Source organism: Emydura macquarii, unplaced genomic scaffold (assembly GCF_026122565.2).
Source record: "Emydura macquarii macquarii isolate MOO-44397 ecotype Brisbane River unplaced genomic scaffold, CSIRO-AGI_Emac_v2 contig_312, whole genome shotgun sequence".
NCBI lineage: Eukaryota > Metazoa > Chordata > Testudines > Chelidae > Emydura > Emydura macquarii.
Window position 1 is genome coordinate 12,346,612 of NW_027130449.1, and position 220,351 is coordinate 12,566,962.

Below are 220,351 nucleotides of genomic sequence, written 5' to 3' on the forward strand. Positions count from 1 at the left end.
TGTCCACATGCCCATTCAGCGCCTGTGGTTAAAGAGCTTCAAATGCTAACAAACGACACGGCAAAAGTTATTCCTTTAAAGTGGCGCTTTCCCCACGTCTGCAAAAAAAATCTGGCTGCCGGGAGCTGACCTGGCAATCATTGATCAGAGAACCATTCAAAGGAGATTAAACAGAAGTCAGTCCGGAGCAGACCCCAAAGTCAGGTGCATGCATGCATTACATCAACGTATTTACAACTGTGCCCGCCAGGCAGGCCAGAACTGTGTGCTGCTGCTAATCAACCAACGAAAGACAGTAGAAATTGTGAAAAAGGGCCGGTCTTCCCTCCCACGGCCCTGCTCGCCCCTGCTGGTTATTTATTGCCCGTTTGTTTTTATTTTTAAGGCTGGGAACACAACTTGGGGCAGTTTTCTTATCTCACTACGAAAATCTTATTTTCAAAATGTTGCGGTTATAAATTGGAACCCATCACACCTATCCCGTGATCACACCCACTCATAAAGATGAATAAAGCCAATGAGAATCACAGATGGAAGAGACTGCTCAGGTCACCTCCTCATCCCTAACAGGATATTTTGCTATCATTTAGTCATGATTATTATAGTCAAGCACATTTGACTAGAAGGCAGAAGACACCCACTTGAGATGTGCATCCACACGGGGAAAAAAGTTTATTTGGGTTCTGCTGTAAATGTCATTATCAGCTCCCGCTAACTTCCCCTCCCCTCCCCACCACCGTGCTAGGCCCCATCAAAGGTTATTGAGATGGACTTTCCTGGTGAGTGCACTTTGCCCAACAGAAAATACGATGAATTCAGTTACAATTGAGATTCAGCCGCTGAGTTATGAGGGGTGCCATCTGCTCAGAAATCACATGCTGGTGGCAGGCGCATTGCTTTGCCTGCATTTTAGACGATTAAAAGTCAATGTGCGATCAGAAAGCCCAAGTTACTTGGTAGCCTTTATATAGTGACTGTCCAAAGTGTGAGAAATGCGAACAGTGGGAACTTCCGGCATTGCTGAGAGTCACTTTCCCTGACTGCTTCTCCACACTGCACCGGTGGGGTTGCAGCTAAACGTGCGTTTCTTTAGCAGCCAGTCTTCTAGTTGGTTTAATTCATGGAAACGTTTTGATCTCTTAGTGCATTACACGTTTTTTAAAAGGCTTTTTTAAAATATCGGGGCCCCATTTGAAATCGATGTCGTCCCTTCAGCCCCAGAAGCGCCTTTGGGAACAATTATTAGCAGGAAAATCCCTGCAATTTGGGAGATCCCACCCACGATGAAACGCGACATTCCCTTGGTCCTCAGACACGTAGAGATGCTTCAGCCATTCCCCACTGGTACCCTCAGGGCTAAACGGATTCAGATACATGCGCTGAGCCTGCCTCCATGGAAGTCCATGAGGCTTCCACCAGGCAAAGCCCTATTGAAGCTGATTTAGGGTATCAAAACGTGGCCCGTAATGAGGAGCCTGTGGCTGTAGCATGCCTTGCTCTGGGTCACACCGGCAGAGAAACCATGTGTAATCCACCAGAACGGAGCCGGATTCTTTATGCTGCTTTGATTTGTGCACGTGAACACAGCCCTGTGGCTTTCCCCATCACGACTGGAGCCGTTTAAGCCACTCGTCTGCACCTTATCTACGAGTCCACCTCTATTTGTGGTGAATTATTTACCTAAGGAGACATTTATGTGTTCATAATTAGTAAGACAATGCAGCACGGAGGCGTTTATGATAGCGTGGTTCTTCGCACAGAGCAAAACCATCAGTATCTGAAATGACCCATGACAGGGATTTGATTAGTGAAATGTGTAACCGAGCTCCCAGCTCTGAAAATCAGCTCCCAGCCGCCACCAAGCAGATCAGGGAGGTGATGTACTTAAGTTTGTGCTTCATTTGGCAGGCCCATAAAGCTGAATCTCAGCAATGCCTTACCCAGGGGCTGCATGGGCCACGGGACAGACAGACACACTTCCACTGCATTCACGAGAGCCGCAGGGCCTGCCAATGGAGTTTGCTTCTCCGGCTTTGTCAGTGACACGATGCCACTTCATTTCACGCAGAGCCTGTGGGAGCTGTGTCCCAAAATGCACGGGCACCAAGACAGACAACCACGCGGAGGAACAGCAGCCAGGGAAGGGAGAGGTAAGGCGCACTGAAGCAAGGAGACCGCAGGTGCTTCTGGCTGAGAGTTGAAAGGAACCGAGGGGTATCTGGAGAGCGTTCCAAGATACACCAAGAAGGGACTCGCACTTGTGCAACACACTGGGCCAAGCGTGTCCTTGTTCCCCACTGGGAGTTGGATCACATAAGAGGCTATTGGACTGCTGCCACCCCAGCTAGAGGAGCAAGAGGGGAGCAGCATCAAGAGGACAGAGGGAGGCATCCTGCAAGCCTCGTTCCTAGTGTCCGGAGAGAGCCTGATAGATTGCCATGGTCACCATCTGCAGTTCCAGCAACCTCTGCTGCCTGGACCGAGGGAGCTCCCTGCCGCCAGCCCTTCTCCTGCACCTGTGCAGGCCGCAGGGGAGGACAGCTGCTGAATCCCGCCGTGCAGGCAGCCCAGTGTTTATTTCAGGTCTCGGCGCATCAAGTCACAGCGGACGTGCACTCCTGCGACTCCCTCATGGCTGGCCTCAGCTCCATGGCGGGGACGGGGACAAGGACGACAGGCGGCCACACTGGCAGGCTGTGTAACGACGCTTTATTGCTTTTGACACCCCCCCGCCCCTCTCCCGAACACATGCTGAAAGGCGAGTCTTGGCAGCCTGGCGACGGGGAAGCAGAAACCGGAAAGTCAAGGTCCCCTCCCTCTGCTGGTGGCATGAACCGGTGGAGCGGGTTGTGAATTCACCTGCCTTTCCCCGGGAGGCACAGCAGAGCTCACGATGCCCATGAACTGCTGGGTGGGGAGCCCAACCCCTAGCCATGTCCCCCACCAGCAATAACCTCCCCCCCCCCAACTCTGGGGCTTTGTTTCTTCCCCAAAGGAGGGTCCCTCCCTTCCCGTGTTAACCCGCCTCCACAGCTCGGCCTCACGTAGTGCTTCGTGCCCTGCTCCCCCTGCGCACCCGTCATGGGAAGCTGCCAGCATGAAGCTTGGAGAGGGCCACACTGCCCTGCCTCACCTCCTCGCCTCTCCTCAGCACCCGAGCAAGTGGCAGGGCAGGTTGGGAAAGTCCAGGGGCCCCAGAGTCAGAGCCAGCTGCCACTGCAGAGTAAATCGGTACCAGAAGAAATTAAAACAGACATTCCATCCCCCGCTGGGCCACCTGCCCCGAGCAGAACGAGTCACTGCAGGGTCTGCACAGCCCCTGGTTTGTGCTTTTCCTCAGCCCCAGGTAGAATCCAAAGGTTCCTGCTGCATGTCAGTCAGTTCTGGGGTTTGTCCAACCTCCTGGTTAAAGCGGAGCTCACAGGGCGCAAATCCACAGGTCCCCTCACAATCCCTGGGACCTGCCTGGTGTCCCGAACCGCTCTGCCTGAAGCTTCCTTCTTGTGGTAGTCGCTGCTCAGCGGGCGGCTTCACCCTGACCCGTGGGCAAGCACTGCCCGTCACCGGTGCTTCTCTCGACATATGACGTCACCTGCGTACCACCGGCCCAGATCCCAGGGGCTCCACGCAGGCTGGGGCAGGGTTGCACATTACCACCACAGCAGTGCCAGCCCCCGGTCTGAGCTCAGCTCCCGTTGCCTGGTATTGACCGGCTGAAACAGCTCCAAGCGCCTAGATTAGTCCAAGGCCATTTGTGCATCTGCAGGCCTGAGTGGCGGATATTTCCCCCTGCCTTGTGGGAACGCCAGCCTGCTCCCTAAACGAAATTAAAGGCCTAACAGCACAACAGATCTTCTCATGCCCGGTATCCTTCAAAAACCTATTAGCTTTTATGTGGAGCTGTCTCCATATACACAAGAAATGGCTCCGTGTTCCGCAATTTACAAACCACTGCTTCACTGGGGGCTCATTTTTAAACCTTCCTCGTGCCCCTTCCCTCGGGCTGTCCATCTCCTACATTGTCCCACCTCCTGGGAAACAGAGAGGCTCCTTTTTATCCAGCTTGCAGGACCGCGGCCGTTTTAAACAGTGACCTAAGCAGCGGAACTGCCTTGGGGGCCAAAATCCCTCTCGGCTGGGGCCAGACCGTCATCAAGAGGGAGCTAGCAATAGGATAGGGAGAGCGTAATGCAAAGGGTTACTGTGCAGGTACCTGAGGGGTCTCAATTAGGCACTTTAAATAGGGGACATGGGGAGAATGGAAGATAAAACAGTAAGACGCTGGTTCTGCCACTCAGCAAATATTGAGTTTACTTACCTGGACAGCAGTCGTCATTACAAAGAGTCTCTGTTTATTTTCCCTGGGGCCTTACCATGGACTAATGGTCAGAAAAGTGACTGTATAAAGGCCTCTTATTCCACGGACACCTCGCTGCGTATCCAGAGCCTGCTGCTAAAGCAAAGGCCGCGTTTCATTTCATTGCCGCTCGTTGGGCTGACGGAGCCAGGGAAGATCGGGCTAGATTCTACTCCATCTCCCTCTGCAGGGCCAGAGGCACTGTTGGTCCCACCCACTGCAATTCCACAGGTTGCAGAGGCAGACTCGGCTCCTGGGATCTTTATCCCCGGCAGAGAGATCCGAGCCAGATTTGCTTTGAGGCCAGCAGGGCTGCGCCTGGCTGGCAGGTGAGAGAAGCCAGAGTTTCCCTTGAAAATTTGGTTGGGCAGTTATAAGATTAATGTAGAACTGCAGGGTGCCCCTTTCATGGTCAATTTTCAGAGTAGATCCTCACTTCTGAGTGTAAACAAATCTTCCTAGACAAACATGAAGCCGTTTCACATTTCTGTAGCTCCTTCAAATGCTTCATGGACCTCACAAAGTGCCTTGCAAACCCTTAATTCACCCTCAGCTCATTCATGTGAGTTGACATACCAGAGGCGAGTAATGAACCCTTTTGTACAAAGGGGGAAACTGAGGCACAGAACGGGGACATGACTTGCCTACGGTCACAGAGCAAGTCTGTGGAGCAGGCTGGGAATGGTGCCAAGACACAACTATCCATCCACTGCTAACTACCCCGTCGCACTCCTCCCCAATACGAGACAAAACAATGAAAACATCTGGAAGTTGGGAGGCGTATAATGTTGAGGTGCATTGGCAGAAGTTTGGCATAGCAGGGGTGGGGCATAGGCCAGGACAGAAGTACATCAGCACAGCAAGGAATGATAGCTGTGCAGGCATTGGCTGCTCTGTGCCAGATTTTACCTTGATCGCTCTTTAGATTATTACTTTTACCAGACTCCAATTCACCCAAAAATTTGGAAAGAAAAAAAAAAGTTACAAGAAAAACAGCAGAGGAAATGTGACCACACAGCAAATTTAACAGGCGCTTCTGCTGTTCTTCAAGTGCTCTCCAAAGGGGACTAATAATTAGAGCCATTCCACACAGGGAGAATCAGGAAGGTCATTTGAGATTATATGCAAAAGCGAACCCCAGGCTGCAGGGGCCTGAGAAGAGAATTTAATTCCAAATGAATTCCATATTCATGGAGGCTGGGGGCTCTAGCACAAATATGACGGGAGGAAAACAAAAGGCCACTAGGATCGTGACCCGCCCTGCCTCAATCAGAAAGCTCGAGTCTGATATTCACTCTGGAAAGCTGAAGAGAAAAACTCTGCAGCATTGGGAGAAAGGAAACTTGATAAATCAAACAGGGGATGGGAGAATGCTTCCATGAATGTCCCTGGGAGCTATCAATGCAGATTTAACCTACCCCAGGGAAGCCCCCAGCATACTCTGCTGATGGGCTGTCCACAAAGTCCTTAGACTTGATCAGCTTCTATACAGCTCTAAGGCAATGATACAAAAGCTCAGATTGGATCATCCAAGCAGGGTGGGAATCTTCAGTTCAATGACTGATGCTTCCCTTGTAAATAACAAACATTTGTTTACTTGCAAATTGGAAAGAAAAGGCCACATTTGAGGCAGATTCTTGCTTTGCTTAAGTCTAAAAACTAAGTTTATTCAGAGTGCATACACCGTGGCAGCCAATACCCCAGTTTGCATCTGGAGTTGGTTAATTTCTCTGGTTACTGGATAGCCCAGGAGACAGGGAACCACTCTAGACAACGGCTTCTGAATGCTGAGCGCAGCTCGGAGTGCGATCGATCTCACTTGCTGGGATTTCTAATAAAAGTTAGCAATAGTTAAAAGGAACTTCAAGTGGTTCTTCGCTAGAGCGGAGTTGGGATTTTTCTGACACAATGTTTTTCCATCGGAATAATCTTCGGCACAGATTCTTCCCAGTTCTGAAGAATCTCCCGATTTGCGGGGGGGGGGAGTTTACAGTTTGAAATCGAAAGTTTGGGAATTACCTAAAGTTCCACTTTGACAAACAGTGCCTTTTTTCAGCTTGAAATGACTTCTCATTTAGAAATTGGATTTGATGTATACTTAAAAGAGGTTAATATTTGTTAAGGTCAGGACTGAAACAGAACATTCTGATTGACCCGATGTGCATATTTTTGGTTCATGAAACTTTTCAAGATGTCAACTTTTTGTTCCGATTCCGGACAGATATTTTTTCCCTCCCAAAACTCAAAATTCTCATGGGAGGTGAAAACTGCTCCCTGCCTTGCTCTGCACTCCTCATCACCATCTATTTTGTATCACTGTCCATTTCGGACTCTGTGGCTCAAGCTAACCTATCCGTGGTCTGGCTAACCTACCAAGGTTAGCGTTCAAAGTCGTTCCATTTTCAAAAGTGACTCTGGCACTTAGGAACTTTGGAAAGTTTTACCCTGCCTAGGACACATCAAGGGCAGGTCTAGCTGGGTATCACAGACTTAGTTACAGGGCAAACTACAGGGCTTACTGTGGTGGAAAGCTGCTCTGTCTTCTCCAGGCTCTGTGGATGCCAAGTGCTTCAATTCCCAGAAAAGCAATTGCCATGAAGCAGATTGCAGAGCTAATAAAATCCCATTATACCATTTCGGAAAGTAAATCTGATCTGGATGCTGCCAATTTGTATCAGAGGCCCCACAAAAACAGGTCCATTACAGTGGGTGTCTTGTAACAGCCCCAAATGTCCCACGTGTGTGTGTGTGTGTGTGTGTAATACGAGGCTTTAATATAGCACGCTAATTAGACATCTGATAACAGAAGGGCTGATAAAAACTACATTAAAATCTCTTTAAAGATGAAGACACAAACCCCAAGGGAGAAAATTCAGAGTTAATTATGCTGCTCCAGTGGCTCTAACTCAGCTTCCCTCTCACGCCAGGCCCAGCACCAAGATCACGCTTTGTGTCCAGGTCTTAAGCCACCTTTTCTCTGAATCTCAGGATCATTAGTTGGCCTCCACCCATAAGCTGCCCTTGCTCCTGGCCACCGCCGCCCAGCCTGACATTGCAACCAAGGTGCGAGCAAGGAAAATAACTCGGGTGCAGGAACACACTTTCCCCTCCTGTCCAAAGGGCTGCTCCAGTTTCCATGCCATAAATGGTCACAAGACGAGCCCCCAGGCCTTGGGACCTGCTAATGCTTCTGCGCAAGAACCTGGGCATTCTTAAACCTGGGGGAGTTACTGCAGCAACATCCCCGCTGAGTTCAGGAAGGATGCAGATGTGAGGACGACAGGGGTGTGGAAGGGGCCAGGACTAATGGCCCTCCCTTCATCCCCAGAGCTGGTACAATGTAAGGATCAATGGTGCATTCCCAATACACCAACCATCTCCTGCCAGCCAATGAGCCCTCAAGAGGCAAGCAAGCAGGCAGATAGTCCACATGGCCTATGTTGTCCCTGGCCTCTGAAGAAGCTGCCAACATGGGGGCCAGCTAGTGCCAGCTGAGATGGTTGCTGGATGAATTGCCTCACGTCATTCCTCTCACGCGGCCGGTTACTGGGTGTCATTCCCGAATGAGGCCATTCTGCAGCAGCTACACCCCCGTGTAAGCTATGCCCACCCTCAGACCACGCTGTGCATACTACAAAGATTCACCAACGGCTGGGCAGCATCCGTAGCGCAGGGCATTGGTCCCTGGCTCTGCTGCAACATTGCTCAGGCTTTTTATTATCCAGATTCAATAACAGCAAACAGCTCCGAGCTGTCTGCGCTCCCTGGGAGGGAGCTTGCAGTCCCTCTAACAGAGCTGAGAAATCAAATTAGCCCTGGCTTTGCACTCTTTCCCTGAAACAACTCCTGGCAGCCGAGGGGGAGTTCATCAGGGCCCCACACTCATTCTTATCTTGGTTAAGTGACTCCACACTGCCCTCTGATGCAATTTGCACCAGGTCGCAGCCGAGGGCGCCAATTCCTGCCTCTCTGGTTGGCCATCAGTTCCATGAATAGGAAATTTCTGCAGGGAAAGCTTGAGCGTTTTGCTGTCTGCGAGCAAACAACAAAACAAAAAGCCAGCCCTGGTGATCACTATCACCCCAGGGCCCCTGGGTCCTGGATGGCTCCCTTCAGTTAGATCATCACAGCGGAGTCCAGTAACCTACCTCCATGGAACTTAATTGAAAAGTCCTATCAAATTCTAGAAAAGTGCCAAACAAATGAGATCATTCTTAATGGATGGGGCAGCAGGGCTCATGCAAGGCTCCTTCGTAAGTGTAAGCCTTCTGCCAGACAGAGCCGGCAGCAGCGAAGGGCCGGGTTCTACATCTAGGGGTCCCCATCAATGATACACCACCACCAAACCGGCTCGAGCCCCCACCCAGTCACCTGGGAAATCACACACTCTCCCTTGGCGCCCCAAAAGGCAACACTTCCCCTCTCGCAAGCAGAGAGTCTGAGTGTAGAAAGTAAACCTTTTCATAACGGGAAGGAAGTAGCACAGCACTGGTTTGGGAACCAGTGCACCCAGAATTCATGACCATGGCAAGCTGAACTCACCCCACCCCTGAGTATGTGGGGGCGTGTCCTTCACCGCTCCCTTCTTGCTTTCCCCTGCCCTACTGACCATCGTAGTTGCAGCGTCCACCTCTGGGTTGGGGGACTCAGCCAGTCCCCTTCTGCTGGCTCCAGCCAGATGTGGGCTGGACCAGTCCCCTCCGCTGCTGTCTCTTGCCGTCTGCAGGCCCTGACCGCTGCTGGCTTCCACCGCCCAGGGCCACCTCTGCTGCTGTCTCCTGCCACCTCCAGGCCCTGCCGGTCCTCTCTGCTGATTTCAGTTGCAGCTGCGTCTGGACGCCCCACCTGTATTCCACCTGCCAACCCTCACAATTTTACTGACAGTTTCGTGATATTTGCGGCTCAAAATTCCAGCCCCGGGAGTCATGATGTGGTGAGAATCTCCGCTTTCTTTTAAAATAGTTTCTTATCTCTCATGGTTAAGAAATGTTTTTTTTCACCTTCTGGTGAAAAAATAAATCCTAAAAGGACCAAAGCACAACAACAAAAACATTATTTTTGAAAATCTCATGATTTTTATGCCAATTTTAGGATTATTTGAGGCCTGACTCATGATTTTGAATGTTTGGGATCGGCAAATCCATGACTACGGCCCCAAGGTGTGACTGCCATAAAATAATAAAGCCCTAACCAGAGAGCATGCTGCCTGTACTTAACCAATGGAATACACAAATAACCACAACCCTTGACTTGCTGCAATAACGCCCCCACTCTAGCCCGTCAATATGATCAGACTATCCCAGAAACATTCACAGCTTTGCAGCCTGGAAGCAGCAGTTCAGCTTCGTTTTGTACAAACCGTACAGAAACTCACAAATCATGGTGGATGATGAGCTGAACATAAGCACTCAGAGCAGGGTGGTGATACCACACATTAGTCCTTTTGGCCACTGCATCACACGGGGAGCTTGTGTTTCTCTTCGCTGCATACACAGGAGAATCTCACGTAGGAGGAGGGAGGTTATTTTTGTCTCTGTATTCAGCACTGGTGTGACCACTGCTGGAATACGGTCCAGTTCCGGCGCCCGCAGTTCCAGAAGGATGTTGATGCACCAGAGAGGGTTCAGAGAAGAGCTACAATCGGAAAACATGCCCTACAGTGAAAGACTCATGGAGCTCAGTCTATTTAGCTCAACCAAGTGAAGGTTAAGGGATAACTTGATGACCGTTTATAAGTATCTACTTGGGGAACAAATATTCAATCTAGCAGCCAAAGGTCCATCGCCCTCCAGTGGCTGGAAGTTCAAGCTAGAGAAATTCAGACCAGAAATAAGGCGTACCTTTTTAACAGTGAGGGTGGCTGTTACAATTCATCAAGGGCTGTGGCGGATCCTCCGTCAATCATTAGCAATGTTGAAATCAAGGTTGGATAAAAGATCTGCTCTAGGCATCATTTTGGGCACGTCCTAAGGCCTGTGCTATACGGGAGGTCAGATGAACCACCACAGTGCTTCCATCCGGCCTTGGAATCTAGGAATAAACCTCAGCGTTAAATAAGCGCAGCGAGAAAGAGACAATCAGGTATTCAGACGAACAGACAGGAGGAGGAAAGATGTTTTCTGCGTTAGTTTGAAATGCTACAAAGGGCCTGATTGTGTCCTCACAACAGTGTAAATCACAAGTCACACCACTGAAGTCACTGGAGTTATACGAGTGTAGAACTGTTGTAGGAGAGTCAAGCCCAGGGATTTTAATGAGTCCTTAAACTTGTCTGACTTTAAAAGTTCTTCTTTTCTCTAAAAAGGAAAAATTGACTCCAAAAAACAATCAGAAAGTGGCAATATTCTAGACGTGTGCACACCTGTGTAACCACACACATACGTACATGTCGACACTTTCTACCCTACATGCATGAACGGAGACATCCAAATTCATTGCGGGCATAAGCAGGCCTAACTCCATGGCAATCAATCAGTTTAGCCAGGATTAAACCCAACAGACAGTGTGAAATCCACCCTTAGTGACCACACATCAGTTACCTAGAGGGGGCTGCTTATTTGAAGCCACCTCTAAGTGGGTGGGTAAACTTTCAAGTAGCCACTTAAGAAGGTGCTCCCCTGTTGGCCGTGTGCTCCTTAGCAGAGGTCTCAGTGTGTGTATGTAGCATATGCCTCGCAGTAATTTAATATGTCTTGTTGCAGGGAACCTCTCTCTATTTTCATACAAAACACTAGCAGAGAGATCGTTAACGTTATTCATCCCCATTAAATTCCAATCTCAAACTGGAGGTTTCGGTCTAGAGCAAAGATGAGACATTTAAAGCAAATTATAGAAACACCACCACCATCAATTCTGTCTGAAACAGCTTTTAGCCAGGTCTCAGGTAACTAATTGCCTCCCTGGTTAACCTCATGCAGACATGCCAATGCCCTCCCAGACCGGGGAGAAGCTGAGAGGCACTGTGCATTTGTCCTGTGTGACATCAGTCAGGGTGGGTGGGCTCCGTTTTTATCCTCCCAGCCTGAAATTTGATGCCGCAGAGGAGTCTGATTGCAAGATTAATTAGGCATTTTCAAAAACCTGACTGTTGGGGGTGGGGGGGGGAAGCGAGCAAAAGGTGTGCCTGCTGCCCTGATTAAGTTCACTGTATCTGCAGAGGGAAGGAGAGAAGAGGAAGTGGATGAGAAGCTGGAGACTCAGTCCTACGTGTGGAATCATTGCGAAGAGGAGCTAAGGAAAACCGCGACCCTCTGGAACAGAGCCATGACACCCTCTGCTCTTTGGGCATTTCTGCTGCTGTTCACATTTATGTTTCAAAGCGAAGGTAAGGAAACTTGTGGCAAAGTTAAGAGGGCTCTTTCAGGTGCTGAGAGATATGTAGAAGTATTTTAATACAAACTTGGTGGCTTTATTTGATGTATTTCATGCACAGGAATTTTTTTCTTTTTTTAAGAGAGACACCCATGTTATCACAAATTGTCTATGCAGCCTGAAGAAGTGAAAACACCAATAACAGGTTCTGGAAAGGTTTCCGTGATATTACATGTTCAAAGGAGTGTCAGAAATGCCGGTCAGGCTACGGAGGAGAGAAACAAGCAACTGCTTTTTTGACACGCTAACAGGATATTTTAGCACAACTCAATTTTAGACTCGCTGGTAAAAGGCTGCAGAGTTGAAAAGTTTAAGCTTGTTCAGTCAGAGAGGAATAAAAATAGAAGAGAGAGAACACAGCGATTAATATATCAGTTTGGAACCTGTTGCCCAAGCATTTGATCTTGGCAAATAGATTTCTCTGCGAATGCTTTGTTTTTCATAATGTAACACTAATTTTTTTTGGATGACAGTGAACAGAGCAGATGTTGGGCATCTTTTCCATGCTCCTACTTCCAAGCAATGCAGACTTTCTACATAGATTTGTCCATTATTAATTAGGAATAATTATTTATTGTTGTTGCACTGTCCTGAGCAAGGGAAGCGAAATTCCGGTACCAATGCAGGTGTAAGTTTTCAAAGCAAGGATATGCCTGGGATTGCCTTTGAAGGCAGGTTGGAATTTCTCTTTCATTGAGGATCGTTTCTAGCCCCCAAAACGTGTGCACTAATTTATCGTTAGAGAGACAACTCAAGAGAGAAAAGGAAGGAATTGCTGTTAAGAGTAAACAATGAGAAAACCAGGGAGAAAAGGGCCAAATCCTCAGCTGGTGTAAATCAGTGTAGCTCGACAGATGTCAATGGCCTATGCTGATTTATACCAGAGGCACTTCTGGTCCATAGATATTTAACGGGGGTGACAGAGAGAAACAAACAATGAAAAAGCAAAATGGCAAGATCAGGTAGGAAGTCACTGCCCTGGGATGAAAATCCCTGGGAATCTTCACATCACATCTTGACAGGCACCTACTGGAAATGGTCTCGCAAGGTAAGAGTCCCACACAGAGAGCTCATGCCAGCCCCTTCCAGCCCCTCAGGCTGCACCACTAAAAGCAACTGTCACATCATCTACCCATTCACCGCCTCCCCCTTCCCCAGCAGCCAACATCCCTCACTTTGAAAGTTTGGGAAGCTGCAGCCGGCTCCCCAGAGAAGCTGCTCCCATCTGTCATGTGCAGGAACCACAGGGTGTTTGAGGAAACTAACGTCAATCAACCAGTAAGAATTTCACCCAGATTTTAATGCCTTTTTTCTTTCTTGCACATGCACAAGTTCTTTTGCTTTGGACCTGGCTACCCTGTGCTCAGAGTCATCCTTCCAAGCCAGGCCATGCTCTTTTAAATTACACTCCATAGATAATACAGATCCCAGCCTGTTAGCCCAGCATCCTCTTGGTGCCAAGTTCATTTCTAACAACTGGCTGGAAAATGATTAATGCACTTTGAGCACTTACCTTCCATCCTCAGTGTGCAGCCAAGACCATTACAGATGAGGAGTTGGGCTCTTTCCCTTCCATTCTCTTCTTCAGAGCTCCCCTCTCCCTGTGCTCGTCACCCATCCTTTTTGAACCGTTACAAAGGCAAGCGCACCTGGTTACCCAAGGAAACACAGTTTTAGGAACAACTTCAGTTGGAAGCTTGAAGGAAAATCACATTCAGGGAGCCCATCCAGAGCATTTACGGTGCATCATTGTTCCTTATAGGGATGTATACATTCCCCTAAAGCATTTGGAGACAAGATACAGGAGTAGATGGACATTTGACCATTTCAGTTTTCCCATCCCACAATGAGACAAGCCAGGGGGCTACTGAAAGCTCCACTTGTCCTCAGGGTCACAGTGGTAGGAGCCAACTAATAGCGCAGATCTTCTAGGAAGACTCACCATTTAATAAGCCGGAATGTGTCTCATTTCTACACACAAGAGACCCGTGCATGAAGCCGTAATAAAAAACACCTGGAAGGAAAAAGGCTGCTTCTTTGTTTAGAGATCTCGATGCGGAAAAATGAGGTTTCTCCCAAGACACCTATGCAAAGGGGGGAGAAAAAAAAAGGGTCCCAGCAAATCAGACCTTGGTGTTTCTTTAGAAATCCAACGAACCCGCAAAGGTGCAAGTTTAAGGCTCTTTATTCTTGGAGGAAGATTGTGGTTTATTAGTTTTGGTTTGATTAGTACTGCAACAAAAGTCTGTGGCTAGAAACGGCCCATCTAAGGAGAAAGGGAGATCATGGAGGGATAATCTGCACAAAGGTGCGCTACAAGGCCACTGCACACTTATTGAGGGCGTCAGTGGGTGGTAAGTAGTGCAGAGGTTGGGGCTGACTGTTCAGAACTGGAGTTCCTTTCACCCTACCTGCAAATTTGCCCCCCCCTCCCAGCCATCTGTACTGGTTCCATCTCTAAGGGCTGGTGTGTAATCTCTAGGTCCTGGCTTCCCTCAGCCACTGCAGCTCTGGGCAGATCCCTCTGGGAGCTGTCCAGCAGCAATGTGCTGACGAGCTGGGCTGGCGTCAAGTTATATTTTCATAGCAAAACGGCCTGCAAGAGGTAGAGGCCCGAGGGCAGAACTCCGGATGCGTGGAACTTCTCCGCTCCACCAGGCTGACCAGTCTGTCTACACTGCAGCAGGGAACGTGCCTCCCAGCCCAGCCTTGCCTAAGCCAGCGTGCCGAAAATAGCAGTGTGGACGCTGCAGCAGAGCAGCTGCACGGGCTAGCCGTCCAAATCCAAGCAGCCCCAGCCCCCTGCCTCTGAGCTGGGGTGACTCGCCCGAGGTGCAGCCCAAGAAACAATGTCCACGCTGCTATTTTTAGCACACTAACTCTGCTCCGCTAGCAAGCCTGTCTATCAAGCTCACTCCCAGCTGCAGTGTAGACGTATCCCATGGGACCAGGCAACGGGTGGTGATTAAACACCAGATCGGGTCAGCAATTTTTTTTGGACAAATGACTTTTTTTTTAAAAAAAATAAAAAAGAGCCAAGTTATCTCAACTGAAAATATTAGTGAAAACACCAGTCTCGAACTAAAAATGTTTCAACTTGTCAAACAGTTTTGTTTTGACATTTTTTTAAACAAAAAAATGTCCATTTTCCAGATCAAAACAACTTTTGCATTTCCAAATTTTAGCTAATTAGATTAGGAAAAAGGTTGAAATAATTAAAATGATTTAAAAAAAATCAAAGTATTTCCAAGTGAGTGCCGTTAACTTTTTGACTGACATGAACTTTTGGGGTGGGGCGAAAGAGGAGGATTGATTAGGGAACATTTGAGATTTTGATTTTTCATCCCAATTAAGGATGGAAAAAGATAAATCAAACTCTGAACTATTCTCAGGATGGGAAAACAGTTTTCCTATCCAGCTATATTTTTTATTTGCACACGAGATGTGACAAGACTAGGTTGCCTATTGAGGTACCTGAATTCTACCACATTCTCTCTTCTATGAAGTAAAACCCTCTGCCACCAAAATACACAAAACCAGAGAGACAAGGTGGATGAAGCCATGTCTTTTATTGCACCATCTTCTGTTAGCTTGAAACATTTTGTCTCTTTCACCTACACAGAGCTGACCTGAAGAAAAGCTCTGTGGTGCTTGAAAGCTTCTGTCTTTCACCAGCAGAAGTTAGCCCAATAAAAGATATCATCTAACCCACCTTGTCTAATATCCTGGGACCAACATGGCTACAACAACACTGCAAACGCAGACCTTTGTGAGCCAGCTATGACCAGCTGCACCATTAAGGGCCACTGGGAAGAGATTGCTACGGAGTCTGCCGCACAATTACCAAACAGGCTGTTTTCCCCCTGCAGCCCTAATTTGTTTTCCTTGCCCCCTCACATCCTCTTTTGCCTGATATGGACCTGGCTGGGGCTCGTGAGCCCAACTAAGCTGAAGGCATTATAGATCCTATGTAAAGCTGGAGTTTGTAGGGTTTTTTTGTTTTTTAAAAGGAAGATGAAAGGTCCCTTGTAGGAAGCTTTTCCCAAGTTCCTGCAGATCTATTCCAATTAGCTCCTTTTATTACATGGGAATTGTGCTCTGGTGTTGGACTGTCATGTTTGCGGGCTGAGCTGCAAACAGGGTCCCGAGGCTTTGACTTGACTTTCACTTCGCAAGCTGCCTTGCCGAAAGGATTGTTGCGTTGGGGGCAATCTGTTACGCAATTAGTGCTCACTGCATTAACAGACAGAGCTTGCAGGACCAGTTGGAGGCCTGACTTTTAAGATACCAACAAGTCTCAGTATGAACAAGTGCTGCTACTTAACTACAAGTGAGTACAACTCTGGTGGAAGGTCCCAAACTGATGGCACGTGTAAGCAGGGACTTGCTCCCGTCTCCTGGACACATACAGCACAGGCAGCGGCAGAGTAACCTTCTCACACACACCCTATTCCCCCCCGTTACCCTGGCTGCATTTGGGGTGGGAGGAGGGAAGGATTATTGTCCCCATTTTACAGATAGGAAACTGGGGCACAAATTAAGTGATTTGCCCAACGTCACACAGGGATTCTGTGACGGGGGAGAATTTGAAGCTAGATCTCTGGAAGGCCCAGACCAGCGCTATAGCCACAACGCCATCCTTGCTTTACAAGTTTCTGCTGCAATATTTGCAGAGCTTTCCCTCAGCAGGAACAAAAAGACACCACGCCACGCTTCCTTAAACACATCCTCTTGTTGAAGATGAGTGTCTGGAATTCGATCTCTCTCCCCCTCAATCCCTCCCTCCCTCCCATCCATTGCCAGACTCCTTCTGGTGGTTTGATGGCAGTGCTGCTACTGATTGGTGTGGAGGCTCCATAAAGGGAGCAGTGTTTTACTATTACCCTTGGGGTCACAGCTATCAACTTGCCATGGGTCCCTCATTCATTCTGAACCCCAGAAGCTCTGTTAACACATATCAGGCAGAAAGGAGAGCTGAAGTCCACAGCTCCTTCCCTTCCATCAGCTCAACACAGAGGGCGAGGCGTTCAGCTGGCATGTTCGCTGAGCAGGAATGAAAGCCAGGATGCTGTGTGGAGATGCAGAAAATCTGGGCTCCTAGGGTTTGATGAGGCGCCACTGGAGTCAAATGCAAGGTAGCCATTGACTTTGGGAGTGCAAAATCAAGGCTTCAAACCATCCCCACACCACACAGCTGACTATCGGGCAGCCAGGAAGGAAGAGAATGGCCAAGCAACGGATACTGGGCTGATAGCCAAGCAAACCAGCTGCTCTGCTGTTGCTTTCCAAGATAAAAGTCTGGCTGCAAAAACGTTGGCCAAGACCACTTGGAAGCTTTCACAGTGTATGAAACTCTCAGGACCTGATCCAAAGTCAGTTGAAGTCCATGCTAAGACTACTATGGAATTCAATGGGCTTTGGATTAGACCTTCAGTCACACAATTAAAAAACACCCCCTCCACCCCACTAATTCAGAGGTAAATGAATTAAACTTCTCGTTTTCCCTCTAGCTTCAGCTTCTTCCCCTACTCCTTCCCTCTCCACTTCCCAGGGAAAAATTTATTTAAAAAAGAAACACTCAGGGAAATCTTAAATATTCCCCGGGTGGGAATGGTCTCACCTCTGCCCATTGATCCTTGTCCATCCTGAGCCTGGAGATGGCAGAGCTGGAAGCCAAAGGCCCTTCCCGGGTCACCTTGCACGCAGCTCCCACAGAGAGCCAAGGGAGCAGGGCTGGGAGCTATCCATGCACTTCGCTAGCGGGGTGGGTTTTTGGAAAGAAGATGTACGCGAACCATTGGATAACGCTGCCAGTCTGACTGCCACTGGTAACACAAACAGCTGCCTCCCAAGCACCCGCTTGTGGCCGGAGGTCCCTCTAAGACACCCTGCCTCTGTTTCCCCCTCTTCAGAGCGCTTGACGGACTCTCAGACAGCCCACAGGTAGTTCAAACAATCCCAACAAGAGATCCTATTTATTTAGTCTTCTGGGTACACTTTAGCCCTCCAGGCCCCAACCCCAGTCCAGCATGTCCCCTGATCCAAAACCACACCAGCTCGGTCTTCATCCCCATTTCAGATGAGCACACCCCACCTCCCTGAGGGCCTGTCTTTCTGCTCCCCAGAACCTCCTGCCCGGGTTTGTCCTTCTCCATTGCAGTCTCTCCCCTGCTTGGACGGGTCTCCCCCAGATCTCCCTGCCAGGGGAGCTTTCTCACTCTCCCCTGCTTCCGAGCATTTCTTCTGCTGACGCAGGGCCCTGCAGGAGGTCTCTTCCACTCTGCAGTTTCCTGGGCTTCCCCCCCTTCACTACAACTTCCTGCTCCTGTTGTACTAGGATCACCTCATTCCTCTCAGGTGAGACTGAGCCTGTAATCAGGGCTGGCTTAGCCCCGGCCTCTGCAGCCCTGTTACACCAGCACTATGCACTCCATGCTCTCTTTGAATGGAAGAAAGATCAAACCCCTTTGGTATCTTGGGCTGCGGGATAATTTGCGTGCCCGTTTCAGGACGCCCAAAGGTTATCTGAGAGGCAGAGAGCCGTGCCTGCGGTACCTTGAACAACTGTGCACCAGGCTGTAGCCTGCACTAGCTCAGATTGGTGGAGCTCCCCAGCCCACCGCCAGACTGCATTGCAGAGTCTCAAGCCCTCGGAAGAGGCAGTTGTACATGGTGAGCCAATAAAGTGCTTCTCCGTTTTCAAGTCAACAGGAGCCACACCTAGCCCAGCCGAGATGGGAGTCACTCTGCACCTGAGATGACCAGGCAGGAGCTGCACCAAGCCCCTCCTGGCTGGAAGCTACTTCTTCCAGGACAAGCCAGGCTTTGTTGGGAGTCTCTTTCCCCGGAGCCACGTCACTTTGGGCAGATTGTGCAGCTGGTGTGGAGAGAGAATGGGGCAGGTGATGCACGGTGCGTTCACACCCCGAAAGGAGTCCATGGCAATGTGATATTTTTTTCCCCCCTTAGCTGCTCGGAAAGGGAACAGGACCTTGCACACTGCCAAGCCAGCCCTGCTGCAGCTCTCCGACTACCTGCTGACTCATTACAAAAAGGGAGTCCGGCCAGTTCAGGACTGGAGGAGGACAACCAACGTAGCCATTGACATCATGGTATATGCCATTCTCAGCGTGGTAAGTCCTCCGCTTTGCCGCTGAGCCCGGACAGTTTAACACATCTGGGGCTGGGGCAGAGGGAGCAGGTGCCTCTGAGCCTACGGAGGGGCCATATGTCTCTAAGAGCTTTTCCATACCAGGGTGAAGTGAAGGGAGAGACATCCCATTTAGGGGCTGGACTTAGGTAAGCCAGGGCAAATCGCTTGGAGCCACAACGTCATGTGCTCAGAAACCGTGTCAGCACCTAATTAAGGGTGAGATTTCAAAAGTGCTCAGCGCCCAACGTGCAGAGATCGTTTGGAAACCTGGCCCTTTGCAAATGATTTAATATTATTCAATGCCCCGTCCCAGAAAGGCTCTGACCCAAGCCCGGGCTGTCACTCCAAGAAGCCATCCATGGTGGGATGCCAAGGTACGATGCTGGGCATCTCAGGGGAAATTAGAGCTGCTCCAAACACACCCCTTATTCCCAGCCAAAAGAAGTTTGCTTTAAAACGTGCTGGATCAGCTACTATATCTGAAGGCTCCTCCACCAACAGAGCAGTTAGAGGACAGTCAGGCCTTCCGGTGAGGAAAACTGAAGAATTTAAGAAGGTCCATCACTGTCCCAAGGAATCTGCAATGAGAGGATCCTTTGCTTGTTACCTGGCCAACTCCTCACCTTCTCCCCTTGCGTTCTTGCCCAAAGCTCCCCACTGACATCTGGAACCTGGTGATCATCTGCGTCCTGATAACTTTGGGTCCTCTGCATTAGCAACAGCTCATGTCAATATCAGTAATCGCTGAGCTGTAAAATGCTGTTTGTCAATTTCACTTTGCCTTTTATTTCCAACAGGACGAAAAAAACCAGGTGCTGACAACCTACATCTGGTACAGACAGGTGAGCGGCTGGAATCCTCCCAGCTAACGGAAGCCCTGAGCCACTGTTTCTTTCTTCCATTCTTTTTCCGTGGGACTTTCCCAGGTCCTTCACACTGTTAGTAGCTTTTATCTCTGCAGCTGCAGCCCCCACAGTAACATGGATCTTTCTCAGCCACACTGGAGGTGTTGGGAGCACATCACTGGACAATGAAAACCTGGCCAGCTACCGACCTATATTCCAACTTCCGTTGGTCTCACGGGGAGGTGGGAGTTTACTCACAGCGGTGGGCACTCTCCAGGATAGGAGGGGAGCAGTGGGACATTCCTGGGCATCCACAATCGAGTTGTCACCCAGAGCTCCCCAACACACCACCCTTTTCTCTTTGGCTTTGTACCTGCCTGGATGAGCGCACACTACGGGCTCCGCTAAAGTTACCAGCTATACGAATTCATCCCAAAAGGTGGAACGCAGCAAATGAATAGCTGGGACACATGTGCACAGAGTTGCCAGAAGATTAAAACCATGCACAGACTTGCTCCACACTCAGGGGACATCCCTTTATGCACTGGGTAGCCAACAAGTCAAACCCAGCACCACTGGAAAGCAGAGAGAGAGGGTGGTTCAGTGAATGTGAACATAAATGATTATGTCTGAGCTTAGTGCAGCAAAGTCCAAACCACCAGAGGGAATAAGCAGCAGCATGTGGGGCACAGAACTGTAGGATTAGAGGGGAATGGGTGAAAGCTTTAAGCTTTGTACAGTTGGGCAGGTACAATAATTGGGAAGACAGACTTTGCTTTGGATGCAAGACTCCTGCCAGAGATGGGGAACTAGCCCGTGGGTCACCGGCCTGGAATGGATCCTGCGGTCTAAGTCCCCTCTTATCTCACTTCTGCAGCACTGGATCGACGAGTTTCTCAGGTGGAACCCAGAGGACTTCGATAACATCACGCAGATGTCCCTCCCCACCGAGAGCATCTGGGTACCAGACATCCTCATCAATGAGTTGTAAGTGCAGCAAAGTTCTCGGACTCCAGCCCACAGGGCCCTGGAAGAGAGTTTGGAGATTTAATTCTCTCCCCTCCCCGAATTCGCAATCCTCTTTGTATTCCCAGCACTGCTGCTGGTTTGCAGAGCTGGCAATATCCCCACATACCATACCCTGCAGATGGGAATAACTCAGGAGTTGGGACATTTCCAATGCTGGCTAACTATTAACGCTCATAATTACTCTCGCTGCATTTGGGGTGGAATTCAAATATCCAGAGGAAGGTTTTGTACAGGAAACACAATGCAGGGGCAGCTGCAGAACTGCCAACCCTTCCCGGGGAGAGAAATCTATTGTTCTTAACCATCTCCATTCTGCTAGGATTTAAGGAGCTTTCACGGTCTCAGGCACTTGCCACCCTTGAAACTTTACAGCTTTGCTTTGTGCAGCGTGATAACATCAGCGAGGTGTTCCCTGCACGGATCAGAGGGAGCATGTCCACACAGAGAGAGTCCTACGGTAATGCTAACTAGATACAAAGGTGTAGGCCTGTGTGCAAACTCACCAGCCAGGGAGGCAAAGAAAAAAAAAAAGAAAAATCAAAGCCCCAGATAAAGTCACTTCCCTGCCTTCCTTTAAGGCTCACTTTATTTCCTGACACAAGACTCAAAACCAGAACAAATCAACCCCCAAATACTAGCTCACCAGTCCCCCCCTAGAAGGACTTTCCAACCCCAGCCAGCTGGGAGGACCGAGGACACAGCTTTCCTCTAAAGTATTCTCCTTTGCATCATCTCCTCCCATCCCTTCAGCGTGGACGTGGGCAAGTCCCCCGACATCCCGTATGTCTACGTCCGCCACCACGGGGAGGTCCAGAACCTCAAGCCGATCCAGGTGGTGACGGCCTGCAGCCTGGACATCTACAACTTCCCCTTCGACGTGCAGAACTGCTCGCTCACCTTCACCAGCTGGCTGCACAACAGTAAGTGACGGGGGGCACTGGCTTCCCCCTCCCCCCCCCCCGGCACCCTGCCCTCCAGGGACTTTGGGAAGGGAGGGATCGGGCCAGCGAAGAAAGCCTCCGGCTGCACTGGGAGTCGGTATGACCTGGCCTGGATCTCCATAGCTCGCAGCCACTTGGTGGGTCTCCGTTCCATTCCCAGTGGACGTTGCAAAAGGCACTCTCCCCAGCGCAAGACGGCCCCCTGACCAGCAGGAAACTAAGGACTGTGCTGGGTGCACTGCCTGGATCAGTGCTGGGGCTCATCGGCACAGGCAGCCCGGGTTAGCTTGCGTTGCTGCTGCCTCCAGCCCATGGCCACCCCACTCCGTCCCTCCTTGGGCTAAGTAGCAGCAGGGCAGAGGGCGGCCGGGAGCGATCACAGTCCCTGGGAGTACATCAAAGGTGCCTCGCCCCCCGAGACGGCCCTAGCACATGCAGAACCCTTATGGGCCAGTCCGTCCTCGAGAACGAGGAACGTGGCTGGTGGGAGGAGCAGGAAGCTACTAGATCAGGTAGGGTGGCTGGGGGCATGGAGTGGGGCAGCAGTTTTTTTTGTGGGGGGGAGGGGGGAGGATGCATCCCCCTCCCCCCAGCTGCGACGCCCACCTCTTTTCCGCCCCGCAGTCCGGGACATCAACATCTCTCTGTGGCGGCAGCCGGAGTTGGTGAAATTCGACAAGAGTGTCTTCATGAACCAGGGCGAGTGGGAGCTCCTCTGCGTCCTCAGCCAGTTCCGGGAGTTCAGCGTCGACGGCAGCGACAGCTACGCCGAGATGAAGTTCTACGTAAGGGCCCTCCCCTGGTCGGGCGCGCGTGTGTGGGGCGGGAGGGGCGGGGGTTTTTCTTCTGCTTCCAAGGCATAATTCAGCTGTAGAATCTCCAGTGCCAATGGTCTGAGGACAAAGCCAGGGCAGGTGTGTGGCCTAATGGGCTGTTTTTTGGGCGGCTGGTGACTATAAATAGGGAGCCCAGAGGAGGCAGGAGGAAAAACCAGGCAGCCATGATCCTTTCTTCCTGGGTGGACTTCTCCTGACAGAGAGCTCTGCACACTTCCCCTCTTTCCTCCTCCCGGGTCCCGGTAGGTGGTCATCCGGAGACGCCCCCTCTTCTACGCCGTCAACTTGCTGCTCCCTAGCATCTTCCTGATGGTCATGGACATCGTGGGTTTCTACCTGCCGCCCGACAGCGGCGAGAGGGTCTCCTTCAAGATCACCCTCCTGCTGGGCTACTCCGTCTTCCTGATCATCGTGTCCGACACGCTGCCGGCGACTGCCATCGGGACACCATTGATAGGTACGACAGCACCCGGGCCGCAGCCCTCTCCGCGGCCAAGGCACCGGCTGGCACGGCCACGCAGGGCGACCCTACCTGTGCACCCAAGCAGCCCGGCCAGGTGGAAAGCTAGCTCTCCTGTGCAGAGTCCGGAGCCAAGGCGGTGCTGGGTGGTGATAGTCTGGGGCAGACGAACTGTGCGACCAGAGGAGTTGGTAGGACGGTGCACGGGACAGAAGGGGAGGCTGTGGATTAGGTGTGAGGACCACTAGTGGAGAGGGCCAGAACTAGGGTGGCAAGAGACGGGGATTGAGGTGCACTGGCAGAGCGAGGGCGGCCAAGGCTGGAGTAGCAGGGGAGGCTGAGGGGCAGAAGGACAAGGCTTCTGCAGAGCTCCACAGGCCCTTGAAGATGAACAAGAGGGGGTGGTATCAGGACTGAGGGGCACGGACAGAGCTGTGTGTGGGGAAACCCGGGCAGGAATAGCCAGGATGCTGTTGGGTCCGGGTTGAAATGCAGATACTCAGCTGCCAGGCTCATGGCACGGCTGGAGCAGCAGCGGGTACGACCTGTGAGGAAGCCCCAACCTCATTGAAAGAGGCGGGCACGGAGAACTCGCCCAGCCCCTGCTGAGAGACTGACCTTGCTGAACATGGCCATTGGCGCCGCTTTCCCCCCCGTCAGGCGTCTATTTTGTGGTGTGCATGGCCTTGCTCGTCATCAGCCTGACCGAGACCATCCTGATCGTGCGCCTGGTGCACAAGCAGGACCTGCAGCCTCACGTCCCTGACTGGGTCAAGCACCTGGTGCTGGAGCGAGCCACCATCCTGCTCTGCATCCGGGACAGGAAGAAATTCTACCCCAGCCGGACCGAGAGCTCAGACATCAGCCGGCACCCGGAGAACAACGACAGCACAGGTACAAGCTGCGGCACGGGAAAGGGGGTAAGGGCTGCAGGGGCTGGGCTCCAAAGCCAGCCTGGCAGCATGTTACCATCACAAGCTGCACAGGTTTGAACCAACTCCGGGTTCCCCTGGGAAGCTGGACCATGGTGCAGGGCAGTGGCAGAGGGGTGAGGGGGTCCTCTCCTCAGCAGGGCAGGGCCAGGACCTCTGACAGGTTGCCCTCCTCTCTCTCTCATTCCTACAGCCAGGCTGAACCACTTTGGCTGTGAGAACCCCCGCCAGTATGAGGGGGTGGCAGGCAGAAGGCCAGCGCCGGCATCCCCGACCCGAGGAGAGGACTCCCCGGTGGTGGACAGCATCCTGCAGGAGATCGCCGCCATCCGCCAGTTCCTGGAGAAGCGTGACCAGTTCCGCGACATTGCCCGCGAGTGGCTCCAGGTGGGCTACGTGCTGGACGTGCTGCTTTTCCGGGCGTACCTGGTGGCTGTGCTGGCTTACAGCATCACACTGGGCACCCTCTGGTCTGTCTGGCAGTACGCGTGAGCCCTGCCGGCCTGCAGGCACGAGTGACCGGGGGCTCCGCTGCCACGGGTTCCAGGGCTCATTCCCAGCTCCACGGACTCCCCTGTACAGTCTAACCACAGAGGTCCAGAGCCTCACCATTCTTCAGCAGCACTGGTGCAGGACCAGCTGGTCTCCCAACGCCACGGCTGGGGGATGGTGGGACAGGGATGAACAAGCTTTGGTTAAATCTGAGCCAGCACCAAGCCTAGCCTCGCTTCCTTTCTGGTCTCCGATTCATTCCCTTCCCACCCACACGCCACAGCCCCAGTCACATTACCCCTCCTCGACCATTTCCATCGGGACGCGGAAGAGCAACGTCCCAATGCACACTGGCTGGCCTCCTTGTGTGTCCAGCCACAGCGAGGGAGCTTGTCTGTGCACCGTTCCTAGGCTCAGACACCTCGACTGCTGGGTGCTGAGCAGACCAGAATCTTTGGGGGGGTCACTCAGTCCCAATCTAGATTCAAACGGGGGTGGGGCTCATCCCCATCCATTTTTTGGGGGGCCGGGGCTCCCCGCCACCTAACCCAGGGCTCTCCATGCCACCTCAGTGTCTTGCTGGCTCTGAGCGGGTGATTTTCCGACATCCGTGGCAATCCATGTGCTTTTTTTAGCCCCTCGCATCTCTTATCCTGGCTCTTAACATCCACTTTAGCAAGCAGGATCTGGGCTGGTCTGAGCGTTTCTTTCAGGTTACTGTGTAGCGAGTAAGCCTCTGAAGGTTCAATAGCCACATGCTGCCAGGAAGAGGGGGTCATTTGATGGCATGGCAGTTTTGTAAATAGCATCCTACGTAGTCTACGCTCTGTGTACGGTATGTGGTTACCAGTTTCGGTGGTCTCAGCCGAGGGATCTCGGACAGCTAAATAATAAACTGGATGTTTCATTAACTAAACTGGAGAGAATGGAGAGTGACTTCCTGGCGTTGCACCTGGGGGTTGGATAAATCCACTCAGCAGGGTGCCCACAGGAAAGTGGGGCATGGTAAAGCCTGCTTTACATCTAGAAAAGGCCTCCAGCAAGGGCGCTCGGCGCTGGCCAACGGGAGCGGAGAGCGGCCAACGCCCAACGCTTTTGCACAAGCCATCCCGCATACCTGGCGCTGGAGTGCAGTGTGCCTGGAGCATTCAGCACCATGGACAGCGCCCGCAGGAGCCGAGCACTGATCTCAAAATGTTGCCGGCAGTGCTTCGGGATCTGCGAAAGCGCAGTGCTCCTGGAGCGATCTGGGGTCCCAGAGGTGCTGCATTCCCCTCAACGCCATGCAGGCAGGCGCTGGAGAGACGGGGAAGAGGATACTCAGCGGACACCCCCCCAAGGGATGTCCGACTAGGAGAAGGCCATGTGCAATACCCTCCCACCCCCGCATCCGTTCCCCTTCTTCCTCACCTCATCCCTGATCCAGTCTCTAGGGTCCTCGTGGGTCTCTCCCACATGCACATGGAGCTCACTCTCAACCAGCGCGGGCCTCAGGCAGCAGCTGTTCCAGGAGGGCCTTCCCTTCGCTTGACAGAGCTGCCAGCAGCTGCACTGAGCCGGTCTCAGCCGGGAGTCACCTCTGCTGGTGGGACAGCTGCTGGCCCGGCTCCAGAGATTAGCTCACAGAGCACATCATCCCCTGAGCGGTGACTCTGCCTGGCCTGCTGAAGCCTTCACCTGCAAGAAAACTCATCCGTGAGTGACAGATGGGGACCGGGGCAGAGCGGGATCTTGGCAGCACGACCGGTGTTAACGCGCGGATGGCTGGTAAGTGGCTGGCTATTGACGAGGTGTCCAGCTAAAGAGTTCGTAAGAGACTAAATCAGCCCATTGATCCCGGTGAGATCGATGGTGCTACAGACCTGATCACTGCAACGGGCAATTAACATCCTCTGGAATGTGCTGCCTTCATGTAACATCAAACGCTTCAACAGAGAAATCCGATCGGCCCGCTGGACCAGCCCCTCCGACTCCTCCCTGCGCAGGGACGAGACAGCTGCACAATCCACACGGGTACCCCGCGGGGCAGGTGGGCCGTTCTCTAGCTCCTTGCTGCACAAGGATGCCCCGATCTCACCCCGTTCCTGGGGCTCCCATTGCACTGGGCTGAGCTGGGGCTCAGGAAGCAGCATTTGCTACCCTGGGAGAGAGATTTTCATAGATGAACTAGAACAATAGACATTGTAATCCTCTTCCCTAGCCCCCGTTCATTCCTATTTATCTGAGCCACCCCCATTAGCCTTCCCCAAGCCGTGTCAGATGGGAGCAGGGACAGCTCCTTGCCCTTCTGGCTCCAGCCTGCTGCCCCCTGCAATGGAGAGTTGCTGCCTGAGTGTGTCTTTGGGGACTGTGCAGGGGCTGCCTGGGACTCACCTCACAGGAACGTCGCCAGATGCTGCCTGTCCAGCAAAGCCCCTGGCTGTGGGGCACTCCTGCTTTAGGAGAACTGGTGATGAAACTCTGGGAGAACCATCCCTCTAGCCAGTCTCACAACACTCAGGCCAGATCATGGGGGGCAGGAACGTTCCGAGTGGGACAGGAAGCGTGTTTCACCTGCCGCCTTCCAGGGCCAAGGCCACCTCTGTTACTGCAGGAGACGAACTCCGAACAGCCTTTGCTGTGCTTAGACAGGCAGCACATCCCCACTTTTGGGACAAGGGACGGAGGGAGTCTGAACACTGGCCTCAACCCCACAGCTCTCCCCTTCTGGCTGGCAAGCCCATGCAGCCAGACCGTACAGCTGCAGCGAGAAAAGCCAAGGAGCCAGGTTGCAGCTATGCAGAGGTTTCCTGGCCAGGTGTTAGCCCCCCTGCTGTCTCCCCAGACAGTTTATAGGGCTCTGGGGAGCTGCCCCATTGTGTGGGCCTGGGCGGGGAGGAGAACACGAGGGTAAAAAATAAAATAGAAAATGGGGGAATCCCATTAGTTCTGCTTGGCCTCAGGGATCCTGGAGGGCGCCGACCCCACTGCAGAGGGCTGACAAATCAGATCCAAGCCTCACACCTGCACCAAGGCGCCCAACACACAAACCCCGAGCACACCTAGTTGTGCAGAAGCAGCTCTCCACGCTCGGCTCAAGCTCTCCAAGCAGCAAGGCTCAGCCAGGACCCGGCCCCGCCTCACGTGCATCACACGGCAGGGCCATGCACGGAGGCAGTGGCCATGCGCTGCCATCACTCCGGCCCTGGGACAGGAGGGCTGAGCAAACAGAGCCGCCTTGAGGCTGGAGCCGAGGAGCAATGATATCACGGGCAGGCTTACAGCTCGACGATGTAATCCCGCCTGGCGATCGGTCACTTAGGGAAGGATCCGCTCAGCTGCATGGTGCAGACAGATCCACAAGGCAAGAGTCCCCATGCTGGCTGGTGTTCGGAGTGCCTCATCTCCAGAGCCAGCCCGAGTCTGATCTCTAACAGGCCGTACAATCCACCCTTCCGAACGGCACCAGCTGCCCCCAATCCCTAGTAGCCTCAGCAGAAAGGCCAGTGGCCGAGTGAGCCATGGGGACTGAACTCCCCTCGGAAGCTAGCCCGGGGATGTGCAGTCATGCCAGCAGGGCTCAAGTTAGCCAGCCAAAAAATACCACAAGGGACATTCCTGCTCCAGGGCTGAGCTCACTGTCTGGCCCGAGCCACCGGTGTGGACATTGCTGCACCCACGCTGTTTGTTGCACGCTCGCTGGAGTCTGTGCGCGCCCGGGCTGGGCCCAGCTGCAGTGTAGACAAGCCCACGGAGTCTCGCTGGGCTCTGGGCCCAACAGCCTGCCTCCCCCTGCTCACAGACACCTGTGCTCCCCACACCCGTGGGATTCCCCTCTCACCCCAGCCACCGGGCCGGGAACCGGCAGGGGCCGGGGGCTCCACACAGGGGACAGAGGAAGCTGGTGGCACCAGGGAGGCAGGCAGAGGCAGGAATCTGTTCGGCTGGAAGAGGAGGGGTAAGGAGTTGGGGTGGGGGACTGGGGCCAATCACAGGTGCAAGTGGGCTAGGAGTGGGCAAGTGCTAGGAGCCCCAGACGGTGGCGATGATACCAAGGTGTTTGGAGCGGACGCCAACCGTGTCAGTCCAGAGCACGGCAGGCTCAGGGCCTAGAGGCGGCGGTATTAGGCTGTGCCCTCCGGCGCGTTTGTTCCCAAGTAGCACGCGTGTTCTCTAACGGTCCAACAAACGCCGGCACGGGGACACTTGCCAAAGGGCCCCCCCATGGCCCAGGGACCACCCTCTTTACCCCAGCATCCCCAGCAGCGCGAGGGCGTCAAGTCAGACTGGCCCAAGGGTGGGACTCAGCTATGAGCGACAGCCCTGCCCTGTCCTCCCCCCCACAAGATCTCATTAAGCTTCCTCAAAAGAAAGGTCAGAAAGATCCGACATGAGCCCCCAGTGCCAAGCTCCATCTGCTTAACCTCTAATCTGCCCCTTTGTTCTCACCCCCTCCTCACTACTGACTTTCCTCCCCCACAACCTCACCCCCTCCTGTTCCACCATCGGGACTATTGCCTCCACTTCCTCTCCTCTAGGACCCGCTCTGACTGGAGCCATCCCACTTTACAGCTTGGGCCGGTAGATAGGCTCCGCTATCAACCACTGGGTGACCGCGAACAAGTCACCTCTCGCCTCTGTCTGCCCACCTGTATGGGGAGAGCACCGCTGATCTTTCCTCCCTAGGTTACGTATTGTTATTTGTGTTACACCACCACGTTAGTGGCAGCGTGGCGATTAGCGTCCCACGTCAGGGCCCCAGCCACTACAGCGTGGCGTCCCCCTCAAGACAAGCGTTAAGTATCATTGAAACACGGCCAAACTGTTACGCGATCAACACGTCTGCTCCCAGGGCGGGCCCCACGTGGAAAGTGGAGCACCAAGGGTGGGCAAGGAGGCACTGGTGTCTTTCCTCAAGGTCAAGCTTTTCCCTTCGAGACAGTTTGGAAAAGTTCAGCGCGCAGGGAAAGTTAGAGACGTCGCCTTGAGATCGCGAGCCTGGATTTTCCTCTAAAAAAAAAATCAATAAATCTGAATCTAATCTACTAATAAAGGTTTAATGAGGACATAATGTTGATGAAACAGAACATTGTCACAGAATAATAGCTCCCAGCTGCTCCATGAATGCGCAGACAAAGCCCTGATCCTATGACAATGTCCCTATTATAATAACTTCCTTTCTGTTAGGCCAAATGCTCGGAAGGATTTCATCTCCTCTCTCCGAGGGGGGGGCTGGTGCAGCACAGAACCAGTTGCTCATTGAGCCCAATTTAATTTAACCACTGCCCAATTCCAGGGGACAATTTTCTAACTTGCCCAAAACGTCTGTAGGAAAAAGCTTCATGTCGGAGCGGCTCCCAGAGGCTGTTGCTGAAGGTCTGAGCCCGGACCGACCTCACATAACCTGCAATATCTTAGCACCGCATTCGATGGGATTGTGCCTTCCATTTGGCACACCTGTTTTTGCGTCGACCAATCCCAGCCAGCCGTCAAAGAGCATTTTGGAAAGTTAAACTGATTTCTGACCGGCTGGGATTTTAATGGTCTCTGGTTAAGGCTCGTTCATCCATAAATCTGAAGTTCCAAACTGAAGTTTCCACTTCATGCATCCAACAAAGTGGGTTCCCGCCCACAAAAGTTGATGCCCAAATAAATGTGTTAGTCTTTAAGGTGCCACAGGATTCTTGCTGTTTTGCTAAAACCAGACCAACACGGCTCCCCCTCTGGAACCCAGAAACCGGAGTGGCCATTCCAGACCCCACTGGGGCTAAAGCAACGCACTCCCTAGGTCACCCTTCTGTCCAGAGGCATTCTACAGACTGCTCCACCCCCACCAGCATGCGGAGTCGGTGTCAGGTCTGGGTCCCGAGTGGACGACTTCAGCCCCTGATGTCTCTAGTGCATTGATCAGGTGGGACCAGCCCCAGCCCAAACGTGCACTTGGCGAGGTGGGCTTTCCATGTCTCTGCTGCAGAGCAGAGAAGCGAAGACTCTGCCAGCCTCTCTGGAGCCAGGCTTTTCCCCCAGCCGCCGAAGTCCGGAGTGCAGCTCACGGCCGCCAAGGTCCTGCGGCAAAGGGAGCGCATCCTAGTTCTCCTCTCCCGTTCCTGCCGCCCCAGCGCTCACAGCCAGCCAACCCCCACAGTATCATTCCACAGCACCTGGCCCCGGAGCAGAGGCAAGAATCTCCCTCCCGCTCACCCCCAATGGCTTCCTTTCTGCTACCACGGCCCAGCCAGCATGGACGCCTCCCCCCCGCCACCCCTGAGGGAGCCCAGTGCATTTCACAGCCCCCCCACTCTGTGCCCCAGGGCCGGGCCCTCACGGGCCTCGCAACCAGCGGGAGCCCCAGGGAAGGTGGGAAACAAACGGGTTTCTCTAGCTGCCGCAGTCCGAGCTTAACGGCTCGGCCGCCAGGGCAGCTGGCACTAAACCGCGCAGCCGACGGCAGGCGACGGGGAATGTTAATGGAGCACTGGGTCAGTTCGTGCTAATAAACACCTACGCCCAGGCCTGCTCGCTTCCGCTGGGCACGCGCCAGCGGCCAGGCTTTCAATCAGCCCCCGACAGCGTTTCCGCACCATTGCTGGCCTTCTCCACATGGTGGCAGTGGAGCCCAGCGTTTCTCCGGAGCGGGACGGGAGCCTGGCACCTGGACTCTTAGAAGAGCAGCTGGGAGAAACACTCTGGGCTGTGGCCGTGCCTGCTGGCGCCAGAACTGGGTGTTATGGCACTGGGGGCAAAATCCGGACCAGCCTGGGCAGCTCGCGAGGGAGACGCCCCAACGACGAACCGACCGGCTCGCGTCGCCCACAACAAACCAGTTGGTGTAGCCGGCCAGGAGACCCCACAATAACAAACACACCCGCTTGCGCAGCCCTGCGCCCAGAGGGCTCCCCTCCAATAACCCGCTCAGCCCAGCCCCAGAGAGCAGCACAAACGGCTCCGGCGTGGTACGCTGCGTGGAGTTGCTTGGCAGGCTGACCCTTCAGCCCAGCATGCTCCGGGCGGCAGGACCTGGGTGTTAAGGCAGCCCGGGCCCCCTCCCTCAGCGCCCCTGCCTGTGCAGAGAGCTGGGTGGTCTCCAGGAGGAATGTGGGTCACTCCGGGAGGCGTATGAATAGTCCACATTCCTTCCAGCACAAGGCAGCCGTGCTTCTCTCCGAAGGTCCTTCACTAATCGGCAAAAGAGCCCAAAGGGTTTTATAGCCATTGTGTGTGGGATCCTGGTGGATTAGGGCACTGGGGGTGTGTGTATGGAATTAAGGAGACATGAGAGGGAAGGCCGCAGCCAGGATTTAACATAGAAGAAACCAGGGGTTAAAGCCCACGGAGCGAGGCTCGCTGGGAACAAGCCTGTCCAGCCGTCCGCGCGTGCTGGAATCGAAAAGCCCCGGTGAGGAAGGTGGAAGCTTTCCCCGAGAAACCAGGGTGAAGTTGGAGGCCTGTGGAAAGACTCGTTGGGATGCTGGGCTGCTGGGGCCAGGATGGGGCTCACCCTCTCTGTCCAACGAGATGTCGGGGGGGGGAACCTAAGAACGGCACGAACATGCTTAGTCACTCTTCGCCTAGGCAAGGCCCATAGCCCAATGGTGTCAGGGGAGAACATTTCTCACCCGCCATGCCCGAAAAGGCACCTGTTTCCTTCCCTGGCCCCAGGCATCTATCGGGACGCAGCGTTAGAGCACAGGACTGAGTCAAGACTCACGGGTTCTTTGCCACTGACTCATCGTGTGACTTGGTCATATTTAGCGACCTCCGAAGCGTGGGTTCAAGCCCTTAAAGCGGAGATTTTTCAAAGACGACGAGTGATTCCAGGCACTCGACTCAGGGCCCTGATTTTCCAAGCGTGCCGAGCACCTGCCCCTTAAGGTGCCCCATTGCTGAGCTCCCCGAGTCACTAGGCACTTGGGAAATCCTGGCTTTCACATCGCCGGCCTGATTCCAAAAGGTGCTGCGCGCGGGCCTGCCGGGCAGAGACAAAACGGTCATGCTTCACACAGCACCTTGCATGCTTCACACAGCACCCCAGACACTTCCGCAGGAAGACCGCAACACGACAACAAGCAGAGGGCGGAAGACGTTAAGAGGAACGGGCCAGCGGAGAAGAGAACAGGTCCCTCCACGAGGTGATGGGACACCGGGGGGATGTTGTGCATGGTGGAAGCTGCAGAGGAAAAAGCTCTTGCACCAAACCCGCGTGACTGCAGGAAGGGATACGTGCAAGACGGCAGGGAGAAGAGGAGGGAGAATCGAGCCACTTTGGAAGGCCAAGTCCATGGGAGGCGCTTCGGGCTGTCTGGGCGTGGAATTCGGGGCAGGCTGCTCCTTTACAGCGACGCGGGGCTCTGGAGCGCAGCGTGCTTTGCTGGAGCGCAGCGCGCCGACTCTGCATTCCGCCAATACTTTAAAATATAAATGCCACTTTACATTAAGTGACACTAATTGCACTGGGGCTTCCCCGCAATTAACATTTCACTGCATTTGAATTTCATGCAACTCCATGGACCGGCGCGGCAGCCCCGGCACAGGTACGGCGCGTGGGCTGGAACATCGCACCAGGCCGTGCAAAGGCGACGGCAGCAGGGCAGGTGCTCCGGCAGCTGCTCCCTCTGCTGGGAGAGCTTGGCGCCAATTACCCAAGCGGTGGCTTCCTTCTTAGCAACTCAGCCTCAATCATTAAGCTAGGGTTTAGCACACGGAACCAGAGATTGCAGGGGGTGGGGGTAATTTGCATCTGGGGACACTGAGGCCCATATGCAGAGACCACGGAGAGCAGTATGGAGACCCCCAATCCCCTCAAACCCACATGAGCAGGGGGGCTTTTCAACCAAGTGCTCCAAGGTGCCTTCCCAAGCAGCTTCCACTTCTCAGGGCCTCGCGCTGGCGGGGAGGAAGAGAGAGGGAGGAAAAAAGCAGAGAGAAAATATATTAATTACAGCCCCTGCCTCACCCCATGACGGGATTGTGTCGAGCAGCTAAAGAAGAGCCTGAGTACAGCATGCGATACAGTTTGCAAGTAGATAAAAGGAGAGCAGGCTTTGCTGTTAATGTAGTCAGTAAATAAATAAAGGAGGGTTTAAGCTTAGTGTACAGCAATCAGTTTAGAGCTACAGGATAATTAACACAGCAGGGGGGCAGAGTACTCTATAGTCAGGTTTAAATGAACGAGTTCACTTTCATTGAAGCAAACTTGCTCAGCTCCCTGGTGAGCCCAGCACACATTCAGAAGAGCCGGCTAAGAAGGCTGAGATCCGAAGCGTGTGCAGGCATACGAGCACGCGTGCACACGCATGGACGTCCGCCCCCCCCCCCCACACACACACAGGACAGGGAGGTGTGCATGCTCCCCACCCCCAGGCCAGACACACACACACACTTGCAAGACAGACACACTCCAAGAGGACAGACAGGTGTGGGTGCGTGCACACATGCAGAACAGAAACACACACCGCCCCTCCCACCGCCCTGGCCTTCCGCTTTCTCTGCCCCATGGTGCTTTCCTGTAACAGGCTCCTCAAAATTTCATTCCCTTTACCACCAACTCATTGCTCACCTCCATCTCCCTTTGGGCCTGACGGGTTCCTCGCAGCTACGCTCGCTCTTTTTAAGTGCCGGGAATCACTTTATCCTGATACTAGATTCCCCAGATCCCGATCATCCTGCTGGATGGAAGCCAGGTGGGCACAGTTTCCTCCCCATTTGGGGAGAGGGGGCCAAACCGGGACATGGGGGGTGGAGGTTGAGCTTTTCTAAAAACTGACCTGTCATTGGGATTAATGCCCAATTGTGGGATTCCTGACGGAGTTCCCCTCGTTAGCCTGCTTTTGTGTTTGCCTAACTCTTCTCTGTCTGGGTGAGGTCAGCCTTGTCCCTGCTCCCACAGGGTCATGCTGATGGGAAGAGCGAGGTAAAGTGGTCAGAGCCATCCTCGAGGCTAAGGGATCTGTTCCCAGCTCTGTCTTCAACAGTGGCCAATGCCAGGTGCTTCAGAGGGAAGGAATAGAACAGGTCATCATCGAGTGATCCATCATTTCCAGCCGCCGGCAAACAGCAACCCCTGCCCGTCCTGGCTAATAGCCATCGATGGATCCATCCTCCATGAACTTCCCTAGTTCTTTTCTGAACCCTGTTATGAGTTGCTGTTGCGAAGAAGAGGTCACGTGACTTAGCGCCCCCCACCCCTTTGCAAAGCGGGCCGGAATCTCTCCTTGCCCGCTCCTACCCAGCGTCACTCGGACATTGGGGGAGCGCATTCCTGACGCTGGTCAAGCTCTCTTTGCATGTCGCAATGCATCCCCCTCTCTCCAGCCCGAGCTGCGCACGGCCACTGGCTGCTTGGCCGCTGCGGCTGTAGAAATATGGTTGGAGGATTTAATGACGGGCACAAAGGTTTTCCATGCTCGCGCTGTCAGGGCCCCTTTTTATCCATGAGATCATATCCGGGTCAAAGAGCACATCAGGCTAGGAAGCCTTCACTGTCACACAAAGCCTATTCACTCACCTCTTCTCACCCATATCCGCGGGGCACATGTCCCACCCGGAGCACCTAAGCCTCAGCTTTGATGTCATTTAGCAGAAACCTGCTATTAAATGTTGATTTAAAGACGGAAATCTCGCTGCCCTCCCATCTGTCAAGAGAAAGCTAAGAAGGGGCCTGCTGAGGCGGGGTGTGTGCATTGGAGAGACACACTTGGCACGTTGTGAAAGGGTGGCAAAGGAAAGCGGAGCCAGGGCTGGGAGTTTGCTAAAGAAAACCACTCTCCTCCCCCCGGCCCCATAAGCACACGCTAGCCCTTTAAGAGAGACGAACGAGTTTGCTTTGCCCAACTGTCAGCACGAGAGAGACCACAAAGGAGCCACCGCATCAAAGGCAACGAAGTGCCAATGACAACCCCAGGGACACCTCCACCCCAGCAAGCGGCAGCAATTCCAGTGCGTGGAACCGGGACACGCAGGCTGTGCCAGGAGGGGCTGGGCCTTGGTTAGCCAAGTTTGTTCTAAAACTCACCGGCTACCCCGTACGAGCCTGGCTCCTTGGGCCGACAAAGCTGAGCAACCAGGGGCCAGATGACCAAAGAATTTTTGAGAAAAAAGTGATTCTTCACCTTCAGCTGCACAGAATGAGGGGCAGTTGGCATTTCACAACGTGCGGACGTTTAGGAGCATCTTGTTCTCCAGCTCGCCAACATTTCCTGTGGTGCAGCCGGGCTGCTCACGAGACATGCTAAGTGATGATAAACAACATTCGAACAGAAGTCCGCTATTGTTTCAGTGCATTGCTCCAATTTTAATGGCCCTTATAACGTAACCGTCCAATGAGAGGGCAGGCGTTTTTATCAGTGAATTACCTGCCTCCTGGGTTTTACTTTCAGGTGAATCCATTGCGATTTCGATCCCGGTTTGATTCTCACGATCTGACCCGGATGTGTGGTCAGGGTAGCTCATTTCCCCATTGTTTGACAAGCAGCACCCTCTGCGGTGAGCAATCTTATCTCCAGCTGTGGTACACGCTGTCCACAGCCAAGGGGATAAGCATCTGTGATGGCTGCCCTGTTGGCTGACACACCAGCAGCTGAACCATGGGCCTTCAGAAGCAGCAGCTCAAGCGCCGTTGCTGTGTCTGTAACAGAGTCAGGACAGAGCGGGACACCGAACAGGCACTGACATGCTGCTGGATTCTAACCCCAGCTTCTTTCATGGCCTTGGGCATAATCCTGTGAGCCAACACTTCCAACAGTGACTATTAATTTATAGTGCCCAACTTTAAACACAAGGGCTCAGAACATGGTGAAAATCAGCAACTTACGTGCCTCAAATTGGGCAGCCAAAAAAAAAAAAAACCCAGCATGGAGACTCCCCAAAGCACTAGCAGCTCTGGGAAATCTTGGCCTTATGCTGTGTGTAAAAGCTCAGTTTTTCCACCCACAAAATGGAAGGAACAAATGGAAAGTTGCCCTGCGCATGGGGGTGCAGAGAGCACGTTGGTGAGGAAAAGTGAGATCTTGAGACCTACCTGCTCTTGCTCTCATTGGGCTGTCTTGCAATGACTCACGGTGATGATATCCAAACCCTTCGTGTCAGGGAAGGGCAGTTTGGGTCACTCACAGACTCTCTCACAGCTAATTTGAAGGCAGTGCCTAATCCCAACCAACCAAACAAAGAGGGGACCTGCAAACCATCCTTGGTTTTTAAGAAGCCACAGAGCCTGTTAAAATGGGAGCCAGCAGTAGTTCCAGCTGCCAACTTCAGCTCTTTTTGAGGCTGACATCTGCTGGTATAAAGAAAAAGCAAAAATCTCTCCAGCACACTCTGGAAGGTGAAGGCCATTTGTATGGAAATAGCATCAGCCTTCCAATTCCGTCCCTTATTTCAGTCCTGTTCAACTGAGATCAGGTAAGGTTTTAGCTCATTCGATGGATTTCTCCTCTTCCCAGCCCGAGGAATGTCTGAGCCCAGAATAGAAAGAGGCAGCAAGCAGAGACGACTGAATTAACTTTATTATTTTGTCTAACTGCAGATTCAAGGTATACAACTGAACATTGCTATTTTTCTTATGAGACTTATAAATAAAAATACAAAAAATGTTCACTACAAAAAAATCTACTGTTAGTAGGATGTAAAAAATATTCTCTTTGCTATAGAAGGCACAAACTTCACTTAGTGACACATGGAGAGAAAAAAAACCTGCAGCAGTAAATTCTTTTTTTTTTTTCTTTTTTTTTCCTCTGTCAGAAACACTGAAGTTTTACAAAGAAATGCATCTGAATCTACACAGAACGAAGGCAGATGCGGAGAGCTGCAACTAGGAGACATCACAATTTGGGATTCCTTTTTTTTTTTTTTTTTTCCTTTTTAAATTTTTAGCTAACTGCATCTGTGGCTAGAGAATGGATAGGACTCGCAAGCAGTGCTGCAAAAGAAATGAACAGAACGAGAAAAACAGATTTGTACAAAAAATAGTAACCAATAATCTGAAAAAAAAAAACCAAACAAACAAAAAATTGGGCACCTTCTAAAATTAGGCTAACAGGAGGTGCTGAGGTAGACAGAACTATCACATCAATTAATTAAAAACACTATTTTTAATACAGAGCAATCAGACTGGCACTTGTGCTGACACGACATAAAAGACAAGCAATGAAAACAAGCCTTCGTTTGCTTGGTCCAGCAGGGCAGTTGGTCCTCAGTGCTATAATATACATATATATAATTATATATATATGGATAGACGTCATGGAGCTTTACCATGGCTTCTTAGCCTTAAGAGATCATGCATACATAACACTATGCGAAACAAATACTATGGTGCACACCAAAAGTTTGGTACTCAGCGCAGAAGGATGTCATGGGACCAGAGACTTCTCATCAGCCACATTCATTGGAATGATGCTTCTCAGCTGTATGTCAGACATGAATGTGCTGCCTTTTTTTCCAACCCTCTTTTCTGCCCTATGGGTTAAAGCAGCCTTGGAATGACAGCCGCAGACGCAGGTGTCCCAAGGGGCGGGGATGAGGGGAGAAACAGGAGATGCAAGGGGAGTGAAAAATAAACACGTTCTTTTCTTGTCTGATGAGTTTTCACTCAAAGTTGTTGTCTTTGATTTAAAACGTTCCAGGGATCTGATTTTAGAGGTTTTGGGTCTGGAAGAAACCAAACTTCAGTTTTACACAGTGCCTAGGTGGTGAAGCCAAAATCTGCCAACACCTGGGGCGGGTGGATCTTCCAATGGAAATTAAATCATGTTGGAAAATAAGTTGTTTGCTCCATGTACTATGACATCCCCTCAACCAGCAGTACCAAATTTACTGCAAAAAGGTACCATATACTTGTGAGAAATCGCAGCAATTTTTTTCTGTTAAAATGTGAAAAAACTGTTTTCAGGCACAAAGATTAAACAAGCCATTCTCCAGAGTTACATCCTGGATTGTACTAAATCAGCACCAGTCTTGCTTCCCCTTCCCCACACAAAGCAGCAAAGATATTATCAATCGTATATGTGCGTGCGCGCACATGCGTGAGATAGATATACATATAAATGCACATAAGGGATCTTAATGCTGTGAATTGAGAGACAACACTAATTTCATACCCAAAACAATACCATAGACAGCCAGGTAGATGTTCAAAATGGATGATGCGTACAGAGTAAGGTGTGTGCAAATAGCCAGCTGCCTGCTTTGCATTTGGAAAAGTTTTGATAGGACTGTATAAGGCAGTTACAATTCTAGTTCATGAAGAATACTATATACTGTGGTAGGCAGTGCTCAGCATGGGAACTGACTATCTAAAGTGGAAATTATTGATGTGGCCAACAGAGAAAGAAGAGATGCTGCTCTGGAGATAAAATTGCACACAATACTTCCCCTTGCCCCATAAGATTGTGCTCTCTAACAGAGGGAGGAAGAAGGCAGAGAGATTCCCCCTAAATTCCAGACCTATATGTGTTCACCTGAGCTCCATGTGAAGTCAGTAACCCTGTCTACTTCTGCATGTGTTTGTGCTCTGCAGCTGACACATCAGAACTGCCTCCACACATCCTCTAACATTAAACAACAAATAATATCTTTTAGATTTGGCAGGCTGAGGAAGAATTTGCTTCTCTGCAGCGAACAGTAAACACAAATGATTGCTGCCCCGGAGTAGCGTAACTCCACACAATAAAGAGAAATTGTTAACTCACTATTATCTACAGTACTGCCTGTCCCCCCACTGCACCCCAAGCCTATGTTAGCAGACGTAGGAAATCTGCATCTGATGTGCACGTTTGCATACATTTCCTGCATGTGATTTTGAAGCTGCAATATTTTTGATTTAGTACCATCCAACGCTGCAACACCAGATCACAACAATACTGCATGATTTAATACACAACCACACGCACAAAAAGCACACACACACACACGCATACGCACGCGCACACAATTCCTGTTCACATTACAAAAGGAAGGGCAAGGTCCTGTGGAAACTGACACAGGGACTAACAAATATTACAAAAATATCACACTTTGTAAATATCAGTTCAACCCTTTCAGCTTGGTGAATGGGGGGTGGGGTGGGTGTGAAGAGAGGGCTCATTTTGTGGAATACCTTAAACATTTTTTACATCAGTTTTAGTTTTGAGACTGAGATTATCTCATGGCCATCGCTGGCTAACGCAAAATTGACGCGTTAGTGCATATTTATTTATCCAAGCTCTGCCCTAAGTGATTTTATACTCACATTTTTCACATTATAAACAAGACTCTACTGTTCTATTCACATATTCAAGTTTAACTCTTTCCTTTTCAAAGCACTAAATCTTCCCTAAACTGTAAATTACCCTGCTCCACTGTCACGTGAAGTTATTTTCCCCAGTTTTAAGGCCTTCACATTTTTCCCGACAGTTGAGACAAGGCTGGGGGTAGGGTGGGAACATCAGCGTAACACCCCTCATTTTTTCCCTTTACTTCCATCTACAAAATGCTTCCCTAACTTTTTTTTGTGTTTAATATAAATGCAGCTAAATTACAAAATAATATACAATTGCAAGTAAAGCATGAGATGAAAATTGAAGTGACATCACAAAGCGAACACAAATATTGCAAAATGTGCTTTCATAACTGCAAAATAAAAACAAAAACCAAACATAAGAGGTAGCTTTCAGAATCAACGACCCCAGCTCTTTCAAGGCGAGCCGTTAAAAGAATACCAATTTTGGTAATGATAACGCACAAAGAGAGGCTGACAAAAACCACCGTAAAATTACTTTTGTGGCTGCCGGGGCACTTTTGCACTCTTACCACGCATGCGATTCTTACACCGCAAGTCTCCGATCTGCGGCATAGCCTTTTAAACAACCTATTCATTTAAAAAAACAAAAAACCTCCAACCCAACAATAAAAGCTCATGGAGGTCACGAAAAAACGAGGTAATTTCAAGTAAAATGTGCTAACCACAGAAATATTCAAACTTAAAAAACAACAACAACAACAACAAAACCCCCAAAGCAAAACACAAAGAAAAGCCGTCTTTTACCATTCACTCCTTCATAGCTTCCTGGACAGAGGGCTGGGCAAAAAAATTAATTGGTATGTTCCTGTTTCACAACATGAAAAATAACCACGCATCTCCCCATTCAGAGCAAAGCTCTTGCAGCCAGACAAGGGACGGTTTCTGAAGGGTTCTTGCTTTAAAAAGAAGAACACCGTTGAATTGCAAGGCATGGCATAAGCTGAGACACAGAAGTGAGCTACTGAGCAGCATGATGCATACAAAAGCTAAACACCCAAACTTGTGAATTACTCGTCAAAACTCTGACGAGTTTGTTAGGTCAAACTGACAAGCTAGCACTTAACCAGCCTGGGTCCTTGCTACGCATCGCAAGCCATGGGGATACGTTGCGTGTGTCTGTTTGCAGGAGAGAGTACAAGGACACGCATCATTCCTTCAGACCCCTGGCAATACCCAGGCACCAGGGGGCAGTTTAAGAGCATCGTGAACTGTGACTCCCTCATCTGCAGACACACTTGTCCAACTGCTGGGATTTGACAAACAGGCTGGGAGTTTTTGCCCTTTTGATCTGGTTCTGATTCCCTCCCCTCAAAAAAAAAAAAAAATGCATAGAAATGTCTTTGGTCAGGAGAAAGGGTCGCAGCCTAGAGGCAATTTTTACAGCCAACTTCTAAGCTCTTGAACAGACTGGCTTCGGCCCGAATTGCCGAAGTAGCTTTTATTATAGCGGGAGAGCCACCAGCACCCCACACACTCGGTTGTAAGACGAGTAGTGACCATGGATCAAAACATCCAGTGCAGCTTTCTGCGCACGAACCAGAGGCTCAGCAGCCGTTAGTTTCACATCGTTCTAAGTGGTAACATAAGAGCTTTGCTAATTGAGGAGTGTGATGGGGGGGGAAGGGGAGAGTCCAAATGCATCCTCCATCCTGGGCTGAGAAGTCGCCCCACCTGTCCTATGCCGCAGCATAATTATATCCCAGTCTAACTCACCAGCATGCTCTTGACACCCTGCATTAATGGACACATAAGCCGTGTGAGGCTCGCTTCGTTTCCATCATTCAGGTTTTTAAATCGTTTCCTTCAAATTAAATTTTGATTCAAATTCATTTTCTCCAAAGCAGTTTTCCCTCCCCCTAAATAATTATTAGTCAACTGAAAACGTTTTCAAGAAACTATCTGCCATCTGAAATGCAGCAGCCCAGGAACAGAGGGGAAAAAACCGTAGCGAGGTTTGGGTTTAATTTAATTGTACCCAAGGGGTGCATCGTGGGCTGGGGGACGGGGCACCAAGCACCCTGCCCCAGCCAGATCTGAAGAGAGCCCGTGCTAGAGACAGCAGCGCAGGGGGGGTCCTGCAGCCAGGGTCTTGCCACCCAAACAGGAGGTAATGGGCAGGGGGGCCGGCATGTGCACCCAATGGGGGAGTCCCTGCCGGACTCCTGCTGCTGCTGGCTAGGAAGGGAGACCCCAGCACTTCCCCAAGCTGGGGGGCTCCAGCCTGGATGCCAGGGCTTTTCACAAGGAATGGGACACTGGAAGCCCACGGTGCTGCATGGTATCCCCCCCTGTGCTGCCTGGGCTGGGGGAGATACCTGGGGGTTCAAGCCTGGCACATCCTATTGCTTCCTCCCCTGGCTGCAGCCCCACAAACCTGCCGGCTGCTGGCTCTGCTGTCTGCGAATCAGGCGCCAAGCTGTACCCAGCATCTTCTCTACCCAGGACAGGGGCCTTACTACGTATTTCTGGGTACCTGGAACAGGCACATCCGATCTAATTGGGGGCATCCTCGGAGGGAGATTTTGAGCTTTCCCAAGAGGCATCTGAATAAAGCTGGGTGACTGAGGGCACACCCACGGCCCCGCTGCTATCCTGGCCCAGCCACAGTGGTACATTGACCGAAGGGGTTTTTCTGTCCCTGGAGCTCATCCATCCCAGTGGGAAGTGGTAGCTAGTTTGATGGAAGAATTCTGTCCACCTAGCCACGTCCACACCAGGGGCTGGGTCGACCTAACTACAGCGCCCAGGGGGCAAAATTTCTCACTGCCCTAAGCGATGTCTCTAGGCTGACCTCATTTTTCAAATGTTGACGAGGCCTGAGTCAATTAAACCGATTTGGCAAAAAAAAAAAAAAAAAAAAAAAATGGGACCAAAAAATTCAAATTCAAACCTCCCCAAAATCTCAGACCCACCCCCCAAGCTCGCAGCAGCCTGATCCTTCCCCTCCGACACAGTGACATTTCACCTGCTCTTTCCAAAGCCCTCGGCGCGCGTCGGCACGAAACGTGAGCAGGGATTTGGCTATGGCTCGACTCTGATGTGTTTTCTCATCGGCTGCACAGAAACCACAAAAATCAAAAGGGAATTATTCCCCCTCCCTCGGACAAACACCTCAGAAGCCAGAAACAAAAGCAGAGAACCCTTTTAGTAATAACAGAATAAAAGGCCATGGATGATGCTTTTTTTTTTTTTGCCCAGTCCTTCATGACTTAAATCTTGCCCCTCCATGTCCCTTAAACGTAGCAAAGGTAGAGATAGGTCTTCTCTATCCTCCAGTCGGTGGGGATCTCCTCTGGTTTGTGGCCCTTCATGTGTTTCTGCATGGCAGAGAGGCTGGGGCAGTACTCCAGGCAGATAGTGCACTGGTAGGGGGAAGCGCCGTTGTGGGTCCTGAGATGTTTGATCATGGCAGAGTAATCTCGGGACCGCTGATGACACAGCTTGCATTCAAAAGGCTTTTCACCTGCAGGGGCAAGAGGAGGAGAGAGACAAAAGAAGGGTCAGGCGGTGGCCACGCTGACTCGTCTGTGGTACTTACACAGCTGCCCATCACTGCAGCATCCGGGCGCCTCACAGTCTTCAAGATATTTATCCTCACCGCACCCCCCTGCTTCAGAGGAAAGTGCAAAATACACTGTAGTGATGGGATAACTTCCCCTGGGGGAGGTTTCCTCCTGGCCCCTATTAGTAAGAGCTGGGCTCGTGCCCTGAAGCATGGAGGGGATTTAGCTCTCCCCAAAATTTTGCTGTCTTTTCTTTAAGCTTTCAATTTTGTAAATCTGCACAGTCTCCTTTTTTTTCCTCTGTAAAGTCCCAGTTTGTTTTGATGCTGCTCAACTCTTGGGCTCCGTGATATCTTGTGGCGATGGATTCCCCAGGCTGTAGTGCACTGGGTGATGATGTCCACCACGCTCGGGCGGGTTTAAAAATGTGCAGCGGAGACCACTACAAAATAGATAGCAACTAGATCCTGTGCAGCATTTTTCATCTCTCCGCCTCAAACTGCTTCACGGAGGAGATCAGCATCATTATCCCCACTGCACAGAAGGGGGCACTGGGACATGGAGAGGGGACGGTCCTGCAGCAGACCAAGGGAGGAGCTGGGAATTGAACCCTGCTCTCTAATGTCCTGTCCTCTGAAGCAGCTGGAGCTGGGCACTGTTGGGGAGAGGATGCTGGCTAGATGGACCCAGGTCTGATTGAGCCTGGCAAGTGCTGTGTTCCCCAGTGTTCCCCAGAAGCCAGGCCCCTGAGAGGAAGACGATCTCTGCGCCAGCTCATTTGCCCATATTTTGGGTTATTCAATCTGAGCAGAAGCCTGTGAATCATTTTGATAACACATGCGGCTGGAGCTGAGATTTCGGGGACTAGTTTCAATGCAGTAAATAACCGCCTGGCCTTCCCGCTATTGATACTTGCTCTGTGCACAGGCACAGCGAATAATGAAGTAATGAACAGCAAAAGCGATCTAAATATTGATCCACTATTTACAATAGTTACATGCTGACGCATTCAGTGAGTCCTTATCCCCATCAACAGCCCTGGATTCCTAAGGAACTGCAGCTGCCTTTCTACAGCAAAGGCCCATGATTCAGGCAGCTCTGGATCTGGGAAATAATTAAACATTTAACTGAAAAATATTACCATAATGCAAGATGCAAAAACAAAGGAGAAGAATTCTCTGTAGCGCCTCCCAGACTTGAAGCTGCCCCGAAGTGACAGGGTTGCAATGCATTACACAGGGAACCGGGCACTGGGCTTACGTGCGATACGCACCAGTGAGTGGCTTGGGTAACTCAGCTCCCACTTGGAGCCATCGTTAGACCTAGTAATAGGGGCCTGATTTTAGCCAGTCTTAGCACCTCTCACTGCCCTATGTCTGCACAGGGCAGGAGATCCACAGCCTGGTGTAGGAAGGGAAGTGAGGAGGGCTCTGCTGAAGCGGGGGTCTCTTCCATTTGTACCTCCCTGTATGCTCCAGTGTCTAGACAGCCCCCATTTAGTCTGAGGCACTATAAATCTATGGCTGGATTTCCAAGGTGCTGAATTCCCGCAGTTCCCTTTGGAATAGATGTCTTGCTTAAGTGGGAAAGGGAATGGGACCCCGGGACTTTCGTCCCCCAACTCCCGCTGCTCATCTGCACAAGCCATAAACCATCCCAAATATCCTCCCAGGATCCTTTGAGCAAGAGCTGGGAAAAGCAGAGGGAGGGTTGAGAGTGGAGTAGACACCCCAGCCACTGTCACTGCCACTGCCACCGCCACCGCACACTGCAATGAAAGAGAAAGGTCTGCAGCCCCTCTTCAATTCTTTCTGAGCCTGCCACGCAGAAGACAGACGGTAGGTGGGCACGCACCATTTGACAGCGTGGGTATTTTGGTCAAGGCAGCTCCTAGGTACGGTAAAAGCAGGAGGAGGGAGCAGCGCTGCGTAGCTCTCTATAATCCCTCCAGAGGGACAGGAGGATAATGGTTACTAAAAAGCCCTAATCATTTCAGTATGTGAAGAAGCCTGGCGTATTCCTTCCCAGTCTGCCCACCATGCCTGCAGGCTCCTCGCACAACTTTCGTTTGGCTCGGGGACGGACGAGGGTCCGGTGGCGCCGGGTGCAAGGAGATGGAGATGGGAGAGGCAGCAATCAGGTGAAAGTAAAGCGGAAAGTCTCCAGTGTATTATCATTTGTCCCAACTCCATCCCGCTCTCACGCCCCTCAGCTGGCCAATGCCCAGGCAAGAAGTAGCTCTTTCCCCAGCACCTTTTATCTACAAGGATCCTGAAGTGATCTGCTTATGGAGGCAACGTAATTACCAGTGCAGAACTCTGTCAGGACAGAGGAATTGCTGCCCCGATTCTTGTGCAGAATACCACCACGGTTAAAGAGCTCATCTGAGAGCTGGGTGCTTTCAGGGGCCTCACAGCCTGTTCCCACCACTGGCGGGCAGCTATTCAGTACCGGCACACGGGGAAGAACGCTTCCTAGCAAACCCCCCGCCCCCGCCGTGGCCCTAGCTGTTCCATGGAGATCTCCCATCCAAGGGCTGAACCAGCCCAGGGGATCATAGTCCACGGAGGTGGCGCTGCCGAGGCAGCTCAGTGGCGTGCTGCTAAGGCCATTGCAGATGCGTGGTGGCGGGACGGTACCTGTGTGCACCCTGTAGTGGGTCTCCAGCTGGTGCTTGAGGCTGAACTTCTTGCCGCAACCATTGCACTCGTACGGTTTCTCTCCAGTGTGGATGCGCTTGTGGCCTTTCAACGTGCTCTCATCCCGGAAGCAGCTGCCACAGAACTCACACTCGTAGGGGTGGTCCCCTGGAATGACACGAGCGCCCAGTTAGATACTGTCGGGAACAAAGCACAGCATAATGCAGACCCCACAGCCAGCACCGGCCCAGCCTGTACTGCCCCGCATCTTGAAAAGCCACCTGCAAGGTCTCAATTCCCCCTTAGGGGTTAAGAGAAAGGAAGAGACGGCGGTCACTGCACACATCCTTGACGTGCAGCTGGCTCTGGGGTGGAACATAACAGAGGCCCAGCAACGCACAGCAACGCTGCACGGCACCTTCGGGCTGGAAGCGAAGAAGAATCCTCCATCCAGCTGGAACGGCAGGGGCAGTAAGCAGGCCAGCAGCAATTTATCTAGACATTGGGAAGGCCTAGGGGGATAGTGATAGGATCCGGCCATTACTCAGGCTAACAGTGGGCATGATTCGATGACTCCCACTCATCTGAAATTATTTATTAGTTATTTGCTGCTCCTGCTCTGGCTGACCGATTCCTTGCAGGTACCGAGGACTTAGGGGGCAGAAGAGGACTGGGTCAGGCAGCAGACCAAATGGCTGTGCAGTACAGCCGTATTCCTCTCATCAAGCCATGTCAGGAGATGCCCTAACTCCTCCCCTCTCTTACTCCCCCACCCCGCTTCTCTCTCAGGCCCCAGAAGCGGTCGGTAAAACGAGAATGACGTGCCATCCCTCCTGCGGTTCAGCACAGCGGGGAGGACCCGCTGCCCTGCCGCACACAGGAGACCCTTGACCCTTGCCGATTGGGTTGGGGAGGTGCTAACGAGGCAACCGGCTTCACCATCTCAGCGCGGCAGCTGGGGCAGGCAGAGGGAAAGCTCAGCAGAGCGAGCGGCTCCTGACTGGCTCCAGGAAACGGCACCATGGCGGGGAAAGTAAAGACAAGCCCGCGAAGAGGTATACCGCTCTGCCAGCCGCTTCCTCGGGCATCGCTAATGGGATACAGAGAGGGGAAGCAAATCGGAGACACACCCTCTCCCCCTGCTCACAGCAAGTCTGAAGATTCAACCTCCCCCCCCCCCCACATCCCCCAACTCATGAGAATTTTAACTTCAGCAAGAGAGAGGTGTGACCGAAGGGCCATCACTCTCTGTGCAATGGAGGAGTTTGTGGGCTCATTTGTCTGCTGAAGACAGGAGCACACGCACACACGCCATTTTCATCTCATTCTTCAGATAAATATTTTGTGATGCCACCCAGGACCAAAAACCTTGGGAGCCGGAGAGGTGTTTAAATACTCCAGATTGGGTGGCTGATAAATGAACTTCAGTTTAGCAGCAAACTCAGAATTATCTGAATGAAAGGTGAGGGCTCCAGCTACTTATTTATTACAGAAGTGAAGGCAAGGACAATAAAGATAGATTGATTGTCCAAGACTTTGTTCATGAATATTTAAATATCACTGATTTGTCTTGTCACTGTAATTACAATTTCTCTGTGCTGCATATCCTACAACCACAGTTTATGGTAAAGAATGGCCAACTGTATTTCACTTGTCCTACTGCAGATGTGCAGAGCTGCCAAGCGTGTAATGTTCCTCGCATTTCATACATTTTCTTCAGCTGCTGAAGGCTTAAGTCATCCACAATGACCTACGTTTTTTCATTATCCCCATGTCAAACTGCACTCGTGCCTGGGCATAAATTGTCCTTCTAGTTATATACTCACATGCCTGCGCTTTCACTTCCTCTTTAAAATGATATTTCACTCTCTTTTTCTCTTTAGACCCTCAAACAAAATCCACCCCTCCCAAATTAGGACCTTCCTCACATAAATTCTGATTTTACATTAGAGTTTCCAAATCTTTCAGGCAGCACTAAATGGTTTTTTAAAGCTTTGGGTATAATAACTCTGATATTTCACATTATTTTCTGATTGCAGGAGACTAGCAGAGAGCTCCCAGGGCTTAAATGCATTTGATCCTTAAAAACCACTACATACACACATCTCACAGGATGGGTTTGAGGCTTGGATGGCAGTTTCCCCAGTGGCAAGAAAGAAGGGAGAGGGTTCCCCTCTTTGGATGCTTTTTAAACGTTCGCTTGTATACAGAAGCTGAGCCCAATCTGGTGGAAATCCGGGTTGCTCCAATTAAATCAATATAACCACAGATAACTGCCTTTATTCTTTGTTGTATGTTGGGCCAGAGCACTCACTGGTGTCAATCAACATGGTTCTATCAAAGTCAGTCCATCAACTGAAGATCTGACAATTTCTGAATTTCTAACACAAACAATATGGGTAACTCCGATTACAATCTCTAGGTGCTCTGACACTATGGTGATGGGCTCCATATATGAATCTATCTAGTAATACGGATTCTTTCTGAAGGGGGTGAGGGAAATGTTACATTAATCAAGGATGACTTTTGAGGTTAAAAAGTCCTTTTAAAAAGACGGGGCTCTGCTCTGAAGACGTGTGTCCAGAACCTCAGTTGGTAGAAATGGGCATAATTTGCTGATTTACACGAGCTAAGCGTCTGGCCCATTAGTTTGCTCTGACAGAGGTGGGAAGTATGGGTTGTTGTTTTTTTTTAATTTCAGAATTATTGTTTCAATATTCCATTCAGCACCTTGCTTGAAAATCAGAGACACTGGAGGGCTGTCCAGGCCCGCATGTCAGGACTTCCAGAATATGCATTTGTTACATTGATTTTTTAAAAGAACGTGTGAATGGAAACCAGGAGAATAATTCGCATTAAGTCCCAGCCACTGGTCTGAGAAGGGATTTTTTTTTTCTCTCCCCCCACGTCCCCCGCTGCTTCTTTATAGTGCTCTGGTACTTAAAATGAAGTGTTAAACTCAGGAGCCAGTTTGACAGGATCTTGGTGAATTTCATTATCAACCTGATCACATGTTAAGTGAGTTTAAATATGGAATCTTGAGAGTCAGACCAAAGAAAAGAAAAGGGGAAAATGCACAGCACCTGGCCTGTAATCCTGACACAGGGAGCTGATGAGCCCCATGGCTTTGCAGCGTGTGCAGAACTGGCTGTGGAAACTCAAAATTTCCAATTTGTGGCATGTTGATTAACTTTGTAGGGCCCCTTAATGAGCTTGACATTAAGTGCAGGACAAACGGGACTAATTAGAACCCCTCTGGCCAGCCCTCTGCACCTGTGACCCTGGCTTTATATCATTACCTGCTGTATTTGTTAGTCTGCTAAGCAACCAATCGCAGGGCCATAAAATGCCTTTCCTACACAGCTGAGAGTTTATTATATGATCAGCCATGTAAATCAGGGATCCATCAATGCCAAGGACTCTGCTGGCCTGCACTACCAAACACAGCTGCTGATACTAAACATGCAGCATTGGTGGCAAACGAGCTGGGAACAACAGAATATTAATGAGGTGAGGCACTGTATGTGTACACACATACATGAGAGCGAAAGAGAGAGCGTGCACACACATATACATAAAAGCGCGCTCACCAGGCTTATGGAAATCCAAGCATTAAATAATTTATTTTTTTTTGCTCATCTTCAGTAGATAAGAGATCTGATTTAAAAACAAAAAACCTCCGGGCCAGACCCTCAGCTGGCAAAATTGGCACTGTGCTATTGAAGTTGACATGATTATACTGATCTGCACCGGCTAAAGATCTTGTCTTCACCTTTTCCATCTGGAGTGATGGAGAGAGATTATAGGGACAGTTTTAAAAGGAAAGAAGTTAGGCGTCCTGATGTTCACAGGAGATGAGGGGAAAAAAAAGAAAGGAAAATGGCAAAAAAGACACAGGCATAATTCAGACCGTATCTGGAAAATATTGTAAAAACATTTCTAAGAAGAGATGCCACAGAAGTGAGCAGCAGAACGCCTCTTGCATCATCATTACACTAGCACCAAGCACCAAGTTTGCAACCCATTGTGCTAGGCACTGTACATACACCTTGTAAGAGACAGTCCCTGTGCCAAAGATTTCACATTCTAATTATCTTAGACAAAGGGTAGGAAAGTGTGTGTTCATCATCCCCATTTTACAGGTAGGGAACTGAGGCACCCAGAGATTACGTCACTGGCATAAGATCACATGGAGCGTCTGTGGAGGAAGTGGTAACAGAATACCCATCTCCTGAATCCCAGTCCAGAGTCTTAACCAAAAGTCTACAATTCTCCTCCATCATCTAGCCCTATTCTTCCATTTCAATACAGGATGGATTATTCACTGAAAAAGCGTATCCCCATGAATGTAATACCCCAGAGACGCTGCTCGATACACTAAGGGCTGTATCTCTTTACTTCTGTTCAATTTAGAGTGGGAACCCTGAGTTCCTATTATTCTATGTGGCACAGCCATCTACGCATCTCAAGGAGGTTCCAAACCATTCCAGGGATTCTTCCCAGCACCCTGTGTTTTGGGTGCGATGGGTAAAGAGCGCTGAGACTGGAATGCTGCTCCTTGATCTGTTTTAACCTTTAAAAAGGTGTGTGGACACACCCATGGTTGGAAAAAGCACCCACATTGAACGTTAGACGTACAGCGGTAAGTGTAGAAGAGGCTAATAAATGATTGACAGTAGAAAGTGTTTAGATGGTTGTAAGATATAGTTACAGCAAGCCATTTACTGACTTGTTGGACTAACACAATTTATGATTATCGATTGATTAAAATATTTAACGTGCTTATAACCACCAATAGGCAATACCGATGTCTAAGATGCTTGTCTATCAACCGTCACTTATTAATCCTTTATACATGTACTCAGTTTAAATGTGACCAAACTTTCCCCGTGGTAAGAGATCATCTTCAGAGGGGTCTTTACAGCGAATGTCCCTTTTCCAAAGTGGCTTTGCATCCTTGGGCACTATAAAATCATGAAGAACCAAGTGAGATTTTCTGGCATCCTTAATTTGTCCTAAACAAAAGCAGGAAAGTCACCAAGGAGACCCGGCTCTGTTAGACTTGCAACGGGGGGGGGGGCGCTTGACTTGCACCCGGAGGAGGGGGCAGCCTGACAAGGATTTCGGGGCATGGGTAGTTCTTGTTTTCCTCATTCCCACCCTCGAGCCTGGACGGGTCAGCCCAGGGTGCGGCCGGCCTCGCCTGTGGGTCTAGGAACCAGCTCTGAGCCGAGCCAAGGTGGAGAGTTCGGATGGGAAATCACCCGCATGGTTATCTGAGTCTCCCCAAGGCAATGGGTCTCTGCCTGCTCCTATCTGGCTCCAGGAGGGTTACACAACAACAGGATGCCCAAGTCAATGGACTCAGGTTAAATGAACAGGACTGCGATTTGAGCAAGCTTTTCCTGAACGGGAGCCCAAAGGGAACAGACTGGCTACTGCCCGCATCAAACCAGGCACCAGCTGCGTTGGTCGGCCAGGATTCGGTGCCACAGCCTAGGTCGGGTGACGGACTCATTGACCCCAGCTCCTGCACCGCCAGCATGAGGCGGAGGTCCTGGGGCATGCCTGTGATGCAGCTGCCGGCACTGGAGTGGATGTAGCTGCCTAGAGACTCTTTTCCAGGCCCTGACTGGCATTGCGTCTGTTCATTTCTTCCCGTCATGACCCTATCGGGGAGGGGACGCAATTAAAATGGGTGGAAACGGAAACCTCCCTGATCAGGGACAGCCGGATTGTGAGTGGCTCTGGCATATCACACCTGACTCCCACCGCCCTGCTCTCCCTTGCTAAGATCCCAAACCCCATAGCCCCCTCGCTTGCTGGAAGGAAAACAGGAGCCCCCTTCAGGGAACTCTCCTGAGCAGATGCCCGTCGTGCCGTTACCCTGGTTAAGATCATCCCAAGGGGGGAGGAGCAGCCACATTCCCCACTGATCTCAAGGGAGCGCGGTGGTAGGTGCTCACCACCTCTCCGGATTTGTTCCTGCATTTGCACCCCCGGATTGTTTATTTTCTCACTTCTGAACATCCTTTGCTGATCTCCCCCAACTCTAAGACTTGGCTAAGCCAAAGGGCTGTGTCAGGAGCCTCTCCAGCCTGAGATGCAGTGAGCACGCTCCACTCTCCCTGGCATCAGGACCAGGACTCTGCCCCTTCCGGCATGAAAACACAACCAACGTGAAGACGACAAGTCTCTCCCTCGACACAGCTCATCGTTTCGCTACTTAGCGAAGGCAGCTGCAAAACGCTTGCTTTGCCAAGTCCCCTGCTTCTGCTGGCTTGCTGCTGAACGCAAAGGAAAGCTGCCCTGGATTCACAGCCAATGCTGTGACAATCAAAACCCTGAACCACAATTCCCACTGGCCTGGAGACGTGCCAGCCTGGGCAGAGGTGCGTGAAATCCCACTGAGACTCACCCCCTTCCTGGCACCTGGAGATTTCATTGTCCAATTGAGAGAGCAGTTTGCAACTGATGCGTCTGACCCCACTTTAGAGAGACTTGGGGGGGAGAGGAAGGGAAAGGGAAACAGACCCCCAACTCACCTGCCACCACACCCAGAAATGAAGCCACAAACAGATCAACCAAGGAAGAAAATGGTTTCATCTGGCAAATGACAGGAAGGAAACATTTCCCCCACCCATCTGCAAACAATTCCCTCCGCCCTAAACAAAGCCATTTCAAGCCCCATGATTCATAACAAGCCTGCAAGTTACAGACCAGCCCGTATGCTATAGAAAGTTGCCCAGTCCAGCTCATTACCGAGCCTGTCCATTGGCCACTGTTCTCCTGCGAGTCACCACATCGTATTTTTACACATGCAAATGCATGCATGGGGTGGGTGAGGATTAATACTTCTATCCTTACTGGCTCATCAGTGAGTGAAGGGAGGGATCATAGCCAAGAGAAGACCCTCCTCCTGGTTACAGGATGTAGTTCATCTCTCACAAGAGAACCAGCCCAGCCCCGAGTAATAACCAACCCCCAGCACCTGTTCCACGTAGGCACATGAATGGTTTATGGTACAGCAATCTACTCTAATAAATTGGAGGCAGTGTTGTCCATGTGAGACTGGGAGTCAGGATGCTTTGGATTTATACCAAACCATGTTAATAATTTGCTCTGTGGCCTGGGGTAAAGTTACTTCATTTCTCTGTGCCTCGATTTCCCCACCTGTAAAATGGGTGTAATAATACTTGACCCAGATCTGTGCAGTGCTTTGAGGTGCTCCCGATGAAAGGCCTTAACGCAAGTGCTAAGAACTTATTTGAAAAGCAGCTTTTGATGTACACCTTGGAGAGCGCTGGCGCTGTTCAGAGACAAGTCTGCGAGACTGGCTGCAGTTTTTCGACAAGGGAACAATAGCCCACATGGGGCAGGTGTCACTTTTAATGTGTCATCATCAAGAGACTGATGCAAACTGCCTGCTGTACGTATGCTGCTGGCTGGGAAGGGCAGGGGAGCTGCCGAAGCAGACGCCTCCTGTTGGGAAGAGCAGCACTAATCAAATCTCCAGTGAACATTTAACCACACCTATGGCAGTTCATAGGCACTTATACGAAATGAAGATTAAAAGGAGAAAAGAATTACAACAACTTTCCATCACCCTAGCCCTTCCCAGCCACGGGCCTCAAAACAATTTGCATGAGTTCGTTAATCCTCACGCTCCGCCTCCCTTATAACAAGGTGGATAAACAGGGCTGGATTAAGGCACAGGGCATGATCCGCTCCTGGGCCAGGGGTCACGGACTCTAGGAATGGTGCGATTCCTGTCGAGTGCAGCAGGCCCAGCCCATACAGCCAAGCAGATACACTCTGGCTGTTGGGCAAACTGGGCTGTCAATCTGCCTCTCCTGCGGAGAGGGGAGCCCATTCTGCCTGGGAAGGAAACCTTGCCTCTCTCTGCTGGCAGGGTGACCTGCGCCCCTCCACAAGGCGATGGAGTCACAGGTCAGAGTCGTGGGAAACTCACGGTGTGGTGTGATGAGGAGCCTCATTCTCTTATTCCGAGCCGGGTGGTAAATAATATTATCCTTACTTTATAGACGGGGAAACTGAGGCAGAGAGAGGGGTGAAATGGACTTGCCCAAGGTCTTGTAATGAACCTGCGGCAGAGCCGGGAGAAGCCAGGGGTCTCACACCAGTTCTCTGTCCTATCCACCAGACCCCAACCCCTCCTGCTTGTTTAAAATGAGGCCATTTGAAAGTAAAGTCACGCTACCGGAAGCAAATTATAGCGGGTTTCCACGTCCCTATCTAGAGGCTACCAATCGTGCCCCAGCTCTGAGGCTTTAAATCTCCACCACCGCCACCACATCGTAGATTCATCTTTGTCTCTCTTTCAAAGAGAGTGGTAATAATACTCCACTCTTCCTCAGCGCTCTGCATCTGCACAGCTCCACGTGCTGCCCCGGGTTACAGATGAGGACAGAGAAGCACCAAGAAGGTAAGTCAGTTGCCACAGTGGGTCAGTGATGTAGCGAGGAGCAGCCTGCCTAGGTCTCCTGGCTTGCAATCCATTGCCCCGTCCCTGGGGCTGCACTGCCCGCCCTGCTGTATTCCACTGCATGCATTACACAGACCCCGCTCCCACGCCCAAGCCCCGGTTCACAGAAGTAGTCACGGATGTCAGCTGTCGGGTGTGAGAGCAAGTTGTTTGCAGGGACCATTCATTCCTCCTCGCCCTCATCATTGCACGGTGCATCCTGGTATCTGTAATGCTGGTCGTTGGACTTGCTTTGGGGGTTTCTCATACGCACGTCTCAGCCCTTCTCCTACATTAGCTCACAAAGGAGCAATTAACCAATGCCAATTAAAGGGCTCAGCCAGAAACTCAGCTTGAATCCTCTCTCCTCCCAGGCCCTCATGCAGCTCAAGCACTGTTGGCCCAGTGGCTACGGACCTGTAGGTCCCTTTGCTGAGAATGCCTTGCCAACAACCCCCGTTAAAGCTGCGGGGCTGTTAGCAGAAGAATCTCTGCTGATCCTGGCTGAGTGGTCTGGCTGCCCAGACCAGTGTGGAACGGAATTTTTTTTTTTTTTTTGCATTTACATTTTTTTGGTTTTGTTTGCTAAGGATCCGCTAAGAGTGACCCACACTCAGGTGTAGTGACGTGTACAGAAATGAGGGAGAGGAAAATTGCAGAAAGGAGAGAGATGGAGTTAATGCAGACGTTCTAGTCCTCAGCGCAGCTGGGCCCGTAGTCTGGTGCACATGCACTGGCAGACTATGAAAAATGAAGCTTGAGTAACTTAGGCTGGGGTTTTGAAAAGATGCCCAAGGGTGTTTGGCACCCAAGCACAACTGAAATGGCAAAGGGAGTCGGGTGCCCAACTCCTTGAAAGATTCCAGCTTTGGTTTCTACCTCCATCCTGTGGGGCATTTTACTGCCTTCATGTCAGACACCTGTAACTGAGTTTCCATTTCAGATGGCAAAATTCCTCATCTTCCATTGTTGTTTACAGTATTATTGTAGCCATGTCGGCCCCAGGATAGGAGATACACCAGGTGGGTGAGCTCTTGTCATTTATTGGACCGGCTTTTGCTGGTGAAAAAGACAAGCCTTCGAGCGACACAGATAACCTGAAGAAGAGCTTTGTGCATCAAAAGCTCGCCTCTCATCCACAGAAGTTGGTCCAATAAATATTACCTCACCCACCTGTAACTGATACAGACTGGACTGATCCAGCTCATCTACATTGCATCATTAGCAGCTCAGCTTTGTATTCTCTCCTCAATTTTTGCACCCATTTTTAGCATCCATTTCACATGTTTGGCTCTCAAGGACTCTGTCTGAATCCACCACACAGCCTGTCCATGTCAATGGTTTGACTTCCTCACCGCGCTTTCATTCAAACAGAATTTGACTGGAACATTTCCTGATGCAGTTTAAATACCACATACGCATAGCATAGGTCACTATAATCTCATTAAGACAGGGTACCAGTCCGATTATGTGCATCTAGTGCTTTAAGCTGATGAGGTACATTCACACATCCACTAATAAGGTCATATGCTGCGTTACACAGGATAAGAGACGTACTGCACACTGCTGAAAACCCAAATGAGTTCTACTGAGGAGTGAAGTTGCCTTTAATTTATATTTAAAGGAAAGAAAAAAAGGAAACCCACTGCTTCTCTGTATCGTTAAATCTCCACTAGGAATCTTTCCTTAGAATTTTCTCTTCCCAAATGGTCACGACCCAAACCCATCAAGCCTTGGAATGGACATATGCACTAACACGAAAGACAGTAACTAGTGGGGGGAGAACCATGCCCAATGCTTTGTGCGCCCAGCTACGACTGTTTTGCTGTTGTCTCACCCTACACCTCTTCCTCCTTCTCCAGTTTGTTTGCTGTAACCTAGGGCATGTCCATGCTACAGAGCTGTGGCTGTCCTGCCATCATGTAGACGCACCCCATGTTGACTGAAGGGGAGTTGGGTTGAGCTAACTACGTCAAAGAGGGTGCAAAATTGTTTGCAGCCCTGAGCAACACAGCTGGGTCAATCTAATTTTTCAGTGTAGACCTGGTCCACAGCTCTTTGGGGCAGGGATTGTCATTTAAATAAGGGTTTGGACAGTGTCTAGCATGACATGATCCTAATTCCTGACTGAGGTCCTCAGGCACTACCATGTAATAATGACAGCCCAGTCATTACACTAAGTTACCGAAGAGGAAAAGTTGATACTAAGAGCAGTAAATGGAGAGCTTTACTAGGCTAGGGAACAGTCCCACCAAGGGAAGTGACAGAAGCCTTGTCCCTGGACGCGTGTAGGACTACGCTAGGGGATGCCCTGGGGATGCACTGTAGGGAACAATCCTGTGGTGTCAGAGGTGATGCACTAGATGGGTCCGCGTGGGGCTGTTTCACAGATCCCTACGCAATGAACTCTGGGCTGCCGGTCTTGCAGTAAGCCCTGCCCCCTCTCACTCTCTCAGGGCAGGCAGACAGCTCCTGGCGCACTCCCGTTGCAACCAGTCACCCCCACAGTTTACCTGTATGCGAGCGTAGGTGCCGCTTGAGGGCAGTATGGCTGGGAAAGGTGCGGTTGCACTCACTGCAGATGTAGCTGCGCACTCCCGCGTGCACTTCCATGTGCTGCTGCAGGGCAGTCTGCGTTTGGAACCGCTTCCCGCACAGCAGGCAGAAGACGGCCATGTCAGTACCTGGGGAGAAAGGGAGAAATTCTCGTCAGCAGCCTTCACAGCAGATTCCTCTGATGTGCCCCCCCTCAGCACGGCCGCTTCTGGAGACAGGGTGCTGGGCTAGAGGGGCCACTGCTCCGAAGCCGTTTGAGCATTCTTATTTCCTGGCAATTGCCCTGTCAAACCAACGTGCAATCGAACACAGCACCACGCGACCCCAGGACCCTGTCACAGGAAGGGACAGGCCTGAGCGAGCCCCTGAAACAGACTAGTAAGAGAGCAGCAACTTAAAAGCACTTTGGTACAACCAAAGAAGAGTCATCAGCACGGATCGTGTCAGGTCAACGATTCCTAAAGCGCTGCCAGTCGGAACACACGTTAGCGCGTAACCTCTCGACAGCCAAAGCAGTCTCCATTTAATTCCTTGTAATAACTCTCCTGTTCAGAAGGAGCAGATGAAAGGGCTGGGGTGGATTGACAAAAAACCAGGGGTGTCGGTTTAGTGCCGTCAAATGAAAACCGCTATAGACCCAGTCCCCTTCGCTACCCAATCCCCAATAAAAATGTAGAACAATTTAAAGGTCTTTTTGAAACTCACTGTATCATTTTTATTTCCCCCAGTAATTCCTCAGTGGAAACTTGACATCTACAGTTCTACTGGGCGCTGGAAACTTGTAACAAATGGTAAAGCAAATGGCAAGAATTTTCCTTTACTGGGTTGCAGAACAATATGTGGCAACATTTCCATTCTATTCCTGGAGAAGCATGGGCAAAAACAAAGAAAGACTCCAGTGCGTTCCTATCTAAGTAGATACCAAACTGCACAGCTACGAAGTGTAGCAACTCTACGAGAGCTATCAAATGCAGTATCAAGAGTGTATTATCACAGTACCCCTGCCTGATTAAACTGGCTGAGAAGCAAATTAAAAAATAAAGGTTATGAATGCATATACGATCGCTTTTAAATTTCATCAGTTTAAATTGGAAGAGAATAACTTCATAATGTACATCTGCAATTGGAGCACAGTAGTAATTTTGGGGAAAAAATAAGAAGCACTTAACTACTATTCTGAAAGTGGCTCACTGGTGATCATGGACCAACACAGTAAAGTGTTTTTAATTCGTCTTTATCTGACAATATGATAATAAAGTCTTTATATCAAGATAAAATCTTTCATCCTAAAGATTTCTACAAGAGCTTCAGTGCCACACAGAAGCCTGATGAAATGCAACTACTTGTAAGGCAATCAGGGGCAGTACAGTTAAGCAGAGGGGAAATTTTGGCCAAATCAGGACACCCGGGCAAGTTTTGACTCTTACAGAGAATGACATGAGCTCTTTAGTGTCCAGGCAGATCTGTTTTGAGGGTCTCCTCTGGAAGAGTCACTAGCAGAACATACATCGGCTCAGAAGGAATGAATCTATCTTTGAATGTTCACCAGAACCATTCATGGAAATATATCCTCAAAAGGATAAACACCACCACAAGAAGTACTTTATATATCACCCTTTACATTGCCAAGTGATTGCCACAAGGCGAGCCAGTGTAATTACCCTCATTTTATGGATGGAGGACCGCAGGCAAGTGACATGCCCAGAGTCACATGTCAGCAGCAGAGTCAGAAGTACAACCCAGGACTCCTGCTCCATTCACTGGGCCACACCACATAGAACAAATACAGGCTTGGAGAATGGCGCGACTAGTTCAGATGTTTTATCGTGCACTGGATACAGGTAGAAAGACTGCCGCCTTCGGTTGAATCCCACTCCTGTAATACAGGCTCTGCAATCTCCCTAGTCACAGGCCCCCTTTCCTCCCGACTATACAGTAGCTGTTTGTATAGTTTTCTGCATTCTCTCTCAAACAATGATCATGCTCTAAACACCAGGCCTATACACCTCTGTGAGATCTAAGCAAGTTGTTCTCCAAAGGCATTGCGCATCTCTGCCCCTTTAAACCCTGATGAAAGTAGGACCTAGAGACACGCTGCAAATGGGAACAGCTGAAAATTTTGCCCTAGCTACTAGAGGACTAGAATAATGTCCCCAGTCTCATGTATGGCTTGGGATGCTTAAGAGAAATGCAAACAATCAATCTTATGACCCACACACAATTATAAAATTGGCTGCATCAACAGAAGAGCAGAAGAAAAAACAGATATTTACACACAGTCAATAAAAATATAAGACCTTTGTGTTATTAAACAATTTATTTTAGTTTATGCATAGCTGATTGTTCAGAACCTATGAGTCAGGGCAAATTGTATTATGCTGGGAGATTAAGCCAATAAATGCTACCTTTTTGGAGACACATTAAAATGTGGGGACTATGGAAATAAAATTATCTAGAAAATTGTATTAGCAATTCATTAGCAGCAGCAAGATGTGCACAGTAACCACTGAATCTGCATTGCCTTTACAAAATAAAAAGCACATTTTGCTTATTGTATATGCCAGAAATTAACTCATCAGGAATATTGTTGCAAGACAAGTTGCACCAGGCAAGCCTTCTCAGGCACAAAGGCCACCATTGCTGCCTGTTAAAAAGTTAACCTGCAGGGTGGGTCAATATACTGGAGCATGCATGTGCCAAACCAGCAAATCTATTCCGATTCCTGGTACAGATGGCTGGGCAGAGGCAATCAAAATGGTAACAAAGCAGCAGGTTTCCGTGCCAGGCATCAGACAGGGCTGGCCCTGCATGCTTAGAGAGTGTGCGCACTGCGGGGGGGGGGGGGGGGGGGGGTGTGTGTGTGTGTGTGTGTGTGTCAGAGACAGCAGGTGTTTGAAAAGACTAAGCAGGGTGCACCATTACAAGGGCAGGAACTGTTACCCTCGACAGGCCACTCGGAGAGCACCGCACACTAGTGTTAAGGGTGGCCTGTGGGTGTCAGAGCATGAACTCCCATCTCTTAGGAAAACAGGGTAAGTAGTGACTATAACTGCCGGCCAGGAAGCAAGGGTAGCAGTGACTAATGCATTGTGAAAGAGGTACCAGCTTGCCGCCCTGGTTTGTAACACTGGGATTAATATTAATGATAAATAATCAGCTCACCCCTATGGAGCTCTAGCACCTTTCACCTGCAGATTGCAAAGTGCTCTGCTAACATTAATTAGGTCACACCTCCCTAAGGTGGTAGGAACACTTATTTTGCAAGTGGGGAAACTGAGGGCCAGACGTTCCCATATGACCATAGAGAAGATGTGAGTAATTGGCCAGTCTGGAAACAAATAGTGAGTTCTGATTCCCAGTCCCTTGCTCTAGTCACAAGGGAACACTCCCCACTCAGAGAAAAAAAGAGAACCCAGGAACCTCATCTCCTGTTCCGTGTTCTAAGCACATGCCACATTCAATTAGGTATTTAAAAACAGCTGAAGTAATTGAAGACTTACCAGTTAAATCACTAACAAAAATATAAGTTTCTCAATGGTCACTAGCAACAGAAGGAACCAACTATAGAGGTCTCAGCTTGACTTGAATGGCAGTGAAGGCAAATGAAATGCTAAATACTGATGGAAAGTTCTGATTTCATTAAAGATTTCATCCTGTGCGCATTTCAGGAAATCATGCTGAAATCTAATGGAGATTTTACAACACAAACAGGCAGACAGGTTGACAGGCACAAGGAACTGTAGGGACATAATTTAGGTGTTAACATTTTGGGACTTGTTCAGACTCAATTTCCCTCTTAATGTTTCTGTAAGCAACTATCTTCAAATAGCATGAAGCACCCAGCAAATACCTAGCATTACAGGATGCCCAGGGTTAAAGCTGTACCTTTTACTTTGCATTGTGCTATCAACTCCCTTGACTGGGCTCACATTTCTGGGGTCTCTTACTACTGGTTGGTTTTCAGTACTCTGGGAGACATCCTGGCCCTCCTGAAGTCAATAGCAAAGTTTCTATTGAAAACAATAGGGTCAGGATTTCACCCCTTATATTTAAAACTTAAGTATTTTCCATCTATAATTCTTGTTTGGTCATCTAGCGGGTCCCTCAGCTGCTGAAGCATCGTTCCTAGAGTATATGTGCTTGCTTTCCCTACCATGTTATGACTGGAAAACCTTAACTGAAAACCCTTCGCTGTTGTGGCTTAAATTCAGGCAATTACCACCTACCACGAAATGTGTGCCCCTTCCCTTGTGCAAAATTACGTTTATACTGCATTGCCAGGCCTCAGCACAAGGGGACCTCTCTTTCTGGAGCATGCCTCCAGCCTCCTGAAAGCCTGCCTCTGATCTCCAGTGGAAAGAAATCTGAAGGGTTTCCCACCGAGCTCGTCAAAGCCCCTATCCCACACCCCCTACCACTGCTCCAAGAGAGGCCTAGGACTGGTACAGCAGGGGTGTCAAGCACTCACAGAGGTTAATAGTTCCCTGCTTGTGCTCTGTGTGATGCTAGCCTCAGAATCGCACCGTGGGTAGGCACTAAATTCACCCACCGAAAACAGCTATTTTTTTTTTTTTTTTAAAGTGTTTAGTTTGAGGTGAAGCCAAGGGGCTGTCAAAAAGGAAGAGGAGATTTCAGTGCACTCAGGTGACTTTCTGGATTGTGAGTTACAACAAAATCGCTATGTTTACACCTGTGCTGCTTCCATACCAATTAGATCTGTAAGGGAAATAACAGAGCTGAACACAGTTGGAGAAGATTTCAGGTGCAGCACCTTTCCCAACACAAGGCTCTTATTATCTTGAGCTATAAGTGTTTCCTTAATCAAAAGGAGCAGAGCTCTCTAAATATACCGTCTTTTCTGGTAACAGCACAGCAGTTAGCATAAGCCTCAGAGCATCCCAGAAGGTGTCGGAAGACCACTGAATAATCATAAGATTGTGGTTACATCACTCTGACCTTCTAATCATAGCCTGTGTCCTAACCAGACACTTCACCATAGGGCTGGCTCCCCTATTCATAAGCGAAACAGGTCCCCTCTGAGAGTCTGCATTCATGCTCATAGGATACAGTCCTCATAAATAATGAGTCATCACCACGCTCATCAGTAACAGTCACCCCTTTCATGCAATCTCCTTTTTCATTCAAGGATGGCCCTGCATCCTCCTGGATGTGATATACAGGTGCACGCTGACTTGCAGGGAGACAGGTTTCTGTCTGCATCTTAAGAGGATGTAAAAACAGTTGAAGGAAGATTGTGGATATACAGTTCCCCTTCCTATCATCTATCCATGGCAATATTGCCTTTAACTTCTGGCTTAGAACCTTGATAAATTCTGTCCTTTTCCCCTTTTCAGCCATTCCAATGAATTGCAGCAGGACATTGAGATATTTCTGTAGTTTTCTGCTGGGCATTAATCCAAATAGTCTCTCTCTAACACACTTACACTACACACGTTTGGTAAGCTCTCTACACTAACATTAAGTTCCCTTGTTAAGGCAAGCGTGTTACAGATGGCCTTCTCTTTCAAAGAGTAAAAGTCTTCAGAGAAACTCTCAGCTCTTCAATGCAAACTCGAGCAAGGAGAAGGTCTGATAGCATGAGATGCTCTTGTATTCTTTGGTCAGGAGACCTGTGAATCTTCAAGAAAAACGCTCCCTGTATTTTGGATTACACTGAGCACAAACACAGAATGGCGACATTTTACAACTCTAAATGCAAAGGAATACCCCAAACTTCTGTCAGCATGTTCTTCCCGAGAAAGACAAACTCGCCCCTGCCTTCTGTATTTATTCTGCAGTGAGTTGAGACAAGTGCATTTCATTATATAGCATCTCCAGCTACAGTAAATGAACAGGTCAGCTCTCTAACTCATTAAGGTGTGTGCCCCAGTACCTGTGGGATTGATCGGTACTTGCACAATAAAAGCAGCATGAATGGATTTACTAATTTTGTCCATCCCTTCCAGGGAGAAGGAGGGAAAAAAAAAACGTTGCAGAGAAAGGACTTTGGAAGCCGAAGAGAAAACAAACAAAAGCGTGAATGAAACTGTCTTGGAACATTCTGGCATTGTAAGTATTTTCAGCACAAAGGGCTGATATGACAGTCTGCCCTCTTGGATTTCTGCCACAAGCTCAAGTTACAAGGTGGCGTGTGCGTCTGTATGTATTTTTAAAGTCTCCTTTATTCTGCCTGTGATTGAGTGTACGTAAGGCAGGCAAAGGCTCCGTTTTTAATCAGATGTGGGGAGAATTTATGAAGCGAAGAATTAACGCACACAAAAGCAACGCAGCCATTCTACCACCCAACAGTAAGCAAAGGCCGTTTCGCCCTCTCCATTGCTTTTTCCAGTGGGGGGGGGGGAGGAGGGAGGGGGAATGCCACAAACGGGCTGCTGACAAAACTCCTCGAAGTGTCCAAAAAAAACAACAAAACAAAATGGGTCGTGCAAAGTAAATCCCCAGAGGTATGCAGGCCTCTGGTCTGTAACTTTCCAAATGACAGCAGGATTGGGTCGAAGGTCACTGGGGCCGAGGCCTTAAGTACCACAGCCAGCTGTGGAGTGGAGGCCCTGAGCCGGCAGGACGCCTGCCCATATAAATCTGCAATAAGCAGCACCCGCTGAGGTGGAGAACAATGGTCTCTAGCAGGGGTGGAAGGAGGACAAAGCAGCCAGGCCAGTGCGCAGGCCCGTAACAAATCCTCGATGGCACCACAGGGCCCTCATTTGTGAAACTAATTGGCCCCCGATTGAAAAATTGGACTAACTTCAACAGCCAGAGTGTTAGAGATGAGCTGCTTTTTGGAAGCGGGGGGCGGAGGCGGGGTGGGGGGGGAACCCATTCAGAACTGTGTATGCTCAAAGAGGTACCCACAAAATCGGGGAGGTTATTTACACTCCAAGAGCATGCTGACACACAACACATGGCTTGTTAAAGGGGAACGCAACCACCTTCCACGTGTACCTGATGCTTGTAATTAAGCACCTGAATTAAAACGAATTTGTATCTGGGAGAAAGGAGACGGATGGGCATTTGCAAGGCACAACACTCCCAATGAGTGGGACTGTGTGGACTTGATGATCTAAGGAAGTGTCTTACATGCTGGTGGAGGGGGGACTTTTCCTGTGAAGAGAGAGCACCTGAAAAATAGAGTTTTCAATTACACCCCCCTTCCACCACTAAACTCCTCCAACTCTGTGTCCAGTGCTTAAAAGTGAACGGTAACGTCCCGGCTGCCTTTTAAGAATATTAAAGTGGGGGGGTGGGGCGTTAACGAAGTCAGTAAAAGGAGACGATAAATTAGGAATAAAACAGCCAGAAACCAGAAGAAGGGAGAATTTTAAGTTAAGCATTAGGAAAAGAGAAATGTTTCCAACCAGGAGGTCACTTAGGCACTGGAATAAATTGCAGAGGTCAAGGCAGATGCCCATCGCTAGAGGTCTTCAAAGAGGCGGCTAGATATGACACATCCGAAGGGTTTAAGTGCACAAAACAATCCAGCACTAAAAGCAGAGACACAAGAGATGACCCAGGAGGTCTTGTCCGGACCTAGTGAATATAATTCTAACAGGCAGGATGCAGTCCATGTCTAGAGGAGGGGGAAAGCAAATAACTTGTTTTCAATCCAGAGGCCGAACTGAAACATGTTCAAATGGTGAAGTACAGCACAATATGCAAGAGGGCTTGTGTGGCACTTTCCGCTCTCTCTTGGCAAAAGTTTGTAAAAGGAAGGGCTTTTTTAATATGAAAAAGAGCTTGGTGAATGATCTGTAAACAAGGAGGATGTCTACGGGGGATTGGTTCACGAGAAGCTAGCAAACATGCAGCCGCCTGTAAATACATTGCTGCATCTCACTTCCAGGGGTGGTCTCAAACCAACCGGACCTTTGGACCAGAGTCTGAGCTTCAAGACTTGGGCCAGCTCTGATTTGATCATTTACTTACAATGCACCTGTGCAACTTAGATGCAAAAGCCTTCACTTTAGGGGTGATTAGCATTATATTCTATATTACCATAGGGCCTAGAAGTCTCTACAGAGATCAGGGCCCTACCGTGCCAGTTGCTGTACATACATATATTGAAAGAGAGTCCTTGCCACGAGTCGTGTACAGTCTACTAAAACACACAAGACAACGGGTAGGCAGAAAGGAAGTAATGTTATTCCCATTTTACAGGTGAGGCATGGAGAGGCAAATTGACTGGCCCAAGGTCCCACATAGTCTGTGGCAGAGAAGAAGTTGCACCCAGTTCTCCAGAGTCCCATTTCCGTGCCATGCTTTCTCCCTGGTTCACTATAAAGAGCCTAGACACACCAAGCTCCGCATTTCCGCCCCAGTATTATTTCTATAGCACCGGTAGTGTGCTGAGGCCTTTTGACAAGGCAGATGAGGCCTCCGAGGTAAGGAATTTACAATCCACAGAAACAAAGGATGAGCGATGGGATGGAACAAAAGCAAGTGACCACGCAGTAATGGCTTGCACATCTCCCAACCCAGGGTTCCTCCCCCACTTGGGATGATTTTTAGACTTTGTTTCATTTTGATTTGTGTTGTTCTCCCTTCCCCCCCCCCCGTCCTTTCTCCTTGTGGCCTGTTGGGTTGACAGTTATTTGAGGGGAGAGAACTACAGTTTGCATGAAATAAGTGTGATTAAGGAGAAGTGTGCCGAAGCCTGGTAGACAGGAGAAAGGGCTCCAGGCGTAGGGATTACGTGGTGGAAGGAGCAGAGACCATAGTGACACGAAAGAGGAGCGGTTAGTTGTGTGACTTTGATAGAAAAAAATAGCTTCCTCCCCCTCCATCCCTGCCAAACGCTGGCAGATGCTCAGAAGAGAGAGAGAGAGAAAGAGAGCGCGTGTGTGTGGGTGTGTAAGGGATGGCTGGCATCCCTCCAAGAAATAACAAGCTTTCTGTAAGTAAAGCCATACAGAGGTGACATAGGGACTCGACCCAACTGATGCCAAGGGGATATGTCTAGACTCCCAAACCATCAGCGACTGCTGGCTCCAGTCCCCTCTCCAGGCGCCCTGCAAGGTTGGGGTAACTTTATTGATGAGGCAGAGCGACCAATCTTTGTAATAGGCCACCATCTCAGAGCGCTGGAACCCATCCTGCGGTGCATTTTTCAACACACTCAGCCCTAGGACAGGTCCCTGCCAGGCACTTGGGCCAAATTTCCAAGCCAGCTCAGGTACCTAAACAAGGGTCAGATTTTCAGCAGCTCCCATCTGGATGCTTATGACCAGGTTCCAGAAAGAGCTCAGCCTGCAACATGCTGGGGTCTTTAGAAAAATCAGGCGACTTTGTTTGCTGCCTAACCGGGAGCGGAGCTTGTTTGAAAATTTGCCCCGATGACTAGAAAAATCTGGCCACAGACAGTGAGCACGCTGAGCAGCACAAGAAACAAAAACACCGAAAGGTTGCGGCAGGAGGAAGACAAACCACGGACAAACGGAGCCAAGTTGTTTACGAAGCACCTACGCCCATAAACGACACCGAAGTCTTTGCCTGTCACCCTTACGAAGCTAGAGGGCGACGCGAGTTTGGAACCAAAACACAAGCGGTGCACGTACATTGCCAGTGCTAGTACACGCCAGAGGAGAACTGGCGGAATAGTACTCCTCATCTGCAAACAAGCACCATCGGGGACTGCGCCGGTGCGCGGGACAGAAGCTCACCAACTCCAGGTTGAATTTTAAACTTGCTTTTCAGACCCCAAAGTAGATTGCTGGTGGGGTTCTCCCCCGCCCCCTCGTCCATGATGAGTTCCAACTCAAATAAAACCAAAATTTCAAACGCAGGGCAACGCTATTGTTTCCAAGCCACTTAGACATTTGAACGCTCTGGCGTTGAAAGAAAAATCATCCCCAGATAAATACACCACCACCCAGACACACACAAAAAAAGAGGGAGACGCATTTATTCATTTCACTGACATTAATGGTGTTTCTCTCTTTTTTTTCCAGAAGATGATTACAAATTAAGCAGCATTTAAACGCTTTTTACTGTCAACAATTAAAAAGAGAATATGGAACAGAAAGTATAGCGGCCATTCATTTCCACGGTAACGGTGCTATCAGAGAACACCAAGGGGCCTTTCCTGTACTGTACACGGTACAATGGCAAAAAGCATACCATTAATTTTGTAGGACATTCAAAAGCAAATTAAAATATAAAAAGCTCTAGGCACAAAGATAGATACCAAGAGAGAGGGCAGAATAGGTCAAGCTTGTGGAATTAAAGTCTTAGCAACAGTAGAGGTTTAAGCGTAGCCCTATTACACTACATTCAATAGCCACCTTCTCATCTTTTTTGGGGGGGGGGGGTGGGGGAAGAGAAAGAGGGGAAGAGAGAGAGACTATGCACTGTTTTCTTAAAGCTTGCGGGAGTAAACAATTAATACAGTGTGTGTAAGTGATGAGGGCTTCAAAGACAGAAGCTACAGCCTGCCATTTAGATTAGATTTTGGATGCAACAAACTGTTTGGAAGAGAGGTATCGGATATATGCAAGACTCTTAAATAACAGGTGATTTGAAAGCAGATTTTTACTGGATTGATACATACTCAAGGGAGAAAAAACCTTGAAACTAGTGGCTGTAAATGGAGAGATTTGTGGGATGTAGGGTTAAAGCTATTCTTTACTCTCCCAAAAGAAGCATTTTCATTTACCTATCATCAGAGCTTTTAAGACAAACAAGATATTTTTAAAATACACCTAAGAATATTTCTCCCTCTTCAAACTCCTGGTGAAGAATGTTCAATTTTTTTAAAAAATTGGTGAAAACTAGTCATCCTCCCCCCTCCCACTCCCGAATCTGCAGAGAATAGAATAAAAATAAGATTCGTTCGGAAACAGGCATATGGCAGGACGCAGGATTGAAAAACAAACAGGAGCCATGTACATGTCTGTACCATAAAGTTTAATATGCAGGAGGTACGCCAAAGAAATAAAAGAGACACGTCCCCTTTAAAAGGAAATATAATTTACAGTGTGCAGCCAGGCGGTCCATAGTTTCAATCTCGTTTACTATAGAGAAAACTCAGCTAGCTGTTCTCTATCCCACAAATCCGATTTAATCAGACAAGCCAGCCAGCGTGGCTTGAAGTAAAAACGGATAATTAGTAAACACAGAGCTACTTCAGTGCTTCATTGGCATTCGAGCCGGGCTAGTGTGTCGCATTTAAAATGCAGTCTGATGAAGTTTACAAAATCAAACCATTTGTTACTCCTATTGAAGAGGCTTCAGGCCACTTGCAATTAAATTGGAATTAGTGCTCAGAATGAGATACAGCAAATTCATACTAAAAAGGGATCTGACTTTGAGACATTTGACTTCAAGTTTTTTCCCCCTCCCCTCTGCGTGTGTGTTATAGAAGCACTTCTTCCTAGCCCCATCTATTGTAGCTCCCTTCCCCCCAATTCTCACCTTCCTTCTCCAGTCACCTGATGTGGGTTTTGAAACCGTCATGGGGAACACAGATGAAGCATGTATCATTATTGCCGGATCTACCACAGTACTTTGGACCCTCATTGGGTTTTCTTAACTGCATGGTTTAAAGGGATCAAAACAACCAACTACAGCTGTTCCAAAAGCAAAAGGAATTGGATGAGAGAGTAGGGGTAGGGATAAGCAACGGCTGTGAGCGGGCCATGGTTTTAGGAAGGGACAGCAACTCTTTAGAATCTTTGCCAAGCCCCCATCAACTCCACAGTTGCATTGCCATCCTCTTCCGAAGTCCGGCCACCTCAGTATAACCCGTGACTAAGCCTGGTGCTTCACCCAGCAGATCAGGCAAGAAACGGGCACGTGAGGAGAAGGAGCATGGAATTTACACACCCGCCTAAGAACAGGGAACTGAAATGGCGGCAGGAGCCCCCCCCAGGGGAAAAGGAGCATATTTATGGGCAGGGAGGCAGATCATATTGGATTTTGAGGCCACAGGGAGTCGCTTTGCTGATCAGGCACCAAGCTTTCGGGGAAGGATGTGGGAAGAAAACGTTACTATGAATACAGCGAAGAATGCTGTCTGCCAGGCTCGGCTGAAGTCAGGAATAAAGAAGGAGCGCCTTACATTAGACCACTCCGAGATCAAATATACCCTGTAGCAGGAGAAAACCTGATGCATGCTGGGCTGGCCCCTTCAAGGGCAGGGTAAACGTCTCTTGCTATACAACGCGTGGGGCTTTAATCACGGAGCAGCTTTTATCTCCTTATCAAATATTCATTCTTACATCTTAAAGTAGGTTTCACTCCACAGATCTGGATCTACTGGAGGGGCCAGAGGACAGTCAATGTGTTCTCTCCCCCTCGTCTCCTTCGTTCCCCAGAAAAACAAGACTGAGCCTCTCTTTGAAGGCATCTCCTTGCAGTCAAGTCCACAAAACCCAAATCGCCTTAACTCCCCAGGTCTCCCAAGTGTGTGGAGTGGAAGGGTGCAAACTGCTAGGGGATGCTGTTCTGGTCTTTGGATACCCTGATGCATTTTAGCCTTCCCAGGGTTTGAACTTCAATGAGAACTATTAAGAAAACAAATCCATTTCTGTTCTGTTGGGGGTGAGGGGAAAACCAAGAAGAGTCCTATTCAACCCAGAAATTCCCTAACTGTTAATTTGACGGAGTACTTCGAACCTTGATTTGTTCTGCGTTATGACCTTAGGCATCAGACCACGATTCTGACTCTCCCTGCAGCTTCTGGGGTTAGCACTTCCCCCAGCCCAAGCCCCTGCTCCTGCCACAGCCAGTTCCTGCAGCTGTTGTCACCACCACCATGTTCTACTGCGAGGCCTCACAAGTTTCCTAGGGCAAATTACAGGCCATTTAACTTCGAATTGTCCTCTTAATGCAACTTCAAGTCTAAATTCATATTAGTTTTTGTCGGTCTTTTTTTTAAGCTGGCTGTTCATCTTTTTAACTGCATCTATCCCAAACTCCCACAAATCACTTTATAGCATTAGAGACCCTTAATCAACGATTTACCAGGCTAAAACTCCAGAAAGACTCTACGGTATCAATATTTAAAAGCAAAGGACATGAAACCCCCATAATACACAGTAAGCACGAGTGGCCCTGAAATCCATACAAAGTCACAGGTGGAACTGCTGCTCAGCATCTACACTGTAACTCTTAAAACACTTTTTCAGCTGTAAAACATTTTCTGAGAGGATGCTGTTTGAAGAGTGACATTTAAAAAATATCAAAGCTGTTTGAGACACTCTTACCAATGCGCTATATACAGGACACTTGCCTAAAAAAACTCCAAAGCATTTTACCCATTTTCTGTAAGTATCATTTCCCCATTTTACAGGTGGGGAAACTGAAGCACAAAGGTGAAGTGACTTGCCCCAGGTCATACAGCAACTCTGTTGGTAGAATATGGAATAGAAATCACATCTCTTGAGTCTTAGTCCAGTCTTTTACCCCCACACTATGTCGCCTCTTGTACACACTAATAACCTTTTCCTGCCACACTAATAATCTAAATATAGTGAAACTGATTAAACCAGAACTATATATGAACTTTATATATACATGAACTCCCTCTGGGTCAGGAGCCTTGTACAACAACAAGTTTCAATCTTCGTTCAGTTTGTATATCTGATCAAACTTTCTAAAATAAGTGGTTTCATTAGAGAAATGCCAGATATGTACTCACTATAGTAGACGCAGAAGATAAAGTTCCAATAGAATCCTGAAAAGGAAAAGAGAAAGGCAGGATACCTAGTTCCTGCAATGCTAGATTTCAGAGTGGCTTAATTTATTTTTTTTCATGTGGACTACTACTTTATCGAAAGCATCTCATGGAAAACTCCCTTCCTATTTGCAATTGCACAACATCCCGGTGGTTGCTTACACAGAAAAGAGATATTAGGGAAGTAAATGTATTTTTAGCAGTCTTAATGCAGTGCAACAGCTGGAAACAAGTAGCAAGAGCTAGCGCCATGTGTTCCGCCAGATGTCCATGGACTACCAGTGGTCCACGGACCACAGCCTGGGAACCACTGAGCGACAAAATAGATTTGTTCAAAACAAATCTGCAGCAGCTTATATATGGTGAGAATTCTTATTCAGACACAGATGTTTTGCTTGAGGAGTTTGCAGAACAGGGTCTCTTTAGGTCTTAAATGACCTAAGTTTAGGTTTCTCTTGGTCTTATGCTTCCATCCAAGCTTATCCACAGTCCCTGGCTCTTGTCCCTACCCCTCATTTTTATGATCACTTTTCAATTTTGTAATAATTGGGGTGCTTGGTAGGCTACTGGTAATGCACTTTTTATTTCTAGGTTGTCCATGTGATGTTGGCCTCCAATGGCCTGATCCAAAGCGTACTAAAGTCGGTAGGAATTTTTCCTGTTGACTTCAATGGGTTCTGTATCAGGCCTAAGTCATTACCATTTGACTGCAAGCCGGTGGCTTTGATGAAATGGTTTGCTGCGTCACAGCCCCGTTACTAAGGGACAAATGATTGTAGCCCATATTTAGCAAAGCATTTAAAACACATGCTTAAACCCCACCAAAGTAAAGGGGACGTGAGTGCATGCTTCAGTGCTGTGCTGAATCGGGGCCTTAATCAGTAAAACCATCGGCTCCATTTGCTCTGGATGTCCCACTTTCTGGCCATCTCAGAGGAAGGGGCCAAGGACTGTCTGAGCACTGGAGACAATGTCCATTCTTAGTGGTTACCCTGAAAGAGATGCCTGAAGCAGCACAGAGAGATGTGCATGTCCACCGTCCACGCTCTGATTGTTCCATGGATAAACACAGGTAATCAGCCACAAGATCTGCATCTTCCACCAGCACTGAGTACAGGTAACAAAAAAGGGCTTTGGCATTTTAAATAAATCATAGCAATGGTGTGTTTTCTACCATGTCAAGAAATAAGTGCCTACACCCAACAAAGTGCAGCAATAGCCAACGACGACAAAACAAGATGTGGCCACGTAATGTTTGTTTGTTGAAATAGTACCTGAGCTACTGGGATAGTCATTCCCAGTCAATGGCTCTTTAAAGCTGTTCCCATACAGTGCCCGGAAGATTGTATTTTGCCCCAGAACTTCAGTAGATCTGCATTGCTAAGTATCAGACGATTAACCTGACTTCAGTATCTGTTTCTGCGGTTATGTGAGCTATGATGAAGACAAGAACGACATCTATTAGTTGGCAACATCAAAGCAAGCCTGTACGGAATGCATGAAAGAGACCTACGCTAATTGCAGTTCTTCTAAAACCCCTTTTTTTTTTTTTTTTTTTAATAAAAGTGTGTCATCCTAGCACTCAGCAAACCCATCCTTTTACAATTCTCCCCGCTCATGTCACTCCCATGCAACACTTCTACATGAAACAATGACCCTATTGAGAGGTGATTGCTGTTTTCTGTTAATACTGTAGCAGTGCTGGAATGCTAAAAGCACCTTCTTTTAAAAAGGATACTGTATTTGAAGAATCTTTCAAAGGCAACACAACAGCACTCTTATGGAGCTGCTGGAAAAAAAAGAAGCAGGATTATGTTGTACACGGAGTACGAGAACTACACAGAACACCCAGATTCCAGTGAACTGATAAATATCTAGTTTAGCTGAGCAGTGTCGGGAGTCAGAAGGTCCTGAATTCTAATCCTAACTCTGCCACTGAGTTGCTGGGGTACCACAGATACATCACTTTGCCTTTGTCTCAGCTTCCCACCCATAAAGTGAGGATAAATAATACTCATCCAGCTATCCCATAGGGATGTTGTGAGGATGTCTGTACAGTACTTTGAATATTATAAAGCACAACACAAATGCTAAGGAGTATTATTTGTTAATATTTGGACAAGCCATCTAAGTGCATTTCTCATCATGTCGTATTTTAGTCCAGACACAGAATCGAACTATGGACTTTTAAAAGTATTTATAATATCACATTGCAGTTCTCAGTCACCTAGCCTCCAAGAATCACAAAGTGCTTTACAGTGAGTCCCGCCTTCCAACACAACTGACTCACAATTGGACACGATCTCTATTTACAGAAAAGGACACCAAAGACGAGAGCTCAGAGTGACTGGATTAAGGTCAGAGTACAAGCCTGTGGCAGGGCCAGGGCTGGAATCAGTGTCTCAGTGGAGTACGCCTTGGCTAGAAAACCATCCTTCAGTTTTCTCTTTGCAGACATATTTTGGTTTTGGTCATCAGTGAAAATGGAATTTTGCCCAGACACATGTATATAATATGTGACCAAACAGGGACACATCCCCTTTCCCCAAAGGGGAAAATCCAACCAAAAAAACATGCTCAAGGAGACAGGGAACTAACACATGATATACACGAGTTGTATCTTTGGTGGTTTGTTAGAAACACCAATCATCCAAAACCTGCTTCAAAACCCACCTCTGGATTCAAGGACTGAGCTTTCATACTAATTAACATCTTTATAGAAGGGAAATTCTCTCAAGGGGGCATTTGCTCAATTATTATTATTTACTCAGAGATACCACAGCTTTCTTCCTAAGTTTAACGGACTACAGAAAATTAATTCTTAAAAAGCAGCACAAGCCACCTGCTATTCAGCTGCTGATTTTCCTTCCTTTCATGCCTGTTTGATGCTGTAGCTACTGGGGGAAGAGCCCTTCTCTTCAGTGAGAAGAACCAGAGTGGAAACATCTCTCTCTCTTCAAACAGTAGCTGCCATGTTGCCTTATCGTCTTTTTTTCACCCAAATTATGTTCAACTTCCCTACACAAACACTCAAATGTTCGGAGCAGAGCTGGCTGGAACACAATCAAGATTTTGATAATGGAAAATGGGGGGGGGAGAATTTCTATGGGTGTTTTTTTTTTTTAGGGTGACATTTTCTTTTTTCCATCCATGTTTTGACTAGCTCTTGTTAGAAGCAACAGCCACTAGAAAGCAGTAAAGACTCCCTAGGGGAGACCTGTGTTCAAGAACAACGTCAGGATTCTTGCTTTTTTGGCTGGTCACCCCTGTGAATGCCACAGCCCCGGTGCTCTCCGCATAGGCAGAAATGGAGGAAAAAGGGGGAATTTTTGGCTGAATATAAGGATAGCTTCATGTCAGGGAAGAGTCTCCCTCAATAAGATGGAGGTGGAAGCTTTCTCTCATCAGGAATAATCCGGCATTGTGTGGGAGTTGCGAGACTAGATGCCCTAATATTATGACTTGGCTGTAGTACTACACTATCCTTTGAGTCCCAGCAGGTTTCAGGCCCCCATTGTGCTAGGCACTGTACATGCACGTAGTAACAGGGTCCCTGATTTATTTTTAAGCTATTTTTCTATTTCTACAACACTAAGTAAAACAGAGCAGGATAAGGAGGCATCCAACTCTTCCTCCTCCATCCATCCATCCATGGCTGCACGGCTGTGACACTTTAACCAGATGCCCAGCCCAAGCCAGCTAGCGGGAGGGTATGGGCCCCACCTGGAGAAGACTGAAATGGGTGCTTCAAGACAATGATGCACCCCAGGAGAAAACAGCAGGCCAGTTGGCAGACTCAAGCATTTTAAAATCTACGTGGGGGACAAAATCCATTCTCAAATCTTAGATTCCCGGCACAAAAAAAGTAGAGAAAGGGAGAAAATGATGTCTTTGTTAGAAGACTTTACAGCATATATTTTGGAATCTAAACAGCTATTATTCAAGGTTGGGTACTTGGTTATGTCATTATGTTATACTAGGCAAGCAGTTGAACAAACATTCTTGTACTGGAAGTTTGCTTATGCCTGAGCTGATTAATTCCAAGGACCATCTGGACATTGAGAACAATGTGGTCCCATATCTGAATGACCGGGCACATTAGTCACACCCTCTTCACTCGACCTCTCAGTCCCTAATCTTCACACTTTCTCTCATTCTCTTTTAGTGAGGCAAAATGACCGGATCCGTTTCTCACCTCTCCTGTGGCTGGCGAAGTTCACAGGAGACAAAAGGCCCTGAGCCTCCGTGCATGTTGGTGCAGTAGTCAAAAACGACAGGCTGCATAAAAATGACATATGTGGCTTCCCTCCCACCTCCCATCCTCCACTTCAAAGTCTGGCTTCAAGATTCCCAGCAAAATATTCCCTCTCCCACAACCTGTATATGGAGCCCAAGTAGCTGCTGTCTCTCCTTCCTCCTCCTTATACTGTTGGGAAGCAACGCCAGCCCCAGAGAAGACATTTTACCCCCCTACCCTTAGTTGTACCACACTGCTGAACTTGGGTGTTAGATAATGTCTTGCTTCCTTTACTACTGGGGGTGGAGGAGTCTGTGTCTGTAATCACCGCTCTGCTCACTTTTAAACAAGACAAATGGAGTCGCAAGTGCTTGCAGAAATAGCCAGGTCCAAATAGGAGGCTGCATATAGTTTTAAGGTTGCAGAAAACTTGATTGCCCCTTTTGGACAGAGCGTCTCCAATTTTAAATCCTTTGTTCCTCTGACACACATTAGAAAGTCACTATTGAAAGTAGCTTGGCACCCCTCTGCTGCCCTTCATCATCATCATCATCATCATCAGTTTACTTTTCCTTTATTACACTTTTCTGCAATTGCACAGGGAAGAATTATTACAAGGGAGCGGGAGAAAAATCAAGTGACTATTAGCAGCGGTAGCTTTATTGCAACAGGCACAGAACTCATTCATTTCTTGTTTTGCAGAATATAAAAGCACTGAAACATTTTAATTTTAAATTCTTATCATTGAATTTACTGCTTTTCTCTCACAATGATTTGTGTTGCTTTTTAATTTTTACAGTCTCTACAGAAGCCAGATGCTACCGCCTAGGGCCAAAATAATAAAACCCACTGCAGTCATGAGTTACAGAACAAAAAAGAAACGCACAGTTGACAGAAGTTAATATCTCAATTTAACAGTGCTGCTTTGCTAATGATCCTTTGATATCTGTTTATTCAGAAAGGTCTGATCTTGACCTTGCAGACAAACTAAACCACAAAGTCTTTATGAGAAAAAGAAAAAGACTTTATTTATAGAATGGCTTTGTGTCAATCACTGAAGCAGCTGGACACTAGGTGAAAAATCACGAAGGAGGGAACGGGTTCATACTCAAAGTGTTAATTTACAGATATGATTTTTTTGGGGGGGAGGAAATTAAATTCCTAATAAGGACAGCATACATGTGTTTAGCAGCTTTGTGATCAAGGCTAGGACATGGGACCCTAGGCTGGAAATGATCTGCAATTTCTATTTGCAAATGAAAACAGGGATTCGGTTAAAAAATGTTATTCCAGACGAGAATTAAACCGCTTCTGTTGTAACTGCCCATAGCACTGCCTGCGTTTGAAGACAAAAGCCTGTAAAAGCTGGCCCAAGGGATACAAATGTTACAGAGACTGATTTCGATGCCTGAAGCTGAAGGCTGGAAAGGATGCTACTACGTAAACATGGTCACTTTTCAAGCCCAAAGGGGTTGTTTGTAAGAACTCCTTCCGCTGAATAGAATAGCCACTGCAGACCAGACTCTGCCCTCAGAAATGCTCGTAGACCTTAAGCAGACTGCCCTTGGAGCTGTACACAGGTCCAACAGCACAAACGAGTGCGGCATCAGCCATCCTGGGATTTTCTGAAAGCACTGGGTCTAGGCAGAAGATAACCTGCATCTTCCATGGAAGTGGAGCAGTAAGAACAAGAGTCCACCCACAAATCTTAACCTATTTGTTTCTCCCTGGTAATTCTGCAATCTCCGTAGCGGTGCCCATCACTGTACCTGAGCACCAGATTCCAAGAGGTCTTAATGGAAAGTTATTTATGTAGTGCCCAAAACACCCACCCAAAATATGCTAGGCACCTAATATCACATTTATTGGTGATAAAATCAGAGGACACCTTTTGGAAGAGGATGAAGAGCAAACGGCACCGTACCGGACTGGAAAACCCTGGGGCTTCCTAGCATCGCAATAAAGGCTGGGAAACTGTTTTACAGTGTGGTTATCCCTTATCGGATATTCAGAGAAACACGTGTTCCCAGTACACAAAAGGGGATTGGGGAAGGAATCCACTCCTTTGTATCATACTGCACTCCACCACCACAGAAGGGAGCGCCCAACACCCCTTGGGTACCTTTTCTAACACACTGGGCGCACACCTGCCCTCACTAACGGGAGAGGCACAACTGCGATTCCCATGTGCGTGGAACCCAAGCAGAGGACAGAATCGGACCCACTGGGAGCAAACTGGGACATGCAGATGTACTCTGTCGTCTCTGAGCCACCTACGACCTTTGGGCTGGGTGTGAGGTTCAGCCCTGCAGAAAGCTGGCAGTGTTTTCACTGCTGCCCATAGGTGCTGGAACTAGGGTGCTGCCACCCCCTCCCCCCTTGGCTTGAAGTGGTTTCCCTTATATGCAGAGTTTACCTTTCGGTTCAATGGCTCTCAACACCCCCACTATAAAAACTGTTCCAGCCCCCCTGCTGCTGCCCTTCGCTTCCACCGCAGCTAAGGGGAGGCACTGGAGAAAAGCACTCCCAGCACCCTTCTATTTCAGCTAGACACCCGCTATACCATGCTGCCCCTTACATACTCTACACAGAACAAATAAGAGGGACTGGGCTCCACTACCTCAACCCTGTTTCCCCAGCAGATCGGCTGAGAGGGTTTATACTGGTGAGAATCCTAGGTTAATCTAGGTCTGTAATTTGGAGGCAGGGAACACAATTAGGATGTGTTTTCAATAGCGTGCACACCTACACGCACAGTCAGAACAATTTTCTCTTGCTGAAGAAGCCAGCCATCACACAAACCTTATGTCTGGAAATGAAACCAAGGCCAACTTTAAGGGCCAGTTACATTTTAGCGTCGCTTCAGTGTTCAGTTGGGAAAATAGGAGTTTCCATAATTTCAAGTGATATGAAAGAAAAAAAATCACAGATTGCACCACGGAGATTTGCACATTCAAGGAGGCTGGTGTGTTCCAATTCCATGTATAGTTTAGGTCAGTGGTTTCCAACCTCTTTAGCTGGAGGGCCACAGATATTTTTACAATCCTGAAGGGCCACCAGTCTCTGCCAGCAGCCAACCACTGCAACCAGACAGAAGGAGTTCAGCTCCCGTCTTCCTGGCTGCAGCAGGGAAACCGCACACGTCCTGTAGCGCCCTGCGCTCCACCTGGGTCCCTAGGCAGAGGCTCCCTTCTGCAGCCCGGGGGACGGGAGATCAGTGCTCGCCTCCCTCTGGCTCCAGCAGGGACCCAGGCACAGCGCTTTGCTGTCTGTTGGAGCCAGGGGGAGGGGAGCGGTGATCTCCCATCCCCTTGGCTGCAGAAAGGAGCCTGCACCCATCTTTTAGCCCCACGGAAACGCGCTCTGCCTGGGTCCTCAGGCAGCAGTTCCCTTCCGCAGTCAGCAGGTGGGGAGCCCTGGGCCACTTTGAAAGCCCCCACAGGCCGGGAACCACTGGTTTAGGTCAGTGCAATTATTTCAATACATGACTTTTTAAAAATTAAACTGGAGTCAGTCTCCCCCTCCTCCCCTCTTTGATATTTTGTTGTAGGAAGTTGGCAAAAGCTCACAGCAACTCAAGTTTTTAACCAAGGAAAGACCAAACAATGAAAATGCTCTGAAGACCAGCAGTGCAGCAGCCGTGCTAAGGGAGAAAAACCTCCACATTTTATCATTGGTCCCAATTAGTTGAGAACCACCAAAAGAATTGTAGAAACAAATATAATCTGCCTGCAGACTGGGCTCCTCTTATCTGGGGAATGACATAGGTCACAGGAAGATTTGCACCCTGGCATTGCTAACCAATGCAAACTTTTAACCGAGTCCATTATAAAAGACCTCTTTAAAGTTGACTAGAGAGTTCTCAGCTGAAATAAATGTGGTTGAAGAGTCCCATCTGGCCAAGCAACTGAATAGGAAAACTTAGTGATATTACACAATATTCATACATTCATCTAAATTTAGATACATGAAAGACAGCAATTATATTTCAATTTTAAAACAGGTATGAAAGATAGATTGATCGAGCATAGGTTTAAGATGAACGATTTTATCTCGGAGGAAGGCCAATTCTATGCACGTAATTCACTGAAAACACTCAAAGGCGGCACAGAATTATTCCTGTTATTCGTGCACAGCATTTCTTTCTCCCGTATTAATGCAGAAGCAATGGTCAAACTATACCCCTCTATCTAGGTTTGCGTGTCCACAACTTAACAGGATAGTGATGAATCTCCCCTGTAAAATCCTGTTCTCAGTCTAGATAAAACAAAATGTGAGGTGGGAACTAATGTAAACCAAAGCCATTATCACCTCTTATCAGATTCCAGGTCTAGACTCTGGCTCACTAAAGTGTGACTCGGTGCATACCCCACAGTTAAGCTACAGGCCCATTCATAAATTCAGCCTTCGCACTGTCAAGATGTGAGACTTTGTCGGCGATCCATACTGTTCTGGAATTACAAGTTGTTTATTCAATAACCAGCACTCTCTTTGGTTGGTTCCTTCTCCTCAATGGAATTTCTAGTTTTAAAACAAACTGTGCTCATACTTTAAGTATTAACTCTGCATGAAACTACTTGGGAAATAATTTTTACTACAAACAAGTGGAAGAGAGAATAATTTGTTTAGCTTATTTCTCTGTGCCACCTACCCAGACAAGGGGGGGGGGGGGAAGAGAGAGAGAGAAGGGTTTGCATAGTTTCAGTCAAGGATAAGAAGCAGGTTGTTAGAAAGCAATATTGGCTTCACCTGGAACCTGCAGATTTCTTTAATTCCTTTTGATCTGGTGTTTCTCCTACACAAATATAGACATTGCTCCAGTTTACGTTTTTAATCTCCTGGCAGTGGAGAAAGGACAAGTGTCCATGTAAATTCCGTTCCATCTGTCAACACTCTTTGGTACTATTGCCCATGAGGTGTTGCATTGTCTATGAACCTTAGCTGGGGGGAGAAAAGGGATGGTGTAGCATTTCAACAGCTATGCAACTTCTGGTGAAGTTCCCAAAGATGCTAATGGGCAATTGCTCACCAGTATCCACTCTCTCTCCTTCATGTATGGCCTCACAGAGTTCTTTTCTCTTACTCTTCCAACTCAATGCATTTGAGACGTGCATGGAGAGCAGGTGACTTGAGCTTCACTGTCATCAAGATGCTGGAGACCTAGTCTGTGGGGTTTTTTTTGTTTTGTTTTGTTTTTTTATTAGTGACTGGAGAATTTGAGTTCACACGTTTTTGGGTTCCCAGCTAAGGGCATCTCGTTGGAGTCTGTTTTTCAGGCGGTGGAAGAATGCACAATGCTTTCTGAAAAATCAGGAACTTTAATACACTTCTAGTTGGGCACCCAAAGTCACTAAGTCACTTTTGATAATCATCTCTCAGTCTCTTCTGGAAACACATGAAGATGGAGGAGTGTTCTTGTGGAAGTGGTTTGAGAGTGATAAAATGGAAGGAAAAGTCCATCCTGGGTCATCTAGGGCACCAAAAATGCTCATTTTTAAATGTGAAGCAAGAGTCTGTTATTTAAAACAAAATATAGCTGAAGGCTTGGAACTTATTTGGGTCCTGTGCATGACCATGCTGACTATCAGGTAAAGTCATAAAGGATTATTCATAAAATTAAAAGTATCACTTGTTTTTATAGCACTTAACAGCACAAAACATTGTGCTTTCAGGAATTTCTGTGCTGAAATGTAAGTGATGCTAACTGGACTGCACTTCCAAATTCTCCAGAAAAAATATCCCACTATTTTATAATTTTAAGGCCTACAGAGCGACAAGTAATGCAGTTTGCATTTTGCATTAAAAACAACAAAACAATTTCCCTTTCAACTAATTATTGTAGGCAAGAACAGGATTTGATTCCCTGAACTACTTTGATTTGAACAAGAGGAGAACCAGAAAAAAGTATGCACAGAAAAGCAATATCAAGACATCTAATCCATCCTTCTGCCAATGCACAATTATTCCATATGGTATCGTCTTCAACGATTATCCTAGTCTGGTTCTGAATGACTCAAACAATGGAGTTCCACACCTTCCCTTGGGAGATTTTTTTTGGATGTAATTGGCATTTCTGCTATAGACTTTTCCTGTTATTGAACAAAGGAAGCTTGGGTAGTTATCACCCTATTACTCTTATCTACCCATACTGCTTCTCTCCTTCAAGTTTATGCACAAGTGTATATAGACTATATACAGCCAGTAATCATGTATGTCTCTTTTTGCCTCCATCTCCTGGCAAAAGTCATTTGGTCAAGCTACATATTTTTATGTCTTTTAACCAGCACAAATTGCTCCTTCCCGCTTCAATTTCTGTTGCACTTCTCTGAACTCCACCCAGCATGTTCTCATCTTTCTGGTACCGATATGCCCTAGACTGAAGAGCACTAGTAATGTAGGTTACATCAGAGACCTGTATTCTTCCCCGTCCAATCAAATGCAAAACTACCGTGTCATTTTTGGCCACCATATTACACAGAAGCACTCATCTAAATTAACTGTCATTATGACTTTCCAGATTTCTTCTTTCAGTTAAAGATTTCAGGTAGAACAGTTTGGGGGAAAATATTTTCTGTGAAAAATTTCAAACAACTTTTTTTTGAAATTTTATTTTTTGATTGAAATTTTCAGATTTTTGACAACGGAAACTTTTGTGGTTTTCAAATTGTCAATTCTCCCCCCACCCCCCAAAAAAGTTGGTTTTCAATGGAAAAATGTCAATAAAACAAAATTCTCACAAACATTTCTGTTTAGTCAGTAGGACATTTTTAGTCAAAAACATCAACCAGTTCTTATATTAGTTACACTTTCCTCAGAGAAATGTTGAGAATTGCCGTCTGTTCTACCTGCCCATTGCTCTCTGTACTAACTGCCTTTTAACAGCGTTTGAAATATCTCCCTGATTTAATACTTTCAGCCAGTTTCATGTGGTGTTAACACTCCTATTTGAAGTGACATTAAAATTAGGCCCAACTTCCATGCCTTCGGCCACTCACTGCACACCTCAGTTTAATTCATTGCCATTGGTTTGCCGTCCAGCAGCAGCCAGCGTTCATCACACGCGACAACAATCATATCAGAGCGAGCTTGAATTTTTCCTTTCAAGAAAGATTTTATGAGCCACCGTATTAAAGGCTTTACTCTAGTCAAACCGCGTTACACCTGCTACCTTCCTGACACGCGCGGGCCGAAAAGGGGGAGGAGAAGAAAAACCCTCACAGGATGGTTTTGATGCTGTGCCAAAACAATGCATTTCACTTATTAGCACCTACCCTTACCCATCCCCTTGTTTGTTTGAGTTTGTCACTGAAAGTCAATGCTAATGGAAAGCACTAAAGAAGTTTAACTGAGGTTTTTTAATGCACTTTAAAGTCTTCAGATGAAAGGCATTTATAATGGCGAAGCCTTACACAGTGCATTTCCCACCATGCCATCCATGTTACCCCATCTCCAGTTGGAAATGTCACCAATAGCTTCATTTTCCCTCCTCTTGTTTGTGTCCTCCCATTGCAGCAATTTGATCTGACTAAGTTAGTGGACAGGTCATGTAGGCAGGTGAATTCAATGCAACAACTTCCCCATTCACCCCAGACGAAGAGCGGTGAGCGCAACCCTTCCACCATTACTGTTTAGCAGACGCAGAATACTTTCCTAGTGTTCCGGTTGGGGTCCTAGTTCTCCTTCTAACGAGTCCAGTGTACTAAGTTTAGGGCACCAGGGGAGCGTATTCCACCGGTCAGCCACATTCAATGATATATTCTGACAAATTCCCTTCCACAGCTTGCACGTAATTCAACTGGCAGCAAGAAATGACGATTCATTTTTTAAAATAACCCAACAATATTGCCACACTTTTTGGTGGTCTCAAAAATCCAAGACCCTCCCCCCAATACCCATTCAACAGAAGTTGATTAACATAGATAGATATAGCTAGTTTTCCTTCTGTGTTGCTGGGAAAAATAACTTAAGACACCAGCACAGACAAGAGGAATATTAACAAAGTGGCAAAGTGGATTTTTTAAAAACAGGCTATTCAAACCCTTTGACCCTAAAATGCTATATCTTCCTCACCGTGCAAAGCCATAAAGCTGTTCTCAAATTAAGTGAAGTTGCTAGAGCAGTGGTTCCCAGCCTATGGCCCAGGAGCCAAAAGCGGCCCACGAGGGCTTTCAAAGTGGTCTGCGGCTCCCCTCCTGCTGCCTGGGTCCCTAGGTGCTGGGGTCCCTGCTGGAGCCAGAGGGAGGCGAGCACTGATCTCCCATCCCCCTGGCTGCAGAAGGGAGCCACTGCCTAGGGACCCAGGTGGAGCGCACGGGGCTACAGGACGTGTGCGGTTTCCCTGCTGCAACCAGGGGGATGGGAGCTGAACTCCTTCTGCCTGGCTGCAGGGAGGGGGGTGGGGCTGCTGGTGGAGACTGGTGGCCCTTTCATGGTTGTAAAAACGATATCAGTGGCTCTTGAGCCAAAAAGACTGGAAACCACTGTGCTAGAGAGAGAGTTACCTGCAGTCCCGCCACATTATGCAATGACCTTTTTTAGCGCTCAAGTTAAGAAGGATCTGGTATAATCAGGGCTTGGATGAGAGACCTCCAAAGTGTTGGTGATTTGTTATATGGTACTCTTCTCTCTCTGTGTCTGGGGTTAGGAAAACTGTGTCGCTGACATTTGGATAAGCTCCTGACTACCAATGGACATTAATATTCTAAGGGCTGTCTCTTTGTATGCATGTACAGTGCCTGGCACATTGTGGGCAATAACATAATACAAATGAAAAAAAAAAAACCCATGGAATTTTTTTTTTTTTTTGAAGATTAGTATGTAAACCTGGTTATCTGACCAAATTCCAATTTGTGTCATTTCATTCAGCCCATCTCAAATTTCCTCTTGGTTTTCATTGGATAGAGAAGTTATTTCCTGCCCTAAACTGTGTCACTATGTGCTGTTAAACAACTGCTGCCTCCCATCCCAGAGATGATAGCATAGCAACGTTGAGTGGAGCAATCTTTGTACAGAACTCAACACTTTAATAAAGCACTTTGGGTTCCTTTGGGGGAGAAAGTCGTCATAATTTTTGTTTAAATCTATTGTCATCTAGCTGCAATGAAAAAAACACTGGGTGTTTGATTTACACATTGGTAAATAAGGTTCTGCTTTGAAAATTTAAAGGACATTAGTTAGTGCTAAAGGACTGAGCAGACTAATGGTATCAGAATTAAAGATAACTTTTAGACAGATTATTAATTCTTTTTTTCACTCCAACCCCTTTATCTTTTAAGTGATTAAAAAAGACCTTTCAGAAAAATCATAAAGACATTAATTAGTAATGGAGAGGAAAAAATCTCTTCCTCTCTCTCTCTCTTTTTTTTTTTTTTTAAAGTAGGGAGGCAAGAATCCCAGGACACAAAAGTAACTGTTAAGGTAAGTTAAACCTTGTCCAGATGAACTTTCCTGCTACTTTTAATTAAAAGTTCTTTAGAATTAAAAAGGACACTATTCAGAAAAAGCTGAAAAAAAAATTTCATTGACACCAACCCGTCCCCCTCCCCTTTTTCCCAAGGAAAAGAAAAAGCTGTTTTTGTGTGTCTGCTCACCCAGCCCTCACTGTACAAAAGGAAGCGGATTTGCAGCAAGACACATGAGATGACCCTTTGACCCTAAACTGCTGAAAAGTCCTCAATGGCATAAATACCAGATAATCAATCACATACCAGGAGGGCTGGTCCCTCTGCCCTTACCCCAGTGGCCGAGTTTATGAGAGATGCACTGTAAATGGACACCAGCTTCTTAAGGGAGGCCCCTTTCAGCATTCCAAGATCAAGCTGGAATATTTTACTGTGGACTGAGAGACCCTTGACCATCTAGTTTCACACATTTCATCGCTCATTTATAAAGCGCTTGCTTGGAAAAAGCTGTATTTCAGGCACATTAGACAGTGCCTATCACCTAGTGACCACTGCAGCTTGCAGGGGACATGTAAAGATGTAGTTAACAGCCAAGGGACATTGTTAAAAATGAGTTGTTAAAGTCATCGAGGGCTTGATTATCTGAAGGTGGATGGCGTTAACAATCATGCAGCCAAAATAAAACACATATTTAGATGCTCACTAATAGTTCAGGTTGCTAGTGCTCGGACTGCATGCCTTGGAAAGTTGAAATCAAGATCTCAAAGATCACTTTTTATCATAAGAGGAAAATGCAGTGTAAATACAGCAGGCAAAAAAGATCAAGACGTGGCCAATTGTTCTCTTTGCTAGAGGAAAATGCTATGGAATTATGACAAACTATTTAAATCCTCCAAGCAGACCGGTGCATCACCCACACGAAGAAAAATATAATAAAAAGGAGGGTAAAAAGCTAACTAGGTCTAATCTGTGCAGACCACCAAAAGTTTTGTTTGTTTGGAGTGTTTTTGTTTGTTTTTTGAACCTTAGGCAAGTTCTAAAACCAACTGTACAGAAGTTGGTTCTCTTATCTGTGCTCTGACAGTCATCTCAAATCTAAATAGAAGAGAGTACTGCTAAATCTCTGAATGTTTCTAAGGCAACAATAGATTTTAAAGCTTTGCTTTGCAAAAAAAGTTTGCTGAGATACTAAGCTAGTTCAGTTAAATGGGGAACCACTTGGCAACTAAATTTGATAATGCTTTTGTTGAAGGTCAGAGGTTAAATATGTTCACACTAATCCCCTTCATCTAGAATTAAAGGACAAGGAAGATTTTTCCATAGCTTAACAAGAAGGGTTTTCTCATCAGAGTTTAAATAGTATTTGTCCAGGAAAATTAAATGTAGACCCTTGGCCATTTAAGTATAGGTTCATAGATCGTGTACATCTTTATTTATTTGCTTATTTTTAGGTAAACATGCCTGATCAGGTGAGCCTCATGCTTGCTACAGTTCATGACAACTTGATCATTACTAACAAACTTGCTTTGAAGTTGATTAAAAAAAAACATTTTAATTTTAAAAATGAACTAAATGGTTGAAAAGCCGAAGAGATTCCCAGTTTTAGGAATGTGTGTTCAGACTCAAATTTCAAGCACTGTCACAGAACATTACTGTTAGACAAAGAGGCTCTGTGTTAGATACTGAAGAACCAAAAAAAAAACCTTAAAACCCAAGAAATTCGGAGTTAAAAAAAAGGATAAAACTCGAATCTTACCTCATCCTGATGTGAGTGCATCATGTGATATTCTAAGTGTGCTGCACTCAGACACCTGCAATACCTAAGATTAATGAAAAATGGCTGAAATTCCCCCTTTCCCCTGCTGTTCAACAGGAGACCCAAAGATTTCCACCCCCCACTAACATTTCTGCAGTCACCCCTGGGTGCAGAACAGTAAGTCAAACACCAGAGTGAAGAAGTGGAGGGGTAAATATTTTAAGTGTGGGGATATTGTCGTCATGTGGCTCCTGATGATTTTAATAGGATAAGACAGAGTGCAATGCTTTGAAAGTTTAACCCTTCATTTCCTGGTTTGGGCAGCTCTCTATATACCATGTTTTAGTACAATTACACACTTCGGTTTCAGATAGCAATGGAAGGCAACTTCAGCAACTTTTGCAGCCATCTGAGTGGATGCAATCAGCCTGCCTAGTGTGTAAATACTGAAGGCCATCGCAAAACGTAATTTACCATATTTACTATGTCAAGGTACACACTTTTCCCAAATTGGCTCCACTGCATTCAGCACAAGAATCAGGTTTCAGGATTTATGAGAATGACCAAGTGTGACTCTAATACAGGCAAGCTGTTAACATTATATCATCAGCTGTTGTATGTAGCTTAAACTCCACTAGAAACCCAAGTTCAGGTCAGATAATAGCTGCCTGCAAAGTCACATGTTGGGAAAGATATATTTGGATTAGAGAAATATGTTCCAAAGCCATTCGTGTTGGGTTTGTTTTTAAATATGCTCTTTTAGCGTCTCTCCCAAAATTAAAAATGCCCAAATCGTCTTTCAGAAATGTGTATTTAACCACAAAAATGCATCTGAACCAAGATCATACATTCATTTCCAGCCTGTTGAAAGCTTTAAGGCCTGAGTCTCACCCAGAAGGGGGCGGGAAAGACGGGTTAATAACGGAAATGCTGATAGCAGTTTTGCTGTGACACTGTTGGCCGGTGCCATGCATCACTGGAATATTTCTCTTTTACTCCTTTATTTTAATCACTTAAAGGCACGGGGCTACACTAGGGCAGAAATGCTGACACTCACAGAGTTACAAGCTTCAGATTCTCTCATTGGGAGGGTCATATTAATGTCTAGTTTAGATTTTGTTTTGCTCCCCCCCCGATGTGGAGCTGATTAAAAGCTGACTGAGTTTTAATTTAGGATTGTTTGTGATAGCTCAGTTTGTATGACGGACTAAAGGGTGAATCTACCTCAAACAGGTAACTGAGCCTGGAGACTTGGCTTTTCCAGTCAGGTGCATCACGTGACAGGCCTGAGTTTGGTAAGAACACTTGTACCATACAGCAGTCACAGAAAGCACGATATTCCTCCAAAGTAAACCTGTTTAGACTGTAAACTCTGCAGGGCAGGGACTCCGTCTATGTCTGGATTGCACCTAGCACAATGGGGTCCCACTCGCAGATACTGCTATAATTCACGTATTCCAGGACAGAAGTAAATTGAATGCATCCCTGTGGAAACAAGTCACTAAAATTAATAATTAACACTTCTAGTCCTGGAAGTCCTTCACAAACATCCTTCTATCAAACAGGCTTCTCTATATACACACACACACACGAATCCTTCAGCTCTACAGCATTAAGACAACACATACTATATTTAACTCTAAATTTTTGCTGGCTGGGACAGCGTCAGGAGGTATAGAGGTCTTGTTTTCATGAAGAGACTGCTAGGCATTTCGGTTTTAAAGCCAAGCCAAAATACACAGGAAAACATTTCAGCTGTACGTCATAAGATTCTGCTTATGGACAGGTCCTTTTAAGAGACACTAGCTTCAGTACTCTCTGTTCTTCTGTAAACACATGGATGGCACAATTTCAAGTATGTCATGAAGATTTTTGTTACACTAAGCAACGCTGGGACTGTACTTGTTTAAACACAACCCTGAATACAGCAAGGCCATGATTTAAAGGTAGGCTCCTGAATCCGTACTTAGGCATGTAAGTAAATGGCCTAATTTTCATAAGCGCTGAGTACTCACTGTCCTGGATATGAGATACTGGGGCACCCCGCCTTCAGTGAAAGAGAGGCCACATATTTAGGTGTTGAAGGCTCCTGCTTTTGAAAACTTCAGGCCAGTTGCTTATGAAACAGACTGTGGGTTGGAAACAAAACGTTCTAACAAAAAACCAAAGGTCCCTTGGGTTCTGTCGCGCCCCCTTCTCCCTGTATATGTTCACATAAAGCGCACCAAGATCACAGGCTCACAAAGTTACCTTCCAGTCATGGAGTTAGAAAATGTCATGAAAAGAACTGCCACCCCATGCTCATTTTTATCTTTAAAGGTTGCCCGTTTGTTAAACTGTCATTGTGAATTATGCTCCCAAATTAAGAAAGCTTCCGATGGGAAGTTTAGCTGTCACAGCCATTGTTTTTATAGAAATAAACGTTTGCCCCAAAAAAGCATCCCTTTGAAGAAGTCAGCTTACACATAAAGAGTGCTTAGGCTAAGGGAGGGGAAAAGGAAAACACATCTTCTCTAGTAAAACAAGTATGCTGTTATTTCTCATTTGTGCTCCGTTCAGTCCCTTCTACTGATAAACTTTAGACAAAAAAGGCTTTTGCTACCTCCTTCTGCAACTTATGTCTCTAGCTACCAGACTTGTGCAAAACTGTTGGAATCAGATTGCAGATTCCTGTTCAGACCCGTGAAAAGCATTTTCACATGTAAAGTAATGCTGGTGATCTTAGGGTTTTTGTGTGTGTTGCTTGTGCAAAGAGACCAACATTTTCACAAGCTCAGCTCTGCAGTGCTCAAAAGTGGAATGGAAAGAACTGGAGGGAGGGGGGAGAACACTCTTTAGGGGACAAGTCTGCACAACCAAGAGGTTTCCAAAGTGTGATCTGCGGGTCACCAATGGTTTGCAGAGCATTGTTTGATCACATTGTTTGGCCTCCTCTTTGCTCTCAGCTGCAGAATCCACTTATTGAAAGCAAGCTTGGTGGTTAATAAAGTATCACCCAGCCGTGAGCTGGTTAAGGGTGAGGCCTCTTGCTTTCTGTGTGTATGTAGACCCGGGTCTTGTTTGCATGTTCTTTGGACGAAAAATTACCTTAAAAATAATTAATGGCAGATTTTTTTATGGTCTCAAAATCTTGAATTTTTTTTTTAAATGAAAAATCCCAGTTTTAACCCCTCCCCCCCCTTTTCCATTGTGTTTCCAATAAATGTTTGTTTTTAGGATATTTTTCCCCTTCTGAAAATTTCAGAAAAAGCAACATTTTCTAATTTTTGTTTAACACACTTACTATTATTCAGCCAGCCCAGTCCGCAGGAGACTGGCTGTAGGACATAGTGGAATCAGTACAATTGGCTCCAGCTGGGTGTTTGAAGCAGAGGGAAAACTTTGGGTCATATTGTTTACCATCTAAACTGATGTGCCGTGGAGGTCTCCTGCACAAACTCAGTCTGAAGGAGTCTCTATTCAGTGAGCAAGAAGAGTCTTGGATAGAGATCACCTCTGCTGCACTATGAAATCCCTGTGTGAGCTGATAAAGCTACTGCTGTGACGATGGAGACAGATATACATTAAAGTTACTGAGGACTATGTCCCCAGTGATTCTTCTGAGATGGCTCAGGATTTGACAGCCACCATGAGATGCAAGGTGATCCCAGGCCACATAGTGGATCTGGTGTACATTCATGTCACAGCCACCCCAGTTGGGCTGACTTCGGATGGTCTGACTTCAGATGTTAGTGGAACGGGATTGCGAATCTGTGTACGGTATTGTTTGTAGGACAGACCAGTCTTCCATGGCTAGGTTTGCAAACTAGCTGTTCTGTCCTGTGGAGTAGTATCTGGCTTTTGATGCTATGGACTATATTTTAACACACTGCAGGGGAACTTAGGGTAGCGTATTTTATTATTTTTAAATTTTACATCGATAAAATAAAGTCACATTAAAGGAAGCTAAAAATGCACTAACATTACTTCCCTAATATGACTTTTCCATGCAAGAAACTTTGGAGGTTGCCAGAGGGTTATTATCTGATTGCTAATGTAGGTGGTCCAATACACATAAGCAGGCTGGGAAGTCGTTTGAGAGCTCCTTGACCAGCTGATCTAGAAAGGTCTTTTCCATCTCTAATTTCTAGGATGCCGTACAGTTTTGCCATGAGCGTAAGGCAGTTTTCACCAGTGAAAACCCTTCAAGTAATGTTTTGCCAAAGTAACTAAGTTATTTCACGCTAGTGACTGAAAACTTCATACGAGACTGGCCTGTTTAAGATGAATTAAATGACAGACTGATGACTTTGTGCACTGAAATATTTTACAGACATTCTGAAATCCAACCGTCAGTTTGGCAGCAAAAATTTCAGACACGGGATGTTCTGCTGATTCTGTGCTCAGTTCATCAGAAATTTTCTTCTTCAGTTTTCTAGTGTATGTTTTGTAGGAGGGAGCGTGGAAGTAGAATTCTCTCTCTCTCTCTCTCACACACACACACACACACACACACACACACACACACACACACACACACACACACACACACACACACACACACACACACACACACACACACACACACACACACACACACACACCTATTTACTTCCTGCCCCTCCCAAGAAGCTACAGAAGCAACTTCACAACTGTCCATTCTTATTTTCAGTGGTCCCTGTTTTACTGAAACAGAACAAACCTCAGGAGGAGTCCTCTGAGACTAATTCAAAATGTTTTTCTTTTCTTTTCTTGTAATCCGGTAAACAACTTCTGGGCAATATGTATGATTCAAGACACCAGGAAAGACGGCCTTAGAACCTTCGCAATATATGTTTTAAAACTTCCTTCTCGATGGTGGCATCCCCCTAATACCGGATGTGTGGTTCATATGATAGAGATGACCAATTCATTCCAACCTCAGGCTCACACAAATCGTCCGTCAGTTTTTTCCCCACTCTAATGTATTGTGATTTGCACACAACTTCTATTTGGAAACCAACACCAGGATCAAAACATTTAGGGTGCTGGATCCAGCAAATTCTTTATTCTCGTACTGAAGTGTTGGAAGGGTCAGGATCTTGGTGTATTAAAATAGCATAGCAGTAATATTTTCAGTATAGTCAACCCCAAGTGTTCAAAAATCATGAGTCAGGCACCAAATCATCATGAGTGGCTTAAAATCATTAGACTTGAAAAATAAGATGTTTGGGGTTCTTTTTATTTGCTTGATGGCTTTTGCATGTGTTCATGCTTTCCAGATATTTTTCTGCAACCCATGCTAACTGGGATTCTGGTATATCCACAAAACTCGGGCTTTTAGAGAAACTCCAAGAATTTCAAGATTTGCAGTTGAAATGCAAGAGATGGCAACACTATTTTGAACATTCTCCATTGGCATTAAAAAAAACCAGAGGACCAACAAGTCTGTTAGCTTTGTACAAAAATCTGCAACTTTTTTAATTCTCCAACTGATCTGTTAAGGCCACAAAATTTATATTTCCCATTATTATTATTTAAATTCTTAAAGTCCCAACAATGGTACTCACAAAATTAGTAACAACAACAACAATAATAAATTAGAGCTGGTTAAAAACAGCAAAGGTGTTTCATGAAAAATCTCACTGGGAAAATGGTCATTTTGTCAGCATTTCAACCAGCTCCAGTAATTCTTTAACAAGCGTATGTATGACTAAGGATCAATGCTGCCATTCCCTCTTAGCAGGGCTTCCCTACTGCCCGCAGCTGGCTCAGAACGCAGCAGCACTTTGTTCAACAGCATAAGCAACAAATAAGCAAAGAATGCCTTGCCTTGAAGGGCCAAAAAGCAATGGAGTAAGGCTTTTCTCAGCCAAAGCCCAAAGCAAAAGATGGCTCATTGCAGCCCTGTAAAAGAGGGAGATGCTTCCTGATTCTCCTCTAGGCTCCCTGGAAATCCTGCTTTCACTGTAAGACCCAGGCCCTATGGCTGATGGAAGAATGATTCAGGAACGCTGGGGTTGAACTCAGGGGTTCACGTGGAACAGAACAGACATCTGATCCAGGGAAGAATTCTGTCCAATGGCATGAATTGGCTCTTGCGTTAGGGGAAAGGTTTCTGTTGTTACTAAAACAAAAAAGTGTTTATTGTTCCCTTGACCATATTTACATCTGAAATTGGAGCGATTACAGGCTGTAGACATGCCAATTCCTCACGCAGCCAGGCAACGTACACCAAAGCCTTCAAGAACAATCTCAAAATTAACCGTTTCTGCCGTAACTAGAACAGTTCTAATGACTGAAACAGTGAAAGTGGAAAGTCCAATCCTAATTAGCTCAGCCTGTGGTTAACGGGGGAGATGGTGAAGCGTAACGTATTTAAATACCAGGAAAGTTGCTACCAGAACAACCTGGTGACAAAAAAGAGCTGGATCAATCGACTCGAAAGGTGGGATATTTGCCTCCCACACCAAAGGGAACTCCGCTGAAGTCTATGGAGTTTAACAGCACTCTCAGGGAGCCAGAATGAGGCCCAAAAAGCCCACATCTGTTACTGCTGCAAGTCAACTAACATACACCTGCCTCCCATATCCACCCACCTTCTAGTCTGCACCTGCAGAGCCCTCCCTCCTTCCCTTTTTGTCCATGTAACTAAAATGACTACAGGAAGGATAATTACCCTTAAACATGCTTAATAATACAATACATTACCTCTATCTGTGGAGAAGAATGCTATCTGATAGTATTTTCCCCATAAGCTTAATCAAGCTGCTATCTTAAAACTCTCCAGAGTACTGTGAAACAGTAATAGGAAGTCATAGGCAGTCTGGAAAGATTTTATATTTGTTTTGTTAAGGGAAATGCACAGACTGTTTGCAGGCACTTGGAAAGGTGTTTCTTTAAATGTGTAATGGTGCCATTTGATGGAGCTATGCACCAGTGGGCCAACTGGTGCTGAGAACCAGGAAGTCATCTTTTGATGTTTCTGATGCATTTTAAAATATGAAGTCTCTCCATGTTTGCATGCTTCTGCATGGTCAGGGGGCTGATCCAAAACTGAATCTCTTAAGGTTTCTTACCTCCCTTCCACTCCATCCTCATGCCTCCTTCCATAGACACCAGAGATGGAGGGGAAGGACCATTCATTGCCCCTCTACTTTTTAGATGAGGGGCCATGCCCCCCACTTTTGAGAACCTGAACTCATCAAAGACAGAAAAAAAGATGGCCAGGGGGCCCAGGCCCTGCCTTTGGCCCTGCCCAGTGCTGGGTGGCATAATGAGGAGTGCTTTCCCTGCTGCCATGATGAGCCTAATGTGAGTGAGCGGTGTTTTGACCTTGACCGCAGAGTCGCAATGACAGCTGCCCACCCTCACTTTTGTTGTCTTTCCACGCTTACTTCAGGTCTTCCTTTAAAATAACCAGGAAAGCACTTGAGATGGGTCAGCTGCCAAACAGGTGTTAAACAGAAGCTACTGTAGCCTTGCTCCGATATAAGAACGGGGTGAATAACTTCAGAGAAAAACAGCCTAACAGACCCCATTCATCTCGTTGACAGAAGAACCAATAGATAACTGATAACATGCCAGGTAACAGCGAGCATAAATCTCTGTGCACAAAATGCACTGATAATACAGTTGATTTGGACGGGTGTTAAGACGAAGACCTGCAGAAAGAACCATAGTGTCCCATTCACCCGCAACAGTGGGTCTGCGCTTTTTTTTAAAAAACAGAATTGTTAAAAAAATCAGATGCTCAGTTTTATGATTCGTAGTCCTCTCTCATTTAGATGGCTTCCATCTATCAACATCTGCACTGAATAGAATGCATTTTTGGTCAGAACATGGAGATTTGATTAAACTGAACTTGTTTGTGGAAAAGGGTTGGTTTTGATGAATCTCCTAATTTGAATTTTTTTTTTTTTTTTAAAGGAAGTTGTGAAACTGTCAGTAGGTCCTGTTTTGATAATGTCTAAAATGAAAAGTTTTGTGATTTGGTTGAAACAACTTGGTTTTTAAATTTTATGTAAAAAAAAATTTTTTTTTTAAATCTAAATTGAAATGTTGATTGACTGATCCAATATTTCCACGCCCCCTTCCCTCCTCAGATTTTTGGTTCTTGTAAATTTGAGATCACAACTTTTTGTCCTGATTCAGTACAGGAAAAAATGTGTAATCTCAAAAATTCTTGTAGGATGAGCAAACCATTTCCTGCCCAGCTCTTGCTTGATGTCAGTTTATCCCACACAGCCCGAAATTTTCATGCAAACACATACAAGCTTCCTCCTTAGAATTCTGCCAGTGTTTTTCACTGCTGATCTGTAGCTCCAATTCAATCCCAAACTGAGATTGGGTTTTGCCCTGGCTGTGATGGGTATATGAAATTTAAATCAACAAAGGAATTTTTAAAAAGGCTAAATTTTCTTGTTCAAAAACATTTTTAGTTTAATGTATGATTAGGTCCAACAAACTCACATTAGGTTTCAATATCAATTGTTCTCACCCAAAAGATTTAACTTGATTACTGAAAAATAGCTTGACAAATGTAAAAAAAACCCCAAAACCCTGACTTTTCAGACTAAACCATTAATGGGGGGGAAGAGGGGAACAGAAAAAGAACGACCACAAATATCAAGGTTAAGTTCAAGGTTCCTGGGCACAGGGAGAAAAATTGCACATGACACCCAGAAAACAAAGGCAAAGATATAAATAAACGTGAGCCCATCTAACATTTGACTCCCAAATCCATATTTAGGAGTCCAAATAGCATCCTGATTTATCAGGAACATTGAGCACCAAGCAGTTACTACTTCAGGGGCAACTGCTGGGTGCTCAGCCCTTTTGAAAAATCAAGCCACTTATATAGGCACCCAAAAATGGTCTAAGAAGCCTAACTTCGGGCCCCCAGCTCCAAAAAGTCTTGGACAAAATCCTCGTGCATGCAATGAAAATTGGGCAGACATTCCTATACCTTGTGCTATTCCATCCCTTATAAAATGGACTTTGTGACACTTTACAGCTTTCTGGTGCTTATTAGCAAATGGCTACAACACATACACCTTTCCCTAGTACATTGTAAAGAATCTCCACAGTGATAGCCATATGCATGGTCAACTTCTCCTTTTCCCAGTTGTTGCACTCATGTCGGATTCCCCTCCCCCCCTACACACTTCTACCTCCACTTACCACACTACTGTTTTGAATCTCTAAAATAATGTGACAAGTTAATGATGGCACAATTATCTAAATGTTTAACAGACATGTTATCTAAGTGAATCACATTGAGATTCCATCCCGCTGACAATAAACATCAATGGCAGAGCAGAAAGTGATAGGCAAATTATCGCAAACCCTGCAATTTCAATGCTATTAAATTTGGAGGAATAACAGCCCTGAGGCCTGTAAACTCTGAATAAAATAGACCCTTGTGTTTGTCCAACTATTAAATCAAAATGCAACCAACATCCCACAAAAAAACCCAAAACGATTTATAGCTTCTCTAGTGTCACTTACACATTGGTTTTATTAACTCCCTTCTATTCTTTGTGCGCCCATGTTTGGTGTCCCCATGAAGGAGTTTTTTCTGGCTAAAGGATGCAATGGGGCAGCAACCAACACTCAATGATCAAGTTTATATAAAAGTTTAAAGTTGACACCAACTTCCTCTAAGAAGGAATGGAATAAGTGCATTTACTCTTAGGACTGGTGACATTCAATGTATTTACCGGTGATCTGGTTTGGCCAGGTGATGGGGGGGGGAGAAGGGGGGAAGTTTGCAGATAAAATAATTTTGGTAAAATTACATGATAAAAGCTCGAAAGAACTGAAATGACTGACACCTCAGTCTCATTTTCAAGAGTAACTGAAGCGCCTGTGAGCCTAAATCCCATTGATTTGCAATGAGACTTAAGTGCCTGAGGGTATAGCTACACTGACGGCGGCAAAGTCACTGCCGTCAGATCAACTTATCTGGATCGACTGAGTGGTCACTGAAAACCCACTCAGTCGATCCAGAAGTCAACATACTAAAACCACCACCTCAAGTGGCGTAGTGCTGCACAGTGCAGTGAAGACAGCGCGCAGAAGAGAAGCGCAGAAATCGACGGGAGTTACGCAAGTTCTTTGCGTATTTTGCGTAACTCCTGTTGACTGCCGTCGAATCGCCGAGGTAAGTGTAGACCAAGCCTAAATGTCTAATTCTCTTTTCACAGTGAGACTTAGGCTTTAAGGTTGGGTATTTTAAAATTTTATCCTTCACCTAAAGCACAGAAGACCTCTACATGGGAGTTGGGAGGTAGGATTGCCAGCTCGCATAAGACATGCCCACACTAGCTCTGTTCAAGCTGGCACCTAAAAATAGCTTGGTTGGGCTAGCTGCCTGAGCACATACCCAGAGGGTCGGGTGGGATTCTATGTTGGGTACTTAGCCCGAAGAGCCGTCTGTACCACCATGGACACACCACTATCTTCAGACATTAGCTGAAGCAGGAATCACAACTCCCAACTCAAATGCAGATACATCCTGTGAGGAAGTTCAGAGGGTCCTACCCAGTCTAAGGCCATTGGCAACATGATAGCAGGTGAAACTCAGTGTTGACAACTGCAAGGTTGAAAAGAATGAAAGAATCATTTGAATTACTCATACACTAACAGGTTTTAAATTAAATGTTGCCACTCAGGGAAAGAGATCTAGTCATCACTGCGGATAACTCAATGAAAATTATGCCTCTTTTCAAGTGGCGGTCAAGAAAGCACACAAAAACTTAGGATGCACGAAGAGCACGTAGAAAGTATTATAAGACCAATGTAGAAATCAATATTATGTCTGCACCTGGAACACTGTGTTCAGGTCTCTGCACCCTATCTGAAAAAAGGATATAGCCAAAATAGAAGGGATACAGAGGATGAAAGTGATTAGAGTCCAGGAAAGACTTCCATATGAGCGATTTAAAAGATTGGTGAGTTCCAGAGGGGAGTCATGTTAGTCTGTTTTTAGCAGACCAGCGAGAGTTCTGTGGCACCTTAAAGACTAACAAATTGTTTTGGACATAAGCTTTCGTGGGCAGAAACCCACTTAGTCAGATATAAAAGATTGGGATTTAGTTTAGAGGACGTGAACGAGATGGAGCATGGCAGAACTATACACAAGAAAAGCAGGTGAGATCAGGTACGCTCATTCAACTGTTCAGTTCATATCCCACCTGCAAGCAACCGTTCCACTAAATGGAACTGAGCTGAAGCACGAAGTCATGCCTAGGAATGGGGACCCACACCACACACAACCTAGGCCTACCAACTGCAGTCAGCCCCACATCTTCCTTTGTATGTGGATTTATGGGTGTGTGGATGGAAGGAAAACCAGATCTGTTTCTACAGTTTTAAGCAGGAACTGGATAGATATTTAACTCTCACAAATTGTGTCGGTTTTCCTGGCCGTTCTGAGCTGACCCAGACATTCATTACAGTGTTGTAGCTAGGTCATAGCCTTGTAGTAGGGCAAGATGGTCGAGGTAGCGTCCAAAGAAGAGCTCTATGTAGCGCAAAAGCTTGTCTTTCACCCACGGAAGTTGGGCCAATAAAAGGTATCACCTCACCCACCTTGTGCCTCAAGATGTTAAGTTCATTTTTCTAAGTGAATTTCTCCCATCACATCCTCCCCGTTCACGGGGATGATATAATCATTAATAATCTTTAAAGGGTTCTCAAAGACGTTCAAATGCAGCTTTCCTCTTAGTCCAGCTCTCACCACTGTGGGCAGAATCCACTCAGGGCTGGAAGCCAGGAGCTGCCATGGCCCATACTGAATGTATTATGAAACTGAAGTGCCCGGCTGAGGCTTCTTCCACCTGACAGGAAGCAGTAGCATTGACCCCACAAATCAAGAAGTGAACTGTTTGCCGCGGTGGAGGCAAGGGCATATGCTAAGAAAATAAATTCTATATTAGGCATAAAACATGGCTCTATAGCAACAGTGTGAAATTAGGTCAAAAGTAAATCTATGCTAGTGTACTGACAGCCCAGACGTAAGCACATGACACTGGTTACACAGTATTCCTGCAACTGTAGCTTTCTCGTGTTCAGGACCTTGGCACATTCATGGAAATCCTATACAATTCACCTTCGATATTTATAAAAGTCAACAGCTATTATATTTTAAAGTCAGCAGCTCACATGAACCCACAGGAGGAGTTACCATAACCCTACGAATGGGAACGTGTGCATTTAAAAAAACCATGTATTTTTCTTTTAAATTTTAGAAGGGTAATACATAATTGTTCACACTTTCCTAGAGGCATGGCACTGAGCTTCCACTGCTCTGAAGATAAGCCAGAACAGTGGCTCTTTTTTTATTTCTGTAGGATTTGGGCCAAGTTAAGTGAACACCCAGATAGAACTTTCCAGTCCTGAATCAACTAGGCTATGCAGAACGTACAGAAGTCTCTACGTCTATAGGGGGAAAACATTAAAAGAAGAGAATTTTTTCACCCTGTATGAACAATGCCTCTTTTTTCTAGGTTCTCTCTAGAATGAATCATTGTGGCATCCTTGCAATGATCTGCCAGAGGTGCTTCAAGAAGTAATACATATTTGCTGCACCTCTGTAAAAGGTAGGTCTTTCACAGAGCTTGTCAAACAAGCTGACGAGGACAAAGGAGAGACGGAAGAAATCTTTTCTGGAAGAGAAAGTTATTTGCAAATCAAATTACTTTAATACAGCCCCTATAATTAATGTTTTTGTGCTGGAGGCAGCACTATTTGAGAGCTGCTCAACAACAGGAAGCTATCAATTTCTTGGTGAGTGTGGGTTCCTTTTGCCATAAAGCCCATTTCTGATGTGTAACTGAGAAGCATGTGTTTACATCTTGAGGAGGTGATGATAAACCTGTTTAACTTGGGTCCCTGTGACCCAGAAGTCCTATTTTTCTTCCACCAGGCTAAGTTTTCATGTCACCATTTGAGCTTTGGCACGAACATAGCTCTCTTTGGCAGTCTCTAACATTCCACTCCCATGGCTTTAAATCAAATATACTTAATCAGCTCACATTTTTCAAGGTTATTAGTGAAACTTAGTGACTACTCTGTTTTAACTTCATTTCGATGGGACATGTTGAGCTTCCGTCATCATTAAATATGTTCTTAAGAACATTCCTAATTCCTAATGCTGCACCTTCTCAGTCAGATGTCATAAATGCCCTGATTTTGAAAAGGTGCCGAGCAGCCACAGATTCCCATTTATTTCACCGGAGTGCAGAGTGCTCAACTGTTCTAAAACAGAACAAAAAATTAAGCCCTGAACTAGCTGCTACAAAAAACTTTTAATTATTATTGCACTAACTCTCCAGTACTAGTGTAAGTTTATATCTTCAATTCCATTATCTCCCGTCTATCTGAGAAAGCCTTTGGAACTATCCAAACTATCCTAGACAGCGAGAGGAGAGTTTTCATCTTTTAGCCCAACAGAACTGTCATTCCAAGCCACAACTCTGTCCCCATCCCAGTTTCTTCACCGTCAGCTAGCTGAACAGGTTAAAGACGTGGACAAAAAAGAACTGGAATCCTTGTCAAAAAGGTCACATCTGCTTATAACATGGCATAATTCTATCGCAAAAGCACAGGAATCATTGTATCAGATCAAAGGAATGGTCCGTCTAGTGCAACACGCTGTCTGACAGTGGTCAATACCAGCTGCTTCAAAGAAAGGTGCAAGAAATCCCAGAAACCACACTCAGTTTCCATCCATTCCCCATCTGTTAGAACCCAGCTTATGCCCCACAGGACTGGCCTACTACGTTTGTACATGTAAACTCAAAATCATCTAAGGCTTAAACCAGTTCTAATTACAATACGATGTCTGGGTTTGGGGAGGTAGAGAGAACATGTGAATGGATTATTGACATGCATACGCCTTCTGTTCTCCTAAAGGTGGGATTTTCATTTGCCCCAAACCAGCAGCCATCACCATCCTCATGGAGCAGGTAAAAGTTTTTCTAATGTCGCTGATTCAAATTCAAATGACTGCACAGCACGCAATGGCTCCTATATGCCAGACATTACTATTAAATATTTGTATTGTAGTAATCAACCAGGTCCGGACCCCCTTGTGCCAGGTGCTGTACAGACATGTAGTAACAGCACTGAATACAAAGTACAGTCAGTGTTGTTTAATCCCTCCTATTTTGGTAGCCGGTGCATTCCAAATCCTTTTTCTTCTTCTTCCTAATCCTGTATATACAGTTGCTTAAACATTTTTATTTGTAAAAACCAATCCTAATTAGTTTGACTTTGAATAAAGAGGGTAATTATTTTAAAATTTATTAACTGCCGCTCGGACAGCGAAGTTTCCAGATCAGATGACATGGTGAACCTATTCCTGCTCAGTGATGCAGCAATTTATGTTACTGATCGGTCATTAAAACCTCTGGCACAAAACTGGCTGTGTTTTCCAAGCCAACATAGTGTCCACGGGTCAGATTTCAACCTCTGAGTATAAATTAAGACATTAATGGTATTTATCACTTTATCAGTACTAAAAGACTGAGTTGTACTAATTTAAGCTGTTCCCAATATAGTACAGAAAGAAGTGGGCTGCCCTTCCCCCCTTTAGTTTTACTTTACAGAGCTATGTAAAGACTGAGAAGCATAATTGAAATATATGAAATAATGGCAAGGCAGCTCCAGTAAGGTAACTCTTCAATGCTCTTTAACAAAAGCGTTCTAGAAACTACAGTGTTTGCATTATGTGTTTGTCTCAACATACGACGCATAAAGAGTTCCCTGTATGTATCTATTATTGTGCCCAAAACAAAAAACCACAAAGCACAACCACAAAAGGAAATATGATAAAAACCAACTGTTTGCTCTTTGGTGGAGCTACATTAATTTTGCTCACCACTAAATTATTTAGATAGGGAATAAATGGTCAAATTATCTTAAATTAGTTGTGTATAAATTAAAAATACCATTCTCTACCTCCACATCCTTCACACTGAGCAACATGTGCAACCAAGTCTTATTCACACATGGCATGCATCATTGCATGCCACTACTTATTCTGATAGACCCTTTTGGGGTACTGTGCATTTGTAAACTGTACTGAGTTGGAAAGGAATTAAGACAACACTGCCATATAAATGTTGTTTATTAATCTAGCGTACCATACAGTGGTTCAAAAATGACTCAATATGCATAGATGGTTCTCTCCTCGCCTTTGCTTGAACATCGTGTGCTAGCTAGAATCACTAAGTGCTCAGCTTGTGATTTGAGATAGCAGATGGATTCTGTTCTTGAATATACAGATTTTCCAAAGCCAGCAAGGCTTCATATTAAAACAGGCAATTTATTAACAATAAAACTAAAGCATTCAGACAAAAAAAGGAGAGCTCAGAGTAATCCATCCAGTTTCGCTGAGAGGGGCAGGCTCAATACACCTTGCAACAGAAGTGCCAAGTATCTACTGGTAGCAACAAGAGTTAAGGGCATATAGCCAAAGTCGTCAATGGCTGAACTCCTTCCAGATGCCCGAGCAACCACCACATACATCCACACACAGCTCCCATAAACTCCTGCATCTCGCCATGCTCCCCCTCTCCTCTAGGTGTAATCCCTCAACAGCAGGCCATAATCTTGTGTTGGGGCCACTCCGTTTCCAAGTGTTTCAGAACAAAGAAAAAAAACAACAACCCCAAAACAACTCCATGGGGCTCATCCCCTGCAACAGCCATTATCAAGCCTGTGGTCAGTTTGACAGGAAAAGGAAGTATAGACTTGAGAGGAAGATACAATGGTTGGCCACTGTGGGGAAAAGGAAAGGAAAAGAGAAAAATCCTTTAGCTTTTGGACTCACTCTGGGTTTATATATAAATACGGGGGGAAAAGAGCCTCAGCAAAGAGTCCTGCACAAATCACTTACACCAGGGAAAGAATTAGGAGCTCCCCATCCAGGAGCTTTCATCTGAGGGACTACTGCACTCAAAGGTACAGAGTCCTAGCGTTGCTCTTTAGGCCATCAGCCACAGACCACACCCCCTAAGAACTTAGTTCTGTTTCTTTTGGACGTATACTAAAGTCAGACATCAGACTAGAAACTCACTCAGTCCTATCGCTGTGACGATCCAGTCAACATCTTGACATCAACTACACAGTGTACTATGCCAAGGAAACATAAGTGCTATAGAGTCAAGGTAGAGGACAATGTAATTATTCACATAAACAGGATGAAAAAAGGTACTGACCTGTCAATTCAGAGTGAGAATTTTCTGAAGTGCCTAAATGATTTAGGAGTACAAGTGCCATTCACTTTGAGTCAGTCTTAGACACTTAAGTCATTTTTTAAAATAGCACACGTATTTTTGAAAATTTTACTCATCTTAAAAGCTGGTAATTTATTATTGAGATGGCCACATTCCCTCCAAATTTTCTTGCTGAATATTTTGTCTGAATTTTAGATCCATATCCTAATCCGGATCAATTAAAAATAGTGAACCAACCACTGAAAAAAACAAATCTGTGAATGTCCAATTTCAACAAACAGAAATAGTTTGTTAAAGAAAGAGAGCTACCAATGACTGAGAAATGTGACTGAGCGATGCACATTGTGCAACTGTTTATCAACAGCATTTATTTCAATCTCTTTTATTGGAAGGCCTGAAATGATAAGGATACTCGCCACGAACCAACAGGAAAAAATAATGGTGTCCTTTCTCATGTTACTGCAACACCTCCACACCTCTGGGTTTGGTTTTTGCTAGCAGGTGAGAAAGTTCAACAAGACAAATGTTGACACAGATAATAAGTGCTTCCTGCCAGTTTCCACTTCCCTGGTGGTGGTAACGCCTCTGAGCAGCACACACTCATACAAGTCCTAAATGAGAATGTCTCTGTCCTTTGTTAGGCACAACATGGGTGAGGTAATAACTTTTATTGGACCAACTTTGGCTGTTGAAAGAGACAAGATTTCGAGCTTACACAGAATTCTTCTTCAGCCACTGTGACACTCTGAGTACCTTTCCCAGACCTGAAGAAGAGTTCTCTGTGTAAGCACAAAGCTTGCCTCTTTCTCCAATAGAAGTTGGCCCAATAAAAATTACCATCTCACTCACCTTCAGTCTCTAATATTCTGGCACCAACATGGCTACACCACTACTCCATCCTTTGTTTTCCTTTTAGAAAGACAGCGATATTCCAAACAGATACGTAGAATTCACAAGAACAAACATCTGCAAAGGACAGCATTGCTCCTATTCATTGATTCTTCTCGACCGTCTTTGCGCTGGCGAGTAAGGGGGCTGTTAAATCATTTTAGGGGGAGTTAGCCAGTATGTAAAACCCAACTTGGCAAGATGCCACCACTACAGGTCACTATTTATGTGAATGAGCCCTTCATAGCTGATATACATGACCCTATAATGGATTTATCGACATGTTCTTCATTGGATAGGATAACCGCTCTGGGGCAGGATATGCTATCATGTTAAAAGACTGAAAGTGTCCCACTCCCTGGCAACCATGGTCCCAGACTCCTTCTCTTAGATTCCAATCAAACCACCTTTGATTTTTTAAAACGGAGCGCCAAGTACCATTCTGACAGATCATTTCACGTCCAGTGTGTGTAGCCGTCAACCCTTTTCTACGCTAAGGTTTCTGGTCGCAGCTGGTCATATGATCTGATCATTTGGAACACATTTAGCTGAGCAGGGAGACAAGAAATATTAGTCCTTCACCAGATTTTCTGTTTTATCCAGAAAGCCATCTGTGTTTTCTGCTTTCAAATGCTGTATGTGGAATTCAGCACAAGGAGAAACAGCTTTCAAAATTAGGAAAAAACCACTGGGTTAGCCTTGGAAAACTCAAGGAGGGTAAGGAGCCCTCTCAGCAAGTCTCAGCCACGAAGATGTTAGAAAACCGCATGAAGTCAACCAATTTCCCTGCCTCAACCCATGTTTGATTGTTCCCTTCAGTATGGTACCTAGGGCTTCATTTAACGTAGCTTTAAATCTCCTCTGCCAACGAGGCTTCAGCTAAACACCTTGTTGTCAAACCGACTTTATACTCGAGTTAAAGGAAGCCAAAACAGTTACGAGCAACTGCTTGGTGGAAACTTTGTCCTTTCAATGCCTCACCTCTCAGGAGCCAAACAGGGCCCTGGGAGCTGAAACGAAATCCAAAGCAGAGAGGGCTGTGCCTAGAAAGCAAAGCCCCACATGCGGGAGAAAGGCAACACTCAGACAAAGGGGGTTGTCGGAAGGGAGTGAAACGTCTTGCTGGGAATGGAGGCCCTGCTCCCGGGGCCCTGCTCTTCCCTGGTTAATTCAAAAAAAGGAAAGTCTGGATTGTCTTGGAAAAACTTTTCTCAGTGTCCCAGAGTGGTTTTTGAACCACACACAAAATCCACGAGCAATATTTCTCAACAGGGACCAAGACTAAACTTGCAGTTCACCTGATGAGCCATTTCACAGAAGGTAGTCAAGTCACTTCATCTCCACTTCATGTGTAGAGTACCAGAACAGGCTTAGGTTTCTATAGTTTATTCACAGGCTTGGCAGAATTCAATTTGTATTTTTTTAAAAATAATCTTGATGGATAATATCAGTGATTATTTTTAAATATTTTTAAAATTATATATTTAAATTTCAACCCGTGTGGGAAATTAAGGGGGGAATCAGACAATAATTATTTAATGACAGTAGACATTGAGATTTAAACAATTAAAACTGTATAAGCCAGCTGTTTTAGCAGAACTGTAAATACACGCTTTAGGCAGCATTTGTACACACATTCAAGTGGGATTCTAATACGTTCTCAAGCAGAATTTCTTACTTTGTCTATCTGTGACTTTTGATTATTACCAACAGAATTTTTTGTGTGCGCGCAGATTTGTGCGTGTACACGTGCGGTGAAATCAACATCTACTGATAAAAATCTCATCCTTCCAATCCTGTGTAGTCTACACAGTCTTCTACAGACTAAGTCTGAGCATCCTTAAGAAACGGGCTCCTGTCTCTCCCCTTTGCAAGGACCACCCGTTAGAAACTGAACAGGAAAAGTCAAAGGGGGCAAAAAACGTTCACCCTTCCCCTCCAAAGACTGGAAACGTTCTCTTTTCGGTGGGTGGAAAGAACTGTGATTTTGGCTTTTGATAGATAAGGGCTTTTGGGAACTGTTCTGTTCCCGTTAAAAAATATAAGGAAGAAAAGAAGGAATTGTTTGAGAAGGAAGATCTTGCTGTATTAACTTTTGTGTGGGGGAGGTATGGGGCACCTGGGGGGTGGGTATGATCTGTTATCTCCAGTTGCAGCTGACAGGTAAACATCACAGAAATATATCATTTATTCCTTAATCTGGTTCTCTCAAGGATTCCTGTAAAGTTTTGCTTGCTAAAGCAGATGTCATTGTGCAGATCATCTTCGTTTTTCGAGGATATATTTAAAAAAAAAAAAAAAGTCAACATACCGGTGTGTGTCTGCCTGTGTGCCTCCAGGGCATCTTCTTTAGAAAACTGTGCACCACACTGATCACAGACAAATGCTTTGGCACCCGCTAGAGAGAAAAAAAAAGAAAGAGCGTATTACAAAGATACCCATGCACAATGGATGGCTTCAGATGTTCTGATGGAAATACAATCTATAAATGTCTTTGTCAGAGAAGATATTGCAACAGGGACCATTTAATCTACAGACGGAAGGAAAGACAGACACAGACAACTTTAAGGTAACCTATAAAGAGTCTCTGTGCCAAGTAAAATAGTATCAGAATCTTCAGAACACGGCAATTAATGTGGATTGTGCTTGTAATAATCCAAACCAGAACAGGTTAAACAAGTCTCTATCCAATATTACTAACTGAAGCCGCATTCCAGTCAGTATTTGATAATGCAACAGGAATTATCAATGCTTGAGTACAGGGTAGAGCAATTCTCTGTGGCAGCAATTTGTGCTATCATTGTGAAAGTGATACAAACTAGGATAATTCCCATAAGCGGGGGAGGGCGAGAGGGAGGAAGTGTTCCCTTTGTAGAACAGGAAATCCATTTAGTAGAAAGATCAAATATTTTACACCTAAGAAGATAACCCATAGCTCCCAATTTATCCAGGAGCAGCGGGTCTTTTGCAGCACCAAAAGAAAAACACAAACAAACCAAAAACATACAATTGTCATAGTTCAGAAAAAGAGACTAATAATAAAATACACTATGAATATTACATTGCTCTTTAAAATCAAACAGCTACTTTCCTCCAAATTAGGTATTTGTTTAAAAAATCATTAGACATCAATAACTTTCACCAGAGTTCTAACTGATCTCATTTTAATTGGTTCCCCGCACTCTCTGCCAATTGTAGCAGTTATTACCAGTATCTAAAGAAGAGAGGAAAAAGAATGCAGCACCATCTGATAAGAAATGTGGCAGAAACAACACAATTTAGTGAAAGGCACAGATATTTCTGTGACTATTAGAGAGATGTGGTATTTGTGGGAATTCTTAGAAAATTGCTATCAACATGCGCCGTATATAGTGGGTCAGAGGCTCTAGTTATAATGAGAAAAAAACAGGATGTCTAACAGCAGATAAGTAACTTACTGATAAAAATAGATTAACAATATACACACACTCTTCTAAGCATATGCTGCCAGGACAAAGCTGTGAACGCATTTGTTAGATTTTGAAGTTTGATTCATCTGCTATAAGAGAACTAAACATGGATTAGAGTATGACAGCATAACCTTCAAGCTGGTACGATGGGGGGGGAAAAAGCCAGCTACTTCATTTGCTGTTTATACCTTAGCAACACAGCTTACCATCACAAGACACCAAAATGCTACATGGCTTAATTCCAGGCATTCAGACAGCATTTCTCATCCTCATCCTGCCCCTCCAAATGTAATACAAAAAAAAAAAAAAAATACTTCACTCCCCCCTTCAGAAATACAGGGTTTTAGAGAAAGGTGCAGACAAAACAGGTACAGGAAGCCTGAGGTGCCACGAGATCCATTAAAGAGAGAATTCCTTTGCCTTTAAATTCTCTTAGTAACGGCTGGCTCATGGGCAGAAATATTTGGCAGCAGTGAAATTAAAAGTGATAAATTTTCTCGCCAAGTTTTGATCGATAATAGAGGTCTCATCTGTTAATCAATAAGACAGTCTGCCTGTTTACTGTGCATATGTTGTTCTCTGCTGCCTTCGGTATGATGTCAAGTTTGCATTCAAAACAACTCAACTGTGTATAAACCACATGGCAGTTCCCTAAAAAAAGCACTCCAGTGACATCATATAGCCAGTATCACATTTAGAAAGCCTTCAATGGGGACTTGCTTCTTTCAACGACATACAATCTTTTTAAGTGTATATATTTTTATTCAAGCAGATTATTTCTTAAGAGCTTCTTTATGGAATGGGACCCGAGTATAATATGGATGAGGCCAACTTGACTTCCAGCCAACCTTACGCTAACCGAGTTCAAAGAGGAAGGAGATAAAGAGAACAAGCAAGGATATGATGCCAGCTGCCCCTTTCCTCCACTAACAAAGTACTGCTTTAATAATAAACACGGCTCTATTACCATCATAATTAGAAAGGTCAGTTCTATTTGGGAACTATTACAGTCTGTCATGCCAGAGACTACTCAGAGAATGTTTTGTTCCTGGATCACTGACCCAAAAGGCCAGTACAGTTCCTAACGGTTCTGCACATGCACAGAATAGCCAAACGCTGACATCCCCAAGAGTTCGGGTGTAACAGCCCGATTGCAGACAAATGCCCGCTCAGTCTCAAGCCGTTTACTTTTTCTAAAACAGCAAAAAAAAGAGTGTGTAGTCCACATTTAACCCGAAGCCTTTGCTAATTTGTGGCATGGGCGGAGTTTTGTTTGGGTTTTTTTTGTTTGTTTGTTTGTTTGTTTTTTTTGAAAAAAACAAACAAGATGCTGTATTTGATGTAGAGGAGCCCAAATGTGCATATCTGACATGACTCTCCTCTGTGCTAGCTCTGCTCTTCTGGCTGGCTGCAAGGCATTAGAAGCAGCAATATGCGACAGGAGGAAGAACGTTAAGAAGTTTGGGGCAGCCTGGGACAACTTCCTGCCATGCCGGAAAAATGGATCAGTCGGTACAGGCAGTAGCGGAAGGCCAGTTTGAGCGGATGGCATGCCAAAATGAAAGCACGCACGCAGATGTATGGTAAGGCTTTAACAGCCTGATTTTCGGAGATGCTCAACACCCCAGACAGCCACTGAACTCAATGGCAGTTCAGGAGTACTCAGCAACTCTCAAAAATCAGGCCATTAATTTTTTTTTTTTTTAAATCAGAAATAATAGTTTGGCTTACAAATACGGACATGTATTGCTAGCACTGCAGCCCCGCCCTCTAGCTTCAATCAAGGGCAGAATCCATGTAGTACTGGCTACCTTCGTTGGAAGATTATATGCTGAACTCAAAGGGGGGGAAGACACACACTCTTTGGTCTAATAGACCCTTTCAGCCTCTAACTTCCCTGGAGCCTGTGATACATAGAACACCGTGTTAGGTTTCTGTGCTGTGCTTTATTAAAATAAAAGAAGCGTCTTTGATAAGCAATTGTACCGCACTGTCCAGGTTTAAATGAATACAGCCTAGTTCTATAAGCTCTTGGGAAAACAATGGGTAACTAATGGTATCTTGAAGAATGAAGCACTGAACAACATGCAACAAACAGAAAGTTTGGCCAAGGCCTTCAGAAACATCTGAAGGAAGAAGCATGTGTTTAAAGTGGTTTTATAATTTCTTGCCAATTACCAAAACAAATCTGTGTTCTAGGTGCAATTTAAGTGACTCACGTCAATGGAAGTGAGGCTCCTGAGTTACATAGGCACTTCTGAAAATTTTACCCACTAAACAATGTACAGTAAACAATCACCAGAGCAACGAAACTCCATAGATGTGTCTAACCCAATGGGAGGTGCTACCCCGGAAGTTACATCAACCTGATACAGCAGCAAGTTTCACTGCTGTACCACATCAGCTAAAGCAACACAGTAAATAGGTCATCACTTAAACACTTTCAGGTTGTTTTCTGCTGGTCCTGGACACCCTTAAAACCTTGACATTCATTGCTCATGGCTGCCAACTTGCTGTAGTTGCAGCATTCCTGACCCAAGTATAGCAATGTTGGGACAGCAGTTGCCCATGGGGAAGGTGAAGTTTCCTGACTGGACAGGTCTTTCTCCAAGATGTTCATCAGGGTCAGCAGCTGGGTACAATGATCACCAATGAAATCTGACTGGAGACTGACTGCTACAATGCTGCGTGACCAGGACACAAACCAACCCCCAAGGCTATGATGCAAGCCAAGTTTGACTATAGCGTCTTGTTGGCTTGTTTGCTTCTCCAGCCCAACCACCACCGCCCTATCTTCAAAGGAGACTACCAGGGATAAACCATCAGGACAAGATGGGTGACAGACAACACTAGAAAATCCGATTCATTTTTCCACACTCAGTAGATGGTTTTGCAAAGCAACAGAAAAATGCTTCCCCTCTGGGAGAAGTAGGCTCACATACTTGGACATGCCAGGGATATAGTTACTGCTAAACCCTCATATACCACCCAATAACCTATTAACGAAGATTGTGACATGCAACTGGAATGGGAAAGGGAAAAACATCTCAAAGACGGATATCATAAATGCAAAACAAGAAATAAAGAGCTTGCCAGCATCTAATGGAGGGTTTGAAAAATTCCTTGCGTTTTTAAAATAAACATCTTGCATGTTCTGATGAGATATGCACGCTTGGTTACATAAGGAAGTACAGAGTGTACCAAAACAGCATACCCCAAAAAAGCATAAGCTGTCAGAACAATAAGTACAGACATAGGGCATTTTACAACAGGCTATGCTGTACAGTTTTATTTACAGTACCTCTTATCAGTCAGGGAACAGTACACTGCCTGCCAATTTCAAAAGGCCAGTACTGTGTGTTCTTTCACTCAAGTAGATGTGTACTCCAGGCAGGGAATTTTTTTTAATCAACAAAACAAAAATTGATACAGAGCCAGAATTCCTGTAATGTACACATGCTCGGGCTGGGGGAGGGGGCAGAGAGGAAAAGAGAATGCAGTGATTGAGTATGTAAATAGTCCAAGGTTAATTTTACTATGTGAGTCACCAGGAAAAATGTCATCCAAACGTCTGAGTTTATAATAACAAGGTTTAGAAAAAAATGGAGATATTCATTGAAGAGAGCCCTGGAGATGCCATGCTTCAGAGCAACACACCGAAAAGTTCTTGGGTCACTTAAGACGACACCTACAGAAACTATTGGTCCATTAAAATGTAAACAACATCGTTTGGGGGTATTTTTAATACGGGTTTTGTGTTGCCTACAGTATACAGATATCTTCAGATGACCTGCCCAATGGGATGGTATTTGACGCGCTGCCAAGTGTCATCTGTGTCGGAGCGCGTGCCTGTAACTGGCCCAGAAGTCTCAGAGGCTTCCATTTATATTTGTGCAAGTAAATTTATAGCTTCTGCCTAATAAAGGCCGTGCTGCAAAGAACTGGTCTGGCATAAACATACGGTGGAGCGGCTGCTTTTTCAGTTCAGCAGGCGTCTGCAGAGTCATTGCTGTCCTCTAGACTGGCTGCAACCCTCCATTCTCCCCATTCACCTCTGCTTTTCAGTCAGCATCATTTGGTCACCCTGAACATAGGGAATAGCGATAGCCCCTTATCTGCAGCCCCAGACCCACTAATTGCACCTCCCACAAACAACCCGCTATGGTCACCAGCGTCCACAAAGAACAAGCAGGAGATCGGATTGTTTATGAGACAACTTCTGCTGGCTTTTGGACAGGGAGTGGGGGCCGTGGAAACAAATAACCCAAGCACAAACGTGGATGGGAATTAAGAGCTGCTAATTTGAGTGATGTTCCCAAACTCAAACAGTAAAGCAAAATATCCCATCCCTTTTCAGGGACCAACTTTTACTGTGTGTTTGTACAATGCCCGCCCTAAAGACCTCTGCATCTCATTAGGGACTTCCAAGAGCCACTATGACAGGCAACAGCTTCCAAGCAGGTTCAGATATTAGATAGTAGCAGTCCCCCAAAACTGTGTCTCTGATAAAGCTGTGACTCTTTGGACAAGGCTGCAAAAGGCACTTAAAAAAAGAACCACTACAATTATTTTGTGGATGAGAGAGAAAAGAATTTATTCACACATGGCTAGAAGATCAAACTGACCATGCGTGAAATCTAACCTAGAAAAGAAACTTGGCCAAGAGTGCCACCTTTTAAACTGCACTCGTGCACGTCTGGGCAAACTCCTAAAGGAGCCTGGCAACTAGAGATTTTCGAGCACCAGTTGAATCTGCGTGGGCCCAGACAGTTTAGCAAGATCAAATTAAAGCCATTCTAGAAGAACTAGTCAAGGCAACAAGGAATTTAAGCGTGAGCCTCAACAATCAAATGGAAACCAGACTGGCAGCTTTTGACATTCTTAGGGTGACCAAGAAGGGGCATGTAGGAAAAGCAGGATCTTAAGACAGAGCTGACAGACTCACACAGGTGGGTTGCTATTTACAAAATCATTTCTTCTAAGACCTGGAATATGAAGGGAAATAAAGAGGGTGGATTATGAAAACAACCAAAATGTGTGTCCCAAGACAGTCATTCTTAATATTCATGTACAGAATCTCACTTTTCTTTGGGAACTAGGTCTAATGATTTTTTGTCTAGCTACCAAATTACTGGAGAAATGTGGTAGTCTCTCACTGTACAAGCTAGAGAGGGTTAGTCTACATTTAACTTTCAATAATGTAGCTATACAAAAGAAAAAGAAAAAAATAAAACCGCTTGGTCCCCAGGTCCTTTGCTCTCCTCTGGATGTTACAAGGTGACACAAGAACAATGTATCCAAGATCCTTGTTTAATCTGGGGACTGATCTGGAGAATGGTGATGAGTTTATGGCAGTTTCTCCTTCCCCTTCCTGGGATTGAGACCAAAAACTTCCAAAGGCCTCAAACCATTATAACATGGTGGTGACCCTTGAGGCTAGTTTCCTTCTTCTACTTGCGAGAAGGTTTTAGGCTCTTGCAGGCTTTTCTGGTTCTAGTAGGACAGGTTTTCCTCCCAAGCGAGCTGGACTCATGGGGACAGGTCCACTGTTGTAATTATACTGCGTAAGTGACTTTTCAGCCTTAAAGGACCCACATAGGAAACCAGATCTCCCAGCTAATCCCCAGGGTTTTCTGTTGGCTAAACTCACTACTGGATGCTTCTGCACACAGGAGAGAAGCTACAGAGGCAAACAACTTGCTCTGCTCCAATCAACTGATTGCCAGGCAGTATGACCCTTTGCATTCCTCCTACAATATGAGCGTACAGATCTACTGCTCCCCCGGCCCACACAACCGCCAGGGTTACAGGCATAAAGGCGTAGCAGCTTGGACTGGATATTCACCGAATTCAAGAAATTTCTGGGCACCACCATGGGTAACACACCAATCTGATCGACTGGTTCGATAATCTGTGCTAGAACTCTTCAAACAGGCTTTATCCAGTTTGATTTTGGACTCTCCCTTCTGGACTGAGATCTGGAAACTGCGTGTGTCAATGTGAAGACACAACGTGAAGAATGATTATGGGATGATGACAGATAAAACACAAAAACTATTGAAACAAAATCTGTTTTCCCTAGATCTTGTGGGTTCTTGTGCAATACAACCAGAGGCTACCTTGGCGTTCATCTCCTCTTTGCCTCTACACCCATTCTCAATGGGATATTTGCCCATGTAACCCACTTGCCTTCACAACATCAATGGGCATTTTACAGGCTTTCCCTGCCTGCCTACCCACCCCACTCCTTGTTCCTTTCCTTCCATGGGAGAGAACATTACCTCAGAGCAGGGGTTCGCAACCTGCGGCCCACGGGCCACTTGTGGCTCAGTCAGCACAAGCTGTGGCCCATGTGACGTCCTCAGGACCATACCAGTAGCACTGGATGCAGCCCACAATGATAAACAGGTTGAGAACCACTGCCTTAGAGACTCACTGAATGAGTGTTACACAGAAGGCCCAGGCCCTCCACTTGTGTAGCTCCACTGAAGTCCACAGAGCTTTGCCCATAGAGCTGAGGATCCAGCCATTATACCTCCCAGAAGCCACAGATAAAGATGAACACACCCTGGGTGATTTTTGCTTAATAAAATCAAGGGCACCCAAGAATTTCACTCTTTAAATAAACCCTCACTATTTTTAATTCATTTAAAAGAAAACAGATTCTTTCAGACTCCCCTGGGCATTTACACTGCAAAATGCAGAGACAATTGATCAACTGCCAGCTGTCTGGTTCAACTCTGACTTTAAATAAAGCAAGCAGCAAGCTTATCATTTGACTATATCTTCTGTAAAATATCCTGAGTCTCAAAGATGCAGCTTACAGGTCCTGGTTAAGTGATACCACTAGGATAGCTCTAAGCCTTCAGAAAACCTCAGCTGATCGGAAAGCAGAGCTTTTCTATTTTTAGTCACTACCAACCTAATAATACTTCCCAACAACCATTCAGGTTAATTACTTTATTGAGGACAAGAAATAGGCTCTCCAGTTTTAACACTTCTGATGTTAGGAAGTAGTAAAATGTTCTAACTGGTTAAAAACGACACTCGTTTGCTTGCCTTTGGTGTTTCTGAAACCTTAATTGTGGCTCAGGCAGTGGATCTAAAGATCCTTGGCTGTTTCATAGCTTTGACTTCTACCCCCTTTCACCATAATTGAGGTGTTGCATTACAAGTACAGCAGTGCATTTTCAGAGTTTTGTTTTTTTTTTTAAATATTCTGAAGCCTAGAAGCTTCACTTACGAGACAGAATTTTTGCTTATCACACAATGCCTGTTTTTAGCTTTTTTTATTGTTCTGTTTTGTTTAACCACGAGAATGGTCCATTTGTGCAACTGGTTTTACAGCATTACGTTCCGATCATTGAAGCGTACCTGACATCTAAAATGACATTCAAATTGGGGCTTAAAAACAGACGTGTTTGAGATGTAATAGAGGACCCGAAAATTGGGGGGTATGGAAATGCACTCTTGGTAACTTTGACTCACACGCCCCTTTGCTACTTGGCATCACAAAGCATCCAGAGGTGTGTTTCCAATATACAACATGAAGACGAAACCGACTGGTTTCTACCTCAAACACCATGTTTTAACTGCTCTTCCACCCCCTCCCCACTTCTACCAGATTTAATTTAGAGCCATCAGCGTTATCAAGACGACAGACTGAGCACATCTGTTCAAACAGGGTTTTATAAAGTGATCCTTTTGCCTTTAAATGCTGCAAGTCCACTCCTTTCCTTAGGTGTTCAACTACCTTCATAAACCTGCCTTTCCTACAAAGGCAGACAAGTAATGCCTCATTAACCTTCCCAACTAATTGTACAGTTTACTAAAACACGGTTTTCCTGCACCCATTTAGCCATCCCTGACTGTGATAAACTTTTATATGGATGGAGAGGAGAAAGACAGAAGACAGGGCAAGACTGGGGAAGAGATTAACAGAAAAAACTATGCTTCCACATTAAAGGGTTGCAATTTTTATCCACAGGAACTGGATGACAAGCACAGCCTTACAGAACAGTTGTGGCAGGAGTGATATCTTTGTGTAAAAGGGCTACCAGAAGTCTTTCTGCCTACAGCGATTTGTCTGCCAGAAGATTCCTTGGTGCTGGACAATTACAGGGCATATTCTGCCTTGACTTACAGTGCTATTGCAACAAAGTCATTAGCAGGTGCATGAGAAATTTAAGCCACCGATGAATCTGACCAGGACCTTCTCTGCTACTCTTGTGTTAAAGGAATGGAATTCTCTCTGGATTTCTCATCCTTCCTGGTGTTGCTTTTATTCAGCCCAACCCAATAGCTCATCTCAGAGCCCAGGGGAAGCCCCTCTAATTCACTGAAAACCCAGCCTGGTGGAGAGAGATTTTCCAATAGGGTTGCATGAAGTCTTGCTCAAGGAACTCATTTAAGACCTTGGCAGTTTTCTGGTCAACTGCATATAGTTACCACCCTCATCCTATTCCACAAGGATCAGGTGGGACAACCTCCAACGCAGGGCTCACATGCAGCCACCAAGGACTTTACTACTTTTGTATCAACAGGAAAAAAAAAAAAAAAAAAAAAAGCTATGATACACGTGAAGGTCGCTCTAACAAGATCACCAAAGCGATCCAGAATTCTGGGACTCCTGCTCTTTCTCAATACATTGCATCCAGTATGCTTGCAATAGACTCCAGAGTAGGTTTTATACCAGAGCCTTCCTTACATAGACACCACTGAAACCACATTTCGTGGTTACATGCCTGCCTAGAAGACTTGGCAAAAAAACATCCTGCCATCATTATTCACTGGTTCTCTTCACAGACCTGGGTGAATTTTCAATGAACTGCACAGGGTGTTTTCTAAGTCTTCTGACTGCCATTAAAGTCAATGGAAGAAGAATAGCTAAAAACCCTACTTAGCTATAGAAATAGGCTCCTGTGGTTTCTTAAGTAACAGCCACCAAAGACCATCTGTAAGCAGAATGGGGAACCTCTTCTCTCTGACAGCGGAAAGCTGCAGTCTTGGCTGGGCTGTTTGGGAAATGACAGCTGTTAGTCCCCACTTCCTTTCATCATGCTGAAAGGCCTAGAAAACCCTCGACCCACACTGTTTTCAACACCAAACCTGACTGCCATGTAGGTGCTCCATTTTTATCCTAAAACCTGACCTATTCGGTACCAGAGTTTGGAGCAGCGGGTTCAGAGATTGCATTCCTTTAGAACATTTAGCCCATTTACTTTAAAATAAAAGAGGTGATAACACTTGCGTGTCTGGCATTGTGTCTAGTGCAAGGAAGTTGAAAGGAATCTGAATGACTAAGTGAATATCAGATTCCCTTCCAGCTGTATTTCCATACTCACCAGTGAGGGTTTCACACATAACAAACATATTCCCACTCTCTTCTAAAACACAAGAGGTTTCTGTATAAACTCAAATTTTTATTAAAGTGCTGTAAATGACAAGAATGTGGCAGGGAAAAATATGGATTTTTTTTTTTTAAATTGCAAAAGTAAATTTATGTATTATCGTCACTTTACTACCTAATTAATTCAGTAATTTCAAAAACAATTGTATTTATGTTCCATTTACCACATCAAAAATACAAAGAAAAAAAAACACTGATGCTAAAATAATACCTCAAGGCATCTATTTTTAATCAGTTAAAAAAACTGGTTTCTATACAATCTCTCTTGGGCAGACCACCAACTCTAGGAGAGAGAAAACAGCCAACCCCTCTATGAGTGCCTTCCTGGCTGCTGAAAACAGAGCTTGTCAAAAAAAAAAAAAAACACACACACATACACACACACACACACACACACAAATCCATAATGGCCCGAGGCTCCTCTCCAATCTATTTTCTGCTCAGCTGGTTTTAAATGAAGTTATTATGAGTCATTAAAACACCCGCAAGCCTGTGGAAGTCAGCCAATTACAATTTTAAATTTAGCCCGTTCCCTACTCCATTCTCTTGTTTTCTTCTTTTGCTCACATAAAGCCGCTGTGGTTTTTTATTATTATTTTTTCCCTTCTCCCCTATTTCACCCAAAGTGGAAGAGACAGTAATGAAAACGTCTTGTCTTTTATGTCAAAAATACATAAAAGGGCCAAAAAGAAGGAAATAAGAACAGTCTCTGTGATCGGAAAATGCAAAGGGTTGTTTTTTGGGGGTGTCAGTATTAAAAAAGTAATCAGCGAATATAAAAAATAAAAAGCATAGGTTTTAAAAGGTAAAAACAGACTTCTAAATGGAGCATGAATGTCAGTGTAAGAAGTCACCAAATATGATGAGCTCATTTCATTTTTAAATCTGGAAGGTAATGGTCTGTGCTATGCTATTAGAGAAAAGGAACAATTTTCAGCTTTCATGTAAACCTCATTGTACAATTGCCTGGGATATAAGCGCAGTCGCCTCCCCCCCCAACTCAAGTCGAGCTTGTTGAATACTGTTTCCTGCATAATCATAGTGGTTTATGCTGCTTAAAGCAGGTTTATAAACATCTCCTGTTATCTTTGGGACAATCTGGCTGAGTAGCACATGCATTTCAAATCAGCCTAAAGGTTCTTGTTTGCTCGCAGAAGGTGGAAAAGGATCACCAGGGAAGAAAAGTAGCATCCAGGTTCAATGGGAGAGCACTGCATCCATAAGGATACTGGGGCCATGTAAATAAAAAATCCTGTGGCTTTTGACTCACCCTTCACTCACCCTCTATTAAAAACCTACACAGCCCTCCCTCTGCAACATATAGATTCCAAGCCTCCCCACCAAGTCTTGTACAGTGACGGGGCTTTGGTTCCGCACAATTAGATCTGTAGCAAGTTGTTATAGATGTTTAGACAATTGGTAAAGCCTCTTGAACGGTGCGTGCAAAGGGAGTCTGGATAAACACCTTCATGTTCTCTGAGGCTGACGGGGCGACCAAAGCACGTTACCTGGACATTGCCAAAGCTCTCGCTTTGCCCCAGCAATGGCACAGTACACAACCTGAATTTCTGACGACAGCTCAAATTTAGGAGTGAACTGACATTTTTACTCCACAGTCCATTTCGTAAGGTCTTTGCATGGACCAGCTCCCTTCCCCAAACCCCAGCAACTCCCCCACATGAAGAGAGGGGCCCTTTTGCGAGAGAAAAATCTCTGCACTTACCACCTCCCCAAGTCCCAACCCTCACTTCATTTTGCAAGATATTTCAATCCACAGACAACGCCTCTGCAAACCTAATGTGGTCTGTTGTTATAGTTAGAGAGCCACGGCCCGGGTTTGTAGCTGTATACAGGAGGAATGCTCAGAATCAGAAGCTTAGACATTCCCTGAGATGGTCTTAATTGTTTCTCCAGTCTCGGCTTCCAGTACAGAGTTAAGACACATATGAACCAAGTGAAAATGTTGTCATCGTTTGATCCCATCCACTTCCACTTGACTTGATTCTGATCTCACACCAGGTTAACTTCACTGGTTAAGGAATAACTCCCGATGTATACCAGCACAAGAGAAGCCTCACTTCTGCTCTCTCAAAAAAGCTTTGAGCATTGTAGACTAGAGCTGGGGCTCCCTGAGGAAACACTCCTTTGGGAATTCCTGATTTTGAGGAGGGCTGCGAACTCCCCTTTCTGATTTCCCCGCAAAAAGATAAGAACTCATGGCTGGGGGGATGGCTATCTTGGGGAAAACGTGGCTAAAACTCTTTTTCCAAGTGGCTCCCACCATCTCGTCAGTAAACAGCAACAAAAATTATATCGCTGTATCTCACAGACCCTGTGCATCCAAATAGACTCTGAACCATTACAGTAGCTTATTATACTTGCTGGTTTTAGAAGGATTCCTACAAGGGATCCATCCAAACGCTTCCCTCGTTTGAAGGGAGTTCTTTCCAAAATAGGAAGATGGATTTTGTTTTTAACGCAACGTGGAAGTGGAGCCTTCAGAACGCGACCGTGGTGCTGGAAACCATGCAAACAGAGAAGCATCACAAGGGCTAAGATGGCGGAAGAACCATCTGCATTCCAGATCACATTCTAAGAGGGGAGATAAGTCAAGCTGGAATGGAGGAAGAGAAGCATCTAAATGTCTGGGCTTACTCCTTAAAACATTCAGGTCCCATGAAGGATTCAGCTTTCAGAGACGGGCCGGGCAAGTGTGATGCAAGAGCCACGCCACCATCCAGGCTGCACCTGAAACTGGGAGAGGCACTGAGGTAAGGCTGCTAATTCTGTCCATCCAACTTGGTCCTTATGCCTAGGTACTGAAGCAATTTTGTGCCACATCACAGGTTCCATCATCCACCAGCAACCAGCGCAAAGGTCAGAACGGAAGGGGATTGGCTGTTCTCAATTTCCCGGCTTGTGTTCTGGCCCGAATGCCATTTTAAAGCAGTCCTACGGCGGGGCATGTCTGGGTGTCACCTGTAACGTGGCTTCTGCCTCCCAACTTGCCTACTCGTCATGGTTGGACAGCAAGAAAAAAGTTAGGAGCTTTCGTAAAGACTGGGGCAATCCCACAATTTTGGCCCTTTGGCTTTCTTCCTCTAAAAAAGAAGGGCTTCCCCCAGCCCACAAGCAGTTGAAAAGAAGAAAACCTCCCATGAAGGAGAAGGCTTAGAATCCAGAGAAAAGGAACACATGAGATGGAAAGGCATTTGACTAAGTACCAACCACGTCATATCATCAACTTCATTTGCCTATCCCCCCCCCCATAGCAGCTAATGAATTTGTGGGACTATTTTGGGACTAAAAAATAATTTCAGTTTAGTGAAAAATAGAGGTTATTACACAATTTCCACTTTTTGCCCCTCCACCCTTAGAGTAATGTTCTATCTGACAGCCTCCTCTCAGAGGGGAAAAATGACAAATCCAATCCAAAATTCAACAGCCTGTGTTCTGTTCGGAAAGCACACAGTGTACTGTACAGCCCATAAAACTCCAAACAGCCTCCAGACACTTCTGCAATCGTCCTCCATCAAAACACTTTGTCTTGCATACAAAAATAAGATACAGTGCTGAACAGAATACGAAATCAGCCCATTACAGTACAGGGAGGCTGCTACTTAGCAACAAGGGGGCTTTAAAGCGGCGATGCTCTACAGGAAACAAAATCTGTCAAGCCTGTTGGGCAAATGATAAACATTAGCGGTATTAAAAAACACAAAAGCCGTGTAAATGGATTGCACGCAACGTGGGGAAGGAATTTAAAGAACGACTCTCGGGGTGAGGGGAAAGGTGGTTTTGATCATCAGCGTCACCCCAAACCCGGACGCAGAGTCCTGAGCATGTTTCTGTTCGCCTTTCTGCGAGGGTGGGGCGGGTTAGGGAATGTTTCCTAATACCACAGCCTACAGTGAACTTTCAGAACTTTCCTATCTCGCATGCCTGATGAGAAATCTGAACGAAAATGGGTTACAGTGTGATGATCACATATATTTAGCAGCATTAATGTAGACAGATGTGCATAAGACATATTTGCCACAGAGCGTGCTACGGTGTAATGGGTTCTGGCATGACATTCTTTGCATAATGCTTAGCAGAACACCTTGAATAACAAAAAGCATCCAGAAGAGGAGAGGGGCGGGGGAGTGGTGACTGCTGCAAAATAAATATATTTCATCAGGTAAAGGGGAAAAATACCCTGGCTCCGGATCAGCAGCAGGGACTAGGATTCCAGCCAAAACAGGAGCTAAAAAGCAAACCATATTCTTCCAGTCTCAGCTTAGACTCTTGAGGCAGAAAAGGAAGGGGGGGGGCAGGGAAGAAATGTATTTTTCATCAGCCAGTGTATAATTTATAAACAGCATTAAACAGTTTTTGTTTTCTTTTTTTTTCCTCTCTCCTGTGTATGAGGGTTGGACAGCAGTCAAGCCTGCATTAATTTCTGCTTTGGGTACAGTGTGTTCTTGGATGCACATCTGCGAATGATCATAAACTCTCTGGAATGCTGGCAGAACATCCAGACCTGCCGGCAAGCCGATGACATCACTCTGGGAATAAATTTGGGATGCCAGCCAAAATTCAGAAAGGGAGGGGAGGGGAGAGGGGGGGGGTAGAGGGAGGGTGAACAATGCCCAAAGAATCTCAGAGCTTCCCTTTCTTCTCAACTTTGCATTGATGCACACACCAGCTTAAGCAAACAATAACATTTTTTAAAAGGCAGCAGAGAGGGCAGCAGTTTAATTCCAAGATGAACTATCTGCTCCATCTCAGATACTTCAGGAGAAAACATCTTCTGTAGCTCAATGCTTAATAAGGAGATAACCACAGAACACGAAGAGGAAGAAAAGGTTTACATTCATTAGAGATAGGTAGCATATGAATTAACCACAGCTTTAGATCTCGGCTGGATAAAGCCAGCCCAGTAGAACACATGGCGATCGTGGGACATGCCAGCAGAGAGGGAAGGGTACAGGGATGGTGATGGCACAAGGCAGCCAGTGAAGCTTGAGCATCTTTGCTCCACGCATTTTGCCCCGGCTTTTGTTGCAGTCTTTCTGCTCCTTCACGCCAGGCCCCAGATTTCAGCTGTCAGGATGCTCCTTTACTCTTCTCACACCAACAGCTGAAGTCAGAAAGCCTGCATCACCTCACCTTCCTGTCATACAGATTATACACCAGACAGGCAGAAGGCAGGCAGGAAGGGGCAGCTTCTCGGTTTCAGGTGTCAGAATCCGATGAGTGCCAGAGCAATAGCGAGCTGAGAGGAGAAGACCCCAAAATCTCATCTCACCTCCACACCCCTCTACCACACAGTTGCACACACGCATTTCCGGGGACTGGCTTCCTCCATTCCCAAGATCTCTCTACCCACCCCCCCGCATGTCTTGAATGCCAATTTTACCCTTCTTCATGCCTCTTCAGTCAACCTTTCTTAGTGGCTAAAGAGCTGGGTTCGGATTTTGACTGTCCTTAAGCGGGGTGCAAGATAAAATGACCCAGCACACACCTGTGCTACATTCTTCCCCCCCCCTCCCCTCCCCTCCCCTCCCAGGTGGGCAGAAACCCCTTAAGCATGAGAGGCCATGGGATTTTAGTACGGTCTGTAGCACTACAGTGCCATGAATGGGATTTCGTTCAGTAGGGCCAGGCTGTGGGTGGACCTGCCTTCCCCTCACCCAAATCAACAGGCAGTCTGAGGCCTGTAATCCCGTCACGTAGCCCCAAACCGGCCACCTTTGTCTGCTTGCCACAACTGTGTCATTAGCAACAATCTGGCCCGAAATGCAGCTCTGTGGGCTGGATCAAACACACTCAGTCCAGTAGCATTCTCTCCCCAGGAGGTCAGCGTTGTGTGTACCATGGCCACCGTGAGCCGCAGCACGACGGAGTAAAGCCAACACCACAGCCGTGCTTAGGGCGTTTATTTGAAGATGGAGAATGTGTCAGCCAGGGTTACAAAAACTCCAGTGAACACCCGGGCCTGCAAAACAATAATGAAACGAGGAATCACACCTGTGCCAGCAGTGTCCATTGGCGTTGCCCGTTTGGGATTGCCTGATGGATTAGAAAACGTAGAATTCTCTCACACACACGCTCTTTATAATGGGTGCCTCCCGAGACAATCCCCGGGTTTAACACATTCCCCTTCTGAGTTCACTAAGTCCGGGGCTGGTCTTTGCCTAGAGAAGAGTTTTGTGTGGGGGGGGGGGGAGGGGGGGGGAAGGGACGGAAATGAGGAGTGTGCAAACAGCACCCCATCTCCATTTTGGCCTGGGGAGAGGGGAACCATTCTTGTACATGAAAAGTTAGAAACACCATTAGCTGAAACGGGAAGCATGGAACTTGCCTCCTGGCCATCCTCTTCCTCCATAACAACTAGGCCTTGGCATGGTTTGAAGAAAAAAATCAAAGCCCCAATGAAGCCCAAAGCCAGCTACTTGCTAACTGCAACCTGAGCATGCAGAGGGGTTTTGGATCCAGGCTATACACGCTCACTTAAAGAGAGAGACGTGTGCAGCTAGCTAGCTATGTTCAGAGAACTCAGACTCTGCTGGCATATGTAAACTGTCTATTCCAAACATCTTGAGATTTTTCCTTTCCCCACCTCCAGCCCTCCTCTTTTTTCCTGAGTGGGGAAAAAGATTTTAACTTGAATGTTTCTTAAGACCCACCTCTAATTATGATAGAAACCTTAACTCAGCCCCATGGAACACATTTAAGGCTTTTCTCTACTTTTGTCCCTCATTAAACAAAAATCTAAACAAGTACATTGCATGTGTAATACTGCCAAGTTAACATTGCCAGAACAACCTTAACACAGTATTAACAAAAGGGTTTGCTTTGCAGTTTTGTAACTATTAGAATTATTATGTATACATGCAATACACACACACACTTCCATGAGAAACACACCCCAAAACTGCTTTTAAACATGAGGACAACAGTTACCTATTTGACTGGAGGGTGGCACTTTCCCAGACCATTTCCCCACTCTCTCTCTGCTGATCACAATATCAACAGCCCCCATAATTTAAGCACTTTAGCTCCATTTGCCTATGAACCTGCTGTGTTCTGCAATACACCCATCATGTGCTAGGTGCTGTCCATTTATATAGGAAGCTATGAGCCAAGTCCCAAAGAGTTCACCTTCAAAGGAAAGCTATATGCAAAGGGAGGAAGGACAGGGACAAAACTAACATAAAAATACCCCTCAGTATCAAACCATCCCTTGCACCTGTATTTGGCCATTAGTAGCAGGTATCACAGCAGAAGCAGGTCTTGAGGACAGTAGCTGTACAGACTAGTTCAGTGAGAGCGTTCATAGCGTCAAAGTCTAAGGGTCATTCGGAATCATCTAGACAGCTGCATAGCGCAGGGCCTTGAATTCCACCCAGTGTTTCATGCACCGAGTCCATACACCTCATACCTGAGCCTGCAGCACTTTTAAAAAAATGTTTGAATTGTTAGAAAGGCATTCCAGGAGCATATTCATAAAAGCAGGAAAATGGCACATATGACCCAGCTCTCAGAGAAGGCTGCATCAAAAGACTAAGCAAAACGGATAGGTGGATTGAAAAGGAAGAAGGGGTGATCAGAAAGGACCTCTTGGGGAGATGGAATTTAGACACAGCAGCAGCCTTCATTTCTAATTCAAGTGTTTTCTCCTCCCTATGCAAAAAATGTGGGTCAAACACGTTCACAACTGCCAGCTCCAAGTGTTCAAGAATCAGGAGTCAGGCCCCCCCAAATCATGCGATTTGCTCAAAAAATCATGTGATTTCAAAAACAAAAACAAAACAAAAAAACAGTTGCATTCTGTTTGCCTTCTGGTGTTGGATCACATTTTCCAGCTTTTCTCCACAACCACGAGGGCTAGAAAAATTACTTAAAAATATCAACAAAGCCGAGATTGTCAAGTAATCTAATTCCAGCCGCTGGAGCTCCATGAGAGCCCACCAAATACTGCAGGACTTGTGATAAATTCAGGAGAGGTGGCAACAATGCAGATTCACCCCTCTTCCTCTTATCCGCACTAAATAAAATGAGTAGATACTGAACTGAGTACCAGAGAACGAGGGCCAGATACTGGAGCTACGTCTATTTATACCAGTTGAGGATCCGGCCCCTCCGTCTCAGCTTCCTAGAGAAACCTAAAAATAGTTGGAAAGTTTTTCCTCTCTTTCTCCCAATCTCCCACAGCTGCCTCAGTGCATTTCTCCTTTCCCTATGACCGGTTCACATCCCTAGGAACCCGAAAAAAGATTTCCTTCAGCACATCACTGGCACTGACAGCAGGTTATGTGAAAGAAGACATGCATTGAACTGTACGTTATAAAATAAGCATTGATTTCAGCGCTTATCCCTTCCCTCTCCAAGCACCCCCTCCGTTGTGTCTCTCATTACATCGCAATATGACCTCGATAGGAGTCACAGAACTGGGACTGGCCAGATCAATCTTGTTAGTTCATTTGTTAGTTTATTGTTCGTTAATTTAAACTTCTCTTTGTCATCGGGTATCCCTCATAAACACTTGTTTAGTTAAACATGTTCAAACTGGAACAAAAAACTTCAATTCAACTGAACATTTACTACCACCATCATCTAAGCCCTTTTGGGGAGACCGGGGGGGACCCCAATTCATAAGGGCCTCCCTGCACGGCAAACGTCTAATTAAACAAATGGTCATTTTCGACAATGAAAACTGATTTAGGAGCTTCAATTTAGCGTGCTAGTCACTGAAAACAAGACCTCATGGTGTGGATCCAGTACGAGTTCATTTCATCTTCGGGGGGGGGGGGGGGGGGGGGAGCGCGAGAGGAGAAAAAGAGGGAGGAAAGTAAGAGGTGCAAAGGTCTCATGCTTTAATAAACGAACAGTTCTGGAATTTAATGTGGCCGTTTCTGAGTGTTAGAACAGCTTCTCCCGCCTTCCCACTCACCCCCCCCCCCGATTTCACTCGACCCCAGACAGATTGGAAAAAAAATTAATCTTGTATGATGACAAACTTGGCTCAATGTTCACTGTATGTACTGTACCCACAAACCTGGCAGCCAGCCAGGGATTGGCACGGGGCCAAAACTACAACAACACACACAGGCAGCGCAAGCCAAAAAAAGGAGGAGGAAAAGGGGGAAGGGAAAACACAGCTGAGATGCTAAGTGCAGTGCACGCGGCCTGCCACAATGCCTTGCATTAACCAGGGCCTCAGAAACAGCAAGCGACGCACCCTCGATGGACAGGGTATATTCATCACCAGACGACTGGCACCATTGTGTAGAGCACAGCAAGTGCAACCTGGATTCACGCCGCTGGCTTCCGGAGAGTGACTCTGGGAATCTACACCTGATGGGAATGCTGGTCTGAATCTGCCCCGATTAAAATCACATCAAATCAGAGGGTCCAACCTTGCAAAGACTGTGGGAATAGTGCTTGCTATTGTGAGTAGGGCTAGATCTACACGGACGGTGGCAAATTCGCTGCCGTCAGATCCATTGATCCAGTTCAACTGAGCGGCAGTGAGACCCACTCCATCGATCCAGAAGGGGCAGGTTCTCAAAGCTGGGACTCGGAAACATCAACTGCACGGGGGGGGGGGGGCGAGTTGCCTTATATTGGGTTCGTAAAATTTCTCTTTTAGAGAACGGGACAATCCCAAACTCTCCAAACTTGCGTGGTTTGGATAAAATGGATCCAGATCATCTCTTATTTTCACAAAGGGAAAACCCAGCCCCCCTCAACCCTTCTCTCATAGTATGGGGAGTCAGCTTGTGGATTCTAGCTGCCCAGCCTCCGTCAACACCGAGAGCAATGGGGAAAGCCAGGCACGGCACCTGACCTGCTGGGGTACCTCACTCATGACCTGCTTCCCTTATTCCAGCTGCAGGCCTTCCCCCCCCGTAAGCAATGATGCCATGTCGCTGGGTAGCTCTATGCTATGGAGAAGAGACCCCTGGAGACTATTCTGAGACCCCTTCTGAACTCATTTCACTGGTGACCGAAGCCAACTTTGAAATCACGCTTGAGCGCTTGCTGTCTTATTCCCAGGGTGTCACGCAGCCCTCTTCCCTCTCCAAGTCTAATTTCCCATGCATCAAGATTAAAAGAAATACAGCCATCAATACCCAGGTCCAAACACACACTGCTGAAAAAAATACCAGAGGAATGACAGAGTGTGCTCATCCTCCACAGAGAACAATTTGAAGCATTTGAAAAACGGATGGTGCTTATTGTGCACCGCTTGTTTATTGGTGGCTTATCCCACATTTGTTTGAATGTCTGCGGTTAGCATAACAGCAATTTCTTCTGCACATGGGCTCTTCTCCGAGACACCATGCGTCAGACACTCTTGTTTATTCTAGGCTTGTCGGGACCTCCAGAGTCCATGTGTTACTGGTGTATGTCAGAGGAGGTTCAGTGATCCATGATCAGCTCTCCAGGGGTCATCTACTCGGAGATCTACTCTGTGCGCCTTTGGTTCCCACTCCAACCGAAGCAGAGTGGCACAAGCAGCCTGCAGTGCTTAAAGAGGAATGACAGCATCAGCACTTCCAGGAGATACAGGATCATGCTCTAACTCAAGTTCATGTATCTGGTCTGTCGTACCTGTTACCATTCACTCCTAAAGCACGGGCAGTGATTAGATTGTAGAGGGCGGTGGGTTAGTATTAATTACCCCCATTTTATAAGTGGGGAAACTGACCATCTGTTCTGTGTTTGGACAGTGCCTAGCACAGTGGGGGCCTGGTCAATGACTGGGGCTCGTAGGCCCTATGATAACACAAGCAACAACAACAGAAGGTACAGTGACTTGCCCAAGGCCATATGGACAGCCAATAGCAGAGCGAGGATTAGAACTCGGGGCCTTCCGACTCCCCAGCCTGTGCTCCTCACTACAGACCACATGGCAGAACATTCTGCTGTGACGCCAGCATCCTTCTGAAGTTACTCCAAAAGGGCAGCCGTTTATCAGCCCCTGTTTGCTTCATGAGGACCCTAAAGATATGTCCACATTGCAAACACACAAAACTCACAGCCCAGGTCAGCTGACTCAGACTCGCACCACAGGACTAAAAATAGCAGTGCAGGCCTTCCCCCTCTGGCCAGAACCAGGATGGGGACCCTCCCTGGGTTACAGAGCCCAGGCTCCAGGCTGAACGGGGACTGTCCACACTGCTATTTTTAGCTCCAAAACACAGGCCCTGCAAGCTGGCGTCAGCTGACCTAGGCTCAGATTCACTGCTGGCAGGGGTTTTTTGGGTAGCACGTGCAGGTGTGTCTACACTGCACACCAAGCATAGGTCTGTGGGACCCAGGCTTGGAGACTCTATTTTCCCAAGCCTGTGCTCGAGCGTCTGTAGCTTTGGATTACAATTGCTGGAGCCCGGTCTCCGAGCTGCGCTCACGTGTCCGAACTGCACCACAAAGACCTTCTGACTCAGGTCTGCAGCTTGACCTGGGTCCAGTTTGCAAAAACAGGGCTTGGACCCGAGTCACAGTGGGACTTGGGCTCTGACCCACTTCCCTAGCAGTATCACAGGATTTCGGTCCTGCATCAGACTGTGTGTGTGTGTGTGTGCGCGTGCGTGCGTACGTACACGGAAAGGGGGATAGGAGCTCGAACCTGAGTCAGCGCCCAGGCTTAGTGTGCAGCGTGAACATGACCTAAGAGATCTGCCCGGGAGCGAATGGATTCGTTCATACACTTTACCTTTGAGCAAATGGATCCAATGCCTGCCTGCATTTTTTTAAAATACAAAAACTAATTGCACAGGGGGCTGTACGCCCAATAGGAATTTCAGACTAAATTAACTTGCAAAACACATCTTCTCACTAGTTTAGCTTTCCAACCTTTCTATATCTATTTGATTAAAGGGCCTGCATAATTTGAACCCAATAGTTAGATTCATTAGACAGAGCACCTAATTCTGCAACAGTTCTGCTAATGAAACTGCAGTGGGTAGAAAATACAGTATTCACATAGAGAGGAGGAGGAAAATCACTCCAATATTATGGCAGGCGTTGATGGAGGCAATCGAATAGCAATCAGCTATGCAGTATTCCAAGTTTGTTATACAGTCTGCTGAGGGCCTGCATATATTTCCCTAGTTAAAGAACTGAAAACAAATGCTGAAAATTAAAGTGACTGGCTCTGGAATAAAAAAAAGAGGGCGATATCTGTAATTTACCACTCAAAAATGGTTAAAATAACCCCCTCACCCTACATATGTAGATGCGTGCACGCGTACAGACAAAGAATTCACCTCACAGTTTCAGTAGATTTGGGTCATTATGACAGAAGCAGCATTCACGTCCCGGAGCGTCAATGTGTCTAGACCTACCTGAGTGAGCCAGTAAGTGCATTCGGAGCCGCAAACTATCCAGGAATCGTTTCCCACACAACTCACATCCATAAGTCTTCATACCACTGTGCAGCTTCCTAGGGAAAAACAGAGACGGATTAGACCTCTTGCTTGTTTGCAGGGAGGGGAAAAAAGTTTATTTAAAATGTTAACGCTGAGACCTTTTGAATATTTCATGAAATCTACACATTCCCCATGAATTTTCTCATTACCTCAGCAGGAACACAAATCACAGACACACTCATTTTATACAAAGCTAGGCAGCCGTAGGGACAGAGGGAAAAATGGGACTTCTTCTGGCCAGCAGCACCAGGGAGGCTCAGCCAGAATATTCAAACACCAAGGTCTACTCTGTTAAGGACAGCGCTAAACGGGAAGTCATTCCTTGGCTGTCCTTTGAGCAGAGGGAAAAGGAGAGCGACTTTAATGGTGGAGCGCAGGGGAAGCCTGCTTGAATCTTCTCCCCAAAACTGGACTTGGTTAAGCTCAGAAAGTTTAAATTCTGGTTTGGATGGAGTTTTAGGGAGAAGGATCCTGTAAGGTTTTGCTTTTCTTTCTTCCTTCCCCTAACTGGTTTATCTACAAAAGCACCTATCCTACCTGCCCATGTCCAGAAACGGAAACTCTGCAAGAAAACCCCAGTGACACCATGAAGTAAATGAAAGCTTCATGAAAAAGATCACTTGACATTTCTAGAGGGACTTCAAGCCCTGTTAGGAATAAAGGGATCAAACCTCTCACCCTTCCAAAGCTCTCGGAGAACTAGAGATGCACCCATCCCTAGAAATACTAGGTAAAGAGGATAAATGCTATCCTTTCCATTGAGAGGAAACTGTTAAGACTGTACATCAGTTCTGTGTATTCATACATCCCATGCAAACTGGCGCCAAGGTATCAACGAACGACCACCCACCACACCAGCAGCGCTCAGAAGTGGATTAGAAAAATGGCAGTTCCTGGAAGCAAACTGCAGAAATTCCATTGCACTCATACTGCTTGCTGCCGCAGTACCCGCCGTCACTGCTCGGGGCAGGTATCTGCTCTACAGGGCCACCAGAGGTTGCTGGATGTCTGCGGTGCTGACGATGCACAACCACAGTTCACTCTTCTGGCTAAATACTGCACGCGAGAGACGCTCCCCAAATCTCCAGGCTAAGTACCAAAGGGGAGGAGGAGGAAGGAAAAAAATAAAACTCTCTCACAAATGCTTCTCTCAAGCACCGTACTGATGGGACAGAATTCCTGCAGTGGGAGAGTTTTACTATGACTAGTCCTGAGACATCCTTAACTCCCATTGTATCCGTGGGAGCAAAGGAAGGGTGCTAAGTCTCTTGCAAGTTCACGCTCAGAAAGAGGGCAAGGCAATGTCCATTCCCAGAACTGAAGCAGCAGATGCTCGATAACGGAGTTTCTATTTACTCATTTACAGTTCAAATTTGCCTAAATGTAATCAACGGGCTTAATGAAAAGTGGCACTGAATGAGGCTGTCATTCAACTCCTTGGCCAGAATCTGAGATGGAAAGCGGAGCATTACAGAGGGAACAAAATAAAGAATATTTAAAGCATTAAAATCTTTACCTATATTTCACATAATTGGATCACCTAGATTGGAGAGTCTGGGGAGATAGGTACTGCTCCAAGACAGTGCGGAAAGGATGATCTAGCCCAGAACCCAAACCATTCCTTGCTGGAAGATTGTTCCTTCTTCATAAAGAAATGACCCCATTGAAGAGTGATTCAGTAGGTCCCAGGGCACTCTACCAGATTAAATAATGTTTAGCGGACACTGCTTGTGAAGATCTGGACAGCAGCAGTGCCCAAACCAGAGAAATCATTAAAATGCAAGTGATGTGTCAAAGCCACATGCTCAATGGCAGCACAGAGCACACAAATACACTAAGCTCAGAAGTCTACGGACAATCTTGACCCTGACAAGAGAATACAATACCCTAGAAAACAGGAGCCTTCTTTCTGCTCCTGATCTCATGCTGCTATAGCCAGAAAATTTTCAGTTTTCTTTTATTCACTCTATCCACCCCCAAAATCCATCTTTTTCGCCTTCCCTTTTATAGCCAACTATTGCTCAATCGTAAGCCTCACGCACATTGACATTGCAAGAAAAAGTTCCAAAGTTAACTTGCAATCATCTATTGTTGAGCCAACTAAAATCAAACAAAACATCTTAAATGAAAAATCTTTACTTTGACTATTTCAGCGTCAGAGGGTGATAAATGGATTGTTTAGAAGCAGGCCATGCTTCGTAGTTGACACAAGCATTAAAAACTACCAAGCCAAATTTGCTACATTTTTCTGAGAGAGATGCACACCATTTACTGTGATCTTTTCATACAGATGGAAGTGGAAAAGTCTGTAACAACAAAAACACATGCCAGTCTCAAAATACGATTCTGTACACAGAGTTCTTTGCTAATGTTTTCATGACACAATACAGTTAAATGACCTACTCAATCTTCTGATCAAACCCACTATTTATCATAAGGCAAACATGTTTTATTGCTTTGGTGCCAAATACAAAATACAAATAGTTCTGTGCAAAACTGGGCTGGGTATATGTATCCCTGAAAGCAGGGATCCGTTGGCAAACCTTAAATTTCTAGTCCATCCAGCACTAGGAGACCCTGAAACTCAATGGCTGGGCCCCAGCACAAAGCCCCAAATTATGGACAATAGTTATCTTTACTGAAGATGAAGTTCAGCTTTCCCCTATTCATCCTTTGTCTAAATATTCCAGCACACTTTAATTGCAGGTCAGTTTTAGTTTATTTCTGGGCTGGTGAAAAAGTGACTGCCATTTTTAGAGACTAGAATCCCATGTCTACTAATGTAACAAACATGCTACGGACACCTGCTGTGCAAACTACCCTCTCTAATGTGCTGCTTAACCTGGACAGCCTGGAAAATGAGATTTTTAGGTTCAGGGACCCAATTCAGTCCACAGCCTTAATGTTAAAAACTGCCAGGAACTGGAAAGAAAGCCACCAATTCATTAAATGACATGTTATAGGAATGGCTTTTTGGTTTTTGCCATATTCAGTCTGAATTCAGAAGCCCTAATGGAGGAAGGTTCCACATCCTATTACCAGTTTCCTTGGCAATTGGCAACCACTAAAAGATTTTGTGCCATCAAGATTAAGTTTGACAGGAAGTAAAAACAAAGCTGCAACCAGTTCACCTCTGTTGATTTTGACAGGCTGATAGTGGAGCAAACACATAGAATTATCTTTGTGATGGAGACAATGTAATGTGTAAAAATATGGCTTTGCCAGGAGGTGTTAATACTGGATCAAATAATTTGTTGGGTTTTCCTGGTATTTTATCCTGGACACTAGAGGACTCTTTAGAGAAGTTTTCTTTAGAACAGGATCATGCTTCAACCCCAGGATTGCACTAGAATATGCCAAGTTGTGGACTTGGGGCTCCTTTATCTGGTTCATTTGCTTTAAAGGAGTCACATCACTGACGGTTGTGAAACACTGAGCAAGAACAAGGTGAAAGGGATTGTTCAGTTTTCCCTGTAATTAGACCCCCGAACGTCACAATGAGCAGGTCCCAGTGTCCCAGGTTACACGAGCAGCAGTTTAAAATGGAAAGGTGTGCCTAGAGATTGCATTCATGGCCAAAGGCGTTTGCCGATAAGTTTTGGAATGTAATTTGTCTATACTATATTTGCACACAAGAGTTCAATAATTTCACTTGCACAGACAAAAATTCCATTGCACTTCTCAACACAAAATGATGGCTGCAAAATGTGTCAAAGACTTTTTAAGATTATAAAGGCCAAAAAATAAAACAAGTCAGAGTGCAAATCACTCTTTCTGAGATTTTTGAAGACAAGTACTGGCAAACCCACATGGCAAACAAACCATTGCTGCAAACTGCCACCCCCACCCCCAAAAAAATCACCCCTTTATCTAGGTCTCAAAACTATCTCCCAGACGCACGTGCACCAATTGCATCCTGCCATTTCTCATGCCCCACAGCTGACTGAGATTCTGCCAAATCCCCACACCGCACAGCTGGTGGGAAGAAGGCAGAGTAGGCATACGCAAGGGGAGATAGCCTGTGCTCCGACTGTCACTAGCTTGAAACAAAGATATTAGGTGCAATTTAGATCTTTCCCAAGCAGGAGACAGACCCGGAAAACATGAACACACCCTCCTGCACTCATCTTGAGTAATCACTCAGCCAAGTAGCACTCCAGTGTTAACACATCCATTTGAACCAGACTGGATTAAGCTATATCCTATGGCCCTTAAAGCCTTTCACTTAAACCCACCCATTACCATTATTTTTAAGAGTCACTTTGGTTAATAACTCCAAAGATTGCTCGACATTAAAGACGCTTCTATTCCTCCCGCCCACATGGAAGTGGCTCACTAACGGCGCATCTGCCACTAATCTTTCACCATTGGAGTCCACGGCGAAGTGCCTGTTGACTTCATTGCCACAACAATGGGTCCCCAACAGGCTTGCTGCTGCCTTGCCTAACAGAACTCGGGACTGGGATATGGGGTCCTGGGTTCACGTCCCAGCTCTGCCACGGGATTGTTGGGTGACGTGGAACAAGTCACTTCACCTCTGTGCTTCGGTTTCCCCCCATCTGTAAAATGGGGATGATGATACTCACCTCCTTTGTGAGTGCTTTGAGATCGACAGGTGAAAAGCACTATGTGAGAGCTAGGTGTTCTAATATCTGGATACACACAAGTCACTAACACACAAGCTTGGGCATCTTTACTGCAGCAAAAATGTTGCCAATAATTCACTTATCTTAAAAAAACCCACAACCCTGTTTTTTGGCCAGCAAACTTTTCCTCTCTGGCTTCTAGACTGGAACGTCAAGATAGGATGGAGCCAAACACACGGTGCCTTGACAGAGAATAAAGTATTAACCTGATCAGAGATACCAAGATTTAAGCCAGACCTACTGGGAGCAGGGTTGGCTGGGCCAATATGTGGGATGAGAAGGGGGTCGGGGGGAGAATGAGGGTATATGGGGAGAGAGAAAAGCAGTGGACACAGGTTATTAGCTCCTGCAAGCCAGCAGTACACCCCTCCTGCCCGGTAAAAGATGTGACACACCATCAGGTCTCTCTTTTTTTTGGGTACATTCTTATTACACAGAGCTATTTGACAAGATGTTAATGCTCCGCTGGTATTGCCACAAATTATCCTCGCTAGCAATAGAGCTCGTTGCTCCATGATTAGTCAATATTAATAAACATTACCAAAGGCATTTACAACACAATTTACTTTTTTAATACAGCACTTTATGGTCTCCATAAAGTAAATATATCAATAAAAGGCAAGGCATTTCAATCAGATTTCAAATAATAAAACCCAAACAACAACTAGACAAGCAAAGAGAAAGCAAGGTGTTCAATGGGTAACTTCTTCTAACCCTTTCACTACCACAGGACCAAGTGCATGGCAAAAAAAGCACTCAAATATCCATCTGTGCCGATGCATTGTAAGGACGTGGTGAATCAGGCATGCCAGGAGGACATTTTTAGTACACTGGACAGTACCCTGCCCTCCAGGATAAATGATGTGTTTGTTTTGGTTGGTATTTCTGTACAGGGACTAGAATACTGGGTCAGAACACTGTGTTACTGAGGTTTTCAGACAGTTTGGACAACACCAAAAGAAAATATTTGAATGTGAGGGATCATGGGATTGCCAGGAAGCCACAGACTTGCAGCCGGGTTGCCTTGTGCTGGAGCCATGTCAAACCTCAGGCTAACAGGGATGGGCCAAGTCCATGCCTGGAGAGATCCCTCAGTAAACATCTTGGTGCCGCAGGGAACATGTTGGGGTAGAGGGTCCCTCCTCTTACAGTCAGCACTCATCCAATGCCACAGCAGGGCACTGGGGGACACAGATAAATGCTGTGATGCAGATAAATGCAGACAGATGCTGGAGGGGAGAGGGGTCTTTCATGAGACACAGCAATTAACTCCTGACCATTTGTGATAGAAAAAAGCCCCTCTAAATTGAGCCCGGGTGTTACCCATGATGGCTTTCAACCTGAATATTGGGGTGACCACCTGCTCCCGACATTAAAAGCCCACCCACAGTTTCCACTGGCAGAATTTCTCTCCACTTCCTGCCTTCAACAACTACACAACGTGCGTGCGAGCTGCTAAAGCTGCTGCTGTCTTCCCTCGCAGAGGAGGCTGCACACTTCACTCACTGCTGAAGTTCACAAAGAAATGGATCCTCCAAGATATTACGTGCCCTGGCTCCCGGGGCAGTCAGCAGGAACTGAAAGAGCTCAGGGCTTCACACAACTGAACTCGAACTACATCCGTTGACAGAAGCTCAGCATCCAGCCCAGAAGCGATCATGTGCCCTTGCATTTAGGAGGAGGGGAACTAAAAAAAAGGTTATGTCCCCTGCATTACACAGCCGTATTAAAAAATACCAGCTCCATTATATATACACATGGTCTGTAAGTCAGGCTGGATGTTAGTCAGACTCTGGAGTGCAGCCGTTCATTCTGGTCCTTGTAAAATTCATTCTGGTTCTTGTAACCGTAAGGACAGACAATAGCATTTGAAGCTAACCACAATCCCAGTAAAGTGCTTGCAGATAAGACTTCCCTCTCCCTCTCCGCCCTCCCCCCACCAGAAAAAGTGTGTTAGAACAGGGTGTCAGAAACGACAAAAGAACACATTAATCTCACTGGTGCAGCAGCTCACATAGAAATCTACATGGCAATCAAACTTCAGCATTGATATTTCCGGCCGTTACATAACCTGCTCATTGTTTTAAAATGCTCGCATTCTCGCTAAGTAATTTATTTGAAATATCTTTATCGACAAATTTCACCTGAGCACAAAAAGTTTTCATTTGGTGTCTACTTATAGGACGATCTTATCGTGCACAATCTTATACAGTCTCTTTCAACAAGGTCTTAAAGCGCTTTATCTTCTAGGTTCCTGGTAGCAAAATATGATTGAAATGTTCTATTTATGCTCACTGGATTAAGGAGATGCTGCAAAACGGCACAAAAACCTGGCAGATGTAAGCAAGGTATTAGAGCCGCTCAGGCTGTTAAGATCTGAGGGAGGAGATCAATACATGTTTCTGCAGTTTTACTGAAGTTGTACCTTTAAAATGGGGGGGAATATATTAAAGTACGTTAAAATAGATCACTCCTCATTGATACTGTCCAAATTCCGCAACAAAAAGAGACTGAACTTTATTATGCCAGTTTCCTGCTAAAATAAAAATTCCAACTATTCAGTTTGTCCTGAGATGTCCCTATAAGCAAGTTAAACTAAACAAAAGGATATTTGTGGATTAAAAGGAACAGCAATCTGGAAAGACCTTTCTTTCCTTACAAACATGCATTGCTTTTAGATATAGTAATCTAATCACAAGTTAATACTTACAGCAAAGTTACTTTACTGTGCAACATTAAAGGAGCACATCTCAGAGTACACAATTTTCTGCTGCAACTGCTGGAGAAACAAAAACCACATGAAAAATTCCCCTAAAAGTTCAGATTTAGGACACTACAATGGGCTCAAATGCAGCTGTTTTTATTTGGAGGAGACTATGCTACAATGTAAGAGCAGGCTTCAGTCTTGGAGTATTTACAAAGGTATGGCAAATGGTGTTGTACAATTGAATTTCCTCTTGGAAATGGGGTATGCTGCACAGCAATGAATAAGAGGGGAAAATGGATAAGGATTTTTCCCCAAACTTTCACATACTCTGCTCCAGGATTAAAGCTTTAATTTCTCTCCCTCTTTATCAGCAGGAAGAGGCAGCTAAAGATCTAACCTTGATTTTGTCACATGGATGTAACACCCACAAAACGGTTCAATTGGTTGAAAGTGGCTTTGAGATGTAGCTGGAAAAAATATCACCTGCTCAGGGTATGGCCAGCCAATGAGTTTGTCCTGGTGACAAATACTTCTAATCTGGCATTTCATTGGTCAAGCATGCTGTGCCTTCACCGGTGTCTTGCTGGAGAGTTTTGGAGATGATCTTTCTTTGGAAGCTTAAAGAAGCTTCTCTCACCAGTTCTTCGTAAATGTTTGTTTTCCTGCCTCACCACTGGATTCAATTATTAGTGCTTGAAACATTATAGCCCTCAGAGTTCATCCAAGTCCCAAAGGAACCGCATTTCTGAGAACCTCTAAGACAAGAGAACGTCATGGCCTTTACAGCCTTCCAATATTCCCCACCCTCTGCGCATGGCCTGCTGGGGACAATCTCTTTTTCTGTGTCAAGGAGTAACAGTTTTATTATTTCAATACCTTACAAAGCTGTCTAATGCGTTTCAAACTGTGTAAATGCCACGGTCTGGGGTTTTAACCACCCAAAAGCGGGACACCTATCATCATGCTACTCCAGCCAGTGCAATTCATGGAGGGGGGCTGTAACGTAGCTTTCCCTTTGCCAATGGGATGCATCGGGTATTGGCTTGGGATGGTCATGCCCTCTAGGAAATAAGCAAGGCCAGGAAAAGGAGGAGATTTCTCCTTTAGCCCAGAGAGGAGTAGTAGTTCTGTCCCCAATACATGTAGGTCAGTTGCTAACCATGGCGACAACTGCATACCACTGCCATAGCATCTATGTAACCTCAGTCACTAAATCCTACGCACCAGGCTGCGTGGGTGAGGGTGGGGGCGAGAGAGAATCAAGCCAATAAAGAAAGCAAAGCTGTTGGGAAGAACTCACCATCAGAAGACACCTGCCCTCGTGGGAAAACATGTCAAAGAATTGGGGGCAGGGGTTAAATGTGGTTCTCCCTTTAATTATGATTTATTAAAAATGAACATTTAACTATCAAACCAGCCTGCAGCTGAAGTTTGTAGGTCATCAGAGATTGCTCAAGAATGGTTTGGCTTCTGAAATAAAAAAACTGTCTGTTAGCTATTCCAACCTTCCTCAAAGTAAGGAAATTAAACCCAACGCACGAACTTGTTTGCCAAGAGGTAGCACAGAGCTGTGATTATCCAACTGTCTTTGTTCGAAGGCCGAAAAGCCAGGAAGTGTACAGTACCTTGAGGAGCTGCTCTAGACCATTCAAAGTAAACTTGCTGAAGGAAGAGCCCTTCCCTAAATAAGAACCACAAAGACAGGCTTGCCAATGAGTTCCCTATACTTAAAAAAAAAAAAAAAAAAAATGCAGCAATATTCCTTTCCGAACAGGCATTGGAAAGAACAAACAAACAAAAGCTGGAATGGAAGTAGGCCCCTTACAAGCTGTAAGTAATTAAAAAGGCCTGTAAATGCCCTGCAAAAAGCACTTCAAAGAGACAGTAATTCCAGCAATGGCTAGTCAAGAGCGTGTGGTGTAAAAATTATGAGTTTTCCCAACAGGGTGCTTTGTGTGAAAAGGACAGGATTGGTGGCAAGCAATTCTGCACCACTCAGGAGATTTTTATGTTCAGTGGCGTACAATGGGCATGTGCAGGCATTTATCAATATGTACTTTATCCATGTGCACACAGGAACAGTGTGGGGACAGGGGAAATAAAGGACCCAAAGGCAAAGTCTTTCCTCATTAAGGACTTTGTTCCAACTCTGTTGCAGAGAATTCACCGTACTGAGGCTCCAGACTAATCCACGAGCTATCCCAGAGAGTCAGTGCTAGTTACACATGGACTACTGCAGTAGCTAGGAGGGAGGTTTCCAAAAGCCCTTGGGATTTAAGGAGCACAAATCTCACTGAAAGTCTATGGGACTCCAGCTCCTAAATCTCCCTGACTATTTACAAGCAAAGAGCGTTTTGTGTCACTGACTTAAAGTTCCAGAGTTTTGCCTTAGTATCCGAAGGTGATGGCCCTACACTTATGCCAGTGACAAGACACATGATGAACTGCCCTTTGCTTCTTTGGACTGGTTATTTCATACAATCCGTTTGCATTATGGCCTTAGCGATTTTTATTTTCCTAAAGTTCCTGTGGTAGTCTTTTTTTTTTTTTTTTTTTTTTTTATTACTCAGCCTTAACTCTATTTCCCAGCCACACAATAGCTAATCCTTTATCCTTCCAATAATCTCTCTCTAAGCAGAGGGGAGATGGGATATGTTACAGTCCTAACATGTAAAAATCACAAAATAGCAAGGAGTTTAATTCTGCCATAAACAAACCACTGTTCTGCTCAGTTTACAGCCCCCTTCTAACTCTGCCTGCTTAAAAACCATACATAAAAATGTCTTTTACTATAATTGTTTCATGGGCTTTCATTCCCTGCCCCCACCCACCTCCCCTTCTTTAAGAAAAAAGTCTGTCTCCTAACCCAAGTGATCAACTAAACCCAGGCTAAACTTTCCAAATGGATTGCAATGTTGTGGGAAGCCCTCTCCATTCCCCACCCTGGCTTTGCCTCCCCCAAATAACACTTACCATTCCAAACAAGATGTATGGATTTTGAACATTTGATTACTTTTAAGTATATATATTTTTCCCTCAAATAGACTGAATACAATGGTTAGGAAATCTGACAGAAAACTATTTTGATCCATTTATTGCCTTAATACGCACCTTTGTCCAACAGGCAGTTTTGACAAGAGCGATAAATTCCAAATTTATGTCAACAGAGCATATGTTGAACACCTCATTTCTGAGCTAAAGCGGCATGCTGCCCCATAAATCACAGTTCTGTTTGAAATGAAAGTAGATTACAGGCCTGTGTTATTGAGCAGTTAGAGCTATAGTCATATAAATCAGAACTTTTAACTCTAGGCGATCCGTTGTGCAATTAACTAAAGGGTACTTTGTCATTTCAAGGCTTGTGAACAGACTTGGCAAGGCACACAGCTACTGGGGAAAGGCAAAAAAATTATTGGCAACTAACAGCTTTAACACTGCAGAGTTTTGCTAAATACCTGTTGAACTGGTTGGTTCTATGAACAACCAAGCAAGCAGCACCAATCCAAACATTTGCGACACAAATTTGATGTTGTAGGTACCTAGCCAGGCAAGCCCTCTCCTCTACCTCTAAAAAAGTCTCTCACACACAAAAGGAAGAAGCACAAACTATCATTTTTCTTTGAGTATAAAACCCTTGGTGCATGTCTCATTTTATGTTCAGTACCGTGCCAAGAAACATTATCTGAGTTCAAATAATAAATAAGGATAACTTGACATTCACAACGAGATTAGCCACTCACTTCCAATATTGAAGGGAAGAAAAAAAATGCATTGTAAGGATCTCTCACTACAGCACCTCTCATCAAATCGAGGTTTTTAAGGCTAATGGCTAAGTATCTTCTCTATTATTTCAAATATCAGTTGATGTAGCAATGGTGTCCAACACGATAAAACGCTTCAGCACTAACCTTTCCAACCACCAAGACAAGTCACATGCCAGGCCAGCTGAGTAGTGGAAATTCTCTTCCTACCTCCCTGCTTCATAGTGTTAATGAAACTCCTGTTTCAACACTGACAGCACCCAACGGGTGCCTATCAAGAACTTTGAAGGGCAATGCCAGGGTTGGCTGGCCAAACCTGACCTCTGAAGAGTGATCCTACTTTTAAGTTTTTGCCTCCATTTTTTTTCCCCCTTCCAAACTGGTCATGCCTAACAAACATCTTGAAAATTGTCCAGCCATGCCAGGTGAATGTATTGGTCTGGCAACTTTGACAACACCCCTGGCATTCACAGACACAAATTTCTGAAGACGCAGTGTTGGTCTAGCACGGTAGCAGAGTTGCATTAATCTATTTGGCTTTCACCATGATAGAGGACAAGTTTGCATGGAAACTCAGAACAACACACAGAAATGCTTCTCTCTACCACTATCAAAAGGCATTTCCATATACACCAGAAAGATTGGACACTCTAAGAATTATGACAAAAGGGGGAGCGTTTCAAATTCAAAGCTCCCAATCAAAGAAGCATCCAGTACCATCTATTCATTTGTTTCTCTCCTATTTCCACTGCTGAACATGCACGAGTGCTTTGTGGCAGGTGTTTCAGGAACTTCTTTCAGCAAGAAGCCACAAATACAGGAATCCAGCCTTCGATTTAGGTCGAAACCGAAGTAAGTTAAGTCAGATCAGCCCAGCCTCAAGACAAACTTTTTCCAGAGACAACTACTTCCAGGGTAGTTCCATGAGTGGGAAGGGAGAGAGAAAGGGCAGTCAGGAAGGTGTTTTCAGCCATGTTTGGCATAAACCAAGAGAAACCACACATGATAATTTGCACGCCTTGTCATTTTTACAAACATCTCCTTGCTCATCCCGGAGATGTCCTTTTGGGAGATTGTCACCAGTTGACAGCAATAGGTCTTTATCATTCTTTCCTCATTGCACGTGAACAATGAAGTGATTTCCATTAATTTATAGACCACGGTTTTCCTTTATAGGCTAGTCCCATCAGTTGAGATCTTACTGTCTAGAATGCTGGAAAATTAATTTCTCACTGAATAAATTACTCATCCAGAGCCAGACTAGTGATTTCGACTAAAACAAAATGTATGCTTAAGGAACAAAAACAGCAAAAAGCACCCCTGGGACAGCTGATATACAGGTCTACCATTACTGGCCATGCATGCCCAACCAGGCCAAAGGGAAGGGATAGAGGTGGCCAGAACTCCACACACAAATGCTGCATTTTCTGAAAACAGGGTACAAACATTAATCCCTATCATTCAAGTATCACATTTCCTGTGCAGTGCTTTCCACATACATCTCCTCAATAGATACCACTCGTGTTCTCTTTGCTCAGAGAGCAGAGGCGACCCTTTGACAGAAGAGAATAAAACTGACAGAAAAGAACTTCATTTGCATTCCATAATGCACAATTTAATTCAGACACAAATTGTCACTCTGCCAGCCTTTAGGCCCTTCACACATGAGCTGCAAATATTTGGAAGTGTCACGGGTTAGGAAATTCTCAGGTCTATTCATAATTTAGTAGTCCCAGGAACATCCAAATTATAACACTTTGCCCATTCCAGTAAACAGCCGGAAGTGTGTGCTGTCTCTGCAGACAGAGGTGGAATGCAGAAGACACCTGAAGAAATAATTTTTCCACATTCCCCAAAAGTCATCTTATTGAAATGAAATATAGTAAATTGCAGACCATTAGTAGGCGTATCTACACTCAGAACTAATGACGACTATGAGGACCGTTCAGGTAAACATGGGAATTTGTGAGGGTCTTATGACACAAACAATATTTTGATATTTGCCATGGTTCTGAGGACACATGGAGGAGATGGCTTCTGATTGAAATTCTACATTTCCCTCGCAGGCCCTGATTATTTATTGATAAAATATTGACCTGCACTGAGTGAAACCTAAAATTGTTCCACTAAAGAAAATAGGGTAAATGAGTAAATTATAGACTTCTACAGAAACTGGGACTCCTCGCTGAAGCATAGATGTTTAGAAGGTTTTTCCATATTACACGTGTGTGTACCTCACTGGACTACAGGTACTTTCTCTTAGTAGCCAAGGGATCACAAAGAGAGTTGAGGTTCTAAATTGAAACTGATCACAGGCATGAAAGAGAACTTCAGAACTTAATTTGTTTAGCATATTAAAAAGAAGATAGAGAGATGACTTGATTATAGTGTAGAAGTAACTTCATGGGGAGAAAATACCAGATTCTAAAAAGCTCTTTAGCCTGGCACAGAAAGACAGAACAAGAAGCAATGGCTGGAAGTTAAAGCTAGAAAAATTCATATTAGAAATATGGCTCTTTTTTGGGTGAATCCCCTCCACCATCACTCACAGAAAGTGTGATTAACCATTTGAACAAACTACCAACGTAGATTCTCCATTTCTTCAATTCAAGACTGGATGCATTTTTCTAGAAGATATGTGGTAGCAAAATACAAGCAACTAGGCTCAGTGCAAGTGTTACTGGGTGAAATTCTATGGCCTGTGTTATACTGGTCAGATGATGAGTTAATGGTCCTATGAATCTAGGTAACCTCACTGAAACAGTCAGTCAAAGAGACATTGACGTGCCCAAAAGTCTTGCATCGAAAATATCCTCAACTTATTTTAAAGTGCTTTCTCCACAGGGTCAACTTTCCTCTTACCCAATTTCAAATGTAACTATCCAAATCCCCTGTCAGTTGTTGTCACTTCCTTTTTCTTTACTGACAGCTGGACTCTAGGTTGAGTTTGCAGGAGTCAAGCTAGGTTCTATCTGAGTCTTGCATCAACAAGTTTCTGCAATCGGAGCACAATTAATTTTGTTGAGCCAACAGAAAAGAATTTCACGATTCTAGAGCTGTACTGGTTCTGGAGTTCCCACAATAGTAAAACATTTATTTCAGTTACTAATCTGGAGTCAGCAGGATCATCTCTGAATTTACACAGGGAACAGATCTATTGATTAACAAGGTGCTAATTTTACCTAGTCACTTTTCAGAGTAAAGCTGTACTTGAAGACATAAAAGCTGTAATCCCTCAATGCCAGGTTGTCAAGCAGCGGTGTCTTTTAACTTTACCTTTGCTCTATCCTCCGCTTTGATGAACAAGGAGGATATAAACTGGATGGATGGACAGAGTTGGCTTGTGCCCAAAGTTCATAAAAAATATTTCGGAAACAGCTATAAAGTTTTACAAAAAAACCCAGTATTCCTAAAAAAAAACCAGAAGCAGTATTAAACTCTTCAGGGTCTTCCATGTCAGCAAAGGGTGAGAAACAAGTGTAAAGTAGGTGGGCTTCCTTACTACTTACAAGATTGCAATGTTTAATGAAAGGTGGTTTGAGAAGAAGTATCTATAAAGCGAGTCAAAAGCTTTATAGCTCAAAAGAACTCTTCATTGATCACATGAGATGTCCATTTAGTTATTGTTAAAGAAAAAAGGAGGTAAAAAATAGCAGTAGAACAAAATATGCTCCATGGCGAGCAACAGAATGTGAGGAGGAGAATAAGAGATGGCTTTCCTTTCCCATGGTATGGCAGTTTCATTTCTGTGCAGTTTGGAATATTTCAATATCATGGGGTCCTCAAGTCTCAAAGCAAATATCAGGGTCTATTTTCTGCAGCAGGGCAACTCGAATTCACAGCTTACAATTACTGCTATTACAATCTCACGCCAAGTACAAAAGCAATTATGTTAGTTATATAGCACATCCAACAAACAAGGTGAGGCCTTTCTCTGATGATGCAAAGAGGAGCAATTGGGGCTACTACCCAAAAGAGAGGGTGTTGGAATGGGCCAATTTCTCTCCACAAACCCTTTGTTCTGGAGCTGAATTCAGTAAAAGCAAAGATACTAATTTTTGTAACTATCCCTGTATTGAAACAACAAACACGCATCTATTTCTCAGCTATTTTTAAGGTGCATAAGCTCCCAGTGTTGTGTACAGCCATGTGAATTTAAAAAAAAAAAAATCCATGTTCCTTTGACATGGTATTTTCAGCTTCTGTTTCCATGAGCAGAACTAGGAGATTGCACCATTGGTTATCCTGCTTCACACAACTGACTGGGAAAATGAGATGAGATGTTAAAAACACAGGTAGATGTGTTCTCACTGGTTGTGAGTTCTTGGAGAAGGGAGGCTGGTTAGCATAAAGCGGGATTTTCTAAACCCTTAGGGAGGGAATTTCTGTGTCCAAATCCCATTCGTTCTGAAAAAAAATCTCACCCCAAATCCTCAGATAATGACCCCCTAAGGACTTAAAACACAATTCCACATTGGGTTTTTAAAAGGGCCAACCTCTCTTTTAAAAAAAAAATTAAAAAAAAAAAAAATCAAGAGGAGACCACCGAATTCCGATGATTTCTAAGAACAGGGGAACAGTCAATGTAACTGAAAGGCAACACCAAAAACTGATACAAGGAAATCCTTTTGTTTCATTTTCATGTTGAGAGCGTGTAAAATTCTCAAAAAAAAAAAAAAAAGTGTTTAAGAGACTTAGAAATCTCAACCCTGTTTTCAAAAAGGGATTCAAGGCACTTAGGCTCCTACATGTGTCATGGGACTAAGGCACTTTGACAATTTTACACAGCATATATACAGCCTGTGGAACTCACTGCCACAAGGTATCACTGAGGCTGAGCTCAGGAGGATTCAAACAAGGATTAGGCACATCTACAAATAATGAGTACTCCACAGGCACATGATATAGAAAAACATATATTTTTACAAAGGGACACAGAATTTTAGGATTCAGGCCAGTAGCAATGGCAGAGGTTAGAAGGAAACTGCCCTATGATTAGGTTATACCATAGCTGTCTACTACTGGGTTTTCTTTCATCTTCTTCTAAAACAGCTAATGCCGACTTCAGTCGAACACAAGATATTGGACTAGGTGGACTGCCAGTCTAAATTCAGCATGGCAATTACAGTGTTCCTACCAGCTAAGAATACCCAAAGGAGGTAGGTATCAGTCCCATGGTATTAGTGCCAGACACTGGATTAAGAGTATCTGCGGTGGGATGGTCTGTGTGGGAAAGACACTGATCAGGTTAGGGTCTGCAAGTCTTTCATGTTTTTGTGCATGTGTTTAAAAACAAGGAACAAAACATAATTTTCCTGAACTACATCAATCATTCCTTGAGCCAGAAAGACAATTCTGATCAATTTCTAACACTATCAATTTTTTCTCATTTTTCCCTTGAAGATTGAAAGAAGGGGTGGGGGGAGACAAGGAAAGCTGACCCAGAATGCGCCTCCAGAACGAAAAAAAAAATGTATTGTTCTGTTCTGCTGTAATGCAATCAAGAGTTGGGAGACCAAAACCAAAAGCTTTCCAAGATTTGCAAATCACTTTTTTCCCTGTACCTATTTTGGCAGCCAACAAAAACACAAGGGGGAAATCGTAAGGCAGACAAAACTAGATTTCAGAGGCCTAACAAGTTAAATTCGAGGGGGGGGGGGGGGGGAAGGGGGGGAACCCCCATGCATTAATATTAAGGATCTTGCAAAAAAGCCACAAAATGAAATCTGAGGTCATGAATTCCACAGCGTGCTTACCTGAGTCCTCTTGCCTAGGCAGCACAGCATTTACGGACCTGAGTCCCACACATATGCAGTACTAAATGTTACAGGTAAAATATTTACTTCATCTACGGACTGTAGGTGAACTGAAAAATATTTTGCCAGGGTTATAGGGCCTGCGGAGGGCCATGTGTAATGCAAGAGCTGGTATAACTTCAGTAAAAGCGGTCAGGATGTTGTCATGCAATCTTAGATTTGCAAGGAAATCTTTCCTGAAAGGAATGAATGTGGGTATCCAAAACCCGTGGACGTTGCCACTATGTGTTCTAGGTTCTTCTCACTGACCAGTTCTCTAGTTTCTCCAAATGCTGCACACAACTGCTTAGTGAATCGAATGCTGGATGTTTTTGTACTTACTGCAACCCTAGGTTTACACTAGAGATACAATTCAAGCTCCAAGGTCTTGTGCCAATTCACAATGCCTTTCTTCCCTGAAAGGCCTGGGAGCAGGGCTGTTACCAAAGGAGAGCACCCACCATTACCTAGAACCGCGTATTTCAGAGTAAGCGGACCCACAAGTCAAGACTCCCAAAGTGGTGTCTGCACCTCTCGCCCTTAGTACCATGGGCTATGGGTGAAATATCCCCATCCCCTTCAACAAGAGTTGCTCTCCTCTGCCTGCTCACCTGGAGAGGCTGGTGCGGCACAGCTGTCACCACTGGAAGATAGTTAGGATGAGATTTTTTCCAAGCTGCCTAAGGGATTTGGAAACAATTCCCAGTCGAAATTAACATCTTAATCCTGAAGGTGGCGGCTCCGACACCCACTAGCAGCAGAAAAGGCGTTCAGATCTGGACGCTATGTGCGGCTATGTCGATGCCATTATGATTGGACATGGACCCCATCTTGCCAAGGAGTCAGCCAGACGCAGACAAAGCTTCTCCTGTGTTTCGTAGGAACAAGGATCAGACTGAACCTCCAGGTCACCTAGCTGGTCCTGCTGCGTCCCAGTATTTGTATTGCAAGAGGCAACTGTACTGCAGCAACCGTACTTTAAACGATACAAGCATAGCCACGGGCAGCAACAAGCTTCCAGGCCTTGATATGTAACCGAGGAAGGTCAAGTTCAGGTAGTGGCTCTGGGAGAGACTCGGGCATCCCTTCAGACTAACACCCCCTCCCCCCCCCCCGGCACCAGCTGAACTGTGATGCCCTCCAATCATGTGCAATAAGAAAGGTAGCAAAATATTGGAGTTGCATGCTAATGAGGACCCTTTTCCAACACAACAGGCAGCTGATATAATTCCTAGGACTTAAAAAGCACGCGCATTTGCAGTGGATATTTTTGTGCAGATGTAAGAAAAAAAGGGGGGGTTATTGTGATTTTTGAGAGAGATCTGGAAGGTTACCAGCTTTACGAGTAGCAGCACTATAAAAAGATTCAGACACTAAGTATTTCCTTTCCTATAAAATATTCATTGCAGTATGTGAGAGCCAAGTAGCAGAAACCTCAAGCATTTCTAACTTTGTACTGCAGTAATAACAGCATTTTATAGAAACCTTCTGATTTTATTTATATCGGGCTGTAACTACGTTGTTCCATCAGATACAGAATCATGGGCATGTACCCACCCTTCTCAGACTGTGCAGGGCACAGACAACATGTAAGTGGAGAAAGTGTGATTGATTTGGTTTAGCAGTTTAAACAAAAGTGGACAAAATAATTTGCAAAACAAAACAAAAATATCACTGATTTTGTAAGAAGCTCATTTGGAAAAAGCCTCATTAAGTTTTTAGAATGTTTGGTGTGAGCTCAACATATAAACAATAGCTTTTTAGGTTAAGATCACTTACCCCAATAAAACAAACTGTCAGTTTAGATCTCGGATCGAGTGAATATTTGAGAACACCTGTTCTGCTTAAAAGACCTGGGGAGCAGCAGCTCAAGGAGAGATGCCAGAGTAGAGATATTTTTGAATTTCTTTGCTGAATAGTGCTATTTCACTTTCCAGTTACTTATCCATTATTGCTTATAAAACCATATTAAAGAGGAGAGAGATTACATGTCAAGCATTCACACTCACAGAGTATTATGTGCAGCTTTACACTATTGATAGCTGTTTTCTGCATATGGCCCCTTTACATTTCTAAGGAATTTACTTAGCTACCATTTTGTGAGGCAGATACAATGCAGCATTTTAAAATGAGTCTCACACACTGTGCTCTCCCCTCCCATGAAGCTTTCACTCTTGCTCTCACTGGTTCTCTTATTACTCTTAGCCTAAATTAAAAATAGCTCAGACTGAAAAGATAGGGAAGCATCTCATGGATAGAATTACATTGTTTCTATTGAAAATTTACCAGTGTGCTTTTGAAGCCATAAAGCATCACCAGTTCTTAACAATTCCCTCAGTAGAAAGGCAAATAACCAGCTTGGGTGAGCAGCACACATGTATACATGGGGATACCCACAATATCTCTATCTCCGTGGCAGGGTTTGTCTGATTCACACTCATGCATTTCAATTCCAGACACCTCAAAAATCCGCCAATTTGATTCATGTACAGTATGTGAATGTTTGGTTTTTACACTGACCTGTCTGCTTTGGTTAATTTGCCTGAATTTTATATGCTCTGAGAGCAATGGTTTATTCCACTTAGCTGGCCAAGAGCTGTGAGCTGAATGAATTATATGCAAAGGCAAGCAGACATTTCACAGATTCTTACAGTAGATACTTTCTAACTTTCCAAGCCAGCTGCAGTTCCAAGCCATTTTTGGGCTATATCATTAAGAGATACTTGATTTTCACACACCTTTCTTGCCTGAGTAAATCAATATGAAAATCAATTCATCCACTGATATATTTTATCAAGATACATGTGGCAATGCCACATCTCATTTACAGTGTAGATCTTGCGGAAACCCAAGGTCACTAGATAGAAAACAAGTCTACAAAAAACATTATATATTGGCTGCAAATGGAAAAGTGAATGAAATAGGGAGTAGAGAAAGAAAAGGAGCCTGGGGGATGCAACAATTATTGTACTGGGAAGGCTCAGTATCGGCTTGGCTTCCAAGCTTGTTTAAATGTGAAACAGTTAGTAGATTTGGAAAGAGAGAGTATTTTCTCAGACCACTCCAGAAACAAGGGTGGTGTATGGAGGAGAAAATGGTTTTATTGGTATACAACCTGCAGAATGTAAAGCATTTCAGGAGAGAGAAATAAGTCAAGAGCACAAAGAAACTGCAAGAAATTGTGCAAAAGAGAAGGAAAGCAGGATAAAGAGGATGTTTTCAGTTTGTGAAAAGGAGAATGTGAGTGCACATGCCTCAGATAAAAATTTTAATCTTTGTATCTGAGAAGGGGCATTTATTTTATTAAATGATTAACTAAACACATGGTGACATCAAACAATGCGCCTTCTCGAACAGATCAGACTATACAAAATCTACCTGGAAATTGCAGAGTCACTGCTACCCTCTCACCTCTAAACATAGCTGATTAAAATAGCTTGAAGAGCTATAACAGGGCTGGGACACACTTTTTTTAAGCTAGCTAATGCTTATGGAAGTAAGAACTTTGCTTACAATTTCTAAAGTTTAAAATACAAAGGGTAAAAACTAGCTATCAGGTCAGAACACTAACATTTTGTGACTAATGGTTGCATGATATTTCTATTTGCAACTTAAAATAAATGCTATGATTTCCCCCCTACGCTTATGCTACAATCAGGTTCACCAAACAATGCCTTCCTGTTACATATCTACAAAAAGATCCCGGTTATTCTGCCCCACCCACTTAGAGAAAAAACACCAAAATTCTTAAATGTTCTAGGTCCCACTCGCAGAAAATAGTAGCAACCACTATCATGCCCGATAAAGGACAGGCAAATGCCCCAGTTTATGGACATCTGCAGGTAGCACATACAGGCTACAATTTCCACTCACTAAATCCACTGAGAAATTGCAAGTGTTTAAGCCTATTGACTGTAATATCATCAATCAGAGAAAAAGGACAAAATTGGCAAGAGCAGATAGGGCTGCTTAGATTTTTTTTAAAAAAATGTATTCAAATGCCTTGGATTCAGATCAGTTTTCTTTGTTCAATATTCATTGTTGTTCACTTGCCTTGAAATGAAAATTTTGAGCACTTTGAGGAATGTAGTAAAGGGAACAAGCTACTTTTGCTGTAGTTTCTCGTAAAGCTGAAATAAATGTTTTGTAGTTTTGTGCAGCCAGCAACGCCGCTGAGTCAACCACCAGACATTGCCACACCTTCTGTGGAGAGCACAACCTAGCAGCACAATAACCACACGTGACTTTCCAGTAGTGAAACACTACAAGTGTCACAAAAGCACTGCAAAAAATCAGGACCCCGGCCCTATTCTACACCAGTAAACAATAGGCCCAGAATCTATACAACTCGGCATATGAACTTGGAGTGAAGGGGACAATTTTCAGAGTCTGGAGGATGTAGTCAAACACTGAGCAAGTCGGAGATACCAGAAGAATAATATGCCTTTCCCAAAAAGTGTTTTACACGTGAAATATCTGGAAACTCACAAGTGACTGCTCAGCGCAAGCAGTGAGCTAATATAGAGATACAAATACCCATTTGGGGTGAAGGAGGAGAAGGAATGGCCAATCAAACTGGACTTGTCTTCAAGATATTTTGGATTCTTGGCAAGGATGGCCTGTGGGATGCTCATACGGCCACCTAAAGACTAGATTGCCACCTTCACGCCTTCTTCCCTTTTCCTGGACCCATATTTCAAGGCATTTCTTGAAAGCAGCCGCCACTGCCATCATGGCCAGGAATGCCACCTCCACCTGCTCAAACCCAGAAGGTTAAATCATCATCCTGCAGCGGCACAGTTACCATCACACCAATGTTTATTTTGCCGAGATAATGATTCCTGCTTTGAGAGTCGGTTTGCAGGAAACCTTTGCTAAAAATCTGACACTGGAGCCTTAGCTGGCATTTCATGACACTCAACTGCAGCAGAGAGCTTTAGAACGCCATGTTGCTTGATCATGACAAAATGTATACTCTCTCGGTAGGAAGAGGGAAAACAATCCTGCTCTTCCTCTCGAGAGGAACTGTCTCTCTCAGTTCAAAGCCAGATTACAGCACCAGTGCCACCCTGGCCTTGCCTGCAGACTGTAGTGGAATGAAGGCAGGCAAAACAGAGGGGCTGTTTTATGGCCTACGAATAAAAAAATTTGTCAGTATGGGCACATTTAAAACGATAGTTTTCTTCTCATTGCAGTTATGAGTTCCTGGTAACCATTAACATCTTATTTCATTTCACTGGTCTTTGGAATTACATAGTGAAGTAAGTACCCCAACATGCCCTCCTACCCCAAAGAAACCCACCAAAAGTCTGATCTGCACGGATCGATTAAGAACGGCCCCCCACCCTCATACCTCACTGAAGGATTTTCCATTACAGAGTTCGCATTTTAGTCTCAGTTGTTTCCTTTTCACGTTTCAGTCCAAGAACCCTTCAATCCACTCCACACCCACACAAGATAAGCAGCCTGTGGATGTGGGTTCTTGGAGTACAATATTCTGTTGGGATGAGTACAAGACTCTACAGGCTTGATTTGTATTACATTGCTGGGTGCCGCATGCACACACGATACGGGACCGTTCGTGCCCCAGAGAGTTTACCATCTAAACAGGCCAAACTGTCAAAAGGTCTGCAGAGAAAAGCAGACACAGGAAGCAACTTGCCCAAAGTCACATAGCAAGTCAGAGGCAGAGCCAGGGACAGAACCTGCAGTCCAGCCCTCTACCCACTCCACAATGCTGCGCCATTTGTGCTGTGGAAAATCTCCTACACGTTGTATTTCAGGTACGATGGTACCTTCGTGTTACCTTACCAAGTTACAAAAAAGTCCTCCTAAAAGGTACCATAATGATCGGCTGAAATTCCTTCTGGTCAATATAAAATGACAGAGTCCCAGCCTTCCTAGTTCCGAAGGTTTGTTCTTCAAGATAGTCTAGTCAAAAAACACAAAACAAACAAGCCACCCTGAAAATCTGAATGCTGGAGAACTCACAAATCTAAAATCAACACCTATCTGGCTTTAAAGGCTTTTCTAACTCCAGCATTGGATTTTCCTGCCTATCTGCAATATTCATTTTGAAAACCCCAGTTTGCCAGTATCAATTCTTTGTTTCGCCACCTATCGGCTGAACGGACCCATGACATCCTCAAATTCCAGCCAAAACTGCTGCTCGAGAACAGGCACTAAGGGGTTAACAGAGGTATCACAACTTGCCAGGCTGTTTCCTTCAGTGAAACCCCAGGGCTAGGGAAGTGGGGATTTCAGCAAGGTTTAAGTGCTAATGCATTTTATCAGCAGCTCAAAGTGCAAGCACCAATGGGTTAATGTATTCTGATTCCTACAGCCCTATTTAGAATAACCAGCACTAATTCAGGAGTCCAGAAACATTTTCTATATTCTTTGGGCATCTCGGGACACGGCTGGATTAACAACTGAAAGAATAGTGTTTGCTTTCAGGGGTTACATTGACCCTGCCGGGCTGAACTTATCATAACACTTGTTTTGACTAGAAAATTGAGCAAACATGACATGGATGTCATAGGTGTCAAAGCGAGAACTAGAGGAACTTATTTTTAAAAGCAAAATTTAACAAACAAACAAAAACAAAGTGACCTGAAAAAGCAGAATATATCTGAAGTGATTATTCATATGTTTTGATTCCCAATTCAGAAATAATAAGTGGTTCATGGATTCCAAGTTTAAAAATATATTCATCATCTGGTTTCCTTAGCAGCATGTATTCCATTGGTGCATTAACACATTCCACAAATTGCGAGGAGAGTGCTGGGTCTGTCTATTTATTAGTTCAGCCATAAGTGATGGGAGTGCAGGAATTGGTACAGTTCCTTAAAAATGTTAAACAAAGCAAAGCAAAGAAGTACCTATTTACTAATTCTACCAGTCTGGAATTAGATTAGGTTTGACAAAAAAGACTCAAGCCCTGAGTTTTGCAACAGACCAACTAGCAAATGTGTATTTCTACTAGACACCCTGGCCTCAGCTTACAAACAAAATCATCCACCAAGATGTTGGAAGAGCGCCTCAGAGAAGTTGAGGATATTAAAATATTCCAATGCCTCAGGGGAAACAACCTCAAAACCTGAGCTTTTGAGGTGAAATTTGCACTTTTTAAGTTTGAAAAAAAATCCCCCAAATGAAGTCTTAAAGTTTGAAATGTTCGCTGTTTTCACTGTGAAGATGTTCTGGCTAATCAAAAAGCTACCTTTAGGTCACAAATTCTCTGTCAGAGAACCCTGAGAAGGTCAAGCAGGCAGTGGCAGCTCCTTTAAATTTTGGGACATGTCAGAAAAAATGATGAAAAACATGCCGTTAACTTTTGCAGAAGCCCCGGTTATTTTTCTTTAAACCAACTTCAACCAGCTGTATTCAGACTCAACACCTCTTAACCGCAAGGAGATTCCCGTTAAATAGGCAGTCAGCAATAGGTCTATCGCCACCTTCAAATCAAAAGATTTTCAGTCTCCCTGAGGGAAGCACATTGGGCCAGATTCTCAAGTGACTAAGATGGCAAAATCCTGAAGCAATGACTTCAATACAGCTATTGACATCGGCCAATTGGCACAGCTGAGCATTTGGCCCATTAAAGCTGGAGATGGGTCTTATTTTCCAAGCAAGCTGTAAAACCGTGAGGGGTCTTTTCTCCTCTCTATGGACATGATAGCAAGTCTGAAGACACTACAGAAGAGTTAGTGTTTGTTCCGGTGTCCTGGCCAAAATGTCCATTGGACACTTTGTGTAGAGTCCATACCCTCCATCCTTCTCTTTGGCAGCCATTTCCCAGCCCAGGAAGTAGCTCGTTAGACACCTTGAGACCTCTTCCAGATGCAGAGTGATAGAAATGTAACACGTGGAGACACAGTTCATTTCTTGACAGGGTATGAAAAGCTTGCACAATTTCCAACGATTTCCAGGGCCTGCTGATATTGCTTCCAATATGCATTGCAAGACACCTTCGCATGGTCTGACCACAGAAGAGAGAGAGGCAGGCTGCAGAAGAAAAGGCCAACTGGGGCTTGAGAAAGCCATGGGAGCAACATGACACACATTTAATGAAGACTGAGGTGGCACGAGAAGTTAAGAAAATAAAGAAGGCACACAACTAGATGCAGGAAGGAGAGCCAGGAGGCGGACAATAATATACTGGAATACTGTTTAGCATTTTAGCCACTCGCTTTCTGGCTGGTCCAGACAAGCTTTATATTCTAAGACAGTCTCTCTTCTCCCTCTGCTCTCCTTCCATCATTATTTGGATTTCAATCGTGCCCAATGGTTCCAGCTGAGACTGGGATCTGTACAAACTGTACAGGATGCTGTACGAACGTGGAAGAAGAGCCAAATCCTGCCCCAAAAGCTGATGGACTAAACAGACGGTCAGAGAATTGCTCAGGGACTCAGACAGAGCCAGAAACTGAACCCAGGTCTCTTGAGCCTGAATGCGAAGCAAAAGACCTTTCTTCTTCCCTTCGGTAGAGCTTGGCATAAATAAGGACAGACGAGACCACCTGAATCAGCCCTCTGCCTTCCTGCATGACCGGCTCTTTAGTAAGTGACAGACATCCTCCACAGAACAGCAAGGCAAGGCGGGGTTGTTAATGGACCCTGATATCTGAGCACTACTATGACCTGGCCACAGAGGCTACCCACAGCTGTATTCTCGCAATGGGCTTTGTTCTCCTCCCTTCCTCCCCTGAAACCCACAAGGAAAAAAGCAAGGGGACAGCCGTAGCTAGCGCCCATCTACGTCATCCTCCCACCACAGTCTCCTTGCACCTTACGACCTGAGCAGTTGCAAATATTCTGGATACTAAAAAACACAGACTCCCCCCCCGTCCAGGTCTCCCTGGATTCCAGGCTGTGCATTGCCAGTACCCTGCTCTTGCATTTTATTTGGTTATTAACCTCAACTTACTGCTGAAAGGATTCATGTTTCCACATTGTTAAGCTGTTTGTGCCCTCCCTCCAAGTTCATTTTTGGTCACTCGTACAGCATGAAATAAATCCATCAAAAGCTCAGCAGCTCTGTCATGTTGGAGGGACGCATGTTTTCCCAGCCACTCTCGTCTCATTATAAAGATTATGATTCCTCCCTCCCCCCGACTCCTTATACATCATTTATAATTATTTTCTAGCCCCTGGTTCCCTCCCCCAGTTGCAGCCAGGTGCAAAACTTAAAATGGTATCCAAATGCATTCAGAAATTAGGATTTCTTCAAATGCATGGCCCAGATCCTGAGGATTTTATGAGGTAATCAAATATGCAATAGATTCAACAAACTAATTTCAAGAACACACCTGGGGTCCTCTGATAATGTCAGTTGTGTCTATACAGCACAAGGATTAAAATTTCATAGAGCCATGATTTCATCAGTCACTAAACTACAAAGGATTAATTAACAGCAAGGAAAGAGCTCATGGGTTGAAAATACCGTCTTAAGAAAAATATCTATCTCTGCTCTCCAGATGTCAGCACATATATGAATAAAGTACTTTGATGAAAACATTTCCTTATTATTAGGGACTCCAAAATATTGTTTCTGTAGCTAGAATTAAGTGTGTCTTGTTCCAATCCCTTCTAAACAATCTCTAGTAATCTAAATAAGCAAATGAATTTGTGTTTCCCCCCCAACCATCTAGCCCCTCCAGATATACACAGATAGCAAAGCCTCCCCACCTGCCACCCCAAATAGCTTTTGGAAAGCTTTTGTGAACACAACATTAAGCTTTTCCCCTAAAGGGCAGCTTCATAACAAATATAGTTAGAGAAGCATAACGGATAGAACTTCAGATTAGCTTGATCAAGAGCATTTGAAATGAAAAGGTGGTGCTGATACAGAGAAACTGGAAAACAATCCAAAATAAGCAAGACCATCTGGAAACCAAAAAAGTCACTACTGCGCCATTAGGTACAGCAATTTAGATTCACGGCTTCTGGGGTACATGATCATCCGTAGTCTCAGAACCCAAGCCGGTCTAGTGTCTTTAGACTCACTGTAACAACTAGATAAGCAATGCAAGGCAGGTGGCAGGGCCTACAGATTTGGAGGCAGGATAAAACCGAGACCCCCTTGTTCCCCCTCCTCCACTGTCAGACTCACAAAGTAGCCTCTAGGATAGTGTTTAAAAGATGGCATTGACTGGTCTGGGATTCAACCTACAACCCAGCTCTCAGAATAGCTTGGAGATTGGTGGCCATTTTATGTGTGTGGGGAGGAAGGGGTCTCCAGATCTTTACGGGGGACATGAAATAGATCTAGCGGAGGAAAGAGGTGAAAAGTAGGTAAGCGCAGAGGAAGGGAGAACTGTTTTCCTACAGACAGGTACAGAGACGTGTGCCTGAGCGTGGCCAAGTCACGCAACATATCCCAGAGCTTCCGCACATACATTTGCTACATTGAGGATTTCCATGCTGCAAAGAGAACGTAAGTTCTAAAACCCTGTCAGCCGCGTCACCATGAGGCCTGCCCGCAGTTATTGAAGGTCAGACATGTCTGGGTATACCCCATGGGCAGAGTTCTCTCTCTCGGTCTTGCACGCGCACACCTGAAACATCGCTGCTTTCAGCGAACTGGAATGATCGGACTTTTTAAAAAATGCATTAGGCACAGTCAGCCTCTTCCCTGGCTCTGCTGGACCCAGATGCACGCACAGGCCCTGAGAAGGCTCCTGCAGCACAGCACAGCCCATTTCAGCCCATTTCAGCACAGCACAGCCCATTTCAGTCGATAGGTCAATTTAGTTCACAGGTACTGAATTACTAACCAGGGCCCCAGGACTATTAATAGTACATCACAGATTATGCTGAAGAGGATGACAAGCCACATGATTAAAGTATCAACAAGTTCTTTCATCACAGTGCTACTCCAAATTTCTTAATCTAGGACAAGGATGGAGGGTGGAGGGGAAAGAGAGTCGGTAGACTCCGATTTAATTGACCACCTCTCAAGAAGAGAGAAGGCTTCTGTTCCCCTTAGAGCAACCAAAATCCTTAAGACATCAAAACGAGTTAAGAAAGATGATTTCCCGGGCTTGCAAGACACCAAGCTCCAGGTTTGGATTTAAACAGTAGAGTCATCAAAATCCAGAAGATATTTCCCATCTGACTGCATAACAGGGCCGCAAGAAGTCACATTTGCGGGATCGCGTGCTTAAAAGCCATATATTATTTATAATTATTGTCTCACGTTTATGAAGTGCCAAAAGCATCAATACCCAGCACCTTTAACTACCTGCTCCATATTACACAACCAGTTAGCCAAGTGCTCTCCTTGAGGAGGATTATTTTAGGCCACACTCTCTTCTGCCCATTACAAGAATCTGATCATCTGATGCACTGCGCACAGGGGTATCATACCCACAGGCAGACACACACACAAACTCAGGCCAGGTTTTATTTACTTATTTTTAAAATCAGGAGGGAAAATGAACACTCTTTTCAAGCCACAGGCTGGGAGAAAAAGACCTTACTTTGTCATAGCCATTATAAACTCTTCCGCGCTTGCATAGTGAGGTCCAAAAGCCCAGCTTTCACACTGCCAAGCCTCAGGCTAACACAGGAAGTGTCTTTTGGCCGAGTCTCCCAGCTCTAAAATAAGATGCATCTAACCAGTATCAAGAGCAATAGAACACTAAAGTAACTCCATCTGAATGACGTTCTAGTCAACCCCACAGCTTTTCTCTGCATCACCCATGAAAACAACAACAAACTCGGGTACCACACTAAGCAGTAAAGTAATAGAAACCAGTAAAGAACGAGCTGAGTTGGGCAAAGACAACCATCACTTCCAATGCTCTGGAATAAGGCCCCAGTTCAGTTAAGCAGATGCGTAAGTCCCACTGACTTTAACACTAAGCACCCTCAAATGTTTTGTTGTATCGATACTGCACAGCAGCATCTCAGGGACTAGGCCAAAATGTATCCTTGGCATATGGTGCTATTCACTCTAGAGGGGATGGAACTGGCCCACTAAAGATTATCCCATTCATGTGGCCTGAAGGGTTCTTGGAAAGTATATGCAAGGTTTGCATCTTCGGGCAGCAGTTCGTTGCAGGAGGCTGAAGAGAACATGAAAGGAAATACTACCCCCTCTGCTCGAATCGCTGGTGAGTGATTTACTATGAAGCTTTATTGTGCCAGGCTTCCCATGAAAATATATATTTCTCCTTCCCAATTTTGGGACTGAGAGCAGGAAGAGAGAAAATTACCTCTTCAAATAACCAAAAGTACATGGTTATCAACTTAACAGTTTTGTTTTCATGCCGGGGGGAGAGGCAACGCACAATGCTTCACTTTGTGCAAAATATGCTAAGCATAGGCATCAAACCTCTACTGTAAACACATACACACCAGCAGACAGCACTGGAAACAAGCAATCGCTTACATTTTTGTAGCGCAAGTGGGCATCAACACATCTCCCCCACCATTTCTTCCCTGGGAAGATAAATTAGCAAGCTGTCAGCAAAGGACAGCCAAAGCAGTTGTGTTTCTGTAAAGGGGCAGTGGAAGTGTCTTTGATTAATGAAACCTTAATACTTGGCTGTAAGACAGCCTTTCTTCAGACAGCCCCAGGAAGATAGATCCCTTCAGACAGGCTTAAAATATCACAATTTCCAAGGATCCCAGAGAAATATTTCTCACAAGTGCAGTTTGTTTTCACTCTTGGAGGAATTAATTTCTCTCTCTCTCCTACTTTGCACGTTACACTTCAAGCTTCTTTACAGAAAAGAGAAGGAATGTAACAGTTCCTTCCGAAGAGCAAGAATGCCGTTGTCATCTCACTAAAAGCCATGCCCGCTGATGTGCTGAGAGTTTGCTTCAAGTCTTGACAATGCATCAAAGAAATAGTTTTGGAGGGTTAAGAAAACAGGCAGGAAAAAAAAAAAAGAACCCTAAAGAAAAACTCACCTTTAGGAGTCTGGCTCAGAGACTGACCAGCACACTTAATGCGTTTCATGAGGCTTTCCTTGTGCTATCACACACAATGACTCATTCATTCAGAAACTGGATGGAGAAAGACATTGAAAATTGTACTCTTCAGGTAACATTCTGGTGTTTGGAAAGAAACAAAGTTTGATGTGTTTGTTTGGTCATCCCTGATGCTCAGAAAAGTACATAAGGAAGTGAATAGGACTTTCAATTAGAGAATGGAACATGCTTATAAAGAACTCTCACCTTGTGATACTCTGTGCATAGGGGCCACGCAGAAGCAGAGTCCCAAATTGTTTCAATGCATCACGAAGTGCAATTCTGTTCTATTGAACCCTCCAATCAGAGAAGAGCTTTTCCAAGCAATTTCATTTTGTAAGAGATCCCAGAGTTCATGCCTTATAGCAAAAAAACAAAAGCCTTCTGACCTTGTTTAGACAGAACACACCAGATGGATAGAGAACCTCATTCAATTCATAAACACCTACTACAACAACAACAACTACCACCACCTATTTTTTCCCTGATCGATACCACCATCAATTTGAAAATGAAGCATCAGCAGGCTTCATCTTTGCCAAAAAATATAGGGACTTATTCTTGGGCTAATTCAGACTTGAAAAAAGTTGACCCTACAAATGAAAAAAAAAAAAAAAAAGAAAGAAAAAGAAAAAGAAAAGGGTGGGAATGTTAAACTATCATCTTACAGGATGTACTGTTCCCAGTAATCAAGAAAGTCTGGCCCCTCTCCCCCAACCCTTGTGATTACACCTCCCTGGACCGACATCATTCCCTCAGAAATTCCAAGGGCTGACAAAGAACTAATTATGTCCCATTAGAAGCTGGGAGATGAACGTTATATACTTTGTCAAGCTAGTAAATGGATGTTTCTGAACGGCACTGGATCAGCGAAGCCCAAAATGCCCAAGGCAAGGAGGTGGCAGCAAGAGATACTTAAATGCATAAAATCGCAGTCTGCAACCATCAGGCGACAGAGCCAAATTCAAGTGTTGGGTTGCAGATGGCAACTGGATTCTTGACAGCATGCTTCAACCTGCCATCAAGAGCTCGTATGGAACTTCAAGCACTGGGCAGCTAAAATAAGGGTAATAATGTTATTCTAACCTAGTGTGGCATGTACATTAGCTTGTAACAACATCAGTATATGTATGAGGTTTTGGATCTCCGCAGTCATACTAAAGATGCTATTTGAGCACAGGACTCTTGTCACTACAGAACCTGCTTATTTTTATAGGCACTGGTCACTTTCCAGGTGAAGTAATAATTTGAAGGCCTATAAAAGGTGTCACCAAGGCCACATGAAACAGGCCAGATGGCACTGTAATGCTTGTTATATAAAAACAAAGAAGATGATTGAATTAGACAAACTCATGTGTTTCCCTGGTCATCTCCGGGCTGACACTACTTCCAACAGGAGAACCGCATTAGGGACTTGATCCAGAGTCCCACAGAAATCAGCGGGAACATTCCTATCGACTCTGATGAGCTTTGAATCAAGCTCAGGGAAAGGAAAACGAAACATGGACCTTCAACTAGATGACCAGGAGACATTTTTATTTAAAAAGGAGGAGGAAAAGGGCAGCCATCCAAGCAACTCCCATTTCCTTAGCTATCTCCTCCAAATGGTCTAAGTTAGGAATACAGGCCAAGATTTTCAGCAATAGGAACTTCAAGTTGTGTAGAAACCTGCCTGGCCAGAGTTTAAATAGTGCTGAGCACCCATTAACTTCATTGAGAGCTGCTGGCCGCTGAGCCCGCTTCAAAAATCAGTAACTATTTAGTAGCTTAAGTTTAGGCTCTTTTTCCTGAAAATTACAGCCACATACACTGAACGCACTGGGCGCTAGCAGATTCCATCCCACAAAGTTCCCCTTTCTCCAAACAACTTATTGGAATACAAAGAAACAAATTGCTTGTTTAGTCATCTTGGAAAAAGTTGCTCTGAAAATATTTTACTTCAAAATACATACATAGGGTGTGGGGGAGAAAGAGTAGATGTGATTTATGTAAGTGACTGGCATCTGTGGTTGGAGGGAAAAGCCAGGACTTCAGGCTAAGTCCATTAGAAAGTCATCTGATAAAGTGAAGCTTTTCTAACTAACACATAGTTTTAGGGAAAGACTGTCAAGTCAGGAGGTGTCAAAATCGCTTGTGTAAACTAACTCCCAGAGGAGTTTTCAATATTACATGGTACACGGTGGTCTCTGTATCTCATTCATAATGTTTGATTTGGCTCCAGTTCTAAAACCACAAAAAACATCTGCACAGAAGGAAGCAACAGATTCAGTGAAATCATTCTGGAAACTTAACATATTTAGAGTAATTGCATGAAAGAACAATACAGTTAATGTTACTCCTGGAAGACCGCTGCGGTTAGTGGCTGGAGCCAGTTCCTTTTCTTACACGCTAACAGGCCGAGGGGGTGGGTAGAGGACACAATATTTGAAGGAACATGCCTAATTATAAGGCCTGGCTTTAATTTTAAACCTGATGCTTTAATAACACAATATTGCCTTCAGCTCTCTGAAAACTACAGTGCAATTGGTTTCACTCAACTTAAAACATATTCAGTTTTAAAAAATTGTGTATACACATGTGCACATATGGAAAAAATCTATTTCCGCAGTTCCCCCCCTGTAAATAAAGGACTTCACCCAAAAGTACGTAACGCACCTAACAGAAAAAACAATGGATTTCTAAAAAGTCCTTCCATTGTGTGAGCTTTAAAAAGCTTTCCTTGCAATTAATTAATTTATGAATAGTTTCAACCCCCGTCCCCAACTGGCACAACAGGTTCCATGCAAATTCTGGAGCTTTTAAATTATACTGTTAATGAAAGCAAATAAAGGCAGTTAAAAGGCAATTTGCTCAATTGGTGTTAATATTTAAGCACAGCATGTGTAAAAACAAGATCACAGAATTCAGTTTTTCCTACAGAAAACTTTTAGCTCCAACTTTTCTCCAGAAAAGATCAAATGCATTAAGCATTTTTTTGGTGTGTTTTTCCTCCTTTTAAATCCCTCTCAGCATTAGGTAATGAGGCCTTTTATTAAGTACATTTTTCACATTAGCCTCATCAGTTTCTATCACACACATTCCAGTCTATAAAATGAAATCAACTTAATCATGGTTAGATTAGATCCTGCATCCTGGAGGCAAACAAAATAGTCTACCTCTTCTCACCCCAGACTCAGTCCGTTACACTCCAGGTTTGGAATACTTTGGTTATTAAAAGGCTCCATATTACCACTTTGACACTGCGATGCACTTTACGACCTGATTTTCCCTATTTCAGACTTTAGCAGGGAAGCTTGTAAATTAGCCTTTCAGTGCTAGAAAGTCATTTGCCTCTTCCCCCCCTACATCTCCCCTGGCACATCCCAGCCGTCATCTAGGAAGAATTTCCCTTTCTCCGTTGCATATTGTGCTTTTATTCTGAGTACGGCATTTCCATTTCTTCTACTTTCCTAGGGACCTAAGGGTGGGCAACCCTACTGTGCCTTCATTGTTTTTTACCCCATGCGTTTCCTTTGCTAAAGGAGTTTCCCTGCCCCCACCCCCCCAAAACTAAAAAACCATCCTTCCAACCCCACCCCTGAAAAAGAATGCACCACTGATGCTGCATTTTTCAATTTTTTGATTCTAACCTTCCACTCCTAAGGCGTACAAAGACCGTTTTGCAATTTGACCCCCATTCATTATTACAACATGGGTGGAAAACCCAGAAGCCCGTCATTTTTACACCTCACCTTCCCAAGCCCCACAACGGCCACCAAGTTATGGTAGCAAAGAAAACTTTCCAGTGAGAACCAATGCTGTGCTGCCTGACTGTACTTATCGAGAAGCAATCGCTCTGCAAGAGGGATGAGGCACCACATCATCTCAACAGGGTGTTGGCGCTGAAGCCTAAGGTTATGAGTTACAACATAGTTACCTGTTTTGCTACCCACTTGAGTAGAAAGCCATCCAGCTCGTCTGGAACTGGAGACAGAGCCTGGGCACCAGCCCATACCCAGCTCACAATTCTTCCTTTAATAATCGATAGATTTTCCCTGCTCTGAAATATACACCAAAATCTGAGAGCCTTGACTTCCTGCTGCAACTTACTAGACAACATTTCTTCTACACTTTTGCTCGCTGCTTTATTTAGCAATGAAGAATATTTCTAAAACGAATGAGACCAGTTTCTTTCACTGCCATCAACACAGTCAGTAACCTTAACCCCACCCAAAGCCCTGGAAGTCACTTCTTTAAGCAAAGAAAGCAAGAGCAGTTGGCCAAATTTTGTTTTTCATTAGCATAACGCTGCTCCCGAAGAGCCGAGCTGTAACGTGGGAGACATCCAAAACAAAAAGAGGCGAAGCAGTACCCTGTTCAGAGACGCTGCTCTTCAGGTATTATAAGTGATCAGGATACAAAAGAAACGAATGTTAACCATGCATAATGCTAAGTAATGTTAATAGCATGAAGGTCAGAAAGTATTTCCCACCTAAAGCCATTTGGGGGCTAGTTTGTTGTTGTAACTGAAGCAGCATAGTCACCCCTCTCCCCCTGCCATTTTCCCCCCGCACCCGCAATATAGAGTAGACAATGCTGCTCATGTTTGTCCTGCATATCAAGAACACCAAAGAAAATGCATTTGGGGAGGTCGTTTTTTTCCCCTTGAACCATTTCCACTCGATTAACGGGAACTAGGGAAGAAAGGATGTTTATGTTAGCCTCATTTCCAGGCCTTCACCCGTCCTGAGGGAACACATTCCTGACCAAAGCAATGGCACAAGGTATGCAAACCATCTGGGCACGAGGAGAACACAAGACTAGCGTGTGCTGAGGAACAGAGCCCCTTTGGACAAGGGGTCGTCTGTAAGCTATGCTAAGTTGTACAACAGCTCGGTTTCCAAAAATGCCAACACTAACCTTCTTGGAGAAGTGCTGAGAGGAAGAGATAGGGAGAGGGGAAGTGGCATAAAGTGTTGGAGGTTCAATAAGGGAAACACTTATAAAGGAAATAGATCAAAAAACCGTACCTTCAGAAGGACAGATGAGGAAGCCATGTAGACAAAAGGGATATGAACCTCTTCGCGATGCACATTTATTTGCATATGTACACAGTCCAAAACAGAGTGCACCGGAAAGTATGGGATCCTCAGTTATTTTACATGCGTGCATGTGTGTATGGGTGCACACGCAAAATAAATAAAAGACACCCCCTTTATTTATATAGAGACAAAGAGTTACATTTCCATAACGTTGCTACAGTTACTCAAATGACTTAGCATTCCACTTACAAAACATCCCAGTCACAGCACGTCATTACAACCACATGTAAAATGAATACATAAACATGCAGGGAAAGCTGCAGATGCCTGGGTAACCAAGCTTTGGTATAAATGAAAAAACAAGCAAAAATATAGCGAAGCTACAGAAAGACCATGTAACTGTAACAACGTTGAATGCTCTATAGGTTACTACTGTTTTCTACACATGCATATCCACTCCTGCAAGATTACTACTGTTCTGGTATATTGTCTGCCCTTTCTCCTCAGAATCTTTTGACCACTAACTACACAAATCCCCTCCCCCGCCCATCCTCAAGTCTAACCCCATGAGGTCATTTACTCAGACACTGGGATTCAGCATTTTACACCAAGGCATCTCTGAACCAGTGCTCTGCAAGGCTTCTTTCATAAGCATTAGGTAGGAGCAGGTTTTGTTCTCAACTGCCCACTTTATGCAAGACTTTCAGGTCAGGGACAGAGACTCCCGTGACTAGGTACTGCAACAGCCTTAATTTCCAAACAAGACTCTCAGAAGCTTAACAAGAATTCCCTTTCTCCCACCATGTACACTTAAAAAGAAATAAACCACTGCACAAGAGTCCCCTGAAGCAAAGAAAAACAAAAAACCCCACCCCCATCACACAATTTGTAGTAGAATTTTCTGTTTTAGTTGGGAAAAAAAAGTCAGCAAAATGTTTTGATCAGCTTTAGTGGGGGGAAAAAAAAAATCTAGGCTAGTCACAAAGGAGTGATCTGATGCAAAGGTTATCTATTTCAAATGAAAAAATAATTATTCGGAATCTCAAAGGTTTTGATTTCCTTGTGCAAAATACAAACTTGGGTTTGCCAGTGAAGAAAATAAAAGCTGTCAAACCTTAATATTGAAAAAGGCAACTCTATAGCTTATAAAGTGCCAGATCTAAGCTTCCTAAAATGCAATTACATTTGCCTGTTCATGGTTTGATTTTTTTTTTTTTTTTTTAAATATCAGGTTTTTAAAGTTAAATAAATAATAAAGGGATGGTTTTCAAGACAGAAGCTGCCACTGAATAAGAACTTGATTTCTAATGGTTGGAAATATTTTGTACACTCTGCTGCTCCTTCTGTACCCCTTTGTCAGGTCCAAGGTCTTCAAGCTAAAGCGTGCACCAAAAGACCATCTGTAGCTACCGTCTTTACAGAGAAGTTTAAATAGAAGGATGAATGAACACAGGAATTAATGAATGATAAAGCCGTACGGCTCAAGTAGCCTCCCAGACTTGCATGTGGTATTCAAACCCTCCCAGCCTTCTGCTACAACGAGAGGTCTCTAAGCTACCAAAAAAAAAAAAAAAAAAAGGGTCAGATTTTTAAAACAAAAACCAGCAACTTGTCACCAAGTTCCCACAAGATTACCCTGCTCAAATTATTTGGAAAACATGGCGATTTTTCTCAGAACCAGTTGCAAATATGAAGCAGCATCAATATGGACAGAAATCCAAAGGCTCAGTTTTGAGTTTTAGTCATCAATAGTAACGTATTAGTTTTATTTAAGATCAAGTATTTCCAAAGAGAAACATGGGGCAGAACTTAACGCCCTCCCCCCCCCAAAATTGACTTTACTGAGAGGTGGGTGCCTGCAAGGAAAGGAGAAATTTGAATAAATTCAGAACACAAAATCATATGCAACACATTATATATTAGATGTATGCACATATCCACCAGAAGTCTTTCAGATAACGTGTTTTAAAGAATATTCCACCGCCCCATGATCCCCTTTACTTCTAAGTTAGAGAATGAGGACTTCAGGGGAAAGTGCTAATTTATGTACCAAAAGCACCGCTTTAATGCTCACGGAAGAAAAACATGGAATTAAGCAGTGGATCCAGTTTTTTGGAGCACACAATATTGTAAAGTGTCAGTTGGCAAGTCACTTGTGTTTCACTCCAATGTCCGGCACTGAATGACTCTTTCACAGTCACCAAGGTTTTAACTTCTGCTCAAATCCTCTATTTACCAAGAACAAGAAGAGCCTCCCTTAATAAATCAATTAATAGATGAATTTATTGAAAATATGGGTTTTATTTGGATACTTGTAAATGCCGAGCTACGGTAAGTGCCTGAGACGACACCAAGAGCTAGTGACGTATCTGACAGTATTTGCATTCGCAGGGCTGGGTGGGTTATGGTTAGGCAGACATATCACCCTTCCCCCCCCTTTTTCAAAGTCCATGTGGTGCAGATTAAACATGTCCATTAAAAGCTAACAAACCTTAAAAGGCCCTAATGGGTATTTTAAGCAAGAGGTCGTGTAGAGGGGTGCATCCATTATAAAAGCAGCACCAGAAAGAGCATGGGGCATGGGCTCAGATTTTATCCAGGAGCACAGCAGTGACTGGTGATTCACAGTTGGAGGTTGTGTTTGCTCTGCTCGATGAATGTTAACAGCACAAAGATGCTGCTTCCCTTCCTTGCCATAAGCACTTTGAAGAACGGTTAAGAGTTTCTCAGAGATATGAAAAAAATTAACAAAATCGAGAGTCCAATTGTATTCTCACATAAAGTAGTGTGACCCCAAACAGCTCACTGAGGTTATTCCGGATTATGGGGTGAGAAGAGAAGCAGGGTGTAAGCATGGTGATTTTCCACTCACATACACCATTGTAAATACGGACTTCATAGTATACCACGTTTTACACCAGTGTAGCAAAGGACTAGAGAGTCAGGCAACAAACACAGGGGTTTTCACCTTTACCCCCATCTCCATCCAGATATCCATCATTAATGCTGCAGAACCGCTTCTTCTGGCATGCGAGTTTTGTACGAAAAGGTGATACAATCCTGTGGGCTGGGTGGGAAGGAGTAGAAAGTGAGAGACAAAAAGAATCCCACACCATTTGCCAAGAGGAAAAAAAAAATACAGGCCCTAAAGTGTCAAACTAAATTAAGGATCAAAATCTTAAAATCTTTTAGATTAATCATTCACTTTACTTTTCAAGGAGTTGGTGGGGGATTCATTTTCTCTCTAAAATGATCTTTTGCTGCTAAAGGTTAATACGTACATGAAAAAGCATCATGCAATATTAGAATGCTACTTTTATTTTAAAAGTCATCATGTGTAAAGCATTAGGGTTTTTGAAATTGCATTCTTGAGTTAATTAAATAGACAATCTTTTACACATAAAAAGTGAAAGAAAGCAATTAAAAGCTAAACGAAGAAAAGCTGCCTTTTCAGAGCTGTGCACTACCCCATCACTTTGTATTAACGTCTCATGAACACAAGCATCTCCATAGTGCCAATGTCCAAATGTCGCAGTTACAGTGCCCAGCGTGTCAGTTTGAGCAGTATTTGTCTTCCTTCTAAGTTTACCTACGAGACTTAGCCTAACAAAAAAGCCCTCACTTGGCCAGCGTTTCATGAACAAAACAAGGAAGACACAGAGATGTGTAGCTTTAGAATTATTAAACAGCAACAAACCTCATTAAGGGGGTTCCACGGAAGTCAAGCGTTGCACGGCAAATGGAACTCCAGCCTCTTTCCCCAACTTCAGCGCAGGGTGCAGAGGTACCCAGCAGGATCAATATATGAGGTCACTCATTGATCTCAAACCACAGCAATGCCCGGGCCACTCGTGAGAGTTGAAGGCAGGAGTGGCAGTCTGCGTTCGACTCGGAAGCCCTTTCCTTTTTGCTCAGGAGTTGGTGCCTGCATTGACTCCAAAATGGCTCTGGCCAAGACAAAGTATAAAAGGCATTTCCACAAAAGCCAAGAGGTGGGACAGTGTGCATGCATCTGTTTGGGGGCAAGGGGGAAAGAAAGCTTCCCCATGACACTTCAATGGGGTCTTTTTGGCCCCGCTGTGTTATTGTGGTTCCCCAGCCCAGAAGGCTGACATCCAGGCTGTTCCATGTCCGTTCCCTTGAAGGCATTATCCCAGTTCAGCCACCAGCTTAGCAAGAGCTGCTGTTTGGATCAAATCCTCTCCCCGCCACCAGTAAGGACAGAAGGGGAGCTGCTGGAGGGTTCAGGAATGGAGCCGTGCCTGGAGTACGAGGTCCCCTTGTGACACTGAAGTACCCCGCAGCGACAGTGGTAACCAAACCCATATGGATTCACTGGCCCACCAAAAAGCAACCAGTAGTTCCAGTTTCTAAATCCACCCAAGCCATGTGAAGGCTGACAGCCCACGTGTTTGGCATCTGCTCCCAGACAAGTGGGACCGGCCAGGGACTGTGGCTCAGGGCCTGGACTAAGAGTAGGAGAAGAGCAACCGTCTCACAAATCAAAAACACAAACTGAAGGGCCCAGGAAAACCATAACACAACCAGTTCAGACTCCTCTTTCTCTGTCCTTGGACACTGGAGGGAGAACTTCTCCATTACAGGACAGGACAGGACAGGACAGGACAGGGTGTTGACTACCTCAGACGCTCTGTCCTTTCGGTGACTTGGAAGAACAGCTCCATTGACGGTTTTATGTGCGCACGTGTCTGTCTTTACCAAGGCACCGCCACCATGGCTGCAGGGCTACCTCACCTCTATCCCCTTTGCTGTCTCAGTGCACACCCTCAGGCCTCCGGCTTTTATCCCTACCAGGGTTGAATTCCATGAATTGATAACCTCGTGCGGGATAAGGCCTGCATTTCCCTGATGAAGGACCATGGCCTCACAACAGCCTCATTTGCTACACAACTCCAGTTCATTCCCAGAGCTGGTCCATTCCATGCACTGAGAAAGGAAGGGGTGCGGAGGATAGTGATAAAAACAGTATGTGAGCATGTGATTAAAAAGTCCATCCTAATGCATACATAGAGGAGAGATTAATTCAGGTTTCAAGGGAAACCTTCATTCTGGCGTTTCCCAACAGGAGCGCTTGACTTTACAACCTTAACAGTCTTTTAACGTTGATTTTTGGATGCAATGTGTATTTATTTTACTATTCATGATTCCAATGAGAAGAGTATGCCATCTTCTTCTAAAAAACAACCTTCTGCAATAACGAGCTAGAATTAGGACTATTTAAAAAGGACTGTCAGCTTCACGCCTTAACCAAGTTTTATATATATATATATATATATATATATATATATATATATATATATATATAAAGTGTAATTTCCCCAGGACAAATGACAGTTGAGAGTTTTTCATACATGGAAGTTGTTTGCCTTTAAGTCTTACACTTCGCCTGAATTCTTCAAGGCTTAAACACTGGCACGATTCCAGTTTTAGTTATTAGAAGGAGGGGGAGAGAGGACAGAAAAATATTAATATTCCAGATTATCACAGGACTCAATCATGCATTTCATAAAAGAGTGGCTGATAATCCTGATGACTGGAAAGTAACACAGAGTGACTGCTCTGTACCTCAAAAGTAAGGCTAGAAAGAAAATCTTGAAAGGAATAAAGTGATGTTTCCAACTGTTTTCTGCCAAATGTTATATCCAAAAGGGAACACAAGAATGGACAGCAACCAGGAATTCTGCTTTTCAGGATTTCTGATTGCTATTATAGTGATGAATTTACTGAGGAATCTAACTCCAACTACAGAAACAAGACAGTTATTCACCTAGTTAAAGAGGAAGACAACAATTATATGTAAGGGAAACAAAGATAGCAATTATTCTTTTATTGTTTAAATAACTGCTCATTGCGACAATACCAAAGACTCAATTTTTCACACTGAAAATACATTGTCATCCAATTGCATAGTTGTCTCCTCAGCCTTTGTCAGTGACCTGATTGTGCTACGGTAGTTCTGTAGTATCAGACAAATTATTATACACACACATTATTTCAGCACTTCATGTTGTCTTACTAATACAAAAAAGGACCTTTCATCAAAAGAGGTTGTGTTAATAAGCTTAATATGAGATACACTTTCTGACTGTGCATCATAGTTTTGGTTCCCCACTGAGGAAGGATCAACTCTAAGGGTCTGACCCCAAAACCTACTGAAATCCATGTGAAGATTCCCACTGACCTTGGTCAGCTTTGGTTCAAACCTTCAATAAGCTTTCCAACCTGTCTCACTATTTTTTTTTTTTAAATAAAAGGTTACTTGCTGAGAGCTACTTCTGAATATGCAGACAGACATTTCACCATCCCATCATAGCCGCATCTGTAATGTCACACGTGTGCTGCTGAGGTCCCTGGAACAAGAAGGATTTAGGATGGGTTAAATGTTACCTTTATTTCTCATCAGCTCTCCAAAGAATCTGATAAGCACTGAAAAAACATCCTGTGGGTAGTAGACACAGCCGGAGGCTAACATCAACAGGTACGGTAGAGACAATCACAAAGGAGTTCTGCTTCCCTCAGAACACTCACAAAACAGGTTCAGCTTAAATTTACGTTACATGAAGCTAACAAACAAACTAGCGGAAACTTCCAAACTCAAAGATGCCTTAGAAAAACCTCTCAACCAATCACAAGAAGTTTTGCGCTTTTGGAAAATATGTTCGGTCATCTACGACACCTCAGCCTGCAGTGTTTCCAGAACAGATTATAGCAGCTGAATCCGTAAAGACTCTGTACTCCTCCCTCAGAGACGTGATGATGGGGCAAGAGAGTACATTCCAAAGACCCACCATTGTCTCAGTGTTCTCCAAAACACATCTCAACTTCATAGCAAAACTGATGAGAGGAAGACCACTCCCTTGAATCACAACACACCATTGCATTCACATTAGGTCTTAAGTATGATGCTGACATTGGTTCCATTAGTTTAATGGATGAGATTCTGCTTTCATACAAAAGTTTCCGGAGCACTGAAGCAGTAACTATTCCATCTTACAATTGGTGTGTTTTTAATGTCTTGAGCAGGAAACAGGATTCTGAAGATTACATCTCTTTAACAAGAGGCCACCGATACAGTCTTCACTAGCTGGATTTGTAAATGCATGTTACAGTGGGAACTGGGCTGAGCAACTCATTTTGAATAATTCCAACACACCCCACAGCCTAATTTTAAAATTCCAGAATATTCCACTCCCATGGCAAAGAGTCCAAACTTCAGCAGTACATGATGGGAATTTATCTAGCAGCTCCCTGTTCCCTGGATATTAATGTAATTAAAAAGTCACACACACACACAAAAAATCAATATTATACAAACATACACAAATCTGCTTTACACAAAGGCATTCACTTGCTAACAAGAGTGTGAAAACTAGCATCGGTTATCTTAATGCAATAAAAACCTGACCTTCAGTTTAGGAAAGAGATAAAGTTCACTATTGATTGGACCCACCATAATCTGCTTATAATTACTATTATCTCTGACTTAATCTTGTAAGAGGTCAACAATTTTACAAAAATCTTGCACGTCATGTCATTTGCCTCCCAACTTCATATCTGGGTCAAAAAGTCAATTACTTTAGCTTGCTAATTTTAGATTTCAAAAACAAAATGAGTAATTCAATTTGATTTCACCTTCTGATCTTGAGATTAAATTGCAGACGAGAAAGTAGCGGCCAAATTTCATTGACTTAATTTTAATACAGCATTATAGAAAGCTACCCGGTGCCCACTCCAACATTTTGTCACGTGACATAAGCCAATTACTTTCTCACCCCTGATATGCCATGGACAGCCATCTCTCTATGTCCAACCCCATCATTCTGAGGCTCTCGTATCACGCCATAAGCATCATCCCATATGGTACAGGAATTGAAAGAACTGATTAGGTGCCTGCCTTCTACAAAACAGCAAGGCGAAGATTTTTGAACATTTTTAAATGTTAACCTCCTCTGGGCTTAATTAGGCAACTGAGGAAGTGTTGAGCCTTGCTAAAGTTATTGAGGAATGCTAAGCGCTCAGCACTTCTGGACATTGGCTCGTCTACTCAATTGCCTAAATATGCTCATCGGAGCCTAATTTTAGGTATCCCTGGTTGAAATCTTGACCTAGGAAGGTGGAATGTGCCATCCACAAAATTCATTTTTAAGGGGCATTTGGCAGTCAAAAATCACATGAAAAGAGAAAGGAAAGATTCAAAAAAAGAGACTCAAAATATATTGGCACATGCTTATGGGGGGCTCATCTCACCAGGAAAGATGGTCTCACTAGAGACTACCAGGGCTGCTACGGCATCTGCATTATTGGTATCATGGCATGGGATGCCCACATGGACTGCTTCATCAGTAGGGGCAACGCAGAAGCCTGCAGCAGTCTCTCTGGCCACACAGGATTAACTTGGGTTCCCCACTCTTCAGCAAGAGCTCTCTCTCGAGATCTTCCTAGCATGACAGAAAGCAGCCCAAGCATAGAAGAGACCTCTTATCCAGCAGAGAGACAGAGTCTGACAGCTTGTGCCTCCTCATGCTTGCCAGAGCCTCAGGTTGGTTTCACTAGGACGGCAGAACGAGGGGAGGAGGGGGGAGAAGCAGAGTCTTACATCCCTCCCAATAGCACTTCCAGCAGAGAGACATGAGAACCACCACACGTCCCTGGCCACCTACAGTCCCAAGAGAGAGCCCAGTCTGTGCAGTGCGTCACCATTCTCAATCTGCTCCACGTTAGCCAGTGACGCCAGAGGCCGCCAGGGTTTTCGCATACGTCGTCTCGAGGCAGAGCTTTCACAAACAAACCCGCACACGTGTTACAGGCCTTCCGAATTCCATTAAACACCAATAGTAAAGAGTTCAGAACCACACAAAATGAGTTCAGAAAGAAAAAAGAAGAAGAGCTATAGAGAGAGAGCGGGTGCTAACACACACACACACACACACACACACACACACACACACACACACACACACACACACACACACACACACACACACACACAGATCTATTTTACTCAGTCCTAAAATAATCTGAAAATTCCCACATGTAAATTATGGTTGTGTCTGTTAGAACTAATTGGGAAATATTTCCACACTCCACCAAAAAGTTTTCAGTACTCCTTAAAAACAAAACAAAAACAAAACAAAACCTGAACATTGGAAACTCCCCCCCCACCCCAATGCAGTCTTTAGTTACCAAAAAGACATTTCCGTTTTAGTAAAAAACCTGAGAAATCCCCCTCAAAATGGATATTTCCCATGGAAATGTCCGTGTAGACCCCCCCCCCCAAAAAGCTATTTTTAATTAAAAAAAAATGTAGAATTAAAAATTTAGGCCAGCTACAGTATAAAATACATATACAGCCCCCACCCTTTGCAACCTGCCACCCCTCCCCCCCCGGATGTATTTTTCCCCTGTACAATCTCCTGTTCATACAGTCTTCACCCTCATCTTCTCTCCTATGTCCCTGGACTGTTGATGCTCTCTGGCATTATCTTAACTAATGCCCAATCCTGTAGGTACTTCAGTATCTACATAACTCTGCTCACATGAGAAACATTACACAAGTTGTTGAATGGGATGGGGGGCCGGACCCAAAGCCCTCTGAAATCAATGGGAGTCTTCCCAATGATTTTGATGACCGTTAGATGAAGCTGTAAGACCAGATCCTGAAAAAATGACTTACAGTCCATACAACTAAACACAGTGTGAGTAGTTCTGTTTATTTCTACAGGACACGTCACAGTACCTAAAGTAAAGCACAGGCGTAAGGGTATGCAGGATCAGGGCCTTAGTTTGTAAGCTATTTGAGGCTTTATTTCGTAAAGAGGCAGACAGATCTTTGGCATTGTGCTAGGAACAACAGACATCCCCCTTCAACGAGGAGTGAGTTAATGATTAAGTTATTCTAGTAATGGACATGTTACAAGACATTCATTTCATCAAATAAAATGTAATGTATTTGCAGGTATTTATGCAACCTCTCTTCCCCCACCCCATTTAATGAGTATTTAAAGATAAGGGACAGGCTACCAGACTTATTTTTAAAAGATCAAGACAAGGGAGAAACCATGAAGATGAATAAAGATGCAGCTCAATCTCTCATTCTGCTAGGCCGCTCTTTACCCAGCTTGGCTGTACATTATAATCAAATGTGATCACTCGCAATATTTTACCGTTTACAATTTTTGGACAAAGGTAGACTCTGCCGCTGCTGCTAAGACAGCAGTGTTCAAAGAGCACAATGCCACACTTAGAAAACAAAAATCAATAGCTATTGTTGCACCCTTTCCTGTAAGATCATGACTGTATTTTAGGAGGATACAAGCTTCTGAAATGTAGCCTTAACAAACAGAACATTGCTCAACTGTTCTAGAGGCAGGTGTCATAAACAAGCAGGCACATGGCAAACATATTGATTTCCTGAACCTTATCGCACAGCAACCAGTGCTCAGTTACCAGGCTACTTTAATATGTAATTTACTGCGAGAAGAGAGAACTAGACTAAGGATGCCTGAAATATTTACTGTAGAATCAACGGGAAGGTTGACTGCATATGGGCAGTTTGTTACTGCATATTGTAAGCAAATATGAAGGGAGATTCTGCATTTGTTGCTTCTAGAAGTCATTAGTATTTTCAAAATGTTAAAAAAAAAAATCTCTTCTCTGCAATGAACTGTTTACACAGATGCTATTAATCTTCTGCAACTGTTTACGCTATGAAAATATAGTCTCAGCTGCCTGAGTTCTCCATCTCCTTAATTTAAATTCAGATGCTTAATTTCTGTCAAAACAGAGCCCATGGAAATTACCTCCATCTATTATTTCTTGTGATAAACTGGCCTTCAGTCATTCAAAAGCCCACCTGATTCGAAATTTAAAACAACAACTGAAAGTGTGGGAAATGATGCTGGATTTGAAAGCCTTCTCTGGCCTGTCCCAGTCCCTGTCTCTGTCTCTACTGAACAGTTGTGAAAGTGAAGATTTAACACATCTTGGATGTATGTACCCTTAAAGCAGCAAGTCAATGACGTAGCTACCCTAAATCTGTGTTTGTTATGCATATGGCTAGCTAGGTAACATCAGCCCAGAATTAAAAAGGAAATATGTAGCAATTTGTCAAGTTATCAAAACAAAGCTCATGAATGCTGCCACAGCAAAAAGCCAGCCAGAGATAACATTACAGAAGTACTTGTGTAATGCTGCTGTTGTTGAAACCCTCACTTTAGGAGAAGTTCACTAGAGTTCAGCATCAGAAGTGTGCAGGAAAGGATCTGTAGGGTATGATAAATCTAAGTTTAATGAAAGAATTAACATGTTTCAACAGAGCAAGGCCATTTATGCGACAACAGTGGTAAAAGGCTAAACTATATTTGGCATTCTACACCCACTGGGAAATTAATTATAGAAACGTAGGGCTGGAAGGGACCTCCAGAGATCATTAAGTCCAGCCTCCTGCACTGAGGCAGGACCCACTACACTTAGACCATCCCTGGACAGGAGTTTGTCCAACATGTTCTTAAAAACCTCCACTGATGGGGATTCCACAGCCTCCCTTAGAAACCTATTCCAGAGCTTAACCACCCTTAGAGTTAGAAAGCTTTCCTAATATCCAACCTAAATCCTCCTTGCTTCAGATTAAGCCTATTTTTCCATTTATTTCTAACAGAAGCTGTAGTGCATTAGAGCTAAAATTTTGCAATACAAGAACCGTGTATGGATTCTACTGGCTTTTCCATCAATCTCCACAAAAAGTCAATATTTTAAAACTGAAATCATATCTATTTTGTGAATTATAGTACAGTGTTCAGTGTTTGTATCTTATTTATTTATTACAAATAAAATAGTCTGCTAATGTTTATGTATAAAGTTCAGTAAATTTTATCAGCAATCTGCCTCTAAAATCTAGAAATAGATTAAAAGTGTTCAAAGAGAGGCACACAAGATGGAGGCAATTTTACATTCCTTTGAGAATATTTTACCGCGTAACATTTCAGCATTCTTTAGTTGTTCAAGCCATTAAAAGTTTACATTTTCATAATGTCAAGTTTTTAAAAAATCCTTTTTCTACATTGTCTAAGTAGATCTTTTGGAATTTACAAGATAAATACTTGTAATTTGATTCTTATCTTCCCCAAATCCAATTCTAAGCCAATTCTGTGTAAAGGACACTAATTATAGCCTACAGGGAAAGAAAAGGTAACCTATCAGTGAGAATACACTTGAATCATTTAAAAGGGTACAGGACACTGAAAAGTTAAATAGATTTCAAATCCGCTCTTGTAAGAGCAATAATTTGTTAAGTGAAAATTATTCTCTGTGCCCCTCCCACTCACTAACATGTGCATTTTGTAATCTTATCAATGCTGCACTGAATGTACTCCAGTCAGTTGTACGTACCATTTACAATGGTTTTGTTTAAGCCTGCTGATCTTTTTAAGACTACCCAATCTTTCTGAGAGCAAGGCTAAGGAAAGAAGAAGAAAATCTGGGTAATCAGATCTTTATGCTAAAGAAAGACTATTTTCTTCCTATGCACGCGGCACACCCACACCCTTCTTAAATAAAAAAGTAGTTAGTTATTTTAAGTGAGTCACATTTCAATTTAAAAAATGAAATACCATTCAGACCAATTGTTCTGGCAATATTTATAACATATGGGGAAAATATTTATAGTATATAGGTCAGGAGAGACTAACATCCAATTGCTCAGGTGATGTCACTTACGCTGTGTGTGTCTCTAATGGAAATACTGTACCATGCAAATACGTATCTTTAGGCTTAGAATGATTAGATTTTTAATTAGTAAAAGTGGTAAACTTTGATTTCATCGGACACAAACCAATGACCAAGTGTTTCCACTGGTAATCAAAATTTACAGATAGACGAAGACAGACAATACTGCTTGAGAACTTTCAAGAGTTTGATTTATGGATATTTATTTTGTACATTTTAGAATGTGATGTTGACAATGTGTTTTATCCATTATAAATCTACCTTTCTGGAAACTCAACATCTACTGTCAATGTCTAATGAATTAAAATCACTTGTCTGACACTAGCAATTTTCACAGTTGTGGGGAATTAAAGTCAATAAAAATTGAAAAAAAAATGCTAGAAAGCCATGATTTTGCAAACTGTGAAAAGGGGAAAAAAAAAAAAAAGGAAGAAAGTAAAAAGAATACTTAAAAATAAAACAATATTTCAGTCACAATTATAACAAATAAACATTGAATTCTGCCAAATCTACCTGCCTTCACTAAGCCAGAGCAAAAGGATAGTGTTATGGTTAAGCCATGGACAAGAACTCCAGAGAGTGAGATTCAACTCCTGGCTTTGCCACAGAATTCTGATGTAGTCTTGGGCAAATCACTTAAAGTAACCTTTTCAAAAGGTCTACGTGACTTCAGAGCCTAAATCCTAATTTCAAAAGCACCTAACTCCCATGGAACGTAAATAGGACCAAACTGCTTTTGAAAATTCTCTCAATCTCTCGGCTTCAATTCCCCCAACAGTAAAATAGGATTGAATATACTTCTGAAACCTTTGTCTCGTATAAATGATCAGCTCTTTAAGGTAGGGATGATCTCATGTGTATTTACAGCATTTGGTACAATGGGGTTTTGATCTCAAATGAGGCTTCTAAGTGCAATTCGAACATAGATAATAAGCAACCCAAATAGGTAGCTTATTTGGGGGGGGGGAAGGGGGGAAACAGCATTAATTGTGATTTGTATGAGCATCTCTGAGCACTGCGGGACATCCAAATGTGTCACTGCAGGTCCACATATGATGTGAGGCTAAGACTGAACGGCATTTCAAAAGCCATGAGCATCTTTGCTTTGAGGCTGTGCCCGTCTCGGCATTCACATTCGATCTGTAATTACTGTTCTGCACAAAAGGCCAGCAACAGCAAAATGAGAACTCAAAACATACTGCAAGGTATCCTAATCGAGGCTGAGCAGTCCAGGAGGAGCCCTCCCCATGGCTGACCACAGCCACGCCGCAGACGTGGCAACCGAGAGAGGCTACAGGTCAGCAGTCACAGGCCATAGGAGCACAAAGAAGTTGGGGAGTGATCGGCGACCAGGTATTTTAATAGTGCGCGTACGGAGTTTCTCTTTTGCACTAGTTCATTCAGGGGATGTACATGGTCCCTGTGCACTAGCCTTTCCTGGTCACCATAGCTTCGTGCCAACATCTTGCCTTCCAAAGCAACAGTATCCGATAAGTCTACTAACACCATCCAATCCCTATTCCAGCATAGGTTTATATTAAAATCAATACAAAATAGCCTGTATCAGCAGCAGCTTCCCCCTTCCCCTGATACCTAGAGCAGATCCTGCGTTCAATGAACAAAAAGCTTTTAGGACACGGAGTAAGTGTTCGGCCCAAAAAAGCCCCCCAAAAATTCATACAACAGACCTCTTTCAGCTAGCGCCTGTTAAATGAAAAAAGAAAACCGGGCCAACATGGAGGGGCAGGGAGATGGTTCTGCTCATTCGCTGACAACTTTCACTTATTTAAAGCACTGAGATTTTGGTTTTATTTTTTTTAAATGGGGTTATACAAACAGTCCTGGGTCCAAGCGAACAACTTTTGTCCTAAGACAATTTTCTATGGCCAAGACACTATGATCTGGAAAGGGAACGGAGACTATATGGCCAGTTCAGTGGAATGCTGGTGTGAGAGACCTCAAGATCATAAATAACTAACATACTGATTGGTTGGACGTATGGCAGGACAGCATCTCTGTCTAGCTTATCACCATATCCTCATATATGTTGTGGCAGAACCTAGGAACCCCAGTCAAGGAACAGAACCATTTTGTACACACAAATGAAGGAGAAAATGCCTGCCCCTGAGAATTTACTATAAAAAAAAATCCCACAGGTATTTCAGTAGATGCTTAGCTTTAACCATATAAGAATCAAATGGAAGTCAACACACCGCATGCTTCACTTTAAACATGTGTGTTTACAGGATCAGGGCCTACTTGAAAAATGTGTGCAGAATACCTGAAATTGAATCTGTATCCTGCCCCAGACACACAAACACAATCATCAATACTGGAGGGAATTTCCAAAAGCACAAGTGATTTAGGAGCACAAGCCCCACTGATGTTCAAGTGGACCTGCACGCTTAAGTCATTTTGGCACGTGGAAAGCATCCACACTGGAGTATGTGGGTGAGTACACTTGGCGTTAGCCTGTCAGACTGGCAAGTGATCAGAACTAAAGCCAGCACAGGAATGGGAATAAAACGTAAACGGAGGTAACTTGACACAGTAGAGAAGCGATTTGAAATAAACCAATATTTTTTGCTGAGGTGAACTCACCCCGTGCGGAAAGAATTAACCAATTGTCGTTTGTTATCAGACTAAAATATGTCTATTCTCCATACAACATGGGCCCTTTTCTATTGGAGGGAAGACACTCTCCCCCCAAACTCACTCACACTTCAAATCAATAGGCAGAAATCTCATGAGAAAGAGAAGAGCACCAGTAGAACACCACTACCAACACTCACAGTTACCAGAGACCATAGGAAGCAACTAATGAAAATGCAATACTGGATTAAGATAGCTGTAACCAAACTTTCCCCCTTTCAAATGGAAGGATAGGTAAATAAAGAGATCTCTTTTGGTTTCAGTTGACTGTAGCTGATGTAGGTTGTCATGTGCTTATCATTAATTTGTTAAAAGGCAAACTAAATTGGATATTTTGCACTTAACCTATTAAATCATTTATTAACCACGTAAAACATTCATAAATATGAATATTTAAATTAAATTAACTCTACAACCATAATAAAATACAAAAACATTCTCAAAACTATTATTCCCTCCTCCCCATATATTTGATTTGTTTTTCCTGCACCTTAAAAATACAATTCCCACCCTCTCAAAGAAAATACTACAATTTTGCTCACAACATTTAACTAATGGACCATTTTTAAATTTGGGCCAATAAAGCAAGTTAGTTTGGGAAGAGTCTAAGCAGTGACCATTGCACAACATGATCTGAACCTTATGGCACCTATAAAATAATAAAAATCCTGCCCCATGACGCTGCTGAGCCAGGATGCGGGAAGAGATCCAGGAAGAATCAAAGGGATTTGACAATCCAAACAGTGTTTTGTTTAACAAGTGCTGAGGGTTGTAACTTTATGCACCTCTGTACTGCCCAGCCCCATGCAATTCTTTACAGAGGGGCTGCCAGGACTAAAAGCAAACAGAAGGCTTTTAAAGTAAGTATGAACAACAACGAAATTGGGGGACTGCACTAACTGGAATCGATAAGGGTGAAAAATGCACTCTTCCCACATAGAGCCCAACCAACCACACGGCATGCATGCAACTCCATGGAATAGGGTGGAAATTATCCTTAAGAACACAAGAATGGCCAGACTGGATCAGACCAATGGTCCAGCTAGCCCAGTAACCTATCTCCGACAGCGGCCAGTATCGGAGCTTCAGGGGAGTGAACAGAACAGGGCAGTTGGAGTGATCCATCCAGGTTTATGGCAGTCAGAGGTATAGGGACACACAGAGCATGGAGTTGTGTCCCTGACCATCTTGGCTAAGAGCCGCTGATGGAACTATTCACCATGATCTTATCAGATTGGTTTTTTGAGCCCAGTTATACATTTGGCCTCACAACATCCCATGGCAATGAGTTCCACAGGTTTATTTTGTTTGTATTAAACCTGCTGCCTATTAATTTCAAAGGGTAACCCCTGTTTTTCGTTTAGTGGGAAAGGGAAAACACCACTTCTCTACTCACCTTTTCCGTATCATTCATGATTTCATAGGACCTCTATCATATCCCCTCTTATTTGTCCGGCCCACATGCATACAGCCCCCCACCGTGATTGCTAGTCCCTGAACCCTCCGACCCGCTGCAAAGGGACAACGGCACCTAGAAGATAGGACAGGGGCTCAGGCAAGCTGGGTTCTGCTCCTAGCTACGCCAATCTAACCCCTGGTGTAGGCGTGGCTAGGTCAATGGAAGAATGCTTCTGTCGACCTACCTACTGCCACTTGGGGGTGGGGATTCCCTACAGCAATGGAAAAACCTTCCATCACTGTAGGCAGCGTCTTACGCTTGGCGCTGCAGCCGCATAGCTGTGGCGTTCTAGTGCCCGTAGCGTAGACAAGGCCTAAATGAAGTTAAGGCAGAGAGGGGATGTGGGAGAAGAAAGAAAAGAAAACTACTACGGACTATTTTAACGTTTACAGTGGGAGGGGGCTGTTCTGTTTTAAACAGAGAGTCTAGCATTAACTCTCCCGGTCAGATATTCAGCTGGTGAAATTCAGAATAGCTCTGCTGAGCTCAATGGAGATGTGCCAATTTATACCAGGCAAGGATCTCTAGCTGTCCATCGGAGACCCAAACCCGGGGCGCAGAAAAACATTTTACATTTCACTTTTGATACCAAATTTCAGAGAACAACATCCTCTCATTTAAAACTACTGTTGGGTTTGGGTTTTTTTTTAAAAAATACAAATAAAAATGCATGCCAAGATTCTGGATTACTTCAATGCCATGATTCAGCAATTCCAGCCTAAATAATTCCCACCAATAACAGTGTGATAAACCCCACAGATTTGTGAATGAAAATGGTAAATTCAGCCCTCGAATGACTTTTGACAGCTAGAATGTTAAGACTTTTTCCACACCGATAAAAAGATCAACAGAGTTGTTAATAAAAATTTTTTTTTAAAAAAACCAACCTGTTAACAACAATGAAAATCTCTCACAGCACAACATAGAAAGCAGCTTGAGAATGAGGGGAGAAGTAACCCAACGTGTTTAAAGAAATAAACTCCATGCCACAGACACCCAGCCGTGAACCGTAAGTCAGCTTAAAGAGGCAGGAGAAGATGTCTAAACAAACATAAAACCTTTCGAAGGCCTCACGCTATCGCCCTTCTCCCTCCCCCCTGCCCCTGTCAACCTTGGCTGCGATTGACAATACGTCCCTTTAGCCCACTGTAATGCCCCCAACCTTTGTACACTGTGCTCTCAACCCCATGAAGGTCTGACTGAGCAAACACAGTACCCTTTCAATATGGCCTCTTGGGGCGCCCGCTTCACTCGGCCAATGAAAGGGCCTACTGTAAATAAAAGAGGCCTTCTTGACCTGCCCATTGTTATCCCCCCAGACCCCTGCATCCACTCTACTGTAACAGAGCCGGCTCCTCACAAAGACCTCACTGATGTCTTCTCTGCCTCAGAGGGGTACACCCACTGGGACTGGGTTTCAGATGAAGCAGGAGGGCAGGGGGGGGGTGGGGGGAGGGAGGCGGGAGGCGTGTCAGGGTTTTAAAACTTGCTGAGCAGGAGGTGGTATCTTTAAAATATAGAACCACAGTTTAGAGGCCAGCTTCATGGAGCTTTAAAAGCATTCCAATTCATGGCCAAGCGCCCACGGCTCTCATTTGCTTGGTTGAGCTCTGCTACATCATCCGTATAGAGTTCTGTTTGGTCTTTAATTTCTTGTATTTTGCCATCCTCCAGTTATTCATATGTAAACATGCTTTCAGCACAACCCACCAGAGGTGGAAATGGTCTAGTCTGCCACATCCCCTTGCCCAAACAGAGAAAACAGAAACAAAACCAGCAGAGGCGCACAGTACATCCATGAGCGCGGCTGAAGCAGCTACGGAAGTTCATACCATTTACAATAAAGCGGTTGCAGAGGCAAACGCAGCAAAGCAGGCTCAGAAACAAGACGACTGCTGACTTCGCATAAAATGCACGCGCATGCACACACGAGGTATTTTCAGTTGTTATACATCCAATCCTGGAAAGATTCCGTTCCCTGTTGCATGTGGGATGCTGCTTGTGGGGAAGTCAGCCAAGACACTGAACCAAAACTCTGAGCTACTAAGATCCTTAACGTTTACAAGACCGACAGGGTAAGGGTTTATTGTTCCACATGAAGACCAGGAGCGTGAACCTTTAAAACTGAAGGGCATTAGCAGGAGATGCACACTCGGTTCAAAATAAACGCTCTCCTACCACCTCCTTTAAAGGGAAAAAAGTCATATCCTAAGAGACAGGATGCTGTCCAAGTATGAACAGCCGCAGCCAAATGCACTTTTTGAAATAAGGTTCTGCAGAAGCAGCTCTGGGTCACAGTTTCCACAGCTTGAAGCCCTGGACAACTGCAAACAAAAACTAAATACATAACCCACACAGAAGCCATCACTTACATTACAGCTGCTCAGTTTGTGCCAGAAAGCGCAGGGCTGATGAGACCTTTCCATCATCAGCCCCTGCCTGGAGGAGCTTCCTACATTTGGATGTAAAAACTAGCTCTCAATTGAAATTTGTCTTACAAGGTTGTCGTCTAATACCATGTGTTTCCTTTCTATTCTTAGAGAAAGATCTTTAAAGAAGATAATTCAACCAAACCCCAAGAAATGTGTTCCAAGGGCAAATTTATTTACAAGATGAGGGGTTGCTAGTCACAGCCTTAATTTATCTCAGAGCTGGGGGGCAGGGAGCAACCTAAAAAAAGGTGAGCCAATTATCCACAGGAAAGAAAAAAAAAAAAAAAAAAAAGTACTGGGCGCTTGTCCCCAACCCACACAAACTTGTGAAACACACCAGTCTCTAACTGTGCAATGCAGAGGTCAGGAATGTCCTAGAAAAGCTGACATTTTGGAAGAGGAGGTTGCAGGTAAAGTCATGTCTGGAATTTAAAACTCCTTTTTTTTTTTAAAAAAAAAAAAAAAGCAAGTTTTAAAAAACGTTATACAAGATTTCCTAACTCGTTGTACAGATTAGTACTTGTGGGTCTACAACATTTTGTGCTGGTTTTAGCGCTTACTTCACCACACACAATCAGTTGCCCATGAAAAAGTTCATAGGCCTTTTAATGAGGTGGACTCCGCGCTCCAGAAAGCTAAATGAACTGAGAATTAGAAAGAATTTGTCTCTTACTCGCTAGCTGATGGGGCAGATTAAACATGGCCCTTCCCAGTGCCGGCTAACTGGTATACTGGGGTTTACAAGGACGACTAGCACTTTCTGCCCTGTTTCTCTCCCCCCTCATGCCCTCAGAGTAGGTCTACTCTGGAACTGGAAGGCATAAAGGAGATCTAGTCACACAGCACACGAAAAATAGAGGTGCAGCCTTGGTAGCGTGAGCGGCTAGCTGCCCAGAATACAGATCAATGGTCTTGGAAGGGATATTCTCCGGACAGCTAGCCCACTCCTGCCATGCCTCTATTGTTAGCATGCGAGCTGGAGCACAGCTAGGGCGGGTATGTCTCCTCAGTCTGGAAGTGACACCTTCCAGCTCCAGGGTAGACATACCCTCAAGTGTAAACCAACGTCAGGAAGAGCCAAAACGAAGGTAAGGCAAAGGGAGGGACATCCTTTCTCCCCTACTGTTCGGGCTAAGGGCAGAACTCTCTTGGGCACCGAAGCTCGGCCTGGAGGCCCTGAGCGGGCCCTGTTCTGTGGGTTTCCAGTCCAGTCGCTGCACTGAGGGATGCGTTCGCCATCGTTGCTGGAAGGAGGAAGGATCTCCATTGCTGCACATAGCAGGGCTCACAGGAGGCTGCTGGGGAAGACCAGGGAAACGGATACCGGAGCCACTAATCTAATGTCTCAAAAGGCCCATCACAGACAGCTCGGAGGGAGAGCAAGCACCATGCCAGCCGGCTGGAACTCTGCACTGAAGAGAGCGTGCAGAGGGCAGATCGTAGCCTGCACTCAAAACTTCACCCAGGCTGTACGGGCTTTGGGACAGGAACTGTCTTGTTCCGTGTTCGTACAGTGCCTTGCACCGCAGGGTTTGGTCTGCGACAACAACTGAACAACGTTTGCAGCCATGCAGTTGAGACTCATCTTCCGGTTCTTGTGTTACATTCTGGCACCACAATCATCTCGCTGATAAAACTGCGCAAGCCCAGAGTCCACAATTGCCTCTCCGCACTCACTCACTCTGCCTCTGTCTGTCTGTGACGCCAGCATTTAATGCTACAATTTCCCACCGTGGCAGCACTGCTGGGTGTCCCCAAAGGGTTAGATGTCAAGGCCCAAGGCCTTACTGTTGGGCTCGCCATCTGCGGTGCGAATCATCTCTGCGGTGAGCAGCAGCGTGCTTCTTTCAAGACTCTCTGGCCACAGGAAGCGAGGTACCGGTCTGCTACAAGTGCTGCAGGAGGGAAGTCTATACCTAGCCAAGTTCAGGCTCTTTATGCGAATACATTTCTGTAATGCCTTTCACCTGGAAAGATCTTTACGCACTTTGCAATGCAGAGCAGCACACGCTCAGGAATTGCTTCACCTGCCTCGGAAGTGCAGCCACCTCTGTGGTGGAATGCGGCAGCTGTTTAAACAGTCCCCAGCTTAGGACAGAGAATGAACAACACTGGATTCAGCTGCAACTACAGGTGGATTCTAAGGAAGCAAAATAAACCTGACACCTGAATCAACTCCTTTATTGTCAGGAACATTGCTACAGAGGGCCTTTAAACGGCCAGGAGCGGACAGGACCTCAAGCTTTACATATACTAGGCCAGATCCTCAGCTGGCATAAAACAGCACCGCTCCATTGGCTATGGTGGCTTACAGCAGCGGAGGGTCCGGCCCACTTTTCTCAAGCCTCTGTAACCCCAAGGACTCTTCTACAAAAAAAGTCAGTTTTATCTTTTTATGATTTCCACTATTAGCTAGGCAGATGCCTTTGAAATACAGCGGCGGCGGCGGGGGGTGCGTGTGTGGAAGAGAACCATCACCACACAAGAGTTGCACATAAACAATATGGAATGGAGGCCACAAATAGTTGTTACAACAACACACACACAAGCCAGTGCCAAGCACTGGAGACCCATGGATATTGTGCTCATGCATTTTTATTTTGGGGGCGGGAGAGGGCAAATTCCCCCCGCTCCTTGCTCTGGCTCAGGGATGCTTATCAGAGTTCATCAGTTCCATTTACAGGCTCGCCCAGCAAACGGATTGAGAGTAAGGGGGTGGGGGACAAGAGTTCCCTCTGCTTCTTGGCCTTGGCCTGCTTTACCTCATCACTGTGACAAAGCAAGTCAAGACAGGGTCCGAGATAGTGATACCTGTGACTGCACAAGCAGTCATTGTGGGTGCTGTTTTATGACCCCTCGGCACACACCTATCGAAAACACTAACTAGAAGGCTGTTTTCCACCCAGAGGTGGAAAGAAAACTCTGCTCAGCTGCTCTGGGATGCAGGTCCCTTGGCGTAGATGGCATTTATTCACCAATGCCTACAGGCTGGGAGTTAATTCCTTAGGGCATCCCAGAGAAAGCACCGTGGCACCACAAAAGAAAGGAGGATCAATTCTGGGCATCTGTATTACAGTGAACCACACCCAGCTGCGAGCTCCATTTGCACCCCTGACCCTGCTGGATGTAAGCCTGCAGCAATGAAAATGCGGTGCAAAAGGTGAGATTGTCAACTGCGGCCGGTATTCCTGGCAAGACTCCAAACTCTCACCCTGGGTATGTCTTCACTGACGGCGGCAAATTCACTGCTGTCAGACCGATTCTTCGGGATCGACTGAGCGGAAGTGGAGACCCTCTCAATCGATCCGGAAGTCGATTGAATACATCCACCCCCTGGTAAGAGAGTAACACGCGTCGACGGGAGAGAATTTCCCATCAGCGCAGTGAAGTGAAGACGCCACAGTAAGCAGAAGTTAGGAAGTCAACAGGAGATACGTAAGCTACTCTGCGTATCTTCCCACGACTACAGCCGAATTTCCCAGTAAGCGTAGACCAGGCCTGAAGCCAACAGGCGTCTTGGTAGGCAATCCCTGCGGTAAGATGCCTACATACGAAGACACAAACCTATGTTACCATACAACACCCCTTCTCTCACGCCCATGCACCTCTGAACCCTCTCATCTAACAGTCCCCTTTGCCATCTCCCCCCATTCTTGGTGTCACACTTTGGACCGGGACAGCCCCTCAGCAGACACCCACCAACAGGCAACATCCTCCCCCTGCCTTTACAAGTCACTTCTCTCGGGAAACTTTCAACACCACAGGTCTCGGCGCTGTCCCACCTCTCAACCACTGGCTTCTGAGTCAGACCGGTCTGCATTAGACTGTATGCTCTTCAGAGCGGAGGACTTTCCATAGCATTCTCGACAGCCATTCATGGCACCAGGTCAATGATGAGAGCTCCCCTTTCCTCCCCTTCCCACCTATGGTTATTTGCTTTTCAGGCCATGTGGCTATCTCGCCTCAGAAAGGTCCATCACTTCACTTGGCTAGTACTCAGTTCCTCTCCTACTCCTTTTCTCCCCCGCACATGACGTGCCAATCCCACAAGAGCTTTGAGCCACAATGCCCACCCCAATTCATCCCTACATTCATTTGAAAGGAGGCTGCAGTGGCTTTTACCACTCTAAATAATGCATTTACCAGCCCTAATTAATGCAAGAAAAGGATGATATACATTTCTCCGTTGCTTTAAGTTACATCTGGTTAGACACAGAGAGGAGCAGCCTCTAGCTGAAGGGTCAGATAAGCTAAAAATCAATATAAGCAACTGCCTCTGAATCCTTTAAATCAGAAACCCCCATTCCAAACTCTCCTTAGAGCTAATGTAAATAGGCAGGCTGTGCTGCATGGGCTCCTCTCTCTCTCAGCACCACTACTGGGAGAATCTCAGTCTGATCTCACAGCCCCATGGCTCCATCCAGCAAACACGCACCCCAGCAAAAACCGAAGCGGGAGGGGGGAGAGGAGGAAGAAAGGGCACAGAGAGATCAGTGCTTTATACTCTGCTTTATACCAAGCACTTCAAGCGCGGCACTCAAATTGTCAGCGCAGCTATTAGCTAGGCAAAAATCAGGAGCAAGAGCCACACACAAATTGCACAAAATATGGCCAGACTGCAGCCTCCCGTGTCTTTAATAGAGAGAAGTGATATGAGCTCAACTCAGGCTGATGGGTCAATGCATGCCAAAATGCAAACAGACCAATTCTCCGCTCCGTTACACCGGTTTTATACTCGAGTTGCTTGAAAGACAAATGTTTTCTGCAAGCAAAAACACTTGAAACAAACAAACAAAATAACCTCAAACTTTGGAAATGCTTTTGACAATATAACAGCCTAATATTTTCTTTTCTTTTCATTTCCCCCTTCTCCGCCCCCCTTTTTTTTTTTGGAGGGGTGGAAGGGTGTGAGAGGAAAAAAGAGAAAGGGGCAAAACCCCAAACTGAATTTATTTTAAACTGTGAAAATAATTTAGTTTTTTCCATTGAAAACCTGGAAAATGTTGACCAAGATGAAAATTTTTGTTTTGGTGAAAGAGTCATTTTCAACTGGAGAGAAAAAATGAAGTTTTGATAAAAACTATTCAATCCATTTCATTTCATGCCATTGATTTCAATGGTTACATCACTGTAGTGGAGCAAAGAATCAGATTTCACGGGGGCTAGCACTCCTAATGAAGTAGTACCCAACTGCATTTAGACCCATTGCCCACGCTTTGATCAACCCTGGTTTTAAAGCAAAGTTTTTTTAAAAACAGAGTAGAGCTGATGGAATTTTTCTGAGCTGCAAATTCCCCGCCGTACCCACAAACTGGGCTTTTCTCAAAACGCCATTTTTCCACAAAGAGTCGGCAACACGATTGAACTTTTTCATTTTTGACAAAAAAGGTCTTTTTTCCTATTTAAAAAAAAAAAAAAAAAAAAAAATCAAACCCCTATTTCTTTTGAAATGGGGAAACGGACAAAGTTCTAAACCCGTCAAATCAAACGATTTCAAATCTATTTGTGAAAGTGTTTTTCCCCTTTGCCTACAGTCCAAAGAGCCAGTCACCTCCCTCAGTCTCTGGACTGGACAACATCGCTTCAGTCGGACTGAAGCAAAAGAGTTTTATGCAACTGTCAAGCGTCACTGGTCAGCAGTGACAAACATATAGAGCAGGGGTTTGAAAAGCTCTCTTAAAAAAAGGATCTATGCTAATGCCCATGAAGTGTGGTGTTATCACTATTTCCTACATTCAACCACAGAGTGTGTGTTTAAGCAGAGCGAAGGAGGGCCATGGAAATGAATTTCAAAATAGTGTTATAGGCAAGTGCTGAGGGGCTGGCTCCTTTGTTGAGGTTAGCAGTTACAAGAGAGATGGGGAAGGGGGACTGGCAAATAGACAATGAAGCGATATTACACAATGCCTCTGCCTTATCTCTCCTACGCAAAGTCAGTTTGTATGTGTTGCGTAGCATACTACAACCACAGCCCATACCCAGCAATAGATAAGATATCCGTCACTGGTGTTAGCTACCTAACCCAGCTTAGCAGCATGCTCCTGCAGCACAAGCAGAGCTGCCCGACAGCTAACCTGAATTTAAACAATTCATGAACTCTTTAAAAAAAAAAAAAAAAAAAAAAAAAAAATAAACACGAGCCAGTTTGAGCCTCTGCCTTTGCTACTGATGGCAGATATTTCTAGTGATCCAGCACCGAGAACTGAAACAGAGCGAAACCTTGCCCAAGGGAGGAGAACGTAGACGGCGGTTAACAGAATGAGATCTTTAACCAGACCAGAGGCTCATCGGTTCCCCCTCCCCTGTCCCTTTCACACATTGCCAGTCGTGTGGGAGTCTGAGCATCTGCTGCTTTAGCAATTACCACAAATAAATCTGATGGAAGCACCAGGCAGCCCCGCAAAGATCAAGAGGACATTGTGCTAGGTGCTGCATGAATAAGTAGTAAGATATCCTGCCCCGCGACCTTCCAGTCTAAATAGACAAGGTGAAGAAAGGAAGTATATTATCCCCGTTCAACAGATAGGAAACTGAGGCACAGAGTGATCAAATGATGTGCTCAAGATGGCACAGAAAGTTTATCCTTGAACAAGGAACGGAACACAGCTCTCAGGAGCCCCAGTTCAGTACATTAACCTCAAGCCCATCCTTTTCCTCTTCATCCTTCTGACAGCGGAGGCCCTGACAGTAACCTCTGCCAAGCAGTGTTATTGCTCAGAAGTTTGGTGGCATTTTGCTGTCACCCCAAGTGAGCATTCTGGGCCATCCTTTGCAAACCCGGGGGCTCTTTTGGCCCATTGAGGTAGCTGGAGTGTCTAATTTAGGGTGGCACCCAGCATGCAAAAACATGGTCACTCCTGACAAGAGGAAATTCCAGTGCTCAACACTTGTGCATTCGTTCCCATTCAATCAAAACAGACATCTTTTAGACGTGACGCGTGTTAGAGCCCATCAGCAATAAAAACCGGATGCTCAGCACCTTTGCTTTCACCCTGCAGTTTAGGAAGAGGGGACTACAGGTAACAATTTGGAATTCCCAGGAGCCACATTTCCCAGCACTCGGGACTCAATCTAAAATGGGGTACGCAGAGAAACCAATCGGAAGCCTGACCCCTGTAAAATAAGGGGTCCAACACATGTAGTAAGAGTTTTTCATGTGCATGTATTTCCAAAAAGAGCAACTAAAAAAAAGATATGATCTGTGCTGTGGTTAAATATAATTTCTCTGATACTTAATGCTCACAGGCCTGGTTTGGATGCTCCCAGATTAGCACAACCTGTCCTTAAATACCATATTAAAAACACATAGTAAGCACTTTGCTTTTATGTATGTCATCAGTGATTTCAATGAGAATGAATCATGCTTCCTCCTTAACACTCTCACCATGCATTATTTATAGTAAACCCGACTAGAAAAGAGAGGGAAAGAGAGAAAAGTGTGCAGAACATGGGGCTTTACAAATACAGATGCCCAAAAGCTCTGCTGATACCAGTTGGCACAAGCATAAGAAATAAACTGCATTCTAGCAGCAGAAGCAGTTACGGGGACAGAGTACAGAAGTTAGAATTAAAATTCAAAGGATATTCATCCAATTACACAATGTACATTTGAGAGTGAGAGTTATCATACGCCTTTAAGGAGTGAAACAAAGATCATTCTGGAAAGGTTATTTTAAATCCTGGCCTAACAAGTCAATGGTAACATTCCCATGGACTTCAATGGGGCCAGAATTTCATCTTTTCTTTCTGTGCCTAACAAATTTTTAGCTAACTATGCCTGATGGTACCCTAGATCCTGGACGCAAAAAGACAATACGTATTGTTTGTGTAGATGTCTCTGCTGCACCAGAGTTTAGCATAAAAGAAAAAGTCACACACGTTGCTCTACAGGGCTAGAGACACAGGAGCCTTTTAATCCACATTACACAGGGTGCCAGGCTTGATGCAGAGCCTATAATGTTCCACACACAGTCACCTGTGCTGCTATTTGCTGTCTCCAGAATGTCGCAAGGAGTGGACTTTGTGACATTTCACATTTGCTTCATAGTAAAATAAACGGCGCAGGAGATACCACTGTTCTTTAAATAGCACTCTCAAAGGTCTGCAAATACTACGGCACAGCTATCAGGGACCCATTCCTATCCTAGCTGCAGTACTTAACTTCAGCTGTTTATTTGTTCTCTTTCAGACCTTCTTACTAGGCAAGTAATGGAAACAGTTTGGTGCTCCGCTCCCTGCTCCCCCCCCCGCCCCTCACTCATTCAATTTCTGATTCCCTTATAGGTCAAACACGCAGGAGCTTTGCTCAACACCCTTTCTTCTTATATGAAATTAGATATATTTATAGCTGCAAATTTCAATTTTGTATTGAGGACAATTATATGCAAGCCGCCCAAAAAATACACAGGAAAACAAATCTTTCTACCTCATCACTCTTCCCTTATCAGCACCAGCAAAAAGGCCAATGTAAAACTTTAGCAACCTTGGAAGTTAATACAAGGCTAAGAAGAAGAAGAAAAAAAAAAACAGTTTAACTGTTTTATGATTACAACCATTGTTTAACAAGGTACCTGCTTTCTGCCATCAGGTGCTGCATACATCTTTGTATCCATCTTAAATAACTCATCCTCCCCCAGCCACCACCCCAGCAGTTTATCTTTGTATATTGGAGAAACTGGTGTTTAGCTATATGCAAGGAACAGATTACTTGATAAACAGACCACAGGGTTATCAGTTGAACTGATACACACAGATAAACAGCAAATCTCCTATGCTAACACAGGTACGAACGCAGAGCGTCTCATATTTACCCTCAATAGTTATATTTAGGCCAAACTTGCATTTTATCACTTTTGTTTTAAACCAATATTTTTCAGAAGTATACATTTCACACATGTTGGTTAAACAAATGTGTCAAAACCCAAGTACATTAAAAGGGGCAATGAAAACTAAACTAGAATAGCAGGACACAGATGATGGTTGAATACATTAAGAAAAATCAGTTAAGAACACTACAGCGAAAATTATATAGGTTACATCAAACTCCATACAAGATACTAAGGCTGGACCTGAAAGATAATCCAGCGAGCTTGAGTCTACAACCTTTGCTCATGTAAATAATTCTATAGACACCCATACTGTTTGATTCCTAGCCAGTACTCAGATGCCATGATAAAGGGTACCTTAGAAATGTCTTAAGATAGATAATCTAGTCTGTATAAAGAAAGATTTTCAATGTCCCATTATTATTCTTTGCAATCAGACTCAAAGCCTAGAAGAAGAATAGACTCCACTATTGAACTGAAACTGCTTCATATAAGAAGGTAAATGTGCAAATTAAATGGTATTGAACATAAGTATCCAATCCCGGTGTTGATTATTTGTATTTTTATCCATACTAACATACTTTTTCTTATCATACAACAAATATAGAGGGTTGTGTGTGTGTGAGAGAGTTAGTTTTACAACTATTTTACTTAACTAACTTTTACTTACATTTATTATTTTACGACTGCTAACCTTTTCATAAATAAAAAACAAAATTCTTAACAAGAAAATAAGTCTTTGTTTTGTATTTAATCATCTAAACTCAAACAGTTTAAAAAGAATCACAGGATCCTAAATCATTTCCCTAGTTAAAGTTCTAAGTTGGATTGTTCTTCTCTAAAATAATAATTTTGGTCAGCTATTTAAAAAAAACATCAACAGCATGCATGGTCAACAATTCTGTCTGTATTTAATAAAAGTCATCAACAAAAATAGTAGCTTTTTGCTAAAATGAAGTTGCAGCTTTTTGCCAGCACTCCTGTGTGCAAGCTCCTTATTACTCTGCTGTGTGGTTTATTCAAACCATGCTTCACACACCTGAAAATATGGTTTTAAAGCTTTTTATATAGAAAGCAAGCAAGAAAGAAATCCACAAGGCCCTTGAGAACAGGTTAGAGAAGGAAAATTTCAAATATTACAGTCTAGCTCTTCCTAATCCCAATATTCGAATTTCTAGTTTTATTTCTCCTGCACAAACAGCCTCATTTGCATTGCTTCAGAAATGCAAGTTTGCCCCGCTATAAGGATTTCTTTTAAAAGACCCTACCCAGCTTCAAACTACTGCAGCGATGACTGCAAAACACGCTGTTCAGTCTTACAATCAATCAATGTGCATATCCACGAATCATAAACCACACATGTCTTCTACAAGAGAAAACAACATTGGAGGAGTTGGGACAGACATTCAAAACCAACACTGGATCTTTTGACGATGACTTGCACGCTAAGGTAAGGGAGCGACCAATGCCAAATGAAGAAATTAAACCTACCATAAAGCACTTAGCTGCCTAACACCAGACCAGGGGGGAAAAAAATTGTAAGAATGACACAATCCAGGACTACCCAGAATGAAAGAATGAATGGAATAGGCTAATTTACACAGGAAGTAAGCACTTACCAGACCCTTCATCCTAACACACAAAACCCTCTGCCATATCTGGAAGCAATTACATCCAGTTAACATGATCTGCCTGCCACTAAAATTAACTGCAAAACAGAAATATTTTTCACTTTTGCAACAGGAGATGCCATGGCCCCGTGTTTGGCTGCCGGGAAATATTTAGTAATTACTCATTTAAAGTCTCTCTTGAAGCTGTCAAGGGGGAAAAAAAGTAAAATTATTGCTAATTATGAGCTAAAAGGAAAATGCAGATAATTTTACTATATACAAGGAAAACATTACACACACACACACACATACACACAGAGAGAGAGTAGTGTAATTAATTGTGTCTGTATCAAACACACAAAGATAAGGTTGCTCATATACTTGGTCAAAATTTTAACATTTCCAAAGTTATTGCAGGGCATTCTGTGACATTTCCAAGCAATAAGGAAAAATACATTTATGTTAATGTCACCCATGAAATACCACGCAATTTCTGCAGACCATTTTTCCATACAATCAATGAGCTGTCTTTCACCAAATAGTAGTTTACTACTCATGGTAAGAGCTATAAATATGCAGTAAATCTTACTGAACTTTCATAAAGGCAACGAAATGGAGAGTACTTTGGAAAACAAAAATCCCTCCTAACTGGATGATATTTGGTTTAAAACTTAAGAGCCCCCCAACTCTGAAGTCAGCAGAGCTCTGCAAAAATACAGCGATTGCCCACACGCAGCAGCTTACAGGGATCACAAGTGAGCAAGCAAGCAACTCTGGAAATGCAAAAGAGCTGTCCAGGCACTTATAACATCCTCATCACTGTGCTCATTCACGAATGTGGGGTCATCTTTGTTGTACCTCCAGAGTTTGTCTTAAACAAGGTAAAAGAAAAAATAAGTAGGAGCATAGGAAAGGGAACACCACGCAATTTTCCAATCAAAATATTTGTATTTACTCTACCAAGACTCTTTATTGTAACACAGTGCCATTTAGAAACTAATTAGTCTCTAAGACTAGGAACCATTTTGTTGAGGGGGAAAAAAATTGACTATTTTGCTGGTGGCATTACATAGGTTATATTCCCCTCAATAAGCATATCTGTATCTTAAACTACAAGGGACTTGAAAATTTCACAAAAAGAGAACAATGATATTTCTCTGGGAAAGCTACAAAAATACCTCCCAGGAGTGGGGGAAATATTGCTATTCATGGCAAAATGAATTTGAGATTTCTGCTTTCAGGAGGCATCCATCCCCCACACCACTAAACAAAGCAGAGAGAGATGTCTGATTGATTGAACAAAATAAGAGACTTAAAAAGAACTCTGCCATCTTCACGCTATGTTCTCTGTATGGAAATGGTTAAGGCCCCCACTGAATAAATCAAAAGTTCAAGGCTGCAGCATACCACAATGTATTCCCTCTTTACATATGACAAGAACCAGAGAAAGCTTGAAATCCCAAGCATCCTGAGCGGGGTCTCCGCTGGCGCTCACAGGTTACACGATCAGGGTCAGAGCTGTGGACCTTAACTGCAACATTCATTTCCTGAACAGGGCAAGTTCTCTTACCCATAAAGCTAATAAGAACTTCCTCACATGGCAAGCTCAAACTGACAGAGCTACTTGTCAGTGACCACGCAGCAGGAGAATGCTGGTTTCTATTAACATGTTATGATGCCAGGTGCCACTAATAAGGTCCATCAGCAAGGAACAAGAGCCTGCTAAGTTTTCTTTCAAACTCTGGAAATAATCAGTGTCCGAGTTTGGGAGGGGGGTTTTTTGGGGGGGAGGAGGGAGAGTGTGTTTGTTTTGGTTCAAATTGCAGCAGAGTTTACGGTCACAAATTGCTGACTGCTTAAAATAAAAAATCACACAAACAAAAAACCAAACACAACTACTGTATCAGGCTACCAAAATTAACACTAATAACATCTCACAAAGCACTTGGGATCTGATTTATCACATTTATTACTTTAATGGTATACTGCATCTGTTTCTCACTGTGACATGTTGCACAGTGCCAATGTGTCTAATGGCATTAATATTACAATAGTCAGCTAATCCACTCAAAAGACAAATGGAGGTGAACCTGGAAAAGAAAGAGCCAAAAAGCAGCTACACTTCCCTATCCAGCTGCTTAAGATACGCTTCAGTACTAATGTTACAGACCCATATAATAAAAAAAGTGATAAACAAGTTTGCCAGGCATTAGAAACTGCATGTATATTCTTAACCAGCACTGTGATTTTCCCCTTCTGAAAGCATTTTAGAGCATTATGGATTATTGCACTGTGGTAGCATCCAAGAACCCCCGTCATGGACCGGGGCCCCATGGTGCTGTACGTTGTACAAACACAGAAGAAACAGATAGATTGTAAGCGCTTTGGGGCAGGAACCATTTCATCATTAAACACAAAGAGATCAATGAGTTGTACCAAAGGTAAGTTGGGCTCGCTGGATATAGGTAGAAATACAAATTCACTGACTATTTATATATGTAATATCCCAATGCTCCTATAAAACTTACACTAAGGTCTCTTCACTCCAAAAGGACTTCCCACAAAATCCACAGCATCTTGGAAACCGCACCACAAAATGTGCTTTGGCAAAGGGGATATGCATGTAAAAAGAAACAGGCTGTGCATTGCAGCTACATCTCCTGCACCATATTCTGGGATGCCAGAATGGACTTGGGATTCCAGGCTGCAACTGGACACAGATCACACTGGATGAGGCGACAAGTCAATTGCACTGCCACATTCCCAACTCTCACTCATAGGACCACTGGTATTAACAGCAGCTGTTTGTTATTCAGGGAATGGCTTCAAGGGCATTAGACCCAAAGTGTTTCAAGTAAGGTACCCAAAACCAGGGAACATATTTGAAAGCATTTTATTCCGGGAATAGACCTCATGAATCCAGCCTCTGTAGCGCTCTGTTCCAACCACGGAGCCTCCATCATTTAACCAGCAATTTATAAAAAATGGCGTTAATTGCCATTCTATCCTTGCCTGTTAAAGAGAACTGCCCACGTAACTCCTTTCATCTGAGGATCTGCACATTATACAACACTGGGCGTAAAATACCATCATCAAATTGTATATTAAGGTCGCTCTCAAGATGCCAATCAGGATCAAGGAGTTGTTCTTTTGGGCACCAAATGAATAAGCCCTGACCCACTTAAACACTTACATTGGAGTAGTCCCATTGAACCCATTGCAACTACTGATGGGAATAAGGATTAAGCGTGTGCTTAAGTGTTTGCAAAACTGGGGACAGAAAGAGAAAGAGTACCTGAACTGGAAAGCATACAACCCAACAACAACAAAATAGGATGGGCGGAAAAGAATACCTTCCAAGTCATTACATTTATTGATCTTATCTTGCACCTGTAGTTTGTTCCAGTGTTTAAAGAAATCCAATTTTAAAATAAAATTAAAAACCACCATAAGCAGCAAGTTTAAATAGTTTGACTTCGTGATAGACACAAACTGTGCACGTCCAGTATGGTATAATAGCAATTTTCAAAATTTAGTAGTGGTTTGTCACATGCCAAAAGGTTGTTGAACTACAGCTTTTTTTCCCCTGCAATTAAAAGGTACAATCAATGCCAACATTAGATTAAGTTTAAACTGTACTGGACCTAGAAAGAAATCTTTTATTTAAAAATAAATAAACTTGCCTACTCAATTAGTCAGAATCATAAGCTCAGTAAAGAAAAAATGGATTTTAAAACAGCCTCGATGTTTTAGATAAAAATTCAGATGGGACTCCAAACCTTGAACAGATTATTGTGATGAGTCTTCTTCCAAAAGGTCATAATTTACTGTTCTTTATGAATTAATTGTATTATAAAATGGCATCATCAGATGATAATTTTGTCAAGAAAGGAAAGAGGGTTGTGTCAATAGACTGAGATCTGGATTTAATTCCTATTTATGTCAGAGCCTCTGAATGACCTCAGACAAGTCAACCTCTGTGCCTCAGTTCCCCATTGGTAAAACAGAGCTAACAATATTTCCTTTCTCCCACCCTATGTCTGTCTGGGGTGTTTATGGACTGTAACCTCTTTCGTGTGGGGATCCCCCCTTCTTATATGTTTGGATCTAGGCTGGGGCCTTGAAATACAATCATAATACAAATGCAGCGACTAGCTAAAAGGGGTTATATTTATTGCCCACGTGATCCACTTGCGCATCCTTATACTAATGAAAAATGGTGGGAAACGCAATTGGGAGAGAAAAAAATAAAGCTATTTCAGCTGAACACGACAGATCTCGGGGACCTATTGGTTCCTTGATGTGCTCTTGCTCATACTATCATAAACTAGTAACACTTCCACAGTGGTTTTGACATTAACTTTGGTCTACTGCGGGCATCTGCACCCTTCAGAAAAATAGTTACACTTGGAAACAATAACGTGTGTGTGGGTATATTTGCCCCAGCCTTACATATTCAGGTGCTTCTTTGGCTGCCTTAAAGACCATCAGTCTCGGCTCCCAAACACAGCATGGACCAATGGAAATGTTCACTAACCAAATCAGTGCAGAAGACCTCTCTATGTTTAACTGAGACACCGTAAACTGAATCTGCAGAAGGGGTGGGAAGGAACAAAAGAAGCCATTGACGTTTAGCTGTAGCTTATGTCTGGGCTAAAATGAGCCTGTTGGCACCTCACAAAGTTCACTTCAAGTTTAAAAAACAAAAAAATTGCGGCCGCTGCAGATCAGCTCGGTGACTAAACAAGCGTACCGTGGCAACTCCAGCATGGCCAAGACTCTGCTCTCTCCAAAGCACATCTTGCTCCTGCTGAAGTCAACAGCCTCCCATTTTCTGGCACGGCGGATAAGTTAGCACCAAATCTCAGGAGTTTGGCCAGAGACTCCAATGGCACCTTAACATGGTTTACTCAGACAAATTCTTCCTCTCCACGAAGGGCCTGATCCAAAACCCACCAATTCCCATGGGAGTCTAAGGGGCCCTAGAAAAAGTGGGAGCTGTCCTTTTCCACTGGTGCAGCTCCGGTCAGTAACAGAGTAAGTAGGACTCAGGTGTTCCATCTAAACCTGCTCAGAGGTAGAGTTAAACAACACAGGGATGAGAGACACCTGAGCCTTGTTTACGCTATAACTCCCACTACTGCTACCTTGGGAAAAGCTGTCCCAGTGGATTACAGATCCCAACATTTCTAGCACAAACACTGCTCAGAGCTTCATAAACACATAGGGACCTTACTCATACACAATAAAAAAAAAGAGCATCTTCTTCCCATTTTGGAGAGAAATTTAATAGCAAAAGTTTGTAGTGAAAAAAAAAAAAGCTGCACCAATTTAAAGGGATGTTTTTTGTCCCAGGGCCCAAACCTCTACAAACGTTCTTCTAAAGGCTCAGACTGTTCATCCTAGAAAAGAGACAAGTGAGGGGGGATACGATAGAGGTCTATCAAATCATCGAACGGTGAGGAGAAAGTGAAGTACTACGTCCCCCTTCAAGTAACACAAGAACTAGGCATCACTCAGTGAAATGAACAGGCTGCAGGTTTAAAACAAACAAGAGGAAGTACTTCACACAACACACAGTCAACCTGTGGAACTTGTTGCCAGGGCTGACGTGAAGGCCAAAAGCGTAACGGAGTTAAAAGAAATTAGATAAATTCATAGAGCATAGGCCTGTCAGTAGCTATTAGCCAAGATGGTCAGAGACACAACCCCATGCTCTGGTTGTCTCTAAGACTCCAATTGCCAGAACCTGAGACTGGAAGATGGGAGGGATCACTCAATAATTGCCCTGTTCTGTTCAGTCCCTCTGAACCATCTGACATGGCTACTGTTGGAAGACAAGGTAGTGGGCTAGACAGACCATTGGTCTGATCCACTATCCATTCTCATCAGTTTAAAAATTGGCTTATAAGGATTTAGCTTGCATTGGTAAATTTAGTGACAAGTTAAACACACATAAATCAGGTTTCACTCAAGTTAAGCATGTCCACACAGGGTTTGGTATTGGTTAAACTAAATCTGTTTAAAAGCTACCATCTCAGTTAAACCCATGCAAATTTGTGAATTGGCCAGACCTATGACCTTATTATTGTACAAAAGATGGTTTAAATTATTTGATACTCATAATGCACTTCACTAAGCTACAACTGTAGCTACAGTTGTTAAAGTGAAACAAGTATATCTCACGATGCAGAAGCCAGGTTTAAAACGTTTGTCATCTTATTCAAAACATTCGGTCATTCACAATGGGTCTCTGAATCATGTGTGTGAATTAGGAAGGTTCTAACTTTACAATGAGACCTGGGGATGATGGAAGATTATTGATCAGCAATGGGAACTCTAGAGCAGATTCAACATTGAAGTTCCCAATTTAATCTCTGCCAAACTGACCTCTCAGAGTTTCTAAAATAGTTTTGTGGTATGTGCAGGAGCATCAATTGTTATTCTTTGTACTTTAGCAGGGAGAAAGAAAGACATTCAAGAACATGGCAGATAGCCATGTTAAAATTCTCTCTGCCATGTACTGCAGCTGCTTTTCAATGGCATTTAGCCTGCATCATTTTATAGTAAGCAAATCAGCCCAGATCCTCAACTGGTGTAAGTCAGTACAGCGCTAGCTCCGATTTACACCAGCTCGGGACCTGGCCCAAAGTGTCTATTTAAAAAAAAAATTACATAAACTCCATTTGATTATATCCATGTTCTAGAATGACAATGCAGGAAGCTGCTGTTTACATACAATCCACGAAAACAAAAATAGAAATCTCTTTTGCCAGTGAGGATTGCTGGCATGCTACTGTCACCTATTTGTTTAAATAAAGCTTGCATCACAACACGCACACCCAGTCACAAACTACAGCAATGCGCCCTAGGAAGACCCCAACAAACTTATGTGAGGGTGAAACTCCCAGAGTGAAGGCTGCCAGTCGGTCCTTCAGTGTAACAAGCTAAACAGTGACGTTCTGAGGCCCTTCACCAGCTATAGATAATCCTCCATCATTTATGGACGGCAGTATCTAGAGACAATCAGAGTTCAGAACAGAGTGGCTTTCCTGCAGCACACATGCGCAAGGAAACAGCGCCAGAGACTCGTGTGTATTGTGTATATTAAAACTAATTAAACGTGTTGATTCATTCAAATACTGGAAGATGCTCAATCTGAATACTTCAGAGAGGCTCCTAGGAATTCTAGCATTGTTCATTTGAATTCTACGAATGGGAGATGGGATGGTCATCGACTCCTACTTAGTGAGCACTCTGAGCCCAATTTTATGTCGTCCCCACAGAACAGTGGGGCTGCAACATGGGTTACAAACAACATCAACTGCTGTCACTTCTATAGTCAGTACAAATGTTTGCATGAGGGTCCGTTCCTACTGCTGTGATATTACCACATCCAAATGCAGGAACAAGCTAGGGCATGAGTGGGTCCTAGATCAGCTCCAACAACAGACCCACTAAACAGTGTCAATGAAAGGCTAAATTTTGATCTCCTTTACAGTAGATACAAACCCAGAGAAACACTGACTTGTAGTTTCTCTGGATATCCTCGAGGTTCAAACTCCGATCGCTATGACACCAAAGCATCATCTGACACTCCTTTGAGAAGCAAAAGGGTAAATGTTTCATAAGTAGTTACTCGATGGGCGAGCAGCATCATGAGATTGATAGAGAGAGTAAAATTAACAATCCGGGAGGCAGAGACAAAAATCCCAAAGTCTCTGGAGCAGAATGTGAGAATCAAACATGCTCACCCAACCTCATTAAAGAAACAATTGACAGCACAAACATAACATGCATTCAGATTCCAGGGTTAAATGCGTAGGACAGGGGAGCAAGAGAAGGAGACTACTGTCTGACTGAGAGCCATGCCTCTTTTCAACCCAAAGAAGAAAGTGGACATCCCATGGAACCCGCAATGAGATATAGAGCCTCTCTCATCTGGGTTATTGGCTCAGCTCTGGCCTGGTAGCGACCATAAGTCATTACATTGGCTAAGGAAGTGGATGAGGCTCAGAGTTGTCTGTTGAGAACTAGTATCCCCAACACAAGCCTCTCCCCACGCCCTCCCCACTCTAGTTGCAGCTTGCCAGTGCTTCACCAGTTGAGAACGCAGTAAATTCACACGTGTGCACAGGGCCAGCAAGAGGTCTACGCACTACTCTAGTGTGTTCCCACATTGTGATGTCTCAAGCAAGAACTGAAGAGTGACACACAATCTTCATGCTAGCCCTGTGGATAGGGGTGAATGACCCCTAGATGGAATTCATTTTCCTCTACTGCGGTCAAACCAGGAGCACTAAATTCAACTAAAGAGAAACCAAAATATCAAGAGAAGTTGATTGTGACACGAACCATCAAATATAAGGAGACTTGCTGCCACATCAAGACTAAACGAGCTCGGAGGACTCACCTGTGTTGTTCCACCGTCTCGTTGTCTGGCAGTTCTGCCCCGCAAACACTGCACTGTTCACCAATGGCTCGGTTTTCAGTTTTCATGCCAGCTGCCAACTCCCCCAGCTTACTGAACAGCTCTCTTTGAATAAAGCCTTGTGGAAGAAGCCCCCCGTAAGCGCTGAAGTCCATGGACACGGCAAGAGCTGGCTGCATGTGAAGAGCGGATGTCATCGAGGACGGCATGCTGAGCATAGAGTCAGTTTTGTGATTTGGCAGCACTGAATATATACTCAGGTGTTTCTCACTTTGAGAAATCGAGTGCTCCGGTCCAACTGGCACTCCTGGGCCCAGCTCGGGGGGCTGCTCGGCATTCTCATCGCGGGCATAATGAAGTTCACGGGCACTTGTGATAACACTGCTACGCGTGGGAGTACCGGGGCCTTCCTTGCTTTTGTCATCAGCCTTGTCCCCTCCAGAAGTGCTGGACTCTGCTGTCCTGGGGCTTTCGTGGCTGGAGGCTTCCTCCACTTGCATCACTTCTGTTTTCACTTCTGAGAGGCCGGGGTGAAGGCTGCTCGTGGAGTGCAAGTCCTCCGAGGTGTTCTGCTGCAGAGCCCCTTGTAATAACGACTGCCCAATGGTCATCAAACTATCCACGGCCGTCTTCGTGGGGCTCATCGCCGAGAGTCCAAAGGAAGTCGAGACAGACGGGCTCTGCTCCACCATTGCCCCCGTTAGACTCTGACTGGCCATGCTGGCATAACTACTCTCTTCACTGGAATGCTTGGAGATAAATAGGTTTTTGATGTACCTAGATTTCCTATCCTCCTCCTCTTCAGTGCCACCATCCGTCATGTTGATTTCGGTGTCATTGTCGTCAGAAGCCTGAATGGTCTCCAGGATCTTTAGACACTGTTCTTCCAGATACTCTATTTCTAGGATCTCAGCTGCGTAAAGAAGATCATCCAAGTCTTCAACTTTAGCCTGGAGGGTGGCAGTGTAAGCGTATTCCAGGATCTGCTGAAAAGTCTTTGGTGAAAGAAAGTCCAGGGTATAATGCTGACTGTTGCGGTGGAACAGAATTTCAAACATTTTGCTAGTGCAAGCCAACACTGTCCTGTGAGCGTGAAACTCCTGATTGTCCACCAGGATGACCACATCACACAGCGTCCCTGCAAGGCGCATTTGGTTGGCTTTGTGCAGGAGCCCCGTGGGGTGGCTGGGGTTCTGGAGCTGTATCAGACCCATTTTAGTCAAATCCATAGTGCTCCTGAGATGTAGTCATTAGGGTGTCTGTCTTTGCTCAGTCCGGGACTCGCTTTGGGTGCCTGATGTCTGTGAAAACAAAACAGAGGAGGGGAAAAAAAGAAGGGGGAAAAAAAACTTTTAGTTCAGGATTTTGGCTGCAAGTTGCAGACAAAAAGTTTCTACAACTAAGTTTTGGAGCCTAGAAACTGTGGCAGTAAAAGCTCCAAAAACATAACAACCCGACTTCCCTGCACAACTGCAGAGAGGCGGGGAGGGGACACGAGGGGGTCCCTGGGCTCCCGGCTGTAGCATTCATTGGCCTTCCACAGTCCCGCTCCCCTGGCTGATGAATTGTGTCACCCTCCAGGCAACTTTGTGACAGGGAGACAATGAAACCCGGGCGAACCGGCAACCTCTTGCTGCTGGGAGCTGAAGGGAGGGGATGGCTGCAGCCTCCTCCCCGGCCCCCCAAATCAATCACAACCACCCTCCTTAAACCGGCAAACCTTGAACCGGCAGCTACCCCCCCCCCCCCACTGCCTGTCAGACAAGCTCAGAGCCCCGCACCCCAGTTACCCCACACCTGCTACCCCCTAGATACACGCACACGCCCTGCCCTCCAGGGGCACCCCGTTGCGCCCCCGGGGAGGGACAGCGGCGCCCTTGGGACTGGCTCGCTCGCCCCCCTCCCACCAAACTGGGTGCCCGGCTCCCCGCGGGGGGAGACACGAGGGGGGGGGCAGATACGCCACGCCGCCCCGGGGGCACCGGGCCGGGGCAGCAAGCGGGAAAGCGGGGATCCCGCCCCGAACCCCCCAGACCTGTTCCCCCCGGAGACAGACCCCTCCCAGCCCAGCTCCCTCTGCCCCACCGAGACCCCCAGGCTCACCCTCCGCCTTCCGGCAGGAGACCCCCCCAAACCGGGGTTCCAAGCCCCGGCCCCCCCAAATCTCCGCCCCTGATTCCACCCCCCCCCCCGGCGAATCCCCCTGCAAGGTAGCGCCCCCCCCAGCCCCCAAACCCAGCGGGCTCCTGCCCCTCGGCCGTGGTCTGTTCCCCACCATCGCGCCTCGGCTCCCCGCGGGAAGGGGGCTCCCTCCGACCCGGGGCCCCGGCCGCCCCCTCGCCAAGAACATGCTGCACTGGGGAGGGAACGGGGACCCCCCGGAAAAGCAGCGGCCCTGAAGCTGGGGGGGCTCCTCGCATCAGAGCCGCGGCTGCCCGCGTGTCCCCAGCCGAGGGGCGCCGCACCCCGCCGGAGAACAAAGCTGCCGGGCCGGGCCCGAAGGGTTAACGCCTGAACTAGTCTCAGTCCCTGCCCGGCTCCGGAGCGGGGCTTGTTCCACCGACTTTCAGCTGCGCGTCTCCCCCCCAGGCAGCACCCCACTATCACACAGCACCCCACTATCACACACCCCCGCCACGGGGGGCCCGCAGCTGGGTCGGTTCTGGGGCTGAGAGGCGAGCACTTCGCAGGTCTAGGGCACAAGATAACCAGCCCCCCCCCCGCCACAAACTTCAGCCCCCGACTAGAGACAGAAGTGGCAATAAACTGGCCCAGGCGGGGCTGACTCGTGAACCCACCTCGGCCACCGGCCCCGCCGGCCCGGCCAGCGCTTAGCGGTTAAACCTGGGGACAAGGGGGGTGGGGGGGTTGGAAGATGGGGGACCAAATATTGCAATTCACCCCGAAGCTGCTTTCACACACACCCCCGACCCTCGTCCGGGCGGGAGTTGGGGGGCGGGGGGGGGGGGACGGGCATTTGTCTCAGCTGACCGGCGCTTGGCCGTATGCAATCCGGATCCGATGCGGATCACATGTAGCACCCGCGGTACCCGCGCGGAGGGAGCCCCGTGTCCATGTAACTGTCACGCAGGGCCGGGCGGCAGGGCCGGGCGGCAGAGCCGGGTCTATTGTTCAAAGGTAAACGTGCGGGAGCAGCAGCGGAGCGGGGGGTTTATTCCGCACCTCTGCTGGCTCGGAAATGGTCCAGCGGCCCCCCCGGGACAGGGACAGGGACCGGGACAGGGACTGCGCCCTGCCCGGCTTGCTCCGCGCCAGAGCCGCTCTGGAAGTTTTGCGCCGTAGGATGCAAAGCCAGACCCCGGCGTGTGTACCCGCCGGCCCGGCTTCATCAGGTGCAAAGCCCGGAACCAGCCCCCGCCTGGCCGGGCTGGGTTTGCAGAGCCACAAACGCCTGTTAACCACGCCAGCCCCGGCCCCCCGCGCAGCGCTGGAAAGCGGCGTGCGGGGAGACGGGGAAAGGCGCGCACCCCCCCCCCCCGGTCCCCAGCCGCTGTCTGCAAAACTAAAGAAAAGGGGGGGTCGCTCCCCCCCCCCCGTTAACCTACCACTGCCCAACGAGGAGCCTTCGCTCTCAAAGCATGCCGGTGCTCAGACACGGTGCTCCCTTCACCGCCCGCAGCAACAAACACCCAACACACCCAGGAATACATACATACATAACACGGGGGGGGGGTCGCCTTTCTGCCCTGCCAGCCCTTCAGAACCGTACAGCCGGCACAGCACCACCAGCGCGTCTCCCCTCCCCGCCAGCGCCCCCCGCCGCCCCCACCCCAGCAACCCAAAGCGCCCCCCGCCCGGCTTCCCCCTTTGCCCGCGTCCCCACTCCCCGGCCGGCACCAGGGGCTCGGCGCGGCGCTGACAGGCGGGGACGATCCATGTCCCCCCCCCCCCCCCGCTGCATGCATGCAAACAGAGCCAGACACCCGCGTGCACAAACAGCCCCCCAAGACTCCCCGCCCGCCCCCCCCAGCAAGTTCTTGCAAGCCCCCCCCGGTTGCACTCACGGTCTAGTGCATGGCCAGGAGCCCCCCCCGCCCCGTGCGCGCCGGGCGCTGGAACTGTTGCGTGCGGCTAGCGGAGCAGGAGCAGGAGCAGGAGCAGGAGCAGGAGCGGCAGCGGCAGCATGATCCGGCAGTTCGCAGTGCCCGCTCTAGTCCGCCCCAGCTCCGCTCCGCCTGGCGCTTAGCAAATCAACACCGCGCTGCCTGACGCGCCGGCTTCGCGCCCCGCGTCAGGGGCCGCTCCCACCCCCGCGAAGCCGGGGCCCGGCACCATCTTTACTGCTGGCAGCGGGCGGGTGCCCACAGCTGGCCCCCACCCCCCGCATTACCTCCCCCCCCAGCCAGCCAGCCAGCCAGGCGCTGCGCCTCCTGCATCCCCCCGCCCCGGTCCCCACCCCGAGCTGCGCCTCACACCTAGCTGCGGCCGGCTGGGCTTCCCCCGCCGCTGCAGGCTCCAGCCCCGCAGCTGGGAGCGGGGCAGGGACACCCCGAGGGATCCCGGAGGATCAAAACTTCCCCCGTTTCCCAGCCCGAGTTACAAAGCGCTTCCCGCGGGCGCGGGGCACCGGGCCCCCTCCCCGCCCGCACCTGGACCGTGCGCCCTGGCCCGCCGCCTTTACTCGGCCCGCTCCCGGCCCCCCCGAGCATCCCTCCGTCCCTGCCGGGGCTGAAAGCAGCGGGCGGAACAGACACGGCCCCTGCCCCCCGCGATCACAGGCGAGCCCCCCTCCAAAGGCGAGCGCCTGGATGAGCAGCGCAGGTTTGGGGACCGGGCCGGGAAGAAGCGACGTTCGTGCACGGAGAGTCACCCCAGCCCCCTGCAAGGCAGCGGCTGACGGGGAAGGGCGCAGCCGCCGGTTCTCGCCGGCACCGGACAGCGCCGGGGTGCTCGCCACGCACGGCAGGGTCCAGGCCCTGGGCACCGTCCCCCAGGCTGCCCGCGAGAGGCGAAGGACCGCGGGCTCAGGGAGCGGAGAGAGACGCACCGAGCGCCGGGTCCCTCGCCAGGGCGCTGCGCTCGGTGCCACGGGCGGGAGGGTCCCCGCTCCGCAGCGGGACGCAGCCGGGGGATGAATAGCTCCTGCCCCCGGTCCATTAAACTGCCTGCCGAGCGCCCGTCGCCCGTCCGCTCGTCCTGCCCAGGGCTGGGGCGGTGTAAGCCGGGCGGGGCACAGACCGCGGGGAGTCGGGGCCCCACGCCGAGCGCCGGGGAGCTGCTCCGCGGGGCTGCAGCGGGTCTATTCCCGAAGATGCCCCCCTCTGTCCGCGCTGTGCTCCGCCGGGCAGGCAGAGCGGTACCCGGCCCAGGGCCGGTACCCGGCCGGCGGGAGATGCTGGCAGTCACAGCGGGGGGGAAGTCGGGTCCCGGCTCCTGCCCTAGCCCCCAGGGAGTCCCCGCAAAGTTGCATGGAGGGCGGGCAGGGAGGAGAAGGGCGCGGGCGCGGGGTGGCTGATGCCGCCCGGCTGCGGGGCTGGGCGGCCGGGGACGGGGCGGGAAGGGGCGAGCTGCTCCCGCGGGTCGCTGGACAGCGCTCGGCTCCGCTGGCCTCTGCCAACAACAAACATGGAGGAGCGGCAGGCTGCCGTTGGGAATCAATGAACCGGAGCCAGTGCCTCCAATCGGGCTGGGAGCAGCCCCCGGCAGCACCCCTGGGCTCCGAGCGCGCCCGGCGAGCACCTGCTACACCCCCCGGGACAGCCGGGGCGGGGGGATGACTGGGGTGGGGGGACTTAATGTAGCAGGTCCCTGCCCGTGCCCCCCCAGGAGAAGCGTCTCCGCAGAGGTGCAGAAGGCCGCCCCGGGTGGCATGAAACGGCGGCTGGACTTGGGTCCCTGGGCACCCAGGCGGCTCCCGGCTTAGAGACCGGACACACCGCCCCCTCTCCCCCGAGAAGCGCCCCCGAGCCCGGCAGCCCCGCTACCACCAGCGGCAGGGGCTGGGTTTGAACGCATCCTTGCCCTAACTAACGACTGCGCAGCGTTCGCCGGGCGCCGAGCAGCGCCGACTTCAACGCCGCGGAGTCTCCGCTGGCGCTTCCCGCACACGCTCCTGCCAGTTTAGCACCACCACTGAAAGCGCGGGGGGGGGAGCAGCAGCGAAAGGGTTAAAAGCGCGGCGGGGGCATAATGAAGCTGCCGAAGGAGCAGGCGGGGGTGACTGGCCGAAGTTCGGCGAGATCCCTTGGAAACTTGTTGAACTGCTCCTGTGAAAACTGCAGCCAGGCGAGCGAGGAGACGGTCATTCCAGCCCCCCCACACCCCGCCAGCCTGCCTCGCCGCTGCTTTAACTCGCAGCTCACTCACCCGCTGAAGGAGCCGATCTTCCCAGCTGAGGAATACACAATTAACCCACCCTCCTAATCGGCAATTAAGCCTCAAGTCAGAGAAAAATCACTCGGAACAAGGGAGACAGAACAGTCCCCCCCATATTCCTTATACAAGAAATCTCCCTTGCTTAACAAACAAACAAACCCCGTGTTTGGAAAGCCCAGCCCCTTGCTAGCAAGTGATAAAGGGAGATCGATGCCTGAATTTAAGAGGTGGAGGAGGTAACAAAGACATGCTATGGGTTGGCTGCCAGATTTTGCCTGCACGCTGTTCCTGTCCGAGTTTAACGCTGGGTACACAGCTATTCGAGAAGGCTTATTTTGCCCAGACGAAAGCACCTACCTCAAACCAGCCCCTTCTCTAGAAATGTCAGGCTCTTGTGCCAGACGAAGGGCAGTGAGAGTCTGGGGCCAAAGATTTACTGCTGCAGCCTCCCCGAAAGATTGGACGAGATGGACACAGACCCGGGGTTACACCAAACTCCCGCTTTACAAAGCTACTCTTTGGAGTGGCAATATTCATAAACTCCCACATACTTCGGTGCCCAGATTCAACCCACTGTAAAAGCCAGGTCTCCAGATCTAACGGGAGAGTGCCTGAAATAAGTGCGAGAAGTTAAACTTCCAGGGGACGTCACAGCCTTCACATTAGAGATTAATATTTCAAAAGACTTTTCCTGCTCCCTTTGTATGGGGCAAAGAGTGCAGGACCCGATAGTGTCAGCTAAAATAGCAAGTAAGAATGGTATTAGTACAAAGATACCCTGAGGGGTAAAGCAGTGTGAGTGTAATCTAAAGAGAATGTTATAGGGAAGTGTGTTTATAATTATAATGGGAGTTAATGTACTTTGGGAGCAGATGATGGTAGTCATTTAACAAGAACAGCCTAATAACAGAGGCCCCATAATGAAAGAGACAGCACTGGGGTTATTAGATAAGTAGCATTCACAGTAGCATAGTTAAAGATAAGGCATCAACTAAACCCCATTTTTCAGGGGTTATAACTCTGCCATTTTAATTGGCAGCAAGCTGAAATTCGGCAGGCGGGCTGTCAGCCCGAATACATATTTCCCCCTTTTAAATTGCTTAAATCCGCAGAGCTGTTGTGTATTTTTTGTTTTGCTTTGTTTTTTTTTTTAAATAAAAAATGAACTAGAAAAAAATAAAATAAAAGGGAGAGCAGTGGAGGGTTTCAGGTGTTCGTTTATCCTGCTCTAACTTCTCAGAGGCTTGGTTTCAGAACTGAAATTTTGCAGACAGCTAGGGGTACAGTTTTAGTGTAGCTTGCATGAAATGAAGCTGTGTGAGTCCCATTAGCAATAATGGAACTCCCAGGGCTAAATTCCCAGGCTGCTCTGAAGATTAACCCCCAGTCCTTTCCGTGAACTGGTGCATTTCACTTTTTTTTTTTTTTTTAAATCATATATAAACTACTGAGTTATTGAATGTCAAGAGACTTAATTCCTACTGCTATTTCTGAAGAGAGGTTGGATTGATGTCCCTACAACTGGAGTCCTTATTCCTCCACAGAATGGGTATAACTCAGGCAACAGAGCACTTAAATACTCCTCATTTCAAACTGTGCCTTAATGGTTATATTATAGTGGCTCTCGGAGTTCCCAGTTAAAATCTGGTCCCTAATGTGCTATACAAATACAAATTAAAGTATGGTCCTTGCTCCAAAGTTCTGTTCCTGCAAACACGCATGTACATGCATACACTTCCCTCACCAGAGTAGTTCCCCTTAACTGCAAGAGGACTGGTTGTATCACTTTACTCAAGTGCATTCTTATTTTTATCGTTTGTATTGCAGTAGAGCCTAGGAACCCCAGTCATGGACTAGCACCCCATTGTGCAAGGTGCTGTACAAACACACAAGATGGTACCTGCCCAAGAACACACAAATCTAATAAATAACGGTTGGATCTTTCCCTAAGGAGTTAGCTTGCACATTTCCTGGCAGGGGCCTTCTCACCTGGGAGTGAGAAGGGAGCTTGATTATGTGGACCACTCAATCCCAAGCTTCTCTGCTGAGGCAGTCAATAAAGGTACCAAATATGTGGGTGATGTCTATGGTGGGAATACCGTTCCTGTAGGAACCTGACTGAACCCTTCTTTTCACATAGACTTCCAAACAGCTCAGAGTCTAAAATCGCCTCCCATGGCATGCACTTCTTCCCATTATATTATGGACGCACTTGAAGGCATTGTCGTTGCTGAAAGAAATTTTCAGTTGTGTTTGAGGCCTTTTATCTGCAAAAGACAATGGACAGAGCAGGACAGAAAATTCTACTGAAACTTTTTTTCCCCCGCCCCCAATCAGAAGGCATCAAACTGGAAGGAGTCCATGGAGACTATCTGATTTTGACAAAGTTCCAGTGGAAACCTGCCTGCTCATCCACATGGCTCCTCAGCCGCCTATCTGACAGACTGCCTTGGAGCTGGGACTCCCAGGGCTTCCAGGGTCCATGGTGCCATCCCCTCCCACAGCACATCTCAAATTCTTGCTTTCATTCCGAAGTGGAAAAAAAAGCAATTTTTAAAATCTCTCCCCATCTCCCCCAAAACCCAGAACAATCTCTCTTCACCGCTCTAGTTAGGAGACCTTGGTTATGCCACTGGCATTAGGAAGGTCACTTCACCTTCTTTTCCCTTCCCACCCTTTGTCTTCTCTGCGGAAATGGCAAACTCTTTGAGACATTGATTGTCTCTTTCCATTTTTGCGTTCAGCACCTAGTAAAATGGGACTCTGATATTGCAAAAGGGCCTAGAGGCCCCACTAAAGACAGATATTACGTCTGGTCTGTGTATTACATTCTCTTGCAGGTTCCAGTCAGCTGAAATTCAATTTCCACAGGCACGTCTGAAAAGTTCATTGGATTTGGCCCACTCAGCAGCAGGGTCTGATCCTGATCCAAACCTTGCACTCCCTCAGATCTGCCTGTCATATCTGCCTCTCTCTCCCCACATTCTCTCTTCAATGCCCCTCCACCCACGACCCGCTCCCACACACTGCCGTGGACCATGGCAGTACGGGTTACTGTATTTCACTGCAAATATTGTGGTCTGTGTGTGTACGCATATGATCTAAAGAAACCACCTGCCTGAAGCCATGGGCCATAGTAAAAATATAAACCACTATTTGCAGTTACATTAACAGCCTGGTCAGGAACATCTGTGGCTTGACAATAGCAGGAACAAGGGAGCCCTCCTCAGAAAACACTCACACCACTAGGAACTCTGCATCTCTATTTCCTTCAGAATTTATATCCTCCTCTTCCCCCACCACCACAGAGTTCCAGAGCTGACAGCCCTTGGAGATCACAGACCATAAAGGAAGCGAAAGGCAGAGCAGTTCTTGGAGGTATGAAATAGAAAGATGAATAAAACCTTATTGGTATCCTTCTAAATGTCAGTCCGTTATATACAATCTGCATAGGAAATGTTAAGAGAGCCAATTCAGCTATGAGTAACCCCCCCCCTTCTTGATTTAGTTAAGATAAAACTTTGTTTCCTCCTCCAATTCAAGTCAAACGCAAGACTTGGAAGTTCTACAACACAAGCAAAAGAAGCCACTTACCTAGTAGTTGGGTGCCCTAAGACCAATGGAAAGATGAAGTGTAAATAAGATTCCAATGGGTTCATATTTTTACTTGTGTAGTGTCACATAGAAACAAATACAGACACACACACCAGTACCAGCTGAGTGCTTTTGTAACAGCAGAGCTCACACAATCCACTCCATGCAAACTTTTCCTGCACTAGACTCCAGCTGTCCTGGGGAGTTCTTGTTACACTCCAGAAGCCTTAAAGGGACGTTCATCACAACTTACTGCAGCAGGATCTGGGCAGGTCCGACTGGAGATCTACTCAACAAAGCTCTTGTCCCTCACTCGCACCCAGCCAGAGGTATGGGCGGAACACAAGGAGAGACCAAACAGCTGAAGTGGCTTGACTCCAGCAATAACCACCTGTGCCTGCACATTCCACATCCCCCCTCCGCCCAAAACAGGTCTTTGAAGAGGCTGACAACACTTTGTGCCCACCTGTTGTGACTGAGCCATATAAAAGACCAACAGATCCTGCAGATCTCTCTTAATTGCCAAGTCCTTAATTATCAGCCCCAGAGAGGCGAGGTATTATAGCAATATGTGCCAATTGTGGAGCCCAGTCATTTAGCTCTGGGGCTGCCTGCCCACAAACGAAGACAACTCTGCAAGGGCTATCCATGCAAAGGGGTTATCCCCTACGTTCCAAGCGATGCCTTTTTCCCTTCTACTCTTATCCTTGCAAAATCCATTGCACTCTGACCTCCCCCATCTGCAATTTACTTACTTTTAAAAACCTAATCCTCACCTTGTAGTGTAACGTGTTTATTAGAAGAGAACCAGCACATTAAATGAAGCCAGGCTGGGATTGTCATGTTAAATAGCAGTCATGCCCAAACGGCTCTCCATGTGCCATTACTCCAAGTGATTGAAGCAATTTCTTCCTCTGCCATGAGCTTAAGCTGTAAATCTCTCAACCAGATACAGAGGCAATGATGGGCTGTCTTTTGTGATTATTATTAACCTTTAGTATTAAACTTGCAAGACTTCCAGGATTTCACTAGAAGATCTTCACAGAAACGTAGCATTAGGAAAACACTTCCTCCTAGAGACCCACTTCTGGAAAGCCAAGCAACATTTCAAAACCACCTCTTGTGTTACCAGTGTAGTGGAGAGAATTATTCTTTGAGCTACAGGATGACGGGGGGGAAGGGGCATTATCAATTTATTTAGGGGCAGTGGTGCAGCAAGTATTTTATAGACACATGAAGGGAAGATCCCTGAACTGAATAACTGCCCACCATAACACTCCACATGTACCTGCAGGACAGAAATATCACTGGAAAGGAATTGTTTAGGTTGTTGCAAAAGGGGTCTAACAAGGTGTAGCAGGATGAAATGAGGAAAAGGTAAACTGAATATTAGGAAGAGCCCCCCAAAAGGGTCAAACACACCAGGACTCCACTCTGCTAAAGGGCAAAACAAAAATATAGAGTACAGCTCACTTTAGCTAAGATCCCCAAAGGAGGAAGTCAATCTCCAGTTTGAAACTCCTTCTAGATATCTTGACTTCATTTGTTAGACTCAGCTCACAGCACCATCATTCCTATGAGTAGGTGGAAATAATTAATTCCCTCCAGCTGACCCAGCCCTGTTACCCTGCAAATCCCTGCACTCAGGGCAGGCTGCTGCGTTCATTCCACTAGCCAGAAATAACCACTTCCTTGCCAGTCTCCGAAAAGATTCTGTGCAGTGTCACACACATTCTCTTTTTCTTCCAGCCCTTCACCAGTGTTACACAGTGTTGCTATCCGCTGTTAAACAACTAGCGAATGCATATCTTAGTGGGGAGTGAAAAAACACCTGTATATCAGTTTGTTAGTCTTTTAAAATGCTTTGGGATGAAAGATGCTATATTAGTGGAAGCTGGTAACGCTACATTTTTTATATAGGAATGAGCGACTCTGATCGTAAAAAGTTGAATCAGTTTCACTGCAAAATCTTGAGTTCTGATGAGTTAGCACTGCGGCTAGATAGGGGGCTGGGAAGGAGCAGGAATTCTATAAATTAGGTAGGGCCACTGGTTTGTCCCATGAAATCATGAATGCTTTTATGTGGCACGGAGAGCTGTTTGTTTGTTGCTGCCGAGGGACTATCGTGATAGTGGTTTAAAATATTATCAGCTGGGCTTTAGGGGAAGAAGAGAAGCTATTCTGAGTTAAACACTAAAATCTATGGCTTTTGGCATCATTTTTAAAGGATAGTTTTGTGATTTTAGACTATGATCAGACCAGGCCTTTTTGTAGGATTTCTCTTTGTTGTTCCAGGCCCTGATGCTGCAAACTTGTCACCAAGAGCACAGTTTGCAGGAGTGGGATCCTAGTTCTTGTCAGTACAGACATAATATTGCTGGTATGCATGCGAAGTTCTTACTGCACATGTGCTAGGTTTGTGCTGAGATTTGAGCAGAATTCACCGCTCCAAGTTCACATAAAAGACAAGCTGACAGCTTATGAAAAGGATGATTAAATGTGTTAGACTTTGTTTTAAAAAAAACACAGCTGTTTATAGGAAGAAAATAAAAACTTTACAGGGACCCTGCAATGCTGCTAAATGTGCAACCACAGAATGTGAAACGTCCTGTGAAATCCATTGATGAGTACGAGTCTCCATTTGAGCGGCTCAGATACTGGACACAGGCATGTCATAGCGGCATGCAAAAGTGGGGGAATCTCTGGGGTTAGGAACACAATGAGCAAGGTGTTGAAAAGTGACTAAGGATTGGAGTGGGCCCCGCTGAGAGGGGCCTGATTTGCAGAAGTTTCTGAAATAACAAGCCCCTCGAAGGTGTCTCAGATCAGACCCAAACAATGGACACACCCAAACACACTAAGGCAAAGATCCTCAAAAGTGTTTAGGTGCTTAACTCCCACTGATTTCAATAGGAACTGGGTGCCTAAATACCTTTGAGGATCGGGGCCTACATCACTTTTGTAAATCTCAGCTCTTTGCATTTGTGTTGCGGGAGGCAGAGACAGGCTGCACGTGCAACAGCATTAAGAAGGCAATATAATCACATGGAAATACAATAGATTCAATGAAGAGGTTAGACCTTTCCTTTGGCTCTTGGAACGTCCGCATTCAGAGATCAAATGGATCCAAAAAAGCTACAAGCATGTGATAAACTGGTATTTGCATAATAATTTCTTGGGTTTGCAGATTTTGATGCCTTCTCTCCCTTCCTTCCCCCTTTGTCCCGGTTATATATACTGGGCCGACTGTAAGACAATAAGGCTAATTAGTGTCTTATGGCCCCTAAGCCAGCAAACACTATGAGGATCATTGTGAGTTGTGACTCAGGACCATGACAGCGGAGGCCAGCCTGCCCACATTCCATGACTAAATCCCCAAACACAAAAGGGAATTTATCTACAGTGACTCAGCTAAGGAGTGCAAACTTTATAGCGTTGCAAAATGGGCAGCCAGGCTTTGAACTGTTGTATTTATATTTTCCCCCACCAGCAAGGCAAGGTCTAGTTTGTAATTAAATAAAAAAAGTCTCCTCCAAGCAGTGTATGACCTAATCATTTGTACAGTACCTATTTTTAGAATTACCCTTTGTACATATTCAAGATAGCTGAAGCCAGAAACAGCAACGTGTAACTCTTGAAGTCTTAATAAGCAGGGGAGTTGCCCTGGTTTAATTTACTGTGTAATTATTTTTCCTCTTTTTCCCCTTTCTTAACCTAAAATATTTGACATCTTGCATGGGACGGGGAGGAAAACATGCTCTGATTTTAAATGCCAGACCTAACTGTATGGTACGGAGGGGCTGTGCATATACCCTGTTCAGCTCATCTTAAAAGAACTCTTAAATAGACTAGAATAAATTAGGGACTTAACAAAAGCAGTTCACAGAGAGCACAGGTTTCCCCCCGGTGTAACTACCCACCCAGCATGCTGCCCTTCAGTCATTACTCTCGTCATTTCATAGATGGGTTCCCGTCCCCCCGCTTTGATTTTAATTTCTCTTTACAATGAGTTTAGTGCTAGGCTGGGGAAAAGTGGTGCTCTGACAGTCCAGGATTCTGACCCCTCACCCTGTACCAACGCCTCATTTCCCCCCAGAATAGTGAAACCTGCCCTGAAGAGACCAAGTCAGGAGGCAAAGAGGATGTGCTTCCTCCTTGCAATCTTTGGCAACAAATGGGGGCAGGCAGTAAGTGGGGAACACCTGTCCACGAGGAACCCAACTAAAACTAACTCCTTTCAGACTAGTGACCAACCAGCTAACTACCCCTGCAGGACAAGATTTAAACCCATCACCGATCACAGGCACTTATCATGCCCCCCCGCCCTCTCGGTAGCATAGTATCTGTGTACCTGCCACCCTTTAAGAGGTAAAATTTCAAAAGCACCTATGGTCTGGCTCCTCAAATCTATGAAGGCTCCTAACACCCATTGAGTGCAGTGCAGGTTTAGGAGTCTCAATACATTTGAAGATTTGAGCCGTAGGCACATGTGAAAATTGTACCCCAAGCATCTTGCCCAAGGCCCCGCAGGAAATCGGTAGAAGAGCAGAGACTTGAACTCAGGTCTCTAGGCTAGCACCCTAACCACTAGACCTCCCTCCCTAGAAAGTGCAAAGCTCCTTATCTTATTTCCAACAGCCTGAGTCATCCAATCCCCTTTCTAAGTATCAGCCATTCTTTTCCTTCTCAGGGCCAAAAAAAACCAAACAAACAAACAAAAAGAGGCCAAACAAAAAAAAAAACATTTGTGGAACACTTGTTTGTTTACTGTAGCTTCACATGCGATGCACACACAGCTGGGGAAATTTGTTCTATCAGAATGGGCCCTGAGATGGTTGATTTCTTGCATAAGAGAACATTTAGGTGACTGAGTCACACATAACAAAAACCTGGGACGCATATCAAGTGTTCTGATCGGTATATGTGCAGCTGTGTTTTAATCAAAAGATTTCCACACACCCCAGATTATTCCTAAAACCCACACTTAGGATACAGAACTCCAGAGCTCCGAATAAGAGTTTACATCCAAACATTACAGTCTGGATTCAGGGTTAGATATTAACTGATTTTATTTTCTTAATAATTGCCAGAAGATACAACAAACCCTTCGTATCTTATCTATTTAGAAATTCCTAAGTGACTGAAACCTGAGATAACATTTGTAAATCAAGACAATTTGCAAACTACCCTATTTTTTAAAGAGCTATTTATGAATCCCTTTTGAAGGCTGGAAGAAATTGGGGCACGGCAAATCAGTCACAACGTATTTGTCCATGCAATTAGCAGCATAATTTTGCAAGGGGGTCAGCATTTACAATGGGGAGGAACATGTTGGAGGAATTTACTCTTAAAAATGCCTTTGGAAATTTGACTTTCATACAGGAGGGAAAGTTGGTGGGTTCCATATCTAGCATCCAAGTAAATTCCATGATGGAATAGCTGGACTAGAGTGGGGATTGAAGGGAGGGAAAACATTCTTGCAGTGCTTTCCTGGATAAGAACTAGTTTGAGGGTCAGATTTTCAAAGATATTTAGACATCTAATGATGCAGATATTTCAATAGACTTCGGCACCTCTGTGCTTTGGGGCGGTGGGGGGGATATCACATGCGGCTTCTCGCTGGATCTTTAGGCCCTAAATACCTTGGATACTCTGGGCCTCAGCAACTAGTTCTTACACAGGAAAACTCTCTGCAAGAATGTTTCCTTCCATCCATTCCCCACTCTAGTCTGGTCATCCCAGTACGAAAGGTTTACCTTCGATAATCTGACCCCAAGTGGTCAGAGTCTGTGTCTGTAGCCAACCGTCTCGAGTGCTGCGGATGCCCTCTATGCCCTAATTCTGTCAGAAGTGGACCAGAACTCCGTTCTCCTTCACCGTTTGACAGGCTTCTTGTGACATCAATCCCTCACCATGAAAAAGAATAGGGCATAACCAGTTTAACGTCAGGTCTTCCGTGGGCATGAAGAAGGGAGAAAACTCTTCTTTTTAAAAAAAAAAAAAAGAAAAGAAAAAGGGCCTAACTTCTCCCACGTGACTAGTAATTGGGTAAGGGCTCAATTTTAGGAAGCCAAACTTAAGGAATCAGGAGAGGCACAACATTCACAGGCTGAGTGCCAAAAATCACAAGTCACTTTTGAAAATTTAAACCCATATTTCTCATCATCATAAAACAGAGCAAGAGAAAATTATGGAGAGACTAAAAGCAGACTGGGATTTTAGTGCAAGGGGTGCACAGTCTCTGGAAGATTTTCCCAGCTTTAAAGCCCCACTTTAAATTATCCACCTCTCCCTGGTGTGGAAAGGCTACTGCATAATCCAGTGATAAGCACTATGTGGCCCTGGCATGTATTTCACCGTATTGAAAGAACTGTAGAATTCAGACACTGGTTTGGTGAGCTCTGTCCATCCACCTCCGAGGCGGACTACAATCTACAAGCCAAAGCTCTTTGTTAGCAGCTCCTTTAGGAACCCGGCTCATTATGAGAGCTTAGAGCACGGGGGACAGAGCAATGTGCTGAGAATAATTGGTTGCAAGACTGGCTGCCTGCGTTGATGTGGGCAACAGAACACACAGTCACTATGAGACTGGAGACGTGGAGAATGAGAGAGGCAGATCCAGCAAAGATCAGATGGACTCTAGCTGGGATGAACTGAGATGAGGCGGGGAGGGAGAAGCAGCTCTCATATTCACAGGCCACGAAGGAGGAAGCCAGGCAGAAGGCCCTTTATGAAGGCAGAATTGCAATCACTGTCATGAAGGACAGACGGAGCCGAGCGTAAAAGGAGTTTAAAAACGACCAGCTGGGGCTGGGCTTAGAGACAGGAAAGTTTAACCCTGACTCCAAATTGGATGGCAATGGGCAGACCCATAACTCAAGGGCTTGGCAATGGGAGAGAGGGTCAGAGGCCAGGATTGCACTGAATGAAAGTTTTCCAGATCTGACTGGTTTCCAGTGGCCGGTGGGAAACACGTGGGTGATTGGATTGTAAGCTTTTTGGAGTAGAGGCTGTTTTTTCATTACATCTTCCTAGAGTGCCCAGCAGAGCGGGACCCCGCTCCCTGACTGGGGCTGTTCAGTGCTGTCTAATTTTAGCTGCATCACAACTGGCATCCCAGGAGTACCTGGGTAGAGATGCCCAGGGTTGAATGAGGCATGCAGAGTAGCTGATTGGCAGGGTCCTGGGAAGGGGGGAAGCTCTCATTACTACTCACGGTGCTGTATTTGTTTTGTAGATAAAGAGAGGACTTCAGTCTCCTGGGCTGTCGAGCCAGCACCTTCCCCCACATTAAAGTGTCTTAGCCTTTGCGGGGAGGGGAGAAAAAGAAGGCCTGAGCCAACAGGCCTGGGGTAGGGCGGGTCTGTAAAAGTGGCATTTGGAAGAATTAACTTATAGCAAAGCTCAAGTTCGGCTACAGCTAAGAAAGACGGGGCTGGTGTCCACCGAGCACGGCTACGTTGGAGCCAGATCACCAACTAGTATAACTTGCCGTGGCTGTGACTTCACTAGTTCCTACACCATTAACACGTGCACAGGCTCTGCTCTGCTCTTCTCATTGTCTTTACAGTGACTAAATACATAAAAAGTTTGCTTTATTTCCTTCCTTCCTTAAAGAGCCACATTAAAATGGTTTGTAAAGGGTTTGCTTTTATCCCCCTTCTTTGGATTCCCCAGCCCTGCACTCCTCTTCCTCACAGCCAGTAGCCTGGGGCTTGCGCGAGAAGCCAAGTCAAGCCCAGAACAAAGACTAATGAGAAATATTTGATGCTTTCCTTGCATTCTGCAGCAAGAAGTCACCCAAGACAAGCTGCGGCCGGCCCGTTTCTCAGCAACTCCTTCTGACCTCTAGTGGTGGCTGGCAACAACTGAGCCCGCTCATGCACTGGCAGCAAGACCCCCACTACGCAGTTTTTGCTCTCAACTGCATTTGTGTTCATTCCTTGGGCACTTGCATATACCATCTGGATGGAGAGCGGGGTTGTGCTCACACCTAGGGGTCAGGAAATGAAAACGCACTAAGGCAGCTTTAATCCACCGTCCAGGCTAATGAAGATAATTAATAGTGCAAGAATACACCAGTGGTTTATTTGTTAAGCACTGAAGTGGGAAGGGGAAGCCACAGAAGGCTTTCAAAATTAACCAGAGTAAACACTAGGTCATAATATACTCAGCAAATGATAACACAAGCCACAGAAAATACACACACCTCAGTGGAGGAAATATGGAGGTGATAAGCTGGGAAATATCAAAGCACTAGAACAGCTGAACCCCACGGGCTGTCAGTGAGAGGTGCCTCTCAAGTGCCTGAATCACTCTGGACAATGGGGCTTGCACTCCTAAGGCTCAGATCCTCCGAGGTGAGTTGATTTCAGGGGTGAGGCAGGTGTCGAAATACCTCAGAGGATCTGAACCTTAGGAGGTTTTGAAAGTTGCACCCCTACCATGACCTTACACTGTTAGAAAAGGCACTAGAGCAGTGCTGGGGGGGCGGGGGGGGGCTGACGAATCACCACCAATCAATACCTGAGAGTTGGAGTAGGCCACACCTCGCTGGCGCTCCCTTGGAGAGAAGGGGGGTGTCTCTCCTCTGAGTCCAGCCCTGCAGCTTGTGCCGGTCAGATCGTCTGGCCCCATTACAGGGCAGCTAACGTAGCCCATGAAGGGCGGAGGACACGCAGGAGATGAGAGCTAGCCCCTCTCCTCTCTAAGGGGGTTCCCCCTGGCTGAGGCATAGCCACCTGACTTCCTTCCCTTTTAAGGACCCAACCCACTTCAGGCTTGATGGGATTCACCAGGTGGGGGCTGTTTGTGCCCAGATGAGCACTGTGCCTGCCCCCGTCCCGGTACCCAAATAGTACCCAGCAGTCCTGTCCAGGGTGGAGCGCACTGGTGCACACTTTCCTCCAAGGGCTCCGATGCAACCGGCAGCTCTTTTATCTCCACCCGAGGGGGTCTTCCGCGAGACCTCTCCGAGCTGCCAGTCTTCCACCGGGACCTCCTCCGGACCTGGAGGCTGGTCTCCGCTTGGAGCCCCTGCTACGCAAT

General features: G+C 45.7%; 2 protein-coding genes across 6 annotated transcripts; one reads left to right on the forward strand and one right to left on the reverse strand.

Annotated features, from left to right (window-relative positions):
* The first annotated feature begins 18,822 nt into the window (after positions 1-18,822).
* Positions 18,823-24,495, forward strand: HTR3A (5-hydroxytryptamine receptor 3A). The gene is made up of 8 exons (XM_067562947.1): positions 18,823-18,861; positions 19,679-19,723; positions 20,604-20,713; positions 21,506-21,675; positions 22,321-22,481; positions 22,779-22,989; positions 23,653-23,886; positions 24,118-24,495. Exons 1-8 carry the CDS (start codon positions 18,838-18,840, stop codon positions 24,414-24,416), a joined length of 1,254 nt encoding a protein of 417 aa, XP_067419048.1. The 5' UTR covers positions 18,823-18,837; the 3' UTR covers positions 24,417-24,495.
* Positions 24,496-36,877: 12,382 nt separating this feature from the next.
* Positions 36,878-211,684, reverse strand: ZBTB16 (zinc finger and BTB domain containing 16). 5 transcript variants are annotated; one of them, XM_067565712.1, is made up of 7 exons: positions 211,304-211,684; positions 201,356-202,674; positions 128,226-128,323; positions 105,341-105,427; positions 56,810-56,980; positions 45,812-45,979; positions 36,878-43,132 (listed from the first exon to the last, which is right to left on the reverse strand). In XM_067565712.1, exons 2-7 carry the CDS (start codon positions 202,600-202,602, stop codon positions 42,903-42,905), a joined length of 2,001 nt encoding a protein of 666 aa, XP_067421813.1. In that variant the 5' UTR covers positions 202,603-202,674; positions 211,304-211,684; the 3' UTR covers positions 36,878-42,902. The 5 variants fall into 5 exon arrangements, with proteins under 5 accessions (XP_067421813.1, XP_067421789.1, XP_067421797.1 ...); XM_067565688.1 differs by lacking the exon at positions 211,304-211,684 and adding an exon at positions 207,701-207,825; XM_067565696.1 differs by lacking the exon at positions 211,304-211,684 and adding an exon at positions 205,399-205,505.
* Between the last annotated feature and the right edge of the window lie 8,667 nt (positions 211,685-220,351).

Bases quoted from the DNA above. Each gene is read 5' to 3' on its own strand.
- ZBTB16 (XM_067565712.1), bottom strand. From the start codon at position 202,602: ATGGATTTGACTAAAATGGGTCTGATACAGCTCCAGAACCCCAGCCAC. The intron at 45,980-56,809 runs GTAAACTGTGGG...GTGTCATTCCAG, and splicing joins GCACCTACGCTCGCATACAG to GGGACCACCCCTACGAGTGT. The intron at 43,133-45,811 runs GTACCGTCCCGC...TTGCCCCTGCAG, and splicing joins CCACTACAGGGTGCACACAG to GTGAAAAGCCTTTTGAATGC.
- HTR3A (XM_067562947.1), top strand. From the start codon at position 18,838: ATGGTATATGCCATTCTCAGCGTG. The intron at 18,862-19,678 runs GTAAGTCCTCCG...TATTTCCAACAG, and splicing joins TATATGCCATTCTCAGCGTG to GACGAAAAAAACCAGGTGCT. The intron at 19,724-20,603 runs GTGAGCGGCTGG...TCACTTCTGCAG, and splicing joins CCTACATCTGGTACAGACAG to CACTGGATCGACGAGTTTCT.